Source organism: Zalophus californianus, chromosome 15, assembly GCF_009762305.2.
Source record: "Zalophus californianus isolate mZalCal1 chromosome 15, mZalCal1.pri.v2, whole genome shotgun sequence".
Taxonomy (NCBI): domain Eukaryota; kingdom Metazoa; phylum Chordata; class Mammalia; order Carnivora; family Otariidae; genus Zalophus; species Zalophus californianus.
This window is the reverse complement of record NC_045609.1, coordinates 31,006,060-31,239,360: the sequence shown is the minus strand read 5'-3', so window position 1 is coordinate 31,239,360 and position 233,301 is coordinate 31,006,060. Positions and strand designations below refer to the sequence as shown.

At 52.5% G+C, this 233,301-nt stretch overlaps 1 protein-coding gene across 29 annotated transcripts; it reads right to left on the bottom strand.

Annotated features, from left to right (window-relative positions):
* Nucleotides 1-49,386: 49,386 nt before the first annotated feature.
* Nucleotides 49,387-193,757, bottom strand: COL13A1 (collagen type XIII alpha 1 chain). Of its 29 annotated transcripts, none has more exons than XM_027596775.2 (41): nt 192,957-193,757; nt 177,059-177,131; nt 133,808-133,815; nt 129,140-129,166; nt 126,307-126,342; nt 123,518-123,544; nt 121,035-121,085; nt 114,586-114,621; nt 113,740-113,766; nt 112,643-112,669; nt 107,936-107,962; nt 107,815-107,841; nt 107,003-107,029; nt 105,079-105,135; nt 100,180-100,287; nt 98,066-98,092; nt 97,249-97,284; nt 87,821-87,865; nt 86,875-86,907; nt 86,140-86,166; nt 83,696-83,749; nt 82,803-82,889; nt 81,243-81,296; nt 80,036-80,080; nt 79,583-79,651; nt 78,510-78,533; nt 76,649-76,702; nt 75,554-75,598; nt 75,026-75,178; nt 74,300-74,398; nt 72,918-72,962; nt 70,614-70,655; nt 69,694-69,720; nt 68,692-68,772; nt 65,357-65,392; nt 62,558-62,611; nt 61,380-61,433; nt 60,400-60,435; nt 55,181-55,267; nt 51,304-51,342; nt 49,387-49,831 (listed from the first exon to the last, which is right to left on the bottom strand). In XM_027596775.2, the coding sequence occupies exons 1-41, from the start codon at nt 193,236-193,238 to the stop codon at nt 49,829-49,831; spliced, it is 2,196 nt and encodes a 731-aa protein (XP_027452576.1). In that variant the 5' UTR covers nt 193,239-193,757; the 3' UTR covers nt 49,387-49,828. The 29 variants fall into 29 exon arrangements, with proteins under 29 accessions (XP_027452576.1, XP_027452574.1, XP_027452575.1 ...); XM_027596773.2 differs by lacking the exon at nt 105,079-105,135 and adding an exon at nt 103,936-104,001; XM_027596774.2 differs by lacking the exons at nt 55,181-55,267; nt 105,079-105,135 and adding exons at nt 55,094-55,134; nt 103,936-104,001.
* Between the last annotated feature and the right edge of the window lie 39,544 nt (nt 193,758-233,301).

Below are 233,301 nucleotides of genomic sequence, written 5' to 3'. Positions count from 1 at the left end.
CTAGGTCGACAATCCATAGGGTCCGTTCCCCTGTACCCCCCAGGCAGCCAGCCAAAGTTACGTTCCTTTGGTGTCCTTCCAAGCATGTACTTTTCTTCCTGTTTGTGGACAGAGGTCTTATCTGTCTTCCCTGGACTTTGGAAGAGTCCTAGTAGTCTGTCCTTCAGGGGACAGACTCTTAGCACGTGCACTGCTCTCTGCTGAGGTCTCAGGCAGAAAAGTGGACACAAAGGCTCAGAGGCAAGACACTGGTGAAGGTATAGATCTGGGATCTCCCATCAGTGCTGCACAGGGAAAGACATTGGTCTCCAGACCTAGGAAAGTCCTCACATGGGATCAGTCAAAGCTCAGGAACACAACTGGCACCGAAATGCGTTTTGTCTCTCAGGCTGACAGTCCAGAATCCCACCTCTGAAGATAAGATAAGAGGACCGTCCCTTTACTTCCTGATGGATCCTCGGAGATGCCCAGATGCCACTCAGCTTTATTTCCCACAAATACCTCCTGGTAATGGGGCTAGAGATCAAGTGAGCTCTGCCTTGGACCCCCATTATGTAGACAGGTCTCTCAGGATAGTTAGACTGAGTCTGTTTGCCTCCAAGCTCCACACTGCAAAGGGCATCAGAAATGATGAGGTGGTTTTTGGTTGGGATCACATCCAAGGGCATTTCTACTTGGGACCTCTGCAGCCTGGGTCCACGGTCAGGGTCGCCTTCACTTAGGGCTGCTGCTCTCTGGTTGGGCTGCCATACTTCCCATCGGGAGGCTGGCCTCAGTCCAGCCCTTGGGGGAATCTGAGGGTAGTGGCCCGGGCATAGCACTGCCCCGGAGGCTGCATGGGCAGGAGGTTGATACAGCCAAAGCGTCTAGGCCTGTGGGAGAGCGGGGCTGGGGGCAGCTCATGGCTTCCTACAGCTGTTGAACTGTGGCCTCCTCAGCTCTGGTTTTCAGAACTTGCCTGCCCCTCTCCTACCCTTTATAGAGGAAATCCTGTGTCCACTCCTGGGCCTCAACATCACTTCCTGCCTCACCTAATTATTCCTTCGGTTTCATTTGTGCTGGGAAAGAGTACTCAAGGCAAGAGGGGAGGGAGTTCACGCTATAGGAGACTCGGTCACTCACACTTTTGCTATTCATAGAGGTTTCCACCTCAATTTCTTTCTTTCTTTCTCCCTCCTTCCCTCCCTTTCTTCCTTCCCTCCCCTTTGAAACTCTTAGCTTAGGTTCTTGGACACTTGGAGGTCCCCTGGGAGCAGTTAGGGCTCTTGGAAGAAACTGGGGTTCTGGAATGTTTTGTGTCAATGTGCATTTCTGTTGAGAAGATCCATCTTATGTTGTTGGCAGGTTCTCAAAGGGATTCCCGCCACAAAAGTTAGCTAATGCTGACTCAGTTTTCCCACATCGTCTCAGGCTCCTGTCCTCACCAGCTGAGCTCTGGTTCCACTGTTATGAGAAAATTGCATTCCTCCCTTTATGGTAGAGGTGGACAAACTTATTCCATAAGCCCGATAGTAAATATTTTAGGCTTCTTCATCATGAGGCAAAGCGGAGGTTAACATGTAGGTATCCATATAACGAGAGAGAAATTTCCGTAACAGTTTTATGGATAAAATGTTGACTATAATAACAGTAGAATACAATTTTTTTTTTTGTAACACAGGTCTCCAAATGAGAAGAATGGAATTCTATCTTAGGGGTGATAACATTTCCCATAATAGGGGTTCAAAGTTAGTGTTTGCAATCAGCAAAACCGGTTGCAAATGTTCATCTGCTAATGCATCCTGGCTAATCCACTGCCTGTATTCAGACTGCCATATTTAACTGGAGGAGATCCTTCATTACATGCAGAGGAGATTTCTTTTCTTTTTCACATAAGGGGAATAAATGGCTCAGGGATGGTCAGCAGGTGGAGGAAGAAACACACTTCTCTGTTGGGTAAGGAGATGAGCTGTTGGCACACCACCACACTTCCAACTTGTTTTATTTGTGTCCATATCATTCATGGAAGGAAAATGAGCTTAGAGATGAAAGGTGTGGCCCAGTCCCAGCTCCTCCACTGTGTGACCTTGGGCAAGTGATGGAATCTCTTTAAGTCTTAGTTTCCTCATCTATAAAATGATAATAGCAGTTAAGAACGGGGCTGGGGGGTGGTTACCAAATTCTGCTTTTGGAATTATGTCTTTAAAGATCTGCTGTAAAGTGAACCTAAAATGAATCTTTCAAAATGAATGTTACTTAATATATAAGCTTAATGTATTATAATATCAATAGCTTTTATTTATTGAACACTTTCCTCGTGCTTGGGACTGCAAAGGACTTCAATAATGGTAATGAGGTTAATACTAATAAACCCGATTGCATGCTTACGATGTGCCATGTACTACTCACTGATTTATAGGCACCAGCTCATATACTCATAATAACCACTTAGGACAGTTCCATTACCAAGAGAGGTTGGTGGTACCGCAACTTGCCTAAGGCAAGGGTTTACACCTGTCCCTATGCAGACTCTGACGTCTTTGCTTTTTGCTATTTTCTTCATTCCTTTCCACCTTCTCATAAAATGTTGTATCTGATTTTTAAAAAAGATTTTCTTTATTTATCTGACAGAGAGAGAGGGAGAGAGAGAGAGAGAGAGAGAGAATAAGCAGGGGGAGTGGCAGGAAGAGGGAGAGGGAGAAGCAGGCTCTCCAGTGAGCAGGGAGTCCCGAGGGGGACTCCATCCCAGGACCCTGGGATCATGACCTGAGTCAAAGGCAGACGCTTAACCAGAGCCACTCAGGCGCCCCGATTATCTGAGTTTTTAAAAAGTAAGCTCTATGCCCAACTCGGGGCTTGAACTCACAACTCACAAATGAGCCAGCCAGGCGTGCCCTCTGCGTCTGGTTTTTTAAAAGAAAAATTAAAACCAAGTAGGTGAGATTAGAAAACCTCAAATGGACCTTAAGCAAAACTTGTCTCTAACTTGAAACTTAACGGTTTTGAACCCATGGCCACAACACGGTTTAGGATCATGGAAGGGGACATGGGGTCATCCACTCTAACCCCCCGCCCAGCATGGGAATTCTCTATGTGACAGCCTGGGCAAATGGTCACTCAGCCTCTGTTCTAACACCTCAGTGGAGGAACTTTTACCGCTTTATTAGGCTATCTGTGCCACTGTTCAAGAATGTTAACAATGCGGGTTTTCAGACTCAAGCCCTGCATACGCTTGCCTTTGCCATGCTAAAGCCATCGAGTGCTGGCCCATCTTTCTCTGGCTCTCATCTCCCTCCCTTCCCCTTTCCTCCAACCCCTTTGGTAAAGAATTTAATGGAAATGGCGTTTGAGCTGAGTGAGGACGGTGGTGCGGGGTGTGTGCGTGGGGGCGGGGCTGAGGGGCAGAGCGGAGGGGCGGAGGATCTGAGGCAGGGTGGAGGTGGGCCAGGCGGGGCGTGGTCCGTGTCCTAGCCGGTCGGTGGAGGCCTTAATGTAGGGAGCTTTGGACACCAGGGTGAGGGCTTGGTCTTTCTGTGTTAAGCAGGGAGATCTTGGAGCTTCTTATGAAAAGAGGAATGGACAGTCTGAGCGCCATGCTTTGGGGATATCCCCCCGACAACTAGGGCCTGCACAATGGATAGCCTGGGCGGGAATCTCTGGAGCAGAGCTGGGCCCTTCCCAGCATGCTGTAGCATGTGTCCCCCGGCTCCTCGCACCCACAGGATCCTCTTTCTCTTCGCACAGTAGAATTTTCTTTCCCCCCACCATATCACAGGACAGCTTATTACATTTTCAAAAACCAAGGATGTACATCAAAACAAGCATTCTGAATAAAAGAAGAACAGCCTTTGCAACGACTCACTGCAATTTATCTGGGGCAAGTTCACAGCCTCAGAGAGAATTTGTCGCCTAACCTTGTCTTGTGGGTCCCAAGTCACCCAGCCAGCCAGTGGCCCAGCAGGCGTCAGAACGGGGGCTTTCTGATAGAGAGTCCAAGGTCCTTTCCATTGCATCTAATGCCCCACTGAATCGCACCAGCCGTCTCCATATGTGCGTGTGTACAAATGCGTGTGTGGATACTACGTGCAGAATATCATATTGCCACGCCAAAGGCTGGAGTAGACTCAAAATAATTCCACGTAAGAATTTTTGCAGTTGGGTTTTACGCAGAGGTGTGAAAACAGCCCAATCTCTTTATTGACTCGTGCTTATTTTCATAAAAAGATATTCTTCGAAGAGGCAGGCTGAGCAGATCCACCGAGAATCTTATGGTATGGTCACAGACGTGTGACTGATAGACGCGACCTCGCCCATTTTCCTGGAGATAGGATCTCAGCCGCACAAGGTTGCAGCACCGTGTCCTTTGAGCACCGTTTTGCCGGGAGGACCGGTTCTCTTCCCAGCACACCACGCTGGCCCTCTCTCTGGTGATTCCTTTCATCCAGCTCATTAGATGGGGCTATTCTCCACTCCATTCTGTTTGATGATCGTGAAATTGAGTGCTCCCAAATAATCTGACAAGTGAGGGAGAAGAACCTTATTTGGAGACGGAGGGGATGGTCACAATTAAGATCTTTAAGAACTTTCAAAAAGAGGTCCCCGCAGAGTGGCTTTGACAGCTGCAGCTCGTTGAGATGAGAAACCATTGGCGCAGAACCAGCCAGTTCTGAACAGCAGGGTTTCCTGCTCTGTTCCAAAATGTTTATTTCTTTCCAGGGTGGCTGCTGAAATGCAGGCTCTAGGAATCCTGCTTTAAATGTGCCACTGGGGACCCTGGGTTATTAAGGGTTATTGCTAGTGGTCCTCTGTCTAGGAAATGACTCGAGTTCTCCACCATGCATTTTTGATTTGGCTCAGAGGACTGCATGGACTATGGAGTGATGTGTATGTTTGCTCTGCTAACCCATAGTCATTTGTAATGAGAATTATGTTGAGGACATACATAACCCAAAGATGCAAACGTTCAGGCACCAGACGCTCTCAGGTTTGTTTTTTTTTTTTTTTTCCCCTCAGAATAAATTCTGTAGACTAATCCTCACACGCCAATGTTTCTACTTGCCAAGCAGAATGAGTGTTTGGATCACCTTAGCTCGTACCTACACACCCTTCAAGAGGGTTACGGGTATTAATGATTCAATTGAACGAATAGCCCCCAATGCCTCTTTTGGAACTATTTAAAATTTTCTTATATTGTCCAATGTTAAATAAGATCCCAATTTTTCTACACCAAAAAAACAAATGATGTACTATATGTTGGCTAATTAAATTTTTAAAAAAATCCCATTTTTTGAATTCCGTCATCATGAAACAAACCCCGTGTTACACATAGTGAGAACATGATATCCCATGTTTTCACATTTGTGAACATCTTTTTTTTTTAAATCAATAATAAAACTGGGCATTCTTTAAAAACAAAGTGCGCTGTAGTCCCTTTGCTGATCTTTTGAATGCGCGAGGTGTTTCCCTGGGAAATGCTATGAGGCTGATATTTTATGTGGCTAATCTTACTTGACTCAACCCTACGCATTCACAAACAACAGATGTTCATGGTATATTTTTCACTTTCCTGCTTGCTCTGTGAGCAATTAAGTTTATGGTAGGCTGTGCCTTTGTCAGGTCCTCAGATCTCTAGACAAACCTGGTATTTTCCTCTTGCTGATTTTTTTCTTCCCTCGGGATACAGGGTTTTGCTGAGGTTAGAGGTTTGTGGTAGTCTTCCTTTAGGTTTATTCTTGTTTTGGGGGTACAACTACTTCAGGCATAATGTTTCTGTCGGACGAAATTTGGAGGCACTCTGTACTTCTGCTTGAAATGCCGAAAACGCAGAATCTTTCCACAGAATTTGTAAATGCAATATGCAGTCTCCTGTTCACCAAACCACCACAAGATCTTCTGGACAATGCCAGGGTCTTCCAGAGAACCCCCCCGGGTAGCTGATGGTCAGCTCTGCTTTTGGAATAACTGGTTCTCATCCCTCGTCTCTTGGCCAAATATTATTATTAGTTAGAATAACAGATCCATAAACATGTGATTTTAACTATCTTTAATTCAGTTCTGTCCCTGAAAGTTTTTGGTGAAAGCCTACCCTTTACTAGAATCTGGTTGCTAGCACACACAGCAACGCGTCTGGATCGGAACGGAGAGGGCTGATGTAATCAAAACAAAGAAGTCAAGATAGTGAAGTGAGTCCCAAGGTATGAATCTTGGTCCTAAGGACAATATACACAATTTGCAGATTAAGTATTTCCATTCTAAGTGTTTATTGGTTTTATTTTTTTTCCTGATTACAAAAGTAAATCACATTTATTGTCAGCATTTTGGAAAAAATAGAAAAGTAGTCATCATCTTTAATCTCGACATTCATAAAATAACCATTGCTGACACTTTCTTATCCTTCCAGTCTTTTTCCTAAGCATGTCTGTATCGTTCATAAAAAATTTACTTCAGGGGCGCCTGGGTGGCTCCGTTGGTGGAGTGTCCGACTCTTGGTTTCGGCTCAGGTCATGATCTCAGGGTCATGGGATTGAGTCCTGCCTGGGGCTCCGCTCTCAGCGGGGAATCTGCTGGAGATTCACTCCTGCTGCCCCCCACCCCTGAGCTCTCTCTCTCAGATAAATAAATCAGTATTTTAAAAAAATGAAAAATTTACTCTATATTGTTTTAAAACACATCATATTATAAAATAAAACTGATATATAGAAGATGACACAAATGTATAAGTTTAATATCAGGTATCACAAGGTGAACATTCTTGGAACCAGTATCATATAAAGAAACAGAACTTTGCCCACACCACCAGGAGTCACTAAATCTACCCCATCACCAACTCCAACCTCCTCACTTGCTACAAAAGTAACTACTCTTCTAGTTTTTGCATGACATTTTATCATTTATAGCTTCTATATATGTTATAAGCCCCATAGTATATTGTTACTATTTTCTCACTAAACTGTCAGTGATCTCTTCAAGAGATTTTTAAAAAAGGAAAAAAAAAAAAAACGCAACACTTTTCTATTTACCCAGATATTTACCATTTCTGGTGCTCTTCATTCCTTTGTCTCGATCCAGGTTTCCCTCCGTTGTAATTGTCCTCTTGCCTGCAGGACTTCCTTTAACATTTCCTCAAGGGCAGGTCTGTAGCCAATGCATTTGTTAGCTTCTTTATATTTGAAAAAAATCTTGGCTTCACTTTGGTTTTTGAAAGACATGTTTTTCTGGGTGTAATATGAGAGGATGATGGGTGTTTGGTGTTGTTTAGTACTCTAAAAGTGTTTCTCCATTTTTCTCTGGCTGGTATTGTTTCCATTCAGAAGTCGGTTGTGTTCTTATCTTAGCTCTTCTGGCTGTTTGTAAGATTTTTATCGTTCTCATTGGTTTTAAGCAATTTGGTTATGATATGCTTCTGTAATTTTCTTCCTGTTGCTTGTGTTTTGGTTCATTGAACTTCTTGGATCTATGGGTTTAATAATTCTAATAAAATTCGGAAAAATTCAGCCATATTTCTTCAATCAGCTTTTGCTCCCTCCCCCGCCCCCCCCCCACCTTTAGGGGGCTTCAGTGGCATATTTCATGCTGTGAGAAGTTATCCCACTGCTCACTGATTCTCTGGCGGAGGGAGTTCAGTCTTTTCTCTATGTGTTTCATTTTGGATAATTTCTATTGCTATGTCTTGAAGCTCGTTTTTTCCTGCAATGTCTAATCTGCTGTTCCTCCTGTCCCGTGTGTTTTAAAAAAATTTCCAATCTTGCAGTTTTCATCTCTGGAAGTTCGTTTGGGTCTTTATGCTACTTTATTGAACACAAGGGCCGTAATTAGATTTGTTTTAGGTTCTCGTCTATGAATTCTCCTTCTTTCATTGTGGCATCTCCTTATTATGGGTCACATTTTCCTGTCCCTTTTCATGCCTGGTAATTTTTTTTTTTTTAATTGGCTGCAGATAGTGGCTACAAATAGTTTAACATGTAGGGTGCTGGATAGTTTGCATTCCTGCAAATATTCTTGAGTTCATTTGTGGGATGCAGTGAGGCAACTTGGAAACAGTTTGATCACTTTGAGGCTTGCTTTCCAGCTTTGTCAGGTGGGATCAGAGCAGCTTTTGGTTTTAGGGCTGATTTTCGGGCGCTACTTAATGCCTCATGAATTACAGGGTTTTTCCACCCTGGTTGGTGAGACCATGGACTTGTCCTGGTTCTATGTCAGCTCCAGAAATTGCTCACCTTGCTCCCTTTGAGTGGTTCTTTTCACCAGATTTGGGTAGTTTCTTATATCTGTGTGCTGATCAGCACTCAAGGGTTTTCTCCGCAGACTCCTGGAGCTCTCTGTGCTCCTCTCCTCCCCTGTACTTTGCCACGTGGCCTTCTTGAACTCCAAGCTCGGTCTGTTCAACTCAGGAGGACTGAGAGGGGCTCCTCCTGTCTGCATTCTGGACTTGATGTTTTCTCCAGGCAGGATGCTGGGGCAACGATAAAGCCCATCTCATTTTCGCCCCCTCTCAGGGATCATTATCGTGTAGCCAGATAGCCGATGTCTAAAACCAGGTTTCCCCCCCTACATGTTGTCTCATGGTTTAGTTATTTCAGGCAGGAGGGTAAATCTGGTCCCTGTGACTCCATCTTGATGGGAAGCAGAAGTCCCTATCTTGACTTTTAGAGTGATTGCTTCCTTATGCTACTTTGTAGTTTTATCACCCAAATGTACATCTCTAGAAACTATACTTTAGTCTTGCTCATTAAAAAATTATCAGACATCTTTTAAGTCTCTTTTAATGCACAGAATCCTTCACCATGCCTTTTTTCCCTTGTTTCATTTAATCTGTGGAAGAACCTATAGTTTCTCATGCTGTGGATATTTGCTGCTGCATATTTGTGGTGCTGTTTAACACATGGCTCTGGTCTTTTGCATTTCCTGCAAATGGGCAGCAGATCCAGAGGTTTGGTCAGATCTGAGTTCAGTGTCTTCAGCAAGATCACAGTGCTGCTCTTTTTCATCAGGAGGCACATAATGTCTCGCCGTCTCTTTCTTTGTGATGTTACATTAATGCTTAATGCGTAAATTTATTCATTCATTGAGCATTACAAAATGGTGATATTCTAATTCTTTAATTTCTTTTTCATTTTTTAGATGAAGTACCTTTATAAAGAGACACATAGCCTCATTACTATTTGATTACCCAGGGTACAGTTTATCTGGGAAGGCTGAATAAATGATTCATTTAAGATAATGAATTGGTTTCATATCATTCTCTCAAGATGAACCATTAGTTTTTTAAAAATCATTTTTAATAACATTATTAACTCATTGATTGATGGGTTTTAATCAATTGCAATTATTATCCTTTCTGAAGCTTAACTTGTCCCATCTTTTGCTGGGGGGAGCCTCTTCAAGTTGGCTCTCAGTCCTTTTTAACACCTTAGTAGCTTGGAAACCGCCTCTCTAGCCAGTGTGAGGAGATGTTCCAAGCTCATCTTATACAAATCTTGCCCCAAACCAAGAGTAGCAACTTCCCCAAGAAGCTCTTGTTTCTTTTTTGTGGAAAATGGTATTTCCAACAATCTGAGTGTAGGGATCAATCATTGCTAGTGGGTCAGTCTTGTTTTCAAGCTTCTTTAGTGAACAGAGCTAAATTTTGTATGTGTGCATGCCTTTAGGAGATTTAGATTGTTTCCGAACATCTCATGAATTCCTGCTGATCCTTCTGGGTCATACCCACAGAGTTGTGAAATCTAACCTCTTCTAAACGACATCTGCATCTCCTCTGTTTCATACCATGAATCCTGATTCTCAAGGACACAAGAGAGGATAGACTTAGGACATTCCACAATTACTCATTCACTTTATCTCTCACTCAAACGAAACACCTTCGGAAAAGTAATTGCGATGTTTCTACCACAAGTGTTATTACTAAGAACAGCGAAAGTACTTTTTTTTTTGGTGTAGTCTTGCCATTCCGCCCCCATTTAAGAATAATGAACTATTATCTACCTTGTTTGAGCTTCAGCCATGGAATACTATAAACCTCTCTCTTTTAGGCCTCATTTAGTGTTATTGTTACAAATAACTACATGTTTACTACTGATCATCCTTCCTTACGTTAAATGTTTCTTTAGTCATTTTGCCAAACTGAAGTTCATTCATTTTTTTAAGTTTATTTTATTTCTGCACATCGGTCTTCTCTGAAGTTCATTCTTTAGTACGTTTTTCAGGGAGGGCTCATGGGACTGATATCCCCACGTTTTTGCATGTGGATAACATTTTTTGCCCCTTTACACTCAAATATCACTTTTGCTGCCTCTAAGATCCTTGATTTCCTCTTTTCTTCCTCTGACTATCTTAAAATTCTTCTGCATTTGCTCCTGGAGAAATATTAGTGTAGAACGGTTTCATGATAATCAAATTTTCTTTCTCTTATAATTCATCTGCCGTTTTGGCTAGATGCCCAAAGTATTTTTTTTTCTTTTTCTTTAAAGTTTAGTAATTTCATTAGAATATTTTGTGATCTGGGTCATCTGAGTCAATAATCTTAGGTACATGGAATGTGTTCTTTTCAAATGTCGTTCCAAAACTTTTTTTTTTTTCCCCCAAGAAAGTTTACTCTGTTCCCCTGTCTTAGTTTTCTTCTTTGGAGATTTCTATTACTCATATACTGAATCTTCTTTACCTATACAGTAGTTCCCCCATATCCACAGGGGAAATGTTCCCAGACCCCCAGTGGATGCCTGAAACCCTGGAGAGTACTGAATTCTCTATATACTATGTTTTTTCTGTACATATATACTTACGATAATGCTTACTTTATAAATTAGGCACAGAAGAGATAACAATAATAACTAATAATAGAACAAATTATAACAGTATACTGTAAAAAGAGTTACGTGAATGTGGTCTCTGTCTCAAAAGATCTTATTGTACTGGACTCACCCTTCTTCTTGTGAAGATGTGAGCTGATAAAATGCCCACGTGACCAGCCGAAGTGAGGGGAATGACGTAGGCATCGTGACGTAGCGTCAGGCTACTATTGACCTTCTGACAACATGCTATAGCTTTAAAAAAGTTCCTGGTCTGATCATGCCAGTGCTTCCTGTCCTATCTGATTCTGGTTCTGATGCTTGTTCAATCTCTTTAAACCAAGTGTTTTGCTTTTTAGTATGCCTTGCAATTTTTTAAAAAATTATTTATTTATTTGAGAGAGAGAGAGAGAGAGAGAGACAGAGCACGGGCATGAGTGGGGGTGGGGGTGGAGGGAGAAGCTGACTCCCCACTGAGCAGGGATCCCGATGTGGGGCTTGATCCCAGGACCCTGAGTTAGTGACCTGAGCTCAAGGCGGATGCTTAACCGACTGAGCCACCCAGGCGCCCCATGCCTTGCAATGTTTTGCTGAAAGTGGAACATGGTGTACTGAGTAAAAGAAAGTGCATCAAGAGGGTCTTTAATAATGTGGTGGGGAGCTGGAGTGGGAAACGAAGCATTGTCTCATCTTATGACTGAGTCCCAGTCCTTGGTGAGGCCCTGTCCCTGAGCTGTGAGCTTCACCAGTCCTCAGTAACCCCCGCCTCCTTTGGGTTTGACAGGATTGCTTGAGGGGGCTGGAGTTGGGTATTTCCCTTTCTCCAGGCTGGTTTGGCGTTGATAAAACTCCGTGAGTTAGGCTTTTGCCGAATGCTTTCTCCTGAGGGTAGGCCTTGTTAAGAAGAACAGAATGTTCTGGCATATTTTAAAATGGTTCTTTTCCCCCCCCTCCCCTGCTGGAAGCACGAAGGGATTTTTCTCTGATCTTCACTTTGAGGACCTTATCAGGCTCCCAGAGGAGGTAAAACGCACAAATGTGTGGGGGTTGCCCGGTGAGCGGTTCCCCTGGGGTTCCTAACTCAGACATGTCCACATGGAGCCTCCAGTGATTTATCATAATTGGGGTTTTCTTGCCCGGGCACTGATTCCCCCAGAAGTTTCTGGGATGTTGTGACTCTCTGTATCCACCTGTCTGTGTCTTCAGTTTTTGGGGGGCTTCACTCTCCCATTTAGCACCTCAGACTCTCATTTAAAAGGTCTTACCGCCTTGGTGGGCCTGAAAACCCTGCTCCACTTCTCAGCTACTGTTTTCAAATTGAGAAATAGGGACGTGGGGAAAGGTGGGACCAGTATTCCCCTTCCTGGGCTTTCCTTTATTCTGAGTTCTTGGCTCTGTAAGTGCTGACGACTTTGATAGCGCTCCAACACCTTCAAGTAGATTAAAAAATGTTAGGCTAGGGGCGCCTGGGTGGCTCAGTTGGTTAAGCGTCTGCCTTCGGCTCAGGTCGTGATCCCAGGGTCCTGGGATCGAGCCCCGCATCGGGCTCCCCGCTCGGCGGGGGAGCCTGCTTCTCCCTCTGCCTCTGCAGGCTGCTCCCCCTGCTTGTGCACCTGCTCTCTCTCTGTCAAATAAATAAGTAAACAAAATTTAAAAAAAATTAGGGTAGCTTTTTTTTTTTAAGATTTATTTATTTATTTGAGAGAGAGAGAGAGAGAGCATGAGTCGCGGGGAGGGGCAGAGAGAGAGAGGGAACCTGAAGCAGACTCCCCGCTGAGTGCGGTGCTGGATCTCACAACTCTGAGATCATGAGCTGAGCTGAAATCAAGAATCAGACACTTAACTGACTGAGCCACGAAGGGGCCCCTAGGCTGTCTTTTACAGTTTTTTCAGTAGAACAAAAGAAGCTAGGCTATCATTTTCAGAACAGGACCCACTTCCCTGAGTTTGAATTTTGGTGAATCTTTAAGCTACTTTTCTAAGACTTCTAATTGCTTATTTTTTAAAAAATGGACCTCTTTCATGGTGTCTTGTACATTCAGCGTAGTTTCTGCACCCAAACATATCTAAGCAGTTGAAGCGTATGCTTTTGTTCTTTCAGTGTACTGGTGTCTGGTTCTTAGGATGTTCTTTCTCCTTTATGGAGCTTTGTGCCTTCACTTCTTGATTGTGAGCTAATCTCTACCAAGAGTCCTTTCTGTTGGAGTTCTGATACAGTATTTTTCTCATGGAGAAATTTGTATTTGCCTCTAGTAATACTCTGAGGGTTTCATGATCTCAGGGCAACTTTAGTGTTAATTTTAGGTTTATGGGTGGAGGGAGAATAGGATAGTAGTGGGGTGTCTTTTTGGATGGTGGGAATGTTCTGGAAGAGATAGTGATGGTCCTTACACAACTTTGTGAATAAATGAAAACCACTGAGTTGCACACTTTAAAGTGGTGTGAATTTTACTGTATGTGCAGTGTATGACAAAAACACGAAGAAAATCCAAGTTTCTGTACATGCAGGTAATGTAAATTCAGATTACACATCCCCACCGAGGGAGGCCCGGGTGGACAAGATGTGCGCTGCATGCCTGGGCCTGTGGAGAGTCTTTTTTAGTCCTTATTTAAAGACAGCGCAACAGTTCAAGGGGTTTTTATTCTGGCTCTTGCCTCATCTAATCCTTAGGCCTTGTTCCTGCCTTTGGCGGGTATTAAAATCCCAACCTCAAACTTTTATGCCTTAAGTCTAATACCTCTGTAAGTCACCAGGATTTTCTTCCTTCTTACCATTCTCATTTGAATTTTTTTTTTCCATTTTTAGCCCTGGGGATTTTTTTTCTCTTGCTTTAGGTTAGCTAATTATTATGAAAAGTTGGTTTAATATATTGTAGTGTCACTATAGTACATATGTTCAACACTTCCCCTGTTTTTGCTGCTACACAGAATACTGCAAGAAACATTCTTGTACACCTATTCTTCTGGGATCATCCTTTTAGTTTTTTTGTGAGGTCGAGTCTGAGAGGTGGAGGTGTTGAGTCTGTTGGGGAGAAAGGTTTTCTTTGCTCTTCAGGGTCCTCTGAGCCAGACTAAGAATTAAACTGACATGAGACAGATTAATAGGAGAAAATCATAATAAATCCTAATGCTTTTGAATCATACACCAAGCACCAATTGGCCCATAAAGATAATTCCCAGGCTCCCATGAAGGTGGTTCTAGCATCTGCTCACTTGTTCTGGAGTCCCTGAAACTTCAATTTTGTTCAGTCTTACTTTTTGGATTCACCTCTCAATTTTTATTGATTGATTGATTTTATTGATTGATTGATTTTGGCAGCAGTTCTTTCTGACTTAGGCTTACGACTCTCCCTTCTAGGATGCTAGCTTTCTTCTTCTCTCCCAGATTTTGACTGTCTTGACTGTCAAAGCTGTCTTGGATCTCCTCCCTCAGCCACTCCTAAGATCCACTCCTGGCCCAACTGTGATGGGCTGAAGTTGGAATAAAATAGCCATCTAGTCACTGAAACTTGTGTTTCTTTTGCTATCAGGGAGATAGCACTGGGGTTACGGAGAAGATGAGTACTATCTTAATAATCATATATGCAACTGACATTGATATTTTTATTTATTTTTCTAAAGATTTATTTATTTAGAGAGAGAGAAAGCAGGGGTAGGGAGGGGCAGGGGGAGAGGAGAGAGAGAATCTCAAGGAGACTCCCCACTGAGCTCAGAGCCTGATGCGGGGCTAGATCTCCCAACCCTGAAGATCATGACCTGAGCCAAAAATCAAGAGTTGGACGCTTACCCTACTGAGGCCCACCCAGGGGCCCCTGACTTTGATATTTTTATGTGAATGGTAAGGAAATAGAGAGAATTGGCTAATGACCAGCATGAGAGTAAAGCTGTGACTTTTAAGCACAGAGGGTTTATTAGGAAAGAAAAAGTTTTATCGGGCAACATTTTGCTGCTTATTTTGATAGTTTTTAAACTGGAGGAGATGCAGTAGATGTTATATGCATGCATGTTAGCAACACATTTCAGTGTTTGAAAATTTTGCTAGTAAAATTTAAGATGCCTTGGAATGAGAAACACAGTCACGTGTCTCGCAATCTGCTTGAAAGACTGTAAATTACAAATGGTATTGTTTAGGAGTTGGCTGTGAAGTTGAATAGAGGTTATGGAGTCTGAAAATTATTGCTGGAAACTATAATTCTTAAGAAAAATGTCAAGGAGGTTCAGGAGTTTTGGAGCAGTATATGAAGAAGAGATCATTTCAATTCTCCCTCCTTGCTGGGAGAGTTGATTTTTCAACAAGGGGACAAGGGTGGACGGCGCTTCATGGAAAAAAAGCGTTTTACGTCTGACCGCTGGTCATTATGGCCCAACCGTTGTTCTCTGAGAATTTGTTCTCTCTGTGGCGGTGGATGGTTTCCTGCTCTGAGTGATGTAGGGATTCAGAAAGATTTTTCTGTAAGTTCCAAATCCTTATGATTTATTTTATAAAAATTATTACATCCATTTTCTTGAATAACCTTTGAGATTGTTTGCCTGTTGTACTGATGTTATTTTTGATGATTAAAAAAAAATAATGAGATTTTGGGTGCCTGGCTGGTTCAGTTGGTTAAGCGTCTGCCTTTGGCTCAGGTCATGATCCCAGGGCCCTGGAATCGAGTGCCACATGGGGCTCCCTGCTCAGCAGGGAGTCTCTTTCTCCTTCTCCTTCTGCCCTCCCCGCCGCTCATACTCTCTGTCTCTCAAATAAATAAATAAATAATTTAAAAAAAAATGAGATTTCGGTATTCAGGAATGGACTGTCTTCTGTTTTTAATTTCCCTTGGAAATGGAAATATTTCTCAGGCTCCCTTTGGGAATGCAATTATCTGGTTAATCTTCGTGTGTTATAGAAGGAGTTTACAAAGCTTTTTATAGATATTTGTCTTGGGCTACTATAACAAAATGCCATAGACTGGCTGCCTTAAACAACAGGTTTTTATTTCTCATAATCTGAAGGCTGGAAATCCAAGATTAAGGTGATGGCAGATTTGGTTCCTGGTGAGAACATCTACCTGGCTTGCAGTCAGCCGCCTTCTTGGTGGGTCCTCACGTGGCAGAGGAGAGAGAGGAGAAAGAACTTGCTTCTTCTTTTTACAAGAACCCCCATTCCTGTCATGGCGGCCCCACCCTCATGACTTAATCTAAACCTGATTACCTCCTCACCTCCCATACCATCACATTCTGTGATAGGGCTTCAACCTATTTTTGAATAGATTTTAAATTTGAATTTTGAGAGGACACCAACATTCAGTCCATAACAGATCTTCTCATGCCTCTAAATTTCATTCCAAGGAAATGCCTCCTAACTCCACATTTCTAATAGAAAAAAATATACATAGCTCATATATACACACATATATAAGTTATATAGAGTATCTTGAAAAATATTTTGAAGTTGTACATATATATGATATAGGACATATTGGGTATGTGAAAAGTATTTTGAAGTTGTGCAAAGGACAATTTCTGGAACCACTGATCAGAATTTTTCTGTGTTTACTTGTAATAGACAATCCTCATCTTTCACACAAATGGTTTCCCATTGGTTTTTCTTCCCATTTCCTTTTCTTCCCTTTATTTCTTATCTATTGATAGAATAATTTTATTTTTTACTTTTTAAAGATTTATTTATTTATTTGAAAGAGAGCGTGTGAGTGGGGGGGGGAGGGGCAAGGGGAGAGGGAGAGGAGAAGCAGACTTCTGCTGAGTGTGGAGCCTGAAGCTGGGCTTGATCCTGAGACGGAGATCATGGCCTGAGCTGAAAGCAAGAGCCAGATGCTCAAGCTCAACCAGGTGCCCCTTGATAGAACAATTTTAAAAGAAATATTGAAAAAAAAAATCAAATCCCATCACTCCACAGAAAGCACTTTTTGGGGAGTAAGTTCCATTTGTTAGTTTTGTACTTATATAATTAGAGTCTACGATCTTGTTTTCTGTTTATTTTTATTCCACTTACAACTGTCAAACACATTTCCCTAGTTACATCATGATCTTTTTCATCATCATGCGATTTTACGATTGCATGATAATTGGAAAGGATGAAATAGTGCATTTACTGAACCATTTTGATGGAAACCATTCTAAAGAGCAATAGAGAGAGATCCCTCCACCCCTTTCCCCCAAAGATGCAAGGGTCTTTTGGTCTGTATTCAAAAGCGCTAGGCTATTTTGGTGGATGCCAGTCAGAGAAATACCAGGTCTTTAGGGAATCCACAGTCCAGCTCAGAGACAAATTTTTTTAAAAAAGTTTTTTCATTACGGGGTGATGATCTCAGGGTCGTGAGATTGAGCCCAGAGTTGAGTTCCCCACTTAGTGGGGAGTCTGCTTGATTCTCTCTCCTCTCCCTCTGCCCATCCCCCACCATACACACACACACTCTCTCTCTCTCTAAAAAGTAAATAAATAAATCTTAAAAAAGTTTTACATTACAAAAACAAATCAAGCTTGCTACAAAAATTTTAGAGAGGAAAAAATAAAAGAAGAAAAATTATCCTTAATTCCACCTTTGCTACTACCACTGTAGTATTTCCTTCCACTTTTGCTTTGTATTAGTACATTCTCCGCCCCCAAATTTGTTTTTTTTTTCGATTCTTTGTGTTCTGCCTTAAAAAAAACCCAGATTACACAAGTACATTCTTGCTGTAAAGATCAAAATAATGATTAAATGGAGAGGCCACAACAATGTTCCCCTTCATTCTAGCCTTCTAACCTCCCCTCTCTTTGGAGGTAAATTTCTATTCAATATTTGGTGAGCAAGATTCCAGTTTCATTCCTTTGCAGCTACATATGTACAAGTATATATATACATACACACACATATATATATATAGCTATTTCTTTTCTTTTTGCAAATAGGATTTCTATATTGTTTTGTATCTTGGTTTTTCAACTTACAAGGTATCTTAGAATTAGTTTCACATTATTATTCTATATTCTCTTTAACAGCTGTTTCATATTCTATAGAAAGGATAATGCCAGAATTTAAAAATGTTTCTTTTATTGACGGACATATAGGATTTTTCCAATTTTTTTCTATAACAAACAATGTTACAGTGGATATTCTTGTACATTTCTTTTTGGAACATGTTTGAGAATTTCTATGTGGTGGGTCCCTTTAAGTTGAATTTCAACTTCACATAGTAGACACGTTAAAAATTTTGAGAGATTTTGCCAAACTGACTTGAATTTATCTCCTTTCTAATAGTATACTGGGGTGTTTGTTTCCTTTAATTCTTACCAAAGTTCACATCATTAAATAATTTTTTTGGTAACTTGTGCATGCTTTTTATTGCTTTAATTTGTATTTCTTTGCATTACGATAGATTGGGCTTCTTTCACTTAGCATGATGTTTTCCATATTCATCGATAGTGTAACATGGACCAGTACTTCACTTCTATTTTTGTTTGTTTTTTGGCTGGATAATATTCTTTTTTTTTTTTAAAGATTTTATTTATTTATTTGACAGAGAGAGACACAGCGAGAGAGGGAACACAAGCAAGGGGAGTGGGAGAGAGGGAGAAGCAGGCTTCCCGCCCGAGCAGGGAGCCCGATGTGGGCCCGGATCCCAGGACCCCGAGATCAGGACCTGAGCCGAAGGCAGACCGCTTAACGACTGAACCACCAGGTGCCCCTGGCTGGATAATATTCTGTTGTATGGATAATATACTACATTTTGTTTATCCATACTCATCAGTTGATAGACATTTGGGTTGCTTGTCCTTTTTACTGTTATGAATAATGGCTGCTATGAATATTAACATATAAGTGTTTGTGTGACCATGTTTTCAGTTTTCTTGGGTATGGTCCTGGGAGTGGAATTGCTGGGTCATATGGAAACTCTATGGTTAGATTTTTGAGCAATTGCAAACCTGTTTTCCTAAGTGGCTGCACCATTTTACATTCCCGTTAGCCGTTTATTAGGGTTTCAGTGTTTCCACATCCTTGTCAACATTTGTAATTATCTTTTTTTTTCTAATTATAGCCACCCTGGTGGGTGTGAAGTGATATCTCACTGTGGATTTGATTTAACTTGTTGATCATCTTTTGTACTTATTGGCCATTTGTATATCATTTTTGGAGTAATGTCTGTTAAAATTCTTTAACCGTTTTTAAACTGGGTTATTCGTCTTTTTATTGTGGAGTTGAAGAGTTCTTTGTATATCACAGATTCAAGGCCTTTATCAGATATATAATTTGCAAATATTTCCTTCCATTTTGTTAGTTGTTCTTTAGCTTTCTTGACAGTGACGTTTGAAGCACAAAAGTTTTCAATTTTGATAGAGTCCAGTATATGTATTTTTTAAAATTTTGTTGCTTGTGCTTTTGGCATCCTATCTAAAAAGGTTTTGCCTAACCCAAAGCCATGAAGATTTAATCCTACATTTTCTTCTAAGAGATTTATATTTTATGATCCATTTTCAATTAATTTTTGTAGATGGTGTGAAGTAGCTGCTCAGAGTCATTTTTTTCACATGTATATATCCATTATCGCAAGACTCTTTGTTAGAAAGATTATTTTCCCCTTTGAATTATCTTGATATCTTTGTTGAAAATCAGTTTATGTGAGGTTTTATTTCTGGACTCTTACAATGATATGTCTATCTTTTTTTAAATTTTTTATTGTTATGTTAATCACCATACATTACATCATTAGTTTTTAATGTAGTGTTCCACGATTCATTGTTTGTGCATAACACCCAGTGCTCCACGCAGAACGTGCCCTCTTTAATACCCATCACCAGGCTAACCCATCCTCCCACCCCCTCCCCTCTAGAACCCTCAGTTTGTTTTTCAGAGTCCATCGTCTCTCATGGTTCGTCTCCCCCTCCGATTTCCCCCCCTTCATTCTTCCCCTCCGGCTATCTTCTTCTTTTTTTTTTTCTTAACATATATTGCATTATTTGTTTCAGAGGTACAGATCTGTGATTCAACAGTCTTGCACAATTCACAGCGCTCACCATAGCACATACCCTCCCCAATGTCTATCACCCAGCCACCCCATCCCTCCCACCCCCCCACCACTCCAGCAACCCTCAGTTTGTTTCCTAAGATTAAGATGTCCTCATATCAGTGAGGTCATATGATACATGTCTTTCTCTGATTGACTTATTTCACTCAGCATAACACCCTCCAGTTCCATCCATGTTGTTGCAAATGGCAAGATCTCATTCCTTTTGATGGCTGCATAATACTCCATTGTGTATATATACCACATCTTCTTTATCCATTCATCTGTCGATGGGCATCTTGGCTCTTTCCACAGTTTGGCTATTGTGGACATTGCTGCTATAAACATTGGGGTGCACGTACCCCTTCGGATCCCTACATTTGTATCTTAGGGGTCAATACCCAGTAGTGCAATTGCTGGATCGTATGGTAGCTCTATTTTCAACTGTTTGAGGAACCTCCATACTGTTTTCCAGAGTGGTTGCACCAGCTTGCATTCCCACCAACAGTGTGGGAGGGTTCAGCTTTCTCCACATCCCCGCCAACATCTGTCGTTTCCTGACTTGTTAATTTTAGCCATTCTGACGGGTGTGAGGTGGTGTCTCATTGAGGTTTTGATTTGGATTTCCCTGATGCCGAGCGATGTTGAGCACTTTTTCATGTGTCTGTTGGCCATTTGGATGTCTTCTTTGGAAAAATGTCTGTTCAGGTCTTCTGCCCATTTCTTGATTGGATTATTTGTTCTTTGGGTGTTGAGTTTGATAAGTTCTTTATAGATTTTGGATACTAGTCCTTTATCTGATATGTCATTTGCAAATATTTTCTCCCATTCTGTCGGCTGTCTTTTGGTTTTGTGAACTGTTTCTTTTGCTGTGCAAAAGCTTTTTATCTTGATGAAATCCCAATAGTTCATTTTTGCCCTTGCTTCCCTTGCCTTTGGCGATGTTTCTAGGAAGAAGTTGCTGCGGCTGAGGTCGAAGAGGTTGCTCCCTGTGTTCTCCTTTAGGATTTTGATGGACTCCTGTCTCACGTTTAGGTCTTTCAACCATTTGGAGTCTATTTTTGTGTGTGCTGTAAGGAAATGGTCCAGTTTTATTCTTCTGCATGTGGCTGTCCAATTTTCCCAACACCATTTGTTGAAGAGACTGTCTTTTTTCCATTGGACATTCTTTCCTGCTTTGTCAAAGATGAGTTGACCCTAGAGTTGAGGGTCCCTTTCTGGGCTCTCGATTCTGTTCCATTGATCTATGTGTCTGTTTTTGTGCCAGTTACCATACTGTCTTGATGATGACAGCTTTGTAATAGAGCTGGAAGTCCGGAATTGTGATGCCGCCAGCTTTGCTTTTCTTTTTCAACATTCCTCTGGCTATTCGGGGTCTCTTCTGGTTCCATACAAATTTTAGGATTCTTTGTTCCATTTCTTTGAAAAAAGTGGATGGTATTTTGATGGGGATTGCATTGAATGTGTAGATTGCCCTAGGTACCATTGACATCTTCACAATGTTTGTTCTTCCAGTCGATAAGCATGGAACGTTTTTCCATTTCTTTATGTCTTCCTCAATTTCTTTCATGAGTATTTTATAGTTTTCTGAGTACAGATCCTTTGCCTCTTTGGTTAGATTTATTCCTAGGTATCTTATGGTTTTGGGTGCAATTGTAAATGGGATCGACTCCTTAATTTCTCTCTCTTCTGTCTTGCTGTTGGTGTATAGGAATGCCACTGATTTCTGTGCATCGATTTTATATCCTGCCACTTGACTGAATTCCTGTATGAGTTCTAGCAGTTTTGGGGTGGAGTCTTTTGCATTTTCCACATAAAGTATCATATCATCCGCAAAGAGTGAGAGTTTGACTTCCTCCTTGCCGATTTGGATGCCTTTGATTTCTTTTTGTTGTCTGATTGCTGTGGCTAGGACTTCTAATACTATGTTGAATAGCAGTGGTGAGAGTGGACATCCCTGCCACGTTCCTGACCTTAGGGGAAAGCTCTCAGCTTTTCCCCATTGAGAATGATATTCGCTGTAGGTTTTTCATCGATGGCTTTTATGATATTGAGGTAGGTACCCTCTATCCCTATACTCTGAAGAGTTTTGATCAAGAAAGGATGCTGTACTTTGTCAAATGCTTTCTCTGCATCTATTGAGAGGGTCATATGATTCTTGTTCTTTCTTTTGTTAATGTGTTGTATCACGTTGATTGATTTGCGGATGTTGAACCAACCTTGCTGCCCAGGGATAAATCCCACTTGGTCGTGGTGAATAATCCTTTTAATGTACTGTTGGATCCTGTTAGCTAGTATTTTGGTGAGAATTTTTGCATCCATGTTCATCAAGGATATTGGTCTGTAATTCTCCTTTTTGATGGGGTCTTTGTCTGGTTTGGGGATCAAGGTAATGGTGGCCTCATAAAATGAGTTTGGAAGTTTTCCTTCCATTTCTATTTTTTGGAACAGTTTCAGGAGAATAGGTATTAATTCTTCTTTAAATGTTTGGTAGAATTCCCCTGGGAAGCCATCTGGCCCTGGACTTTTGTTTGTTGGGAGATTTTTGATGACTGCTTCAATTTCCTTAGTGGTTATAGGTCTGTTCAGGTTCTCTATTTCTTCCTGGTTCAATTTTGGTAGTTGATACATCTATCTCTAGGAATGCATCCATTTCTTCCAGGTTATCTAATTTGCTGGCATAGAGTTGCTCATAATATGTTCTTATAATTGTTTGTATTTCTTTGGTGTTGGTTGTGATCTCTCCTCTCTCATTCATGATTTTGTTGATTTGGGTCATTTCTCTTTTCTTTTTGATAAGTCTGGCCCGGGGTTTATCAATCTTGTTAATTCTTTCAAAGAACCAGCTCCTAGTTTCGTTGATCTGTTCTACTGTTCTTTTGGTTTCTATTTCATTGATTTCTGCTCTGATCTTTATTATTTCTCTTCTCCTGCTGGGTTTAGGCTTTCTTTGCTGTTTTTTCTCTAGCTCCTTTAGGTGTAGGGTTAGGTTGTGTATTTGAGACCTTTCTTGTTTCTTGAGAAAGGCTTGTATTGCTATATACTTTCCTCTCAGGACTGCCTTTGCTGCATCCCAAAGATTTTGAACAGTTGTGTTTTCATTTTCATTGGTTTCCATGAATTTTTTTAATTCTTCTTTAATTTCCTGGTTGACCCATTCATTCTTTAGTAGGTTGCTCTTTAGCCTCCATGTATTTGAGTTCTTTCTGACTTTCCTCTTGTGATTGAGTTCTAGTTTCAAAGCACTGTGGTCTGAAAATATGCAGGGAATGATCCCAATCTTTTGGTACCGGTTGAGACCTGATTTGTGACCTAGGATGTGATCTATTCTGGAGAATGTTCCATGGGCACTAGAGAAGAATGTGTATTCCGTTGCTTTGGGATGGAATGTTCTGAATATGTCTGTGAAGTCCATTTGGTCCAGTGTGTCATTTAAAGCCTTTATTTCCTTGTTGATCTTTTGCTTAGATGATCTGTCCATTTCAGTGAGGGGGGTATTAAAGTCCCCCACTATTATTGTATTGTTGTCCATGTGTTTCTTTGCTTTTGTTATTAATTGCCTTATATAATTGGCTGCTCCCATGTTAGGGGCATAGATATTTACAATTGTTAGATCTTCTTGTTGGATAGACCCTTGAAGTAGGATATAGTGTCCTTCCTCATCTCTTATTACAGTCTTTGCTTTAAAATCTAATTTGTCTGATATAAGGATTGCTACCCCAGCTTTCTTTTGGTGTCCACTAGCATGGTAAATGGTTTTCCACCCCTTCACTTTCAATGTGGGTGTGTCTTTGGGTCTAAAATGAGTCTCTTGCAGACAGCATATCGATGGGTCTTGTTTTTTAATCCAATCTGATAGCCTGTGTCTTTTGATTGGGGCATTTAGCCCATTTACATTCAGGGTTACTATTGAAAGATATGAATTTAGTGCCATTGTATTGCCTGTAAGGTGACTGTTACTGTATATTGTCTGTATTCCTTTCTGGTCCATGCTGCTTTTAGGCTCTCTCTTTGCTTAGAGGACCCCTTTCAATATTTCTTGTAGGGCTGGTTTCGCGTTTGCAAATTCCTTTAGTTTTTGTTTGTCCTGGAAGATTTTTATCTCTCCTTCTATTTTCCATGACAGCCTAGCTGCATGTAGTATTCTTGGCTGCATATTTTTCTCATTTAGTGCTCTGAAGATATCATGCCAGTCCTTTCTGGCCTGCCAGGTCTCTGTGGATAGGTCTGTTGCCAAGCTAATGTTTCTACCATTGTAGGTTACAGATCTCTTCTCCCGAGCTGCTTTCAGGATTTTCTCTTTGTCTCTGAGACTCATAAGTTTTACTATTAGATGTCGGGGTGTTGACCTATTTTTATTGATTTTGAGAGGGGTTCTCTGTGCCTCCTGGATTTCGATGCCTGTTTCCTTCCCCACATTAGGGAAGTTCTCTGCTATAATTTGCTCCAATATACCTTCTGCCCCTCTCTCTCTTTCTCCTTCTTCTGGGATCCCAATTATTCTAATGTTGTTTCGTCTTATTGTATCGCTTATCTCTCGAATTCTGCCCTCGTGATCCTGTAGTTGTTTCTCTCTCTTTTTCACAGCCTCTTTATTTTCCATCATTTGGTCTTCTATATCGCTGATTCTCTCTTCTGCCTCATTTATCCTAGCAGTTAGTGCCCCCATTTTTGATTGCACCTCATTAATAGCCTTTTTGATTTCGACTTGGTTAGATTTTAGTTCTTTTATTTCTCCAGAAAGGGTTTCTCTAATAACTTCCACACTTTTTTCAAGCCCAGCTAGTATCTTTAAAGTCATGATTCTGAACTCTAGGTCTGACATCGCACTAATGTCCATGTTGAGTAGGTCCCTGGCAGACGGTACTACCTCTTGTTCTTTTTGCTGAGGTGATTTTTTTCATCTTGTCATTTTGTACAGAGGAGAATAGATGAATGAGAGAACAGAATGCTAACAGGTTAACAACGTCCCCAGAAAATATACTCTAATCAAATCAGAAAAGACCTGAAACCGGGGGAAAAGAAAGGGAAAGAAAGAAGAAAGAGAAAAAAAGGAAAAGAAAAATATAAAAACAAACAAAAACAGAACAAAACAAAAAACAACAGAATATGATCAAATATGATCAGGCTGGTGCATAAATCAGTGCAACACACTAGATTTTGTGTGTAATTTAGTCTGTTAGAAGAAAGTGCCTCCTAAAATTTTAAAGAAAGAAAGACTTATATATGTACAAATTAAAGGTTCATACGATGAAGGGATGGAATATGACTGTAAAGATGAAAATTATAAAAAATTTTAAAAAAGGAATCGATAAGAAGATGTTTGAAAAAAGAAAGAAGAGGATTTAAGAAAAGGAAAGAAAGAAAGAAAAAAAAAGGAGGGGGAGAGAATGTGATCAGGCAGGAGACTAGAACAAAGCCATACACTAGAGATTTAAGGTATATTTTGATATATTAGAAGAAACTGTATCTCAAAATTTTAAAGAGAGAACAACTTATATATATATCTGCGAAAAATAAGGGTAACTAATATGAAGGGATAGAATATGACTCTAAAAATGAAAAATAAAAATGTTTTTTTAAGAAAAGGATTGATAAGATGTCGGTTGAAAAAGGGAAAAAGAAAAATTCAAAAAAAAAACCAGTTAAAAAAATTAACTTTGAGGGGCGCCTGGGTGCTCAGTCGTTAAGCGTCTGCCTTCGGCTCAGGTCATGATCCCAGGGTCCTGGGATCGAGCCCCACATCGGGCTCCCTGCTCAGAGGGGAGCCTGCTTCTCCCTCTCCCACTCCCCCTGCTTGTGTTCCTTCTCTCACTGTGTCTCTCTCTGTCAAATAAATAAATAAAATCTTTAAAAAAATATTATTAAAAAATTAACTTTGAAAGACTAATGAATCATAGTAAAAAAGCCATGAATTCTATGTGCAGTATTCCCCTAGCGCTGGAGTTCTGCTGTTCTCATTGATCGGTAAACTTGGTCTTGGCTTGCTGGCTGTTCGTGCCGATCTTCTGGGGGAGGGGCCTGTTGCTGTGGTTCCCAAATGTCTTTGCCGGAGGTGGAATTGCCCCACCCTTGTCGGTCCGGGCTAAGCAAGCTGCTCGGGTCTGCTCTCGGGAGCCTTTGTTCCCTGCAAGCTCTCCGTACAGCTTTGGAGGACGACAGTGAAAATGGTGGCCTCCCAATCTCCGCCCCAGAGGAGCCGAGAACTTGGGGCCCCGCTCCTCAGTGCGCCCCCAGAGAAAAGCAGTCACTCCCATGTCCCCGGTCTCCGGCCGCACTCCGTGCTCACCCGGCCTGTGACCGAGCGTTTCTCTCTCTGGCATCCGACCCCTTGTGGAGTCTCCAAACCCAGCAGATCCCTGCGGTGCGCTCCTGCGCTGCTCCTCCCCGGGGAGGAAGGGGAGTCTCCCCGGCTCTGCCGCTTGTTGGGTCCCTGCTGGAGGAGCAGTGGCCCGACTGTGTCACTGATCACAGTTTATGGCAACCCCGAGCTGAGAGCCTGCGCCTTGGCTCCGTCTCTGCAGCCGGCTTCCCCGCTCCGATCCCTGGGAGCTCTGCCGCACTCAGGCACCCCTGGTCTTTCTGTGACCCCAAGGGTCCTGAGACCACACTGTCCCGCAAGGTTTCCACCCCCCTGCTTAGCCACTGGAGCGACGTCCCTCAGTGGAGCCGACTTCTAGAAGTTCCGATTTTGTGCTCCACGGCTCTATCACTTGCCAGAAGCGGCCCACGGAGGCCCCCTCCCCTGCCGTCTATCCTCCCGAATATCGCCTCGGATTCACTTCTCCGCACGTCCTACCTTCCAGTAAGTGGTCGCTTCTCTGTTCAGAGAGTTGTTGCTACTCCCTTCTTCAATCTCCTGTTGAGTTCGTAGGTGTTCAGAATGGTTTGGTCCCTATCCAGCTGAATTCCTGGGACCAGGTGAAATCCAGGTCTCCTACTCCTCTGCCATCCTGCTCACCCCTTGATATGTCTATCTTTATGCCGGTACCACATAGTCTTGATTACTGTAGTTTTATGGTAAATTCTGAAATTGGAAGGGTGAGTTCAACTTTGTTCAACCAAAAATTTTTTTGGTTATTCTGTTTCCCTTGGATTTCCATATGAATTTTAGTATCAACTTGTGAATTTCTGCAAGATAAAAGCAGCTGGAATTTTGACAAGGATTACATTGAATGCACTGATCAATTTGGGGACTATTGTCATTTTGAGAATATTAAGGCTTCTAATCTATGAACATGGGATGCCTTTCCATTTATTTTGGTCTTTAATTTCTTTCAATGATATTTTGCAGTTTGTAATGCACAAGTGTTGGATTTCTTTTGTTATATTTATTCCTAAGTATTGTATTCTTTTTAAGGCTATTGTAAATGAGTTGTTTTCTTAATTTCATTTTTTTGGATTATTCATTGCTAATGTATAGAAATACAATTGATATTTTGTATCTGTCTTGAACAAACTCAGTGAACTCATTTTTAACTCTAATACACTTCCCCTCCATTTTTTTCTTTCCTAGTTGTCTGGCTAGAACTCCCAGTGCAACGTTGAACAGAGGTGGTGAGAACAGTAATCTTTGTCTTGTTCTTGGTCTTAGGGAGAAGGCTTTCAGTCTTTCATCATTAAGTATGATTTAACTGTGAGTTTTTCATAGGAGCTCTTTGTTAGGTTGAGGAAATTCCCTTCTTACTAGTTTTTGAGTGTTTTTTTTTACCATGAAAAGGTGTTGGGTTTTGTCAAACACTTTTTCTGTCTATTGAGATGCCCATTTTTTTGGTCTTTTATTATATTAACATAGTGTAAAGCATTAACTGATTTTCATGTGTTAAACCAACCTTGTATTTCTGGGATAAATCCTACTTGGTCATGTTATATAATCCTTTTCACATGTTGCTGGATTTGGTTTGCTAGTTTCTTTTTTTTTTTTTTTAAGATTTTATTTATTTATTGGACAGAGGGAGTGAGAGAGCACAAGCAGGGAGAGCAGCAGAGGGAGAGGGAGAAGCAGGCTCTCCGCTGAGCAAGGATCCCAATGCGGGACTCCATCCCAGGACCCCGGGATCATGACCCGAGCCAAAGGCAGGTACCCAACCATCTGAGGCACCCAGGCGCCCCTCGGTTTGCTAGTATCTTGTTGAGGATTTATATATCAATATTTATAAGGGATATTGGTTTTCTTTTCCAGTGATGTTTCTGTCTGGTTTAGGTATCAGGATAATACTGGTCTCATAAAATGAACCTGGGAAGTGTTCCTTCCTTTTCTATGTTTTGAAAGAGTTTTTGAAGGATCGGTGTTAACTTTAGTTTAAAAATCTGATAGAGGGGTGCCTGGCTGGCTCAATCGGTAGAGTGTGTGACTCTTGATCTCAAGATTGTGAGCTCAAGCCCTATGTTGGGCATAGAGCTTACTTTAAAAAACAAAGTTTAAGAAAAGTAAAATAAAAATCTGGTAGAATTCACCAGTGAAGTCATCTGGTTCTGGACTCTTCCTTATGGGAATTATAAATTACTAATTTAATCTCTTGTAAGTATATTCAGTTTTCTATTTCTTCTTTAGTCAGTTTTGATAGTTTATGCCTCTAGATTTGTCCATTTAATTTAGGTTATCTAATTTGTTGGCATATAATAGTTCATAGTATTCCTTTTATTTCTGATAATTTCTTTTATTTCTGTAAGGTTGGTAATAATATGCTTTTAATTCTGATTTTACTAATTTCAGTTCTCTTTCTTTTTCAGTCTAGCCAAATCAATTTAAAAATTTTTAAAGGAAAAAATTTTGTTTTCAATGATTTTATCTATTTTTCTATTCTCTAGTGCATTAATTTTGGATTGAGTCTTTATTATTTCATTTCTTCTGCTTTTCTTGGATTTAGTTTGTCTTCTTTTTCTATTTTCTTAAGGCAAAATTTAGGTTATTAATTTGACATTTTTTTCCCTTTTCTCCCTCCCTCTCTCCCTCCCTCTCTCTTTCTATTTTTCTTTCTCTTTCTTTCTTTCTTTCTTTCTTTCTTTCTTTCTTTCTTTCTTTCTTTCTTTCTTTCTTTCTTTCTTCCTTCCTTCCTTCCTTCCTTCCTTCCTTCCTTCCTTCCTTTCTTTCTTTCTTTCTTTCTTTCTTTCTTTCTTTCTTTCTTTCTTTCTTTCTTTCTTTCTCTCTCTCTCTCTCTCTCTCTCCCTCCCTCCCTCCCTCCCTCCCTCCCTCCCTCCCTTCCTTCCTTCCTTCCTTCCTTCCTTCCTTCCTTTCTTCCTTCCTTCCTTCCTTCCATGGTTGTATTTTCATTTTCATTCACTCAAAGTATTTTCTAATTTTCTTGTGATTTCTTCTTTGATGCATTGGTTATTTAAGAGTGTGTTCTTTAATTACCTCATATTTGTGAATTTTCCAAATTTCCTCTGTTATTGACTTCTAATTTAATTCCATTGCAGTCAGAGAACATAATTTGTATAATTTCAGTCTTTTAACATTTACCTATTCTTGTTTTGTGGTCTAACTTATGGTCTCTTCTCAAGAATGTTTCATGTGCACTAGAGAAGAATGTGCATTCTCTTGTTTTTTTGGATGGAGTTTTCCGCAGATGTCTGTTAGATCTTATTTGTTTATAGTATTGTTCAAGTTTTCTCTTTTCTTGTTGACCAGGTACCTTGTTTTATGCATTATTGAAAGGGAATTTTTTTTTAAGATTTTATTTCATTTTGAGAGAGAGAGAAAACAAGCAGGGGTGGGGGGAGGGGCAGAGGAAGAAGCAGAGAAGCAGATTCCTTGCTGAGCAGGGAGCCTGACGCGGGACTCGATCCCAAGACCCTGGGATCATGACCAGAGCCAAAGGTAGACGCTGGACTGACTGAGCCACCCAGGCGCCCTGAAAGGAATTATTGATGTCCCCAAATGTTACTTTTTAATACTCGGTTTTTCTCTTCCATTCAGTCAGTCAGGTTTTACTTTATATATTCTGGGATCTGTTTTTAGGGGATACATGTTTATAATTTTAAATATCATCTTGATGGATTGACCCTTTTGTCATTATGAAATGTCCTTCTTTGTTTCTAGTAGCAATTTTTGTCTTGAAGTTTATTTTGTTTGATATTAGTGTAGTCACTCCAGTTTTTTTTTTTAAGATTTTATTTTATTTATTTGAGAGAGAGAGAGAGTGAGAGAGAGAGAGCCCAAGAGGGGGTAGGGTCAGAGAGAGAAGCAGACTCCCCACTGAGCAGGGAGCCCGATGTGGGACTCGATCCGGGATCATGACCCGAGCCGAAGGCAGTCGCTTAACCAACTGAGCCACTCAGGCGCCCTCCAGTTCTCTTTTGATTACTGTTTGGATAGTATATCTTTTTCCATTTTTTTATTTTCAAAGCATTTATGTCTTTGAATTGAAAATGTGTCTCTGGGCGCCTGGGTGGCTCAGTTGGTTAAGCGACTGCCTTCGGCTCAGGTCATGATCCTGGAGTCCCAGGATCGAGTCCCACATTGGGCTCCCTGCTCAGTGAGGGGCCTGCTTCTCCCTCTAACCCTCCCCACTCTCATGTACTCTTTCTCTCTCTCTCATTCTCACTCTCTCAAAAATAAATAATAAATAAATCTTAAAAAAAAAAAGAAAATGTGTCTCTTATAGATAGCATATATTTAGATCATACTTTCTGTTCATTCATTCATTCTGGCAAATTTTGTGTTTTGACTGGCATGTTTAATTAACATTTAATATACTTATTGATAAGGTGCTATTTGCATCTGCCCTTTTGTCAATATTTCTTTAAATATTCTTTTTCTCCCTTTCACTCCCTCTTCTTCTGAGACTCCTATTATGCACATGTTGGTATGGTGGGTGGTATCGCACATGTCCCTGAGGCTTGTTTAGTTTATTCCTTGTTTTTCTTTTCTGTCCCTCAGACTGGATAATCTCAATTGAATTATCTTCACATTTGCTAATTCTGTCTTCTGTATGCTCAAGTCTACTATTGAATCACTCTAGTGAATTTTTCATTTTGATTGTATTTTTTAACCCCAGGATTTCTATTTGCTCTGTGTAGCCACTGAAGTCTGTGCTCAGTTAGCTTAGACATCAGCTAATGATTAGACAGATTGCTCAAATGGCTAGACCCAATAAGTCTCCTATTCTTTGCCAAAGGTCTCTGTGTATGTGCTGGGGCATGTCTTTAACACTCAGCCAGGTAATTTACAACTCTGCCGTAGCCCTCACTTACCGCCTGTACAGGGTCTTTTTTTTCTTTTAAAGATTTTATTTATCTATTTGACAGAGATAGACAGCAAGAGAAGGAACACAAGCAGGGGGAGTGGGAGAGGGAGAAGTAGACTTCCCGCGGAGCAGGGAGCCGACGTGAGGCTCGATCCCAGGACCCTGGGATCATGACCTGAGCCGAAGGCAGATGCTTAATGACTGAGCCACCCAGGCGCCCCCACCTATATAGGATCTTAAGGTGCCAGAGGTGATAGTCAAGACCTTCTCAGCTCTTTCCTGAGCATGTGCATAGCCCCATGCATGCATGTGGTTTCTTAGATTACATATGTTGGAGCTTTTAAAATCCCCCATGGCCATTTCATTTCCCAATTTTTCCTTTCAAACTTTTTGGTTAGACTGTTGTTTGTCTCAATTGTTCCACACTCAATGCAGCCACAATGTTAAATAACCGCTGCTGATGGTTTTTGAAAAATGCCCCTTGAGAAGAGGCTGTTTACATTGGGATAACTCTGAATCTTGTCAATTAAAGATAAACCTATGAATAGGTCCTTCTAGAGAATGACCAGGTAATGGTCAGGTAATGACAATTCTTTGGAAATGTGGCCTTAAATGAGTTCCAATCTGGTTCGGCCTGCCAATCTCCCACCCTGACCCCAAATTTCTGCTAGGCTTCTGGTGTTCACTATGATTTCAGGCTGTCTGTCCACTGCTGAGCTGTGGAGGGATATATGGAGATAAGGCAAATCAAATGTCAGCCAGTTTTCTTGAGTAAATGCTTTCTGGATTGCTGCAAACGTATTAATTTCTAGAGTTCTGAAAAACTTGATTCTGACAATTTTTGCCATTGTTCTAGTGCTTTTATGGGGTAGTGGGTTTTCAGAACTGACAGTACAGCACACCACATCTCTTGTATGTGCACAGTTAATCAGTATTTTTATCTTCCTCTTATTCAGGATAGGGAGTAACATGAGGATGAGTTTATTTTCTCTTTCCCTAGGTCTCTACCATTTTCTTTGTTGAGATAGAAACTCTCAAAATTGGGAATTTTCTTTGTTCTAGATTGCTATCAGTAAAACAACAACAATTACTTAGGCTTAACTATACATTTTACTAATTTCTATGCACATACCAGTTTCTTATATCCCATGGTTTCCTTTTTGCTGGAGTACACTTTCTAGTAATAATTTCAGTGAGAATTCACAGTCTAAGAAATATTCTGAGTCCTGCGTATCTGAATGTCTTTATTTTGTTCTAATAATTGAACACTAGTTTGATTAGATATAGAATTTAGTTTCATAATTATTTTGCCTCAACTTTGAAGTTATTTGTACATTCTCTTCTTTTTAATATATTTTATTTAATTTATTTTTATTTTTTATTTTTAAAAGATTTTATTTATTTATTTGACGGAGAGAGACACAGCGATAGAGGGAACACAAGCAGGGGCAGTGGGAGAGGGAGAAGCAGGCTTCCCGCGGAGCAGGGAGCCCCATGCGGGGCTCGATCCCAGGACCCTGGGATCATGACCTGAGCTGAAGGCAGACACTTAACCGACTGGGCCACACAGGCACCCCTTTATAATATATTTTTAAAAATAATTTCAAACAAAGAAAAATTATGATAATATAAAGAACTCCTACCTAATCTTCATCTAGATTTACCAATTGTTCACATTTTCCCATATTTGTTTTATTATTTTATTTTTGTCTTTATGTCTTTCTATTTTTTTTTTCTGAACTATCTGAGAGCAAGCTATAGATATCCAACCCCTTTACTTCTAAATACTTCAGTGTGTATTTTCTAAGGGCAAGAATATTCATGTATATAGCTAGAATACCATTATGAACATGGGAAATCTAACATTGAACCATAGTGCTAGCTAATCCCCAAACTGTACTCAAGTGTTTCTAGTTGCCTTATCGTAAACTTGATAGTATTGTTTTTTCTGGCCTGGGATTCATTTAGTTCTCATGTCTCCTTAATGTTTATTCTTCGTTAACCTGGATCAGTTCCTCAGTCTTTCTTTGTCTTTCATGACGCTGGTATTTTTGAAGAGTACAGGCCTGTGTTGTTGTTGAATCGTCCTCCATTACGTTGTATTCTTACACCCAGTGTTGCTAGAATTTGGAGGTAGAGAGATGAATGAGAGTGTATTTAACTCAGCATAACCCACCCTCACTCTTGAAAAGCCAGGGGGATGTACAGTCTACTTTGGGAATGCCCAGTACCTAAACTCCTCAAGGCCTGTTCAAGCTCAGAATCCCTGGAGATTACATTTGCTAGCTCATTTTGGGGAGTTTGCTGCTCTCTCAGATGGAGCATGAGTTGGGGAAGAGACCTTTGAGTGTTGGTGCTATCCAGACCAATGTCTCCTCAGTCCCCATGTTACAAATCTACTCTCCAGGAGGTTGTATGCAGACTTTGTTCAACCACCCATACGGCTGTCAAGAGCAACTATCGTCACATTATATTGAAAACACCAATGGTGACAATGTGTCTCCAGCTGTACTGTCGGCTGTGATAGTATCAGAAGAGATGTAGAGTCCAGTGACATCATCTTATGAGGAAGTGGGGCCTTAGGAGATGAAGCGCTGGGGATGGCCACATAGCTTGTTAGTGCCACAGCCACATCTTGAGTTAATATTTTGATTTATTATTTAAACTTGAAATGACTCAGCAATCCTAAGGAAATCACTGTTCAGCAGTGGCAAGAATACAGTGGTCATCTTAACTGTATGAATACTGGAAAGGGGGGGGGTTGATAGATAGTCATATCTCCAGGACTAATATGCTGTGCATTTGCCAGCCCAATGACAAAGGTCAGGTGGATAATATGCATGGAGTATCATTGGAGGGGGCTCTATGAAGTCGAAAAAGAGACACCGCGATTCATTATTCTGAGAACATCTTAACTGTCAGCGCATTGAATTAAGGGGCCAGTAGCAAAGAGGTCCGTCCCAGTTAACAGCCACACATGTGAAAGGTCAGGGGTCTTTAATTCAGAGGAAAGATTCCAGCCATATAAACGTGGAGATTTATTGCTCACCCATGGAGAGTGTTATGAGATGTAGGGTCAACATCCTTCACTACATCTGCTTTTGATAAGCTCTACGGAGTTAGTTATTTATGTCAAGAGTTCTTAGCCCCAAGCAAAGCGGGGTGGGGTGGAGAGACAGTGAATAGAGGAGAGGAAGGGCACAGACCTCGCAGGGATCAGAAGGTTAATACTCAAATACAGGGCTCCATCAGTATGTGCTCAAGGGTTTTCCTGATTACACATTTACCAGCATAAGGTATGAGTTGAAAATGATAGGTTTTAATGTCTGTGAAATAGGTGTGAGTATTAAATAGAGCAAAGCATTGCTTTACAATTGTAGAAAATATTTTTTGTTTCAACGGAAAAGTGTGCTTCATCTGTGGTATATATTCCTGGGTTAGCACAATCTAGATCTGTTCATTGTTTTTGAGCGATATATAAATTCTGTCATGTCTGATAGTGATAACTGACCATCTCTTTATAATTCACCTCAACATTTCTCTTCTCCATATACATTTGTGCTCTTTTGACTTTTCTGCTGGGCTGGTTAAAACACTGTCTTGTTTCCTCATCGCCTGAGTCAAAATCCTTAACATGAGTTCATTTTTATATCTGTATGAGAATCATGGCTTTACCTTTTTCTGAATATTATCTTTTAACACAAAATCCTTCTGTAGGCCGACGGCTTGTCAAGAAGTTCAGCCACTCTCCTCTTCCATGTCTCTCTAAGATTTGGTTATGCAGACCAGGTCTCTGGAGACTTCTTTACTGGAAGTTTTAAACATTGGTATTTTAAAAAAACACCACACAGCTGTTTTCCATACTGTTGGGTTTATTAATTTGAAATCACAGGACTATGTATCTAAAGTACTCACCTGTTTTACCAATTTTCCTTCAAGGACCTGAGAGAAGTTGATGGGGGCTTGGGGAAGACAGCAGGAAAGAAAATGTCAAGAAACAAGAAAACAGGGGGTGCCTGGGTGGCTCAGTCATTAAGCGTCTGCCTTCAGCTCAGGTCATGATCCCAGGGTCCTGGGATCGAGCCCCACATCGGGCTCCCTGCTCGGCGGGAAGCCTGCTTCTCCCTCTCCCACTCCCCCTGCTTGTGTTCCCTCTCTCGCTGTGTCTCTCTCTGTCAAATAAATAAATAAAATCCTAAAAAAAAAAAAGAAACAGAAAACAAAAGAGTTACTTTTATATGCTTCATCTCAGTGCTATCATTTTAGAGCAGGAAGGACTCCCAGTCACATCTAACAACAGACCCAGATCTGGAACCTGTTATCTCCTTGTAGGTCTGCGCTATCCTTTAGAAAAAAGGAGAAGAGAGGTAGAAGCTTGTATTTTTAGAAGCCCCCCCACTCAGACCCACAAAATGTACAATGTAATGACTGTATTTCCTTTTTTTTTTTTAAGATTTTATTTATTTATTTGTTAGAGAGACACACAGAGAGAGAGAGAGAGAGAGAGAGCACAAGCAGGGGAAGCGGCAGGCAGAGGGAGAAGTAGGCTCCCTGCTGAGCAAGGAGCCCGATGCGGGGCTCGATCCCAGGACCCTGAGGTCATGACCTGAGCCGAAGGCAGATGTTTAATGGACTGAGCCACTCAGGTGTCCCAGTGACTGCATTTCTGATGCCTTAATCTGAAGACAGAGGGCCCACAGATAACTGAAAAGTGAACACAGCAAGTTCCCCTCCGCTTGCCCTCCATGTGGGTCTCCTAGAATAACAGGCAGAGAGGGAGGGACCACAGCTCTGGAGAAGGGCCTTGAGAGTCCCCTTATCCCTAGCTGTTTTTCTCAGAATGAGCTGGAGGGACCATGGAGTCGAGTGACTTTGGGTGAGTTGCAAACATTCTGTCTCTCTTATAGAAGATGAGCTGGGTGCCGATGACCTCGAAGGCTTGTTTCTACTCTGACATGGTAGGAAGTCAAGGTCAAGCCTTTGGGTCTGCTGAAGAGGGAAACAACCTGCTATTCATCAAGGCTTTCTTTTGAATTCCATAGCCTCATTTTAGTCATCCAGGAGGGATAGGTTGGCACTTCTCAGTTCAATGGGAATACTGCAGGATTTCCTTGGCTCTACAGTGGAGGCTGCCTGAGGTAGTCCTTGGGATTCCTGTCTGCTTTGGATGAATTGTGAATTCTGGGTCATTTGATTACATTTCTGCCTCAGTACAAATTTTCTTCATGGGATGTTAGACACCGATGAAGAAATTTTGGTCAGACCAAGAACATATTCAAAGCTTGAGTAGTTCATAAAAAATTGTTGAAAATTGGGGCACCTGGGTGGTTAAGCGTCCAACTCTTGATGTGAGCTCAGGTCATGATCTCAGGGTCATGAGATTGAAACCTGCCTCGGGCTCTGCACTGGGCATGGAGCCTGCTTAAGATTCTCTCTTTCCCTCTGCTCCTAGCCCCAACCCCTGCTCCTGCTCTCTCACTCTAAAAAAAAAAAAAAAAAAAAAAAGATTGTTGAAAATGATTTCTTCCCTAAATGCTCTTAAAGCTAATAAAATAATTATGATTATTAATCATGGGTCTTTAGAAGTCTCAATGGGAAAAGTTAACTTCATGCTCAATTTCTTTTTGGTTTTGTCCTAAAATAGAATTCAAGCAAAATAAAATATTAAACAGAAATTTCCCTTATATAAAATGTCCATCCTCCAACCAGTCAACATAATGAAAATTAAAACTTAGTAATTCCATGTGCATCTTTTGAACTTTAAAACAACTGTGCTAGCTGTTTTTATTTGGAGATGAAGCTCCACTCTTAAGTGACGTAGTCTCACATCTGTTAACAAAAGAGTCAGAACTAAAACCCACTCTCCTGACCCTTAATCTTTTCCTTTTTGTACAGCACCATCTTCCTTTCATTAGTTAGGAATGAAGACTCCTTTTCATCATGAAACTCTCTTTTCCTTCTGAAAGATATTAAAGTAAAGGTATATAAGTTCTAAACAAACAAAGATAAAATACCATGATGTACATGATTTGTAATTTATTACTTAGATCAGCTTCCATTTTAGAAAAGACAGAAATAAAATATATAATTTATATTTACTTTTTTCTTTTTTACAGCGGAAAATATTTACACCGTAGACATTCAGTACAAAATAATACAGAAAACCCAGGATGACACAGACAGTAAAGACCATGGTTTCAGCAGAGAATTTTCTGGCTACTTTTTTCCTTAGCAAGTGGAAACATTAAGCTGTTGCCTAACCATTTTGCTAATTTAGCCAGTTACTACTTCACTTTTTTTTTTTTTTTTTAAGCTTAGAGGCCTCTCCTAAACAGCCTTTTAAAAAAAGAGTAGCTACACCACTCTTTTGGGTTTCATCCTTAGGATACCTGTTCTATCGTTGTGGTTCAGGCCACTGGTCCTTCTGGGTAGCTGTTGTACTCATTTGTTAAAATTCTCCCCATCTGGGAGGAGCAAAGCTACTTTTAAAGGAATAGTCAGATTTTTTTTTTTCAGCTATGTCTTCTACAGAATATTCACGTGGCCAAGAATGTCCATCCTTGCATTTTATAGGGCCAAGGACTGGAAGGGACTGTTATTTAGTGAGCCAGTGGCAGAACTGAGACTAGAACCTGGATCTTCTGACCCCCACACATGTCCTTCCCTTGGTCACACTGGCTGGGATGGAGTTGTAGACTCCATCTGAGTAGACTAAAATCTGGCATTCCAGATTTTAGTCTACTTAGATGTGTTGAAGTGGGAGGCCAGAAGTTTCAAAGAGATGTGGGTATGGGTTAGCGGGGGGTTCTGCCCTCTATTTCAGAAATACTTGAGAAGGCACTTGTGAAAAGCTATCTACTCATAGGTCCTTAGGCAAACCCCCACCACCCGGGGTTGTTTTCCCTCTGGTTCACTTCTAGCTTGGACGTTATTGAAATGGAGTAAAAACTCCAGCAGAGGGAGCAGGGGAAGTTCTTTTTGACCTGTATGTTCAGGCATTGGCAAATTGAATCATGGCCAATTAAAAATCAAAGTCAGAAACTGGAAGGACAGAATAATCCAGCAGAGAAACAAGATTTGGTGAAATAGCACCTGATAATGGGAAGAAAACCACAGAGGTGGTGCCTAAAAGGACCAAGCTTCTAACATCCATATCCACCTATCAAAAAGCTTGTTCACTGCTTAAGCAAAGTGCTTTCCTCTGCCTATTTATACAGATAACTAACATACTTCCAAGTTATCAAGGGTGGTTAGAAAAAGAAATTGAGTGCACCAGAAAAAATACTCAAAATTATGAATGATAATAGAATAAGAGTGGTACTGATCACAGTAATAACAGACAGTTCTTAAAACACCGAGATATTACATATAAGAAGTTAGCGACAGCACAACATATATAAAATGGGTCTGTAAAATTGAAACATTTCTTGAATTACCTGAAAGCTGTGGGAAGCAAGGGAAACTCTGTTCCATTATCAAGCTCATCATAGAAATAAAACACTGTGCATTTAAACGTTGTCCGCCAAATGCACCAAATAACAAGGAAAAAAAAAGAAAAGCTTAAATAAAAGTAAAAGCGGGGCTCCTGGCTGGCTCAGAAGAACATGTGACTCTTGATCTCAGGGTCGTGAGTTCGAGCCCCACGCAGGGTTGTAGAGATTACTTAAATAAGTAAAACTTAAAAAAAAAAAAAAAGGAAAGTAACAAACGCATAAAGTCCAATTTGCTTCAATGAAAAGATCAGCCTGGGTTGCTGTGGCGGGTTGCAATATCCAGTTGGGCAGAGGAGGGTGCTCGCAATAAAGAAATCGGACACCTTTTCCCTTAGTATCGCTTTCCTGGTAGGTGGCATTTTTTTTAAACAGAATCACTGTAATATGCTATGAGATCTTGTCTTTTTTCTTATAAAGGAAGCTCTTGGACTTATGGTGGAGTCATTAAAATTCTTTGGAGCCCTTCTTAAAATCATTAATGGGAGAGGCCACGGTGCTGCATGGAGTCTGGGTTAACAGACTGGTTGCTGGGGAAAAGCAGTGGTCTCAGGGGCAGGGATTTTGTCCAGAAAGGGTCCCTTTGATCAGTAGCGAGAGGTCAAGGTCGAGGTTCGGGCCTTATGAGGCCCCACAAAGGCCGTCATGTTCTTGGGTCACCACCATCCAGTGCAATGCCTTTCTGAGACTACTAGTAGGGGCCCCAGAAACCCTAGGTCTCCAAGCGCCCCAGAAAGGCTGCATCTTCTCGTGGCCAGCAGCCTGGGGGTGGGGGCGTGGAGAGCTGTGAACCATACTCATTGTGAAGAACATGACATGACCTCCTCAGGACTTGGTGAGGGACACTCGCACGAGTGGCTTTTTCAGAAAAGAAGACCTTAGCTGGAAAACCACACTTCCTTCAGGGCCCCCTTCCAAGTGGGAGACATCCTCCGTTTAGGATTAGGTTAATGTTTCGACAGGGGGACTAGAGGTTGCGCCCCAACACAGAACCAGTCCATTCCTCCGAGTTTGTGTATCAAGGGACAGTGGGTCTTGGCCAGTTGGTGTAGTGGAAATGTTGCTCTGTTCTGCCTCCACCCCTATGGGGTGAAGCTTGTATGACTTGCGGTTCTACATGGTCTATCCCCAGTCATATTCCCAGAGCCACCTCTTCCTCCTGCATGAACCTGCTGTGACACCTTCCAGTAGCACGTACAACACAGGTGCCAATTTCCTCTTACACACAGTTGTTACACACCCATGACAGCAGCAGAACCCCTTAGAGATTTATATTGCTCATTCTAGAGCATACACATTGAACTCTAATGGCCATGGTGATGGGAACCCTGCAAACCCCTGCTCCTTCATAGAACATACTGAGGGTCTTTCATGGAGGGCTTGGATGGCCATGGAACTGGCTTGCTTTTTGGGGTAAGCTATAGGACAAAAAGTTGGTTTTTGAGAAAAAGATTAGCTCTTCTATTTTCTGCCACAAATACCAGGCACTGGGTTTCTCTGAACATCTTATCACATATTGGAGACCTCATCCCAGATTCCAACAGTCCATGCACAGAAAGAAACCAAGTGAGTTCCTAAGGGAAAACGAAGGCACCCACACAGGGAATTCTAGCCCCTTCTTGTTCACTGCAGCGTGGCATCCAGGTTTGGTGAGGAGGAAGCGTTTATCAGCTCAGGCTGGAGCCAGAAAACCTCTTCATGTTAGAAAAAAAATAGACACTTATGTGGTTAAAAAGAAAACCAAACAAAACAAATCCCTGATAGGCATAAAGACAAAGGCATTTGACTCATTTGAAATCAGCCAAAAAGGTATTGAATTCTAGAATCGCAAAATATTACACCTAGCTTCACCCTTGTGAGGATGGGGAAGGTTGTTCTGCAACCTGCGCCTTCACCTGGAGATGTGGGGCATCACAGGTCTGCAGTTCAGCAGTTCAGCAGGTTACAGTTCACTGTAACATGCTGAACTTCAAACCAATAGAAAACCCCAGGGATTTGCTTATGACCCTGAAACCAAAAAAACAAAGAAAGTATTTTTTCACCAGTAGGTCCTAAGAACAATGTTTTATCATAATAAACACCAGCAATAAAGTAAAAGTGTGCATTTCCCTGCTTACGGGGAACATAATAGGAGAAATGATAGCATGTCAAAGACCATTGAAATGAAAGGCACCAAGAGTGTTTGGGAGGCAAACGGAACTGTCACATCACTTGACAAGCTAGCAGCTCTTTCTCCCAGGAGACTTTGTCTTGTGAAGGTGAGCTAGAATGGTGGGGAGCTCTGGGGGACAGAGGATGGGAATGGAGAAGGAGAGGGATGGGGGCAGGGACACAGGAGGGAACCAAGTGGTCTGAGGGTGAGAGGTGAATGGAGAGAAACCTGAAAACAAAAGAAAGCAGACCAAGGTCGGGTGGCAGATGAGGATGTGAGAGATCCGCAGTGGGAGCCAGAAGACCATCTGAGCCGAGGGGCTGGGGGCCTTTGCCCTGGGGAGAAGGGCTTTGGCAGCCTTTTGGCAAAGTGCCACAAATATCAAGAAGGTAGAAACCTCTCACCATCTGCTTTACCTGGTGAGGAGGAGCAAACCTCTGGCCGCAGTATGGAGGTAATAACGGGGCCCCCTGGAGACCAGTGACCGACCCGCAGCCCAGGAAAGGTCCTGCACGTTGAAAACATGACTTCTTTTTGGTAGAAGGCACTCATGTGTGAAAGGGATTTCTACAGGGGTCAGGATGGGACAGCTGTGCATGTTGTGGGGACACGCGGGGTAAGGAGGTTGGGGGGGGTAGGATGGCTCACTCCAGGGGGCTTAGCACCACAGTGTCTTCACGGGAGGCGCTTCTGACCCAAGCGAGAGCTCAGGGGAAGTAACTTTTTACAAGTCAGGAAAAATACAATCAGTAAAAAGAAGACATGACATCTTGCTTTAACATCAAAACAGAAATGATAGAAAAACTTAAACCGTTAGCAAACTATATACAGGTAAATGTTTTCTTCTGTAGAAAAGACCCACTGCCTGCAGTATGGACAGGTCCTTACCAAAAGTAAGTACAAGAAAAAATAGTAAAAAGTTAGTGCTTTTATCATCTAGGGATGACTCTTGAAAACTTTTTTCCCCCTACTGCCTAATCTATACAGTGGTCAGATATGTGGTTGACCTTTGTTATGCAGTTCTGAAAATTACATTCTGACTGGCTTTGAAAAAATGCATTAAAGCTCAATTATAACTGCACCGAAGCTTCCTGCATTAGAACTTCTTCTCCTGAAGTAGTGAGGTAATGATTGTTAAGACAACAGGTTGATGGCTGGCCGGGGAGTCTTGCCCACGGTGTGCCCAGGGGGGAGCACAAGGAGGGCGGTGGGGGGGGGCAGGGGGTGCTGCTGGGGAGGGGAGGGGCCTGGCACCAATAAAACATCTGTCAGCGTCAACAAAAAGGAGAATCCACATTCAACCAGGAATATGGGTAATGGGAATTTTAAAGAAGGATTAAAAAAATTTCCCTTTCAGGGAAAAGAAAAATGAAATCCTATGAGAATTTATGGGATTTTTTAAAGAGCAACTTCCCAGGGGGACAGTCCACAACCATTGTCCTGCCCCCCCCACCCCCCATCGGCCACCATGTCTACGACTCTGTGATTCAGCATCTTCCGTTTGTCCTCCAGGCCCTCTGGGTGGACACAAGAGGGCCTGCTTTGAATCTGATTTTGCCAGAAATTTTAATGCATCCTTTCTCAAGCGACTCCAGGTGATTGAGGTTTGATTACGCAAAGCAAGATTTTTTTCTGAACCGTGAACGCGAACCGGTGCATTGTCTAGCCTTTACAGAGCGCTTTGCTGCGTTCCTGGTCCTTCCACCCACTGGTGAGGCAGGCAGAACTGCCAAGGGAACGGAGGCTGGGGAGGCTGGGAGCGCGGTGGGAGCGCGGTGGCCCCGCGGTGGCAGGCGGCAGTCAGGGCCAGCATGCGCACCCGCTTCCTCCTCGCCACAGCGCTTTCCCTCTGGCTGCGGGACTTGCAGGCGTGTTTACTTTGGCGGACGCTTGCAAGAAAACACTTGGTCTTTGGAATGAGCGGAGTGCAAGAAAAATGTCTGTTAGTGGGTGGTTTCACTGTATTTCTTAAAGTGAAGAGAGCCAAGGAACAGGCAGTTTCCTCTCTTAAAAGGTGGCCATGCTGCATCTGTCTTCCTCGACCGTTATTGGCTCAGAGTGGTTTGCTGGCAGGTGATGAAGACCATTTGACCATATACAAATGTCCAGGATCCTGTGAGTCATTCAAAGTCCCCAAACCCATTCACTTGTGTGCCATGTCCTATAAGGATGCTTTTTTTTTTCTCCTCTGCCCTCAGGATGGCAGGAGTGTTGGGTGGCTGGTTAACCTGGCTGTACCCACCAAGCCCCACGTCATGTCTGGAGCACCATCCGGGCGCATTAGCTATGACTTTTGCCACATTCAGTTAGGCACAAGAGCCCCTGACCCCAAAGGGGTCCGAGATGGCCCCCTGCCGTTTGTCGGCAGCCCTGGACATGTTCCTCCCACTCAGGGAAAGAGGCTGCTGTTCCTACTAACAGCAAGCCCCCAAAGAGGGAGGACGTGGAGTTATCAGTGAGGGTCAGGACTGGATGGACAGCTTTGTGGGCCGGCCACCGCGAATGGGAAAGACCATGAACTTGTTCTCATGCATCTTCTTTAACCTGTGGGGCTGAGAAAAGATGTTACCGAATTAAGGTCAGAATGTGTGCCAGTGACCCAGTCTTTCCATCTTGGAACTGTCCTGGGGAGGAATTCCTCTGAGCTGTCGGTTTATTCAAGAAGACGTTGCTTTCCTTTGAAAACCCTTCGCCCTTGGTTTCTGCCTTTCTCTGGCCTGCCTTCCCTCCTGATGTGGATGTCATTCCCGTTCTGATCTTACGTCCCACCAGAGGGGAGTGGGAGTGAGAACGGGGGCGGGGGTCTCCTTGTGCTCCACCTGGCCTTGACCCCCTGGGCCCTAGTGTCAGGTTGCAGCTCTAAGGAAACAGGAGGGGTTGCGTCCTTGCCAGAGCTTGCCCTGAAAGGGCTGGGGGATGACCTGTATGTTGGGTCACAGTCAGTGTGGCCCCACCTCCCGCTCTGCCAGGTCAACACCTGTGGTCATGGCCTGATCTTCAGCAGCATCCTCCTTTATTTGCAGAGGGTCCTCGATTGAACGAGAGGATATAGCCACCCTATTCATGGGAGAGGCAGGTGGCGAGGTGGTCTGTGTATGGTGCCTGAGGGAGTTAGAAGGCGGTGGGTGGGCAGTTTCCAAGTATTGTCCCTTCAACAATTTGGTGAAAGGAAGAGGGCTTATTCCAGATCCTCTTGAAAATATGTAGCTTGCTGTCTCTCCATCACTGTCAGCTCCACACTGGCTGGAGCATCTCAAGACATCAGACTACATGAGTGAGGCCCTGGGCTCTGAGGGCCAGTGCAGGCGTCCCACCTCATTGCCCGGTCTTGCTCACGGGCTTCTCTCCTCTCTGACATCATCGCTCTTTCCTCTCGAAGACAGGTGCTCTCTGTTTTTCCAGCTTGGTACACTCATCAGCTTATGACATTTGAAAGAACCCAGGAAGTGAAAGGCTTCACAGGGATGCACCAAAGGAAGTTGAAGGAAATGTGTTGAGAAGGAGCTAGGAAGGTGACAGGTGTCTGGCCCCAGCCTCCAGCGGAGGCTTTCCAGGGTCAGAGCATGACCATGCTGGCAGCCCCTCTGCAGAGAGGCTGCTCAAAGAACTGCAAGTGTCCATGAGAAAGAGGCAGCCAAGAGCCCTTCAAGATGCAGGAGCCACAGAGGGTCCTAGCTGCAGGCTGCGGCAGAAATCCCAGCCGAGAGCTGGAGGAGACAGGCATGCCCAGCCTTCACTCTTCTGGTTAAGCTCTGGGCCTTAGGGAGGACAGACAGCCCCCAGTCTCTTGTGGTCACCCTCCGATCAGCCCTCAAGCCAGTCCCCTGGGAAGGGTTTGGCCCACGACCCTCTGTCCGGGGGCAGTTCCATCTTCTCCCTCCTCCAGGGCTAGGCGCTTTCCCCAAGACTCTGGGCTGGCTGGGCTTCACTTCTTGGCCACCAACCATGGACTCTGGCCCTTGAGGAGGCAGAGAGAAAGGGATGTTTGAGAAGGGGCCTCACTGGGGATTGGCTTGTGGGGACACCTCCCTGGGCCAGGGGGATCCCACAGACCTGGCCAACCCCAGTGGACTCCCAGCATGGACCCACCCTCTCTACCCCGTTTCTTCTGCAGAAATCTCATTTGCCTTCCCCTGATTTGAGAAGCAAGTGTGGCCCAGGCTGATGCTCCAGGGAAGGGGCTGGAAGACGAGGTAAGGGAGAGAGCGCTTGTCCACGGCAGCCAGCTCCTCTCTCCTTCCTCGGTGGCAAACTCCCTCTCTGTATTCTGGCCACACTGGCAGCCATGCAGTCCTCTGGCTGTGCCCTCACCGAGCACTTAGCACATACGTCTTTGCATTGCTGGGCATCCCTGTTAACTCCTGGAGGGCAGACTGGGTCTCGGAGTCCATAGTAGCCCTGGGCCTCCTCGCCCACTGCTCACACATAGTAGATGCTTTACTCAAGTAGACTGATGACTCAGCAGGTCATAGGTGTTTATGAGCCTTGACCATGGGACGGAGACATTGAGCTAGATCTCCAGGTCCCTAATGAATTAGAAAGTCCCTTCCCTCCAAGAGGTCACTGTCTGGTGTGGAAGACTGATTTTTCCTCCTCTAATAGAAGGTGGAGGAAGAAAAGAACGCAGAATTCCAGGTTTTTCTAAGGAGGGAGACTCACCCAACTTAGGAACCCAGAAAAGTCTTCCCAGGGCCCTGGTGGTCTGAGCTGGGCCTTGAAAGGAGGGTAGAATTCTGGCAGGTGAGAAAGAAGAACCATGCAGGCAAAGGGCCTGGCGTGGGTGCGGGTGTGCAGGGGAAAGCAGAGGGTGAATACAGGGACCTGTGAGCCAACCCAGGCTGGGGAAGGCCCTGCGGGGCTGAGGCTCGGCCTCAGTCCCGCTCTGCCTCTGTCTACACCGCTCTTCACAGATGCTTGGCTGTTCCCCGGAGGCAGGCCTTGGGACCTGGGGTCCTAGGGACCAGGGGGGTCACTTTGCGTGGGGAATTCTGCCTTAGCATATAAAACCCAGATCCCTTTCCCTGCGCCATCTACCCTCCCCCGCCGCAACCGCAGTGAGGAGCCTGCTGCCTCAAGGAAACGCCACCTCGAAAAATCTGCTCCTTGAAGAGAGGAGCAGCTGGTCCCTCCCTGGTCCTTCCTTCCCTGCTCTCCCTCTTCGTGTGTGCCCTCTTTCCCGGGTCACTCACCAGCGGCCCACCCTTCCCTTCTTTTCAGAGGCATGGAGCCATAGGTGCCTGACTCTCGGGGTGTCTGAAAGTGTGTCCAGGCTCAGGGCTGGGGGTGGGGGGTGGCCAGGCTGTGCTAGTGTGGGGGAGTACACCCACAGGGGCGCAGAGAACCAGGTATGGGGGAAGGCCGGGCGAACCTTACCAAGGAGGCACTGTGTCCTTGAATATTTGCGGGGTTTTAGGGATTCCCCCTGTGTGCCAGGTGGTTACACCTGTGTCACTTCACCTTTGATGAATTTAGCAGTGTAGACGCTAGTCAGAGAAAGAGTCTCTGCTGCCATCCCTGCCCCAGGAGAGCCGACCCCACGCACCGACCCCGCCAGCTCCGGCTACTCGCAGTCCCGTTCTTCAGGGTTACGGAGCACGCGCGTGCAGCCCACAGCGTAGCCATGCCAACTCCATGCAGCACACTATCCCAGCTGGAGGGCGCTACCTAGAGGCGGCGGGGGACGCTCCAGTGTCCCAGTCCTCCCAGATGCCCACCGGGCCGTGGAACCCGTGGGTTTGAGGTTGTCAGAGGTCACCCAAGTCAACCTCCTCATTTGACGTTTGGGGATACTGAGAGCTGGGGTAAGTCGTCCTGTGCCACATAGCTGACCATGGAGGAGGGACTGGAAGCTGAGCCTCCTGACCTGCTGGCCAGCGTCCTCCCCCTCCCTGGGCTACGCCGAACACCCCCCAGGTCTGTGGCATTTCATTCTGCCAGATGAAGTCAGGGCCCCCGGCAGGGAGGCCAGCTCTTGGCCTGGCAGGGCAGAAGCACAGAGTGAGGCAGAGGTGGGATGGTGTGGGTCTGGGCAGAAGGAGCCATTCCTTCCTTAGCGAGGTGGGGCTTTCTTTGGCCCACGTGACCACAGAGGCACAGGTCACTGACCTCGGTGAGAACAGTGATTTGGGCCTGGACCACCCCGTTCCACTGTCACTTGTGAAGTCAGGTGTTTGCAGGCCTGCGGGTGGGCAGTGCTGGGCAGTAAAAGGGTGCCTGAGCCAGTGCGCCGGGCTGGACACGGTAGTGAGCCCCTGAAGGCAACGGGTCTCAAGACCCGGCATTTGACAGTTCATAGAGAACGTTCGCCAACAGGACTGTAATTTGCCCCGTGGGGCGGGGTTTGGGGGCCGTGTCCACTTCCTGGGCAGGCGGTTCTCAGCAGAAGTGGCTGCGAGTCCCGGGAATGGAGTGAGCATCTCTAAGCTCCGTGAACGCTCTCTGGTACCGGCCCCGGGCACTGCCCTCCACTGATCTGCGCTCCTGCAATGCTCCCATTCCTCTCCTTCTGGCGCACCGTACTCCTTGTGCTTCTGGCCTGCCAGATCCCCAGCGACTCCGCAGACTTCCCTACTTCTAATCTCCCTGCACCACCTCTGACCCAGACGCCAGTTGAGTGGAGAGGCCCAGGGGAGCCCCAAAGTCAGGCCCTGCAGGGAGGAGGGTCCGGGCTGAGGAGACACAATGAGCCTGCACACAGAGTCCACCTCTGTGAACTGCTTCCTGCTGGGAAGGGTGGTGTGGCCACTGAAACCGGGCGGATTGTTCCTTTTTGTCTCCGACTACGGGCAGCTTGCAGAGAAATGTGTGGAGGACCTTCCCCGGCCCATCTGGACCTCTTGTCACCTCCTCTGTACTTATTTCTCCTTGACACTGACTTTTAGACTTTTCCTCACGTATTTCTTTGCTATTCTCTGTATTCTTGCGAGGGGCTCTTGGATCCCTGTGGTGTTAGCTGGGGTGTAATAAGGAAACGGATAACACCAGGACTTAAAGAAAGTGCGAGAGGTTTCTACTTGGCCAGTTACCAGGGCGTTCAGCTCCCACAGAAGCTCAGGGTCTGGAGCCTTCCCGCTAATGTTTGACTCTAGTCTGAGGCCATCAGTGGGTTCGGACTGCTCCAATGAGAGCCTGAAAGGGAGCAGGTGTATGAGAACCAGATTGCCCTGATTCTTCAGGACCTCCATTGGGGTGGAAGGAAACAAAAGGAAGGGGTGAGGGGCAGCACTGCAGGTGCCAGAAATTAGCAAATCTCCGGCTCGCCCCCCCCCCCCCCCCCCCCCCCCCCGCCCCAACCGGCAGAGGATGTGGGCGGGGCTGCATTGTGACTTTCGCCTTTGTGGCAAAAATGGTATTTTATGACTGCTCTGGTAGAAAGATGAATGTAACCCTGGCTGGATTCATTTTATAGATTCATTTCCCCCCCTGAATTTAAAAGTAATAAAAATGAAAATATTTTCTTAGCCCCTGGAAGTACCGCGGGCCCAGGCTTGTGGCACTTTGCCTAAGGCATTGGCCCTGGCTCGGGGTGAGAAGCGTCCCTGGACTCAGGATGACTTGGAAAGGGCCCCATCCTGGAGCTCTCCCACCATGTGCCAGCTGGTGGCTTGGGCGCGGGGCCCTGGGGTTTCTGCCCCGTGGGGAGGGGACAGGTGAGCTCCGTCTGTGACCAGAGAGACCAGCTTCAGTGCCACCATTTTGCGTTTCAGACAAGGAAGTTGAGACTCGGAGGAGGAAGCTCTCTGATTCCCAAAACACGGAGTGGACATCTAGAGTGGGAATGGTTGGTCCCCGTGGGTCTGGGCAACCTGTGGGACCCATTACCACCATGTGGCAAGGGTCTCCTGACCGAGAAGCCCCCTCACGTGGAGTTCATGGGACTGTGTGTGGGCAGAGTCTAAGTTTGACACTGTCCTGTCTATGAAGAAAGGATCCATTAAGAAAAATGAAAATGATGGGCGCCTGGGTGGCTCAGTTGGGTTAAACGTCCGCCTTTGGCTCAGGTCATGATCCCAGGGTCCTGGGATCGAGCCCTGCATAGGGCTCCCTGCTCGGCAGGGAGCCTGCTTCTCCCTCTCCCTCTGCCTGCCACTCCCCCTGCTTGTGCTCCCTCTCTGTCTGTAATGAGGGGGGATGGTTACACTACCCAAGCAGTTTGTTATTTTCAAGCCCCAAAGCAACACCAATTTATGTTTTCAAACACCACACAGTAAACCTTCGGGCCACACCACAGGTAGTTCATACATAGTCTTTCAGGCACGGTTCCTGAGACCTTTACTAAGCTGTGCACTGCGAACAGAACTCTATAACCCTCTATTTCTTAAAAAATAAACCCAACTTCAGATGGCCAATGTGGCCCAGATTTGTGAGTGTTTTCTGAACGTTCTTGCTTGGAGCAGAATGGCAATGAGGCACACCTCTCAGCTGCTGGAGTGAGGGGGCCTTGCAAATCTGTACCCCATGACCAGCCACCAGCAGCAATGGCTGTCACTACTCACTGCCCTCAAAGGGAAGAAACACACAAAATCACCCCAATACCAAAAACAGTAACAAATAGCTCTTTGGAACCCTGGGGATTTCAGCAGACCTGAACTTGACCTTGAAACGCTCAAATGGCACCACAAGGAACTTGGGATATGTTACATACAAGAGACTTTGCTTAAGCGACCCCTCTGTCCCTCTCACTGTTGGACCTCACTTTTCCATACGCTACCCTATACTTCCGAGGACCCCTCCTTCTGGGACTTCCTGATTTCGCAAGAGTGAATGTATTTAATTTAATGATTGATCAGGATCGTGAGTTGCCAGGTTTCATTTTTTTTTTTAATAATGAAAATCCATAAGAGTTTAAAATATTCTTAGACACACCTAGTGGGCAAACACCACTGACCTCCACGTCCCCGTGAATTCACACATAAGCTAGCGAGCACCTTGGTGCTGGCTGGCCCCCTTTGGCACCAGAACACAATAATTTATTAAGCTTCAATACTTAATAAGTGTGCACAAATATCATGCAAACATATGCCCATACTCACAAACAAAAAGTGTATTAGAGTCGTAGACTTATACAAAACATCTTGTAAACAAAGGGAAAGAGGTTGGCATTCTCTGTACAAAATATGCAGGTTTTTCTTTTTTTTTAATAATCTGTAAGATGCATCATACTTCTGGCATTTTCAAAAAGTGAAAACTGTATAAAAATAAATATTCTATGTACAAACACACACACAGGCCAATCCCAGGTTAGAGGTATCACTGCAAAACAAAAACACACAAAACAAAGTAGAGTTAGTGTCGGTGGGTTTGTGGGTGTCTCCTTCCCTTGTGGGAAAGGAGTGTGCTCTTTGGAGGGCTGGGGTGGTGGGCAGCTTTGGATAGGGGCACCACCGCCCCTTGGGTGGAAGGCCCTGGTGCTGTCTGCACCCTGAAGACAGAACATCACTTTCACTGTCCTGTCACCCCCTTGGTGGACACTAGAGGGCATCTGCTCTCCATGTGGCCTTTGGAGGCCCAGCTGTGGATGAATCACTCCATCTTCCGGACTGCATTTATGGCGTGAACCAACAGAGATGAGGCTCTTGGGCTGCTTCCCCAAGACACTGTAGCTCTTGATAGTGACTCTTCTTCCCCTGCTAAGCTCAACCACTCGCATCTCCTGGTCAGGGATGCTTTGGGTACCTGGGCGTGTAGGGACCCCGCCTTGGGCCTGGTGTCTTGGTGGTTTCACTACTTTTAACCGAATCCTGTGAACTAATGAGATTCTGGGCATTTAGCACAAAGGAGCTATCGTCTGATTGTAAGTGTGCATCTGCTGTCACTGAGATAGGGCTAGATTAGCTAAGCACCAACTCGTGGACATGCTGGGGTCTCCAGCCCCTTTATGAGGACAAACCAACACCTGGAGACCACGGGGTGAGGGCTGTGAGACATCTCAGCAGGAGCAAAGTGGAGAGGGGCTGTGGAGGGAGGGTGAGCAGCACGTTAGGGCTTCTGGATTAGCAAACTGATGGCCCTTGTCAAGGGTGAGGAGCCCTCTGCTTTGGGGGCCCTGGCTGGGTGGGGTGATTTTGTGCAGGGGCACAGCACTGTGGTGTCAGACAGTTTTAAGGATGGCAATGCCAAGGGCGAACAAATGAAAACTCACGGCTGGTAGGAATCCTGGGACCCCGGGAGGGGCTGGGCTGCAGGACTCGTGTGTGCCAACATGGAGCTCTGGCAGTTTAAGTTCAAGGGGAAGGGTAGAGCGGTGACCCGGCCAGTCTCTAGGAGGAGGTAAGGAAGTGATGGGAGTGTATAGTTTAAGCAACTCAGATTTCCTACATCTGGATAAATGTCATCATGTGGCTTAATGGCTTAAATGGCCTTGTCTGAGCACTGTGAAAATAGCTACTGATAACTAATTTTAAAACGTGGTCTAGTAGTCCTTGGAGGAAAGGTGCTGTGGAAATTAACCACACAAAGCATAAGATGTCAGCTGTGTGGCTACATGGAAATTCGAGACGCTGGGGTGTGTGGATGCCTTAAAAAGCATTTTAAAAAGTTCTCTAAGTGCATGCAGTGTGTGGGATGTTTAATGGGCACCCTGCCTTCGGGAGCATTCCTTTCTTGACCCACGTCATTTGCAGAGAGGCCCAGGATGGAAACTGCACGTGCTTAATCACACTTGAGAAGGGGGCCGCAAGTACACCTGTGCCCCCAAGGCACCGCAAACCACTGGGCAGCCTTACCTTGTTCCAGCAACCCTGGACTGGTAAGCCGTCTTCACCCTATAGTGAGGAAGGAAGGCAGACGGCTCAGACTCCGAGACAGCCCCCCAAGCAGGTGGGACGGGGGACAAGGGCCACAGACACTGCGGCAGCTGATCAGGATGCAGCCCACCTCTTGTCTATTTCTCTTCTCTGCTGCAGGGCAGAGCCTCGGAAGGGGCTGGGAAGCCAGCCAGGCGGACTTCCCATTGACTAGGGTCCCATGTAGTTGTAGTGCAAGGCCAAGAGGGGCTGCCCTAGCCTGTCGGGTCAGCCCTAGCCTGTTAAGGACAGCCCTAAGCCCTGCGGGTCTCTGCTCTGGCTGGACTGAGGGCTAGGTGCTCATGGGTAAGTCACTCAGCGCTTGGCGGCCTGTCTCTTCCTCCATAAAACCTGGGGAGGCACGGCTATGTGAGATGGTCGCTACGGTGCCCCCAGCTCTACTATCTCAGTTGCCTCTCTTCCTCAGTGGTAAGAGGAAGACGTCTAGGCAGGTCCATGGGATAATCAGTGAGAAGGAGGACGGGACACAACGGGGCAAGCCACCTCACAGGGATCACCACGTGGCCCTGAGGTGCCTTCCGCAAGGCGACGCAGGCCTCTGGCACAGGCCTGGCCATCACTGGGAATTTGGGGAGGGGGGTGAAGTGGAGGATGGGATGCTGTGCGCCGTTTGTCTTCTTTGCTGGCGGCCCCCCCGCGGAGCACCTGAGTCTTCTTGGGGCCCGATGTCCCGGCTTCTCTGGCATACCCTTTGGGGAATCTGGAACTTTTGTGAGACAAAGTGGGGAGGGTGGGGCTGAGCTGGGGCATAGATCTGGCTCTCAGTCCGTGTCTACTAGAACTGCAGCCCAGATTCTAGAATTCACAGTCCAGGGCACAGCAAGGATGGACACAGGGTTTCAGGGGGACCGGAGCAAGTGGTCAGCCCAGAGGCAGTTGAAGGGGAGCCCTCTGTGCCCCAGACCAATCCCAGCACCATGACAGGTGCCTAAACCGCTCACCTGGCGTTCAGCAGGCAGCCGGCCCGACACGGAGGGCCGAAGAAGTCTAGTTACCTTGTGCTAAGATAGCTGCCCCTGCCCCCACATCCACAACAACACAGCGCAGGAGACGGGGAGAAGAGCAACGGCAAGAAACACGGTTTGCATTAAGGACCAAATAAAGATGACCTTCGTTGTCCCCTCTGGGTCAGGGAGGGTCTGCAGGGGGAGGTGGGACATTCCAGGGCCTCATGAAGACCTTCTGCCCCCTTCCCCAGCCTGCCACGGTGCAACACTCCACATGACTCTGGAAGGGAGAGGAGCCTCCGCGGGCCACAGTGGCATTCCCATTGGCACATGAAGGTGGCGGGGGGGGTGCGGAGGAGAGCGAGGCAGGCAGAGGGAGCGTGGGAGAGAGGTGGCTGAAGCTGCAGCGGGCGGGACTCAAGGCGCTCAGACCGTGGGAGGCATGTGGCAGAGGGGAGACCTGGCTGGCGATTAGCGGAGGTCTCTGCAGGGGCCAGGGAGTCCTCCCATGGTTGCATGCTCGGGTTCATGGGGCCGGGCGGTGGGGAAGTGGGGGCGGAGAGCAGGGGTGTCAGTGGTGGGGAAACAGGAAGGAAGCTACTCTGTGCTCTTCTTTTGTTGCGTGCAATGGTCCTAAAAAGTCTCTACACGGGGCTCTGTGGTCACCTCTCAGGGTCACAGAGCATATTTTCTTATAACTTTTTCCCTTCTCTTCAAAGATAATTCCCGTGGGACCCTGGGGCGGGATTTGGGACCCGGAGCCCTCATCTGACTATTGCTTGTATAAAAATAGCTCCATGAACTCCAGAACTCCTGGGGACATTTAGGAGAGAAGGAACCTTTTAAACCAAGTGCCTTGGCATGAGGGGCCATCTTCTATTCCCCTTAAAGGGAGGCGAAAAGATAGCTGTGGGGGCGAGAGTGTCCCTGCCCTGAGGGGGCTGGGGGCTGGGGCCCAGCTCGAGCCGCACTGTGGCCACTCCGCCGGGACATGCTTGGAGAGTATTCCTAAGTGCCTCCAGTCTCCTGTCTTCCCTTCCTCAATAACATTCCCAACCATTCCATTCTCTTCCAGACTTGCTGGTGGTGAACCATCTAAAGATGGAAGGAAGGGAAGCCAAGGGAGGATCTTCTAGGGTCTTCCAGGGTTTGAGCAAAAGGGACGAGCCCTTTAGTCTCTAAAATCCTGCTCTTGGACTGTCCCCTGGTTCTGGTGGTATCACTGGGGCAGCAACCCCAGACCCAACCTGGAAGAATGGGCAGGGTGGCCCCCTCCTCTCCCTCCGTTCTAGAACTTCCCAGTCTCCCCGTGTTTATGAGCATGCCCATCGGTCCCCTGCCACCTCACGAGATGGTTCAGTGGGAAGGGCTGTGGGACCGTCTCAGGCATCTCATTCAAGTGTTTTGCCAGGTGCTCAGCAGATGCTTTTGCCGAACCAACTGCCGTGTGTGAAGGAAGAGGAGTCAGGGTTGCTACGAGCCTGCCCAGAGAATCCACTTCCCTAGCTTTCTTTCTGGGGGTAGGATGGCTAGAAGCAGCTGTGAAAGGAGAATCATATGCAGCCAAAGCTGGCTTAGGGGGCGGGCGGGACGGCTCACATGAAGGGGATGTGCTTTTGAAGCAGCTGTGGGAAGAAGCCAAGAAAACATCCTGGCAAACTTTGCATGCTTGAGGGGGCATGGCGGGGGCCCCTGAGGACCGGCCAGGGCAGGGTGACCCTTAGCGTCTACAGAGAGAAGGGGCGGGAGGCATGTAGCGGGGGGCAGTGTGTGGCCAGAGAGGCATGCAGGCGAGAACCACACACGTGGGGAAGCCCGAATCGGCCATGCAGGCAGGGGAGGGTGATGCCATACCAATGGGCATGGGGCATCCAGTCCGTCCAGCCCTGGTAACCCCGGCTCCCCTTTCTCTCCTTTAAAACCTCGGTGTCCCTGTTCACAAAACCAACCACGATGATTATTTAGGTCAAGGCTGGCCAGCTCCGACTGTGGAGTGGAGAGGCCCAAGTCCCACCCCAGCCAGGATGCAGGACCCTCGAGGCAGCTACAAGTAGGGCCCCAATCCCAGCGGATTCCCACTTCCCAGACTCAACTTTTGTGCTCTCTCTGGCTTCCACGAGAGCTGAGCTTTGGAACATGTACAGCCAGCCCCCTCTCCTTTTAAAGACTCACTTGGAATAAACATGGATGAACTTCAAATTTAGCGTATCATAATTTTCAGAACCTTCAAACGGATTGTGAGGGCACTTGAGAAGCCCAGCTAATGTGCTACAAATCCTTCCTTATAAGCTTGTTTGGGGGCTCCTGGAGGGGCTCTCTCTACTGATTTTGGTCTACGGCTTCACAAGCTTTAGTGGCATGGCTAGTGGCCATGGGGAGGCTGTATATTAAAAGCCCCCTTTCTGGCCTTGTTCTACCCCGTCTGGGGCCTGGTGTCCTGCATCCCGACGGAGGATTCCAACAGCTTGAACTGCTGGCCACAGAGGTGGCCACGAAACGAAGAAGGCAAACGTGTGGCTCGCAAATGCTACGCTGGCTTCCAGAGCTATCCTGGAGCGGAGGGCCGAGGCCTGCTCCAAGATCCCTTTCCTCGGGGACCGGGTTCTTGTTTCCACACATCAATTGTTCTGCATCTTCAGAGGAAAGGGATTCAGCCAGAATGACTTGCAGCTGTGGTTTGAGGGCACCACCACCAGCAGGCAGAATTTTCCTGGCCAAGTGACAGGATAGATTTGACAGCATCAGTGTAAGTATTCGCTCACCATCTTAGCTTATTTGCCTTCTTGGTTTCCAACTTGCAAACCTCAAGGAAAAAACCAGAACAATGCAAGTGATAAATGAAGACATACCAATGGGCAGGGGGCATCTAATCCAGGCGCTCCTTGGTCTCCCTTATCCCCTTTGGACCCTCTAGAGCCTTTCTTCCCCCTCTCCCCCTGTAAATAATGGTTTAGTCCAAGAGAAAAAAATAACATCAAAACTTTAGGATCATTCATGTGTTAAGGTTAGAAACAGAAAAAGAAAAAAAAAAATAAAGAGGGAAAATAACATGGCTTAAATAGGATATTCTTCCCAATAGGATTTGAGGTCAGCACGCATCCCCACCCCTCTATAAGCTGGGAACCTTGGCTAAAGCCAGTGGGCAGGGCGGCAGGGGAGGAAATCGAGGCCTGCGGGCTGGGAGCCAGTAGGGCTCAGAGCTGGAGGTGGAGGGAAATGTAGGAGGAAGCTACTTGGGGCCGGTATTGCTAATTCTGAGCCCAGAGTAGGCCTGGGATGAACAGGGGGACCTACTTCCTTCTCCTGGACGGTCCATTTTTGAAAGACTTTGACCTGACAACTTCGGTCCCAATTGGTTTTCATTCCTTTGAAATTCTATTAGGAGGCAGGATGATTTTATTTAGAGCCCTGGGGTGTGTGTGTGCGCGGGTATGCGTGTGTGTGTGTGTGAATGTGTGCACATACTGTGTGCACGTATGTTTGTATGAATGTGGGAGTGCGTGCTTGGGAATGTGTATACACGTGTGTGCATATATGAGTGTGTGCTTGTTCATGTGTACAAGCTCACACATGTACGTGTGTGTCCAGAGCTCCTGGGTGGCCCCTGGCTCTCTGATAGGTCCTCCCACTGTATGTGGGTCTCTGGTCTCTGGTCTGAATCAGAGGCAGCTAATTTGTACACAGACAAGTTGGTTCAAGGAACTCATTTGTTTCTGAAAAACTTCAGTAAGCTTCATCTTTCTAAATCGAACCCCCTTCTGTATGTGTCGGGGTCACTCTCCATTTCAAAAAAGGCTACGGGGACTTCTTTGCAATGAATTTGAGTTTGGATTTTCCTATGTTGGGTCTCCTTACAAAGGGTCCAAGTGTGCCCGTGGGGAGTCTTCTTGGGAACAGTTCTCCTCTGCTCCAGAAGGCGGACTCTCCCATGCTGGGGGGGCTTCCAGAATGCTCCTCGAGGTGGACAAGGCCTTGAAGGCAGGCAGCACAGGGATCAGAAGAAAGGCTTGGAGCCAGAGCGGGTCCCGCCTATGACCGGCAGTGTGTCTTTGGCAAGTTACTCAACCTCTCTGAGCCTCATTTTTCTTCACCTGTACCATGTGGATAATAGCACCTGCCTCAAAACTTTGTTGTGATGTCTTTGTGCACATTTAATGGTGCCATTTAATGGTGGCAGAGAGTCCGTGCTCGGTAATGATAGCTGCTTCGCCGTGATTACTGTGGTGACAATGACTTCCCGCGAGCCTGTCCTGGAGCCAAGCCGGCTGCCGCGGTTTGGCCCGGCACGTCTACCGTGTTCCCATAGTAGAAGGTTGCACGGTTCCTGGGGGTGGGGGTGGGGGGGCCAAGGGCAAGAATGTTTCTTATGTTTCTCTGAATCTTTGGAAATGCCTCAAATTTCTTGGTTCCAGAGGTTCCCTATAATCGCCAGTGGATTGTTCTGAGTTTTCTAAAGTGCAGACGCTGCCTTGGAAAGTGATGTGTTCAGGAGGAACACACGTGTGTAAGCGTATTAGGTGCCATCCCATTGGCTCTGAGCTACGCCCGCTGATGAGAATGCGACGGCGTGAATAGTCCCCGAGCAGTGGACCAGCAAAACTGCTAGCTGTTTGACGGGAAGCCCCAGGGTAAACTTTCTCAGCAAAGTGGTCCCTCTTTCTCCTCGGGTCAGGCCAGTGTAAAAGTGAACGCAGTTGCCTACGTCCAGGGGGTGGACAAAGCTCCCGAGGAGTTGGTGGGGGTGGGGTTCCAGGTCCCGGATGATTTGCCTTCGGGCAACAGAGGGTCGGCAGCGGTGGTCCTGACTTTCAGGGTGTGTGGCTTGCACTATGGGGAGGCAGGTCCTAAGGGCCCAAGAAATGGCTTTAAAGTGGGTGTTCTTCGAAGGTATTAGAGTACTAGCTTTACCTACAACCGCCCTGCCTCCCACCCCCAAGGAGTGACACGAAAGTGGCCCTGGTAAAGAGGGGATAGTAGGCGGGGAAAGGGCAAATAAAAGGTTTCTTTAAAAAATACAGATAAGGAACTTGATTTCAGAGGAACTGAGTTGAAGCTGGGAGAGTGGAGGGGAAAGATGAGGGGGATGGGGTCTGGCGATGGGGCGAGCGCGTCTGCGCCAAGTACTGAAGGAGAGAAGGAAGGAAGAGTCTGGCTTAGACCAAAAGAGATAACGGAGGGCGGAGAGATAAGGAGGCCAGGCGGACCTGGCAGAGCAGGCCTCTCGCACACACCCCAGCATGCGCGCACACCCCAGCATGCGCGCACACCCCAGCATGCGCGCACACCCCAGCCGGGGCATCTTGGAGAGTGACAGCAACCGCCCTGCATGCACGTAGACTTTCCAGTTGGCTGGCTTGCAGGCAGCTCCACCCCTGCACCCAATTTTCCTGATGCCAAATGCCAAATTCATGCCACCCTTTATCTCCCCACCCTTTTAAGTTAGCTCCACGTGGGACTTGAACTCACGACCCTGAGACGGAGACTGAGCTGAGATCAAGAGTCGGACACCTAACCGACTGAGCCACCCAGGCGCCCCTGGGGCACCCTTTATCTTGTGACGAACCTTTTCATCCTAAATGTGGCTCCTGGGCCAAATTCTCAGGGCTGTTAGAGGCCGGGAAGAGTGTCCCTTGTGACAAGGACAGGGCATTCTTTCCACGGCCATGTGTGCTCCCTTAGAAAACGGCCTGTTTTGGGCTCTGGGCCTTGAGTGCTACCACAAGGACCTTCTTCATTTCAGGAATGGGAGAGAGGCTCCAAGACTGTTTGCCTGGGTGGGACACAGAAGCGTAGTTTTAAGACGGGGTCCCCGTTCATGGTAAGACGGAGCAATGGGCTTGCGGCGCGCCCACTTGGGCCTCTCTAACGGGCCCAGGCATGACGTGCAGCGAAGTTCGAGAGCAGCCTGAGGCAGCCACCTTCTCATGCCTGGTGGGGCCGGGGCTCGGAACACCTGCAGCTTCGCCTTCACGAGCAACGGTGAGGTTTCTAACTAGAATGTCATCGAAGCCCCTCTGGTCTTTTCCTTTGACCAAAGCGTCACTGTTCTGAGCTTCCAGGCCTCAGGGAAAAGAACTGGCCATGGCAAAGTGCCGACTCTGCGTAGAACTTCCTTTGTTTTGAAGGCTTTCTTACGAAGCCCTCACATCTCCCCACAAGAGGTCTGCTAGGGCCAGTGGTATTAAGAGGTCTGTTTGAAGAGGTGAGGCGCAGGGGGCACTCTTCCAGGACATTCTGGCATCCTGAGAGTCAGATCTCTCGAATGGAGGACACAAGCTGTTCCTTGATCTGCAAACCTGCTCTTTGGAACTAGTCAGTTGTTCTTTAGAGGTTACCGGAAAGCGAGTTCGTGCAACCTGTTTTCTGGACTTGACCTTTACTAAGTGACCTATTGCTAACTGACAGGTGGGGCAGGGGAAGGTTTGTAGGGCCTCAGGGAGGAAAAGTGGAGGAGAAATATTCTCCCGCTGATTCCTGGGGCCTCACTGGCTCATTCAACAACCCCAGAGCCTTGCCTCAGCGCCGCCCGCCACCCGCCACCCGCTGCCCCTCCACCTGTGACACGGGCATCGGCCTGCCCCACCTCCACCTCCAGGGGAACGTGATCATCACTGGTTGTGCAGCCTTAGAATGGCTCACTGCCGCAAGCCAACTGAAAAAGTCGTAAGAAATAGTTAAAATATTAATTGAATATGCTAAAGACAACCAGAACACTTTAGAAATAAGTTAGAAAGGAGATTAGTATGCCAGCTAAGAGGTGGAATGATCAATTTTTTTTTCTTTTTCCTTTGTGGCCTCAGTTCTTTGATGACACAGGAAGGAAGGTGGGCTTTCCCGCCTGCCTGACCAGCCAGCACATTTCCGGAAGTAGGTCTGATAATTCCGGTGGTTTCTAGACTTGGTCTTCCATGGACAGTTTGGTAGGCCTCACTCTGCCTGCTTCCTCTTCTTTATAGAATATATGAAGCAAATTGAGTTACTTTCGACAAGCTGCCAGGAAGGAGAACTTAGGGCTAGAGAAGAGTTCAATAAGTATCTTAAATGGAAGAGACTGGAATTGGTGCAGGATATAAGCATACAGATTCTGGCACTTTCTATCCATGAACACGGTTATCAGTGTTCAAAGATCAGCTGGAGGACCTGGGATCTGGGAGCCACCTGTTCTGCCTCTAAAGCTCTGTGGGAGCTTGGTATATTTTGTCGTGGTCCTGGCCTGTCTCTCTCTCTGTTCTTCCACTCGTTCTCTCCTCCCTGAGACCCTTGGACAACGTGACCCACTAGAAGATGCGCTGGGGCCTCTACGTGCTGTGGGTCACACTCTGGGGACCACTGTGATGAAGCAGCAGGTGAGACCTTCTGTGAACGGACCCACAACTCATCTCTGGGTCTGAGGCGGTTAAATGGTCCCTGCTGGGCCCAGAAGTGGCCTGTGTCAGATACGTGGCATGTGTCGCATCCTACCACATGGCTGTGGGGCCCGTGGACGTTCAACAGCTCTGTGTTGGTGATGATGGTAGAAACCAAAGGGACAGCAAAGGACCTCGGAAGATGCGATTCATTGCATGGTCCTGCGGGCTCTTTCCAAGAGAAATAATGGCTGTGATCATTTTTTAAAGGGTTGGCTGCTTACAACAGAAGTGCGCTTGTGCTTGGAGCCGGAATTTTTTTGTCTCTCACCAGTGGCCTGGGATGCCTGGCGAAACGAAATCTCAGAAGGCTATGACTAGGCAATGGTGGGTCTAAAAATACCATCGAGGGGTCCATTGGCAGGGCGCTGCAGAGAGTGGGCACATGGCTCCCGTGGCTGGACGGCAATGTTAATCTGGTGACCACTGTGGGATTCAGTCTTCCATTGCCAGGTGGGAAAAAACCATGCTTCCATTTCAGGATTAGGCCCCAGGCTGCCTGCACGCTACAGTAAGCTCTTTACTACAAAGCCTTTTAATTTCAGATGATTTACCAGGAAGAACTGTATTGCCAGTGTTGGGTCAGGAATCCCCAATTGATCATTCCACCACATCATGAAGACATTAGTAACCACAGCCAAAGTGCAAGGGCTCAGACTCACCCGGTTTCCTTTGTCTCCGGGTGGTCCATGTAAACCCTGCAATAAATCAAAGAAATGAAGACACGTTCATGAGAAAGGACAGGAGGGCCGTCCAGGCCTTCCTTCCAGGCTCAGAAAGGTCTGATGCCTAATTCATCAGAGACAGGCTTAATTATCCCGGTTTTACAGAAAGGGACAAAGGGACTTGACCTCTAGACACATAATGAGGTATGGGCGAAGCCAAGAATAAGGTTCCGGTTTTCTCTCTCGGCAGCCGAGGCCCTGGCCTGCGGCCCTGTTCCTCGCCTGTCCCTCCTGCTGACGGGCGGCAGGTGCTGAGGACATGGTCTGTGCGCAGAGCACTCTCCCGGCAGAAGAGGTGTTTGCATGGCTCTCCCGCCAGGCTCTTGCCAGAAAAGTGACCCCAAAGCTGCTCTTTTCAATTATAGGCTGTCCTCCATGACTTCAGCTAGGGAAGCAGCACCAGGCAAAACTGGCTGGGGTTGGCTGGAGCAAACTTGCTTGGGCAGCCACACATGGAGCTGATGAACAGATGTACAACCTTCAAGTGGGTGGAAACAGTGGTCCTGGCTCTCTTAGGCCATCCACTTTTACAACAACACAGCAGGAAAACTGGGGGAGGCAGTCCTGTCATGGAACATCTCCTTCTTGCATTATAATGATCTGGCTTTGCTTCTGTCCTTCCTTGACGGCCATGCACATTCATCTGTGAGACCCCCCCCCCCGTATCCCATCAGATGGTCCACGTGGCCGAGGACCTGGTATCCCAACAGGGCCCACGTGTCCCCAGGTTTGCCTCAAGCAGTGCCCAGCCGGGAAGTTCCACGACCACAGGGCTGTTGGCAGCTTCCTCTGTCATGGAAATCAGCATTCTCACTCGGCTCTGGATGTTTGCTCCAGGCTCTGGGTAGTCTGCCCCGGCAGGGCTGCTGCGGGGGGTAGGGCTGGGGGAGAGAAAGCTCCAGTCGCGTGACACTTACAGGAAGGCCAGCTGCTCCTGTTGGTCCCGTCACCCCCAGGTCGCCTTTGCTGCCCTGAAACAGGAGAAAGAAACCCATGAGCCCCCCCTGATGTGGGAACCACCTTCCGCCCACCGTTTTCTGTTCCTGTAGGAAACCCCGGGAACCTCTCCGGTCCCCTTCAAAGAGCCCTCTATGAAGCAAGGGCTCAGCGGAGGGTGTGACCGGTGTGGACTCCACCACGGGGGTGGGGGGGCTTGGAGGCCTCCCCGCCCCTCTCCAGCGGAGCCCATCCCCCAAGGCCCTCCGGAAAGACTGGACAGTGCCCTGAAGCTACTAGGTGGCCTCAAGCAGAAGCCGGGGCAGGGGGGGACAAAGAGCAGGAAATGAACATGGACAGAGAAGGGGGGGGAGAGAGGAAAAGAGCTTTGCTTTCTTCTTTGAGGCCACAACTGTCACCCCGAAAGCAGCCATCCTGGTCCCCAAAGTGGCTGTGATCTCGGGGAGGGACATCTATGCCCCTCTTCAGAAGCTCCCCACCCTCTGCACCCTCAGCCATGTGGTCAGTGAGCGAAGGGGACGGAGCCTCCCCTGTGGCAGAAGGTCCACAGATGCCCCGCACAGGGTCTAGCGCCCCCGCAGCCCTCTGGTGATCTCCCGCCCCAAATGTGCGGAACCTGGGGCCTGGCCGGGAAGAGCGGACCCGGATGGGATGGGCGGCCCTCCTCCTCCCCTGAGCCAAGGCCCCCAGCAGCACGGCACACGCACCCACTCCATGGGAGACAGTGACTGTGGGAGCTGGCCTAACGCCCCCCGGCCTCCTGACTTCTTGATGTTGCCCAGGATTTTCTTACACTACCTGGCACTCCGTTCCATGCTGTCTCCCTAAATCATCACAAGGCTTAGGTGTGTCTGCTCCCTCGGGAGCAGCACCTGGGGCCCAGCCAGACGGAGCCTGTGACCGATGCCAGGTGACCGGGAGCTGGGCACAGGAAGCTGTCTGTCTGTCCACTCATAGCGAGAAAGTGAGCAACCCAGTTCGGCCGGCTCCCCCACAGGCTATTGTGAGGGTCACCGGGCGAGGTCACGGATGAGGTGCTTGCTGGGCTGGGGGGACGGGTTGGGACTGAGGACCTGCGGCTGGGCAGGGGCGCCGGACCCCTCCTGGTGTGCAGGCTCTCTGGAGTCTGAGCACTCACCCTCTCGCCCTTTGGTCCCGCTGGGCCTGGGACTCCGATTGGTCCTGGAGTACCCTGGGGGGGGGGGAGCGAAAGAAAGCAGAGGTGAGGGGCCTGATGTCGGTGGGGAGCCCCGGGAGGCCTGCCCGGCACTGGAGATGAGCAAGGTCCAAAGGCCCATTTTCAGGGTTGGCGAGGGCCAGGCTCGTTCAGGGCAGTCATTGGACTGGGGCGTCTTCCTGTTTGGGGTGGGGGCCTCGGGCAGAGAGGCCTCCCCCTGCCTCAGAGCCAGATTTGAGGAGGGAAACCCTTTTGCTTCCCCACCAAGCTTGCCAAGGCTGAAAACAGTAGGAGAACTGCTGCTTCATTTGCTCCCTGAAGCGCTTGGCGGAGAGGGGGGAGGCCATCGGGGTGGGGGCAGGGGCCGGCACCTGTTTGCTGTTGCAGCTCCACATGCAGGGGTGGGGGCTCATGCCACAGAGACCGATGCAGACGCACACACACAGAGGCAGGTGCGGGGGTGGGTCATTCAGCTACTGCTCACCCCACCCGCCCCACCGTGGGCCACCCTGGCCTTCAGCCTCTGTCCCCGTGCCCCGGCCCTGTGGGGCAGGCCAGACTGGAGAGTGATGGGTGCGCTTCCGGTGTCTGCAGGCACCGGCCTGGCAGCGAGGGGGGTCCCACCCGCTCTGGACTCAGGGCTCCGGGGGAGTCGGGGCAGCTGGAACCTTCGGCTTAGAGGCAGGGCAGGGTTGGCTATGGCACACTTAAGCACCTTCCCCAGGTCCCCGATGTCCACCCCGACTAGAAGGAGGTCTATATTTCAGGTCTATATGGCGCTGCCTCCGTGTTTAGGCTTCCTGCTCAGACGAGGCCCTGAGGATGTGGGGCTGGCAAGTGGGCAGTTCCCGGCGCTGCTCCGGGCTCGAGCAAGTGGGGAAACACCGATTTACGTTACAAGAGAAAAAAAAAAAAAAGAGCCATAAGACATCCTCCGTGCCCCCTCTGCAGCTATGAGGGAAGACTATGGGGTGTCAGAAATGAGAGCGGCCTGATCAGGGGTCTTGGCTGAGGACAGCACTGCAGGGTCACTGGCCGGCTTCAAGTCCAGCCTCGAAGGCCTATCAACGCTGAGATATTGGAGAAGCTTCTTGGCTCTCTGAGGGTCCGTTCCCCGCCCCCCCGTAAAAGGGGGGTGATGACACGAGTGTTTGCTCTTGAGGCCGCTGCCCGGTTGAAATGGATGAACGCACGTCACGCATTTGGCACCGGTAAATGTTAGTATTGGCAGGGCAGGTTATTCCTCCCATAACACTTTTCCTTTAAGGTTGTGATGTTGATTTAATGAGAAAAATACAACCTGAGGTCCAAAGGGGACAGAATCTATGACTTTGCCCGGCTCCCCTCTGTCCGGCAAGAATGGAGGACAGTTTTGGATTCTCGGATTCCAGCCACAGATCATCCCCCAGCCCTGACCGGCCACCTGGGGAAGGCACGCTAGGTGTGAGGAGGGGGCAAAGGGGCGGACTCGGGGGCTGGGGTAGGGAGCACAGCCCAGAAAAGAGGTCTAGTCTCTGAATGGGGGAGTCTACAGTGTCGCCTCCACAAACGCGTGGTGGGGAGGGGCTCTGGAAAGGATGTGGCCTCGGGCGAGGCCCGTCACCTCCTCTGCTTTCTGAGGGCACATGCCATAGGATGAGGCTCTGAGTGGGGCTGCGCTTGGTCCTCCCCCTCTCAAAGCTCTAGGCTCCCGTTGGCATCAGTTGTGGATCCTCTCCGCCTCCAGGCCTGTCCTCCCCTCCATAAATGAAACCCTCCAAATTCATCTTCCCCCCGAGTGTCATCCCAGCCAGCTCATTAGAACCTTGTCTGCCAGGCCTCAAAACTGTCCCACAAGGGCCGAGCTGGGACTCCCTGGCTGGTAGGGGCTGAGCACACACAGCTCTGGTTATGGCTCGTGGGCAGGGAAGTCCAGCCGCAGGCCCTGGACGGTCAGTGATCCCTAGACCCTGGGAAGGTGCCAGGCTTCAGTGGGAATGCCACTTCCCTAAAGACCTCACGGGGCGCTCTGGGAGGGGCCTGGAAGGTGGACAGGAGAGGAGAGACTCTTTTCCTGATGCTTCAGTTGTTTGTCACCGGAAGAAGGGCCAGGTGCTTTCTAGTCATGAGTAGGTGATGCCTGTTTTCTGGAATCAGAAAGAACGGAGAAAGAGGGGACCCAAGTGTTCCTCCTTTGCTCTGCATAAACCCCTTGCTGAGTTGCGGGGTGGCCAGGGCACCACAGGAAGCAGGGTCACGGGCCCGCAGATCCCTGAGCTGGGACTGTCCCATATGATCCTAGATGCTACACCCGGCCTCACCCCAGTACATACCAGAGGGGGCTGCACAGGACTAGGAAGCCCTTGTGGGCAGACAGGAGATGGACAGAGCTCACAGCACGAAGACAACACAGCATGACGGGCACATACAGACACTGTTGTGCTTGGTGGGCACGAGTCGTGGTCCCCGCCCCTGGGGCTGGGCTCCCAGGCCTCACTCAGCCCTCCACCCCATGTCCAGCGGTCAGGAGACCCAGATTTGAGGACCCTGGATCCATACGATGGCCAGGGGAATGCAGAGGAAGTCCACCCATCTTTGGTCAAGAGGCCTGAAGAAGCATTTCTGAACTGGGCACAGGTGGTACATTTCTGGTGTTGGTGATGGGAGAAGGCAGAACTCACTGGGAAAACGAGGCCACAGCGGGACAGGGACAGATGAGAGGGGTCACAGGCCGGGGGTGGGGTGGGGCGGGCTGAGGGGTAACGGAGAAGTGACACTCACCGGTGGCCCAGGCCTGCCGTCCAAACCTGAAGCTCCCTGGATGAAGGGAACATGTTTGACCGAAAGAAGGGGAGGGGAGGAACGGGAGGGAGAAAAAGGGACCGGGGGAGGGAAGAGGTGAGTGAAGCAGTGACTCCGGACAGACACAAATGCTGGTCATCAAACAAAACGGGAGAAATAAGCTTGGGAGGACAGGGGATGGTATTCACACGGAAACCAACAAAAACGGACACCGAGGGGCAGTGTGGCCGGCTGCCGAGCAGAGGCCGGTAGGGAGCAGTGCAGACGGCCCTTCTCATCCTGTGCCCCCTGCCCCCCTCTCTCCTGGTAGCGCCTCCCAGAAATCCCTCTGCCAAGGGGTTGCAGCGCTCTGGGGAAAGGGGTGCAGAAAGAGAATTCATGGAAAGGTGTCTGGAACCAGAGGGAGGGCATCCTTCCCAGGACGGGTCTCCCTACAGAGGGACAAGCCTATGTGAAGGGTGGGTTGTCTTCCCAGCCTTTTTTTTGCACGGCTGCGGAGACGGCCAGGCTGGGGAACCCTGAGGAAATCAGTACTGAGTTATAGCACCTGGCTTGGGAACGTGGGTAGAAGCTGGCCTGCTTCTGCTCTGGGGGTGGCAGAGGGGAAGGCCCTCGGATGTTGGTCCTCCCGATGCCTGACCTTTCTCTGGCACTGCGTGGTTTGCAAAGCTCAGCACAAACGCAATCCGTTCCTGTTCTCCCAGACAGGGGCCCTTTTAGAGAAAGAGGCTTTGGGGGCAGCTGACTGGGACAGAGGTCTAAGGCCACCTATGCCCTGGAGTAAACTGGCCGGCGGGTGGGATGCTAAGACCCACTTGCTCTGTAGCATCCGGTGATATATGAGGTGCAAGCAGGCGCTCTGCCTCCAAAGCTGGGCTGGGAAGCTGCCCCCAGGACACACCTAGGAGACCCAGAGGGAAATTTGTCTAATGATCGCAATGTGACAAACCAGAGAGAAGGCAGTGGGGACACTCTAGCCCAGTAAGGACTGAGTTCTTAAAAACGGCTACCAGCTGAGCCTCAGAAATGAGCCTAGGCTTCAGGATTTTAAAGGTGGGGGAATGCCCCCAGGCAAGGGAGGACAGGGAAAAAGGTGTTGGGTAGTAGGAGCCTCCAGGGTCTCCCTTCTCAGATTTAGGATCACACACTTAGGGGATGATCCTAACTCATGGCCTAGAGAGCTGAGGTTCTCCACCCCACGGCATCATCAGCATTTCCTGAGGGGAGAGGGGGAGCGTAAAATAATAGAGATGCTTGGGCCCTCCCCCACCTCAATTCAACCAGAGTCTCCAAGAGTGAGCCCAGGGTAATGACTTGTTTGAAAAGCTCCAGGCAACTCCAGTGTGCAGCCAGCACTGAGAATCACTTCCGTAGGGCCAACAGGAAGAATTCCATAGGATGTTCTGGAAAAACAGGCTGCTACTCTATGGCATAAACTATGGAGGTGAAGCTGAAAATCCGAACTTCAACTAAATATCCACAAACTTTGTCTACGCAGTATCAATACCGACTTATCTTGAGACACCTGGAGCAGGGGGCACGGACTGGTAGTTTTCAGGCCATGTGCAGGCCACTGACATATTTGGCATGGTCTGCGGAGTTGCAAGTAATTTTGATTTAATGTTAGAAAATGGGGAGATTTCACATAAAATGCCAGATGTCCAGCTTCCTTGGAAAAATGAGACCATCTGGAAGTACTGCGCCCTCATTCCCCCGTGACGACAGTTAGCTGAACGGAGGAGGGACTGCTCTCCTTAAGAAGGGATGCGTGGCCTCCAGCGTGCCCCAGTCCCCACCGCTCCCTCTTGCCTCTCTGAAGTCCCCGTTGGTTGCCATTTGTGGAGATGCTGTGTTGTTTTCTTAAGCTAGCAAAAGTATTTCTCTGTACCCATGTCTCTACTGAAAGTTGACAACTTAAAGATAGGACCGGGCACTTTTGTCTTTCCTCTGGCACTTTCTTTGTTTATACAACCTGTTTGGTCTCTGCACCATTTGCATTTCGACCCCGGACTAAATTCTCCAGTATTCACTAGGGCCTTGGGGCCCTGAAGGTGGACAAGGGGAGATTTGTGGTTGAGTGGGGGCAGGAAGGCTCTTTTCTTGTGAGGAGTACTTAAACATTCTGGACACAGCTCAAGACATGGGAAAATGCCTGTTAAAGTCATCAGTTCCCTATAGTCTGTCAGGCACATCAGCTCCTTACATGTCCTCCATCTGATGCACTAATGAGGGAGTGATCATACCTTTTGCTCTTGCTGTTTGGTTGCTGTGATTATATTAACCAGACCTTCAAGCTCTGCCAAGCTGGGGTAATTGGGCTTCTCTTTGTTCTCCTGCTCTTTATGGCTTCCCAGGGTGGGAACTGGCCTCGCGCCCAGGACAGAGGAAGCCCCAGTGGCTGGAAAGAGCCCCTTTGCAAGGCGATGGCCTCAGCAAAGGAGCGGCCTCTGGCATGGCCTAACCACTGACTTCATATGTGACCTCAAGTGACTCTCTCTTCTCTGGGCCCATCAGTAAAATGAGTAGATGGATCCGTGACGTCCATTCCAGCTTTCGAAAACCAAGCCACAAAGAGTGCCAGCCCCACTGGGGGGTGAGGGAGGAGGAAGCCCAGGGCTCCAGGGTGGGTGGTAGAGGGCATGCACCTGGACAGAGGGGAGGCATTGATGGGGCCAGGAGCCCACTGGGGCTTGGGGAAAAAGATTCACCCAGGCCAGGCCCCCACATCTGGAAATGTAGATGCCTCCCGAGCAGCACCTCGCCCCAACCTGGGGTCTGATCTCAGGACAGGCTGAGATGAGAGATCTGAGTGGCCTTAGCCTGCTGGGACCAGAGAATCTGCCTTTGTACAAGCTTTTCTGCTGTAGCGGGTGCTGAAGATAGGGAAATAGGAGGGAGCTGGAGAACATTTCACCGTCTTGTTGCTCCCAGGTCCTCCAAGCTTGGCTCCCATTAAGGGCAGATTTTTATTGCCTCCGAATCAGGCACATGTAGGGCCTGAGGCTGTTCTTCAGGCCACTTGAGGCTCTCCAGCTGGGGGCTCCTTGGGTGGGGGGCCCTGTCTTATTTAGTTCTGCATTCTCTCCGACACCCAGGTCGGGACCTGGCCCAGAGGAAGCCCTCGGGAAGGGAGTTAGAGTCTACAGTCTTGCCCAGGCAGGAAAGCAAAACCACACGGAGTGTTCTGGAATGCTCAGAACTTTCGAACCCCCAGTTTTGCAGCAGCCTTCTCCCGGGGTCCGGCACGCCACCCCAGCCTCCTCAGGACCACCCAGCTAGGCTCCTCACAGGCTTGCTGGCTCTGAGATACTTACGGGTAATCCCAGCGGCCCTCGATCTCCTTTCTCTCCCTGGACACCCGTCTCTCCCTTTGCTCCATCTAGTCCTGCTTCCCCCTGAAGGAAAGGGAGGGGGGGAGATCACACAAGGGTATGTCTCAGACAACTCGTTCTTGCATTCTGGGGTCCTGGAGACAGGGGTGGGTTGGGGAGATGGGGGCAGGTAGAGGATGGATGAAGGAGGGGACAGAGGTGGCTGGCCCACGGATGGAGGCTCTAGGAATCCTTGAATTCCTAGCCTGGTTCTACCTCCGTTAGACTCCTCGGTATCCCTGCGGTAATTGTGAGGTCCCCAAAGGAAAAGGGGATGGGTGGAGCAGAGACAGACCCACAGGGCAGTTCCAGATCAGGCTTGGGCAGAAGTGACCGTTTGCAGAGCAGGAAGACTGGGGCCCAGGAGAGATTGGCTGGCAGGTGCCTAGAATGCCAGCATGGGAGCTCTGAGGCTCCCCAACTAATTGGGATGAAAAATTGCCCAACAGTCTCCTGAGGAATACTGGGGGGGGGGGCACGGGACAATATGCCATCAGTCCCAAGGGCCTCTTATCCAGTTGAAATGCTTTTGAAGGGGGAGATTGGGAGACCCCCCCACCCTGGCCAGAGACCAGTGGGCTTGGACCCAGGGAGGGGGCCCACACTACACCCCTCCCTGTCTCCACCTCTACTTCAGGGTGAGTGAAAGGTCTGGGGCAGGTTACTTGGAAAAGGATTTCATCCTTTGCTAAGAATCCAACCCATTACTCATAGGGTGGATTAATGGATGGGAAAATTCTAAATCGGAAGCCCGCCCAGTGTCAATGATGGATGTTAAAAGGACTTCGTTCTCTCCCGGTTGTAGCCACTGGCCAGTGTCAACACGATTCCATTTAGGGAAGGGACCGGCTGGGCCACCCGTCTCCAAAGGACTTTCCTTCTTTTCGGCCCTCTCTGACACCGCCCCTTCCCCACCCCAGCACCCGTCACGTGACCTCTTCTTACCTTTGGTCCAGGAACACCTTGGAGCCCCTGTGTTTGGAATCAAAACGAGGCCCATCAGAAATGCATTTCTAGGTAAGTCAAAAACACCTTGTCTGCAAGTTGGACCACAAAAGAGCAAGGGCCTGGGGTCCCTGCTCAGGGGAAGTGGAGGGGGTGCTAAGGGGGTTTGTGCTTGGGGCTCCCTGGGGTGGAGTCTGAGCCAGGCCTCCCCAGCCAGGGACTGACTGTGTCTCTCTGTGACCCCCCCCCCCCCCACAGCTGACCTAGAGCCTCATGAAGGGAAGATGCAGAAGGAACACAGCAAAGGTTGATTAGATTTATGGATGCGAAGTGCTTGGAGCAGTGTCGGGCACGTAAGAAGTCTCGGTAAATGCTGGCTGCCATCGTTCTTACTACTACTTCTGCCAATGACAATGGGTGACGCAGGGCCGTGGGGCCTGGGAACACCGCAGAGGAAGGACCAGCCTCTATTGGTTTAGGATGCTTAGGGGCCCTATAAAAGCCCCATCTTTTCACCTGTCACCGGGAAAGGCCAATCCAGTGGGGCTGGTTTTACATCACTTTCCATCTTAATCCAGATGTTTTTGCTGCTGGTTAGCCGGAAGCAGGAAGGGGGAGAGCAGGCGTCTGATAGCAAAGGGCAGAGCTTAGTGGCAGAGGGACTCCTGTGGGGTGGTGGGACCAGGCCCCGCGGCTGCCATGCCAGTCAACTGTTTCCAGGACAGCCGGCACGGCACAGTCTCCTTGGGTGTCATTGACATGGTGCCGGTTTAACATGGGAGGGCAAGGGAGTAGGGAGGGGCTCGTGGATGAGAAAATCCCACCCTGGGAGGAAGAGGTGACAGCAACTGCCGGGGGGGAGGGGATGGTAGGGACCCAATCACAGTGGGCTGAAATGCTGACGAGCCCTCCCCACTTACCGGAGGTCCGGGGGGCCCCTCTGGCCCTGGAGGCCCAGGAACCTAGAATCCAAAGGGAGATGGTTAGCCCACCCCCTGTTACACTCCCAAGTGGCCTCCCCTTCTGACATGGCCCACAGTCCAGCTGGGGACGGCAAAGCCAGAGGAGGACAGAGCTGCCCAGCCTGTGGTCTCCCCAAAGAAGGCTGAGAACAGGGCAGAAACTCATGTTGAAAAAAAAACAAAAACAAAAACACATTGCCAGGAAATGCTGTCAAAACGTCTAGCCTTCCAGATTTTCTTGGGAAAAAAAAAAAAAAAGAAAGAAAGAGAAAAGAAAAACCTGGCAGCAGTAGGCCCTTGTTCATGCATGGCCATAATTGCCTGGAACTGAATAAAAGCTTTCCCCTCCAGGTGGGGCATGAAATCTTCAGGTTACCCCAGTCCCCACCACTCCCTATTGTCTGTGACCTGGAACTTTGCATTCATTTGTTGTGTGCCTGGCATTTGAACTTGAGACCTTTGGCTTACAGGAGCAGAGATTGGTTATATGGAATGGGGGGAGGCTGAGCAGCTTTTGAAAATATCCCTCAAGTCCCCTCGGGCTTGTAACAGAGACTGCTGGTCTCTGCTTCCCTTTAATTAAAGGCAGGAGGGAGGCCTGCCTGCTTCTTTCTGAGCTGGTCACCCCATCTCAACTTTGGGGCTCTTCTTGCCTTCCCAGGGTTCGAATCCCACAGAGTGTGGCCAGAGTGGTGACCCCTCTGTCAGGCCACCAAAGAGGAGACCCTGAACTTGGGCAGACCGGGTCCCTCTCGTGTGTCTCGGATCCATGGACTTCTCGGCTCAATCTCTGGAAACTCCAGATTCTTTTCTTAAAAAGTTCACTGCTTTCTTTCTCTATTATAAATAAGTGATTCATGCATCCTGATTGTGGTGGTAGCTACAAAGACCTATGAACGTATTAAATAAAATTCACAGACCTATACACACTCCCCCCCAAAAGTCAATTTTACTGTACGATAATCTTGAAAATAAAAAAAAATTTAAAGTAATAACAGACCCATTAAAATATTTTGTAAATTAAAGGGAATTGAAAGAATGGAAAGAATAAGTATGTGAGTACTCCTAATACTCTGCTTTACTTCCTTCCACTCTTTTTTTGATGCATAAAATGTACATGAATATATGTCCATGCTTAATGATGATTTTTTTATATATAATTTGATTCTCTGCTGTTTTGCATTTAACCCAAAACCTGTTTTTCTTTTTTTTTTTTTTTTTTTTTGCATGTTCCCCACAAGCCTCCTTTCCATGTCTCGACTGAGCGGCACGAAATGAGTTACTCCCCGGCTAGGGCCCGGAGCAGGGCTTGGCACAAGGAACGCTCCCAAACATGGGGACTATTATACCATTAATGTTATTACCATAAGTTATTGAATCATTTCCTTCTTGTTAGAAATGTAGCTTGTTTCCAATTTTTACTTCCTTCTGGAAGGAACATTTCTGTGTGTGTAGTGCTTTTCCTGAATCTTGGAGCATTTTATCAGGAGGCCATCCGTCTCTAACTCAGGAACATTCCATCTCATCAGGTTCGCTTCCCTGACTGTGGACGGGCCCTGGTGACACTGAAGGTGACAGGGGTCCAGGGACCTCTCTGGGGGCTGCGAAGCCTTGATGGTCCCTCCCCTGGCTCTGTGTGGCACAGGCCCTCCCGCCAAGCACCTCTCCCTCACGTGCTGCTGAACTCTGTTGCTTTCTGGGCTCTTTCCCTGATATGCCCCAAATATGCCTGATTCTCATCTTAGGGGAACCTGGCTTCCACCCCAGGACTTCTCTCTCCCCACTGTTCTCTCCTCTTCCCTTCACCACCACACCTCTCAGAGTAGAATGCATCTCTCTGGGAAGTTTACTTCTCGAGCTTCTAGGCAAACTCCTACACAGTCTTCAAGATCCTGCTCAAAGGACCCATCTTCTAGGATGCTCATCCAACTCCTCGAGCGGCTCACCATTCTAGCGTTTGCTGCTGGGGACCGTTCACTGCACAGAGGGGGTTCTGTTTCTTTTCCTACCTCCAGACTCTAGCACCGGGAAGGAAACCTGGCGGGTGCTCTGTGAACACCAGTCGGGGGATCGTGCCCTGGGGCTCCGAGGCTGGGCTACTGTGCTCAGTGACTGTTGAGCTTCTTGCTCGCTCCCCATGTCAGGCAGCTTTGCCTTTCCTTCTAGAGCATGGAAATGCTGGGCGTCCTGGAAGGACCGTGGGCTGATGAGGTCCCTGTCAAATACCCCCCATGACACAGAAGGCCAAGCCGCACAACCTACCTCCACTCCTGGCTCCCCCTTCTCCCCAGGCTCTCCTTTCTCTCCCTGTGGGCACAAAACACCATATGCTATGGGTGCCGGCACTCGGAGGGCCGGGCACAGGGACACCCTCACCTCTGTGACAAACCACACTGGGGCTAGACAAGGCCGAGGTATTGTCAAGGACCACCTCGGAGGCTGAGGGGACAGTCAGCCTGCAGTATGAAGACTGGGCAGGGGGCCCGAGATTATAGTCTTTGGGGATCTGAGGTCCCAGTACGTGGGAGGAGGGGCTGATATCGTGTGTGGACCCTGCGGTGACCTGTGACCTGTTTCTAACCAATAGAATATGGCTTATGGCCGAGGTGATGGGATGTCACTCCTGTGATTATGTTACAGGCTCATGTTACAAATTATAACATGCCTACGTTCAGGTTATCACACACACACACACACACACACACACGCACACGCACACACATGCACACACACACACACACAAACAGCCCTGTGTTGGCTGCAGGCACTCAGAGAGACTCCGGCTGGCCGTGGCTTTGAACAAGCAAGCTGCTCTAATGTGAACTGCCTGCTGTGGGCAAGAGCCTGTGGCCGGGAACCACGGGCAGCCCCTAGGAGCTAAGGCACTGACTTCGCCGACAGCGGCGAGCCTGGAAGAGGATGAGCATGTAGACCAGTGGCTTGACCACAGCCTCGTGAGCCGCCCCCCCGGGCAGAGGACCCGGTGGAGGCGAGCCTGGACTCCTGACCCACAGACACAGATCAAAGTGTGCGTTGTTTTCAGCCGCCGAATGTGTGATTCATTACGCAGCTGCAGAAATGACTCTGGCTCTAGGTACAGGGAGAGGGCCAGGGGTGGGAGGTTGATGAGGAAGCTTCCGCACCACATCCAGGAGCAGTCCCTCCAGCCCTGGAGCTGCTCCGCGGTGGAGGGGACACGTCAGGAGGCCGGGGGCTGCCTGCCTGTCCCAGCTGAGTCGGGTAGCCCCGGGGAGTGGCTCCCGAGGGACGCCTGCACCGAGTCACAGGTGGGACTGTTTGACCTCTGAGGTTTTTTATACTTCTAAGAGGAGAATGCTGAGTCTAAGACTCTAGCACTTTCGAGCCAGGCTAGTGCCTGAAGGCAGAGGCCACCACGCTGTGACCTGAGAAGTGGGAACTAGTGTTCACACTCCAGTGGTCCGCACGGAGTAGCTGTTCATCAAGAGGACCCGCCGGCCCCCTCCTCCCCCCGGAAAAGGCCAAGCAGGCAGAGGGTTAGTGCAGCCTCGTTGCAGGGCCAGGCATCCGCTAGGCTGGTGACCACTGTGAGGGGCACCCTTGCTCCCATGCCCTCATCCACAGTGGCCTGCTGACAACCTCGATACCCCACCCTCTCGCCTTACTGTAAATCCCGGGAGCCCGATAGGGCCAGGCAATCCTGTTGCTCCGGGTCTCCCTTGGCCACCTGGTTCTCCTTTCTCCCCAGTTGGGCCGTCTAGACCCTACAGATCGACAAAGATCTCTGTTAGTCAAGAGCGAGGGCATCGGTTGAGCATCTGTGACCAACTGTGGCATGCACATGTGACTCCCTTCCTTCAAGGGCAGGGGTCCAGGATGGTGCCCATTTCACAGAAGAAAACCACTGAAGCCCACGGAAGACTCCCGGGTCAAGTCAGCAGCCTCGGCGGACTAGGCAAGGTGCTTTCTCAGCACAGGCAGCCTCCCCTGGGGGTCGGCCTTCTGCATGCTTGCCAAAGAGGCAGGATTACACCCATGACCTCATCACCTTCCCAACAACCCAGTGAAGTATCCAGGGAGGGCATGATTAGCCCCATTTTAGAGATGAGAAAACAGAGGTCCTGCAAGCCTCAGGGACTTTCCCAAAGACACAGGAGATGACAGAATAGGCCCCTTCTCTTTGCGGGGGGGGGGGGGGGGGGGGGCAATTGGCCTTCCTAAAGCCAGGGACTTGAAGGAAACCCAGGGGAGTCCCCAGCCCCCAGCTCCCGACCCCAGGTTTCCAGCCCGGGCTGCAGGAGGCACCCTACAGAAGCCATGCTGGGGGTGGTGCACCTGTGCAGGCAGACATGCGTTCCCAGGAGAGGGTCCCGGCCGGCCCTGGCACTCACCGGGGGGCCTGCCTGTCCTGTCTCCCCTTTCTCCCCCTTCTCTCCTGGGCTCCCTGGGTGTCCGTGTTCTCCCTTCATTCCTGTAGGTCCAAACTTTCCTGGGGGGCCTTGGGGACCGGGAGGGCCCATGTCTCCTGGCTTGCCTCGAGGTCCCTTTAGAAGATATTAGCAACACTTATTATATACACTGATGGTCGGGGGGAGAAAGCACGAAAGAATGGGAAGTCCAAGGGACATGGCTCTTCTGTGCTTGACTGGCCCAGGCAAGAGCCTGTCCACCTCCCTTGGAATCGGAGAAACCTCAGGACCAGCCCCAGCCCATCCCAACTGGGTCTTCCCGGCTCCTCTGGGGCCAGCATGTGGGGCTCAGGCTCCTGCAGGATTGGCCCCCACGTGCCCCCACTCCCTTCCCCACAAGGCTCACATCTGGGCCTCTTCCAGAGCCTTCGGCTCCCACCCCCCACCATCCCCCATCAGCCCAGGTCAAGGTCCGTCTTCGGACACTCGTCCGGGAGTGTCTGTTCTTACCTTTTCCCCGTCGTGTCCTGGAGGGCCTGGAAGTCCAATCTCCCCCTGTGGCCAGAACAAGGGAAGGTCAGTGTCAGAGCAGAGAAGAGGCACTGTCATTTACGGCACACTGCGTCTGTGCCAGGGTCACCCCGGAGCTCTGTACTTGCACTGCCCCCATTTCAAGGTGAGGACCCCAGGGCAGAGCTGTGCGCATGAGGCCTGGGGCGTGCGCAGCGGACAGCTAGATCCTGGCTCCACAGTCCACATGTTAGCCACAGTCCCGCACGCTGCCTCTGAGCACCCCGGGTACCCCCTGGGAGGGGTGTCGCCTCCCAGTCCCCCTCCCCAGCCCAGCCCAGCCTGCCCCACAGGGAGCTCCCTGCATCTTCACATCAACCCAATCCTTTTCTTTAGGTCAGGGAGGGAGATAAAAGAGGCCTGGCCTCTGTCTTTGAGGCCAGTAAAGAACGAGCCACATCACCAAGGCAAAATGACGCTATGAGAGGAGCAGAGAGGAAGGGGCAGTGAATTCTGCCTGGTAGATCAGGGGAGGCTTCAAGGAGGAGGTGGCCTTGGAGTTGGGCTTGAAATATGAGGACTTGGAAAGGTAGGGAAGAGGGGAAAGAACTTCAGGGCAGGGGCCCTCAGGAGCAGAGGACAGAGGTGCAAACATGCAGGGCCTTCTGAGAAAATCACAGGGGTGGGGCAGAGTCTAAAGGGGAACAAAAGCAGGGAGCAAAGGAGAGGGGGAGATCGGGGAGGAGCTCAAGTGCCATGTTCCCTGGTGGGGGGGTCAGGGTCCCCTTGTGGTTCTGCCTGGAGCAGTGGCTTGTCTAGATCCAAGCTCTACCAGAGGAGAGAAGCCTGTGAATTACGGGAGCCCAAGTCAGACAGCGTGGGAAGAATGGCAGACTGAGGGGGCAGGAGTGGGGGTGGCTGTGATGGGGGCAAGACAGGGCCTGGGGGGCTCGGGAGCAGTGGGAAGAGTCAGAGGCCAGGCTGCAGTGGTGGCTCTGCAGGGAAGATGGGAGGGTCCCCCGCTGGCTCCCGCACTCGGGGACACAGGCAGTGCCTCTGTGGGGTCTGCCTCTCCCTTGTCAGGACAAGTGTTACCTTCTGGCCTGGGGCTCCGGGTGGGCCTATTTGTCCGGGAAGACCAGGGGGCCCCTAGGAAATAAAAGAAAGACCTGTGGAAGAACTTTCCACCCAAGGAGGGGTGGCCTGTTGCCAGGGGGCGGTGTATGTGGAGGCTAGTTTATGGGGATCAATCATTTTCAAACATCTCATCAGTGGCAGGAACATTTTTTTGTAAACGAAATAGCACGGGGACTCTACAATGTAAAGTGGGTAAGCACTGAGTATGTCTGGGTTAGTGTTGGGGTTGGGGTTGGGGGGGGATCCTGGAGCCACGCCTACCAGGCTCTCCCTCGTCCTCCCTCCGAGCAACCCCTGGGCTCCAAGAAGATAAATTTCACCTCCCCCAATAGGGACTTCAAAATGTCTCCAGGAAACAATGCAAATATCCATCAATAAGTGAAGGTGTGCGATACCCATCCAACGGAATATTACCCAGCAGTGAAAAATGAAGCAAGCACGGGGGCCTGCCATGTCATGGATGCAACCCAGACAGTCTTTGCTGAGCTAAAGAAGCCAGACACAGATGGCTAGGCTGCACAATTCCACTCAGATGATACTCCAGAAAAGACAGATCGAATCCACCACGACAGAAAGCAGATCAGTGGTGTCCGGGGGCTGAGGGTAGGTGTGGGATTGACTCCTGAGGCACATAAAAGAACTTTCTGGAGTGCCTGGGGTGGTGGATACACGGGTATATACATTTGTCGAAGCTCATCAAACCTCACAGCTAAAGTGGGTACCTTTTATTGTATGTGAATTATACCTCGAAGTTGACTTTAAAAGAAAAAGAGATTCCATGACAGTTTTGTTTTGGATAGCTATTTCAAATAATATATTCTAATGTCCCCAAATGAAGCTCATTGATTTTAGAATCACGTGATGTTAATACCAACCTCTGGGGTTGAGGCATGATATGATTGGTGTTTGAGTCTGGGTCTGTGCATCCCCAAGTGTTCTGTGCCGTATGGCCACTAAAAATAGTAAGTGAAGTGAGGGGCGCCTGGATGGCTCCGTGGGTTAAGCATCTGGCTTCAACTCAAGTCATGATCCTGGGGTCCTGGGATTGAGCCCCACGTCAGGCTCCCTGCTCAGCGGGGAGTCTGCTTCTCCCTCTGCCCCTCCCCCCACTCATGTTTGTGTGTGTGTGTGTGTGTGAGCTCTCTCTCAAATAAATAAATAACATCTTAAAAAAATAAAAATAAAACATTAAGTGAAATGAAATTCCAATAGTTTGAGGACTTTGTGATCTCCTTTCTTCTCTCCGCCTGCAAGTTAAACCTCATGGTAGTTGTTTTAACTATAAATATTCACTACAAAAATCCACAGGCCTGTCACTGGTAGTAGGTACGCATGCAAAATCCGGGCTTGGAATTCACTGGTTTTCCAAGTGCAGAAAATGAAATTGATTTCTAGGAAAGGTGAAAACGTGGAGGTTGAGTAGCTCCTGATTTTTTAGGGTTATGGATTTTATGAGCTGAAGGTTGAATACAAGGAGAAACATAAAAGCATCCTCCTTTGTACCTCCATCTCCTTGACACGGCTTTGCAGAGACCCAGCATCTATGCTGAGACAAGAGTGCGCAGTGGAATGGGTGAAGAGCTCCTCCAGAGGACAGTCGGGACCACCCCCTCCTCCGGGGTAGGGGAGGCTACAGAGAGCCCCTGCTGAGGCTCGGCTCACCCTCTGCCCCGGCACTTCAGGGTCAGTCCTAACCCAGCAGACCTGCACCGGCTTTCTGGAGGCCAGACCTCAAGTCCTTGCCCTCCCCTGGCCCCCAACCCCCCGCCCGGGCCCCCCAGCCCTCAGCCCGGTGCCCAAGGGAAGGAGGAAGACTTACCATCAAGGCCAGCGTTCGGATCTCCTAAAAACCAATGCCATGCAATCAGTTGAGGAACAAGTCAAGAGCCATCTGGAGGGTCCCCTAGGCCCAGGCATGGAAACATGGGAGCTGGGTCCCCCTTAGGAACACAGTAAGGTGGGCTCCGTGCCTCCCAACTGCATGCCGCTCCCACCTCTCCCCAAGGTTCACAGAGACTGGACAGAGAATGCTCTGTATCTCACCCAGGCTGCTCTGAAGCTGTCCTACACCAGACTCAAACAGGCCCTGAAACGGACTGCCCACTTCCCTTCACTTTGCCAAGGAGGGAGGACACATCGTCTCTGCTTCTCCCTGACCACTGACTGGGACCCTCCCCTGTTCTCCCCTCTTCCCCAGAACCCAGATTTCAAGGCTCCGACATACCTCCTCGTAAACAACGAATGCAGAATAGGAAGATACAGAGCCACTCAAGAAACCAGGGGGACGATTGTTGGCATGCAGACAGGATCGTACACCCCATAAATGGATCCACAGAGGTACAAAGTTTCCTTTAAAGGATTGGTTCTCCTCCCGGGGGTGGCGTTTGGCCCCTGGGGACATTTGGAGACATACTGTGGCTGTCAACCGGGGGTGGAGTGCCCCTGGCATCTAGTGGATCGGGACCAGGGATGCTGTGAAGCATCCTACGACATACAGGGCTCCCCTTCCCCGACAACTCCCCACAAAATGACCCCACGGATATTGGAGACATGGGGCTCCAGAACCCTGGATGGACCAGCACCCCCCAGGGTGCCAGGATGCTCCAATTATGGTGCTCAGTTCCCCAGAGCCAGGATAGCCCACCGGCCGGGCCAGACCAAGAACCAGGACCCCTGGCGGCCAAGTGAAGGGGGTGTATTTGCCTGGAGGCTGGAGACAGAGGCCAAGGGAGAGAGAGCAAGGGGGACACTCTCCTGGAAGCTCTGCCCAATAGCCTGCCCTCAAGCACACTAATGGGGGCATTGAAGCGCCCCCTCATAGGGCCATGGTGCAGGGCCCAGAGGCCCCTGAGTGCCTCCCGATCGCTAGTCTCTGGGCCACCTCCCACTCACCTGGAGAGCCTCGTTGATGTTTCCGTTGTAGTCCACCATCTCTCCTTTCCCTGGTTCCCCCTTGGTGCCCTGCAAGACAAATGCGGCCTCAAACCCAGGCCGGGGCCAGTAGGGACAGGGGTGCAAGGCTGCCTGCTGTCTAACAGACGGGATCGTGGCCAAGGCGGGCTGTGCCTGGCTGCACGCGGGAGGACCCAGAGCTGTAGGCCGGGGAGTCAGGGGTTTCTGAGAGAGGATGCCTAGAGGTTCTAGAACAGACACAGAAGACTCTTTGTGACAGACTCCAGTCTAGACAGACCTAGAGAAGCCCGAGTCCCGTCATGGCTGCCATGACCGTAGAAAGAGGTCTCTCTCCCTCCCTCCCTCCCGCTCAAGGCCCAGAGTCCAGCCATTCACGCTGTGACCCCAGGGGAGCGAGATGTTGTGCTCTGACTCCGGGGGACATGCACGTACCTTGGGGCCGGCTGGTCCCTGGTCTCCAGCTGCTCCAGGCTCCCCCTGTTGCATGACAAAATTGGAGTGAAAGGGGGACAAGGCTGGATCCGAGAGCACCTGCTGTCCCCAGAGGGGCCATTGTAAGGGGCCCTGGAGGGGCTGGGAGGCTTATCTTCGCTCAGGCCAAGAGGCTGCCGACCTTCCTGTGCAGGGAAGTGCAGGCTCCTTCCCTTCAGGAAGCATCTCCACCTGCCTCGCCTCCTCTGGGCCTCCCAGTGCCTCTGGGCTCCTCTGGCTTCTCGCCGAAAGACCTTCTTCCTGGTCTGGGCTAGTTGTTAGGGACTGCACCTGTGACCCGTGTCTGCCTGGCCGCCTCTCCCCCGCCCCCTACGGCAGCCACCTCTTCGGAGGACCTGGCCCTTTGCTTCTCTTTATTTCCATTTGGCTCACAGAGCAAGAGTCCGTGACCTGAGGGGTCAATAATTGCCATGGAGGGACCACGGGTTCTTTCAGGGGCCTCTCTGCATGTGAGAGCCCCAAACTGCAGGATGGAGAAAGGGAGTTCAGCGGAAGGCAGTAGGAGCGCTCAATCTCCCCACTGGGTGGGGTTGGGGTTTGTTGCTGTTGGAAACATGACAGAGCTATGGGGAATGCATGAAAACAAACCTCAGTCCCAATGGTGCTGGGACAATGTTAACATCAAAGACAAATTTTAAAAAATCAAGACAGAAAGTATATGTAAAGGGACAACATACAATTGTCCCTTTAATATAATTTAATTCCACACGACCTTGCAGCTGATCAGCTCGTAGAATGTCGAGCCACTATCACCTGCTGATGACGTGCCCCTACCCTCCCTCCCCCCAGAGCATTTTTGTCCCTGAGCACCATGAGGGACCGGGCAGCCCCGACCTGACCCTCCCACAGGAAGTAGCTGGGGAGAAGTGGGAGCCCCACCTTCACCAGGGGCGTGGAAGCTAACAGAAGCAGGGGCTCTGGGTCCTCCCCCAGCCCAAGTGTCTGTCCCTGGACCAGCCTTTGCATGACTGCTGCCTCCATGGAAGGCTCTCCCCAGCCAGCAGGAGAGATGGCCACCCGGAGTCACGGCCCCATCAGCTTTGTACCCCAGGGGTCCGGCTGCAGGGACGGCCACCCCACTTGCTCTCCCTGAGCTGGGGCGTGAACTCCCAAGCTGACCTCATCTCAGACCTGCGAGCCTCTGTACCTTGTCTCCTTGCCGTCCTGGGGGGCCGGCCTGGCCATCAACCCCTGCTTCTCCCTGGGGAAGAGGAGAGACACGGGTGTTGTCTTTGGATCTCTGTCTTTGTCTGCACTGGCTTCTACTGACTCACCTCATTCTTCCCATCTGCCTCCCACCCACCCATGGGCCCAGTCTGGGTCTCACCTCCTCCTGGCAGCCTGCCCTGTCTGCCCCTTTCCTCCTCTGAGTTCTGCACCACCTCCTGGCGTCCAGCCGGCAGTGCCAGGCACTCCTCAGCTCTGGGTAACACACAAGCCAGCTCTGTTGCAGCCCCCGGGTGGGGACCGACATGCACCCCCGGCTACCGGGAGGCAGGTCATTTTGGAACCTAAAGCACTTGGGAAGGCACAGCTCAGCAGTCCCGCCTGGGAGACGGAGGGGACCATGAAGCCTCCAGGCCCGAGAGGCCGAGGATGGGAGGCGCAGAGAGAGCCGGGAGGAGGCGCCCCCCCCCCCCCGCCCCGCGCATACTTCCCTCGGTCGGCCCTTTGCCTGGTCCTGAAGGAGGACACGGGCTTGGGAACAGTCTTCTAACTTCCCCCTCTTGTGTCCCAGAATGCAGGGACAGTAGTGACCAGGCTTCCCCAACCCCAACTCAAAACCCAAAACCTGCCAGGGATCCACGCCCCACGGGGTCAGACTCCGACTCTGGGGACGTCCCGGAGCCCTGCGGGCAGGGCCACCGTTGGCAAAGCTGGTGCTCAAGCCAGGGAGGCTCTATTCCCGCCACGGTCAGATGGGCACTTGGGGGGTTCGCCTGAGACCCTTCCCGCCACTTCATCTTGTCTGTCTGTGGGCTTCCTTCTGGCCCCCTCCACGATACCCCTGTGAATCGTGGGTCTGCTTCTCCAGCGGGGTTGTGAGCAAGCTGAGGGCAGGTTCTCTGCAGCCTCGCAGCCCAGGCAGGGCCCCGCCCACAGCAGCAGGTGGGTGGAATGAATGCGTGTATCATCTGAAATCATGTCCTTGCCTTATGAGCTCAGAAAGAGGCCATCCTCACTTCCCCGGGGCTGCTGGAGTAAACCGAGAAGTGCAGGAGGCGTCTGCTTCGGGAAACCCAAGCCTCACCACTGCAGTTTCCACCCAGTGTAAGGAAAGTGAGGGCAGTCCCATTGGCAGCTGACCCCAATTGCTGCTACCCGGCCCCCCGCCCTGCTCCCCCCCGCCGGGGTGCCAGCACTGGGTGGGGCCCAACTGATCACTGATGTCTATTCAGAGCCTGGGCAGGGGGCCCTTCTGGCTGTCCTAAGCCCTGCAGCTGTCCGTCCCTGACTCAGTTACGTCGTAGCTGTTGAATCATTGGGACCATCCATCTGCCCTCGGACTGTTTCTCTTAGATAGTCAAACAGTCACCACTTAAAATCAGGAGCTCAGTCCAAATTGTCTTTCTAGAATCCACTGGAAAAACCACATATCTGGAGCAGGAGAGAAGGCAAGGTGCCCAGGATGGAGTCCGCAAGAATGGGCTGAAGATAAAGGTCACAGGCAGCATCTCCCTCGAGTGCGGATCCCAGGGAAACTCACCTTTGGCCCTGGGGGCCCAGGTAGCCCTGGGGGGCCGGGCTCCCCTCTGCCCCCTCCGATGGAGTTACCAGCATCGCCTTTTTCTCCCTGGGAGCAGAATAGGGGAGAGTGGGGGAGTAACCATCACTGGCCTGCCTAGCTCCGGAGGGAGGTGGCCCATCCCTGTCTTTTCTCCCCTCCCAGTTCCAAGGAGCGGGGGCAGCAGACCACCCCTCGGTCCAGGCTGGGCACAGAGGCTCTCAGAAGCCTGGCCTGGTCTGACTGGCCATGGGATTTGCAGAGACAAGGGACATAGCTATTGCAGCGGAGCAGCTATGGAGCAAAAAAATGAGACCCCTCATGCCTTGGGCCTAGACTCTGTCTCTCAGAGTGTGTCCATGGAACCCTCCTTCTGGGGATGGGGAATATTTGGAAAGGTGAAGAAAAGGGTCTGGTGGCCAAAGGGTGTTAGGGAAGGCAGGGGGAAATGAAGCAGCTCAGGCTTCTGCCCCGCAGGGTGCTCTGAGCCCTGGCAGGTGAAAGTGCCCTGTGACGTTCCAAAGGGGCCTGACTCACACAGCTCTCCCCACACTTATTTGACCTCAAGTCTTCTTTTCTTTTTTTTGATGGAATGTCATGGAGCTCATGTCCTAGGGAGCACATTTTCAGAGCTGACACAGACATCTGACAAGGTCACAGCTACTGGTCTTTGAATATGGGCATTTTTTGCCAATCAGGGCCTCCCACGTGGTACCCCACGCACGAATCTAGCTGTGTTCCAGCTTCTTTCCCCCAGTCTGGGAGGGACACCTCCGATACTGGGGCCCCTGAATGGTCAGGGTCGGGAACGTGGGTGCGGATGAACCCCAAGGCCTTTACATAGAACCCACCATTTTGAGCTTGCTAATACCCACCTTCTGCCCCATGAGGCCGAATAGCCCAGGGGAGCCTACAGCCCCCTTTTCGCCCTGTGGAGGAAATACAGACAGTGCAGGGTTAGGAACGGTTTCTCTAGGATGCCTGGGAAGGCACCAGCCCCACCAGCATAAGGCCTTGGCTTTCTCTCCGCTGCCTCCCTGCCGCTTTGTGGGCCATCTCCCACCAGACCCCCACCTGCACCTGACTCCTTCCCTGGGCCACTTCACACTGGTGAGGGCCTGGATCATTGTTCTCCTTCTCCTGTATGGGCTGGGCCCTCATCATTCATGAAGCGAGAGGCGCTAAGAGCATTTAGCTCCTTTTGCTGGGTCTCCTGGGGAGAGGCGAGCAGTGTAGAAGGCCAGTAGTCGGGAAAGCTCTTCATTTTAACTGCTCTGCTCTTTTCATTTTTTAAATGTCTAGCATTTAGAGGCCCCCAGTCTCGGCCGACCTCCTCCCTGCCTCCGAGGAAGACAAACACCATCTCACTAGACTTCTCCTTTGGAGGACTATTTTGAGAAGTTTGCTTCCTGTGATGGGTTGGCTTGCGTCCTCCCAAAATTCCTATGTTGAAGTTCTAACTCCCTGTAGCTCCGAATGTGACCTTCGTGGGAAATAGGGTCATTATAGATGTAACTAGTGAAGTTATGAGTAGGGTGGGCCCCTAATCCAATACGATTGGTGTCCTCATAAAGGGGACATTTGGACAGGGGGACATGCACACTGGGAGAACACCATGTCAAGATGAAGGCAGAGATTGGGGTGATGCTTCTACAAGCCAAGGAACACCAAAGGCTGCCAGCAAACCGCTGAAATGAGGAGAGAGGCAGGGGACAGATTCTCCCTCACAGCCTGCAGAAGGAACCAGCCCTGCCGACACCTGATCTCAGACTTCTGGCTTCCAGAACCGTGGGACAATAAGCTTCTGTGGTTGAGCCACATGGCCCGTGGTCCTTTGTTCAGGCAGCCCTTGCAAGCTAATACTCTGCCCTAAGCATCTTCTTCCTCCATGAAGAATTTTCTCCCCCATGTCGTGCATCACAGAGCCCTGCTCTCACTGCACAGATAAAGAGGCTCCATGGCTGTGAACGACCCCTCCCGGCCTCAAGTTGCAGAGGCAGGCCCGCTCCCCAGCCCTCCCGAAGCTCCGTCTTCTACACCATGAAGACGGCACTTGGCCCTCCCAGAGTGGCCCGTATCGGGAGAGCACCCCAAGAGTACCCCACCAGGTCAGCACCCGAGAGCCCCCTCCACAGCTTGATGGCTGCTGGTTCTTGTAGCTAATTATAGAAATGGAGGGCCCTGGGGTCATAATTTGCCAGGTGTCTCAGTGAATTTTCCAGCTAGAGCCATGGAGGATGCCACACCAAGTCTTTAGGTGTCATCCGCTTGCCACCTGCCCTGGGGTAGAAGGTGAATGACAAAACAGCCTGGGCTGTGCTGAGCTGGGGCATGCCCTGAAACAGGCCGAGTCTAAAGGGGAAGGATGCAGGTGCTGCCCTACGGAGGCCGGCCGTGCAGGCCGTGGGGATGGGGGGAGGGGAGGCCTTCCTTCTGCTGGTCTTTCCTCCTGGGAACCAATGCTTTCGAGGGGGGCGGGTGTGCTCCCGAGTGCAGGATCTCTGAAGCTTTGCCAGGCCACCGCGGCACTCCCCTCTTCCTGGGGACACATGCACCCCGAACACACTGCAGGCAGCACACGGGCCATGGGAGTGGGGCAGGGAGTGGAGGACCAGCAGAGGCCAGTCTGAAGGGGACACACACTCAGAGACACAATATCCTACCCTCTGCCCCCTCTTTCCCGGCAAACCTGGGGGCCCTGGCTTCCCTGCTGCTCCTGGGTCTCCCTTTGGGGTAAGAAGAGAAAGTCACTGATAAGAGGATTGGGGGGGTGGTGAGGGGTACCGTGGACAGTGATCGTAAACCAGCGTTTCAAGAATACTAGTCCCATAAGATGCTCCTCTTAAGAAAAGGATGCTCTAGTCAAAAAGTTTGAAAATGCTGCACCAGAATTACAGTTTTAGAGCTTCCCAATATACATGTAGCATCTTAAAGGCCTGCAGTAAACAAACAAACAAACAAACAAACAAACCCCTGTGAAATATTTTTAACTCTGTACTTCCCAAACATATTTGGCATGGAAACTTTTTTCATGTTACATCCCTTATAGAACGAGACAAGAGAGACAGAGAGCCCTGCAGGCATAGGGAACAAGAGTTAACTGCCTGCTGGAGCTGGTGTGCAGGCAAACTGACCGAGCTCCAGGCCAGGATCCAGGGAGGGGGATTCCCTCCTGGGTGGACCCTCCTCTGCTCAGTCGGGCCCCCGGCTCCAGGCCAGCCTCAGGGGGTGCCGAGAGCATAGCAGTAGCTGCCCCCCCCCCCCCCCCGCCAATGCTTGATGCTCCGTGTAGCCCATAACATTCCCTCTGTATCAGTACCTTGGCTCCTGGGGTCCCTGGCTCACCCTGTTTGGAAAAAAAAAAAAAAAAGAAGACTCCGGTAAAGAGATGAAGGAGAGAGAGTGAGAGCTAGTGCACGAATAAATGAGCAAAGGTCCTCATGGGGTGCGTGAAGCATCTGGCCAGCCCAGGGCTTCCCTCTGCCTAGACTTCAGGTCCCAGGCCAAAGGAGGCCTCCTGAACTCTTCCCGATTGTTCCCCTAGGTGAGGGATGTGGCAAGTGTGAGCTCGGGGGGAGAGGAAGGAACGGCCATTTGCTTTGGACATGGTGCCCCCGGTCTGTGGACCTGCCGGGAGATCCACATCTGTGCTTCTGGGTGTCCCCATGCATCTGTCTGCCAACCAAATGTGGTTAGTGTGCGATTCAGGGGAAGGACTCCTGCTCTCCTCTCGGGAGCTTTGCGAGCACGCAGCTGTTGGGATTCTCAGGTATAAAGGAAAGCACTGGGTCCCCTTGGCCCCTGGCATGGTGCTGCTCTAGCTGAGGCTGGCAAATCTTAGCTACTTACTATGCAAGGCTTAGTTAAAACGTCTCTAGTTCGAGTTGTGCATAATGGCATACACGTTGCCTTAAGAGAAATGTTTCTGAATCCTGTCTGCCTCCTCCTTGGCCCAGGGGCCACCCCACAGAGTCCCTGAAGCCCCAACTCCGTCTTCCTCTCTCCTTCCCTCCCAATCTGCCCCTCATGTGCGCAGTGCTAACGTGCCACTGACCTTCATCCCAACCACAGCAATTCCAGGAGCTCCCTGGCGGAGAGAAGAAAAAGGCATGGCGACCTGGGGCGAGCATGGAGGGAGTGGCCAGTTCCCAGCCTCCCCTTGGGGGGAATGCGAAGGCAGACTGTTTGCTTCTGCCTGCTGACCGGACCCACGGCAAGGGTGGGTGGTTGCGTCTGGCACAGGGAGCGTGGGTCCCCAGGAAGGCAGAGGCTCTGAGCAGCACAGTTGAGTCCCCCCAGGCTTCCCACCACCTGCTCGGCTCCCAGGCCCTCCTGGCAGGGAGCCCAGGAGTGTCCAGATGGGGGTGTCTCTGGGGTGCAATGTGGGATAGGAAAGGGGGAGGAGGCACTGGGAAGGGAAGGGGGTAGAAGGAGCACTGCGTGGAAGGGAAGACGGGAGATGGCTGATTTCACCCCTGAGTGGGCAGGTGGGATTCTTCTCACAAAGAACTCTCTGGATCTGTGCCTTCATGGACTGGGGGCAGCTGGGAGTGAACCCCATTTCCACATCAGCCCAAGACCAGCCACTTTGCGGTAAATAGGCTGCCAGATGCAGCACTTAGTCAATTGTAAGTGGAGGGCATATTTAGGGAGTCCTTACTCCCCACATGGGATGGCAACCAGAGCTGGGCTTTCCCAAGAAGCGTTTTTATGGCCCAGAGATGCCCGGGAGGAGGCCTGGGCCATGTCAGGAGGGTGCTGGGGAGTGCTGGCTCGTGGGCCAAACAGAAGCGCCCAGCCCGGAAGAGCAGGCTGACACCGCAGGGGGAGAGGGTAGGGGGGAAATGTGTACCCCGTCTTCAGGTCTCCACAGCGGATATGGGAAGGAGAAGGAACTGGGCCTCCCAGGTGTCCCAGAACTTGGGAGAAAGGGCCGGAGCTCAGGCAGGGGCTGCAGGTGGGGGGGGGGTGCTACCGGAGACAGGGGGAAGGGCAGGTACCTTTGCTCCATGTTTGCCCGGCATCCCTGGCATGCCCCGTTCTCCCTGAAGGAAGAAATAAAAGAAACACTGAGAAGAGGCCCAGACTCGCCCGAGGCCTCGGCCCTTGGAGCACGGCCTGCAGGGATGTCCACGAGATACTCCTGCTGGCTGGTCTGGAAGCTTGGGACGCCTGTCCAGCTCACGATGACCTCCGAGGACCTGGCAGCCACCGCAGGCCGTTCCTCTTAGCTACGTGAACTCACAGAAGGCCCCCCGAGAGAGAGAGGCTCACCAGCAGAGTCCGAGTCCCGAGGGGCTGCAAGAGGGCCTGTGCAGGACCTACCGCCAGCCAGGGGCCCAGCTGGGTCAGAGCTCGGTGCACTTGGCCACTCACCCACGCATCCCTCCCTCTCATCGCCACCTAGCACTTCCGGCTCCGTTCTCACTCCAGAAGCTTCGCTCTCGTGGTACCTGCTGGCTGAGCCACACGGTCTCCTGCCTCTCCTCTTCATCTGGGACTCCCCTTCCTCCCAGCTTCCTTGGGTCTAACCCTTCCCAAGGGCACGGGGGTCTTGGTCCTGCACGGCGCAGGGCCAGCCTGTGGTTTGGGGGGTGAGGGTGGAGGCAGGGTGCTGCCTGGAACCCATCCATGGGCACCAGGAGAACTGTAGCTTCGGGACACTGTGGGGTTTGCTCTACGAGCTCAGCAGTGGCCCGTCTTTCTCCTCAACCTCTTTTGCCTCCCCGTGAAAACGCCAAACCACTGGGGCGGGGCTGTGAGCTCAGGACAGGAAGGAGATGGCGCTGGAGATGACAGCCAGTGACAAATGGAGGTCAAGAGTAGATGAGTCGAGACTGACCTACTGTGTCAGAGAAGGGGCTGGTGCTCAGGAGAGGAAGGAGGGCAGCTCCGGCCTCGGCGAGTTGAGCCCCAAATGAAGCCCCAGCCCGGGCTCGGAATGCCAGCAGCGACAGGGGACAGTCAGCGCTCGGCTGTGGCTCCCTGTGTCTGAAGACAGCTGCAGGCTGGGGATGGCACCACAGGGTCCGGACACACTGTGTCCCGGCCCAGCCTCCCCACTCGGGTCCCAAGAGCTGTGGCCTTCAGGCCAGGCCCCAGTTCCCGTAGGCTTCCGGGCAGAGGGGGACACTGGTCCCACCTGGCCTCCATCTTTTCCGTTGCCTTCATCCCTTCTCTTCTGCCGTGTTCTGGGAAGTCCTACCCACCCTTCTGCTGGCCAAAGCTAGAACTTCTTCCACCCTCTCTGCTCCCTGACTGGGCCTCGGCGCTGGCGTCCGGGGAAGCTCCCCGGGACACAGGCTGGACAGTGACACTCCCTTACTGCAAAGTAGACACTGCCCGGCATTGACCGCAGAAACGGGGCCAGGCATTCCGTCCTCGGCTTCCTTCCCAGCCTCATCACCTGACATCCTGACACCTACTGCCTGTTTCCCTGAAAACACCACCCATTTTCAGGATTCCATGTCTTTTTTTTTTTTTTTTTTTTTTTTTTTGAGAGAGAGGGAGAAGGAGAGGGAGAATCTCAACCAGGCTCCACGCCCAGCTCTGGGCGTGGAGCCTGATGTGGGACTCGATCTCATGACCCTAAGAGCGTGACCTGAGCTGAAATCAAGAGTCAGATGCTTAACCAACTGAGCCACCCAGGCGCCCCAGATTCTATGCCTCTCTGATGTTCCCTCGACACCCTGTTCATTTTTAGGGGCCTTGGTCAAATACCATCTCCTCTGTGAAGCCTTTTGCTATGCCCATACCCAATGCTGGTTCCTGGGTGCAGCGGGGACCACTCAGCATTTGTAATCAGCAGGCATGAATTAATGTCTGCCTGGGATGGTTCACCTCCATCCTCCTTGGACTCAGTCTCCGAATTCTGCAAAAGGCCCAGAATCTTTAGCTCCAAACACAGGAGCCCTTCCTCACCCTGACCCCTGACCCCTGACCCCTGAGCGACAGGCAAGGTTAGTGGATCCGTACTCAGGAGGTGAACACAGCAGATGAGTCATTGCCCCAGGCCCCAAATTCTGGGAAATCCCTCTTACAGGCCATTTACTGTGTCTTCCATGGGCCTGGCACAAGGTTAAAGGCTTTCCATCTTTCCTCTATTCAACCTCCAAGACTCCTCTCCGATGTGGCACTGGATTTTATTCCCAGTTCACAGGGGAACAAATGGGCTCTGAGAAGTCAGGTATGATCGCCAAGGTCATGCGGAGTAGGGATTTGAACACAGGTCTTTGCCGAAGTCCTGGTACCCATTTCTCTAAGCCAACCCCAAGCATCGATGGGCTGCTTCTAAAGCCCCTCTCAGCTGGAGGGCCCTCAGGTCCCTGCCTCGGAAGGGTGCAGGGGTCAGCGCAGGAGGGCAGCTCCTAGGGCTGGGGGGCTGGGTCTTTAACCCCACGCTGGGCGGGAGGACGGAGCTGGGCAGGGCCCTGCCCGCCAGCACAGGCCTGCTCTGTGGCCAGCAGAGGGCGCCACAGGACCTTGTCAGAAGTCTGGTGACTGTGGCCACGAGGGTGTCAGAGGCCCCTCCTCAGAGGAGTCCCAGCCGAGGGCCCCTGTCACTGTCTCCTTCCGTGGACCCAGGATCTCCTGCTAACATTCCAACTGGTCCAACCAGGTTGACTTAGCCCCGAAGACACCCTGAAGACAGAGTCCCCAGCAGTGGGGGGTCCAGGTAGGAAATCAGTTTGGCCCTTCCACTTCTCCTGTCTTTCCCTCGCCTTCCCTCAATGGCCCTGGCTGCCTCTTCTCATCTCCATCTGGGGCAACTGGCTGGGAGTCAGGAAAGGCTGTGTGACCCTAGGTAAGCCTCTTTCCCTCTCTGGGTCCAGGCTCCTCCTCTGCAAAGTGAGTCAGACTAGAGTCCACTGGCCTGCTACTGCTCTGGCCCTTTCTCCAGCCACCGCCAGCCCTGTCTACCTGAGGCCTTTAGCCAGGAGAGAGGTCGGAGCTGGGGAGGGGACGCTGGGTCTGTCGGCAGCTGCAAAGCAAGGCTGTGGAGGTGGGAGTTTAGCTGTGGGGAAAATGCTGGTCTAGGACGGGTCTCAGGGGGTCTCTGCTTTCCCTCCCTCCTACCTAGAGGGACAGCTGCAGAAGCTTCAGCAAGGGGGGTGGGGTGGGGGTCTGCTCGAGCCCCATCTCTGGGCTTCTGTCTCCAATCTCAGCAGGAGCAGTGCAGAGCGAACCCCGGGGAGTGAGGGTTTCCCGCTAATTGGGGTTGTCCTCAGCCCGTGCCGGCTTGTATGTAAAGACAAAACCACCGTCTCCAGGGAATTCCGGGCCCCTTGGAGCCTCCTAAGGAGGCAGCCCTCCTCGTTAGCGTGGCTGACCTTCGCCCCTTCCCTCCCCTCTGGGTCAAGTCGCTTAATTCTACAGATGACCCAGGCTCTCTTGATCCCATTTCAGGCCTCCCTCACTCCATCCCTCTGTCGGGCAGGAAGCAGGGGTGCCCCCGGCTGACCCCACCCTGCAGGCTCATTCCCCTCTCATCAGGCGGGGCTTACCCCAGCCTCACCTCTGCCCTGGGGACCGGCCCAGTCTGACACCAGGAAGCACTGATTCTTGGATCTGTGAGGTGAGACAGGGCTGAGTCATTGTCAAGGGCTTCGGGGTGGCTGTGGACAAGGGCACCTGTCTGCAGGGAGTGAGAAGGGGGTTTCTTGCAGCTATTGCTAAAAGGGGGACCATGACTTCTGTTTACATAATTTTCCCCCTCAGTGTGTCTTTATGAGGGTCCTTCTGCCCATTTCTCTTCTTAAAAGCGTTCCTGTTTAAAAGGTTTAGGTTCGGAATTGTGCTGATTCACTAACTCAAGTGTCTTCATCTTAAGTACAGAGGGAATTCTCATAGTCTGTTCAAGTCTAGGGTCCCCAATTTATCCCCTCTCTCTTTGCCTCCCCTTACCCTCCCAGTAGGACACCAGGAGCTCCCCCAGTGGGCTCCTAGCAACCCCACCTGGGCCACTCTGTAGCTGGGGAGGTGGGCCCTCTGTGCATCGCCCAGGGGCACAGAGCATGGATGGCAGAGGCTGTAGGGGAACCAGGCCAGAGACCCCCAGGCCAGGACATCCCACCACCAAGGAGCCTGGCTCTTTAACCTCTTGGTTAACCCAAGAACGCCTGATTGCTGGCCAGGAAGGGGTAGGTTCCAGTCACTGTGGCTAAGAAAGCTCTGGGTGAGCACAGGTGGGTAGAGAGGGGGCTGCCTCGAATGACCTTGAAGGCCGGTCCCAGCCCTGCCTTTTATGATGCCACTAACTCTCCAGCCGGGCCTGGCACAGAGCGCCTTGCAGCATCAGTAGGTTTTCTATTCTGGTCCCGGCTTCCAGGTGGAGGGACCCCTCGATTACCGAGACGGGATGAAAGGCAGCTCCTTGGAGCACAAAATGGCCATGCTCCTGTCCTGTGGGAGTGGCCTCTTAATTGGTGATTTACTGTTTGTTGGATTAAGCAGGGCAGAGATTTGGCAAGAAGACACAGTCTGGAGGGGGGTGGGGGGCTTCAGGGTCAGCTCCCCAACTAAGCAGAGGTCAGGCCAGAGGAGTATGGGAGATGAATGGATCTCCCTGGGATGGAGCTCCCATGCAGCCCAGCGCCGTGGGGAGGGCCCCGGGTGAAGCAGCACCACACACAGACTCTTTGTTCTCTGCAGGGAGGAGGAAGGCCTGTCTGAGAGCTGTGCAGGGCTGGGGTGGGGGGGTGGGGGCAGAGGCCAGCACGTGGCTCAGGCCTCGGGCCTGGACCAGGTCCCTTTCCTGGGCTGGGAAAGCCGGGCGAGGCAGGCTAATGTCTCTTTCTGCCCTAAGGGCAGAGGGTTCCTAGGCCTCCCTTCCAGGAAAAGGCAGCTCATTTCCTTCTTCGCTGCCCTAGCCAGCGCCAGACAGGAGAGGACTGGAACCGGGGAGATGTCAGCTCCTCTGGTAATTAGGACCGGCAGGAAGTAATCTGGGGAATTACCGGGGTCAGGCGCCCCATCGAAGGCCGGGGCTTTGGAAGGGCGGCTGGTTTGTAATCTCGATTTGAGATCGGTTGATTTTGTAGTTAGCTCCAAAAAGAAAAGTCAGCTCTAATTAATCTGTGGGCTTTGGAGTGTGGGAGAAACAGGGCCCAGAGAGCACAAGCTGGGGGCTGGAGGCTGGCGGGGTGAGACTCTCAGCCCCCACTAAGGCCTCAGATCTGAGGCTCATGTCTCAGATCCCTGCTCTGCTTTATTTTAAATGGTCTGGATGTGCCCGGTAGGATTTCACGGCTTTGAAAGGGTGCTGTCCCCACCCCAGAAGGCTCCTGCATCTACCATATCCATTCGCATGGGGCGCTCCACTGTGCATGAATGCTGCGGGAGGCCTGGGGTTCCTCAGGCCCTCCGAGAGCCAGAGGGGTACAGGGGGCCTTAGGAAGAGTGCACAAGTTGCCTTTTCCTGCCTGTAGTGGAAGTCCCGGGGCCATGCTAAGTCCTTGGGGGAATCATTTGGGGGGGATCAGTGCCCATGGACAAACACTCCACTTCCTGGGCTCTTTGACTGAAATGCATCAACCCCAAGGTTGGCTCGCAGAGAACCCTAGGAAGCTCAGAGAAAGGCCCGAATCCAGCCCCAGCCTTTTCCCTCAGGAAGGAGATCAGCCCAGTTCCCACCTTCTTTCCTTCTAGGGGAGGAGGGCCTACGGGAAATGGGAAAACACGGCATCTGCCCCCTCTCCCGGCTCATAAGGCCCAGGTAGTACAGTCATTCAGGGCAAGGATTTGGGATGAGAAAGAACTGTTTTTACTACTTCCTGGCTGTGGACCTTCCGGGACTCACCTCTGTGGGCCTCAGTTTGCTCATCTGTAAATTAGGGCTAAGAATAAAGCTTTCCTCTGAGTGTTGTTCTAAGGCTTCAGTAATATGATACGGGCACAGTGGCACGTCCACAGCTGGCCCGTTGAAAAGGCCAGTGAGGCAGCTGTGATAATGTTAGCTGTCATTCTGCAGACATGTGTCCACCCACGTGGCCCCCTGCTCTGACTGGCAGAGCAGAATGATCGTGCCCTTTTGCAGAACTGAAGAGGGGCGAGAAGGACCGGCATGGCCATACGGTGGGGGGCCAACCTGGGCTGGGTGGGTGAGCTTCTGCCCCTCCCGCCCTCACCCCAGTGCCCTAGACATCTGACCTTTAGGGCCTGTCTGATCTTTGCCCCTGGGGGCCCCACAGCCTCCAGGAGGAATAACCACCCTTAGAAGCTGCTCTGGCACATCCTGCCCCGCCGCAGGAAGGGGCTGTGTGCTTCAGGCACGGTCCTACCCCCAAGACTGCCCGCGCATCAATGCGACCCCTGCTGCCGAGTCAGCCGGACCAGCTCCGACACACTTACAGATAAACTCTCACCAGGTTTTGTGATCCACATACAGTCTGACCATACCCACCAATCCCCTTGAAAGAGAGCCAAGGTTGTAATGTTTTAAACACACCTGGCATCTTACAACATATTTAAAGGAGATCGGTGGTCATAAATGTGGATCAAATTGGTGCCACATGGGTGCGCAACCCTGCTCTCCGTGTCTAGGCAGAAGGGCTGGTCCCAAGCAGGGCTGGGGGCAGCGCAGGGCCTGCTGGCCACACTGGGCTTTGATCCGAAGGAGCTAGAGAGGAAGCCTGCCTTGCTAGCCTGGCTGGCCTTTGAGAGGATGCCAGGCTGGGTCCAGCTGCCTGGGGCGGGGGTGGGGGGAGGGCGGCAGAGGTGATGATGGACGGAACTAATCATTAGCAAACTCTGCAGGCCAAGAAACATCTTTGCTAAGAGTTAAATTCCCCCCTTGCTGAAAGAAAGACCTTCCTGTATGTGTATCAAGTCTCCGGGACAGGGCAATGGAAGCAGATGAGGAGGGTCTGTCGGTTACCCCATGGGTTCCCCTTACATCCCAAACACAGGGGCAGTTCCGCTGCCTCTGTCCCAGCTGGGTGTTCCCACCACCAGCACTCGCTCCTTCCTCCTTGGGTGGTGGGGTGGGGACAAACTCATCTTCCCAGCAGCCAGCTGTCTCCCCCCACCCCATTCCAAGCCGAGAGAGGAGGAGAGAGAAAAAGAAGAAGCTCGGGAGATAAGCCTCCACATCCCAGAGAGGGCACAGGGAGCCTAGGCTGAGACCCTCTGCGGAGGCACTCACTTCTGTTGCCTGGACAAGAACGCTGGCCTGGGGGCTCGGGCGCGTGAGACCTGGCTTCCAGTTCCAGCATGATCCTTCACCAGCTGTACAACCCTGGGCAAAGCAGTAACTTCTCTGAACTTCTCATCTGTACCAGGGGGATAATGAGCTCTAACGGGTCACGGTGAGGACCAGGAGGGATGGGGACTGAGTGAACTTTGACCGAACCAGAGATGCGAAGTATTGCGGCACTTGTCCCTGGGCGTTAGCCTCTTGATCTCAGAGCTCTGATGGAAAGCAAACTTCTGCCTGGGGATAGTGGTCACTGGCTCAAGACCCCCGCGGCCCCAGTGGGGCTGGGACCGTGGGACGAGCACCTGCAGCCTCCTGAGAGTCACCTGACACCACAGCCTTAAGCTGAGGCCTCTCCATCCTCAGGACAATAGACCCCCAACCTCCTTTCCAGATGCACCGGGTTTTCAGTTGGTCCACAAATGTAGATGCCCGCCACTGGCATCGCTGTGCCCCCGGGGGCCTGCACTGCACCAGGAAGCAGTAAGTCTTGCGAGTCTGCGTGCATGGTTGGAAGCAACCACAGAGGCTATAATTTCCACTTCCCGACACAATACAAACTTCTCAGTTTATGCCGAACTAATTAAAGGTCTCTCAGGTCTTGCCATTTCACCCCCCCCAAACACCCATAAAACAATGTGGTGAAGGCAGCCTCCCAATTATAGAGTGTGAGGAATGTGCTTCTCTGGAGCAATCTGTCCCTTTCCCAAATCCCTCCCGCTTCTTGTCCCCCCTTTCCTTCCTGCCTCCTTTCTTCTCCTGCAGCCCAGGTCCGGGTCTGGAGCGCTGCACAGGGCTCCCCGCAATGGGTGGTGCCACCGGAAGGACCCAGGCCAGACTGAGTTCCTACTCTGCCACTTGCGAGCCATGAAACTCTGGGCAAGCCTCAGGTTCCTCATTTGTTAGATGGGAGAACAGTACCAGCCTCGCAGGGCAGTCACATGGAAGGACAGCCTGGGCACACAGTGGGCATTCAGTAAGTGGTGACTACTGCTAAGATTATTTTTTATGTTATTATCGTTATTGTAATGACCACCCCTGGGCCTGTGCTCAGATTGTTTCCCTGTCTAAAATGCCATGTCCCTTCAGATTTGCTGGTTGAGGGACCACAGTGGTGGGTTAAAAATGGCCATGAATGCTTTGCTATTCCTCCCACAAGAAGCAGAGGCAGAGTTCCCTTCCCCTCGCCCCACTGACGCCACATGACTTGGCCATGTGACTTGCTTTGGCCGACAGGACCTCAGATAGTGTGATGGCCTTGGATGCTTTGGAAAAGCTCTCATGCACTCAGACTTGGCAGGTTTGAACACGGCCCTGGGCCTACCATGCTGTAAGAAAAGCTGTGTAGCCTACTGGGAGCTGAGAGGCCATGGCGGGGAGAACAGAGCTCCCACCCCCACCCCCCTCGTGGCGTGCACCAGCCACCCAACATGTGGATGAGATGGCTTGGCCTCTCTATCCATCATCTGACACAACTGCATGAGTGAGCCCAGAGGACAGCAGCAGAACTCCCAGATGGCCCATCCACAGAACCAGAAAGAGAGAGAGAGAAATCATCCTTTTAAGCCAGGAAGTTCAGGATGGTTTGTTACACAGCTACAGGTTAACTGATACGCCCACCGAGTCACCAGGATGGGGCTCCCAGGCTGTCTTCTCCCAGAAGACTTCACAGACTCCTCCCAATCTGGAATTAATCTCTCTACCCCCCACCACCCATATTCACACAATGCTTTGTAACGATTGCTTAGCACAATCTGCCTTCACCAGGGTTATTTGTACAGGAATCCTTGTGTCTCTCTAGACTGCAGGTTGTCAGAAAGAAGGTCTGGGACCCCCCCCACCCCCATAGCCCCCACCGTGCTCAGCATGGAGCTCTGCCCAGGGCAGACCCTGGTCATCTGCTCCCATTTACCAGGCCCTCGGGGGCCAGTGAAGAACCTGGCCTGCCTGGGTAGAGACACAGGGATGCAGGTTGTCCGTGGGAGACCCACCTGGGTCTGGGGTCGGGCTGGGCCACTGATAGCCTGAGGCCCTGCCCCTCTGGGCCTCCTCCTGCCTCAGATGGAGACACAAACTCCTGTCCAACCCACCTCACAGATGTGAGGCTCACATTGGGCAAGCGTGTGTGCAGACATGCGTGTGCGTGACCAAGTCCTGCCCCTGCTGGCGCTGTGGTGGAGTCCTACTTGGGTTATCACTGGGGATGTAGGGTCCTTCCCTCCCCTTCCTCCTTACCTTCCGGCCGTGGTAGCCCTGGATTCCTGGGTCTCCCTGGGGGAGCAAAGAGAAGAAAATTAGTGAGATTTTCCCAAACGCCCCATTTTGGCTTGCGCACTTGCCCTCACATCGCCATTCCTCTTCTCAATGACTGTAAATCCTCCAGCCCTCCCTGGAACAATAGCTTGCTTCCTCTGAAGCCAACAGAGACTCTTCTTTTCACAACAAGTCCCCATCCTGCAGAGGCGGAGGCGTGGTGGAAAGGGTCCACCTGGCAGGGGCCCAGGAGACCTGAATTTTGCTTTTGATTCCACTGCTGACTCTCTGCTGAACTGGGACAAGTCACTTTTCCCCAGGGCTCTCAGCCTCCACACGTGCAAAATGCTTGGGCAGGGTCAGTGCTTTGCAGCTCCTGGTCCCCCGAGTGCCAGGGCACCCTGCTTCAGAGGAGAGTCAGTTTGACACGTGGGCTTCCAGACAAGGTCTCCCAAGAGACCAGATGATCCCGAAGGTCCCTTCCAGTTCTGACTCTGTAGGAAACCCTCTTTTATTGGGATGTTGTGACAGTGCCCCGGGCATCAACCTGGAGTCTCCAACCAGACTCTAAGCTCCTTGGAAGGTGGGACCACAGCGTCCATACCAGTCAGACTACCGGCTGTGCCTGGACACACAAGTGCAATCTCTGCGGGACCCAAGCTGTTACCAGGAGGAGGGTGACATTTTGAAGTGAACAAAGTGTGACCCATCTCTCACGGAGGCCACTCTCAGCGGCTCACTCAGTAGCCCGCAGAGAGCTCTCCCACCCATTCAGCGCACAGCCCGGAAGGGCCCTCACCTTTGGTCCAGGAGGCCCGGGTAAGCCCTGTGGAAGCAAGAGCAAGGTAAGTGGAGATGGAATGTGCTGGCAAACAGAGCAGGTCGGCGTGTTTGCTGCGGAGGCTTGGGGCAGAGGAGTGCTCATGAGCTGTGGGTGTGCTAGAGAACAGAGCTAGAGGATCCTGGAACGGGATCTGAAACCTGTGGAGTGTGTGTGTGTGGACAACAGGCTCATAGCGCCCTTCGGAGCCAATGTGGGGGCCGCGGGTGTCCCTGCTGTGCTCAGCCACTGGAAAATAGGTCAGCGGCAGCCTGTTAAAATGACAAGTGTGGTTTGGTCCGCGTCCCTACCCACCCACCCACCTCCTAACTGGGACTCCTCCCTGGGACGCCAACCCTGCCCAGCAGAGCCTTGGTTTTGCCTTTGGCCCTGCCAGCCTTTGGGGGAGTCTTCTGTCTCCTTTGGCCCAGGGTGCTGTGACCACAGCCCTCGGCCATGGGGAGGTGGTGTGGGCCGCGGGCCTGCAGGAGCCCGAGGGGAGAGGCGAGGGCAGGCTGGCTCCACTGCGGTCTGGGGCAGAGGTTTGGGCAGCACACACAGGCTGGAGGAAAGCAAGATGCCCAAGTCTGGTCTGTTCCCATGGGTTTCAAAACATGCTTCCTGGTTTTTTCCTTTATATAAACACCCTAACAACGAAAGCCACCTGGCTTGGGTTCAGTGAGTGGGAACCTGACATGTTTGGGGGGGGGTCAGGGTCAGCGAAAAAGTGGATTTTGGGTATTTTGGGGGGGTTCTCTCAGCTTGGTTTGGTTTAGTTTCCTAAATTTCACTTCCTTTCAGGTTTTCCGTTTTCCCATCTACAAACCCATGGCAGTGAGGCTAGTCTTTCTCCCTGGGGTCCCAAAACATAGAAGTATTTAAAATCCATTGTGGAGGTCGAGCTGGGCAGGAGGGCAGGCAAGTGAGGTTTTCACACCGAGCTGAGCTGCCACACTGGGTGCCCTGGGTGGCCAGAGCTACCGCCGGGCCTAGAGGGTCCCTACACTGAGCCTCAGCATTGGCGGCTAGAGCAGCTGCGAGGCCCAGGTGTGAGGCTGAGCGACACGGAAGGCGGCCGTACTCGATGAGTGGCAGGGACACCGCCAACCCAGCCATTCTATCACTGGGAATCTATTGCAGCGAAAGCATCAGAAATGCACACACACATTTATGTTCAGGGATCTCTATCACAGAAGGGAGCTCTTTAACTACTCATAAATAGGCCCAGCAGCCCTAAAATTCATTTCATGGGAGACTCCAGCCCAAAGAAAGGGTGTGCTTTATGATGTTGAGTGAAAAACATAATGGGACACAAACTGTGACGTTACTCAGAATGCGACCAACCTGGAAAAATGTTTACGAGCAGACAAGTCTAAGGAGAAAAATGGCAGGACCCTCCAAACTGTTAATGTTGGTGAGCTCTGGATATGGCAAAATAGACAATTTAAAATGTTTTCTTTGTCCGTGTTCCAAAATTTTCACAATCATGCATGGTGCTTTTGTCATAAGAAACAAAAACAGCTCTTTTTCAATCATGTGAAAGAAACATTACTAGACAGACTTTGTCCTTCACCCTGTCCCTTCAGTAACATAGGACATTCGTCTTGGCTCTAAGATTGAAAGAACCCATTGAACTGCCCGGCTGCTCAGTTGCACTAAATAGGTCGAGAGAGCAAGGTCCTGGCCAGGGCTTGGAGAGGGGGCGCTTGGTGGACCCTGGGTTTGACCTACTGCCTGAGCGTTGTCTTGCCTGGAGGGGGCGCCTCTTGGCTCCTGGGCCCACAGCACGACCCAGCAATTCCACCTCCGGGAATCTAAAGCCACAAAACGGGCAGCCTCTTAGCGATTTCCTCCCTGGAAGTCAATGACTGCCGTTGAGCTGGGTTTTCAGAACCAGAGCACAACAGGTGAGTGTGGCAGGGATGGGCAGCTTCTTGCAGGAGCCACCCACGTCCAGTGGCCTTGCTAAGGTGTTTCTACCGTTGGGTGGGGACCCAGGTTCTTGTCAGTGATGTAAGGTTTGGATGCTTCCAGAGAATTCTTGGGACAGATCTTGGAAAAGGAGGTGGTAGAGAGAGAAAGAAGATACTTACGGGTGGCCCCATGGGCCCTGGCAGTCCCGGGGGCCCCAGAGGTCCACTTGGTCCAGGCGGGCCTGGTGGCCCCGGCGGGCCTTGGATGCCGGCCTGGCCCTGTTCACCCTGATGTTGGTGGAAACAAGAGTTAGGGGGAGAGCCCCGGGGCTGGGGAGCAGCTCCCGCCCCAGTACCATGCACCCAGTGAAGGCCCCGTGGAGGGCTTTGGTGGGCAGGCGGTGTGGCGTGGTGGTGATGATGCTGTGGTGGTGACCACATGCAGGGACCAGTGGCAGCAAGGAGATGGCCAAGACACTAGGCCCCCAAGAGGTGGGGGGGGGGGGGTTGTCCAGAGAGGACCTGCTGCACAAGCAGCTGGTCCCAGAGCAAGAGCCCTGCTGGGGCAGAGGCAGAGGAGTGAGCGAGATGACCCTGCCCGACCGCCGGCACGCTCCCGGCCCGCTCAGATGCCGGGGGTCCGGCCCAGGGGGTCCTCAGCCCGGCCTGCCTCGGCCCCTCCCTCTGTGTGGCAGTCACATCCTCTGTCTACGCCGGGCCTCCAAGGCATTCAACGACAGCAGCAGTCCCTTGTTTCTGCTGTCTGATTCTCTGGCCTTGAGTGTCATAGAGGGTCCTTAGGTCAGAGGCCACAGAAGTTGGCGTGGTTCACTAAACCACTGGGCACTAGATCTTGTGTAAAACATTTGGACTGGGGGCTTCTGATGTCGCGCTGGGAGCCCTGGCACTCGGCACCCACATTCCCGTGGGCAGTCACACCTTTCGGGCCTGGCCTGGGTTCCCCAGGTGCCTCAGCCCCCACTCCCCCATCCTTTCTGCGTGTGGCCTGCTTCTGTCACTTCCGTCATCTGTGCCTGGCCTCAGAGCACAGTTGAGTCTGCAACCCTGAGCTTGGTTGATTTTGACACTGTCAAGTGCCGTATGCCTACATGGGTCTCGATTAGTATTCTTCTGCCCTGCCCCCACTCCTCAGTCAGCTGCTCTGAGCCCAGCCCTCGTCACCCACTGTGCCTGTGTCCAGGATGGGCTGAGGGCCCAGGGAACTAGGGGTGGCATTGTGTTTCCTCAGGAGGAGGAGAGAGCCTGGTCCATGTGACCCACATCATGGGGCCGGCGGCCAACCAGAGTCCTCCTAGATCTAGACCGAGGCTGTCATGTTATTTTCTAAGTGAGCTCTCCAGGGACCGTCTGGGCTCAGCTCCTGTGAGAAGGGGCCCATCCCTGCAGACTGACTAAAACAGAACAGGCTGGCAGGCGTGCAAGCTCCAGGCTGGGATGCAGAGGGACACGGGTGACTGGGATGTAGGGGGACACGGCCAGCTGGAGCTTCAGGCCGGCCAGCCTTCTCCTTCTCGGGGCGCTCTCAGCAACCCTCTGTGACAGGAACAGGGGGCTGAGGGGCCGTCAGCTGTCCTCCCTGCTGCAACCCCACGGGAGGAAAAGATGAGTAGAAACAAGGGGTGAGCAGCCTCAGAGTGAGAACTGTGGGATTCCAGCAGCACCTGCCGGAACCTCGCTCGGCTGGGACATCCTAGTGCAGATGGCACCCAGCATGGTCACGCTGGGGCCCGGCCTTCATCCTGCTGTACCCTCTGAGAAGCCACTCAAGGGCACAGAGGAAGAGGCGGGGGCAGAAATGGGTCATGAGGCCCATTCCACCGAAGAGAAAACAGGCTCAGAGAAGTTGAGCTCCCTGACCGAGGTCACGTGGAGAATTCCGTGGCGAGCCAGGACCCAAACCTGGTACTCCAGACTGTTCTTATTCATTCCAAATAAGCCCCCAGGAAAAAACAAAACAAAACAAAACAAAACTGCTCCCTGTCCAACTTTCTGCACTTCGGAAATGACCTCCAACACCATCTGCCAAGTACATCATATTTCATATAGTTTCCTCTTTCAGCAAATGTCAGACTCAATGTTTAAGCGTCTTACAGAGCCTGTAAAGCAATATTGGTTTATTGATAGGAAATGGGCAAGCCTTTTTATGTCCCATGATGGCCAGCAGCAGAAAAACCCTAATCTCCAGGCAGGCTCTGCAGCAGGCAGAGTAGGGCCCCCTATGCTTCCCTCTCCGCTTTGGAAACCAGGTCAGGGCAGCACAGAAAGTTCTGGCTCGCCCACGCCTTGCTCTTGAAAAGGGAGGGAGTAACGTGCAGGGGCCTGGATAGAATCCTGGGCACCCTCTCAATTTCTGCATCTGTAAGGTGGGCATGATGACGACGGCCCCTGTACCCCCGGGTGGCCAGTGTGACCTTATACCAGATAGTCCATGTGGCATTCTTACCGCAGTGCCTGGAGCCCAGGAGGTGGCTAATGCAACTAAGGCCAGGAGGTGGCTCCTGGGGGCTGAGGCAAGCGGCCAGTCTAAGAAGCAAGGACAGCTCTTCTGGAATGGGGTCTGACACAGGTAGGGGCAGGTGATGGGGGTGGGGGCTGGTGCTTCTCTGAGCTGCCAGGGGGCCCCCTGAAGAGCTGTGCTTGGAGTTGGTGTTGGGAGCACATGGAGGCTCTCGAGGATCTGGCTGCTGTAATGGGATATGCAGGCTCGAGTAGCCCACGCATCACGTGTCCCGCTGTATTTTTAGCTGTTAATTGGAGGGATTTTTCAGCCTTGTTCAATCAGGAGCCTGAACTGCTGGCCTCTGGGCTCCTGACTGCTGAGTGTGGCCAGATGGTGGCTCTGGACCCTGCTGTCCGGCTTTCAGAGAACATCTCAGAGCCCCGCCCTTTCCAGCATCCCCGTGACCTTGGGGGTAACCCCTGCACAGTGTGAGGAGGGCTGGGGGTGTAAGTGGCAGCTGTGGGCCGCCTGGCCTAGAATCCCGCTGCAATGCCTATGCCTGGATCCCTGGCTCTGCGGTCTCTTGTTTTCTGTTCTTTGCAACCTGGTTCTGTCCCAGCCTCCTTGGGTGCGTAAGGCAGGAAGAAGGAAGCAGTTGCTCACAATGATTACACCTGTTGGTTGTGGGCTACATTCCCTCTGCAAATTCCCTCACTCCTCAAACTCAGGTGACAAGTGATCAGGTGCTAAAACAATCCTTTTCTAAATATAAACGGTGTAGGTCCAACCGAGAGAGCCACGAATGTGGGGTCTGAAGACCTGGTCGCCGGCTTCCCATTCTGCCTCTCGCTGTTTGTGGGAACTTGGGCACAAATTCACTCCTCTGGGCCTCAAATTAAGAATAGCTCTGGAACCACGCCAGGAGCTATCCGAAGAGCTTTGCACACACAATAACCCTATGCAGTAGGAATGGTTAATACCCTCATTTTACAAATGAAAAAGCGGAGGCACAGAGAGGTTAAGCAATTTGCCCCCAATCCCACAGCTCATAAGCGTCCCAGAAGCTGAGTGCCCTGCAATCTACTGGGTGTGTGACCTCAGGCAGCTGCCTTCATGTCTCTGAACCTTGACTCCTCATCTGTGAAATAAGCATGATCGTGCCTGAGTCATAAAACGGTTGAGAGAATGAAATGAAATCAGACCTGTCAAAGGCGCAGCCCTGTGGCTGGCGCCCAGTGGTGGCTGTCGCTGTTTTGAGGAGCAGGGGTGTGTGGTATTGGTGGATCTCCTGGGCTCGGGGGTTGTGTATCTCCACATCTGTGACATTCACGGGTCCCATTCTGTCTAATCGACTTGAACTGAAGTAGAGTGGGCTTCTGCCTTTGTCTACCGTCCCAGCCGGCCCGTCGGGGCCCGGAGACCTGCCAAGCCCCTGGGGACGCCACACGTGGTCTGGACAAAGGGAAGGTGTCTACCTGGAAGGTCCGTCTTTTTATGACTGGGGGTGGAGCCAGTCGCACTGAATTGAGGAGAGGCAGCAGCTGAAGAGAGAGATGAGTTGGAAGGCCAGAGGGCAAAGGCCAAAGATCGCAGATGTTCAGAATGATGCCGAATGTCGCCAGGAAGGCAGGGTGGCCAAGTGGGAGGGGAGGAGAGGAAGAGAGAAGAGTGATTAGCAGGCATGAGGCACAGGGAGGGAAGGTGTGGATGGCGCCCTCTCGCGGCTTGAGGGGGCGCAGCGCCGAGCTCGCCCTTGGGTGGCACAGCATCCCCAAAGGAGGAGTGTGGCCCTGCGGGTGTTGGCCAGCAGCAACCCCTGACTGGGAGAGTGGCCTCCTGACGCACAGCCCACCATTGCACTGCCGGCCCTGCCTGTCCCTGGCGGAGGACGGGGGCTGCTGGGCTGAGGGCAGCAGATGCAGAGGCTCTGGTCGGGAGCCACAGAACCAGCTAAATTGGTACTCAAAGCCAGGCTGGTGTGTGGCAACCACTGGGTTCTTTTTTTGGTTGAACGAGAAAGGCTAGCATCAGCGAATCTGAGGAGGATGGTCAAGGGCAGTGCCAAGTCGGGCTCCCGGGGGCTGAGCCGGCTGAGGGTGCGGCCAGTGTGAGCACAAGCTAAGTGCTGCTGAGGTCTCCCGCTGGGGCTGGTGGGTTTGGAAAATAAAGGCTGGGGGCAAGGATGTCTCCAGCATGTTCAACCACTTTTGGTGGGGAGGCAAGGTTCAATCACATTATCTAATGCGATTTTCATTTTTGGAAATTCTCCTTGCTTCCAGTCTCTCTACCAATGGAAGCTGAGTGCCCTGCGGCTTTAGGAAGTGGTTAGAGCCCATGTGACAACAAAGATGGTGTATAATTGACCTCTTGCTTTTGAAAGCATTTTAACTCACACGTGGCCCCTGGGATGAGTGTTAAGAACCAGGGGCCGCCTGGGCTGAGAACTGGGAGCCCAACTGTGGCTGGCCTTTCCAGGTCCCTGCTGCCTTTAGGGGCCTCGGCCGCCCCGAGAGCCCCGCCACCTCCCACTGTGGGGCCCGGGACGTGCAATGTTGGGCTCTGCGTCCAGGGAGTCTCTCAGCAGAGAGGGGCCCGGAGACCTTCCAGAATCCACAAACCTTGAGGGTAATGATCTGGTTGGAGCGCAGAGCCGAAAGAGTGCTGCTTAGGTGCTCCTGGCGTGGGAGGGGACCGAGGTGGCAGAGACAGGGCGACCGGGGCGTGAGTGTTGGAGCCCACAGACACCAGGTGCCCTGCACTCTGTCCCAGGGTACTCCGTCCCCCCCACTCCCCACCCCTCCTCTCCCTCCCTCCCTGGGACGCTGCAGGCTGGAGCAGAGGCAGGGACCAGCCTGGATCTCCCATCATCCTGTGAGCCTGGAGGCCTGCCACCCCCATCGTTCCTGCAGAACCCTGGGAAAACCAACAGGCCCCTCTCCCTAGATGCCCCCTTGCTTTCCTACCCACTTCCAGATCAACAGGGGGGTGCCCGCTGCCTTGCTCTGTCCAACAGCTGAGCACCCAAATCTGCTCTCACCCCTGCCTGACTCGTTCCCTACCCTGCCATGGCCGGCCATAGCTTTGCTGCACTCCATGGCCAAGGTGCTTCTGGAGCCTTCCATCCCTGCTCTCTCTCTCTCTTCCTCCCCCTCCTCCCCCACCCCACCCCCACACATTCACTAAGGACGGACAATGACACGCTGCCAATTACGTGTCTGCAGTTGTGTTATCTTTTGTGCCGGGGGATGCTGTCTTTCTTTCGGGTAACATAACAATCCTGTGAGCCCATCATTTCAAATCAACACAGCTGACCTTCTATTATTGTATCAGGACCAGGCGAGCCGGAATACCGGGGCCCCTGCGTCCCCAGGGCACACGCCACTCACGGGTTGTCTGTGTGGCTACCGGCCGGCGCCCCCTGCCCGGGGCCCAGCCCGGCTTTGGCCTCAACCCCTGCCCCAGCTACTTATGGTGAAGGCCCCCTGCAGCCTCTCCCTGGCCCAGGAACCCCGGGGTCAGAGTCTGAGTGGCGGGGCACTGCTAGAAAGGCCTCCCGGTGGCCTTCCGGAGCCACGGTGACTCTGAGCCTGACTCGCACTTGTCTCCACTTCCTCGGTCTCCTTGCCTGATGGGGTGGCAGCCAGGGAAGCCACACCGTGTGTGTGCTTCTGGGCACAGTGAGGCCCGTGGCACAGGGATGGACACACAAAGATACTAGGGTCTGAGAGGGACATGTTTCTAGTCCCAGCTCACTGGGGCTCTCAGCAGAGGGCCCACATCTTCGCCCTCCCTGTCCCAAGAATGACCTCTTACTATACTGGTGCCCACGTCGGCAACCTCCTAGTAGGACCGCAGCCGACTTTGGGCTCTATATCTGGGGACAAAGCAAAGCAAAGGAAGGAGCTGGGGCCTGGGGGTGACCGGGAGACCATCCCAGCTCAGAAATCCCCACCCTGTTTTGGAGAAGGCCTCCTCTAGTCCTAAGGAGGCAAAGCAGAGACTTTATCCTTGAATCGATACAGCCAGCCCCCAGTTATCTCCCACCACTGAGGTTTGGGTCATCTGCAGCAATGACTAACCCAAAAGTCCCTCTGATTCAGCCGGGGCAGGCAGCCAGACATGCACACCCAGTCACACACGCACGCCGGGCAGGGAGTCAGACCCACAGACTCACAGCTGCACAGCCTTACAGAGAAGGCAATGTGCAGAGGAGAGGCAGGGCCAGACACCCGGAGTTCCAGATGCACACACACGCGGGCAGGCTTGCAGGCCAGCCAGCGCAGGCGCAAACACCCGGAGACACGCTCGGGCGGGGGAACACCGGCGCTGGAGACCAGTTCTGCGCAAGCACACTATGGACCACCAGGCACACTCCTGGGGACCGGCTCCCCCCTCCCCCACAGCTGCTCTCTGGCTGCTGAGCACAGAAGGGGGTTGTATGCTTCTGTTCCCCAACCTCTGTGGGCGCTGGGGGCCCCAGGTGGATGAGGCTGAGCTGGGGGCGGTGCCCCAGGGATGGATCAGTTTTAGGGGTTCACTTACCCGATGTGGGTACTCTCCACACTGACCCTGGGGAAGGGAGGGAAGGAGAAGAGGGCGTTAGGCACTCTGGGGAAATTGCGCCTCAGAAGCATCCTCAGGACCAGACCTACTCTCCGCCCACCAGCCCTGCGCTGGTCCTGGATTTAACTGAGGCAGGAGAACTAAGTCCCTCCCTCTCCCCTGGCTGGCAGCAGAGAAGAAACCCTGAGGGCACGCCTGGACATGGCCCCATGGAACACAGGATAGGATTCTGCTGCCATATCCCACTTGCCATGACCGCAGTCAGGAGTTATGCTCCATGCCTGGCTGGAGGTAGCTTCCAGAAAGGTCGACCCTCTGCGTGGGCCCACACAACGGTCCTGAGCAGAAGCCCCTGGTGGGAAGTGCAGACATGGAGGCGGGCTGTGGGCCCTCGGAGACGCCTTTTCTGAGGTGGGGGTGCCAGGTCCCTGTACCGTTCGCCCAAGCCCAGCCCAGCAGAGTCTCCAACAGAAATTTAAGGAAATGGAGGATGTACGAGGCCAGGAAGGGAGCTAGACCAGTGGTTTACAAACGGACACCTCAAAATCCTAGAGGCACATGGCGGTGCATCAGGAAGCACCCTGGGCAGAGAAGGGGTCTGCGGAGGGCCAGGCTCCCAGCCACCCTTCCTCCAGAGCACCCTCCATCTTCTCTACTGCGGCACCACCGAGGGTGCCCTGGTTCTGTGGGTAAATACTGGCATTTGAAAATAACCACTCTGGACCACTTTCTACCATTAGGGAAGCTGTTTCCTGCCATGAAAATTCCAGAAAAACCTCTATTAGGCTTACCTTTTCTCCTTTTTGCCCTTGAGGTCCCTAGGAAGAGACAGAAATGGCAGTTAGAAAGTGAGGCTAAGGCCCCAGGGACCCGAAGCCTCCCTGCTGGGGAACTTGAGGGTGAGGTACCAACCGGCTGTCCTCGGGGACCCGTCAGGCCCTGCAGGGAGGAAACACACACAGGTCAGCAGGCGCACCGAGGCCGGGCAGGGGCAGGGGTGTGGGCCCCAGGCGGGGATCGTGCTGGGACTGGGGCTAATGCACAGAGTCCTGAAGGCTGGCCTCCACCACCCAGGGCCTGGTCCTCCTGTGCCCGAGATGTTCTAGGTGGTGTGGCCCATACAGTGAGTCTCAGCTTCCTCCTCCGTTGTGGGTGTGACTAGGTGACTGGCGCCCGAATGGGGCCATGAGGAAGAGAAGACACCATCCCTCCTCCATTCCTCCATCATCCCCTCATGGGCCAGCTGTGAAGGAGGCTGCATGGACACCTCAGGTGGGGCTCTGCTGTTGTGGACTGCCCTGCCTCACGCATGGCCTTCTTCTCATGAAGCAAAGAAGCAGAGGTCCAAAGCCTCTAGGGGACCCTGGCACATTCTGTCTTCGCTCAGCACTGCCTCAGCATGAAACCCACTGAGCCAGAAGGGCTTCGGGGTACATGTGGGGGGCTTTGAAGAAACCTTTGGTGAAGAGAGAAAGCAGGAAGTTGGCAACTTGAGCCACGTTCTGGGCCCCTCAGAGGAACAAAAGGGGTCTTGGGGCTCCTTCTGGGGTGTCTTGTCAAGTGTGCAGGGCTGAGAAAGAAGTCTGGGTTCAGGGTGGACCCCTGTCCTTTGAGGAGGACACAGGGTTCAGCTAGTTGTCTCAGCAGCTGACCTGAGGCTGGTGTGGAGGGAAGAGGGGAGGACACGCACCTCGTGCTTTGAGGACCCGCTCCGAGGCTGGCGTTCAGGATGGGCTGAACTCACACCCACACTGGCCCACGGAGAAGACGCTCATGTCAGCTCCACCTCCCAGATGAGGTGATGGAGTTGGGGCCCTGCGGCTCAGTGAGCAGGGGTGCTGGGACAAGAGCCAGGGTCCGCTGACTGCAAAGGTCCAGCTGTTTACACTGCCACGCTCTCCGAACTGAGCTGGGGCTCAGAAGGCAGGGCTTCTAGACTTGGCTGGAGCCACAGGCAGTGTCTCAGCCTCTAGGGCCCTGAGGCCCCCTCAAGCCACCATCCTGAGGATCCACCTGCTAGACCCGTCTCTTTGGGATCTCCCTGCAGGGGCTCATGTGGGTGGGAGAAGAGCCTCTCTTGCCCCCGACTTGTCAACTGGACCAATCACCAAACTGGGAAATTCCCAGCAGGTTCACGGGAGGGGACAAGTGGCCTTTGGGACAATCCATGGGGCACCGCAGCCCATCCGGCTGACCAGGTGTTCAGCATAAGACCCACAGAACATGCCACATCTGGCAGGGAAGCAGCCTGCAGGTGACCGGGCCGCCCCCTCTCATGACAAAGAGAGGCGAGGGATGAGAAGGGGAGGGCCAGCGGCTGAGGACAGCAACACAAAGGTTTGGGGCTGCAGAGCCTTGGAGGCTCCAATCCAGATGTCCCTGATGGTGGCCCATGGTACAACAGCGGTTCCCAGAGGTATTGCGTTGACACCACACAGTTTCATGTCAGTGGATTGCCAACATTTAAGAACAAGGAGAGTATGACACAAATCTGGATTTCAAGTTTCTCTTAAATATTTCAAGGTCCAACAACACACGGCACCAATTAGCTCTAGCTGAATAGCGGCTGCCCCCATAAGATGGGTCACAGGGGATGCGCTAAGGTGCTTGGCCCCCCTCCCCTGGGCCGGGTACTGTCGTGAGCCCTTGGTGTGAATGCCATCTTCCCACCCTCAGGTCAGCTCTGAGCAATGGGATAAGCGCACTCAAGAGTCCCGGCTCTCCTTCCTGGCACCTGTGGGGTCCCCAATCCTGCCTATACCTTACATTCAGTTCTGGGGGCTCCTGTGGGGTGGGTGGGGCAGGGGTGATCCCCTTTTGAGGTGAGGACACTGGCTAAGCATGTGAGAGTGGGCCCTAGCCCCCATGCTGGACGCCTAGCAGACGGGAAACCATTTCGGGATGGAGGTGAGTAGGAGACAGATGATAAGCAGGCCAAGATAATTACACGGGACAGTGTGTTGAATTAATAGCGCGGGGTCCCCGTGCCAAGCCAAACAGAAGCCTGATGGCTCTGGGGCCTGTCAGATTCTGATGGATGACTAAGAGGCAGACAGGGGATCTATTACACTGGTGTGGGCTCATGGGAGATGGGATGACCTTAGCCTTTCCCCCCCGAGTTGGTTCTGTCCCCCAAACAGACAGGGGAGACTCATGGGTGGTTCACGGGGGTGGGGCAGTGGGGTGGCAGAGGAGATGCCCCATAGAAGGGCTCCTTTCCCTCAAGACAAAGGGCTCTGGCAGCAGAAAAGAGTGTGGCAAGACCCCACCACATGGGTCTCAATCCCAGCTCTGTGATTTAGAAGCTGTGTAGCCTTGGGCAATACACCCAACCCCTCTGTGCCTCTATCTCCCCTTTTGTAGAGTGGGGATAGTAAGCTGTTACGAGGATTACAGAACAGTGCCTCGTTGACCATCTTATTACTTCTGGGTTGCCACGGACTGTGTTACGGTTAGTGTCAGGCCACTAGGAAGGGGAAGAGGGTGGCAGGGAGGGGTTGAGGGAGGAAGCACCCCAAACGCCCGGCATCTAAACCCCAATGCCTCTGGAACAATGGCAGCATGGAAGGGTTCCTGCCTTGGTCTCCATTGCTTCCCACGGGTGCCAAGCAATGCTTGGAACAGGGGAGGGGCAACAGGACATGCACCTGCAGTGGGGCTGGCCGTGATGGGTAGGAAAGCTGGCCGGGCACCTGGGCTCCAAAGCCAACTCTCCCATCCACGGCCTCCAGAGCCTCACTGCCCTTTTTCTGTGGCTATTTTAAGAACTTGCCTGCCTCGGGCCTTTGCACGTGCTGTTTTCCCATGTCCGGAATGCTCTTCCCCATTCCTTTTTCTCTTAGTTAAACCCTCATCCCTCGGGCCACCGTTCACGTCTTTCTCAGAAAGCCTCTCTGACCCTCAGCCTGGGTGAGGTGCTGTTTACTGGGGTTTCTCAGGCTAACTGGCACTGCCTTTTTATAGCACGATTGCCAAGGTAATTTGTTAATTATGCGTCTGATTGTTTAAATGCACGTTCCCCCACTAGATGGTGAGCTACAGGATGGCAAGGACAGTGTCTTTCTTACTCCTGTCTGAACCCCCGCTACCTGGCACAGTGCCCAGCGTAGTGCAGATACTCAGTAAGAATGTGTTAAGGGGAGGCAGGGGGCGGGGAGATAGGGAAGGTGAGAGGGAAAGGGAGGAGAAAGGCAATAAAATGTGGAGGGAAGGAATTAGAGAATTGGATTTGGATCGGGTTTCTGATGCTCCCTAGCTGTGTGACTTAAGGCAAGTTACTTAGACTCTCTGAGCTTCAGTTTCCACTGTGTCAAGGGGCTACTAGTAGGACCTGGAGCACAGGCTTATGCTGAGGATGAAGGAGATGACACGCATAGGACTTAGCTCCGTGCCCACCACATAGAAAACCCTCAATGAATGTTAGCTGGGCCTGAGTTAACTGGATAGGCTGAAGCCCAGAGGGTGCTGAGTTGCTAAAGGTCCCATGCAATTTAGGGGGAGCTGGGGCGAAGGCCAGGTCTCCTTTCCCATCCACAAAGTTAGCCACCTCTGCACCCCAGTTGTGAGCGGAGAGTGTCCTCATGCCTGCACTTGGAGCAAGACGTGCACCAGAGCCGGGCTGGACAGGGAGGCGGGGAGCCTGCCATGCTACACATTCCAGGCCCTTCTGTAGGAGGGGGGTCCTCCCAGTGTAGAGATGACCACCCGGGGGAGGCTGGATAGCATCCCAGCCCGGGGCTGGCCCATCTACTCCTTTTTTTTTTTTTTTTTTTAAGATTTTATTTATTTATTTGACAGAAGGAGAGAGACGCAACGAGAGAGGGAACACAAGCAGGGGGAGTGGGAGAGGGAGAAGCAGGCTTCCCGCGGAGCAGGGAGCCCGAGGCGGGGCTCGATCCCAGGACCCTGGGATCATGACCTGAGCCGAAGGCAGATGTTTAACGACTGAGCCACCCAGGCGCCCTTGGCCCATCTACTCTTAATGGCCCATCCCTTCCATGGAGAACTGGCCCCCTCCCCTGGAGGGGGTGGCCCTGGAGAAGGGGCCCTTCTGGAAGGAGTGGCCTGGGGGAGACCGTAGAGACAGGAAATCCCTTTACAAGGCTTTGCAGAAGGTGGAAGGGGCTGGGAGGAAGGTGGGGACAAACGTCCGACTCTCCAAGTCGGCTTTGTGCCCAGCTGGGACAGGAGCGCTTGGAGTCCTGGGGCAGCCCGGAGCAGGGCCGGCACTAGGAAGTCCGGTTGCAGAAAAAGAGCTAGATGGGCTCCGCCCCGCCCCGCTCCCCCCCCCCCCCCCCCCCCCCGTCCGGTTTACATTCAGCCCTGAGGCAAAGGCGTGGCAGTTTGGGAGCCCCTGCCTCTACCTCTGTGGGACACTGGCGACTTGGACCCTCTCCGGACCCCCTTTTCCTCATTTTTCAGGTGGAGGAGCCCCCTGCCCACCTCTCCTCCCTGCGTTGATGTGAGGACCTAGGGGTTGCGTTGTATACAGCTGGGGAGTGACCGTGGGGGCAGCCACTTGATGGTCCCTGTGGGTCCCCTTTGCGGGGCGGCACTTGGCTGCGACCAGGCTGACCCCCCCCCACCCCTCAAGGGAAGGCAGGAAAGCTGGGGTCTTACCATCTCCCCTTTGGGTCCGGGGTGGCCCTGGAAGGAGAAGGGTGTGAGCGCCGGGTACACCGCACCCCGAAACCCCCGCCCTGCCCCCTCCATCAGCCACTGCTCATTTTGCACACGTCTTTCCTCATCTGTCCTCTTGCTCCCTGCCCTGGGCCCGCTGGCTCAGGCGTGGTCACCCGCCTGCCCCCCCTCTGCTGGGTCTTACTTAGCAGCTGCCAAGCCCTCAAGAGCCCCTGCCCCATGCACACACCCGGGGCAGCTGGGAGGCACGCTGGGTCCTGGGGGCTGAGTGGGAAAGACCACCAGACCCCTCGCTGTGCTCAGCTCTGGGCTGCAGTGGGGGACTGACCAGGCAGGTGGCCAGGCCCTCACAGCGGGGGGCTGGGCTCCGGGGCGAGGCGAGTGCGTGGGGCTGGGCTTGGCACTCGTTGCCTTCCCTTGTCATCTCTGAGGGCATCAGAGGGCTCCAGCTCTCCCCCAGCTCGCGCCTTCCGAGGGGTGGGGCGGGGTCTCCCTTCCCCCATGAACATTTGGGTCTGGGGCCCAAGCCCAAAGGATTAAAATGGACAGAGAGAGGAGCTACGGAGGGGGACACAGACTCCATGTGGATGTGGGTATGTGGGGAGTCCACCAGGGTGGGAGACTGGAGGAGATAGGGTGGCGCAGGCGGCTGCCTGGTGGTGCTGGGGAGCAGGTGTGGACCGGTGCCCACGCTCCATTTCGAGTCAGCGGCTTGAGCTCTCCACCTGTCTTCCCTCCCTGCTGCCTCCCCGCCTCACCCCCTACAGCAGCCCCTTCCAAGGGCGCCTCAGAAACACCAGCTTCTAGGGCTGCTTCTTGCTCCAGACGCTGAGAACCCAGCTTGGCCGGCCGTGGACTCGTGCCCAGGGGAGGCTCCCTGGGGCCCCAGCGGGGGCAGCTCATTCCATCGGCCCCTCCCCACCTCACATTGGCAATGATTTCCTGCCCCGGGAACATCCATTCTCTCCGGAGTTTCTCCCGCCGAGTAAGGGTCTTGCAGAAGGACAGAGGACCCGGGGTTAGTGACCTGGATCAAGCGGGGGAGAGGAGCTCACAGCCCGAGAGGGTCCACTCACCGGTTTGCCATCGAGCCCAATGGGACCCTGAAAAGGAAAGAGGCCACGTGTCAAGACGACAGCACAGGTCTCCTGCCAAAGAGGCGGCCCGGGGCAGTGGTTAAGGGCACAGGTTCTGGACTCCAAGTTGGGGTTCAAGTGTCTGCTTGACCACTTCCTGGTTGTATGACCATGGGTAAGCTTAAGCCTCAGTTTCTTATCCTACAATGGGGATAATAGAGTCTTTCACGAGGGGTCTTTGTGAGGAGTGAACGAAATGCCACCTGTCCAGCACCCGGCATGAGGGACAACCTGAGGGAGGACAGTCACCAGGGCGATCGCAGACCTACCTCCTCCTCCTTCCCCTGAGTGGAAAGTGAACTGGGTGTTGCTAGGAAGCCTGGGACTGGCTAGCACCAAGGGCCCGGGGAAAAGGAGAGCTAGTTGCTTCCCTGCCCTCCTCTTGGAACCTGTCCTCGACCCCTCGGGCGGGGGTCACAGGGCATCCTGAGGGCCACCTGACCGCCTCCTGCAGGCGGGTCTCCTCTCCAGACCAGGTCGGAGGTTGCTTCCCTGAGGTGCATCATCTGTCCCACATTCCAGTGTCCTGCTGGGGCTTACCCAGCCTGTGACTTCCCCCGCTTGTCCCTTCATTTCCCTATGACTGTCCCTGTCCTGTCTTGCACTCTGGGCTGAGTGTCAGCTACTCTCCTCAGCGGCTCTCTGGGAGAGGCTGCGGGAAAGGGTCCTTGCTGACCAGAGTTTGGAAGGTCGAGAGCGGCTTGAGGGCTGGCCCCACATGAAGGTTAACCCAGCCAGGCCCAGGGGTCACCGGGGCCATGGCTCACCCGGGCCCTCCCTACTTACCGGAAATCCAGGGAAACCTCGAGTGCCCGGCTGACCCTGGAAAGAGCAGGAGAAGACTGAGGATGGGTGAGGAGGGGATGAAGCTGGACCGCGTCCCCTTTGCTCCCAGAGGGCCTGTGTGTTGCCTCCCACTCCTCTGGGGTCCTCCGGGGGAGATACTCCCCGTGGTGAGCTGGCTATAGGGGAGGCTGGAGAAAGATGGAAAGAACACCAGAGGAAGGCTCCTCCGGGGCCTGGGGAAAAGGAGGGGCCCAGCATCTTTCGGGTCCTCCATGCCCTGAACCCCGACATACGAGCCGGTGGCTGGAGGACATGGACAGTGGGGACCGGCCTGCCGCACTCTGAACTCCCGGCTGCGATCTTCTGAGTCCTTTTCATTTATACAGTCGTTGCCAGGGCCGATCACATGAGGATGGTTTGGACAGCAGAAGCTGACCTTCAGAAGGTGTGTTTTCAGGCCACACGGGTCAGAACTCTCGTTTTTCTCTTGCCCCGGCCCAGCAGGCCCCGCCCCCAGTTGGGCAATCTCTGGGTCCCCCAATCTTTGTGCCCACTCACGCCCATTCTCCTGCAGGTGCAGAGGGCCACTTGGGTCGGTATTTGGGCTGGAGACTAGAAGCCACCGGTCACGGCCCGGTGGCCTCCGGTCCAGACTCAGGACAACAGAGATGTGCTGAGGTCAGAAGCAGCGTGGGGCTGGGCAGACCCAGGGCTGGGGAGGGCTGAGCGGGCAGTCAAGGCCAGTGGTCCCTTCTTCTCACGTGTCATTCACAGCCGATCCAGTCTCACTAGCCCCGTTCCCGCCCCATCTCCCCTACTCCTCGCTCAGGCACACCGTTCACCTGCTTTCCCTGGACATACCCCATTTTTCCCACTGTCAGCCCTCAGCTGGGCGTCTCCCTTTGACCGAGGCGGCCACAGTGTCCTCTCAAGCTTGGGCCTCCGAGTCTGGCAGGCTGAGCTATAGTCCTGCCTCCAGCAGCCTCAGCTGGGTGACTAAGTCCTTAGGCTTCCCTTTCCTCGGTCCTATAGCATGGGGACAAGAGCGTAACCTCACAGGGTCACTGAGTCACATCCAATTGTACTTGTAAAGACTGCTAAAATGGTAGCTGCCGCTAATCCATCAACGTTTGCTGGATTGAACCGAACCAAGGAGCACCAGAATAAAGCCCTCGGAGCCAAGTGGCAGTTTCCAAATCAGATCCCATCGGGAGGGAGATTTCTCCACATCCATCTGCTGTGAAGCGGGAACATCTCCAGGCTGCTTGGGTCTTCCGTGAAGCCACGACAGGAGTGCCCAGAGGCCTCTGCTCGGGGGACACGGCTGAGTGGGACGGGGACCCTGCCATCAAGGTGGGAGCGTCAGTCAAGTGGGGACGGACCTGCAGTGTCCTACGGGGTCAGTATGGGTTTGTGGCAGGCAGCCCAAGGGCAGGAGGGAGGACATGCCACTCAAATGTCGGAGAGCCCCGGGCTTCGCTCCTCTCAAGGGTAAGTGATGCTAAGAATAGCACTAAGGAGAAAACCCGGAAACCCTGCGATGTGGCCTCTGGAACCTCACAGTGTAAACTTTCAGCTACTCCGAATGCTGAGAGGCCCGAGGACAAAGGTCAGGAGGAAAGGATTCCAAGAAACATCTTCAGGTCCCGCTCGGGATAGTGTTTACACGGTAGGGATAAGCACATGGTTTGCTAATTACAGAGCCTGCCCGGGAGCAGGATGCATCTCCCCAACTCAGAGCCAAATCCAGGGCTAACCAAGGCTTTTTCGGGATCTTGGGAAGAATGTTGTCACTGACCAAATGGAAACTGGGACTCTACTTCCTGGAGATGCTGGGCTGGGTAAGGCACTCGGGGAGGCCTGGAACTGGATTTTAATTACATCTCTTCAGTTACACGCTGAAGTCGGACCTCTCTTGCAGTGTTTATTGGCCGGTCATTTACTCGTGAACCGCCTGTTCGTGTTCCTTACCAACAATTTCCCCTTGCTTGTTTGTTTCCCATTGGCCCGAGGACAGCTCTCTGTCAAGGTCCGTAACTCTTTGAGGGTCACCTGCGTCGCCAATATTCCTTCCAATTTGGCATTTGTCTTTTTCATGCTGTATTTCCTGCCCGATGGAAGTTTTGCATTCAGGTGGACACACTTATCAATCTTCTCCTATGGCTCCTGGGTTTTATTCCATGTTTCCAGGGGACCTCCCAGGGCGGACTTCATAAATGTCTGCTCACGCTTTGTCCTCGTATTTTATGGTTTCATGTCTTACATCTGAATATTTTATCCATTTGGTATTTATTCTGATATAACAAGTGAGGTACAGATTCAGTTTTTTTTTTTTTTTTTTGGTTTTACCTTTTGGTAAATGGCTTGTCCCCTGTCCCAGCATCATCTCTGAAACAATCTATTTTCCTCTTCCTACTGTGAAATGAAACCTTTACCACGGACTAACTTCCCAGATGCGTTTGGCTTTCTTTCTGGCCTTCCCATTCCGTCCCCTTTAACTGCTCTGTTTTTATAATACCCTGGATATCGAGTAGAACAACCAGTCCTGTCTTCCCCTACTCCCCTTACCCTATTTTTCAGAAAGTTCCTGACATCCTTATGAAAGCTTACTTTTTTCCCCCCAAATGAAATGAATATTATTCTGTTAGACTCCAACCCCATAAAAAATTCACTGGGATTGGGATCATATTAAAATTATGGATTATAGATTTATTCATAGATTAATAATGCATTAATACTATGTCCTTCCATGTAAGAACAAGGGGGATAAGCTTTACATCGCTCTCCCAAATCTCTTCTCTTAATTCAAGGCCAGGGTGGAAAGGGAGCCAAGAGGATCCCTGCTTTTTGGAAGTGGACCCCGATGCCTACTCCTACCCGTAATTCGTGTGGGGTAAAGCCACAGAGACAGACAGAAGGCTCACTCTCCCTTCCTTTCACTCTGACCCCTGAATGAGGGTCAGTCCCATATCTGCCCAGAGCCCGCCTCCCACTCCAAGTCCGTGCTGACTAACTTTCAAACAAGACCCCGTGTTGGTCAGTGTGTAATCGTTGGCTGAGGTGACAGAGGGTGGGAGAGAAGAGCCCTGCTTTGTATAGGATCTGCTAATCTCTGTGGTGTAAATAAACCTCCCACCACAGCTGATTTTAAGCTACCAACGTGATGCCACTGAACACAGAGTTGGGAGGGGGTGTGCATGATCTGCTCTCATGAGCCGGGTGAGCCAACTCCAGCTCTGACCTCCAGCAGCAAATGGGGGGCCAGACATCTCCCTTTGGACATTACAAGGACATCTCAAGTTCATCATGTTCTGGTTAAACTCATCTTCCCCAGCAAAATCCGCTCGCCTATCTGGAGAAGGCTACCACCATCTACTTGGTTACTCAAGTCAGAAAGGTGGAGTCATCTTGAACTCCTCCTTCTTTCTCAATCCCCAATTTTATCATCAGTAAATAGGTCACTTCCACCTCCAAAGTTCCCACCAGTCCAGCCCTTGATTACCGCAAGCGCCTACCAGCCAGTCCCCCACCTGTAGCCGCTTCTTAAACACGCTCCATGCCAGGGCAGGGATAGGAGATCTTTTTAAACTGCAAATCTGAGCACGTCCATCCTCAGCTGAACACGCACCAAGGCTGTCCACTGCCCTCAGGATAGAGTCCCGACTCCTGAACACCCTGTCCAGGTTCTTCTCGACTGGGCCCTTGCTCACCTCACTGGCCTCGGCCTTGCTTTGCTATGTAACGCACTTGCCCTGTTTCTCCGGTAGTTTATAAGAACCTCTTACCGGGGGGCTCCTCCCCAGCCTCACAACCTGGGAACCTCTGCTCTTCCTTGATCATAGTTTAGTTACCCCTCCTTCCTGGAAGCCTTCTCTGTCTGCCCATACCCCAAGGCACGTGCCTCCTCCGCATATCGTTCCCCATAATCCTCGGCCACAGAACGCTTGCCCACTTGGCCTCTCCCCCTTAATGGCAAACATCCCCTTGGTCTTCCCCTGCTCCCTGCGCTCACCAGCTGTGTGTGGCTTCCTGGGAGGAGTTGAGGTGGTTGCCCTGGTCTCTAGCGAGGACTCAGCGGGGGAGGCCCCAGTCACTGGGGTGATGGTCACCCCCACAGGCCAAAGTAGAAGGAGGCTGGGCTTGGTTAAGCCTCCCGGTACTATAATCCCTCTCCTACCACCCAGGCTGCACCCACACGGAGAACTGTTTCTTCTCCTGAAGGTAAATATCCCTTTTAAAGGGTAGAGCTTGAAACAGGGAGGGCAGAATTGCGGCGAGAATGTTGGCTTTGGAATGAGGCAAAGCTGGACCAGCTCAAGCTCTAGCACTGACCTGCTGAGTGGCCTCAGGTGAGTTAGGAAAGTCTCAATCTCCTTCTCTGGGAGATGGGCCGGCGGGCCTGCCCCACAGCTTTGTTGGGAGGACCGACAGAGGCCTGGGCATAGGTGGGCTTCCAGCACAGGCCGTAGGACAGGATAGGGGCCCAGGGGACGGAATTTATCACTATTACCTGAAGAGAAGGTACTTCTTGCCACTGGAGTCAAATCCCGTGCAGGAGGTATGGTTCCTCATCATGCACACTGAGCCAGAAGCCAGGGGAGCTGAGGCAGACCCCTGCCCCCGAGCGTGTCCTCCAAAGGGGGACCTTTTCAACAACTTTTAGGTAGCTCGTTGGCACGGTGCTGCCAAAAGGGTGTTGGAGGGCCGGTGTGATTGACACAACGGGGTCTGTGGTCAGACTGGGAGGCAGGCCGAGGTGGGGGCCAAGGGGTAGGGCCTGTACTCTGTTACTCTTCTGTCCACCCAACAGGCCCGTCCTGGCTTGGTCCTGGCCGTTAGAGCCCGGGGACTGGCTTTCTCGGTGACCTTTCTTGGTGACCTTGCCAGGAGTGGCTGGGTTCAGGGCCTGCTCGTGGCGGTTCCTCTCATGAAGCTTACGGCCCATTGGAGCAGTGGCCACATGAGCCCAGAGGCCCGGATGCCAGTAACCCCACGGCCCGGCGGTCTGTTGCAGTGGTGGGGGGGGGGGGGTGCAGAACGTAGACTGAGCCACGCGGCCCGGGCTGAGCACCTGAATCCCCACGAGGCCGCAGTCGAGTGAATGATCTTGGGCAAGTCGCTCGGGCCCTCTGTGCCCGGCTCTTCTCACCCATGAAATGGAGGGGCTAATAGTACCTCCCGGTGGGTTTCTTATGAGGATTAGGTGAGTTACAGTGTGTAGCAGTCTTAGGACGCTGCCTGCCCCAAATTCAGTGCCACGCGTCAATCCTTAACATCGTCCCTGGGGTCAGAGCCAGAGGGAATCTTGCCCAGGAGGCCAGGTCTCTGCAGCCCGGGACCCTTTCAACCCTGCCTCCAGCCTCGGCCCCCCACCAGTCTGCCAGCCCTGCTCCCCAGCTCTGCCCTTTGGCTCCCCACCCTGACCCGCCCCCCGCCTCCAAGCAGCCCTGAACGGCAGAGCCTCAGCTCCTCGCTCTTGGCACAGCCCCTGCTGTGGATGGGATTTAGCAATCGGCTCTCTGGTCCTGCTCCCTAGACTATGGGTAGGAGATGCTCCCACTTGCACTGGCTCCTCCTGGTGAAGGCAGGGGAATGGGCGGGCTGGACTCCACACCTCCACTGGGCTAGCCTCAGACTCCCAGAGGCTGGCCCTCTGCTTCCCTCTCCCTCTCACTGTGCAGGCAGGACAGGAAAAGTGCACAGTAGAGCATGGAGATGGTGGCCTGATTTATGGGGGAAGCCCTGGGTGCCAAGGGTCCTGGGTTCTAATCCTGTCCCAGCCTCTATGTGTGGGCCCCTGGCCCCTCGCTGGGCCTTAGTTTCCCCTTCTGAGGGGGCTGTGCTAGACCATTGCTGAGGTCCTTTCTACCCTGACATTTGGTGATTGTCCTGATGCCCTGTGGTTTGGGCTCTCCTTACCATGGTCACAGTATCTTCCCACATCATCACCCAGGTCCCCTTTTGGTCCCTAAGGAAACATATCGGAGGGGAAGCCTCTGACTTCTCCAAGCCCCGGGCCACTGGGTAGAGGGACTAAGAACGAGGTCTTTGAGGACGAGTGGTGGGGCAGGCCTCTGCCGAGACCAGGAGTGGGTGCTTGGGGCAGCGGATCTGGATGCTGGGTATCTGCTCCAGGGGCTTCTGGAAACAAGGCTTGTCCCCTGGAAAGCTGGAGCAGCCCATCTGGGGAGGGGTGAGTACTTTCTCCCTGCCTGTAAACAGCAGGGCCACCTCGCAGCTGCTGGCTTCCTGGCCAAAGGGTGGCCCTCGTGAACCCTCCCGAGAAGCTGCAATTTAGGTATATTTAGGCAGGCCTGGCCTGGTTGACCATATTATAGGCGGTGGCTGCCAGGCCCAGAGGCACACCCAGGACTCGCTCCCCTCCACCCAAACCCTTCTCATTAGCTAGCCCAACACCCCCACCCTGAAGAAGAGCAAAAACCACTTACAGGAGGGCCGCGGGGGCCGATGATGGACATGCCGGCGTCTCCTGGGGCCCCCTGTGGGGGGGGGGGAGGGAGGGAGAGAGAGAGAGAGAGAGAGAGAGAGAGGGAGAGAGAGGGAGAGGAGAGGGACAGGGGCAGGGACAGGAGGGGGGAGGGGTGGGCAAAGGAGGAGGTAAGGAAGCGAGACTGGCAGGTGGGGAAGGGGAGTGGGGTGGGGGGTTGCCCAGCCAGAGGCCGGGAGAACAGAGGGGGCAGCCGGGGGGGGGGGGTGGCGGTGTGGAGGGAGGTGGGGGATCACAGAAGAGGAGACACCAGGGGCGCAGGGAGCATCCGGGAGGGAGTGAGAAGCGCAGCGGGAGGCCGGAGGAAGAGGGAACAGAGGTGAGTGGTAGCATAAGATGTGGGACCAGGGAAGGGCGGGGGGGGGGGGGGGGGGCGGGGGGGGCAGGACCCAGGCAGAAGAGGGAAGAAGAGATTCAGTGCAGGGATGAGCAAGGGCAGCTCAGGGAGGGGAGGGCACACAGCTCAGCCACGCAGCTGCTCAGGCCGCAGAGGCCCCCTCTAGGCCCTGCCCGGTGCCCTCCAATCTGCCCCTCTAGGCCCTGCCCGGTGCCCTCCAATCTGCCCCGGCCCCACCCTAGCCTCAGAGCCTCTGAGGCCTTCGCCCCCCCCCCAGCCCCCCAGATGCCCATGTGGCGCACATCCCCGCAGCAGGTGAGCCGGGCTGCTCCGTGGATGGAGTTGCTCGGAACAGGGGTGGGGACAAGACCCATGTTCGCTGTGTGGGCCCCACGGCCCTGAGCCTGCAGGCGGGGGCGGCCTCGGACCTCCTAGGCCTGATGTGAGAGTGACACGGAGGGGTGAAGTCGGGCCAGAATTCTCAGCCCCGAGAGGATGGCAGCTGCTGCTGAGCTGGGAGCTCCAAGTGCCATCCAAGGGTGGCCGGGCTGCCCAGATATCTACACCCGTGTGTGTGTGTGGGGGGCGGGGGGCTGCTGGGGGCAGGGAGGGCGACAGAAAGATGAAGGTGTCAGGGACACAGATGGGGGTCAGAGACGATACCCTGGCAGAAGGATCTAGACCATGCCCTGCTGTGCGGAGGGCTGACTGCTGCTTCCCACCAGGGGGGCTGCCAGGCCTCCCTCCCAGGTCTTGCTCTGCCAGGCAAGTCACAGAATCTCTCCCAGCCCACATCCGTCCTCTGTGAACTGGATGCTGAGGGCTGCTCGGCTACCCTCCCAAGCAAAGGCTCTAAATGTATTTGTGACTGTCATGCCTCACGCCCAGGTGAGCAGTGATGTCAGATTTGTAACTGTTTACATCACGGCAATGATACAGTAATCACTACACGAGGCACGGTAGTGCAATGGCTAGGAGCCAGCCAGAACCCTTGGGTTTGAAGCCCAGCTCTGCTCCTTCCCAGCTGTGTCACCTTGGGCGACTTAACTTCCTTCTGCCTCAGTTTCCTTACCTGTCTCATAGGATGGGTGTGAAAGTTTCATGAGATAATGTTGTAAAGTGCTGAAAAGAATGCCCGGTGCATGAAGGGGCTAGCAAGTGTTTGCAATTGTCCTTAGGCACCGATCGTGTCCTTCATCTTTCTCCCGGGCAGCGTGGAGCCGCAGGAGGGAACGCCGTGAGGGTGGGGCTCCTCTCCAGCTCTGTCACTTGCTGCTGTGTGACCTTGGGTCTGTGAAGCTGCCTCTCTGTGCTCTCATGTAAATAAGAATATTGAAGCCTCCCTGGAAGGGCTGCGTCAGTGTTAGTTGGGAGAACAGAGGCCAAACACCGTGGCACCTGGCGGTTTGTGCTTAGTACATCATAGCTGCGAGTGTTTTGCTGCCATTGTCATTATTTTGGAGATGGAGAGACTCGAGAAACATGCACTGCCATGTACAGGCAAGGAAGTACTAAGCTGGGCAACGGGAGGTCTGGCTTCTCGCCCCTGCTCATCATTATTGGTGTAGGATCTTCAGCAAGCCTCACCCCTGCTCGGGGCCTCAGTTTCCTTCTCTGTAAAGGGAACTGGTTAGATGTGTTGCTCTCTGATCCTTCAGGATCCACCAGGGCTAACGCTCAGAATGGTCTCGTGGGCTTCTGGCTTCTGAGGGGGGCTTCACTCTAGGCCCCTGGGAGTCTCTCTGGGGCAGCACGACGAGAATTTCTATGTCTGAGGGCACCAGCAGTAGGCTGGGGAGGGACTAGAACCAGCTGCCCCAAACAGCGATGGTGCTCCCCTTGGCTCGGGGAAGGGGGACGGTGAGGCCACAGGCAGACTGGGTGTGTGGGGAGACCCATGCAGCAGGGAGGCTGGGCCCTTAGCCAGGAGTCAGGGGCCCGGACACTGGGCCTAGAGAGCCTGTGAGGGCAGAGTGCTGGGGCCTGTATGCTGGGAGGAGGGCTGAGATGGGGGCCTCTGGAAGCACCCCGAGAATCCAAGGGGAAGAGGCTGGGGCAGAAAGGTGGAGGGCAAAGTGAGGACTCACCTTCTCGCCTGGGTGGCCCTTTACTCCCTGGGGCAGCCGCATGCAACGCAGGAGAGAGAGAGAGGGAGAGAAAAAGAAAAGGTAAGAGAGAGGCATACGCGCGAGAATCTGTGTTAAAGGCACGATGACCAAACAAAAGAAATCGCGGTGAAGTAAGAAACGAAACAAAACATAGATGTTGACACATGACAGGTGCCCCTCCTCCAACAAGCACAGTGCAGGGTTGGCTACCGATTTAGCCCCCAGGGCCCGGCCCCAGCCAGACATTCTGGATAACGGAGAGAAACAGAGGCAAGGGTGTGGGGGGTGTGTGTGTGTGTGTGTGTGTGTGTGTGTGTGTGTGTGTGTGTGTGTGTGTGTGTGTGTGTGTGTGTGTGTGTGTGTGTGTGTGTGTGTGTGTGTGTGTGTGTGTGTGTGTGTGTGTGTGGGTGTGTGTGTGGGTGTGTGTGTGTGGGTGTGTGTGTGGGTGGGTGGGTGTGTGTGTGTGTGTGTGTGTGTGTGGGTGTGTGTGTGTGTGTCAGAGAGAGAGAGAGAGAGAGAGAGAGAGAGGGAAACCCATCCATCCAGGTCAGAAAATCTGCCTGAGAAGCCACGAGAAGCCATGTCCCCAGCTCACTGGGTCCCCGGAGGTGGGGTGGTTGGTGGGGAGGGAGCATGAGGGAGACTTGTCCAAGGACTGTGCTGTGAAGTGGAGTTTAGTTGGTTTGAAGGTCCACGTGAGCACCAAGCACAAAGTTTTGCCAAGCTACACAGGCTGGGAGCCCTCAGGGCTGGCCAGGCAAGATGTCGGGAGAGGGACAAGAGGAATACGGGAGGACGGACAGTAGGACAGACATCTGAGAGGATGGAGGATGGGTCTGGGCTGCAGAGCAAACCGGGCAGTCACCAAGGGTCCCTGCAACCACAGCAATGCGCAGAGAGACAGCTCCAATCTACCCGAATCCACTGAAGCCAGGGGTACCAGCTCTGGTGAGAACCACAGGGGCAACTCAGGCATTTCACACCCCTGGCCACCCTCGTCCTCATCAGGTGGCTGGGGCCAGGGCCCCTACTGGGCAGCCAAATGGGTCCATTGTCACATTGAAAATAGCACAAGTAGCACAAAAACCCCAAGGGGCTGGAAAACAGAAATGGGGGGCTTCCTGTGGCCTTCCCTCCTGCCCCCACCGCTGAGGGTCAGAACTCGGCTCTTGATGGACACTTCCTGGGTGCACACGTCCACAGGGGCCCAAGAAGTAGGGCAGGAGGGGGAGGGCAGGCGGTGGCACTCAGGGTACAGAGTCCTGACGCCCAGCTGTTAGGAGTCAGGATCTCGGCGTCTGACAGTCAGCTTGGGTGCAAGCCCCAGCTCCACCCCCCGATCCCGGGCAAACTGAGCCTCAACAAGCTCATCAATAGGACGGGTTCCTGGAAGGCTCCGGTGGAGAACGTGCCTGCCTCAGGCCCACGCACGGCGAGCCCCTGAGAAAGCCTGGCTGGCTCTATTCTCCCTGCTGCACACGGGAAAGGACCAGTGACAGCCTGAGGGACTCAGGATTTGGAGTGAGAAAACTAAGGCAGAGGGACAGGGTCAGGCAGGACCTCGGGAAAGACACTTAACATCTGAGCCTCGGTTTTCTTATCTCAACAATGGGTGGAAATTGTGCCTCCCTCCGGCAGCTCTTGGGACCCAACGAGCTAGTGTGAGTGAGGCTCTCAGCACAACACCCAGTGCAGAGTGAGCGCTCTCGGGTGTTAACTGTGACTCAGAGGCCTTTTCTCTGAGCACCGGGCTCACACCAGGCAAGCAAACTCCCGCAAGGATGCCATACCCAGGCCTAAGGCCAACCAGTGAGGAGGTGAGGTCACGAGGCAAGGCATGTGAGTGGCATAGAAGGACGGCATGGGCGGAGTTGGGGGGCCCCGGGGAGCCAGAGGGAGGTGGAGGCTGATAGCTCTATCAGGGGAGTCGGGGGCCGACGGGGAGAGTAGCCTGGGCATGTCCTAGACTCACTTGGTGCTGGTGAGGCCGGCGTGTGGCCATCACCCCCTCAGGCTGCCCCCAGTGCCTGAGCTGCCCTTTCTAGCCCCTTGGAGGCTAGCAGGCACCCGAGACAAGCCTGGCTCTGGGACCCCGAGATCTAGTGCCGGCCCTCCCATTTCTGAGCTATCCCCTCCCTGCGGAACATTCCTGTTTCCCTTTCTTCATCTTGAGTTTTCAGCAGGAAACATTCAGGGTCTAACTCCTAGCCTCACGGTGAGGATTTGGAGGCACCGCCTGGGAGCCAGCCCTGTCCCCCACCCGCTTCTAGTCTCTGTCTAGGGAAGGCACCCCTGGAAGCCGGCTCCGCTGCAGCTTCCATGGGCATCTGAGGCTGCATTTGTCACCGTCTGTTGCTGTTCTTGCTAGGGGGTGGTGGCAAAGGAGCTGGAAGTCTGGAGAGCTGCTAGCCTCGGGAGGTGGGGGAGCGGTGGAGCGGGTGGGAGTCCCCCTGAGGTCAGGAGGGGCTTGGGCCTCATCCTGTCCCTTGGGGGGGGATCAATAAAGAACTTTATCAGTGCCATTTCTTGGATTTTTCCTTTGCCATGGCAGCTGGATGGAGAGTAGAGTCATACTGCAAGATCTGAAGGATTGGAATAAGACCTCCTCCCTTCTTCTTTCCAGGCCCTCTCTGAAGCCGACTTGGGTGGAGGAAGAGAGAGGTCTGACCCCCTCCTTGGGGCTGGGGAGGTTGCCATGGTTTGGAGGACAGGGCGGCACGAGGAAGCAAGCAACGGCCACCCAAGCAAGTACAAACGCGCCAACTCACCACACGTCCAGGCATCCCAATGGCACCTTTGTCCCCCTGACGAAGGAGGCAGAAACAATTAGATGTGGCTGGAGACAGGCCAGCATAGGAAGGACCCCATGGGCTAGCTATGCACCCAAGACCTGCTTTGCATGGGCGGCTGGGATGATGCCCACTCAGCCCCCAAGGACTGTTAGGCAAGCAGCCACCCCTACCACGATCTGCTCTCAGCGAGGTGCTGTGGAAAGTGCACTAACCTAGGAGTCTGGTCCCCAGCCCGAGCCTCAGCTTCCCTATGGCGTTTCACGAAGGGTCCAAGGCCCTTCCTCTCTTAGACTTCTGCTGTCACAAGTCTAGCTTCGGCTTCACCCAGGACGTGCCATATCCTTGTCCCGCTCAACTCCAAGGCACAGAGCCCGGTGAGTGGTGGCCCCGTGTGCCAGGGGAGCGGTCTATCTGTGCCAGAGCCACGTCCCCCAGGCCCCCCGTCCGAGAGGTCTACGACAGCGTCCTCTCCCTGCCCTCCTCTCGGCGACCCCCGGCACCGACAGGAAGGACGGTGAGCCATGTGGATACGGCCGCATTACGAGTTTCAGCCGCTCAGAGGGATCCACTTTGTTTTGTAGCCAGGGGTTACATCTTCTCCCTCTGGAAATCTGCTTAGTAAGTTTTGTTCCTCTCCCTTTTGGTAGAAAATATTTTTTTGCAATCATACGTGTGCAGACATCATAAAATCTGGGGTGGGGCCTGGGGTTCACCAGAAGTCTAGAAGGACAGAAAGCAATGGGGGCCAAAAATCAGATGGTGTTTGTTCTGGCTTCCTGGGCAGGAGAGAGCTGGGTTTGTGGGTTCCCCTGAAGGGTGTGGGCACTTCTGGGGCGATTCTGTGTCTGCTGACCCCACTGAGGCAACAAGCTTGAGGGACAATTAGCATCTCAAGATGTATGTGGATGCACCCAAGGACAGCAAGTGCTCTGAAATGAGGGTCTTCTTACACACAGGGGTCGGTGGTGTCTCTAGGAAATGGTTCACCCTTTGCAAAAGAGTGGTGGGGTAGCAGCAATGGTGATAAGCCTGGATCTGTTTCCATGCCTCCCTCAGCACCCGTGTCTCTCTCAAGGGGCTGCTGGAAGGATGCAGTAAATGATGCCCTGGGAAAGCCTTCTCCCAGCGCTTGGCCCCTGGGGTGTGTCACATATGCAGTGTCTACAGGTAGTGAGCCTGGCACGGCTGCGGGCAAGGGAATTATACAGCACGTTTGTGCTTCAGAGTTTTGCATTTCACAAGGGGCTGGCTGCAGCAAATCTTTTTTGCGGGTCCCTCCCAGGTACCCCCACGTGGAAGCACGAGGGGGACGAGGACCCAGGGGTCGGCGGTCTGCCCTTCCTGCTGAGGACACCAGGCCTGCCGTATGCAGGCTGTGACACCCCCATGGCCCGCTCACTCCTGGGCTTCTGAATGATATTGCAGGCTGTGTATTTTGGTTTCTCTTCGTTTCTTTTTTAAAACTAATGTTCTTTGCAGTCCTGGCCATAAAATGCTCGGGTTAGGGACAGGCATGGAAGGGCCAGAGACTAGGAACTCTGTGTAGCAGCCCCTGCTCTGTGAATTGCCCCCAAATGCTTTTTAAAGGTGGACGTTGTCAGAAAAAAACAAAGTCTGCCCACGTTCTCCCCAGTCATCTGATCTTTCCCCTCCTTGGATTTCATGGGACTGATTCGCCCATCCTCCTTTGCCCTGGGGCTCGGTACTTACTGGGAGAGTTTCCAGTTTCAAGGCTAAACACCCTCCCACATGCATTTCATTAAGAAAGTCACTGCTGGACTTGAATTCTAGAAACTGCTAGATGAGTCAAGACATTACAGTGTAATTCACGTCTAAAAGAAGAGTAACCGGGATGCACAGAAGGGTCTGGAATCCAATGGATGTGGCCCTCGGTGCAGGGAGGGCAGGCCGGGGCCAGCCCCGGCTCGCCCTCCACACCGCACCTCGGCCCTCTAGTTGGCTCCCGCCTCTCGCCCGATTCCCACCCCCCCCACCCCCCGCCCCCGGCCATCCCAGGGCCCCAGGCATCTAGCACTCAATGCATCTGTGCCCCAGGCTACATCCCACAGAGCCATGTCTCTGAAGACTTTACAGACTGTTCTCAAATGTCAAGCATGGACCATAGGAAACAGAGGTATGAAATGTGTGTGACAACATGGCCCCCACAGGTCTCCACTGAAGCTTGGACAATTGGACAAGATATTTTGCCTCTCTGAGTCTCAGTTTCCTCATCTATAAAATGGGTATGATAACAGCCATTTCACTGAGTTGTTGAACAAATCAAATATATGAAGAGTGATGAGCATAGTGCCTGGCCTGTAGTAGGGTCTCAATAAGAGATGGCTCGTGGTATGATTTCTACTTTTAATCCAAAGTCCCCATGGTTACTTGACTCAGCCTCTCTGGCATTCAGAAATGGTAACTGGGGGGAAAACAAAGTTTTCGTGTCTCCTTTTACTGGAGGTCATAGGACAACGGAGGGACAGTGGTCTTAAGCTAAGCTGGTATGCAGGAGGATAGCCAGCGAGCCCGGCCAGAGGCTGCCACCCTTCCAGACCCCCATTAGAGGGCCTTCAGTCTAGAGGTCAGGTCCAGCCTTGGAAGAGCCTGCATGCTGCCATCTGCCTGCCTGGGGCCCCAGGAGGGCTCCCCAGGAGCTTCACCCTCGGCTGTAGGTTAGAGGTGCTGGAGAGAGGCCTCTCACCCAGACACACCTGAAGGAAAGCAGCCACCCGACCTAGCCAGCCCTTGGCGCGAGGAGAGCAGGCAAGGGAGATAGAAAGGAAGGATGAAGTTGAAAGCTACTTACTGGGAGGCCGGGTCTTCCGGCAGGACCCTGAAATAAAGAGGGAAAGAGTGAGGTTTACAAAGGTCACGGTGTTAATACCCGAGCATCCCACACTCTGCCCAACCAGCTGCGTGGCCTGAAGCCAACTGTGCTCTAGAAGCCTCTGTTATTTTATGAACAAACTGAAGGCAGGACCTTGATCACTAAGCTTCCTTTCAGTTTTAGCATTCATTCATTCATTCATTCATTTAGGAAAGCAGTTAGTAGGGGTCTCCTCCATGTCAGGCCCAGGGAAGGTGCAAGGAGAAGAAAGACAAGAATGTCCCCTCCCATGTCTCGGCCCCTCATGACTCAAGGATCATCAGGCTGTGGGTCTCACTTCTCTCTTTGAGTCTTTCTGTCTCAGTAAGTGCGATATTCTACCACTCTTTTCCGGCCCTGAGTGGCTCCAGGTGCCTGTCTTCACTGACCGCAGCATGGTCTTTCAGCTCTGTTCCCCATTACCCTCCTCCTCCTGCTTAGCACAATCCGGGGCACAGACTAAAGGCTCCATGTAATGGATAGGAAATCCCACTGGAAAGAGGAAGACCTTCAACAAAATGTGTATCAGTGCTGATAATTACCATCTGAGCAACATGCAGAGCGGGTAGCTCCGAAACCAAGCAAATCCCAAGAAAATCATGTCTTTTTAGTTCTGGCGCTCAGCTTCCAGATGGATCTGCTACAAGAGGGTGGCTGAGAAACAGCTCAAATGGTGCCTTGGGGGCATCATGGAGCACCTCGTAAAGGGGAGGAAACACCTGCAAAGAGCTTCTGGAGCTGAGACGCAGCGCCGGCAGGGCCGGGGCACGGAGTCCAGGAGAGGTGGTGACAGAGACAGTAGGAAGGATTTAGTTACAAGCACGGGCTCTGGAGTCAGCCTGCCTGTGCTCAAATCCCGGCTCTGTCACTCCCGAGTTGGCACCTTAATGAGCTGTTTGGTCTCCCTGTATCTCAGTTTCCTCATCTTGTAAATGGGAGAACAATGACAGCTATCTCTTAGGATCACAGGAGATAATGTATGCCAGACACAGGGGCTGGCATACAGCAAGTGCTAAATAAATGCTACCTATTACAGTTATTGGAAAAGAGCACTGGCAGGAGGTGTGTGGAGCGGGCCTCGGTTTCTCCTTGCGGAGACTTTTGCTACAGATGTATTTTCTCTCCTTCCAGACATCCTGCTCTTCCTGTGACGCCAAGGCAGGACCAGGGTCCCGGGGTGCTCACTGGAACACCAAGACCATCTGCTGCAGGGCTGCTCAGGCAAAGCCGGGCAGCACCAGGAATAAGTCATCCCCCCTCTGGCCCTTGTTCCTGAGGACACCCCGGAGGCGGTGGTGCAATGACTCACCCACAGAGAATCGAGGTCAGGGAGTCCTTGGGGAATGCTGGGTAATGGTTCTCATGGGAACAGGATGCATCCCCATCTCTTCACTCTGCTTGATTTTGCCCCCATGGCACTAAAAAGTAAGCTCCCCGGGGCAGGGATTTTTCTGTTTTGTTCCTGAATGTGTTTCCAGTGCCTTGAGGAGTGCTGAGCTCATGGTCAGTCCTTTATTCCTATTTGTGGACCAACGAACCCGAGGGCGAATGCTCAGAACCTGGTAACTCGGCCTCCTTCTTTCCCAGGCCCCCACAAAGACAGCTCAGGCACCAAATTAGCCTCCTTAATCCAGAGTTTTCGCACTGAGCCAGTACCATCTTCCTGTCACTTCTACGTTGCCTGGTCCTGATGCCACCAGGGAGTGGGCAAGACGTGGGGCAGCCACCTCCTTCACATCCCAGGGAAGGGAACAGGCCTGCTGAGGGTTTCCAACCCCACACAGTGGGTCTACCCCAAATAGGGACAGAAGGGACAGATTCCTACCACTCCTCTGTACCCACCACCTACTCATCCTACCTCATCTGCACATGGGAGGGACTTCCTTTGGGTCTCAGTACCAGGAAGAGCTGTGTTTCACTCAAGCGCCAGGGGTGCTCCTACCTTCCTGCAGCCTGACTTGAACAACTCTGCTTTCCTCTTTGCTCTGGCCACCAGGAAGCTCGGAGCCCAGTCAGTGGCTCATCTTGCATAAGAGGTTGTCATGTCATTAGCTCTGGATCCTTCCTGCCTCGGCTCCCCACCCTCCTCCATCGTTTCCATTATCTCGTTTGTAAATCACCCCAAAATGTTTTTTTTAGAATAAGGTGGGTAGAAATAGATGAAATAAATAAATTAATAAAAACCATAGAATAATCATTTCCTCTTTAAAATGAAAGGCTTACCAGAATCTTTGTGGATCCTCTAGGGTTTAAATGAGTTAATATATTCTAACTGGAAATATATTCTAACACACACTTGTGTGTGTGTGTATATATATATATATATATAAATACATATATATACACGCAGACACATACCATTACATATATATTCCTCACAACTCCTGGAAGAGGCAGACACTATTACTAACCCCATTTTACAGATGAGGAAACCGAGGCCCAGAGAGGTAAAGCATCTTGGCCAAGGTGACGTAGCTAGAAGTGGCAGAGCTGGGCTTCGGATGCAGGCAGTCTGCCTCCACAGCCCATGCCTGCATCACTATGCAAACACAACAGTGCCTAACAGCTAGTAAGGGCTAACTAGGATTTCAGCAAGGATCACCTTCAGTCAGGGTGGCAGCTGGACATCATGTATTTCCCTGTGTTCCTCCGGAGAAAGAGGCCTCCCTACCTCCCTCTGCCTTCTGTTTCAGCTTCACAGTTCCCATTAAGAAGTTCTGTGAAATCTACAGCAGGCGTGGCCCGCAGGTGTCAGCTCCAATGTGCAGACTCCAGTGGATTGGCAGCGACTGAGTAAAGCGTTCTGTTAAGAAGCCTCCTGATTGATTAGCAATGTCTGCCATGGGCACAAAGGGTGGGGTGGTGGTATCCACAATTTCTCTACCATCTAAATGTTTCTTGCTGCTACTTAAATCCATCCTCCTTGGTTGTGTTCTCTAGGCAGTGGCCGTCCTGTGTCCTTGGGAACCTGGGTCTTCCAACTGGAGGGGCTCCTGAGAGACACTCAGGGTGGCAACAGGCACTGCCACCAGCCACCATCTCTCTATCCCTTGCCTCCCTCAACAGCATTCTTCCTTTGCAGGAAGCAGATAGAACAGGGCTAGGAGGTGACTCCCACCCTGGCCAGCTTCCCATTTCCTCCTTGTGGTTTCAACCAGGGAAGGGTGAAGGTGCAGGCCACGCACAGAGGCCGGGTCGGGAAACTACTTGGGCACCGTCTCTGGCTGGGAACCATCTGGGGGGTGAGGCCAGCAGGTGAGGCTTCATCCCGAGCTGACACTGGCAGCTTGGCCCGGCAGCCTGGGGGTGGCGGGGGGATGGGCCGGGTGTCTGGAGGGGGGAGCTCCCAGGAGTGGGGGAAGTAAGGACTCTTTTTGGCTTTGTCAAGAAAGAAGAGTTTTGAAAAGCAGCCCATTTCCAGCAGGTGGTCTGTTGAAGTTTCCTATGGTGGAGTTTATTTTGGAAGATTGATGGCAGGAATTGAGATCTGACATCTAAAACCTGCCATGATAAATCATCCCCCTACTTTTGGGGACTGACATGGTTTTCCTCCCTCTGTAAGCGGCGGTCGGAGAGCTGGGCAGGACGGGCAGCATGGACTCAGTGAGCCTTTTCAGGACCAGACGGGATAGTAAATAATGGTCTGACTGCAAATTGGGCCGGCTGCTCTCGAAGGGCAGACGGAGAGAGGACCGACCGTGCAATGGCGGCTCTGAGCAAGGCCAGGGATAGCGCTGCTTTCAGGAATCTTGACAAAGATCTGGTGTGGGGGCTCCCCCTTTCAACTCCAATCCCCAGCTTCCCCCCGCCCAACCCGCCAACAACCTCTGGGCCTTTTGTTGGGGTATCAAATGCTGTCTTCAAAGAAGATGTGCTCCTATTCTCCGGATCCATTACTTCATGGAGACAGTCTCCTTGGGCTCTTCTCAGGTTCTTTGGAAGCGATTGGGCTCCCGGCCCCGCCCTGGGCCTTAGGGCGACGCCAGGGGAAGGAGCCGGACCTGCGGTAATCTGTGTTGTCTCAGACTGTCCAGCCCACTGAAACTGATCTCTCACATCAAAATACCACCAGCACCAGCGCCACCAGCAACGACCACCTGCTGACCACCTAAGTGGGCCAGAATGGAGCCGCCCACACAGCAGGGTGGACAGCAGGTCCCGGGGAGCAGTCCACGCAGAGCCACGTGCTGGCTGACCTGTCTCCTGAAAGGCCAAGAGACCTTTCAGGACCAGAACTGAGTAGAGATTATCTTTCGTCTTTCTTATACCTGGAGCTTCTTTGAGTCCAGTTGCTTCCTCTGGGGACAAAGGGGCTGGGCCTAACAATGGAGCAAGCCAGCCTTTCAGATTGAAATTGGGACCCGCTGTGCCCCAGGGGCAGCCATTGTCTTGCCCTGGAGAGGTGCAGAGGTGGTTGGAAAGTGAAATGGAGGCCTCCTTCCCCGGGTCAGCATTCTGGAGGGACCCCGCAGAGTTGTGCGGAGAGTACAGGGGCTCCCCTGGAAGACGGCGGGCCCAGCTGTCAGTCCCCCCTCCCAGGGCCCGGTTACCAGCAGGGAGCGAGGCCTTTCAGATGTGCTAGCCCCGGCTGCGGCTGGAGTTACTTACAGGAGGTCCTGAAAGAGACAGAGAAAATGCCAGGGTCAGTGTCACTGCTGGAAGGACAGGCAGACCTGCCTCAGAAGCAGCGTCCAGAAATCCTTCGGCTAAGGGGTTTCCATCTGGTCTTCGACGTTTGTAATTTCCTGGCCCACTTTCACCAAAATAATCTCTCCCCCTTTATTTCGTCTCCATAGTTTCATTATTGGATGAGAAATCTAGAGGTCTGGGCCCCAGGCGCAGCCCAGCTGGGGCCCTAACTTCCCTCCCCGTAAAATGGGCTCCTGGGGGGCCCGCCCCAACCTGGGGACACAGTTGCTTTGCAGAACACAGGGCCGTGGGCACCGAGGCGACATTGCAGAACATCAACGGTGTGACAGAACCTCAAGAGATGATGGTTCCTAGCTTGCTCGCTGTCCTCTCCACGCTTCCACGAAGTAGCACGGCAAACAAGCCGGAAGCAGCTGGGGCGAATGACATGCCTCACTAGGTTCCCCAGCTGCTGTCTATCTGGCCCGTCCTGGTTTCTGTTTAGCCGTGAGTCAGGCGTTTCTACCCTCCTGGGTCTGCTGCCCACTCCCTCCTTCTCCCCGCCTTCCTGTGCCCAGGGGACCCCTCCCTCCACGCCTCTCTCTTTTTTCTCTTCTACTTCCTTTTTTTGTTTTAAGATTTTATTTATTTATTTAATTGACACAGAGAGAGAGAGATAGAGAGAGAGAGAGACAGCGAGCGAGACAGAGAGCACAGGCAGGGGGAGTGGGAGAGGGAGAAGCAGGCTTCCTGCGGAGCAGGGAACCCAATGCGGGGCTCGATCCCAGGATCCTGGGATCATGACCTGAGCCGAAGGCAGACGCTTAACCGACTGAGCCACCCAGGCGCCCCTCTTCTCTTCTACTTCTGTCCACCCTGCCCACCCCCCGCCCCCCAGAGGCCTCAGCATTAGCCCCGCATTGCCCATGACAGCCAAGAATCACAAACGCCGCGTTCCAGGAAGCGGGCAGGAGGGTGGGTGCAGAGCGACGGTGCAGAAGTGGGAGCCGCTGCAGGATGGTGAACTGAAGGCCTTTCTGCCCAACGTGAGTCATGAAACCCCCCTGGGCCCGTGGGATTCCCAGCTGGGCCTGGTGCGTCTGCTGGGCCCCTGGTGACCTGGCCACGTTAACACAGCTGCTACTCCGCTTCTTTTATGCTCGGCCAAGAAAGACTCCTCATGTTTCCCCTGGCCCCGCGCATTCCCCGAGCCGGCTTCCTTCTCCCTGCCTTCATCTGCCTGCTTCTCTGTCCGGCCAGGAGGAAACAGCCTCTTTCATGCTGGCCCCTGTCAAGCCATCACGTTAAGGAGGAACAAAATGTTTTAAATTAAGAAAATAATAAGTCAAGAGGAGTAGTGACTGGGTGGGGAGGGCCGGGGCAGGCCGGCTGGGTTTGCAGAACAGCCAGAGGGAGGGAGATGGCATGAGGCAGGGAGCATCTGGGACCTATTAGGCGGCATGGCAGGGCGATGTCACCCAGAATCTGAAAATATCCCTTGAGTGCAGCTTGCTGGAGGGACCTCCTGGCTGGGGGAAGCGTCCTCATGAGAAGCAGGCTGGTGACAAAGTTCAGTCCATGGCAAGTTTCAGATGGTTTAGCCACATGGAGAGCAGATGCCCTGCACCCTCCGGGCCTGACAGGGCCCCAGCTGCCAGTGCCACAGGCTCTAGAGGACTCTCTGGCGACAGGGCCTTGCTTCAGCAATGGCCCAGCCTGCTGTTAGGCACCCCTGCCGCGTGTGTATGCTGGATGCGGCTGGGCAGCCGACCCGGGGCTCTGGGACATGGCACAGGAGAGCTGTTTGTTGGGTCCACCCCAGAGTGTACAGAACAGGAATTCTACTGAAGATTTCAAGGGTTTTTATATCATCCTCACCACCATCGACACTGCACACACCTCCGTGGTCCTTACTAGGTGTCTGGCACGATTCTAAGCGTTTCCCATTTGGGGGAAGGTTCTATTATCCCCACTTTGCAGATGAAGACACTGAGGCACAGAAAATCTGAGCTACTGTCCCCAGACCCTTCACTACAGTGTCTCTCTCCACACCTACCCACAAACTGCTCACAGATCTGCCCCCTCTCCACACCTCTCCCTCTCCTGCCTGCCCAGCTTCTCAGCCTCTGGCTCTTCTCTCTAGATCCTTCCATCTCTCGGTTATAGGATCCTTCTTATGCAAGGGTATCTGGCTGTGTCAATCTCTTCCAGGGTCCCCCTCCCCCACCCAGACTTTAGGAATGGGGAGAGCCCCCGTTTGTTACTTGATTCTGTACCTTAGGAAGGGAAAGAAGGATAAGGGAATTATTAAAAAAAGAAAAAAGAAGAAGAAGAAGAAGACTATTTCTATCATAAACATGTTTCCCTGTCACTGATGATCCTCAAGTGTTCCCCTGGAAAATCTTCCGGCCCTTGGAAAACCTAACTGCTGCCCTGCCCCCTGCCAACACTGGATGCCACCATGCTGTATTCAATGCCCAGCAGCTGGAAGGTGGCTTGTGAAATCCACCAGTGCCTTGATGTTAGAGATGGGTCTCCCATGTGGCCACCTGGCCATCCTCAGTAACATGGCCACTGACCGACCTGTGCCACAGCCAGGCACCAAAGGGCAGGCTCACCCCAAGGCAATATCAAGTCCTCATTGTACAGAGGGGAAAACAGAGCCCAGGGAGGGTAGTGACCATGCAGTCATGGTGTGGGTGGGCATAGGGATGGGGCCAGAACCCAAGGCTCCTGACTCCCCAGCCCTGGGTCTTCCTAACAAATCACGCCCATACTGCCACAGCCCAAGGGAGGAGGGAGACACCTGACTCCACCCCTGGGCCTGACACAGCGGGGGGTGGGGAATTTCCAAGACCATGCCAGTGCCCTGGGGCGAGCAGAGCAGCCTGCAGCGAGGCTCCCAGGGCAGGGTCCACAGCAGAGGTTCTGCCTGAGGCCCTCCTCCCTCCGCCTGATGTCTGTTACCTACCACCTCGGTGAGGACGCTGCTGTCCTCTCCAGGGTTTGGCTGACCTCCTTCAAGTAAACAGTGATGGTCCTCCTGAACAGACATGGAGGAATGGACTTCTAGGAAGAATCCTGGGATATCATTCTGGGTCATGCCTTTCTTCAACCATTTTTTGTATGTTCGTTCATTCATTCATTCAACAAACATTTGACAATCGCCTGCCATGTGTCATTCGCTGTGCCGCACTGTGCCGGGCTGTGGCTATATAGAGATGGATAAGGCACAGTCATTGCCCTTTGAGGAAGAAAAACTTCATTATTTAAGCACCTAATACCTACCAGGCCCCAGGCTAAGCTCTAGTGATACAGAGATGAATAACTCATTTCCTCTCCTTGAGAAGGCAACAGTTCCCTATGTTAGAAAGCTGGAGAAATTCCAGAGAAGAGAACTAAAATGAACAAAAGGATTTAGGGAGAAAGGTTTGCCGCAGGAGGATGCATCCATTCAATCAACAACATTTACTGAGTGTCTACTACATGGCAAGCGTCCTGCTGAGCACGGTCATTAGAACAGCACATTTAATCCTTACAACAACTATGTGAGGTGGCCACCAGCATCCTCACATCCCGCATGAGGAACCTGAGGCTTCGAGGCTAAGCGATCAGCCTAAGGTGATCTCCTTGTCTTAAGTGGTGGTGTCTGGCTTTTATGTGTGTGCGGGTTTTTTTTTTTTGGTTTTTTTTTTTAGGCTGAATTTCCGCACAGCAGAGCCTGGATTTGAACCACGTCTCTCTTACCCAGAAGCCTGTGCTCTCGAGCTAGAGGTCATGAAAGTCATGAGGGGTGAGAGGGGATGCCTGGTCCTCAGCCTCACACCCTTCTAATGTGGGCAGGTAAGCCTCTTCCCCCTCCTCTGATGGTTTGGCCCTGTCCAGACCCTGGATCCAGTCCTGGTCCTGGAGGGAGAAGCAGAGAGCCACAGGGTGTGCCCAGGTTCCATGTCATATGAGCCGTGATCTGACCCTGCTTGACCGCGGGGCTCCAGGCAGCTGGGGTCCTAGCCTCGACCCATGCCTCCTGCTGCCTGCTGCCAGCCGCCTGCGCTGACCACCTGCCGCTTGGCTCTGCCACGTGCCAACCCACCCATTCTGCCAGGACACTTGCTTTGCATCCAGGCTCTCCTTGGAGCTGGGGTGACAGACAGAGCTGGTCATGCTGTGCCTCCTGGAGCCAGGTTTCTCAAACGAGGGCAATTCTGCACCCCAGGGGATAGTCCATTGGCAATATCTGGAGACCTTTTTGATAATTACAACCGGGACGCTGCTTCTGGTCTCCGGTAGGTACAGGCCAGGGATGCTGCTAAACATCCCAAGACGCACAGGCAGCTTCCTACAACAAAGAATGAGGTGGCCCCAAATGTCAACTCTGCTGAGGGTAAGAAACCCTGCCCCAGACTAATGGGACCGGTCCTGTCTGGGGGCTCCTCATGTGCCTACAATCCTGCCTGTGCCCCTACATTGAGGCCCCAGCCGTCACTCAACCTTGCGGTTTGCCCACTTTGGGGATCCCATTCTTCTATAGGTTGGTCTGTTCTACCTCCACTCAAGACCTTGTTAGGACAAGTAATAATTCATGTATTGAGCATTTATTCTGTGCCTGGCACTATGCAAAGAACCTTAGGTATTTTATGTCACTCAGTCCACCCAACAGCCTGGTGAAGTTGCTACTATTATTATTGTTATTATTCCCATTCTACAGATGAAAATGCTGTGGCCCAGGAAGAGTTTAAGACATATATTCACGGTCCAGAGCTCATGCATGCCTGAGATGGCACTCGAACCCAGATCTGCCTGACGCCACGGTGGCGTGAATGCAGCGGGACCCAGCCTTCCGGGACCATGGGCTCCTCGGAGCTTGAAGAAGTTACGTGCATGAGAAATAAATGGAGCCACTTCTGTCTTAAGCGGTGGTAAAGGAGAGAAGCATGAGTAGCCTCAAAAACCATCGTGAGAAATTCATCAGTGACAGGCATGATGGCCTGTTAAGGGAAACTGAATGAGCTCCCAGGCAGCCTCCGTTTTTGAGGTTCACATCAAAGAGAACAAGAAGCCCTTCTTCCTTCCAGCCCCATGGCAGGAACACTGGCTTTCAAGGGAGGGCCAAGGCCAATTTCTGGGAAGCACCCCTGGATGTGATGCTCTGGGAGCATGCCTGACAAATCCAGCTCTATGACTGACAGAATACTCATTGAGCTTCACCACAGCCCAATTCCCATTTTACAGATGAGGACACTGAGGCTCAGAAGGGACATACTTGCCTATGGTTCATGGCTGGTAAGTGGGATCCTGAATCCTAGTCCAGTGCTCTTCCCAGAGCAGCCTACCATTGGCAGAGCACTGTGGGGCGGGGGGAAGGGGCTTTACATTTCTGAGAAAAAAATACACAACTATTCAGACAAGGGTGTGCCGAAGCCGCTCGTCCTATAGTCTTGTGAGAGCCAATTGTATGCATCTCTTTCCAACTCTATGTTCAGTAACTTCACATTGGCAGCTGGAAATTGGCCATTGTGGGAGTATTCACACCACAGAAATTGGCAAAAGCTACAAAGTAGCTCCCGGCCCCAAGAGCCATCTGTTAGTCATTTCCTAGCACAGTGCAGCTTAGATCTGTCCCATGATGATGTCTCCTGGCCATAAGACATCCACAGACCTTTCCAGTGTGGCTGGTGGAGAGTAACAGGTCCTGAGAGGAGTGGGCAGCAGTTAAAATCACACACGGCATATGATCTCCTTCTGCACTCATTGCAGACATTGCTAATCAATCACAGCTAGTCTTTCCCCAACGAGCCTTGACAAGGCTTCATCATTCTTTCCAACACAGCCACTATAAATCAGCAGGAACTGGCACGTGAGATGGAACCTATTAGTCATCTTGGAACTAGAGGCACCTGCGGCTGAGACTCGGGGAAGCCAGTAGCAGGAGCATGAGGGTCCTTTTCTGACTTATCGGGTGAGCTGAGTGTAGCCTTGGGGCATAGCAGAGGTGGAGATGGAGAGGCTAGTAACCCAGGACCCCTAGATACGCCTCACACCAGGGGTAGAGACTAGCTTTCGCTGCAGCACTCTCTTCCCACCCCATCCCACTGTCCAGAATGGCAGAGGGAGCGGGAGGCGTGAGCAGGGAAGGGAGCAGCCAGTGAGATTCCCCTCCAGTTCACTTCATCCTCTGGCCCCAGGAGGTCCCCAGGAGGTCCCCAGGTGACCTACTGCTGCCCCATCAGGAGCCATCAGAGGGCAATTCAAGTGGCCACCTCCCTGCAGATACCACGGAGGTGGCCTTCATCCCTGGCGGGGCCTCAGGCTGGCTCCAGGGGTTTCTGGAGCATTCTGCCCTTGGAAACCCTTCCCTTCAATCTGGAGACTGTCCCCTTTCACGTCCTGGTTTCCCATCTTCTTTGGTGAGTGCCTGGGGACAGGCAGAGGGTGGCAGGACGAGGGCAGGCTCCAGGCCCTGCCTGGCACTTGGGGACCCAGAGGCTGTGCCTGGGTCTCACACTCTCTCTCGGTTGCCTCCCCAGCAAGGGGAGGAAGGAGGCAACCTCCTTCCTTGCCTCCCTCCTAAAGTGACCCCGAGTTTCCTCGAGTCTCCACCATTCTCCACATGGCCCCAGGTCTACAGAGGAGCCCAGCCCAGGCCCAGCTAGGAAGCGGTGAGGGTTGAGTGCCCAGGGCCAGGACCCTTGTGAAGATGGCTCTGGTGGGGTCAGTTTGAGCAGGCCAAGGGGGAAAGCCCACAGCTGAGGACACCAAGGGATGGGAGATCTGTTCACCAGGGAAGGACTGCAGTTCCCTCCACCGCAGACCCCCACAGGCCCTGTCCCCGGGGGAGGCAGCCCCCAGGCCCCGGAAAGTAGCTGGAGGGCTGCTGGGAGGGCTCCTATAGGCAGGGAGGAGAAGGAGCGTGGGGACCTGGCCGTGGGGGCCCTGCCCAGGGGACAGAGGGCCATGCCCAGCCCCAGGCGGGATGGACAACAGTTCAGACCAGAGATGGCCACCGGCCACCCCTGTGTCCCCTCAGCTGCAGCCCTGGGAGCAGGGCGCCTGGAAGGCTAAGTGGTGGGCAGAAGTGGCTGAGTTAGCCCGGCCTAGTCTGCCAGCCCTCGGCGGAGGCCGGGGCTTGAGGGCAGTGCTGGGTGCAGGATTAGGATGGTGAAGAAGTGTGTCTTGGCACACTTGAGCTGCGTCCCCACCATGCTGACTGCACACATGTTTCTTATCGCAAACATCCGCTCAACGCCGGCCGTGTGGGCAGCTGTGCTGGATGGGGTGAAATCACACACTACCGCTGCTCTTGGGGTGCTTCTTCTCCAGCTCAGGAGATGCCGCCCCACCTCCAAGCGACCCCGCCCCCCCCGCCCCCGACACCCCATCCCTGAGCCTGAGCTTCGGGCCAGCTTCTCCCTCCAGCAGAGCTCACGCGCTGGTCACCCCACCTACTGCCGCCTGCAGAACTCCCAGACCCCCGAGTCAGCCCCGGGCCACCCCCCCCCCCCCGCCGTGGCCCCCCGGGTTCAGCCCCAGACCCTGAGTGCCATCTGGGCCAGGTGTGCTGTGGGTCTTGCTGTCCCCTCTCCCTTAGGGCCTTCAGCCACCTGAAGTGCCCACTCCCCACGGAGCTCCCGCCTGGGGTTGCTCTGTGGCTAGATTTTGCCTTCTTGAGGCTCTGGTTTCACCTTTCCTCATTTGATCCACAAAAAAACCCTGAAAGGTGGGAGCACTTATGGGGGGCGAACCATGATACAGGTGGGGGACTTGCTGCCCACAGCCTCTTGGGGACAGCCCAGCCAGGGAGCCTCTCCTCTGGCTCCAGCCATCTGTGCGGCTCCCGGCCTGCAGACCCGTGCTCACCGCCAGAGACAGCGCCGTAGGGGCAGGCGGTCCTCACGAGACCCTGCGCTGCAGCTCCCAGCCCAGAGCCAGGCTTTACTTTCTTCCCTGGGCTGTCACGTCAGTCCCTGCAGGAGGACCACACCTCTGACCCTGGTCCTTCTTCCTGACACCGGATCTGGCCGCCCGTATCTGATGTTCCCATGGAAGGCCCTGCTTGGGGCAGCTCACGCGTCACCACCCTGCAGGCAGGGTCCCACTGGGCAACTGCTGGAAGGAGAGAAGGGAGGGCGGCCAGCCAAGGGTCGAGGCCCTGGTGAGACCCACACAGGACATTATCCCTCAGAGGCCCGGGCCAGGCCATAGGCTCTGTAGTCTTATCTTTAGACACAAACCTCTGCCTCCTGGGGAAGGGCTTTTTAATGTTCAGTCACATTTATTGATGACCCAGTGGGGGCTGGCCTCCTGAATCTTCTGTCTCAGCTTTGTTGTCAACACTAATAGGTCCTGAGTACTCACCAACCTCCAACAGGAGCCAAGCGTGTTACACGTCGTCTCATTGACTCCAGTCCTACAAGTAACACGCCTATTATCCACACCTAACAGATAAGGGAACTGAGGCACAAAGGCCAAGTTACAGGCCCACAGTCAGACAGGGGCACCCAAGCATATCCGTAGCCCCAGAGCTATGCAGATCCTCACCAAAGATCCCTAACAACCCTAGCAGGCAGGTTCGGTACAGATGGGGCTCTTGAGGCACAGAGAAATTACATAATTTATCCAAGGTCACACAGCTGGTAAGTGGCTGAGCTGACATCAGGAACTAGCTACACCCTAAAGCTTTTCTTTTTAACCCCCGTGTGTATTGCTTCAACCATGGAAGCAAGTAAGAGTCAACAAAACTTAGATGGTGGGGCGAGAGGGTCAGACTGTGGAGAAAGAAAATCCGCAGTATGCCCTTTCTAGTCCCCCTGAGGATGGTGCGACCTCATCCATGGGCTTACTTCAAGACCCCCATCATCTCTTTCTTCAAGCCAGCGCCCTGAGCGCCCCGACTGGGGATGGCTGCTAACCCCGCGCAGACATTGCGCATCTGAGTGGGAACCCCAGCCAGCCACCTGCACACATGGTCTCATGGTTTCATTGTTCCCTCCTTTACAGAGAAGTAACAGAATAGACCTGACGTGACTTGACAACTTGGGTCTTTTGCTTATCAAACCAGGCCCCCGCCCAGAACGGTGGGTAAGAGCATTGGTTTGGGAGACAAACAGCCACTGGTTCAAATCCCGAAATTGCTGCTTGCGAGCTGTGTGACCTTGAGCCAGTTGCTTCACTTCTCCGAGGCCCAGGGTCCTCTTCTGTAAAATGGGGTAACGATAGTGTCAACCTCATTGGATTTCAAGGAGTAAATGCGAGAATGCAGGTAAGGGGTTTTAGCACGGGTCCTGGCTTAGAGGAAGCACTCAGTAGATGGGAGCTCTGAACTTCTTCTGGTTCTGAATAATTATGCTACCTTCCTCTGTGTTCTAACTGGAAGGACGGCTAACCCTCAGCTCTCCCCGTGCACCGAGCATCATTCTCCGTGCTTTCGGGTTATTACCGCATTCGGCCCTTCCCGAGCCTTACACGGCGGCCACCTCTACCACTCTCATTTCACAGACAAGAAGACAGAGGCACGGCGAGGTGGTACGTCCCTGCTCGGGGTCACAGGCTGACTCTGGGGCCCCCGCTGTTAGTCTGTCTGCTGCACTGCCTCTCAGATGAGCCCCCGAAACCCTGGAAACCAGGGAGAACAAACAGACAGGGGTCAGAGCAAGCGGAGATCAGCAGAGCAGGATGGGGCTGGTGACCATTTGACTAAAATAGTACAGATTAAAGTCGCCAGCTTTGAACCAGTGGGACAAATTACGCATTTCTTGCTTCCTTGGGCCCCTGACACTTCCCCGTTGGGGTCAGAATCAGAAGTCCTGAGTGAGGAAGTCTGCGGGGTAGGTCTTGCTGGTGGAGGTCACAGGCCCAACTCTAGATTCGGGCCAGGGCTGCTGGCATTGTTCTCTGGCAGCCAGCTTCCCCGACAGTCTCCGGCTCGGGGCAGAGGGGCCGAGCTGCCTGAGCACAGATGAGGGCAGGGGGCCGGGGCTGGGGAGAAGTTCTCCATCAAGTCACCTGCCCGTGTAGTCGGGGTGGAGATCCATCAAGGATGGGGCACCCATCAAGCTCTGCTGGGTCTGATCCCCGATTCTATTTTGATATGGATCTGGAGTCCCACTTGAACTTGTCACCTTTGACCGAATCTCCGAGAAGCAGTGAGGTCCTCCGTGTGACCTGGAGAGAGTTCTCAAGGAGATTTCCCACCCCAGCCCTCCCCTTAGGTCCTTCCCAGGAAGTGAGCAGCTGAGGAAGTCAGCAGTTGAGCAAACAGTGCTCCCCTCCCACATCTAAAATGCACAAAATGTTCTCCAGCAAAGGTCGCATCATTAAGTACAGCCGCTGCACACCACCTCTTCCGAGCAGTTGGCCTTGATTTACCACGACCCCAGGGTACCATGCTCAATTCTCTCCCAAGCCCTCCAAATATTGAGTTGGTTGTCATTCTCATTTCTATGTACAGATGCTAATTCCCTGTTTTCCTTGTCTTGTCTTTTCTGTTAGAATGTGAGTTTTCTGATGGGTGCGCTCATTCACTTTTTAGTCACTAGTCCAAGAGGAGCGGAGGGAGACCAGATGCTGCAAACCCCAGGGGCCCTCAAGGAGCCAGATAAGTAACAAATGAATGGAGCAGGCCAGGTGCGCTGCGTTAGGGCAGGACAGAGACTGGGGCCAAGTGCTAGAGGCTAGCCTCTGTGCCTACAACGGAACTACCACTCGTGGGCTCCAACCAAATACTGCCAGGGTGGGAGGCAGTCTCACTATTGTTGGATCTTGAAAATATTCAAGAAAAATGGGATGTTTTACGCAAAATCTTCTGGTTTCTAAATGTTGATATAAATTGAAGAAAATATAAAAAACTACTCTGCAAGGCAAAAAAGAAGCTGCATTTGGGCCGCCAAGTTGCTGATTCGCAATACACAGTCTCTGGGGGCCTTCCAGGCCTGATGTATTCCAATTCCATAGCCCGGAGCTGCGGGCCCAGAATGTGTGCTCGGTTAATCCTTGCCGAATTCGTGAATGAGTATGTGGGCAGGTCCCCTGGCTAGCACCCGAACTAAGGATCTAGGAAGGAACGATGTCGTCACAGCTTTTGGAAACTGACTTGTGTTGGAGCATGAGCTTTACCCCAGTGTGGAATTGCTTGGTTATGCCACCTTCAAGAGTGCTTACATCTCTCCCCCTTTGCCTCCTTCCTTCCACGAGGCATGGAAGCCCAGAGCCGAAGCCCAGCAATGACCAAGGCCCAAACCACAGGATGTCAGGAGTAAGATAGCGGGGCTTTACTCAGGCCTGGAGGGGAAGCAGGGTTACATGGAGCCATGACTGGGAAAAATTAACAATCAGTGAGGTACTTAACTGCCCCTGGCTATCTATTTTTCTTAAATCTTACTGTAATTTGTATACAGTTAAAAATATATATCATGATTAGTAATTAATAAATGTTAATGCTCTGTCATACTACAGAGTGTTTTCATTTATAATGGCATAATCAAGTGAAAAATTTGCTTGTCTCTTGTCTTTCAGTTAGTTATGTCTCAAGCAGCTGTGTTCTTTGCCCACAAGGCCGTGGTGAAGGCGTGCATGTGTGGCTGTGGGCCAGGGAGCCAGAAAGAAATACATGGGCAATAGCCTGGAGCCCCTACATGGGCCTCCTGTCACACCACCTGCCTCAACACCACCACACACGCCTGAGCCCCAGGATGGCCACAAAAACACGTACTGTGTGCCAGACAGCAGCAGACTGCGTGCTTTCTAGTCATGACTTCTAATTTTCATAACACAACTTTCTGCAAATATGTTCACTTCCAGGTAGCTATAGGACAGTTCAATAAAGTTAAATTGATTGTCTAAGACCAAAATGGTGGGGCCGGAATTCTCACTGGGGTCTGTCAGACTACAAAGCCCACCCTCTTTCCACACCAGTGCACTCCCTGGAGCACTGGGTGCTTCCACTCTTCCTTCCACGGGACAAAGGGGTACATCATCCACCATTCTCCAGGGAACCACTGGCAGGGCTGAGACGAAACCCAGATATCAGAGCCCTATTTTTAGTACCAGACGACTCTGGGAGAGCAAATACCTGAGACACGTATCCCTACTCTCCAGCCGGGGCCCATGGCAGACACAACTAGTTGATTTCAGCACGGCTTCTTATACTTTTGGCAGCCACAACCAATCCACTGGAGCTGGCATCTGTGAGGAAACATAGTTGCCTTCCTTGGCCAGGGTCTCAGCTGCAGCTGCAAGCGAAAGAACTCTCATAACAGAGGATGTAGAGGCTCCAGCCAGAGTCTGGTGGCAAGCAGAGATAGACACCGCTATCTGAGACACGTGACAGGAGAAGGACAGGAGGGAAAGGAGAGGAATAGGTGAGGCCCCGCAGGCTATGCGCCGGCCGGACAGGCTGGCACGGGACCTCGAGAGGACGTTCGGGGCTGTGGGGTGCTGGGGGTGAAGGAGGATCCAAGAACTGGAGACATCTGAGCTGAGAAGAGTGAAAACACTTTGGATCTCACATTTGGCTTTGCTTTCTTAAAAAAAAGGTTTGTTTTTCTGACATTTATTTATTGTTAAAACAGCTCTTTAAGAACATTAAAGGACATTTTGTGAAAGAAAAGCATCGTCCCTCACCCCCCAAGCCCCTTGCTCTCCCACAACTGTTTCCAGTTTCTCTCCCTGTCTCTGACCCTCCTCCACACGGAGCCCTACATTTGCAGGGTGGGAAGGAGCACGCACGTAACGTGGCACACTGCCTCTTTCCCTTGACAAGGTAAACACATTCCCACATTGTGCAGCCTTCCAAATGCCATTTTTCAAAGGGCTGCACAATAGATCATGATTTAGCTAGATTTGTTGGCTGCTAGATCTGGAAGTTTCTATGTTTCTTCCTATTTTATGCTACAATGAATACCTCTGTGCCGTTAGCACCTTTGATAAATGATTTTCTTAGGCTAAGGAAGTGGGATTGTTGGGTCAACACAGAAACTTTGTATGAACATCGTGGTTATGACTTTTTGCTCTGGCTGTTGACCTCACATCTAAGAGGTCCCGGGAGTTTTCAGAGCACTGTACTTCGAGCTTGGAGGTTAGGAAGCTTACTCCAGGTCACCCAGCAGAAAAGAGGCTCTGTTGGAACTAGCACGTGTCCCTCAGTCTCCTTGTCCAAAACTCCTGCCCCCCCTGTAAGCCCAGTGTGCAGTGGTGGGGGTGGGGGTGGGGGCTGTTCAGGGGGAGGGGGTGCTGTGCAGACCCTACAGGAAATGGGGACAGAACCACAGCATCAAGAGGAGGGTGAAGTCTCTCTCAGTCGTGCCCACCAGCATCTCCTCCTCGTGGAATGTCCCTTCCCCACGGGAGGCCCTGTCTGACTTTTTAAACATGAGAAGAGGCTATTTGGGTGGGGGTGGGTGGGGTGGGCAGGTCCCCCAGGACACCAGGTTGTGTTACCAGGTGCTGATTCCCATGAAGGAACTCACAGCAGAGAAGCCTCTCCCCACTGCGGCTGTGCACAGAGCCCCTCCACCCCACCTTCCTGCAGCTGGACAGGAAGCCCCAGGCTCGGGCTTTGGCAGGGAGGGCAGGAGAGTGTGAGAGCTCTCTGCAGAGGGAAAAGCTGGGTGGTCTCCAAAGTTCTGGTCCTTTTCTGCCCGAGGCACCAGGAAAGTACAGTAAACACAGACTGAGCAACCTCTGCCCCAGTCCAACCCCTGCCTCAGCCCCAGCCCAGCCCCTGCCCCTGCCTCAGCCCCAGCCCAGCCCCTGCCCCTGCCTCAGCCCCAGCCCAGCCCCTGCCCCTGCCTCAGCCCCAGCCCAGCCTCTGTCTCTGCCCCAGCCCTGCCTCTGCCCCTGCCTCTGCCCTAGTCTCAGCTTTGCCCTTATTTCTGCCCCAGCCCTGTCCTCTACCCCTGCCTCTCTGCCCCAGCCCCAACCCCAGCCCAGCCTTAGCCACTGAGAGTCCACCTTGGCTGAGAGCACACTTCACTGCCCAGGAGAAAGATCTGTCCGTTTGGCCCAGCCAGGCCCACTACGCTCCCCAATCAGTCCACTGGAGTCTCCTAGGACTGAATGGGTGAGACTCTAGGTCATACTCAGTGCCACCCTGGACCTCACCCCCAGCTCACTGTTCCAGCCTGGCGGTCCATGGAGCTGCAGAGCCGGTGCCCACACCCAGGGCCAGGACCTTCCTGGGGCCATATGGGCCAGCCTCCTCACCCAGCAGAGTCCTAGCCAGCCCAGGGTCAACAGTTACTTCTGGGGGCCTCGCCCTTGGTGTCTGACACTGTCCAAAGTTGCCACTGGGGTTACAGAGCTGAAAAAGAGAGTGAGTCCTGGCATGTGATGCTAAGCAAGTCAACCTCCGAGCCTTAGTGTCCTCATCTGTAAAATGGGCATGAAGCAGCACCTACCTCAAGGGGGTGTGGTGAGAATTCCATGGGACGATGTATGTGAGGTGTTCAAACTGGTACCCAGCACACAGTACGTCCATGCAAATTATTACATTTTACATTGTTACTATTCTTTCTAGTTGCAAGCAACAAACATTAAACAGAAATAATTAAGTGAGAAAATTCAGGCATTGGTAACTGCTACGAAGAAGTACATGGTAATGCGCTGGACGGGCCTGGGACTGGGGAAAATGCTTTAGCCTCAGTGGTAGAGAAAAGCTTTTCTGAGGAAGTTATTGGCATTGAAACTTAACAAATGAGAAGGAGCCAGTGTGAGAGGATCCAAGGGCTGATCATTCCACCCAAACCGTGACAAGTGTAAAGGCCCTGAGATAGGAACGAGCCTGGGTCTCAGGGAAATAGAGAAAAAGGCCTAAGTGGCTGGAACTGTGATGTCTCATATGGTAGCCAGAAGCTACCTGTGGCCATTCATGTTAAAATTAAATAAAATTAAAATTCAGTTCCTCAGTCTCACTAACCCCACTTCAAGTATTGAATAGCCACATGTGACTAACGGCTACTATATCGGACAGCACAGGTATAAAATATTTTCATCATTGTAGAAAGTTCCATTAAGCAGCTCTGCCTTAGAGCTTTGGGAGAAAAGAAGAGATTGCCATGAGATTTGGCAGGAAGGCCACGCAGGGACCAGACTTCAAAGGATCTTGGAGGCCAGACTGACGAGCTTGGTCTCGTCCCCAGTGCACTGAGAGACCTTTGGGGTGTCCAGACTTTGGCTTAAGGGTAGAGGTGGAGCTCCCTCTGATTCTCCCACTTGTCTGAGCCTGAGGAATCCTCAAAAGTCAGAGCCGAAGGGGAACAGATGTGTTCACTGAGTCTGCTAAACCTCCCAGTTCTGAAGAGTAAACGGGAATGCCACAGAAACTTCCGGGGACCTGGCACTTCCCCAAGGGATGCGTGGCTCCCCGTCGTGAAGGCCGAGGTGGAGCGTCTGGTCCAGGCTATGTCCTGGCACCTGTACAAAGGCCCCAGGGGTGGGTGCTGTGCTGTGCCCCCTCCCGGTTCCCCTTCGGAGGGTGAAGGACAGTCCCCCAAGACGCTGAAAGCAGTGTCGTCGTCAGTTCTCTTCAGGAACTGTCTTGGCTGAAGAGCACCACCTCGTCTGAGCCGCCTCAGCCCCTCGGCTCACAGGAGAACAGCCTGTCTGTCCACTCACGGGTGGGAGACAGCCAAGGAGCCGGACAGCACGGCAGTAAGCACGAGGGCAGCACTCCGTCCAGCACGGCCCTGCCCAGAGGCAGCGTCCTCCTCCAAGCGCGGATGGCCACCCGGAGGTCCCCACGGGGCCCCGTGTTGAGAAATCCTATCTGCCAAGCTCCCCCAGCCACACAGTTTACACATGTGGGCCCACGTCCCCTCTCCAGGCCTCTCCCTAGGCCGCTAAGCGCGGTGTTGTAATCCGCATCCTGCCGGAAGCAAGGCCCAGGCTTTGGAGAGCCCATGATGAGCCCCATTTCCCCCAGCTCCCAGAGGCCAGAGCTGGGATTTGAACTCCCATCTTAAGAGATTCCAGAATCCACTCTTTTTGCCGGCACTGCACCGGACGGCCTAGACTTCCAGAGTTCCACACCCAAGGGTTCGTGCATCGAGGGACAAATCCATGTTACGGAACATGGACATTTGGGTCTCATCTCGCCTGTGCTGGAGTCAGGAACCTCTCCCTCCACCCCCTGCTCACAGAGCGGGTCTGATGGTGTGACCACAGCTACTGTCCGCCATCTATCACGGTCGCTACTCTTCCAGGCTCTACAAACACTGCTTTGATGTGCTAACAGCCCCTACTGGAGACAGTGGCTAATAAATCATTCGGTGGAGCCCAGGATGGTCAACCCAGGCTGCTCTTCTGACCTCTGACCTCACTCAGGCGCTGGCTGTGGGACCAGTGCATATCCCAGGCATGGGGGCAGGACAATTCAGGGAAGCTGCAATCTGCTAGGCAGCCCACAGTGGGCAAGGCCTGGAAGGAGGCCAGGAACATTGTGACTTCAGCAGATGGGAAAAAACACCCATAAAAGAGTCACTTGGGGATGACAGCGGTGACCCGCCCTGGGGACAAGATGAGGCAGCCTGGGAAGATGTCAGGAGATACTCTCCTTGTTGACAGCCCCCGAACACGACACAAGACAATGGAAGGCTACACAAGGCTTCTGAGAAACCAGTTCCCCTATGCTACTAGGGCCAGAAAGTCCTCGGAATGGGGGCCCGGCGTGGGGGAGGCTGAGGCCAGGTTCAAACGGAGATGTGGGAAAAAAAAAAAAAAAGAAAGAAAGAAAGAAAGAGAAAACAGCCTCTCCTCTTATTATCAAGAAATAAGAATAGAAAGCTGCTAGCATGAGGGAATAATCCCAAAGCCCTTCCCCAAGAGCAGAGCAGAGGGCTGACCTGGCCGCTGAGTCTGGTCCCCACCATGGGCCTCCATGGCCGGGCGGAGGGACAAGGCGAGGGCCCCACTAGGGCACCAGGGCATCTCTGCCAGCCTCCAGCTGTCCTCCTGGAGGAAGTGGGAAAGGGATTTCAGCAGAGAGCAACTCTTATCTTGTCTCTGGGGGGGACCAGAGACTGGGTCTGAGGCCTGGAAATGACCTTCCTTTGGTTTAGGGCCAGAAACCTATTGCTCGAGTCTACGCCATATCACCCAGAACATGCGTGATCTCGGAAGCTAAGCAGGGTGCGGCTTGGGTTAGTACCTGCAGGCGAGAAACCTATTGCTTGTCAGCATGGTGATTCAAAATGCTTTTACAATTCTAAGACATGTAAAAAAATGGTTTTGATATTTCTCTTTGTTTTTGGTAAAATTGTTCAGGCAATTGCAGTCCATCTGAGCTGGAGGGGAACATGGAGACAAACTCCCCTCATGGCTCAGGCAGAGAAGGGGGTCAGGGGATCTTGGGCAGCTGGGGACGGTGACAAGAGCAGGAAATCCCATGGGGACAGTGTTGCAGGAGCAAATGTGGGCTGGACGTGGCAGCCCTTGGCTCACAAATGTCCAGACCGCCTGTGACATGGAAGGAGAAGGTGAGCTGTCAGAGGGGGGCGGTCAGGGGTGACAGGGTCCCCTTGCCTGTCCTCCCGCTCCCCGAGAGCACCAGCTGTTTCTTCTGGGGCGGGGGGGGGGGGGGACTTCGTTCTGTTTTCATAAGGGGATGCGGGTCCCTTTTTGGTCCAGTGAAACATCCTGGTCCATACATCTCCAGAAAGACACAACAGAAGTCTGGGGAGGGGAAGGCAGGTGAAGCTGACGCCATCTAGGAAACACAGAAAGTCAGGGTGCGCCTGCGGGCTGACCTCTCTTTCACTGAGCGAAGGTTGGTTTATACTCCCGACATCCTTACAACACCAGATTGGAAGTTTCCTGGCGGCTACCTGAGCTGTGCAGCCTAACAGACCTGGGTTCAAATCCCAGTGCCTCGTAGTAGCCATAGAGCCACCAGCAAGTTTCTTTTCATTTCTCTGAGCCTCCGTCTCATTATTTATAAAATGGAACGAATAGTACCAGCTTGCAAGACTATCGTGACGGCAGGACATAGCGACGTAAAGGCCTTGCACTTAATAAGCACTTAATAAACTCCAGCTTTGCTTCTTGCTAGGAAGCCGTCACGTGGGTGGAGGAGGTCCGCCACAGGGTAAGGTTAATTTATTTCAGGCACGGTTTGCTCACACTTTGTCACTAGCCTCGGACACTCATGCAGCCACCGGATCCCATCTGCCTGGCAACGTCTCCCCCAGAGCCCCTCGTCTCAGCTGGTTCCAGTCGTTCCCCCTCCTTGATCTAGAGGGCTTGAGCCAATGACCCTAGAGCTCAACCCACTATAGGACCCAGACTCGGGCAGAGGAAGGAGGCTGACTCGCATTCCTCTGGGTGAGGATCTAGCCTTGCGCAGGGAGAGGGCCCCCCTCCCCACCCTCCGTCTCTCCCAGTGGGCCAGCCCCACCCCCACTGAGGACCTTGATGGGGAAAAGCTTTCGAACTCTTTAAGTTTCTTGGCCGATTTTGTGGGGCCTGCCACATGGCTTTTGTGGGTCACCGACAGGGAGGGTAAAGGAGAGTAAGAGCCCCTCCTCCACCTTGGCCAAAGGCCCCTGTCCTTCCCTCGGAGGGCTCCGAATCCCTCCCCTGCAAATGCCTGTCCTCCCAGGCTGAGATGCTGCAGAGCCAGTGGTTTATACACAGACCCGTTATTTATTGAGAGGCTTAGGGCCAGAATGAGATTGTGGCCACATTCTCTTCTGTCCTGGCTCTTCTCACCTGGGTTGTAAGCAGGGAGGGAAGGAGAAAGGGCAGGGAGAGAGAGAGAGAGAGAGAGATGAGGGGACAGGAGGGGCGTATGTTGAGGGCCTACTCTGCGCCTGGTCTTGGAGGAGGTGTCCACAGGTGCTTACACTGAATGGATTGCAGCAGGTCACTAATCCACGTGCATGCGTAAGCAGTGCAGAGGTGTGCTGGGAGACAGGATGGTGTCGTGGTCAACAGCATGGCTCTTGAGTCAGGCTGTGGTCCCAGCACCAGCCTTGACTCTTAAGGGATGACCTTGTATACAGACACAGTCCTTCACTTCTCTGAGCCTTCGTTTTGTCATCTGCAAAATGGGTAGGAGAATTTCTACTTCCCAGAGTTCTAGAGAAGCTGGAGTCAAGCCCCCAGTATGGTGCGTGGCAGCCTGCAGGAGATGGTGGCTGTCATGGGGAGGAGGGAGAGAGGCCAGGAAAGATGGAAAAAAATAGGAAAGGGTAAGGTGAAGTGTCTGAGCACGAGAACTCATCGCCTGTCTCCACCTGGGAGTTGGCCAGCTTCTGTTTTCTAGCAGCATCGTGGGGAGGAGCCCCTAAAGGATGGCGGATGGTGGATGGAGGAGGGCAGATGGCAACTCCCGCTGGGAAGGCCCAGCTGAGAATGATGGAGGGAGATCTAGAGGGTTCTGAGCAGCAGAGCTGCCACGACTGCCCCCATCCCAAATTCCTGCACAGCTTGCTCATTGCAGAGCGACCTCAGGGGGTGGGAATTTGGTCCCCCCCCCCCACCGGGGGCTTCTTGCTGAGAATCAAAAAAGCACCCTGTGTCTTTAAGGAGGCGCCTGTTGGGAGCATAGGAGGGAGGAAGGTTAAGATGATTAGCTGGTGCTAACAAATTTAGGATGTGGAAGAAGTCTTTTCTTGGCTGTCCATCAAAGGAAGGATTGAATGTCCCTGGGCTTGGAGCGAGCAGAGGACGGGAGGAAAGCACTGGGGGAGGGGAACAGGAGGGCAGTGTTTACCAGCTGAGCCTTCTCCCTGGACAGGCCTTCCCGGGCACTGGGGGTGTGTGGGAGCTGGGCAGGCGTGTGGGGACCTTGGCTGTGTGTCCAGATGCTGGCCTTCCCATCAGCCTGTCTGTCTGTCGTCGCCCCTCCCCCACTGCCCCAACCCCAGCTCAGGTTATGTCCAAGCAGCTGGGCTGAAAAGTGATCCTGGAGGAAGAAGTCCCTTCCTGTTGATTAGGAACGAGGACGCCTTCCCCCAATCCCCCTCCAGCCGGACCAGACCCCCTCCTCATCCAGGCTCCCTGTCCTGGGGCCACCCCCGGCCCCTTGTCACCCAGGGCTGGGCCACTCTTCATCTAGGTTCGCCCGTAACCAAGGGAAACTTGCCCGGCCTCCCAGAGAGATCGCAAAGCACTCAGGAAAGCCTTCATAAAAGGTTATTTCCGGCACAGGCTGGAAGGGGGGCCTGGATCCGTGCCACGTCCAGGAATGGTTCATTCAGAACTGCCTGGGCATGGCTCTGTGCCAGGGCTTGTGCCCGACACTGGGAAACGGGATAGCGGGGCCCTGTGTCCGTCCCTGCCTCAGGACCTGCCCCCGGGGACCTCGCCATCCAGCGGGGGTGGGGGGGGAAGGAAAGAAGAGCATGAAGAATTCGCTCAAATGAAATGTCTATAGAACAGTGGCTTCCAGAACTCAACAGGAAAAGGAGGGCTGGGAAGGCTTAACCAAATGCAGATTTCTAGGCCACCCCCTTGGAGATTCTGAGGCTGTAGGTCTGGTGTGGGCCCTGGGCATCTGCATTTTTAAGCAGAGCGGGTGATTCTGCTGCAGGTGGATGTCGGCATTGATTTGGAAGAAGGCCGACAAGTAGGGGACAGGGGTAGTGCCAGGAAGGGGTGTAGGGACGGGTGCAGGAGGCAGGAAGAGCTTTCCAGATCTGGTGGCCTGAGCTGATTCCTGCTGGGGAGGGAGGGCAGGCTGAGGGAGAGGAAAGGTGAAGCAGGCTAGCGGGGTGCAGAGGCTGAGGGTGGCGTGGCTGGAACACAGGAAGAGACCAGGCTGAGCCAAAAGTGAAATCATGGAAGTACCCCGGGGGAGGGTCATGTCTTCAGCAAGGGAGGTCTTGCTTGGGTTTGCAGTTTGGAGAGACCTTTCTAGTTGCCAAGTCGCACGGGTGGAGGGGACCAGAACGGAGACGTGGGCAGGTATTAGGAGGCCGTGGCAAGAATCTCCACGAGGGCCGACGGTAGGGCGCAGTAAGATGGTGGCAGAAGGTGGGGAGGGTGGACAGTCACAGGGAATGCCAAGGAGGCTGAGTCCACGGGACATGGTGCCTGGAGGACGGAGGGGGACGGCCAGGGAGGAAGCCACAGTGGCTCTTCAGGTTCTAGTCTCGGAGGTGGGTGGAGAGGGCTGCTTCTCCCCGAGGCTGGAGATACAAGAGGGATGAGCTGATTCAGGGGAAGACGAGGAGTCTTCAGTTTTGGACTCGGCAACTGGGAGCTCCCTGTGGGCCATCTCAGTAGAGACGGACAGTGGGCAGGTAACGGGACATACAGATCCAGAATGAGGGAAGAAAAACAGGCTAAAGATATGGATTTGGGAAGACGGCAGAGCCCACGTATTTGTGGCTTTCAAATTTTCGACTCACCGAGTATAAGAAGGTCAGTCACTCGCAGAAGCAAAAAGCCTCATGAAATAGTAGCTCCCGGACCAGGCGCGATGCGCTTAATATTTTCTACTTCACTTGTTTCTATTTGATTTCATTTAATTAGAAGCAATGCTGGTCACAACCCCCTAAATTGATTTTACGCTGATAGGCTGGGACCCGCAATTTGAGAAACACTGACGTCCATGGAAACGGGAGTCACTGGAGTGAACGAGGTCACTAGGCGGGAGGGTTTAGGGGGCCAGGGTGGGCTCAAGGGGCCCCAACACTTCAAGGAAATGAGGAGGCAGAAAAGGTGACCGACAAGGGTCCCGGAAGAGAGGAGAACATTGTGAGAAGAAAGGAGGCAACAGGACGTGAAGTTTGAAGAGCACGTGGGACCCAGTGGGACATGGCTGAGGGGAGCTCCGAACCCCGGCCCTGGCCCAGACTCAGGGAAGGGCAGCACACGATGAGGCCTCAGGGGCACGCTGGGCATGCTACAGGTAGGGAAACCGAGGCCTGAGGGGGTGCAGGGCCTCACCCCCCAAGGAGACCTGGGACTCTTTCTCCTCCCTATCTCTGTTCTTCAGCCCCTGGCCTGTTACCCCATCTCTATTGAGTACATGTGGCCCCTTGGGGTCTCAGGAGAGATGTGTGTTCTCATCCTTGCTCGTGCTCGAGGCCTGCTTGCAGCTGAGTAGGACATGTGTGCTGGGGACCAAGAACCTTCGTCCCCTCAGCTGAGGCTCTTATCATGTGCTGAGGGCCTACTATGTGCCAGACCCCGTGCCAGGCCCAGAACCTCGGGGGACCTAAACTAATCGGGGTGTGGGTTCGAGACAGCTTGCCTTGCATGGGACACGTCATCTAAGGCCTGAGGAGTGAGTAGGAGCGAGTTCGGCCATGACACAGAACAGACTGTATCAGGAGCCTAGGGAGGTCTACCATGCACTTCCCATGGATCCTCTAGGACTGAGCAGTTCTGGGGTACAGAAATCAGGGACTATGTCCTGGGATCTGAATGTTGGAAAGATATGGGGAGCTGGAGACTGGAGGTGCTCGGTGGCCCAGAGACTGCCAGAGCCCCAGAGACCTGGCCAATGGCCCCTTCTGCATCACCCACTTCCTTTGCAACTCAGGCCCAGACTGCCCCTCCCGTGACTTCTCCATCTTCCCTGCTGCCCGGCACCACTGGATACAGGGTTATGCGAAGTGGGAGAGTGCCCGTGGCTTGCCCCAGGCTGGCACTTTCACAGAGGGGACCTCGGGAGAAGCGCCAAGCCTTCCACGGAACAAATCAGAAGATGCAACTCTGAAAGGATCTTAGGCACCATCCAACCAAACATCTTATTTTGCAAATAAGGAAACTGAGGGACAGAGAATCGAACGACTAATTAGGTGAGTAATTAGTGACATGGTTCTCTTACAGTTTACTCCAGTAAACTCCTACTCATCTCTCAACACCCGTATGAAGTCACCTCCCCTGGGACTCCCCAAATGGAACCCAGGCCCTCCAGAACAAAACCAGCATACCAACCCAGGAACTGAGACTCAGTCCCACCTGCTTCCCCAGCCTGGCTGTAACTGACAGTGTGGGACCCTCTCTCCAGGGCGCATTCACCTGGCATAGATACTTTATGGTTTCAAATGCCTTTAAGCTAGGTGAGGCATGGCTGGCCATGATTTTAGGAACCTTTAAGTCCTGCTCAAAGGGTCAAACAGGCCAGCCAACACTTCCCTTCTCCAAGACAGAAATGACAATCTCTGTCATCATCATGCCCACGATGACAGCTGACCCTTCCGTAGCATTTACTCTGTGTCTGCTACTGTGCTAAGCACACCACATGCATTAACTCGCTCAACCGCACAACAACCCAGTGGGGTGGCTACTATTATTTCCCTGTTTTACAGATGAGGACTGAAGCACCAGGTTCAGACCACCTTGAATTTGCGACAGGACCAATCTCGATGGCAGGATGTTCTCACCTCCCTTCGTGAGGTATTGCCCCTGTGTATTTGTGGGCATCTCTCCTGGACGTTGAGCACCGTGTCTTGTTTAAGTTTGGGACTTATCACAGACCTACCACAGTGCCTGGCCCAGAGCAGACGATCAACACATTTTCCCTGACAGGTAAATGAAGGTCTGTGGATGCCTAGCTCTAGCACGTTCTTTTTGGCCGGCGGCACCTCTCCTGGTGGCTGCAGCAGGGCACTGAGAGTGAACATGGAAGTGAGCGCCCTGCCATCAACCCTCACCATCCTCATCATCCCAGTAAACATGAGTTGAGTGCTAATTATATGCTCGGTGCCGTGCGGCTGGCTGTGCATTCGTTGGCTCATTTAATCATGTCACGATCCACAGAGCGAGCCTTCTCGTTGTCTGTACAGATCAAAGCTGTCCAATAGAACATTTGGCAGTAATGGAATGTTCTACATCTGTGCTCGCCCCATACAATTTCCACGAGCCACACGAGTACCTGAAATATATGGCGGGTGTGACCCAGGAACTAAAATTTCAATTTTATTTAATTTTAATTAATGTAAATATAGACTCCTATGTAGCTAGTGGCAGTCCTAATGGACATGGCCGTGTGGACGAAGGAAGATCCAAGAGGTTAGGTAATTTGTCCAAGAGCCCACATCTGGTAAATGGTAAAGGTGAGGACTCATGGCCAGGGGGGGTCAGGCCCTGACCCCCAGCCTTGGGCCCCCCATCCCCAGGCTGTAACTCCATCTTCTTGCCTCGCCCCTAGATTGTGGGTGCAGTGGGGAGGAGTTAACATCATCACACTAGTTCCAGTGCAGGCAGGCGACCTCCACAGCCCCCAGGTGAATCCCGGGACGCTTTGTGTAGTGTGGCCGATCTATGTGAAACTCAGGACCTCCCTGGGTCCCCTTCCTGTTCTGACAGTGGGCACAGGAGGAGACGATCCCACATCCTCCTGCATGGACATCCCACAAACCACAGTTTTTTTGCAAGAGGACTTTGGCCACAGGCTCTGAAGCCGGGGAACATAAACAGTTTATTCTCACCGCATGGGGGTCAGCATCTGGGCGCCCACAGCCTGTGCTGGCTCTTAGAAACAAGGGTGTAGAGAAGACTATGGCATTGTCGAAAGCCAGGATTTGGGCTGGGGATAATGTTAGTGCCCCGTGAGCCTGGTCAGATGAATGCTGCGGGGGGTGGGACACAGTCCTTAGAGATGCCATGACCTGGGGGGAGTGGAGGGCTACAGAATAGGAACATCACATGGGGGCTGGGTAGGAGGACACCTGGTTCTCGTCCCTGCTCTGCACAGAAGCCAGGGAGCTTTTCGTGACACCGACCTGATCAGGTCATGGTTCTGCTCACTACACTTCAGTGGTTCCCTGTTGCTCTTAAGATAAAGACCAAAACCTTAACATGGCCTGCAAAGCCCCGTACACTCCAGCTACTTGCTGGCCTTCCGAACCTGTCTCATACCACTCTGTCTCCCAAACTCCCTGCTCTGGCCACCCTGCTCTTCCTTCCGTTCCTTGTTCTTGCCATATTCCTTCTCACCCCAGGGCCCTTGCACGAGCGGTTCCTCTTTGCCTGGTCAGTTTCTACTGTTTTTTTTTTTTTTTTTTTCTTAAAGATTGTATTTATTTATTTGAGAGAGAGAGATAACAAGAGAGAGCAGAGCAGGAGGGAGGGGCATAGAGAGAAACAGGCTCCCTGCTGAGCAGGGAGCCGGACTTGAGACTCAATCCCAGGACACTGGGATCATGACCTGAGCTGAAAGTGGACGCTTAACTGACTGAGCCACCTGGAGCCCTCAATTTCTACTCCTTAAGGATCACTGCCTCAAGGAGCCTTCCTAGACCTCCCTGACCTTAAGGACTTTTTCTAGTTTTTCATGAAACCCTGTATGTCCCTTTGGTGCAGCTGGTTACCATTGCAATTTTACATTTGCTGGTGCAATTGATGGAAGCCGCCTCCCCCGTTAAACTATAAGTTCTGTAAGGTCAGGCAGGTGTTATGGTTTGCCCACCCTTGGGTCCCCAGCACCTAACAAAGACCTGGCATGGGGTGAGTGCTCAAGAGCAACAGTTGAACGCATGAATGCATGCAAGGATGAAAGGACGCTATTGTGATTTTGTGCAAGGCAAATCTGTTCTTTGGGCCTGATACCTTAAATGATGACTTGTGGAGAATCTTCGCCATGCCAGATGCTGGGAAGGGCACAGACTGACTGTCTAGAGAGGAGACAGACATGCAAACAGCCATGATGACACAGCAGGGTAAGGTTTTGCTCAGAAGACCCACAAGCATTTAACAGAGGCATTTGGTGGGGGCGAGGCTGGGAATCGGGGAGGGTGTCCCTAGATAAGGTTCTGTGGGAGGACCCGCTGACCAAGGGCAAAGCAGGGGCAAAGGCCTGGCAGGGAGAGAGCCCCGAGGAAGGCTGAGCAGCAGCGAGCCCACAAGGTGGACGGGGGGCCGGGGAGAGAAGGGGCCAGACGGCCGAGTGAGACTTTGTTGTGAAGGCACTGGCGCCGCTGTGGGGTTTCAGGCAGAGGGTTGACAGAGGAGTGTCCTGCGTCAAAGGAGAGGACTGAGCAGGCAGTTTAGGGGTCCTCCAGCTCTGGCGCCCAGGGATATGAGGCCCATGGGGCTAGGTTGGGGGGGTTCCGGAGCCCACTGCCAGCAGAAGCCTCAGGGGACTGATTTCCTCTCTGACGTCAACGTAAAGGTCACACAGATCCCAGGTCTCTTCTCAGGAGTCACTTAGGGCTCCAATTTGTCTTTTTACCCAGATCCCTTTGGGATCCTGTGACATTCCCAGCCTGGACCACCTCGTGGAGTAACCAGTCCCCTGAGCTCCCGAGTCACTATGAGAAGCAGGACTTCCTTTAATTTGTCCTAAACTTACATGGCTCAAGTTTCAAAGGGGGGCCCACGATCCTAGTATTTCGGAAGTCAGTGGGGAAGGAAATGCAGGAAGGGGAACTCGGGACATCTTTGACTCCAGGGCCCTCTGCATCTCATCAGCCAACACGCCGTACTCCCACAGCCATCAGGATGGGCCGCCCGTCTCCTCCTGCCCCCCAAGCCCAGGCCCTCTCCGCGGGGTCTAAGCTGGGCAAGCCTGATGAAGCAGAGGTGAAACCAGGCCATTCGGCTAACTTCTCGCTCTAGCACTCGGACGCCACTGCCGGGGGGCGTGTCAGTTACAGGGCCCCCAAGCAACCAGACTCCTTCAATGCCACCGACTGTCCTCTCTGTCCAGCCCGTTCTTCCAGGCCTGTCCCATCCCTCCTGGACACTGGCCCCCACCCCCAGCACCTTGGGCTGCAGCCCCTCTTCATTGCCCTTCACACTGCAGCTGCACGCTTCCCTCTCCCACCCCCACGGGCAGCCCGTCAGCAAGGCGGCCAGCATCATCTCCAAAACATCTCCTCTGTCACTGGGAGATGGGCACCCACAAGGGGCTCTTCTCTCCCTGCTTTTCCACCTCTGTAATCCATTCTCCATGCAGGCCAAGAGGAAGGTAAAATGTAAACCTGAGTGTGTGGCTCCCCTTCTCAAAACCCTTGGCTCAGTGAGGGTGAAATTTACAAACCCAGCGCCAGAGGTGTGCAAGGTGCCACAGGGCTGGCCCCACGACCCCTCTGAGCTCCCTGTTTTCTCTCTCCTTTCCCTCATCCCATCAGGCCACTCTGACCTTTCTCTTCTTTAGACACTTCAAGCTCATTTCCACCTCAGGGCCTTTGCACATGCTGTTCCTGCTCAGAACGCTCACTCCCCAGCCTCTGATTTAACTATTTAATTCATTTATTCAATCGGCACCTTTATTGTGCTTTATTCTATACCAAGCTTACTCTCAGCACATTTTGAGTTCGGATTCACTTGTTAACTCTTCACATGGCTAGTTCCCTCTTGTCAGGCCAAATGCCCCCTTCTCCTGGGGGCCTTCCCTGATCACCATCAAACACAGCTATGCTGCTCCCCACCAATCAGACCCTATAGAAAGTATGTCTTGATTCACTTTCATCATAACAATCAATGGTATTTTCTTATTTATTTCCTTAACGTGCTTACTGGCTATCTCTTCCACCAGACTGGAAGCTCCAGGAGGGCCGACCTGTCTCTCAGACTGATCCGTATATCCCTGGAGCCTAGCACCATGTCTGCCCAAGAGAAGGAATGAATGAAGGGGTCACCTCTCCCCAAGAAGCTTCTAAGACCACCATGCTTTCTAAACCCCACAGCTGGCATGTACAAACTACAGGATCTAGGTGGGCTATGTTTCCTGTGGACACTGCTTAGAGACCCAGTGAGGGGAATGGCTTCTAGAAGGAGGGGGTTTGGTCTTATCTACCTTCATATAAATATGAAAACAACAACCGGCAGGTTCAGAGCAAATGGCAATCCACTGTAGAGCTTTCAAAGGACCTGCCCAGATACGAACCCAGCTACTCCGTGAGGCTGTCATAGCCCCATTTGACAGATGCGGGAGCTGAGGCCCAGGGAGTCAGGGCCACACGGTGTGCACAAAAGCCAAGACTCGCCCCCATCTCCCAGCGCTGATCTCAAGTCTTTACAAAGGGCTGGGTCCACCTGAGCACGGGTGCTCTGGATACAGCATGGGGCTCAGTGGAGATATTTATGTTTGCTGCAGCCGCCAGGCAGCCTAGAGAGGCTCCTGCTCACAGCCCGCAGGAAGGGCTGATCCCCAGGGCACTTGGGAAGAGAGGCAATGTGAGCAGTTAAAAGGGTGCTGGGCTGGGGTTCAGGAGAGCGGGGTCACAGCAGCTCAATGCCATTGATTAGGCACCTTCCCTGTGCCAGCCACTGTACCAAGTGCTTTACACACATTTCCTTAATGCCCACAACAGTGCAGTGCAAGCATTGTCATTGCCCCCATTTTGCAGATGAGAAGGCTGAGGCTCTGAGAGCTTAAGTCACTTTCCCGTTGTCACACAGTTGGATCCCGGAACTCAGCCAGCAGACAGTCGTGCCACTGGTTAGTCGGGGTACTTCCAGCAGTGGCTGGGTGACCCTGAAAGAGCCTCTTGTCCTCTCCGGGTTTTAGAGCCTACCTGTAAAGCCCCGGCTCATACAAGATCTTGTCTAGGCCCGTCCGACTTTAACATGAGTCAAGAAGGGATGAGACAGGATGTGTGGCCACTGGTGTTTCCTGTGGCCCCTGCAACCTGAGGAAGGGCCTGCCTGTTTGCCTTGGGGCAGCGGCAGACTGTGCTCTGCCCAGGGCACCATGGACGGAGCGTCCAGGGACAATCCATCCCCAGGGCCCCAGCCTCCTGTGCTGGCTGGATGACAGAGACCAGGGGTACACAGGAGTGGAGAAGGGCTGGGAGACCTTGGGGCTACCAAGAAAGTGACTCATCATATCCACCAGGGTGGGGCAGGGGGGAGTTAAGGTGGGCAAATGCTATGAAGAATGTACACCCCATTGCACAGCCGCTGAAATGAACATCAGAAATGGGATCCCAGCCTGGGCTGCCTTTGGATAATAAAATCTGGTACCTTCTCTGTATGTGTCTCCCTCCCTCCCTTCCTCCCTCCCTCCTTCTGTGAATTTTTGAGCCTGTTGTTCTATAGAAACATGATTGCATGGCCTCCGGTGTCCACCCCTCAAGGGGGATGGGCATGGAGGACGGAGAGCTTAGAGCCAAGGCCAATTCCTAACTTTTGTGGGATCCGTCACCCTTGCAGAAGCCAGTAGAAGGGTGAGTGAGCAAACGCTCCAGGGAGAGCAGAGGAGGTTGGACCTGACTTCATTCCTAGAAATAGTTGTGCGGTGGGTAGTGGCTTCAGGGGCCCATTGTTTTTAGGGATGTGGCAGTGTGTTTTGTTCTGTCAGGAAGAACAGGCTGTCTGCTGGCATCCGGAACCAGACACCCAGCTTGGCTGGAGCTCTTGGCCTCGGGAGGCAGCAAGGCCCCGTGGCGCTGGCTAACACTGGTCATGGGCTGTTCTATGTCCCTCTGCCTTGCCTTCATTTCCGTAAAACGCCCGCCTCCCTGTGACCCCAGCAGTTGCTCTGGGGACCATCTGGGGGACAGGATGTGGTGGGATGAGTCTAGCAGGAATGGAGAATACCTCCAGTCCCCATGGGGCTGTGCAGGTTAGGGCAAGCTCCCTTTGCCCTCTGGGGGCCTCCTTTTCTCCAACTGCAAGATGAACAAGTGGACACCAGTGGGTTTTACATCCCGGAGGGGCGCATGCGTCCCCAGTACAGCTGCCCCATCCACACCAAAGGAATGGCAGAGGTCACCTCCGGTGGAACGGGGCGTTGGCAGGACTGGGAGGGCAGACACTCCTGCTCCATACCTGGTCGGAGGGCTTGCTTGGATGCACAATTAGGCCAATCCCACCCCCAGAGTAAAGGCTCCTAACTCGTGGCTTGCTCCTCTTGTTTCTCCCTCCGCTAAGTTGGGGAGCACGTTGGCAGATGCCAATATTATAACTCTACGTGTTGGGAGCTGTATTCTTCTAGAGTTGAACAGACCTTCCAAAGTCAAGTTCTCTCTCATGGTAGGTGGAGGAGGCACAAAAGGCTGAAGTGGAGACAGGAAATGAATGATCTGTACCTACAAAAAATTAGGCACAGTGGGCATCACGGGCATGCCCAAGCTCGATTAAGCAGAAAGGAAACTCGATTATCCAGAACATGGCCCTTTTAGGAGATAAGGGCACGTAACTTCAAAATAATGACATAACAGTGATGAAAGAAAGATCTCCGCGGACTTCCAGTGCCGTGCCTCAGAGTCAGTGCACATTCAGGCCCTTGAATCATCTACCCCTTTCTCACCCCCATTCCTTAAGGTAAAAACAGAGCATCGCATGCTGGTCGTTGCCTCTGAGGGCTGATCAGCAAAGGACAACAGAACCCGGGGTGATGTTGTCAAGTGTCTGGAACTCTAAGAATGCGGGACCCATGGACCGGAACCCGCGCCAGCCATGATTAATGGCTAAGGCCACCATGTCCAGACTCACAAGCACCGTGCAGGAACAGAAATTCATTTGAGAAGGACGGGCACTAGGTTCCAGGCCTAAAGGGCAATGAGGGAGGCAATTTCGGCTGCCAAAGCCCCCCAGCTCTGGGCGCCCCAGAGCCTGGGGACGCAGACGGGCCAGCCCACCATACCCACGCGCAGGCAGGTCTGGGGACACACGGCCAGTCTGCCCCATCCACGCTGCTCCCAGGATGTCTGGGGCCCGCCCCGCCCTCCCTGCCGGCTTGTCATGGTGAGCTGGCCACGCTGTGACAGCTCACATAACTATGCGGAGAGCCAGCGTCCACTTATATACCCGTCGCCTGCTGGGCATTTTCCTAGGGCTCCACGCCAGGCTGGCTCATCGCATTTCCTCCCCACTTGGGCAGGTTGAAGTGGCGGGCGCGCTCTGCTGGAGCCCTCTGCCCAGGTTCGACCCCCATCCCTGCCTCTGGGAGCCTCCCCAGGGCCTCCACTGGGGGGAGGAGTCGGCCTAGCCACCCCGGCTCCTTCAGCAGTGCCCCCGCGCCCTGGGGACACTCCCACAGTGCCCGGCCGGCCCTGCGGCACACAGACAGATGGGCAGAGGCTGGAGGGGTGGCAAGAAGTCCAAAAGCAAGTCTGTGAAGTGCGCTGGAAAGAATGGCAGGCAGGCCCGCACCCAGCCCTGCTGCCACTCAACTTCTGTAGGGTCTGACCCTTTTGGAATCCTCTCTTCCTTTCTTTGTCTGCCCTGCCCTGCCCCCCACCCGCCTCTGCCACACCCCTGCACGCCCAGCCAGCTCCCCTCTGTGCCGGGGGCCTCTCCTGCTTCTCACCCAGGAGCTGAGTCCCGGGGCCCTGGTGCCTTAAGTAAAAAGGCCATCTGTGCAGGCCACCGTGTGGGTCTCCACAGCGTCCCTGCCTTGGTCTCTGCCTTGCCCATGCCCCACCTCCCAGGGGCTGGGATCCTGGGGCCGGGCCCAGGACTGCCGCTGGGCGGCTGGCAAAGCACGCACCCACCCCACCTGCGGGCCTGCCCTGTCTGCGCCCCGGGCCTCTGCAGCTGCTGCTGCTTGTGCATCCCTTCACCCGGACTGTGAGCTCCTCTTAGTCTCCTGAGGACGGGCCAGGGCACAGAGCCAAGGCTCCAGGCCTGTTTGTCGAGTGAGTGACGGAAAGACACGGAGCCAGAGAGGCAGAGAGAGGGAAAGCAGGTCTGCGTTTGACTTCTGGTTCCCTCGGCGCGACATCACTGTGGCTCCAGCACATGCCAGCTCTGGGGCCCTGGCCGCGTTACACACCTCTTTGGGCCTCGGTCCTTCTTCCATGTAAAACGAAGATAACCATAGTATCTGCCATATAGAGTACGTACGAGGCTTCCAGGAGGTAATGTGATACAGTGCTGAGAACGGCGCCTGGCACAGATACACTTTGTTGCCACTATTAATGAACGTCCTCCAGCCTCATCTGGCACCGCCTCCCTGGACGAGCATTCTGGCCATTGCCAAGTCCTCGCTTGTTTGCTGAGGCCCAGGACAGCGCTCAGCCGGCTGCAGGACAGACCCTAGGGGACGTGCATCAGAATCACCCATCTTCAGATGTTTCAGACTTGGTTTTCAGTCCCAGCCCTGCCACTGCCTGATGCTGTATCCCCGATGGGAGCACGCTGCGCTTCAGGGTCCTCATCTGGAAAACGTGGTCACGGGAGTCTTCCCCTCAGAGGGATGTGGGCAGGAGGACGTGAGGCGTGCAAGGCACAACGCGGCCATCACGCTGGCTGGATCGGAGACCATCCAGGCCGCCCTGATGGTGGGGCGGGACCCCACCAGGGAGTCTCTGAGGTGGGAGGCTGGCTGGGCTGTGACGAGGCATGGGGGCAGCCCGTGACGGAGTGGGCGGCCGGGAAGCTCCAGGAGGAGGAAGCGAGGGCTGCGTCTGTGTGCCCAGCATATCCCACCTTCCAGTCCCTTATAAGGGCTACAGGCCCTTGCTGTTGACCGCCCCTTTTCTGTAAAGCGGCACTAATATTCTTCCAGCGACACTATGGTAGAGCCGTATGGGGCAGAGTGGGCAGAGGCTAGACCTGGGGACCCTCCACGGAGTCTGGGCCCGGGAGCCCCTCTGCCCTTGGTAGCTTGGCACAAGGCCCTAGCTCCATGGCACACATGGGGATGGAGCTGGCATGGGAGGAATGACTCTCCAGCAAAACATGCCCCTGCCCTCTCTGCGCCCTGAGCAGGGACCTCCACAGCCAGCCCGATGAAGGCCTTTCTTCTCTAAGGCCAAAGAATCAGAACTTTCCTACCCCACTGTCCCGAGGACGAGCCCTCCCAGGGCCCTCAGCACTTCCACAGGGACATCCTGCCTCCCACCCAGCCCACCCCAGATGGTCCAGAATAGAGCTCTGCACCCTTCCTCTCTATCCGACAGCCCTCTGCTCTCTCCCTGTAGGCAAAGGCACTAGCCTTCAAAGCCTTGGGCTCAAGTCCTGGCTCCGTCTCCCAGCCACCACCCATGTGATCCGTGTGATCCGTAGACATCGGAGCCTCAGTGGCCTCAGCTTCGAACCGGGGAGAACCACAGCCCCACCTCACAGACTGCTTGTAAGCTGTGCTGCAGGCGTGAGCTGTGACGCTCTTTCTTGATGTAAGTACCAGCACGGCCATTAGCCGTTACCCGGGCTCACAGGCTTGTCACTGCCGTGCGCTGTCCCTTGCCCACATGTAACAAATGGCCAACACTTGCCCATTTTCCTTCTGTGATTTTTACCACTCCCCTTGGCCCCTTCCACATGCTGCTCCACGTCTTCTCTTAGTGGGGCCGGGCTGCCTCTTCTTGGCTCCTTCCTTGGCTCTAGCTCGTCCTCAGCTGCAGCTCCTCACAGCCGGATCATGTTCTGTCCTTTCCTAGAAACCCTCACGGCCTCTTTAGGGTGATGTCCAACCCCCTCCATGGCTACCTCTCCCACCCCAACTTTTCTTTCCAGCTTTATCTCTTACTCCATCCTTCTGTGGGAGCTTGCTACAGTCATTCTGGATCATTCCTCCACTCCCAGAGTGAGGAGGGAGTGAAAAAGCCTGGTCCTTAGGTCTCTACACTTTCACTACACAGTTCCCTTAGCTCACAATGTCTTTATATGAGTTTTTATTTACTGACGATTTACTTGTCTTTCAAGGCTTGCTTTCAATGACACTTCTTCCACAAAGCCTTTCTAGATCCCTCCCTTTAAAAGCGATCACTCCTTCTCTGGCATTCTCCAACCCTGTTTAGCATTTACCTAACCCTGGACAGGAGGGACTGTGATTTACCTGGTATTCCCAGGGCACTGAGCAGCTGCTAACCCTCTGTGGGTCAAGGTCACTTGCTGACGTAGCCCACGAGCAGCCCAGAGCTGTAAAGAATATATAGGCAGCCCAGAATTTTGTCCGCTGGGGTGTGGCCTGCCTCTGCGGGGTTGGGGCTAGGAGGTGGAAGGTGGGGGTTCACTTAATTCCTCTGGCCACAGTGTCTGCCCTCACAGGACAGGTTATAAGGGTAAGACTCTGACAGCTGAACGTCTGCTACAAACATGTGTGATCATCACAGGCTTGGATGGCTCTCTGGGACCTCAGGCAGTATGTCTCTTCTTTCTCCTGGTCTCCTCTGCTGGCTTCTCTGACACAGGGAGGTGGACAGACAGAGAGAAATGGACACACAGCGGGTGCTGCTGCCTACCTGTGAGCCCCCCTCGCCCCCCTCACCCCCGTCGCCAGACAGCCATCCCTGATTCTTTGGAGTTTCTGCAAAATTCCAGAGTCACCCACACTCCACGCAACAGCTGCTACAAATGTGGCTCGTTTCTCTCTCAGGACGCAGAGCGAAGCTGACAGCCCGCCTCCATATGGGTAAGGAGCGTGAACATGACCCTTCAGAAAAGTCCCACTGCCCGGTGGTTCCCGCTGCAGGCTGTTGCTGGACACAGTGGCATGCAGGGAGGGTGAGTCTCTTCATAAACCCCAGTTGCAAGGTCCTTGACCCACGGTATCAGCGGTGATCTCAAACACCCCGTCCAAGGAGCCAACCATCACCCTACTTGTGACTACCCCTCTCTCTGCCACAGTCCATGGCTCTCTGTGTCCCCCGGCACTCACACAGCCCACATCCCGCTAAGTAACTGCATTGGAGGCAAGCCTAGTTCCCTTTCCTCTAATATCTTCCATGGTATAGGACTCCACAGTTGACCGAGAGCTCTTGCAGTAACCCTGTGAGATCATTATTTATACGTAAAAGAGATTAGCTAATGGGAACTCAAAGGGGTCAGTGGCTTTTCCAATGCCGAAGAGCTAGGCACGGAGAGCTGGGGTTCACACGGGGGGCTCCTGCCCCATGGAAAAGGCCACCATCGCCAATTAGTTACAGAGTCCAGCCCGAAGGGCTCCTTCCACTTCCTCTGATCCAACAACACTCTCTATTCAGCCTTATGATTAAATAATGTTTTATCTTGAAATATCTCAGACATTCAATGAGCAATAAACATAATATAATGTATTATTGGGCAATAAAAAGGAATGAAGGATTGTTATATGTTACAGCATGGATGAACCTTGGAAAACATGACACTAAATCCATAGAACTAGGAAGTAGATTAGTGGGGATGTGGGGGTGACAGCTAAAGGGTCCAGGGTTTCTTTTGGGAGGTGCTGGAGTGTTCTAAGCTTGATTATGGTGATGGTTGCACGGCTCTGTGAACAGACCGGAAACCATCGAATTGTACACTTTAAATGGATAATATAATGCAAATTATCTCTCAATGAAGTTGTTACCAAGAAATAGCTTAAACCTGGCATAGCCTCCATCCAGCTTAAATGTTACCAATATAGGGGCGCCTGGGTGGCTCAGTCAGTTAAACATCCAACTCTTGATTTCAGCTTGGATGGTGATCTCTGGGTCCTGAGATCAAGCCCGGTGTTGGGCGTGCTCCGCGCTCAGCAGGGAGTCGGCTTGAGATTCTTTCTCCCCCTCCCTCTGCCTGCCCCCTCCCTCTGCCCCTCCCCCATTCATGCTTGCTCTCTAAATAAATAAATAAATAAAATCTTTAAAAAGAAATAAAAAAGAGTTACCAATATAGCCAAACCCTCAGGGACCCCAGCCCCACCTCATCGCCCCCCCCCGCCGCCGCTCCCCCCAAATGTGATGCTTATCACTCCAGTGCATTTCTTTATACACTTATTACTTATTCCCTGAATAATGTGTCTTGTTGTTTTGTGTTTTTAAACTTTATATAAATGAATTATATTGTACATATTCTCTTGTAATTTGCTTTTTTTCCCCTCGATAGGATGAGATTCACCCCGGTATTGCTTGGCCTTGAGGTCAAGTTCATCCACGCTCCCTGTGTATGATATTCCATTGGTGAAAGTACCACAGTTTCACATCCCACAATGTGTGTCTCCACTCTGCTTCTGACAAATATTTAGGTTTTCTTTTCCCTTTCCCCGCAGTGCACATGGGCCCGGGAACACCCTGTCCTCCCTTATGCACGAGTGAGTGTTTCTCAGGAGGGGCGGCTCTGTGGAGGCCATCACACACTTTGTCAAATACTGTCCCATTATTTCCTCACGCATAAGGAAACTGAGGACCAGAGAGAGGACGTGACCTGCTCAGAGTTCCTCAGGGTCTGGGACCGATGCCCAGTCCAAGGCTCTTCTAGCCACAGCACACTGCCTTTCCAGAACCCTCCATTTCCTTATTTTTATTTCGCTGCAAATCCCAACGACCACCCAGCGGGCCTTATCAGAGCCAGTCTAGGAGAAACACATTATCAGTGCTGTCCAGGAGGGCTGGGGATCTGGCAGTGCTTTCGGGAGGAAACAGGGAAGAAATGAACTTTGGAGAATGCCCCAGGCAGCTCCGAAGTGCCGAGAAGGGCAGCCTTGGGAGGAGAGGCCCTTCCCACGCTGGCTCCCCTCACTGGGGACTTCCTTACCTCCTCGAGGTAACAGCCAGCCTCCCACCCGGCTAGCTGCTTGCCTGAAACGGAGCCAAAAGGCCGCAGGAAGTGCCTGTATCTGGAACCCAGGGTCTGAACTTTACTGACTGGCTGTCTGATTTCTAAAGCACAACACCCTGGCTCTGGTTCGGCCCTGGCTCCCTTTACCTGCAGCCTCAGCTCTGGCGCATGGGTGTTACCAGGGAGCCTGCTGGGCATGCAGCAGGGACACTGGCAGGAGGGGAGGCCTGAGGGGGGCAGCAGGCCACATTAGGGATTAGGACTTTTAACCTAAGGGCGAATGAAAGGAGGGCGTGCTTTAAGTAGGGTTGTGCATTCGTTTATCAAACACCATTCAGGGATCCGAGGAGGAGCTGTGAGGGGCTCCTGCAGGGAGTAGGGTGAGAGATGGTGGCAGCTGCAACAGGTGTGCTGGTGGAGGCGCCAGGGGCAACCGGCTGGGCGGGATCAGTGGGGCTTGGTGGTGGATGGGATGTGAGGGAAATGGCGGGGTCCGGACTGAATCCCAGGTTCCAGCCTCGGTGCTGGGCCTGTGTGGTGGTGGTGGCACCATTCCCCAGGACTGGGAATGTTGGCTATGGGCCAGGTTTGGGAGAAAGATGCTGTCTTCAGCTGTGTGAGCTTTGAGGATGGGCGACCTGTGACATGTCCAGGGGGAGATGTCATGGAGGCTGCCTGGTGTGGTGTGTAGGTAGATTCAAAGGTTCTCCCTGCCCGAAAACCCACAGAGGCTCCTCTCAGTGTGTAAGAGGCTCAGGCTGAGTTTTGCTGTCAAGTGCTGGCAGAATCTAAATCCACTAAATGGTCGGTGATCACAGCCAAAGAGAAACCTTCACAGGTGTATACATCCTGGTCTGTTTTCACGTCCCACTTGAAGACACATTACTTGTCCCAGTAGGTGGTTTTGCCTGGATTATATACTGCGCGCACACCAGGCATTCTGTTAGTATGGTGACCAAATAGCAGAACGAAGGAGCAAGGCTCTGGTAGGAGAGAAGGATGGAAGGAGCTGTGGGGATGCGGCAGCAAGCCTGGAGCGGTTAAGAGTCCATCAAAAAAAAAAAAAAAAAAAGAGTCCATCAGGTAGAAACAGAACAAAGCCATCAGAACAGCATGAGCGGCTGTGAATGGGTGAGACACTGGTGTAGGGGCAGGGCAGGTGAGTAGTCCAGTTTTACTGAAAGACAAGGAGTACAGCATAATAGGAGGATGGTCGGAGCCCAGGCTTGAGAGATAAAAAAAGTCCTTATGATTGGGATGGGGTGTGTATGAGCACTAGGGAGCCATGGATGGTTTCTGAGCAGTTGAGTGGAATTGATAGGACACAGCGATGATGGAGTATGTGGGTGAAGGAGAAGGAGGCGTTGATGCTGCCTGGGGTTAGAGCCTGGGGGTCTGGGAGGTCAGATGGGCCCTGCGACAGGATTGCAAAGGCGGGAGGAGGAGGAGGTGGGCGGTGCCGGAGGGGGAAGGTTGCTGACACAGCACAAAAGCTTTGCCGAGGCAGAAAGAGGGAGAGTTGGAATACTATCAGAGGGTCTCTTATCAGGCTGGCCCTCAGGGATGTGCTTAAAGGATTAGCCAGGAATGACTCACAATTAACCCCTCAATTATTTGCATATAAAACAGAGTTTACCTGAAAACAGTATCTCTTTAGTGGCAATGTTCTGCCTAATGCAACCATCAGCTCTGCAATCTTTTTCTTTATTAATGGCACCCAGGGACACTTTGGTCTAAATGCTCCCTTTTCTGGGTTAGCTGAGTCTAAACAGAGGAGAACCACAGGGGAGGGGGCGTTGTGGGTCTGCTCTGCTGTAGTCCAAGAGAGCTGAGGGGGGCCCAGTCTAGGATGGAAGCTCTGGCCATAGTCCCTGCCCAGGAAAATGCCCTGAGACTGCTGGGGAGGGGGAGATCTGCCACCAGGGCAACCAGGGTAAGGCTAGACAAAGAAAGGGCTTCAGGACATGTGAACACCAGCTCTCACCACATATGGAAGCTAACCAAGCCCAGGGGGGCTGTTTCAGCCTGAACATCAATTGCCAACTTTCCTTGCTGAAGGGGCTTCTCTGCCCTCAAGCCAGCCTCCACGTCATTGCTAGACACTGCTCTAGACTACAAACGGGATCAGGCCTCATCCCTGCTCCCCAACCCTTCTCTGACGCCACATCACCTCCTGAGGGGTAACAAAGCCAGAGCAGGGGTTACTGCTCGCCACGCCTGCACCCACAACAGACATCCCTAAGCGATGACCACACCTTCCACTGAGCCTGGGTGGAGCCTCCGAATCCACGCTGCACACTCCGGGCAGCCATTACTAATCAGTCACCCTCAGGATGAAAACCGTTTCCCTCTCTTGGAAGGGGGAGAGCTGGAACTCCTCGGCCTGGCCCTTTGCTGTCTGTTCCCACCCTTATTTCAGATCACCGCTGCTACGCTCCAGCTTCCTCCAACTGCTTGTCGTTCCCACATATTCCGCCTTTTTCTTCTTCTCAGAGCCTCTGCCCGTGTGGGTGGAACGGCGTCTATGCAGATTGCTAGTCTTTCCTCCGTTATCCAGCAACAGCCTTGTGTCCGGGCGCCCGGCTGCCCAGCGGAAAACCCCTGCCAGGCCTCCCGGGGGCAGCTGGTAACCATGTGACTAAGTGCTGGCCAATGGGATACGAGCGGAAGTGATGCATGTCGGGATTTTTTTCCCCTTCAAGTTTTGCTCTTAAAAACTTGGGATGGTGAGACCAAAGCAATTGCCAGCATCGTGCCGCATGAAGGAGCTGGCAAGTCCACCTTCCCAGCCCGGCACCACTGTCGTCCGGCCTGCTAAGGAAGAGACCTCCGCTCCGCCTTGTTGGGGAGTCCCTGTATCGGGAGCTCTGTTGTTATGGCGGCAGCTGAGGCTCTACACTAACCAGATGCCCCACCACCAACCTCCAGTGCCACCTCCGCAGTGAAGGCCTCCCTGAGCCCCAGGCTCCTCTGGGCTCCCTGGCTCGTTAGCACACTGAACCAGTGGATGGCCACGGACTCTCCCACAAACCAGGCTGAGGGCCACCTCTCTCCGGTTCATCCACGCTCCGAACCACGGCTGGCTCAGGTGCGAATGCACAGACCCCACCATGCCACCCCCTCGTCCCTGCTTTTGCAGTCCAAACCTCTGGAACTCTGGGCTCCTCTCTCCCCTCGGAGATGAAGCCCACAACGTGGAGCCACCTTCTCCCGCAGCTGGCTGTCGGGGCTCCTTCCCACCGCCAGCCCTGCCCAGCCCCAGCGTGGCGGGCCTGAAGGAGCTGCTTCCTCGCTGCCTGGAGCCCGTATTGTCCTGCTTCTCATTTGGTACTGAGAACAGGGACCGAAATGGGAGTTTCCCTAATCTTTGTATTCTTCTTCTCAAGTGGCCTGGGAAGTCTCACGGTGCGTTTATCTGTTCCCAAGGCCCTTCTCCCGTCCCACCGGGCCGAATGCTTTGCCAATGGCCCATGCTTACTCCTCTGAACTTCTGGAGGCTGTGACGGCCCGAGCGAGGCACACCCGTCAGCACCCTGGCCCAGGCCTGCCGGCCCATCACAACCGTGGAACACAGTGCATGGGGCCCAGGAGCAGCGAGATCTCGGGGAGTGCATGGCTATTTTGGGACAGGGAGGATCCTGGGAGGATGCTGGTGAGGTCAGAGTAGGAGGGGAAGGAGGTGGGTTTTCTGCCCATGATTATGTGTCCTGAGCCCTCTGGAGGCCATCCAGGGGCCCAAGGCTGCCACGAGGAAGAACACACCCAGGACTCCGCCTTAGCCCAGCCAGCCGCAGAGGCAGACTGGGGGCAGGCATGGGCTCAAGATCCTAGGCTTGGATCCCAGTGGCCACAGAAGGCAGGAGGAATGCGTGTTTATGTGTTGTGTCCCAAAAGCGGTGAGAGATCAGCATCAGGCAAGATGAAGGGCAGTCTTGGGTTGGGGTGGGGTAGGGTGTGTGGTGTGTGAAGGAGGGGGAGGTATCAGAAACCAACCAGAGGGCAGATGGAGAACACAGGAAAGAACCTAATCGTTCAGGAAGGGTAATTAATGATCCTTTATTGGAGATGCATTGAGCATCTACTATGTACAGGCACGTTATGAGATGCTGGCAAGACAAAAATGGTAATGCTTTGACTTTGTGGGTAGCACTTTCCAGTTGTATAAGTTCTTCTGCAAATATCAGGAACCTCAAAGTGGTTCCTAAAGTGGTTTATAAACTCTGACGTTAAGGAAATAATCTGAGATGCATCATTTAGGCCCAAGAAGGAGAGAGGCGTTCTACTCTTGAGTTTGGAGGTTTGCAATTATTTTAGAACGTCAAAAACCCACTCTGCCTGTTTGGAGTGTTCTTGTAAAGGTCATCCATCAATATGAAGGGCTCGGTACTGTTCCTGGCACATAGCAGGTACTGGGTTAGGGGCTGTGGCGGAAGTGCAATGACTCATGACAGCTTGGCAGCCACCTGGTGGGCAGCCTTCAGTGTGGAGGAAGTAACTTCACCGTGTGGTGAGAACCCCCCCGGTTGGGCAGAAGGGGCAGGTGCAGGGACCCACCCAACAGGACCTAGCCCGTCCCAGCAGATGCATTTTATTCCGTGGTTCCATTGTCTGAGATGCCTCCGCACGGCCCTTCCAGTCCCTTCCTGCTGCCACTCCAAAAAGCTGGGAGAGCATCTTAGCCTTCTTCCGATTTTGACTCAATTTTAAGTCCTCTGATTAAATTCTCCTGGTGCTACCCATTGCTACCCATCTGGCTCTGATCTCTAATCTGGGCCAAATTGCCCTCTGGGTGATTCTCGAACACCCGGGGCACCGCCCCCCCCCCCCAGGAGCCCTGGCTCTCTCCTCCCATCTCCTGCCAGCTGGGTCCCTGCTGATGGCTCCTCCCCACAGGGGACCAGCATCAAGCCTTTTCTGGTCCCCACTGCGTCCCTCCTTCCCCCCACTTCTGAATCGTTCACCGTGGCTTCATCACTTCCTCCTCCCTGTCCAAGACCCCTGGGGAGCCCACAGACTCCCAGAAGTGAGGAGAGATGAAGCAGCTTTGGAATTGTCTCCTTCCCGCCACATCCTTCCCCAGCCTCCCAGCCTCCCAGGACCACCTGAGCCAGACTCTCCCAAGCACAAAATTGACGACTATCAGTTAGACACCCACTTGGAGGGTGGGCAGGACACATGAAGCCCAATCACAACGGAGAGGGAGAAGGGCAAGCCTCTGCCTTACCATAAATGTGCAGCCCACGGCACCCCCCCCCCCACACCAGGACACGGTATTTGATAGGATTTCTGTACATCTTTAAGTACAGGAGGAACTGAGGAAATAACAGTAATAGTGCTTCCTAGCAATCAGGAACGGTACTAAGTACTTTCCATGATTACCTCACTGGGTCTCCACCATACACCTGCAAGGGGGCCCTTATTCCCACTTTCCACACTAGGCAACTGAGGCTGAGAGGTTAAATCATTCTCTAAAGGTCACACCCCTGGTAAATGTCAGAGCTGGACCTCAAGCCTCTATTTTCTCCAAATGTCCTGCCCTTCAGCAGCATTATAGACTTTGAGCGAAAGATGATTGCAATTGACTGAGAGCTACAGGTCAGGCTTATCTGAGGCCTCGGCTTCCTTAGAAACCCTGATGCTACGGGAGCTCTGCCCAGGCCCCGCTACCCTTCCCTCACCTTCATCGCATCTCATTAACCTTGGCAGTCTTCTCCCAGAAGCTTTCCCGGATGCCAGGGCTCAATCTCCTGGGCCCCGAGGGAGGGAGGGAGGGAGCTTCCCAGGACTCCAACACCCTTTTAATTAACCCGGGCGACCCTCTCCCGACAGGCCAGCTGAATTCCGTCATGGCCCCACCGTTTCCTGGGGCAGCACCCTGAACTGTGACTCCCACCCCAGCTCCCTCACTCTTCTGAGAACGTGGGCCCTCCATTTCCCATATGCTCACCACCTGTTGGCCTCCATTGCCTGGCCTGGGGCCCCTGGGTGAGGACTACCAAGGCCCCTGGGCTCCTGTGCCCTGCGGGTGTCCTGCCTGTGTCATGTGCCCACAGAGAGTGTCAAGGGGCCTACCTGGAGCTGGCAGAGGCCCTCTGTGATTACTCCAAAGTGTCCCCCACCCCAAATCCTTTTTGGAAGTTTCCTCCCTCACCCCCAAAGAAGGACAGTCTATTCCAGTTACTTATGGGAACAATGAGACTTGCCCGTCTGTCATTCTCATAGCTTAATCATATGGCCAGCAACCTAGAAAAGTCCTCGTGAGCTATAACTTGTCATCGTTATTAATGGCAGACAGTGCCATTGAACCCAACATCCATCAGGGCACCCAGCACAGAGCAGGAGCTCCAGGTGAGACGCAGAGGAAGAGTACTGGAACGGGCATCCTCACCAATGATCGGAGCCGAGAGGGCCGGTCAATGGCAAAAGCAGAATCTGAGTCCAGTTGATGCCCCACATCACCTTGCAGCCTGTAGCCTGTGTGCATTAATGCATGCAACCGTGACGCCGTGCCCCGAACGCACCTGAGCCGTCTAGCTCGGGCAGGCCAGTCTTACAAGGATGGAGTAATCCATTCATCCGTGTAACACGACTGTACACCTACTATGTGTCGGGAGTTGGGGGCACAACTGTGAACTGGATGAGCCAGGTCCCTGCCCTTATGGTAAAGCTCCGTGATGTTCTGAACGTGGCCACACCCATCATCATATCTGATTTCGCCACCTGGCGCACACCCCCATAGAAGAGTTGACGAATGAATGAACACTTGAATAAATGAAACCCGCAGAGGGAAGGTAAGCCTCACAGATTTTGTCATTCCCATCTTTCACGTGAAAAGGGACGCTCTGAGCAGGTGCGGCTACAGCACACCCACTAAGAGGGCTTCTGGTGCCTGTCCCCCCATCCTTGTCTGCTATTCACAGAGCTCCTTACCTGGCGGACAGTGACACCCTGAAGACGTCTTCGGCAGGGCCTCCCGGCGCCTCCGAGAGTGGAGCTTCCATTTCTGCAAAAGGAGAGAGGAGAGGAGTGACGGAAACGGAAGGCCAAGCCCTGGGAAGGGTCTGTGGGCTGGTGGGGACGGAGGGGGAGAAAGGGCCGCCTGGGGGCTGGCAGGACTGTTCCGGGATCAAAGACTGGCCATGGGCGTCTGCGTAATAAGAAGCAGATGGAGAAGGTCCCATCTAGGGAATCTCAGTGTCTGATGTCTTAGGAGTGCTCTTAAAGAAATTAACCCCAACCCCAGGGCCCTATAAACCAGCTGTGGCCTTCCTGCACCCCACCATCATGGGCACAAAGACCTGCTTTTCTCGTCTCTCTGCTAATTGTTTCCTGTCTAGGTCTGGGCTCCTGATTGATCCCAGTGTCAGGGACAGTGACTGTTCTTCTAGGGTCCCTCACAGCCAGGCCCAGGCAGGCTGGGCAGGGGTAGGGGATAGGGGGCTGAGCAGGTCACCTGCCCCACTATCGAACCTCTTCTTTGCAAATCATTGAACCAATCAGGAAGGCCCCCAAGGAAGTGGCAATGAGTAGACCAGGACATCTCCTGCTCCCCAGGAGCTGCCATTTCCACCGTGGCAAACAGACAGGTACACGGCCGCAAGCACCAGGGCCTGGACTGTGTGCTTTTCAAAGGGCAGCATGCTGAGCCACAGAGGGTGGGCCCCACTCGCACAGGAGTTGCAAGTGACGCGTCCAGGAAGAGGCTGCCGAGGTTCATGTGCAGTTCTCAGACCCTGGGCAGATTCGAGTCCCTACCTTACCGGGTTCATGGGAGGACTGGGATGGTCGATGCATCGAAGGGAAGGTGCCTGACACCCGGGAGGCACTTGTGATACTCGAGTTACAGGGGAGGAACCCAAGGCGCAAGGCGGGGGAGGGGAGCAGGGAGATGAACACGACCAAGGTCAGAGGTGGACAGTGGCACTGTGCTCTCTGATGCTAGCTCAGCAGTGAGAACCTGGTAGCTCCCAGGCCACATTGGCCTTTAGATGTATTTTATTTGGTTCCTACAGTGGTTTCTTCCCCCCCCCCCCCCCCACTGGATCTGTTTCCAGCAGTTTGAAGTGACTGATTTCACATGTAGACCTGGCCACAGTGGGGGGCTTGTCCCGCGGCTCACAGTTATTGACTATGACCAGAATACTGAAGTCCCTGCCATAGGAAGCGGCCACCCTGCCATAAACATTTCTCCATCATTGGCCTCCTCACTGGCAGAGCCTGAATTTCTAGTGACACAGACCCCTGACATTTCCACGGCTTCATGACAGCCATGAGACTCTAGCACAAGTTAGATGCCATGGTGCACCATCCAGGCCTCGCCCACTGGCCTCGCTTTTATTCACCGCCACGATCCAGGTGAGAGCTCCGCAGGTAGACGGTGTCTCCCCGGCCGCATCAGCTCAGCTCGAGGCCCCTCCTTCTCCAGGCTTCCAGGCTCCCAACCCAGCGCCCCTCCCCCCACGCCCCCGTCAACGGACGGTCCTGAGAGAAAAGCAAGCAGAAGAGGCCTGCAGAGGCTCCCGCCACCAGGCGACCTGGCCAACTGCGCCTGTGACCGCACCGGCCCCTTCTCTCTGCTCCTCCCATGCGAGGCCAACCGTCCAGCTGCGCACGGGGACTTCCCCACCCGCCTGCATCGGCAATGGTCTCCTCTAGACTCCATCCCTGGCTCACATCAGGCTCCGTCTTCTCTGTAAAGGGCCAGCGAGTGAATATTTCGGGCTGTGTGAGGCACACGGAGACACAACCCCTCAGCTCTACAGTCGGAGGTGAGAGGCAGCCACAGAAAACTCGAAAACCAAAGAGGCACAGCTGTGTTCCCGTAAAGACATATTTACACAAACAGGCTTCGGACGGGATGCAGTGGTCGCTTACCCACTCCTGACATCATCACTGGGCCAACATGCTGGTGTCCCTCCCACCATGAAAAAGAAAGGAAAAGAAAATTCCTCTCCCGACCAAGCTCCGTCCGAGGCAAACTCCTCCTCTCTCTCTCCTGGAGCACTCCCGCCGGGCTCCTACTCACCCTCCGCCGGGTGCCATCCCCCAGGTCACTGGTGACCTCGGTGCTGCTAAGCCCAGGGGACTGTCCTCAGCCCAGCCTGTCACAGTGTTTGCTAGCCCCGCCTTCTCCCTGACACACTTTCCTCACTGGGCAGCAGGATGCCCCTCTCCCAGTTTCCCTCCTGTCACTCTGTGCTCCTTCTATCTCCTCTGCCGGCTGCTTCTCATCTCTGCGGAGGCCGAAGGGCCCAGCCTCACTGCTTTCCTCTCTGCTCTGGCTCCTGGGGACCCTCCCCCCGCCTCATGTCTTCAACGCCATCTGTGGGTGACAGTGCCACCCTCCCTGCACCTCTAACCCGGATCTTCATCCAGAACCAGACGCTTGACATCTCCATTGATAGGATCTCGAAATGCGCTCGGGAAAACCGTGGACTCCTCATATTCTGGCCCCACCCCCCGCCAGGCCTGCCCCTCTGCTGTCTTCCTTGTCATAGGGAATGGCGACTCCATCTTGCCAGACCTTGAGATCATCAGGGTTGCCTCCTTCTCTCTCACTCCACGCCCATTTGGTCAGCAACTCCTGCTCTCTATTTTCTAGACACATCCAGGATCTGACCCCTTTCCACCACCTCCACACTACACCCAGTTCAAGCCTGGTCATCTCTGGCCCGGTCACGGCGATAACCTTTTGATGGGTCCCCCTGCCTTTGCCCCACAGAGCATTCTCAACACGGCCACCAGGGGGCCACACAGGCCTCCTAGATGCTCCTGCGCATGCCTGGCTTTCTCCTACCTCAGGGCCTTTGAACTTGCTGGCCTGCCCTCTTGCTCTCAGTGAGGCCTCCTCTGCCCCTGGTGCCCTCCTGTAATATACTTGCTATCCTTCTTCCTTGTTTTATCTTTTTCCGCTGGATTTTGTTGTACTGTTGGTTCATTTATCTTGCTTACTGCCTACCGCAATCACTAGAAAGTAAGTTCCACAAGGACATGGATATTTTGGTCTGTTTTATTCACTGCCATATCCCCAGTGCCTAGAACAAGGCCTGGCATATGGTAGGTGCTCCATAAATAGCTGTTGCTTACAAATCAGGAGATTTCACATAAAGGTCTGGATTTTTGGTCTCTCTTGTACAGTGGAAGGATCTGGTGATACTGGGCCATGATGATGACTGGGTGAGGCTGAGTGATGGCTGCCCCTGTTAGGTAGGCGGGCGTGTGCTGCCCAGGTCACCGCAGTACCCTCTCCCTGGTCAGCTTCATCCTCTTAGCCCACCAGCCTGGCCCCCTTAGGCATCTGAGTTGGAGGCTCCTGGTGGGACATGCCCAGGATGAGGCTCAGGGTGGGCAGAAAATCTTCTAAGGTCCCGGTGTGGACCCCCAGCCGCCCTGGACAGAGCAGCCTTCCCGCTCCACCCCTGCTGGCGGCCAGGGCCTCCTGGAATGCCCTGCATGGCCAGAGCCGAAACAGCACCCGCCTGATCTTTGCAGCTATTAAAATGCCTGTATCGGTATCAAAGGGAAAATGCCAGGCGGCTACTCACTCCCCCCAGAGAATGCAGAGAGGCCTGGCCTTGGGTTTCTCCCTGCGCTCGGTCCCAGGGCTCTTAAAGGGCTCAGGCTCTACCTGGGCCTCTGTAATAGGTGGGCAGCTCCAAGTCTTGGTGTGGAGGATGGAGCCCAGAGCAGGTGACTCCGCACTCCACAGCTGGGACCTTGACCCTGGTACCTCCCCTCTGGGGGAATCCGCAAAATGAGGCTGTTGCCCCCTAGCCAACCGCCTAAGTGTTGCTGTGGAGAGTGCCTTGGAAACCATAAAGCACTTACCAGGAGGAATTATTAAATAAGTTACTATTAATAATAATAGCTACACATATTGAGCAGTATATATCAGGCACTGTGCTAAGTATTTGGGTGGAAAATGTCATTTAATAGTTAATTTTTGATATTATTAGCGTATGACTCCTATCAGGACCCACCTGCCCTTGGCGGCTGGGGTAGGACTCTATTTGGGGTTAGCACAGACAGCTTTAGACTCTGCTGAAGGATCCACTACACGCAGAGCTGGGCAGTGTTGATATGGGCCTGTGCTATAAGGGGTCCTTGGGAGTACCAGGACCTTGGGTTCTGCTCCCAGCTCTCCCGCTGTGTATTAAGCAAGAGATATAATCCCTCCAGACTTCGATTTCCTCATCTATAAAGTGGGGCTAATATCAGTTAACCACTAGACTACACAGGACAGATAGAGGGACAAAGCGAGATGAGAACCAAAAAACAAAGAGTGTCCAGATGTGAAGAACGGTGAGCACCTGCTATACTAGCTTGTTTTTCTTGGTGGCCAGGTGAAGGCCCCTTCTCTCTTGAGCTGGTCCCAGGCCTGTCTCCTCCCATCTGCCACAGTGAGGCTGGCCTGGCCTCCGGCCCTGCTGGGGACATGTGGTCAAGTCTCCTGCCATGCTCCTATTCCTGCGAAACACCAAACCCCTCTTCCTGGAAGAGGGAGGGAGAGTGAGGGTCCTTCCTGCCTGCCACCCTGCCCTTTGACCTTGAGGACTAGAGGCTGAAAAAAGGAGCTGCCCATTGAAATGACCACAGTGAGCGAAGCTCCAGTCCCTGCAGCAGTGTCTGATTACAATGCCTGGCAAAGAGTGGTGCTCGATGCCATCTGCTAGAGCCCTTTTCATTACCCCTCACCATACTGCTGAGCTGGCACCCGGTGGGAGACCAAGCCAGCTTTTTGAGGGCAGGGCCTGGTCTGGTGTTTTGATCCACACTTGAACTGAATGAATCACGTTGAGGTCCACCCCCTAGCACCCATCCCTGGGGTGCTAGGGGGACGTAGGCTTCAGGAGCATTTGGATTGATGGAGATGGGAGAGGGAGGGCATTCCGGTGAGGAGCAAAGGCTCAGAGGCAGGACGGAAGCTGTGCGGGGCCAGCCCCTGGGCCCAATCGCAGGGACGGCAGGAGGGGGCTGGCCCCACAGACCAGCTTTGTTAAGGGGACAGGCCCATGGGCGGCTGCATGCCCCAGAGCACAGGCAGATCAGTGTAGGGAAATCAAAACAGAGGAAATTGAGACACTCAACCCACATCCGCCCAAACTGGACTCACCCGGTCTGCCCTGGGTGCCGGGAGGGGGTGCCATGGGGTGCGCCTGGGGAACTGTCTTCTTCCTCCCTCCACAGTTCTCTTTGTGCCACAGACCTGGCACCCGATCACAGACTCCCAGGGCCATGACACAGGGGCCCGAGGGTCTGCCAGATGCCACGGGCTGTCTCTGCCCCCGTTTCACCAGACCCACACAGCCGTGTGGCTCCAGGCTCTGCAGATCAGAAGAAGTCAGGGGAAGGAGGTGAATGCCCCTGTGTGAGCTTTCCAACCTTCCTATGAGAAAGTCTTTCCTTTCAGCTAACCTCCAGCCCTGCTGCTGCCTCGGAGAGTCAGGGAGTGGGGCCCTGGAACGATGTAAATGGGCGTGGGAGCCAGGCTGGCAAGGGGTCAGAGACCACAGGTTCAAGGGGCCTGGGGTTGTCTCCGGTCCGCTGCAGGATGAAGCAGAGTCCTGGACCTGGAGCAGGGAGGGGCTGGGGTGAGAGTGCTAGAGTGGAAGCCAGGAACCTCTTCCCTCCTTCCCTCCTTCCCTCCTTGGCAGCAAATAGGTGTTGAGCATCTATGTAGATGGGAGCCATGCAAAGTGCCAGGACATGCGGGGGCAGAGCAGACACAGAGGCGGCCCTGGGGCCCTTACTCTCCAGGCAGGGGCACATGGAGTCTACAAACCACACACACCAACCAACTGCCACTGTCATTGAGCTCTGGCGAGCAGGGGTGAGGCTCTCCAGGTTGGTTCATCGTGGGGAAGTGACGGCAGGGCGGAGACCTGAGGGTGACCAGCAGCTAACCCAGGGGAGGGCCCAGGCGCAGGGAAAATGGCTGACACCTGACACCATCATGGGCTTCTCATGATACAGGCAGGGCTCCTGCCTAGATGGATCCATTCCACACTCCCAGCCACCACTCTGAAGGAGGAACCCGAGACAGGGAGGGGCGGGCTGACTTGCATAGTGACAGGCAGCCAGCGGGGGGTAAGGGGGGTGGGCAGAGGCAGGATCTGAACCAGGAAGCGGGTTCAGAGCCCAGGTCCCTCCACTGCACACCTGTGTTGTGGGGGAGTGCAGGGGGGTGGGGTGGGTTTGACTCTTTTCCAGAAGACGGCCATACCGATTACTGGAGGGCCAGGCACTGCTCAAAGCACTCATTTTACCTTTTTAAATTCTAAAATCATCACTCAATAAGAGGGAGATACTCTTCATTATCATCACCCCATTTTTTAGAGGGACAACCCAAAGCACAGAGAGGTTAACCAACTCGTCCAGCATCACACAGCCAGGAACTAGCCGAGCTGGACTTGAACCCAGCAGTCTGGCTCCACAGTCTGTGCTCCTAACTATGCCAGGGTACGGCCATGTGGCTGGACTCTGAAAGTGGGGGAAGGGGAGCTCTGAGGCAAGAGAGGGGGGGCAAGGGCCCGAGCTCTTCAGGCCTCCTGGGCCACATTAAGAAATTTATTTATTTATTTATTTATTTATTTATTTATTTATTTATTTAAGATTTTATTTGTTTGACAGAGAGACACAGCAAGAGAGGGAACGCAAGCAGGGGGAGCGGGAGAGGGAGAAGCAGGCTTTCTGCTGAGCAGGGAGCCCGAAGTGGGGCTCGATCCCAGGACCCTGGGATCATGACCTGAGCCGAAGGCAGATGCTTAACGACTAAGCCACCCAGGCTCCCCCACATTAAGAAATTTAGTGTCTGGCCTGAGAACAATAGGAAGTTACTGAAGAGCTGTAATTAGGGGAATGTGGTGACTATTTAGAGCTTTTGAAAGATCACCCATGTTGCTGTGTGGATACTGAAAGGGACAGGGCAGAGTGAACAGGAGCAGGTGAGTTAGGAGGCTCCTGCCACAGCCCAGGAGACTGTGGGTAGCCAGCTGGGGAAGGGCACACAGTGACAGAGAGAAGGGGACAGGTGTGCAGGAGGCTGAATGGTGCAGGCGGCCGGGCCTGGAGTAGGTGCAGCTGGAGACCAGTGCCTCTCCAGATGAAGGGGTCTGGGGAGGGGGGGACTTCCTGTTCAGTTTAGCATGTTGGGGGGGGAAGTAAGCCTGAGAACCAGAGATTTTGTGGGAAATTCCTGGTATAGTTCATGGTTCCCTTTCTTCCAACACTCTGATTCTACGGAGTGGGGGAGAGGCTGCAGGTAGCAGGATCATCCTCTGACCTCCCATATCTCTGAGTCTCCCCCTACCCCCAGGAAACCACAAAGGCCAGCTCACAGGGACTAAGGCTCTTCCTGGAAGAGCCCCAGCTAATGCCCCTTTAACCAGCCCCCTTTCTGCCTCCTTGTTCCCAGAGGTCCCCCTTCCCATCCTGCCCTCCAGACCACCTTGTCAGAGCATGACCCAATGCAGAACACCTCCCCATGACGGCTTAGTGGCACCTTCCCGGGGCATCTTCAGCATAATAGGCAAGTCTAGGTGTCGAGTCCCCTGGATGGCAGAACCCCGGGCCCTGCAACAGCCTTCCTGGGGAAGATGTGTCCTCTGGGGGCAGCAAGGCCTCCCCTGCTGTAACTGAACCAAGAGAGAGGCGGGAGCCTCGTGGCGGGAGGGCGGGCTGGACACGGGCCTGGGGGCAGTGAGGAGGCCAGAGGCTGGGGTGGGCAGGGGTGGAGAGGGGAGGCAAAGGGGCTGAAGAGGCAGCAGAGGCCCAGGCTGTGTGGGCTCTAGGCACACGGGGCTTCAGGAAAGCCCACAATAGGCTCTAGGAGAGGAGACAGGGGCCCCGGGTGCCCCTGGAAGGCTGCGCCCAGCCTCTCAGGCAGGCAGTTCCTCCCCTTTGTGTGTGGCTTGCCCTTGCCCTTTGAAGGGGAGCCCCGGCTGCCAGCAGCCTTATCCCCACCCTTTTGGCCACAAAAAATTTTCTGCAGGGAGGCCCCCACCCAGAGCAGGGGGCATTTGGCATGCAGATGGGAGGTGGGGGCAGGGGGGGTGGAGAGTCAGCCTGGAGCTGCTGCCAGGCTCTGCAGGCAGCGCAGACAATACCCAGGAGAACCGGGGACCCCTGTCTGCCTCAGCCTTCCCAGGCCCTCCCCAGATCCCGGCCTCAGTTTCCCTCGGAGAAGCCTGCTGACTTCCTTTACCCACTGAGGACTCTACAAACTGCTTCTGAAAGGGCCATAATCCCACTAAAAGAGGTGGGGGGTTCCTGAGGCTTCTGAAACCTTCCTTCTGGATGGCAAACCCTCCGTTGATGTGATTTTTCAAAAACAAAATAGAACAAGCCCCCAATCAACCCCCTTCTTTAAGCCCCCTCGACTTTTTTTTTAAGCCCCCTCGACTTTCAAACTGTGCATCGCATGGTAGCACTTTTATTGACACCTCTGACCCTCATGACTGCCAGCCCCAGCCTCTCGGCGCTGCTTGGGACCTGGGGAGGGGTCTGGGTTCAGATGCACAGGATGCCCGGGCATGGGGCCACAGCTAGATTCTGTATCACGCCGTCCCTGGGGCTGCCAGCCACGGGGCTTGTTAAACACCTCACTGCAAGACCCTTGCCACGGGGATTCACTTTGGGATTTGGGGCAGGGGGTCAGCCTTGGTGTGTTGTTCTGCTCCCCAGGGAGCTGGGCCAGGTCTTTGAGGGTGTGCAGATGTGAGGAAGGGAGAGTAACTTTAAACAGAGTTTAGTTGTTATAGAGCTTCTACTCCTGTCTTGCTCTAAGGAGGCACTCGGGTGCATGGACAGCCAGCCAGACATGGATTATACCGTAAGGGAGTTGGGAGGTAAGGAGAACAAAGAGAAAGCAAGGGCAGGGTGATTACCGGGAACTGGGGTTGGGGTTTAGGCAGAAACTTCTGCCAGATGGACTAGCCTGTGCCACAGGGTGAAACCCAGATTTGGTGCTAAGCTTTCAGTGTCCAAGAGACAAGACAGATCCATCCCTCCTGGGAAGCCAAGCATTCTGGAAACCAAGGCTGGACAGGGATTTTCCTAAGGCTCCTTCTCACCGAGGCCTGATGTCACAAACGGTGTCCCCCATGTCATTTTACAGCAAAGACGGTAACACAAGCCTGATGCCAAGTCACTCGGTCAACACCACCTCTGCAGGGGCTGAACCAGACTGAACGGGTCCCTAGCCCCTGGTCTCTACGACCTGCCTCGGCTGACCTAGTAGGGAAGGGACTTCACACAGATGGTGCATACTAGTGGCTTCAGAGTGTCAGCTCTGGGGCCAGACTGCTTGGGTTCAAGGCCTGGCTCTGCTACTTGTTGCTGTGTGACTTTGGGAAAGTCACTTCACTTCTCTGGGACTCCATTTTTCTCTTCTGTAAGAATATAAAATAAAATAGAAAAAATATCAATATATAACCACTTCAGAGGATCACTCGGAGAATTAAATGAATCAACAGAGGGTAGAAATCTTTGAACTGTGCTCAATAGATATTAGGTATTAATAAAAGTTATGGACCAGGTACAACCCCACCTTACCTCCTCCTCTGATGCTGAGGGAGGCAGTCAGGATTACTGCCGCTAGTAACTGAATGATTTCATTTAATTCTGCAACCACCCCGTGAGAAGGATGTTGGCATCCCCACTTTCCAGATCAGGACACTGAAGCTCAGGTCACATGACCAACGGGTGGCAGAGGTCCAAGTGACATCACACGCTGTGGGCTTGCCTACTTTACTCTTTTGCCCAAACCAAAAATGTGCCGGGCAGTCTGGGCAGGTGAAGAGGAAGCTCCCGACCGTTGGGCGTAGGCGATGGGAAGGGATAGACGCCCCCAGCTGCTCTGTCCAGGCGGGAACCCAGCCCACCGAGCCATCCCTGCTCTCCCAGCCAGCACCAGGGTGCAGCCCTGACTTAGGAGGAGCTCATCCTTTCCTCTCTGCTGGTTGCTGGGAAACACCCACCTCCAGGGAGCACCCCTGAGCAAATGTTGAGCCTATAGCTGGGTCTGGGGTCGGGGTGTGGGGAGGGCAGCCAAGGGAGATGACTTCACCAGCCTCTAGCAGAGGGACCTTAAACCATCAACGAAGTGGTGAGGGCTGCCTACTACATGCAAAGTCCTGGGTGAGGCTCAGTAAGGGACCTGGTGACTGTGGGCCCTTCTCCCCCACCGGATTGTGTGTGATCAAATGCAGAGACAAGATATTTAAAGGCAATAGAGAGGAGAACACACTGCACAATGAGCTTAAGCCTGAGCCACGGATGGCAATTAGACGCACACTGACTCTAACAGGGAGTGGCAGTCTGGAGTCTGTGTTGAGAAGGATTCTGAGGTCCATCTAGGTTCACAGGGAATGTGTTGAGGGGTTAGGAATGGCTGCTTTGATGCTGGGACGAGAGAAGTCAGCACACACCATGTCTACATTTTCCTTCTCTGAGCTAGATGTTTGGCATGGCCAGCAAGTTCTGCAGGAAGTCAGAGCAGGGAGAGAGCCCATTTAGGGTTGGAGTGGTCTGGGGAAGGTTTTCCAGAGGACGCTGGGGCAAGTTGAAAATGATTAGGAGTAAGGGAAAAAAGGCATCTTTCTGAGAGCGTCAAATGGTGAGACTATACTCAAGGCAGATGGCATCTTTTCTTTGATGCTTTGATGTTCCCACCACCTTCCTATGAGGGGTGGCTACTTAATGAGGTCCTCAGTTTGGTTCGGAGCTACCCACTAGTTTTAAGGCCTTCGGAGAAGCTGTAAAACGTTAACAACTCCCCCTGGCGTTATCTGTAATAAATATTGCTTTGTATTTTTCTTTTAACTGAGAGTCAAGAAATTGCTCTGGGTCTTGAACACCAACTGTCACTGCTTTCTGGAGCAGTGTTGAGAAGGATTCTGAGACTGTACATAAGCTCAATGGGAAAGTGTGCTGCTATTGATTAGCAATGTCTGCTGAGGCCAGGGAATGGGGAGTGAAGCACACACGGCATGCCCGGTCTTTACCACCACTTGACCAGACAACTAAGTATATGAGAGGGAGAAGGTGTGGTGTGGAACCTGGTTGCAGAGACTTCAGACCAGTTTTCTTAGAAAACAGAAGAGAGAGGGGGCTGGGATTGAGGGGCTCTGAGGATCTTCCCTCCATTAACTCCCCACAAGATCACTCATGCCCTGATACACGCAGAGTCAGACACAGTGGAGGCTGGGTTCATGGCTGGCTGCATGCACAGGTGCGTGGATCCAGGGTCTATCTGATTACCGAGGCCCAGGTCCCACCCCAGCAGCACATACATCCCCCGTAAGGCCCTGTAAGGCCCCACTGCCATCCCCGTTCCGGCATTTCCCTCCTAGGGGACTGAGATAGGACTCCCCCATCAGGAGCCCAGTCTTTCAGACACCGCTTTGATCTCTCCCCTGAATGCTCCTCTGGAAAAACAAACAAACAAACAAACAAACAAACAAAAACAATAAAAGGCCCCTGTACACACCCTATAAATGGGAGACATTTCTGTTACAGTGGTGGGCATTGTTGTTTTTAGGGATGAGAGAGTCTGCCCCAGGTTTCTCAACATTTTAGCCTGGAAGCTTCAACACCCCCCAGCCCCCAGGAAATTCCTGGAGGTGGAAAATGCCCTTAACACCCAAAGGACTGGATCATCGATAGCAGGTTGGAGGTTACAGTGACATCAGTCTTCTCATCTGTAAAATGGGATGATGAGAGTGTCCGCCCCTTAGGGAGGCTGTGAGGATTGGAAGAGGTATCACGCACAGCACTGGCTGCCGGATGTACCATATAAACGTGAGACCCTCCCATCAGGGGAGGCCGTTACTCTTACTGTCAGGGAAGGGGAGTCTGCCGGGCATCCCCCAGTGCCCACCTGGAAGGTGGCTGCTGACTCCCATTGCTTCCCCTTGGCCGACAACACGGACCTGGCTATTCTCAAATCCAGACCCTTCTCTTTCACGGCACACCCGCTGCCCAGCCCTGGGTGACATCTGATTTCCTCCATTTGGGACATTCCAGTTCCTTTCTTTACAGCAAGCAAACCAAGCAACAGGCAGCTGGAGTGCTCATTAAGGGTCCCAGCCCAGGAGAGAGGCACCGATGGGGGAAGAGTGGGGGCCTGAGGTCTGGAAGCCACACTGCCAGCTCCCCGCAAGCTGGCTCCCCGCCCCGTCCTCCTCTCCCCGCCCTGACCCTCCCCTCCCAGTGGCCAGGCCGCTCAGACCCAGGCCTTCTGCTTGCATCTGCCTCTGGCCTGCCTCCTTCCAGGCTCCGCTCCCACTGGGTCCCCTCGGCCTGGCCTTCCGCCCGCCTCCCAGATTTGGTCTCTGCCTAGCACGTTGCTTTCCCCGCTGGGATGCGTGGTGTGCATGTGCCCCTGGGATCCGGCCTCCAGGCCACCGAGTAGGCTGCGGGCTTCCTCAGGACTGCCCTGTCCAATGCCCTTCTTCCGTCCCTCAGGGAGTGGCCCGGGCTCACCTGCTCCAGCATGGCTTGCCTGCCCCAGATCCTGGGGAGCCCTCTGGGAGCACTCATACCATCCTGGGCCTAGCCTTTGGTGGTGGCACCTTCTAGTGCATCCTCCTACCTGCCATATCCTGAGAGTCTCACAGCACCCCCAAAAGAAGGAACCTGAGGTTGGGGTGGCATGGCTTGCCGAAGGCCACAGGGCTGGCAAAGCCCAGCCAGAATCCTGGTTTGGGACCCCTACACTCATGGGGTGCCTGTGCACCCTTTAGAGCAGGAACCCTCTGTAAGTCCGTGCCACAGAATCACTCTGTTAACAAAACTGCCTCCCCGGCTCTCCTCTGCCTTTTCTTCTCACTGGGGTTTCCTCCGCTCCACCTTCTCTCTTCTCTGACTCTCTGCTTCCTCACTTTTGCCCTTTGCTCTTTGCTCCGACTTGGAAGAGCACACGTGGTAAAGAGAAGGCCTAGGGTGGAGGGAGGCCTTGAGTTGCTCCAAGACACCTTTGCTGGCCCAGAAGTGGCTTGCTCCTAGTGCAATGCTGTCCCACAGAACTTTCTACGATGATGCATGTGCTCTATATCTGCACTGTCCAACTGGTAGCCGCTAGCCTTGGGTGTCTCTTGAGCACTGACCTGAAAGGTGGTCAGTGTGACTGATAAACTTAATTTTAAATTGTATTTGATTTGAATTCATGTAAGGATAATGAGTTACATGTAACTGTATGGGACCGTGCAGACCTTTGAGTGTCATTTCATGAAGCCTGGGCTGTAGGTCCCACCCAGGGGATACCTCCTAGGGCCATCTCCCCACAGGGGAGGCCACCCACCACCTCCACTCCCAGGACCGGCCCTCCCTCTGGCTCCAGGGCCCTCGGCTACTGACCTCAGTGCCCCCCGCTGCAGCCCCCGTGCCCATTCACCTCACTCTGTCCCTACCTGCAGCCCAGTCCGGCTCTCTCCAGCCGAATCTTCCACCACTCCGTTCCCCAAGGCCAACCCCTCCCTCTGGCTTCCAACCTTCAGACTGCTGTTCCCTTTGTCCTTTGGAACAAGGCCCCTCCACTCATCCCCTTTGGCCTGGAAGTCTCCGATTCACCCTTTAAGACATCACTCGAAAATCACTTTCCCAGCAAGCCACTGCCCTCCCGTATGCTGCATGTTAATACATTCCCCAGACCTCCTCGGCTCCCATCACCCTAGCATTTTTCACATGACAGGGTCACCGCCCGGGTCTCCTTTGTGCCTTATTTGCCTGTGAGTAGGAGGGCAGAAGTGTGTCCCCTACAATGCCTGATCCACAGCCGGCTCTCAGGAAACACTTGCTGCCTGAATGAAAACGGACAGAGGAAGGCAGCAGGACATAGTGAAGAGCACTGGAAGTGGGGTCAGGAACTTGGGTTCTAATGCTGGACCTCGCCATGTGACCGGAGTAACCCACGGCCCCTCTGTGGGCCTTCATTTCCCCATCTTACAGATGGGGGTCAGGTCAGATGCTCTGGCAGATGAGAGGTCTAGAAGTCAGTGGGTGCAGCGGACACTATGGTTGGCAGACAAGGAATCAGCACGTCCAGTAACACGGTCAGCCCCCAGGCCCTGCGAGCATGAGACTTGACGTGGCTAAGTCTCAAGGGGAGGAAGCAAGGATCTGCGGCATGCCCTGGCCAGCAGCGAGGGGCTGGGGAGGGGAGAGGATGGAGAGAGGCACTGAGCGGAGCTCCCAGGAGTCAAATGCTTGCCCCTCAGCTGCCAGGGCCCCTGAGATGCCTGGGGGAGCCCTCACTGCCCTGACACCATCTCCACTACCCAACCAGTCCCACGTGCACTCTCAGACAGCTAGCAGAGGGCGCTGGCTCGCGCTGCTGAGCGCAGACACTTCCCAGGGGACTTGCGGGTGGCCTGGCAGAGTCCTGGATCCCCTGGGTCCTGGCAGGGCATGGGAATGAGCTGCCGGCAGCACTGGGACCACCCTCTCTGCTCTGGTCCTGTGACCTCCCTCTCCTTGACCACACCAGAGAGCCTTTGCCTGGCAGCAGAACCCGAGAGGAGCCTGGCTGCAGGGCACCGGAGCCTCGGGCCAGAACGGCCACAGCGCCCACCACAGTTAGAGCCGGGTTCCCATGCTAATCACCATCTCAACCAGTTTGCCAGCTCAGAGGGGTAAGGGTATTTGCTGCAGGTCGCATAGCTTCTAAGTAGCAGAGTGGGGATAAAAACCTTCTCCCTGCTCTTTACTGTTCCACGGCCCCTCGGACGAAGGAAGAGGGCCCCTCCCAGTTCTTTCTCGGGGAAACCTTCCTTGGCCAGCCCGGTCTAGAACCTCTTCCCAGACCACTGCAACCCTCGCCGGTGGGTCTCTCCTTCATTTGGGCCCTGGATCCCTTGTGCTGTTCCGAGTCTCCTGAGTCCCCAGGACTCCCACTCGAACTGGCCAGTTCTTCCTCTGGTGGCACCAATAATGCTGCCTGTCCCTCCTTCTTTGGGAGGGCGGGCGGGGGGGGGGGGCGAGCTCTCTTCATGTACTCCTAAGATCGCCATGGCTAAACAACACTAAAGGCTTTTAAGCCACTTAGGTTCAAGGACATTTCAAAAGGGGGGAAAGCTCAGCATCCTCTTCCCAGAAAAACACACAAACATAAAATGATGGGGACCATTCGACGGGACCAGGGAGAGGAAACGCGGCTTATAAACAAGAGGGTATGGGCTTATTTGAGCCCCAGGACAGCAGAATCAGGGAGATCCACACCTGGGCCCTAGCGGTCTGGGGCAGTGGGCAGGGACGAGGACACCACTCCCTGCAAGGACAGCCCTGTCTGTCCCCCTCAGCCCCTTGGATGACTCACTCCCTCTCTCTCTCTTCCCCGCTGAACATGGCAATACAAATCAGGCAACGCTGATCCTCAAGGGATGGATGCGAGGGCCGCGAGGGCCCATCAAGCTTCCGCCGGGGCCACCGGGCACACATCCCGCCGCGTGGGCGCTGGGCGGCCCTCACACGGCCCTGGCGGGGTGCCGGGCGGGAGAAGTGGGGCCTGGCAGCCTCCGCGCGCGCCTCGCCTTCCTCCACCTGCCCCGCGCGCCCAGGCGCTCTCAGCGCGGGCCGTGGGGGGCGCCTGCGGGCCGCGGGAGCTGAGGGGTCCCACGCAAGCCGCCGGGGTCCTCGGGGTCCTCCGAGGCCCCGCAGGGCAGCGTCCGTCCCCGCCCCCACCCACCCGCAGACAGCCCCTGCGGGGCCCGGGCGCTCCGCGCCGCCGGGAGGAGAGCAAGCGCCCGCGGGCGCGCCCGCTGGCCGAAAGTTTGGAGGCTGCGCGAGGGGGCGCCGCGGGGAGGGATAAAAGCCAGCAACAAAGAGCACAGACCTCATCCAGCAGTTGGTTGACTCGTCCCAAAATAGCCGTCTCCATTTGCTGCTCCCCACGCTCCGCTTCCAGGCGCAGCACCCGGGCCTGCAGCTCGGCGGTCCGAAAGTGGGCGAGCAGGCTGAGCGCCAGCGAGCACAGGGCCAGCGCCAGCAGCCCGCACGACCCCGGGCTCGGCAGCCGCGCGCAGCGCTCGGCCGGCGCCACCGCCGCGGGCGCGCCCGGCTCCCCGGGGCCGCGGGCACCGGCTGCTGCCGCTTTGCGGGCGCGCTCCGCTACCATCCCCTCGCGTCTTGAGAACCAATAAATAAATAAATAGAATAAATAAAGGCGAGAGCCGCTGCTCCGAGGCGCGATGCGAGCTGCTGGCAGGGGGAAAATGCCCCTTTCCTTTGCTCCCGGCAGAGGATGGAAAAATTAGCGGCAGGAGGGGAAAAGCCGAAAAAAACACAACCAGCCGTAATCGGGGTGCACCCAGGTGAGAAGAAAGTTACTTCGAAGAATGTTCCAAGTCCAGGAAAGTTAGGGGAATCTGGACGGCTCTCCTTCTCTCCGCCCCGTTTTTCCCTTCAAGTGTTGGCAGAGTCCTGGAGTTGGTTCTGCGCTGTCCGTCCTTCTTGGTGTCTCGCGTCTCGCGGGCGAGCCGGTTTCAGTCCCGCGGCGAAGGGGCGCGCATGGAGGGCCCCATGGGCAGAGGTGGGTCGTGGCCGCTGCCGAGGAGCGTTGGGGCCGATTCCGGCGCCTCTGTAACTTGACACACTAGCTGTGGCTGAACGGATCGGATGAGCAATCCGTGCTACTTCCCAAACTAATCTCTCCCACCCCCCTCCCTCCTCCTCCTCCTCCTCCTCCTCCTCCTCCTCCTCCTCCTCCTCCTCCTCCTCCTCCTCCTCCTCCCCTCTTCTCCTCCACCTCCTACGGGGGCCGACAGTTTGGATTTATTTATTTATGCAAACTCGCCCGGGGTGGGGGGCGTGGTGTGCTGGGCCCGCCGCCCCAACCCGCCGGCCCGGGAGCCCCTCTCCCGCGCTCCTTGTCCCCTTTGAAGTGACACTTGGGGTTATTTATAGGCAGGAAGGGGGTGTGGGGTGGAGCGGGGGCTTTACTTCTCTCCCTTTCTCCGGATTCACACCGAGGGCCCTCTTTGCCTTCCACCAAAGTCACAGGGCCAGGATCACTCTGCTTTCCGAAAAGTTGGCAAAGGCAGCCTTAGGGATCCTCCAAGGAGCGTGGCTGTGTTCTTGTCGGGCACCTGGATGGATTTCTAGATCTTCAGCAGGACGATCTAAATCCCTTCGGCCACCATTGCTCCCACCCCCAGGTGTCTTGGGTCTCATCCCCTCCCTCTCACCCCAAATCAGTTTCACATTGGGCTCTGTACCTCCTGCGCCCTGCAGCCCCAAGGCTTTGGCGGGGGCTCATTCCACCTACTACATCTTTAACATCTTTACTCTGGGGTGAAAAGTCAGCCCTCCAGGTGGCAGCGGAACTGACCTTCTTTTCTCTCTTTCAGGACTAAGACATAACAAGGTACAGGAGAATAAAACTGAGCAGAAAGTTTCATTCCACGGTATCTAAGAGTCAGTTCCTGATTCCTCTCCTTCCTGCCTGGCACTGATCTGAGACCCACTCCATCCCTCTGCCATCAGAGCAGCCGGCCCAAACAGCCCAGCCATCGAAGGAAGGTGAGCACTTCTTACACTCACTCAGACTCCCTCCCCGTGCAAGAGTCCTTTGCTAACCCCGCTCCTTCCTGCAGTCATTTCTTAGGCTCCGGTCAAGAAAAACTGGTGGCTGGAGGGCATTTTGTAGTTTCCTCTCTTGTCACCTCCCCCACTTTAAGTAACATTGTATCCCAACACCTTATCTCCCTGCGCCTCTAGACATTCCTGCAAATGAGGTGGTGGGACGGAGTTCCTGGAGAAAGCCCACCTCCCAGGAACAGTGGGCAGGGGATGAAAGCCTGGCCTTTGGGATGTGAAATGCCGGTGGGGGTGACAAGAGTGTTGTGATTCCATTTTAGAATAACAGCTGTGCCAACTTCACATTGTATATATTGACTTGGTGGGGCCCGATATATAACAGAGTATCAGGGCACACCTAACAGTGTGGCACATTTAATAGAGTAACGTGGTAAGGTAGTACTCATATGTAATCGATGCTATAGCCTCGCCTGCTGGGTCAGTCAGCCACATGGAGGACTACAGGGTTAGAAAGTGATGCTGTGGAAAGCGCTGGTGGCCAGGAGTTCCAGGTCAGTGGCAGCTCTAGCATTTCCTTGATGTGGGAAACCCATGTTTCCCCACTCGTGATGGATGTCTCCACTGGGCTGTGCACACAATCCCTGAGAGAACACGCTGGCGTTGGAGACCACCAGGGGGCGCCAGAGAATTTCTGCACTAAAATAACGTGCCAGAGATTGGGGGACTTGGATCCTCTACCCCCACCCCCACCCCACCCCCAGACAAGTGGGAATGGAGGGACTGAACCTGGGCGGGGGGGTCTAGTTTCTTTCCTTCCACCTTCCACAGGCTGATCTTTCCCCTTTCAGGACTTAAGGAGCTCTCAGGAATGCTAAGGCAGTGAAACCTCTGATTTGGGGCTGGAGCATCCTCCCTGGCTGGAAACAAGGAAGGACGTGCAGGGCTAGCCTGACCCCAGCATCCCAACTCATATGTCTGAGCCTTGGGGTCTTCCAGGGGACTCTAGAATCAGAGAAACCTGAGTCTAAATCACAGTGGTGTCAAGCTTGGGGAACTTAATGAGGTGATACCAGTAAAGCACTCAATGGTGCCTGAAACAGAGCAGGCTCTCAGAAATGGTATCTGCTTCTTCTTTAGGATTCAGGCTTGCTCGTCCCAGCCAAGATGCAGCCACTTCTGGGCTCCCAGTTGTGAAACAGAAAGAAATGTCAGTCCCAAGAGAAAGCAAATGAGTCACAGTCTCCATTTTTCCATGACTGGGGGTAGCAGCTGAGTGGGGGGCCCTATCCCCAGATGTCCCTTCCCTTCTCCCTGCATGTTCTGGGGAATTCCACCTTCCAGTGAAGCATTGCGGTACCACAGGCACAGAGGAACTGGGTTCATCTTGAATGCTCTTTCTGCAGAAGTCGGGGCTGGGACCCAGGGACACGGGGCTGAAAAGACCCTACTTTCCAGGAGCTCAAAATCCAGCGGGGAAGATTGGATATATGCAAAAACAACAGCCACATGAAGCAGAACAGTGAAAATCCACAAAAGAGTGCACAGGCTACAAGAAAGTCCTTTGGGGATTCCCAGGAAGAAGGGAAGGGGTCTTGTAGCTCAGGAAGTATTTCTTGTTTGTACCAAGAAGAAGGCTTTCAACGTTAACCCAAAGACTTTGAACTTGCTCTGTGGCCATGCTTCTACTCCTAGAGAAAAAGAGATATTCTGGGTACCAGGACAGAGAGTTAAGAAAAAAAATGCTCCTATGCACATAGGCTGTGCTATTCATCAAGTATTTTCTGTGTTTTTCTGCTTCCCCGTATTTGCTCCTGCTGGACTCTCTGTCAGAACATCCACCCTTTGCTCATCAGCTCTCTGCACCTGAAAATCCTATCATTCCCACTTCTTTTCTCCTTGTTTGGGGCTTTGACAGCATCGACCTCCCACTTCCTGAAGCTGTTACCATCCCAGATTCTGAGAGCCCACTGCTTCGTCTACTCCTGTCCCTCCGGCCTGATTTTTAGTCCTTCCTGAAGACTCCTCTCCCTCTCCCTGGGTCAAAATGGGGGTTACATCTCCTCAGGATAGTCACAGAGACTCTGCTGGGCTGTGCTCCCCACAGCTCTTAATCTGACTGCACATCAGAATCACCTGTAGAGGCCACAGGAGCGCAGATCCCTGTTGTTTTATCTCCAGAACCTATTCTCACTTCTCCCCATAACTGTGGCTCAGTTTCCCCTGGGGGACCCCTTACTCTCAGTCCATGTGGCTCTGATGGGACTGACCCCATGCCCGGCTCTTACCTTCTAAGATTGGGAAGGGCTTTTTAAGAGAGTACCAACCAGAGCTGCAGGAGGCATCTTGCCATGATTCATAAAGATCTTACCTGAACATGAAGCGAGCACGGAGGCAAGCAGAGGTGCAGAGAGACTGAGTCCTGAAGATGTTATTTAAACTCCTGGATCAAACTGTGCCTGACGCTCATCCATGCCTGCACTTTTCAATTACAGGAGTCATTTTTGCTCAAGCTAGTTTGAGTTGGGTGCCTTCTCTCACAAGTAAAAGAACCCAGAGTCACAGATAGGGGCTCCCCACCTTAGAGAGTGAGTCAGAAACTCCTTGTGGTCAGAGTAGGGGCATAGGGAATCCCAGTCTCCCATTCTATTTATAGAAGTTCCCTGACACTTCGGGGTGTGCATGCAAGGTAGAAAGTCACTGTGCTGAGCACTTCTCCTGGGGTGAACGTGTCCCTCTCGAGCTCCAGTTTCTGTCTCGTCAATGATGACTATCCAGTGCGAACCCACAGCCCACGTCCAGCACTCCTCACCCACCTCCAGCTGCTTCCTGGCAGCTCCGTTAAGGGCTCCCCACCCCACCAGCTCACCTCATACTCAGTGTCCCCTGTTCTTCCTCCCTGTCATTCCCCTGGCGTGTGGCATTGGCATCATCCTGCTGCTCAGGCTGGATGGGTGCCTTCTCCCTCGCCCTTACATCCTTCATCCATTTGGGACCAAGTCCTGTCGATTCCATCTCCTTGGTTTCTTTCAGATCTGTTCCTCCGCTTGGATTCCTCTGCTCCCACTGCCTGTCCTGTGTCTAGCATCTAAGCAGACCCAACTTTCCCGCATAATAGTGAAACTGAGCCCAAGGTGGCCTGGCCCGGGACCTGCCAGAGCATTCCCCATGCACTGCACACTCCCTGTTGCTTACTTCTTTCCCAGGCTTTACGATGGTTGGCACAGATATCGCTCATCCCAGCTCCGTTTCTCACTTTTGAATGTAGCGAGCAATGAGATAGAAGGGGCCTGGGCCCCCGGTGGCTTTGTGGGATTGAGTTGCCAGACAAGCCTGGACTTCCATGTGAAGGAGAGTAACCTGTCTCATTTGAGCCACTGTTATTCTGGTCTGTCTTGTGCCACCTAAACCATGTCCTATGACCTGTGGCTGCCTTCTCCCCTAGGCTGTGAGTTTCCAGAGAGCAGGGCTCAACTGTGTTTATCTCTGTATGCTCAGCACTCCGCACAGTGTAGATGCCCAGGAGATGGCGTTTGAGTGACTGCGCAAAGGAGTGGACAACAGATGAGCTCTGGTTCCTGCTCTCTCCCAGCCATATTGCTTACCTTGTGCTGCTGCTTCCTCTTATGTAAGATTTAGGGGTTGATGGGCAAGGGAGGGAAAGGAGAACTGGGATGGATAAGGCCTTCCCAGCTCAAAAATTCATCCACTCAGTGAATATTTATGGAGTGCTTTCTGTTGCCAGGCCCCCAGCTGGTGCTGGGGACATGCCTGTGCCACATGGCAGGCTCATGGTGGAGGTGCACAGGGACAGTGCTACAATGCAGGTCATGGGGGCTGCTTGGGGAGTGCAGAAGAGGAGCGCCTCCTAAGTTTGGGGTGTGAGGCCTGAAGGATGAGCCGAGTTAGTCAGATACTGCGGTGTGGGGAGGGCTTGCTCTGCAGAAGGATCTGCCTGTGCAAAAGCCCAGAGGTAAGAAGGAACATGGCACTGTGGGGAAACTGAGTGGCTCACCGTGCTTGAAAGACGCAGTGTGGAGGAGTGAGGGCTTGGGGTGAAGAGGTGAGCAAGACCTGGGTAAGATGAGAGGTTTGGACTCTGTCCTGAGGGTGAAGGGTGCCCCTGTGCTGGGTATTGGGAGCTACTGACCCATCTCCCAAAGAGCACGAGCTGAGGTCTGGGTAGAGAGATGGGGAGCAAGGCAGTTCTCTTGGGCTCCAGCTGTCAATCCTGCCTTTGCACAAGCTTTGAATGAAATGTCTGCCCCGGCTAGTGTACAGTAGCATGCAGTGTCTCCAGGGAGAGTGCTTTGGGTTTTGGGGGCCAGATGAGGGCCCCTGCTTGGAGCTGCAGATCAGAAATTTGGAAATGCCTTTTCCTGAGTCCTCACTTCCTTCCCACGCAGCCACGCCAATCAGTTCACCGGCTGTGGCTGCAGAGCAGGGGATGGGGGTCAAGGGGCAGGGGCTACAGATGTGCGGGGGAGGGCCAGCCTACCCAGGGGGCCCTGGGAGCCTTGTTAACTGGGGCCAAAACAAACTCTCTCATTAAGTAGAGAGTGGAGCCAGGTGCGGAGGCTGTGCTGATGACATCGCCAGGGGCCCCTTCAAGCCAGCCACAGGGCTTGGAGGCGTTTGGGTGCACATGATCGACTGTGTGCACGTCTGGGGGTGGGTGTGACCCCAGCTGCCGTCTAGCTAGACTCTCACTGTGTGTACTCACCTTTATCTGCTCTTGTGTTTTGGTGCACGTGACATCATGCTCATTTCTGCATCCGCGCACGAGAAGGCATGTGCAAGGGAGTGCAAATGCCGTGGCTGACCAGGGCTGCCCAACAGTGCCAATGGGCTGTCTCCAAGCCACTCTCAGTGTGTGTGTGTGTGTGTTTGTGTGTGTGTGTGTGTGTGTGTATGCGCACGTGCGTGCAAGTGCCCAGAAAGAGGTGTGTACTGGCCTCGTGTGTATAATCGGCTTTGGTCCAGATGTGCATACAGGAACATGTGCCTGCTTCTGATTGGTTGGGATCCCGAACTGTCTCGGAGTGAGCATGGCTGTGACCAAGGACAGTACTGCAGTCATCTGTAGCTGCATAGCAAACCACGCCGAGACTTCACAATTCTGGGAGTTGATAGGGTTCAGCGGAGTGGTTCTTCTGTTCCATGGAGTCATGGCTGCGTTGCGGAAGCTTGGCACAGGCTTGTCTGGGGCTGCAACATTCTAGACTGCCTCTCCTTCTCCAGGGGCCACTCTAGGTGGCTTCTCATCATTCCAGAGTCTTTACAGCCTGGTGGCTGTCTTTCAAAGGGAGAACCAGTGAGCAAGTGCTTATGATGCCTCTGCTTGGATGACACTTGCTCATGTCCAACATGTGGCCCAAACAAGTCACATGGCCAAGGCCAGATTCATGTGGGAGGGGACTACCCAAGAGCCTGATCCAGGAGGTGTGGTCCCTTGGAAGCCACAGATGTAACTGTCTCCCCCAGTCTGAGATAGATGTTTGGTAGGACCTGTCTATAGGTTCACTTGACTCGTAAAAGTAGGATTTGGGGCATATTGTGTTTGCAAAGGCCATGCCCAACTGTCCACCCTAGTGCCCAGACCTTTTCTAGACCAGTAACTGGAGGCTCCAAGCAGCCCACATCCCTCTGGTGTCCAGTGGTTCAAAAATAACTCAGCAGACTTCTCCTACCTGGCCTCATTCCATCACCAGGCAGATGCAGCTCTGGGGCCCATTTTCTGCTCACTTGGAGGCTGTTCTGAGTGGTTTCAGGAACTGGCTCCACTGTTTACAGACAGTGTGACCTTGGGCGAATAATGTCGCCTCTCTGCACCTGGTTTTAAAATCTGAAATCTGGGGAGGACCCATCCTATCTTGTAGGGCCATCATGAGGATTGGATGCAGTGGTCATGCTAAGTGCCATGTCAGCACTCAACACGAGACCATCATTGCCACTATAATACTGCAGAAATTTGGGGATGCATGACAAAGACCAAACAAGAGTTCATACCTCCCCTGAAACCCTGTGTTCCTACCGCTGAGAGGAGGGATGGTGGAGGTCACTGACCCATCATTCAGTCCACACCTATTACTGAGCTCCTGGGTGGATGCAAAACCCAGAGTCAGTGCTCTGTGAGCACTGCAATCCCATGGGGCCTCTGTAGGGACCTATGTGCCATGCCAGGCAGCGTGAACAGAAGGCCAAAAATACAGGCAGATGAGTGACTTGGGATTTGGAGAAGAGGAGATGGATGGAGACTTGGATTTGGGGAGAAGATGCAGGAAGGGTTCCCGGAGGAGGTGAGTCCTGAGCAGGGTTCTGGAGCATAGAAGGATCCAGATTTTTTTTTAAAAGGGCTGAGAGAATAGAACAGAACTTCCAAACTTTTGTGGTGGATTTTTGCCAGGGATGTATCATGTGATCCCCTGAACCCCAATAGCCCCAACCATCTGTGTCTTCCATCTCTTTCTTCTCGGGTGGCAGGGGCAGGTCATGTTTGGCACACATACAAACACTCCCATTCCCACACCATGGGCAGACATCACTAATCAATTACAGAACACCACTACACACACCCCCCTTAGGCTTCTCAAAGCAGGAAGCTATTATCAACCAGTCGAGGTTAGCGCTTGGGGTGAAAACATTCTGCTGACTCAGGTCAAGTTGAAATAAAGCACCATCTTTGAAACCTCGAAACTCTGAGTCCTGGCCTCTCCATGTGTAAACTGTGTGCCTTTCAGTGTCTTTACCCCTCTGGATCTCAGCCTCCCACCGGGGGCAGGGGAATGTTAATTCCTATTCAGAGGAACCTGGGAGCCTCAAATGAGATCATGTGTGCGAGGCTCTAATATAGTACAAAATTCATAAGACATGATGATGATGATCGTGCTGCCAGCAGACGTCAGAACCCATGAGCAAAGGCATCCATTGGGTCCCATTTGCAGCTTTTTGGAGTAAGAACAATCAGTTGAGGGGGGGAGTGAGGGGCAAACCCTCTGAGCTGTCAGCTGTGAACACAGGGCTCAGAATATGGGCCTCGGCACAGGGAGGGTGGAAGGGCATCCCGAGCATGTGCTCAGAGGAGCAGCCCAGGATTTGGGCTCTCCCTGATGGGGGGAAGAGCTGTCAGAAAGGCAAGCAACTGCGGGTGAAGAGACAGATGTTTCTGGTTGATGACAGATGGGTAAGGAAGAGCACAATTAGTTTACTGAAGCTGATCCCTGTTTACCAGCATCTGGAAACTGCAAGTTATGGTGTTGTGTCTCTGGGTGCTCTCCTGTTCCCCGCCCTCCACCCACCCCCACCAGCCGCCCCTGCCACCACCATGATAGTCTTCATCTTGACCGTGGAGCTCAGTCGTCGAGTCTCCCCTTAGGAGCAGCTCTCCTGGTGTGAAGTGGAGAGTATCCCTACGCCTTGCCCAGAAGAAACTTGGTAAATCCCCCAAGCCTCCATGAGCATATGGCACCTGCAGAAACTGCACAGAGAGGTCAGAGTGTGGTCGGTCACACAGCACACTAGTGCAGAGCCAGAGCTGGGCCAGGTGTCTTCTCTACCAGGCATCGCACAGCCCCCAAGTTTAAGCCTATCCCAGTATCTGGACTGCAGCCAATGGCCAGTAAATCCAGAGGACGCTTTGCCCTCTAGTTCCTTCTTCAGCAGTAGCTGTGAACACAGAACTGCCTGGAACATTTATTCCTGCAAACCTCATTACGAAGGCCTTTTTTCCTTTCTCTTTTTCCTAAAGGCTGTAGCTTTGTTAAGGTTATTTCTGAAGCTGGAGAGAGAAATGCCCTGTTTGTCTTTCCTACACACCCCACCCTCCATCAGGAAATGAGGGGTCTTGCTTTCTTTGAGCAATTCATTCCTGACATGAGCTTGCTGCTGACAGTCAGGTCGGCTGTGGTTGTGTTAACTTTTGTCTTCCCTCAGCTTTGTAAGGCTCTGGGACAACATCTGGAAACAGATGTTTGCTTGGAGATGGAGCAGGAGTAGGAGGCACTAGGCCAAAAGCAAGGCCCCACCCCCAGGGAAGGGGGGCAGATGTGCAGAAGGTTGTGGCAGGCTGTGGGTGCTGGGAGAGGGTGGGAGCCTGGCACATTGGAAAGAGCAGCTCCCCCTTTGGGCTAGACACAGGCGCCTGTCATGCTGGGCCTGCCTAGGGATTAGGGACAGTGCTGCAGAGGTGCTGGACTCAGTTTGCACAACTTCCCTTTTGGTTCCCGTCCTATGGCCAAGGACTAGGAGTACAGTTCCTTGAACATGTCACCTTTCTTGTTTCCCAGAGATGGAAAGTTCCTGAAAGGCTGGAGACCTCATCAGATTCAAATTTGTTGAGGTTCCAAATGTGAAGTTCAGGGCTCAGCACCTTATAATTCTCAGGAAAAGAGTAATAATGGTGGTGATGGTGGTGATGGTGGTGGTAGAGATGGTGGTGGTGGTGGTGATGGTGGTGGAGATGGTGGTAGTGGTGATAGTGGTGGTGGTGATGATGGTGGTAGAGATGGTGGTGATGGTGGTAGAGGTGGTGGTAGAGATGGTGGTGGTGGTGGTGGTGATGGTGGTGGAGATGGTGGTGGTGGTGGAGGTGATGGTGGTGGTGATGGTAGTAGTGAAGGTGATGGTGGTAATGGAGGAGATGATGGTGGCGGTGGTGGTGGTAGTTATGGTGGTCATGGTGGAGGTGACGGTAGTAAATGGGATAGGTGAATGTGCATACAAACTAGGATACCCACCTGCTCACCAGATTTCTCCCAGTTGCCACATCTGTACTCAGCACATGACCAAGCTGGACCAATTGCAAGAACACATGTATCTTGCCATTGTGATTGGTCCAAAGGATGAACAAGTCACACCAATCAGGGACTTTGCTTGGAATTTTCCAATCTGAAGTTGGAAGACAGAAATTCTTTTACTTTTGGGTCACTATGCAGTAAGGATGTAAATCCCTGGCTCACTTGGACAGGGGTCTGTCTGCAGAAGGAGAGAATTAAAAGAACAGCAGAGAGAAGCAGGGATAAGAGATGGAGAGAAGGAAAGCATCCTTTTGGCATTCGGATGTTGAGTCCCCTGGGCATCATTATCCCTGGGATGGTCTTGCCCTTTTGATTTTGGGTGTGTAAACCCTCATCTCTCTGTCTTTTTCTTTCTCTCTCTCTTTAAGCTCGTTGACTTGGGTTTCTGTCACTTCCTACCAAGGGCTCCGACGGATCATGAGCAGAAGGTGATCGTGGAGGTGTTAAGATGATCACATGAGAGGAAGCCTAACAGTGATGACAGTAGAGATGACAATGAGAATAGCAAAGACAACATCAGTGTTGGAGGTGGCTATGGTGATGAACTGCTGCTCATATCAGAGGTTATGGTGAATGTGGTTTACATCAGATGGTGACATCAATGGGAATGATATTGGTGATGATAGCGGTGGTCATGTGATTGATCATGAGAATCAAGGTGAAGAGACTAAGGCTTTACCAGCCTAATCTGGGTATATGTCTGAGAAACACAGGTTCAAAAGATCCAAGAAATGACCACAAAGAAATGATGGGTGAAGGAGAACAAATTCTTCCAGAATGTCAAGTGCTGTCCTTTTTCTTAACTCAATAAATCCTAGTTGAACCTGGACCTGGAGAGGAGGATCGCAGATGGTACCCAGAGAACTTCATAGCTATGTTGGAACCTTCTGGAACAGAAAGACCCAGGGTCCCCAACCAGGTCCTTTTGACAATCCCAGGTGCCTCCAGGGGTTCAGACATCAGGCAAGATGAACTTGGGTGGGCCAGCAAACATAAAAGATCACTGCATCTTGTGTCTGACCATTTACAGTTTAACTGTGGAGATCTGGGACTATTTGTTCATCACGGTCTACTTGGGGGAAATGAGTTACTTCTGGAGAATAATAGCAACTAATTTTGTTAAGCATTTACTGTGTGCCAAGGACTATTCTAAGTGCTTTATATAGATCATCTTGCAGGATGAAATCCTCCCAACTGTACGTATTTCTATTTGCCATGTAACAAATGAGGACACCGAGACGCAGAGAGGTTATGTAGCTTACCCAAAGCCACATTGTTAAGGAAGGGAGGGTGGGAAGCCAGGCGGTCTGGGCTCTGGGTCCCATCCCTTGACTCCTACCCCTCTGGGAAATGTGCTCAGGGTGATCGGAGCACCAGGAATGCTTCTGGTCCAGGACCTTCTCCAGTGCCTCCCCTTCTATTCTATTCTACCCAAGAAAGCATTTTCCAAAAGGAGGGTCTAAGGCCAACAAGGACAAAGTGAAGTCCTGTGGGTCCCACAGAAAAAGCCACCTGCTTTAGGGGGCTGCCTGGTCATGTCATTTCCCATGTGGGGAGGAGCTCTGATGGAGGAGAGCTGGTGTATTGGGAAGACACCACCTCTCCCTTGGGGTTTAGCTTCTCCTCTCAAATAGAGGGCTCTTGTGAGCAGTAGTGAGCTCTATGTTTCTGCCTCAGGCATAAGACTGTGGCTTTGGGGTCAGACTTTGGGGTATATAATTTTCGCTTCACCAAGTTGGGCTGGTAACTATTCTCTGAGAATCAATTTTCCCCCCTGTAAGGTGTAGACAATAATTCCCATTTCCCATGGTTGTTGAGAGCATTCAGTGTATAAAGGGTCCAAGCCCAGTGCCTGGCATACAGGAAGTGCTCAATAAATGTCAGCCAGTCCTTATATTGATATTTCAATTCCCTGGACTTCAGTTTTCTCCTTTCGCAATTTCCTTCTCACTCATGAGCAAGCTTTCTGTTCTGCTCTAAGGAGAGGCCTAGGAGGGAAGAATCCTGTGGCTCAAGAAACCCAGACCTGACTTTAATACAGGAGGGTCAGTAATGGCCCCAGAGCCAGCTCCCTCTCCCAGAAATTACAGATTCCTGTAGTTGTACTTTTACAAATAAACACATGCCATTTCCACAATGGAAAATTTTCTTTAAAAAAATAAAAAAGAAAGTAAAACACTCTCCTGTCTTTTCCCTGGGCCAAGTGGAACTAAGAAAGATAAATGAAGCCTTTTACATAGACGTGGGAGGTTCCAGCTCTGGCCCCCATCCTGACGTGGTTGGAGCTTTGCTGGAGACTACAACAGCCTCAGGAGCAAGCACCATCCCCAGTGCCCCTGGGAGGCCTTTGGGGGGCTCTGCAAAGGGTATGTCTCTTTTGGGGGAGGAGGAGAAGGCCACTCCCTTCCTTTTAGTTCTCTTTTTTCCTTCTCAGCAATGCCCCCTGCAGGCAGCCAGAGCCACTGCACTTACTAACCCTATTTAATTCCGCAAGGTTGACCACGTGTCCGGCACCCCACACCCAGGCCCTGATCAAATGAAGATACTTGGTTGAGCATCTGCCTTTGGCTCAGGTCATGATCTCAGGGATCGAGCCCCACGTCAGGCTCCCTGCTCAGAGGGGAGCCTGCTTCTCCCTCTCCCTCTGCTGTTCTCCCTGTTTGTGCTCTCTCTCTCTCTGTCAAATAAATAAATAAATAAATAAATAAATAAATAAATAAATAAATAAATAAAATATAAAAAAAAAAATTAAAGAAAAAAGAAAATATTTGTCCCAGATCATCCAGCCAGTAAATGGCAAAGCCAGAACTAGAAGGAAGGCTCTGATATCCTGGCCTAATTTCCTCCCATACCTGCCACTCTCTGCCCCCTCAAAGCACAAACTCCAGACACTCTGACATCAATTCGTTGGTCTGGGCCTGATAAGGAGACCTGAATCCAGAGTTAGAAGCCACGGGCTCTGTCCAACTACACTTTCACCCCCCACCCCCCGCGTCCCCCTATAGGTCACTACCGGTCCTGAGTCTCCCTTGTCTTTTCTGCAGAAAGGGGTTGTTGCATGAAAGTCCCAGGACGTAGCAAGGACTCAATATATACTTTCAAATGCACACACAAGAAACCATCGTTGTTTCGCAAGGAAGGATTTGGGGGACATTGATGAATGGATCTGCCTATTCTGAATTTTCCACTTTTTTGGCAATGAACGTACATTGCTTCTCTAAGAAAACAAATGTTTTAAATAAAATGCAAACAAGATGTCTGTGCTTTCCCACTACATTTCTTTTCCTAACACTATTATATGGACACTTCCATGGGCTGCCCAGACTTGAAGGCAGCTCAAAAATGTTTGGAGTGAATCAGTTAGAAGGCTTTGGGTTGCAAATGATGTGACCTAGGATTAGCAGAGTAATGCAGCACCACCTTCTTGGCTTCAGTGATTGGTTCAAGGATAGACACATGACCCAAACTGGGCCAATGACCGCTAGGCCCAGGAGCTTGTTTCCCATACTTAGGGAAGCAGAAGCTCCTCTTTTCTGTTGACTTTGAATCCGGGAGCATGTCTCCTGGAGCCGCTGACAACCATCTTACCACAACTTGGAGCCTGAAAACAAAGACAATCAGAAAACGGTAAGTCTGAGAAATGGAAGTGGACCACGAGTGCTTCTTAGTGATAATTTGAAACCCTGGAACAAGCTGCACCTGAGGCTGGAGCTGTCTTGGATTTTCAGGAATATGTTCCAAAAATTCTTTTTGCCCAAGGCTGATGCATTGGGTTTTCTTTCCCTGGCACCCCAAAGTGTCCTAACTGGTAGAGCATGTGTCTGACTTACCCCACCCCACACACCTTGGGCTAAAAGCCACTGATTTATTTTGTGCAGGACCCAGACTTTCAATGAGGACATGGTTTCCCTGCCAAATGCTTCCTCCTGGGGGTGTCGAAACATGAGGTCTGTTAAGAAGAAAAAAGATTTGTCTACAATGGGTTAAAGTCATGTGGTCAGGCCATCATCACTGTGGTCATTACTATGAAGTGTTGAAGAAAGAGGTGCTCCAAAGGGAGCAGAAGAGAAAGGCAGGCACGGGTCACCCTGACAAAGACATCGCTGGGGCAACTATGGGCCACTCCCTGGGGAAATTAAGCCTGGCTGTTAGGAATGTTTCCCAAGAGAATGTGCCTGGCTTTGCTGCAAATTCCTACACAAGCCCTTCCTCAAATGGCTAAATAATCTGAAGAGCTTTGCTATGTATTTTTCATTCCACACACTATTTGCTTTGCCCGCCTGGCCCAGCCGGCCAAGTTTAACCCGATAGAGACATTCTTCTTGCAGAATTCAAGTTCATGGATTCCCATAACTGGAGGGACTGTGTGTCCATGGTCCCTCTGTGTAGCTTTGATTGTGTCCACCTGAGCCAACGTCACCGAGCATCTTCCCCTGCCAGGTCCTCGGTGAGCACTGATGTGAATTAGATGCAACCCCTTTTGTCTCAGAGAGCTCGGAGCTGGGGGACGGAGGATGTGAGGGCAACAAGCTATTATGCCAGGCTGAAAGAAATAAGGGCACGTGACGGCTGGGGTTGCAGCATGGGAATGTTGGGAGCAGGGGGAGGGGGCTGCAGGCATGGCAGGACTCAGAGGTTCTGCCTTGGCACTTACCCTGCAATGGTGGGAGAAACTCATGCCAGGGAGAGCGGGGAGGCTCTCCAGGCCAAGGGAACAGTGGAGCAGGGACACAAATAATACGAAGCCATGTGATCATCTTTCCTCCCATCTTCCTTAGGCTGTGTATCTGCATCTAAAGCTCAAAGGAGGTTATGAAAATATCATGCTCCAGGGGTTAACTGTCAAAACTGAGACTTCACGGGCATATTATGGCTCCTATCCCTAATTAAGTTCTTGCTTTCGTGGCCAAGACTTTCCTTTCTTTGAGCCAATGTGACAAGCTCAAAGCAAAGCCAAGAATTGTATGTCTTGTAGCATCATGGTGGTTTCTAACCCAGCCTGCTGCAGGAGAAACCGCTGGCAAATATCGCGGCTCCAAACTCTTATCTGTCACAAATTGGCCACATGAGATCATGAGCTGGTGGTGGTGGTGGTTACCATTGCCACACTGTAGGGGGTTGGCTTTTGAGCACAAAGGATTTGAGAAGGGGGGCGCTGAATCTGTTTCCAAAAGGTGATGATGGGGTGGGATGGGAGCATGGACTGAGTGAAGACGTGGCCCAGAGAGGAGAGGGGAAGCTAAGAGGGGTGGGCCAGACACAGAAGCCGGATCTGGGGGCATAGACACTGACTATTTCCTGGAGTTTACTAGCTCTGCTATGGGGCTTGGGACAACCATTCAGCATCCCCGTGCCTCCTTTAGGAGAGATAAAAATAACTGGGGGGGCGCCAGGGTGGCTCAGTCGGTTGAGTGTCTGACTCTTGGTTTTGGCTCAGGTCGTGATCTCGAGGTCGTGAGATTGAGCCCCACATCCAGCTCCGCGCTCAGCAGGGAGTCTGCTTGGGATTCTCTCTCTCCCGCTCCTTCTGCCCCTCCCCCCACTTGTGTGCATGTGCTCTTTCTCTCTCAAATAAATAAATAAAATCTTTTAAAAAAATAATTAGAACCTCTGATAGTGGGTGATGATGTATTAGTGATCAAATACTGCATAACAAGTCATACAAAACATAGTGGTTTAAAACAGCAAAAAATTGATGATCTCTGATGGTGTCTGTGGTTCAGGAATTCAGGAGCAGCTTGGCTAGGCAGGTCTAGCTTGGGGTCTCTCATGAGGTTGCAGTCAGATGTCAGTCGGGGTTGTACTCATCTGAAAGCTTGAGGATCCACTTGCAAGCTGTCAATGGCTTTTGGTGGCAGGACTCAGCTCCCTTCCAGGTGACATCTCCACGAGGCTGCTCGAGTATCTGCATGACATGACTGCTGCCTTCCCCCAGTGTAAGGGATCCAAGTGACCAAGATGGAGACCGCAGTGCCTTTTATGATCTACCCTTGGAAGTCACATACTGTCACTTCTGCTGTGTTCCATTTGTCACGCAAGTCCGTCCTAATTCCATGTGTGGGGGGTGCCTACCGAAGGAGTCGAGAGGCTAGCTAGCCCAGTGTTCCCGCCAGCCCCCACGATGCATGATCCTCCCACGTGCTTCCCAGGCCCCCCGAAATCATCAGCTGAAAGTCCCGAATCTCATCATTTAAAGCAAATGCAGGTGTGGATAAGGCTTGTCGGGTATAGTTCTGCATTCAGTTTAGTTGGGGATGAAGGGACTTGAGGAGCCAGGAGGGACCTGGAGCATGATGGGGCAGGGAGCAAAGGATGCGGGAATTATAGTCAAGGCAAGGAGCAAGGTATGGGAGGGGGAAATACCAGAGGGGGGGGGAAACATTGGTTAATATTTCAAAACACTAACCTGAAGTGTTGTCAGGGCTCCCCTGAAATTCAGAGCGGTTTAAGTGACGCTGTAAAGGTAATGTCACTAGTCACAGACAGATCCAAAATGAGAATCTGGAACCTCCTTCTGGATGCCAAAATACAGTATTTGGTCATGCTTAGGGATGGTGAGAAACCCTGTGTGTCCACCAGTTAGACTGGAACCGACCTGGGAGAGAAAGAACTGAAGTAGTTTCCATCCATTGCCCACGAGCTGCCTGGCATGCTTCTAAGCACTTTGAGCAAGCAGAAAAAAGCTGCTGAGCCAGGTCCCAGCTGACTCTTGAGGAGCATTGTTTTCTTGGAGGAAATCTTGAGAAGCGGGCTCTGGTGAGGGGTCAGAGAACGCTGTCATATGAGGGAGGGTGAAGAGACAAGGAAGATTTTTTCTAGAGGTGAAGCATCTCTTAAAGCTGTCAAGGAGCAGGGTAGGGGGCGGAAAGCACTTATTCTGGGACTCTCTGCGAGACCCAAGGGACACAGGGAGTCAGACTTCAGTCCTGCTCAAGGGAAGACCTAAGGATTTGTCTAAAGATGGAAACAAAATGTGGTGAGTTCCCCGTCAGTGCGATGATGAAGCAGAGGATGGATGAAACTTTGATGGTAAGACAGACCCTTGGATGGAACATCTCAAAGGTGTCTGCCCCCTGAGATGTGATTCTTCACTCCCACTGAGTTCTGGTATCTTCCACCTTCATTCAATCAATCCCAATAATCCATATCTCATGGTAAATTAGACAGGTGCTGCCTGAAGACATCAGCAACTCTGAAAAACGAGAACTAGAACGTGAAATTAGATCACAAGGGAAGGGCTTGCCTTGCCTATGAAAGCAGGCTGTTTCCAAGGCTTCCTTCATATGTAAGCAATCACCCTGGTAATTGACATCATTGTTCACTCCCAGCACATTGTTCACCAAGACCTTGCCTCCCACTCTTCCTGAGAAAATGGAGGCCATCAGGTATGAGTTCTCAAGTCCCAGGCGTCCTCACCCCCGGCCCTTGCACCAGCCAGACTCATCTTGCTTCCCTCACTGCAGTCTCGGAGGATGAGCTATCTTTCTGTTCAAAGCCAACCACCCCACCTGTGTCTTTGACCTCCAATTCTCCTGCCTCCTGTGAGAGGCTACCCCATCAGTCATCCTTCCCTTTCTTGGACCTTCACTTCTCCCAGTCGCTGGCTGCTTCTCTTCTGCCTAAAAATATACTCAGGCCTCTCATATGCAAAAAAACCCTAAACCCCACCATATGCTCTGCTAGCCTCTGTCTAAACCTCCCATCCTCATCCAATCTTCTCGAAAAAGTAGTCCACACCTGCGTTCTCCCATTGCTCAGTACCCATTCATACTTCAGTCCATTGTCAACTGAAGTTGCTCTTAATTACTCTTAATGTTTTAATGACCCTGACTGACCAATCAGGTGGAATTTTTATAATCCTTAACTATCAAACACTGCTCTTCTGGAACTTGCTCCCTTGGCCTCTGTGATATCACCTCATACTTCTTGTTGTCTTCTTTGTATCTTTCAAGAGCTCTGTGGTAGCCAGTCTCCAAGATGGCCCCCAAAGATTCCCACTGCCTGGAGTTTACCTAGTTTACCTAGTTACATAGTCACCTCCCACATTGTAACAGAGTCGGACAGCATGACCAGTAGAATATGGCTGAAGTAATGATATGTCACTTCCAAGATTAGGTCATAAAAGACCATGTGTTTTCCATTTTGGTCTTTCTCTCATTCTCTGTCTTGGCTCACGTACTCTGGGAGAATCCAGCGGCAATATATTGAGGACCCTCAGGTAGCCTGTGGAGAGGCCCACTTGTCAAGGAACTGAGGCTTCCAGCCAATAGCCATGAGGAACTGAGGACTCCAACCAATAGCCACATGATCGAGCCTTCTTGGAAGTGAATCCTCTGTCCAAATCATGGCTTTAGATAATGCAGATCCAGCTAACAGCTTGACTACAGCCTTATGAGAAACCCTAAGTCAGAGCCACCCAGCTAAGCTGTTCCCAGGTTCCTGACCCTCAGAAACTATGAGAAAATAAATGTTTGTTTCTTTAAGCTACTAAGTTTTAGGGCAACTTGTTACTCAGAAATTAATAAGAGGCCTTTTCCTTGACCCCATAATGGAGCTCCATGAAATGTTGTTGTTCTGTGGGATTCCACTCTGGGTGACCTCACTTCTTCCTGTCCGCCCTGCTGGGGTAGGGCGAACACTATGGGTTGCCTGTCTAGTAGTCATCCCACACCTCCTACTTCTCTCCTGCTGGCAGAATCCACTTCCCATAGTTGGGGCTGAAAATACCAGAGACTTGTTTACTAGCCTCCCTTGCAGCTATAGTATGGGTACAAGATCCAACCCTGGCCTAGGTACCTGAGGAATAGTCTGCTGTGTGCTCTGAGAAAAGTTTCTCTTCCTAATAAAAGGAGGGAAATTAACGAGAGGCTCTCCTTTTGCCTTGCAGCTTTTAAATGTCATGTGAAGCAGGATGCTTGGAGCTATAACATCTGCTATTCTGGGAAGTGCGTTTTTTTCCCATTATTCTCCTTGGCCACATTGACAGCAAGCCCTGGAGAAGGTGCCCTCCTTGGGGGCTGAGCAGTTTTCTCAGCCTGTTTCCTGCCTGCAGAATTTTGCAAGCCCAAGGGTTCAACCTTGAATAGTCATAGACCTTTTAAGTCCAGGACTGTGATTTTTTTTTTTTTTTTCCTCCCGGTACCACTCATTTAAAGATGTAGCAATCTTCTTATTTGATTCTGGACAACTTCATGTACCATTAACTACATCGTAAGTTTTTATTCTAGATATTCATTTTAAATTGACTGAATTTCTTTCCTCTCTTGTCCCCATTGGCCCCACTTCCTTGAAGTCACTAAATTTTTGGGCAATTTATCACAGGTAAGTTGAGTCTGGCAGACTTAGATAGGAGAGCCCTCCTTCCAGTCTCTTTCCCCTGAGTCAGTTTGTCCAATTGAAAAGTTGGCTTCTTAGTCTCTTCAGAGTTTCAACAATGGATATGCAGCCATGCCATCCATTTGATAGTTGCCAAGGCTAAGATTTTTCTCTGGCTGCATTTAAGGGGATTTTTGCTTTGTGACTGGTTTCAGCAATTTGATTGTAATGTGTCTTGGTGTGGTTTTCTTTGTGTTTATCCTGATTGAAATTCATCGAGTTTCTTGAATCTATGGGTTTAAATTTTTCATCAAATTTGGAAACTAGCTGGTCATTATTTTTTTCAAATACCCACACTCTTTTCCTGGGACTCTCATTACATGTGTGTATGACCATTTGTCCATCAGGTCAGTGAATCTCTGTTAATGTTTTTCTCTGATTTTTTTTTTTCCTCTCTGTGTGCTTCAGTTTTTCCTGTCTTCAGGTTTCATTGATCTTTTTTCTGTCATGTTTAATTTGCTATGTAGGCCATCCAGTGAATTTTTCATTTTGTATATTGTATGTATTAGTTAGGATTCTCCAGAGACACAGCACCAACAGAATCTATCTCTATCTCTATATCCATCTATCAAGAATGAGATTTATTAAAAGGAATTGGCTCACACAATTATGGATGCTGACAAGTTCCATGATTTGCCATCTGCAAGTTGGGAAAAACCAGTGGCCTGAGAACCAGGAGTGTTGATAATAGAAGCCTCGGTCCAAGGGCAGGAGAAGACCAATGTCTTAGCTTAAGTAGTCAGGTGGAGAGAGAAAATTCAATGATTTTTCATCTCTTTGCTCTACTGGGGGACTCTCAATGGATTGGATGATGCCCACCCACATTGGAGAGGGCAATCTGCTTTACTCAGTTTGTGAATTCAAACACTAATTTCTTCTGGAAACACCCACACTAACATACACATAAATAATGTTTAGTGAGACATCTGCCTCAGTGAAGGCCATTCTGGCCTCAGTGAAGTTGACACATAAAATTTATCCTTACCCTGTATTTTTCAGTTCTAAAGTTGCATTTGGTGCATCTTAAAAATATGTTCATTTATTTTCTCATTATTTTCACATTTTCCTTTACATAATTGAATCTACTTATAATGGCTGTTTGAAATTCTTGTCTGCGAATTCTATCACATCTGTCATGGCTGAGTTGATTTCTTTGGACTGATTTTTTTTTTTTTTTTTTGGTTTTAAGTATCATTTCTTTGCCTCTCATATCTAGTGATTTTTGATTGGAAGATGGACATTTTGTATATTACATCTTCTTGAGGGCTGAATTTTGCTATCATTATTTAAAAGGTGTTGAGTTTTATTCTGGCAATTTACTCAGAGGCAATTTACTCCTTTCAAAGCCCATCTGTATGCTTTGTTAGGATGGATCTATAATAGTTTTCACTCTAGGACTTGCTAGGTTAGCTTTATTCCTTAGGTGTGGCCTATAGGAAGTTTCCACTAAATACTCTGGGTGCTTAATGAGGTTTCTCCACCTTGGCTGGCCTGAACCTGAACATCTCCCAACTCTGTTTGAGCCCAGAGAGTGGTTTGGTTTACAACACCCAGTGGTTACTCTGTCTCTGATATTTGTTCTTGTCCAACTTCATGGAGACTCACAGTACATGTGCACAGTGTGGTTATTAACCGAAGGCTCCAAATGAGTCCTATGCAACCTTCTGAAGCTCTTTCTCTGCATAGCTCCCTCGTCTCCAGTACTCTGCTCTGCAAATTCCAGCTGCATCTATTCTCTGAATTCTGATCTCTTGTCTTCCCAAAACAGTGAGACTTCTGTGCTCCACTCGGGCTTCACCTCCCAGGCCCTGGTCTGGTAAATGCCTCTAGGCAGAAAGATTGATCAGTGAGTTCATCTTATTTCCTTCCCTCAGGGAACACAGTGTTGTTCTGCTGTTTATCCAGTGTCTGAAAACAGATGTTTTGTGTATTTTATCTAGTTCTCTACTTGTTTATGGTGGGCAGGGGCTAGCCCAGTATCTGTGACTCCATCATAGCCCAAAACAGAAGTCCACACAGGATAAGTTTTCCTCAGCCTTGCTGACTGAAAGCATTTCTCAATTTTACATTTTACCATTTGGGGTTGAGCAGCCGTTGTCTCTTCCAACCCCACAAGCACTAATTAGGGGACATTGAATTCTCTCTCATTCCTGCTAGTCAACAAGCCGGTTCTTTCCTGACCCTATCCCTTTCTGTCTATTGCCAAGCTCAGCCAAAGGCAGGCATCATAGCTACTAACTAGAGTTTTCTAGTGTTTTCTGTTCCTGGGGTTACAAGTCCTTTGGATCCTTCACCCAAATTCATGTTATTGCAGGGCATACAGTTAGACATGTTGGAGGTGGCAGAGCTAAAGATCTGGGTCCTTGATAACATATCGAGACGACGAAGGAGCCCAGGACCTATCTCCAAACTTATTAAGTGAAATAAATAAATGCCTTTATTTGTTTTAGGCACCTTTAGATGTGCATTCTATTCCCCACAGCCTAGAGCTTCCTGATGGACACAGGGTGGTCCCACCTCCTTCTATGGTTTCTAAGCTCATGCCCCTCAGGTCACTGTCACCAGCTCAGATCTTCCCCCTCAGGGGCAAGCTCAGACATCCACCTGCCTGCAGTCCTCTCCACAGGACATCCTGCCCTGTGCTTCAAACGCAACATCCAAAACGATCTTATTTTCCCCTTCTAAACTGCCTTCCCTCAGGATTCTCAATCTCAGTTGAAAGTACCACCATCTGCTTTGCAACCCAAACTGTAAGCCTGGCTGTCATTCTGGAATTCCCCTTTCGCTCTCCTATTGATATCCATAAATCACCACGTCCTACTAATTTTGTCCCCTAAGCATTTCTCAGATACATCCCCTCCTTCCCATTTTTCCTCCTGCTAATGAGGACAGGCCCCTGGCACCTCTCTCTTGGGCTACTCACAGCCACTGCCTTCCTTCCAATGTGTCCTCTGCCCTGCATCTATCTTTCCAAAGCTCAAATTTATCTGTGTCACTCCCCTGCTTAGGACATTTTAATGCCCCTGCCCTTGTTTATATGATGAAATCCAAACCCTTACCAAGGCTCCAGGTTCTGGCCTCTGCTGACTTCTCCTGCCCCAACTCTTGCCAATCCCTGTCTTCATGTTACATCCCAGTAACACTAATTTGTGGCGGCTCTCCCTAGTCACCCTGCTTCTTCTCCTCTCTGAGCCTTTGTGAATGCTGTGCCCTCCCTGAGATGCCACCTGCCAACTCTACCCCATCCCCCACTTTTTCCCTGCAAGCATCTGTACATCCTACCAAGTAGAGGGTCGCCTTTTCCTTCATCTAGAATCTTCCATGGTGACACCAACCTCCAATCTTGTACAGTTATCCTTTTCTGTGCCCCAGTAATCTTCATACACATCACTCCTACCATGCCTACCACTTCGCTTTGCAAGCATGGTTGTGTGTCTTTCTCCTCCTCCAGACTGAGTGCCTTGAGGGCAGACACTGGAACTTCCTTAGTCTTGAGTCCCAGGCCGTGGCCTATAGTAGCTGTGCAATGAATGTTTAACAACTAAATGAATCACCCAATAAATCCCTTAGAGCAGGTCTCCTACAGACCATCTCTGGAATGCTTAGTGGTTAGCTCACTCAAGTAAGTAGATTAACTTAAAAATAATAAAACTGTGTTTCCTTAAAATCATTTTCCCACCAGCACTTTCCTTTAATTAGTACAATCAGGGACAAGAGTGTATTTGTGGTGAGGTTTCCATAGCACTTCTCTTAGAAGGGGTATTATGTTTCCAGAAGCAAAGAATCATGGCTTAGGAAGAAAAAATGTGAACAGAGCATGGCATGGATCTGAGAAGTTCCTGGAAAAATTTTCTAGGCCATGGAAATCAGGATGTGCCTTGAGCATCCATAAGGGGTGTGACTGTGGATGTGGGCAACTTGGTGGCTGTTGGACTGTCCCTTTCTGCCAGTTGCCACTCTTACCAAAATTCCACAATTAGATAGTCACCCCTTTTGACTATCCATCATCCTCTCCTGTGGAACTCTTACAAGCCAAATTTCCTGTGGAAGGAAGTCCCTCTCTCCTTCCAGAAATTGCTTTCTTCTGCCTGGAAAGTGTTCACCTCCTCCTCTGTCTACCCCAGTTTTTCCTATTCTTCAAAATGTATATTCAATCCCTTCCCTCCCACAAAGCCTCTCCAGATCTTTCTTTTAGGGTTGTGAATGCCTCAAGGGCAGAAACCATTCAACGTTGTCTCCTGGGTACCTGTTACAGATCCTAGCACATGGTAGATGTTGAATAGATGAAGGGTGAACTGTCCTGGACTCATTCATACAGTCATTTTCCCATCCTTGTGCTTCCACCCTGAGGACTTCTGTCGATGCTGGTTCTCTGGTACTCTGGTGATCACTTATGCCTTGTCGAAGGTCTTCCGTCCTCTAATGAGATGTTCTTTTTGAAGTGGCTTTTAAAAAATAACACCGGGGTGGCTCAGTCGGTTAAGTGTCTGCCTTCGGCTCAGGTCATGATCCAGGGTCCTGGGATTGAGCCCTGCATCGGGCGCCCTGCTCAGAGGGGAGCCTGCTTCTCCCTCTGCCTGCAGCTCCCCCTGCTTGTGCTCTCTCTCTCTGTCAGCTAAATAAATAAAATCTTTAAAAAAAAAAAATAACACTTCCTGAATATAGGCTAGTTTTCTCACCAGGGCTCTCCCTGCGGGTGGGGACTGGGGGGCACCTTGTGGACAGATGCTTCCCAGCTTGGAGAAGATGGTGAGGAGAACACTTCTGGCATATAGCATGTGGGACACCATTTGTATTTTTATTCTGGACCCCCAAAATGATGGGGCACCTGCTTGTGGGCACCCTGGGGAAGGTGGTGAGAATTTTCATACAGGGTCATCAGGCAGGGGCTCAGAAAAGTTTAGTGGCCTGGGTGGCTATTTCTTTCTGGCCTGATGATTAAACTGAAGTCATGGGTCAAGTAGTATTGGCCTATGCATATGCGGTGGGAATTTCTTGCTCTTGGGTTGGCAGGTGAAGACTCAGAGCCCCTGTGGCCCCTGGGCCCTCAAACGTGACTCTTCCATGAGGGTCTCTCGCCAGGGCGGCTCACTTGACTCTTCTTGGGAGCCATTCCCACACTCTGGTCCTCATGCCTCCCCTCATCTCTACTTTTCCCTTTACACTACCCTAGACTCTGGAGACCCTCTCCCAACATCACCCTGGTCTTAGACCTTATTTCCTTCAGGTTCTTTCACCTAAGGACCCATTCAGCCTCCCAGCAACTGAGAAACCAGCTTCCTTTGCCTGATGATAGACAGATCTCCAATCCTCAAAATCTCCAATCCTCAAATGAGGAAGTGAGAGGAAATATTTGTACCCAACCTTTTCCAGTGTGATGGAGAATGGGGGAAAAAAAGAACAGTTCAACTTCCAAATTAAAGAAGTTGAGTCTTGGTGCAACTACTGTGGAAAACAGTATAGAGGCTCCTCAAAGAATTAAAAATAGAACTATTATGTGATCCAGCAACTTTACTTCTGGGAATATATCTGAAGGAAACAAAAACACAATGTGGAAGAGATATCTTCACCCCCACTTCACTGCACAGCCCCAGTGCACTGCAGCATTATCTACAATAGCCAACATGTGGAAGCAGCCCACGTGTCCACCAATAGATGAAGGATAAAGAGGTGGTATGTATGTGCAATGGAATATCATTCAGCCACGAAAAAGAAGGAAACCCTGCTATTTGCAACAACATGGATGGACCCTGAGGGCATTATGCTAAGTGAAACAAGTCAGACAGAGAAAGACAGATATTGTATGATCTGACTTATTTGTGGAATCTAAAAAAACCCCAAACATACAAAAACAAAACTCATAGAAAAAGAGATCAGATTTGTGGGACCAGAGGCAGGGGGTTGGGGGAGGGGAATTGGAGGAAGGTGGTCAAAAGGTACAAACTTCCAGCTATAAGATAAATAAATACTAGGGATACAATGTACAATGTGATGACTATAGTTTAAAAAAAAGGCAAATCATTCTTGTGTTGGATTGGATGACAAGCTTCCTTTCTTCACCCCTCTTGGCAGCCATGCCTTGTCATGGCCCCATTACAGTGGAGCATTTTTCTTTGCCTCTTTCCTCTGGGCAAGGCCATATGACAATGGCCTAGGGCAGAAGTGAAAATGCACCTGCTCCTTGGGAGGCTGCATGTGTTTCTGCTTCCCTCTTACACTTCTGTCACTGCCATGAGGGGAACATGCCCTGGCCACCCCCTTGCCCTGGGAGGAGAAGAGAGACAAGGAGTAAAGCCCCTCCAACTGACCCACAGACCTGTGATGGGAAGTGGCGCAAAGTAGAGCCCTTGCTCAAGTCAAGTCTGGATCAGTTGAGTCTCAGCCAATCTCCCTGAAAGTAAGGGATTATTGTGCTAAGTCACTGAGTCTTGGGGTCATTTGTTATGCAGCATTATGGTGGCAGTAGCCAACGGATATAGCTCTTCTGCTAGACGGCCAGGGTAGTGCAGTGAGCACTTAGTCGGTGCACAGCACACATTGAGTGCTTCGTATTTGGTTATCAGTCGAGCCTTGCAGGCAGGCATCAGAAAAGAATATGAGACTATCAGACCTGGAAGAGCCATTAAAGGAGTTCTGGATGGAGAAACAAGATCGAGTAGACCTGTGACTTGCCCAAGATCACACAGGGAATTGTGGCTCATCTTGGACCAGCACCCAGGGCCAGAGCTCCCCAACACAGTAAGCTGACTTCCCCGCTTCCTGTGGGCCAGCCCGATGGGAGCTATGGCTTCATCTTGCTCCTCCCTTGGCCTCACGGGGGAGCTTCATGTCATTGGGCTGGGATTCTGATGAATGGGAAGTGGTGGTGAGGGAGGAGAGGCAGGAAGAAGGTCCAGCCAGACAAGACTCCGGATGAAAGCAAGGATATTACATCTGCACCCCTGTCTCCCTCTGGTGCCAAATGCCCTGTGATGGACCCCAGCCCAGGCCCCAGGCTGTGGGCCAGCTTTCATGGCCTCGTCTTGGGAGGGGCACTTGCACTCAGGTGCTAGAGGCCAGATGGCTGGCTCACCTGTCATCATTAACCTCTGGCCCCCCAAAACCCCCTGGGAACCCAGTACAGACAGCCATGGAGATGGGCCAGACAGAGTCTGGGAAGGAGTGGGAACCACTCAAGGAGGAGTCTGCTGCTCCTTGCTGTTTGTGTCCCTCTGCACACCACAGGCCCTGTGGCGCAGAGTGGAACCAGCTTCTGAGACTCTTGCTGGGGGAAGCCCATCAATCTCCCCGTGAGCAGAGCTGGAGAAAAAGGGAGCCCTGGGTCAGGCATTTCAGGGACTTCCTTGAGTTCACTCCACTAGAAAAGCAGAGCAAAAGAGAGTGGAAAGGACACCAAGCAGGGAATCAGAGACTGGGGTTTGGGCCCCAGCCTTGCATCTTATTGGAAACCTATGTGACCTTAGGCAAGTCACTTCCCGTATCTGGGGCTCAGTTGTCTGTTCTGTCAAACGGCCCTTTTGGAAGAACTGGCTTAGATAGTTAGAGGGTGCCCTCAGCCCTAATATCCTGTGATAGTATTGGGGTTAAAGGCATTCCTCCGTTCCTATGGAATAACAATAATAAGAACTCATATTCATCCGATCCTCGGTAAGTGCAAGACACTGAACTGAGCACTTGCATGGGGTAGCTCAGTTCAGGCTCACAGTGATCCTAGGAGGCAGGTACTCTTATTGTCTCCATTTTACAGATGAGGAAACTGAGGCTCATCAAGGCTCAGTCACTCACTTATGTCCACCCCGCTTATCCACACGGAGCTTCAAGCCTGGGCTACCCCACCCCAGAGCCTTGCTTTCAGCCTCTGTGCTGCGTCTCTGCTGATGGACTTAACTCTTCCCCTGGTCTTTCCCTCCAGGATCCCCTCCTTCTTCCAAGACCTTCTCCTTGTACACTTCCACAGTCAGAGAACTCCGGGCCCCAGGCTGGAAGAGCCCAGGATGCCTGAAAAAAAAATCCCTTCAATCACAGGGATGGATGCAATTTAACCATCACCGTCTCCGTGCTGCCTCTGTCACGAGGCCAGCCTTGCCCTGGGGCGGGTGCCCAGGTTCCCCTGGAAGGACATGGCCCCGTGCCTGGGGCCGTGGGGGGGTGTGCAGAGCTCACTGTCCTCGCCCTCCCCTGATTTTAGGGGACGCACTCCATCATGCGGGGATGCAGTGAGTGCTTGCTGGTTGCATGTTGGGGTGACGGAGTCAGCAGTGTGGGCTACAGCAGGCAGAGAATCAGCTGCTCTGTTCCTGTCTCTGAGCTCCCATAACTCGGGAGGCAGGGAGGCACCAAGACCCTAGAGATGAAATGCCTCTGGGCAACCAACTCACTGGTGGTTAGCCACAAATGTGTTGGGGGGTGGAGAGGACGATTCTACCCACCAGCACACGCCCTCTCTGGAAAGTCCTCCGCTTGCCTCTCCCTTGAGGCCACAGGCCCCTTGCACCGACAGCCCCTTAATGAACCAACCACAGAGTCTGAAAGTCTAGTGCAACACTAAAATGACTGCTCGGGAAGGGAGGCACAACGTGGAGATGCTCACAAGTCTCTGAGTCTTGCGTCCTGAAACCCCCTGTGATTCCACGGGCCACTCTTGGTGGGGTTGGTGCGGGGACCAGCCACTGCTCGGTGTGATGGCCTGAATGGGGGGCTGAGTCACAGCATCAGCTCCACTGCTGGTGAGATGAATAGGCTCTCAGAGCTGCAGTGAGAGATGGGGACAGTAAGCCAGGCCCCCTCATCACTCCCAGGGAGGCTCCCAACGGGCATGTGACAAAATGTGGGAAGGTGCTTGGGGAAGTCACGGGCTGCAGAAAGGCTGGAGAGCATGGCGAGGGTTCTGAGGAGGGTTTCCCTGAGAATCCTAATTCCTTGGGCAACCATGGAGCCTCCCTAGACCTCAGTTCCCATTCATTCACTTTCATTCACCGATTCAGGGTCATCGGTGACACTGGTACCCATGCAGGCTGCAGGGCTGCCCAAGGCTGATACTCGGCCATGTGATCTTGGTTAGATCATTTCCCACTTCTAAGCCTCAGGGCCTCCGGCCTTGCAGGTGAGTAACACCTGGAGCCCGGGAATGGGCCCAGCCGGGCTGCACATGGCCTGCTGCAGGGGGCTGCAAGATGCACAGGAAAAGCAAGCCTTCTAGAAACTGGTAGATGTCATTCCACCCCCAGCTGCCCCTGCTACAGTTGCTTCTCTGAGTCTCTGCTTCTTGGCTGCGTGGGATGGGTCGTCCTGGCCTCACAAGGGTGTCATGAGATACCATAGCTGCAGCTCTCGGCCTGTGCCCAGGAACAGGTGCTTGATCAGGGTGAGCTCTGCCTTTCTCAACATTCACCATCCAGGAGAAAATAGACTTTCTGAACTCTGGTTTCTCATGATCTTGCAAAGCCTTCATTATTCAGGGAGGTGTTGGCCCCACCTGGAGGTATGAAGTCTGAGAATACTTTGTCCAGCAATTCCCCTGCCTTTTCTGGGTCTTTCCCTGTCCCATGACCCCTGGCCCCCATAAAAGTCATGTCCTGTCTCTTTGAAACCCAGCATTCTCATGTTCTTTCCCCTCTTCCTATCCAGACCCTGCCCTTGGAAATGGGCCAGACTACTTATTTATATTAAAGTGTAAATGACTGGCATGGCTGGGGTTTTGCCTCTTGTTGGGGGTGGGTGCATTCGGAGGGAAACAAAGCCATCTGTGGGCTGAGTGATTAGAAGGTCCTTGGGGCATCAATGTACACATGAAAGAGTTATTTGTGGGTTGGAGGGACCTCCCTGGAGGGGGCCCAGGATTCTCCTAACACCAAGACTCTTCCTGTTCTTTGAGCAAATCGGCTCCACAGGGCACCCAGGACCTCAGCCCGCCCCTGGTGATTTCAACCCTCCTTTTGGGAGCCCATCTGGACCCCAAAAGGCAGCTGTGTCAGGGACTCCCAAGGAGCCCCACAGACCCCACCCTGACTCCAAGCCCTGCCCTCGCCCCAGCTGGCCTTGCAGCTCCTTTGTCTCTCTGCTCAGATCCCAGCTTCTGGGGAAACACACTCGTCCTGGGGTTTGGGAACAAGACGGCCTGATTCATGCCAGGCCTCTTGTGTTTACATTCCTCTGGTCTTTCTCCTCTTTGAAAAAGAAAAGAAAAAAAAGAAAAGAAAAGAAAAGAAAAGAAAAGAAAAGAAAGGAAAGGAAAGGAAAGGAAAGGAAAGGAAAGGAAAGGAAAGGAAAGGAAAGGAAAGGAAAGGAAAGGAAAGGAAAGGAAAGGAAAGGAAAGGAAAGGAAAGGAAAAGAAAAGAAAGGAAAGGAAAAAGAAAAGCAAAGAAAAAGAAGGAAGGAAGGAAAGGAAGTGAGGGAGGGAAGTAAAGGAGGGAGAGAGGAAGGAAAAGACTTGAGCTTTGGCCACAGGAGTTTAAAATGGAATTTTGCCTCTTTCTTTCTTCTTCCTTTTTTCCCCCAACAGCAAATTACCAGGCTCTGAAAGGAAAAGGTAGGGATGCCCCTGGGTGTTAGAAGAGAGGGCCTGAGCCTCCTGCGCTGTCCCAGGGAGTGGGGAGCGACTGGTTTGGAGGCGCCCCCCCCACCCCCAGCATTTTCAGAACCTTGCTGCCACCCCTCACTTGTCATTCCCTGCTGCCCTAAAATCAGGGGAGGGCGAGGACAGTGAGCTCTGCACACCCCCCCACGGCCCCAGGCACGGGGCCATGTTCTTCCTGTCGTGCACTGTTCTCCAGCTCGTCTTGTTGGCAGATCCGTTTTTCGCCACGGGCACCGGGAGTTGCATGAAAGAAGAAATGGGTCTTTTTCATTCACACTGCCCCTACAGCATGCAGACAGCCCCTGCGAGACGGGAGGAGAGCTCAGCCCACGCCCCTCAGCTTGTTACTGCCAACACCTACCCTCGGAAGTCCAGGCCTCCAGACCCTTCCCCACACGTGTTCACACACACCTGCTCACGCACACACTCAGGTGAACACACACACAAGCACCCACCCATGCACACACCTATGCGCCGGCATGGAGAGGGTCTCCCTTCTTCAGAACCTCTGAGCTGCGGAGGGGGCGGCGGGTTTCTCAGCACCTTGGGAATGACCCTGAGGTCAGAGCCCCCCGTTCCGGGCCTTTGCCTGAGGAAGACGAAGGCAACTCCACTGTGCCTCCCTCGGGGTCCCTTAGCTCAAGGACAAAGGTGCAGAGCCACCTGAGCTGCTGAGAGTCTGACCAGCCCAAGGCTGAGAATGTGCAGGGGATGCATAAACCTATCCCTGCCTCACAGATGGCAAAGCTTTGGCGGGGAGACTGAGGGATGTACCCAGGCAAGGGCAGGCAGGAGCCAGGACGTCTCCGTGGCGCTGTCAGCTCCCTGGCCCACCTCCTGCTGCCCTTGGCTGGGAGAATGACATTGTTCAGGGAAGAAAGCAGGGTCTCTGCCAGAGCCCATCTGGCCGGGGCCCCCTGGGAGCACCCAGCCAAGAGGGGTCTGAGAAGCTGCCAGCTTTCACCACCAGGGCGCTGGGGAGACCGGACATGTCCTGCCCCCTGCTCCCTGTCCCTCTTCCCAGCCGGCCTCTGGACAGACCAAGCTTCCGTCCCCAGGCTGAGCCGACCACCCTCCACCGTCCGTGGTCCAGGGGCTCCCTGAGGGTCTACTGCATCAGGGAGATTTTTGAATCCCCCCAGTAGGAATGTAGAACATGGGTTGCTTTACAGATAGGGCAACTGAGGCTTAGGGATGTTATGTCGAGTCCAGGGAGGCACAGTTTGTGAATGATGGGATCAGGAGTCAAGCCTGAGTTGGTGATGCCCCTCAGTCTGTTCTCCCGTATAAATGCCTCCTCCCCTGGTGGATTTCACACCCGACCCTAAACTAAGACTTCACCAGCTTTCCTCGGCACAAGCTCATGGCCCTCATGCCCCATCCCAGCGCCACCGGGCCCAGCAAACATCTGCAACCTGTCTCTCATCCAACCAGACACCAAGGTCCAGAGAGATAATCCTTTCCTCCTATGTCTACAAAACATACGTTGCCTCTTAAGTTTTTACACCCAGAAAAAAACCATTGTTTAGGCAAACAGACTGTGGCACACCCAGCCCCCCATCCCAGTCTCGTTCCAGCTGGAGGCCACGAACACCCTCCTCATAGGGCTTACGGCACATGCCCCATGGAAGGCTGTAAGGCTTGGCTCTGGATAAGTCAGTGAATCCCCACGTCATCATTGGACGGCAAGGTGGCACAGTGGAAAGAAGGCCAAGCTTCCAACCCCAGCTTTCTCTGTCACTGGCTGGGTCTCAGTTTCCCCACTTTTGAAGTGACGCAGGTTCGTCAGATGCTCCTGAACGCCCATTCAGTTCTGCGCTTCCGCGTGCTCTGAGCTGCCCAAGGCCTGACCCTCCCAGATGACATGTATTCCAGGCCCTGCGAGCGAGCATCTGGTTTCCCACGTCAGTGTTTTCCAGACACGCTTTCCTCATCTCCACAAAGCCCAGGGGAGGCGGTGACCAGGAGTTCCTGCGGACAAACAACACAGACAGATGCCCAGAGAGGTTATGTGACCTGCCCAAAGTCACACAGCAGACTCAACACCAGGACCCAGCTTCCTTTCATTGCCTTCCAAGGGACACAGTGGCTCCTTTCAAACTGAGCCACAGGAGAGGGCACCCTGGGGAGAGGAGCGCAGGCGAGCTGGAGAATGGGAACAATGTTGGAGGGCCGAGCACATTCCTGTCCCCTCTGTCGGCAAGGCTTACCAGCTCTTTGAAGTAATGAGGGATAGGCGGGCAGCAGGAGAAGCCCCCCCGAGTCTGCAACCCAGCTTTCCCCCGCAAACAGTGAGCAGAGAGCGCCTAATGACTCCCAGCTGTGCTGGAACCTTCTCTCGGCCCCAGGGAGCTGCCTTGGAGTCTGGCTGCTGTGTGCGGCCGCTGTGCGAACTGCATGCCGGCAGCGAGCCTGGCCACCAGCGGCCACCAGCGGCCACAACCACAGGGCCACTGGCGGGGGGTGGGGGGGCGGGGGATGGGCAGCTGCCTCTGTCCTCAGCACGGATCTCCAGAGTCAGCCGGCTTAGCAAGGAGCAGGGCTCCGTGGCCAAGGGGGCTTTGGCTCCTGCTGTCCCTCCTTTCCTGTGGCTGATAGAATGCACCCAGCCTGGGGGGTCAGAAGGGCACTCAGGGCACGTCTCCCATCCCTGCCAGGCAGTGCCCAGGGGCCAGGCAAGAGCAGCTCAGGCTACGATGAGCCAAAGGCTCTAGTGTGTGAATGCCCGTCCCACCCCGCCCTCCCACCAGCAGCTGAGCGCTTAGGCCTCGATGCTAGCCCAAGCTCTGTCATTTATGGGCTGTGGGACCTTGGGCAAGTGACTTAACCACTCTGGGTGGGTTACTTAACCTCTGAGGCAAATACCTATCTCATAGGGTTATTGTGAGGGTAACTAAGTAACACAGTCCTGGGCACTGGATAAATGGCTCTTGTTGGTATTATTCCCACCGTCACCTACCCCCCTGCTCTCCTCTGCTTCAGCCCACCTTCCCTGGTCTTGTCCCTCCCCAGCCCACCTCACTCTCTCCTGCTGTCACAGAACGGGCAAGACCGGGGCCTGAGTAGTGATTCAGTCAGGAGAGACAGCAAACCACTTTTTGAATCAGGTGGTTTATTACTCCCATAGACAGCAAATGGAAGGGTGTCAGAGGTGCCAGCTCACCGGGGTCCTTGTCCCACACACTAGAGGATGACACCAAAACAAAGGGGGCCCGATGAGTGCAGTGCGAGCTGTGAGATACCCCGCTGCCAAGGAGCCCGCCCTACACTGCCCCTGAGCCGTTTTATACTGTGCAGCTCTCCCCGGAGGGTGTGCAACGGAAGCCTCGGATCTCACGGGAACCCAGGCGGTGGTGAGAAACGGGCTGGCGGCGGTGAGAAATGGTCTCACGGCAGCCGCCCAGGGGAGACAGGGAGGTGAGCGGGAAATGGCCTGGCAGTGGCTCCTACCAGGGAAGGGTTCCGGGAGGACCGCAAGGTGTTCCTCCGACACTTGGGTGACAGGTTCGACCTTGGCTGAGTGGCCTGCTGTCTCCCTTTCCTCTCTGCGGCGGTGGGGCCCCAGGTGTTCATGGCGACGATGATGACAGCCAGCATTCATTGGCGGCACTCTGTCAAGCCTTGGGCTGAGTGTTTTGCATGTCTTGATTGAAATGGACGCAAACCACCCCCGAGGTGCTACTACTTTCATCATCTCCTCATTCCCATTTTATAGAGGAGGAAACCGAGCCCCAGAAACACGAAATAACTTGCTCAAAACTAATGGTAGACCTGGGATTCCAACTGGCCGTCCCACCCCAGAGCCTTAAACTTTTCCTTTGGCTCATTTATACTGGTATCCGTTCTGTAGTATTTCATGAATATCTGTCTCCCCCGTGAGGGGACAAGGGCCTTGCCCGGGGAGACCTGCTCTCCCTCCTTAACTGCTGGGTCTCCAGGAGCTTGGTGCATGCAGGGGCTTCTGGCGGATGCCACCAGTGCCCCCACCCCTGAGCTCCCCCCGCCTTCCAGCACCTGTGTCTCTTTGCCCAGGGCTTCTCTCTGGCTCCTGGAGTCCGCTCTGCCTGGAAGGAGCCCTCAACCACTGACCGACAGGAGCTGGTAGATGAACACCCCAGGTCCCTAGCCCTTTGGGGGAGATGACTCTGTGTCACAGGCTGTACACCGGCTCCCAGAGTCCCCCAGCAAGACGGAGCCCCCATTGCCCATTGTGGTGCCCTGCTGGAAACATACATTTTCCTGGCTTCTTCCATTACCCATCTTACTTCCCCATTCAACTACCAACTCATCCCAAAATAAACCTCACACATCATAAGTTACTTATATTACATCCTTATGTCAGAGTCAGCTTCTAGGGGAGCCCAGACCGAGACAGTGCTTTGTGTTTGTAGAAGAGACATGTGGGGTTATAGAGAGGTAAACGGCTAGCCTCACAGTCCTCTACAATTTTCATTGTTATGATAAACATTTATTTCTTTGGCCATTACATTCAAAATATATTTACTTAGGGGCACCCGGCTGGCTCAGTCACTAGAGCATGCGACTCTTGATCTCAGAGTTGTAAGTTCGAGCCCCACATCGGGTGTAGAGATTACTTAAAAATAAAAAATAAAATAAAATAAGTATGTTTATTTAGAACACCGTAAACCCCACATTGGAAAGACAAACTCCAGCCAAAGGGGAGGCGAAGCATGCCCTGGATCCCCCGGACAGGAAGGCCATGAGTGCGTGCAGGGGAAACAGGATAGCACAAAGGCCTGGGAGTGGCAGGAGTGGTCAGGGAGGGCTTCCTGGAGGAGGGAGCAGGGGGAGCTGGGCCTTGAGGAAGGTTTGGAATGAAATAGATGGTGAGTGGAGCTGTCAGGTGTTATTGAGAGTGTGAGCTCCCTCTCCAGGCGGGGGCAAAGGAGGGATGAGGGTTGCTTGTGGGGTGGCTGGGAAGCCCAGCTCTGCTGTTCACTAGCTGGTGACCCTGGGCAATAACTCAGCCTCTCTGAGCCTCCCCTCCTCATCTGTACAGTGGGCATCACAAGCGTGCCTACCTCAGGGGGTGGCTGCGATGATCAGACAAGGTGATGTGGGCAAAGAGCCTGACATGGAGCGTGGGACCAGGCCCCAAACATTACCGGTGCGGGGACACTGAAGGTTGCTGCCTGACTCACGGTCTGCAACCAGACAGCCCGGGAGGTGCGGGGACGCCATCCGGAGAGGCGCGGTGCCGGCTCCTCTCACGTCCGGCCTCTGCAGTCAGGCCCTCAGGTAATCTCATGCAAAATGAGATTTGCATCTCAGCTCCACTTGCCTCCAACGAGCTAGGGCAGAACTGGGTGAAGGGACAGAGGGGAACACAGTTTATAAACTGTTAAGTACCTGTACTTTGGAGAGATTAGAGTGATGGCACCAGGGACTCAAATTCAAGATGGGACTCCTCATAGCAGAGATTTTATTACAGGGCAGGAACTCCTGGAAGTTTCAAGCTGGGAATGTTTCTAGATAGAGTAATCTAGTTCAACACCCCCCCCACACACACACATGTTGCATTTTAAGAGGCTCCAACCAGCCCAGGAAAGGAGGACGATTTACCCAAGGCCAGACACGGCAGTGTCAAGACAAGGAAGAGGGTAAGGACTTGAAGCAAGGACTCTGGTGGCCGGCCGGTCCAGGACACCTTGCTCCCCACCGAGTTTGCCAGGAGCAAGGCCACCTTCGAAGCAACCCCCCTCCGCCCCACTTCCGTCCTCCGCTTCCCCTTTCCAGGCTAGGCCATCTGTCTGGCTTTGCCCTCCCCCGCCACCTCCTGCCCCCACCTTCCACCCACCCGAGCTCCGTATCCGCACCACTCTGTCCGCTCCCACCTGGCGACTTGGCTCTGGGTGTTGATCTTAGAGAAGCAGCATTGGCATGGGTCTGTGTTTGTAAGATTCCCCACCTCTGTTTATTGGTGTTTATCCAGTCGTGTCCTGTCTGCCCTTCTAGCCTGGAAGCCAGAGCTGCTCATCCTGCCTCCTGGTACCATCACTCACTCCCTGTGGGCTCTGACCTCTGTCCACAGTGGGCACCAAGAGACGGCCACCCAGCCGGCCGACATGGTGCCCGGCCCTGGGCAGGGTGCAGTGGCTGGCACAGGTGGGGATGTGAGGATCCCCCAGAGAAAAGGGGGCTGTGTTTCTGGAAGCATAGGAACAATCATAAGTTTTTAAATGCCAGTTTCCATTTATCGCCACGTGCTCTATGCAGGGACTATGCTAAGTTCTTTTCCACGTGCCATCTTGCCGAAGCCTTACACCACCTCTCTGTCGGCTATAGTTATCTATTGCTCTTATTTTTCAGATGGAAAGGTTTACAGAAGTTATATTTAGCTGCAGATCACACAATGCATGGGTGGTGGAGCCAGGATTCAAACCCAAGTCCTCTTGGCTCCCAGTCCACAGCTGGTCATCACTACATTATACTGCTTACTCCTCCCACGACCCACCTACAACTGGAGTCGGCCCCCGCACACTGCTGCAGAGGAGGGAGTTTCCACAACCCCTGGAGGCTCCTCCAGAGGCGGAACAGGTCCCAGCCATCTCAGAGCCACCTGCCAGGAAACCTGGGACCCAGACAGCCGGGGCGGGGCGGGGGTGGGGGGGGACCGCTACCTCAGAGTCAGATATACGACCAGTGAGAGTCTAAATGGATTCAGCCTTTTAGAGGACAATTTGGCAGAAGCTAGCAAAATTAAAACATGCCCTACTCTCTGACACAGCAATTCCTCTTCTAGAAACGAATCACCTGTAGGCACAACCGTACCCACACACGGCTGTTCATCACAGAAGACCTATGGGCGTAGTGGCGCCTATCCACAGATGTTCACTGCGGATGACCTATGAGTTCCTCAGTGGGGGGTGGGTGTGCAAGCTGCCGGGTGGCTGTGAGACAGCCGTTAAAATGAATGGGGCAGACATATAAGAACTGATGTGGGAAGATCTCCAAGACATCTGGGAAGCAGGAGAAAACAAACTGCAGAACACTGTGAGGTGGGTATTTAAAATGCCCCAAACAGATCCAGTGATATGTAAGTGCAAATAAACGCTAAGAAAATGGGCTGCGATGATACATAATAAACTGTAAACACGAGGGACTCCAGGGAGAGAACAGGTTTGAGAGGATGGACGTAAAGTAGGAAAAGTAGAATTGTTACCATTTGCTCCGAGCACTTGTGCATTTTTTTCCTAATGAGAAGGCGTTCATGAGCCACTTGTGTGACTAAAATCCAAAGCCAAACCCCAGATGCAGGCAGCTCTCCGTGGGGCCGCTCAGGGCTGGGAGCACCAGACACTGGCCTCACTGGCCCCCTCTCTCTCCATCTCCCAGTTCCCGGGGATGATAGTAATGCAACTGTAACGGAGAAGGGTTTTCACCCTGTGTGCGTGCTTCCACTTCAGCCAAACGACCGAGATATTTCCTGGCATCTGGGTCCCCCGTTGCAGGCAGAGGGCGGTGCTGGTGGCGGTGGAGGAGGAAGAGGGAGAAAGCAAAGGCTGAGGCTTCTCAGCTCCACTGTGGATGAGCCCGGAGCGGCGCGGTGCCCTCTCCGTGTGGGGTCACCACAGCCAAGACCGGCCCGATGATGCGGATAACCAGGGCGGCAGGGGCACTGCGTACATGGAGGCAGGGTGCCATCGGAGGCGGGGCTGGTCTACACGGGATGGTCGGTTCAAGTGGAGGGCTGATTTTTCGGCAGAGGCAGCTGGATACTTAGAGTCTCCTGGGAGGTAGAGGGAGCCACCCGTGCGATGAATCCTCCCTGTGAGCCTTTCGGCCTCGGGAGAGTGTGCTCAGGTCCCCCTCTGGGGCCTGGGCAGCTTGACACGCCAGACCTGCACTCCCCATGGGAAGGTCTGGGAGGCTCGGACACCAAGACTGGTTTAAAAGCACTGGTTTTGTCCCCAGGGCAGCTGAGCCTGTACCCCAAGCCTGCCGCACCACCACCCCCTCCTCCCCGCCCCCAGCACAGAGAGCAGCAGTGGCTCGGCTCATTCTGGGAGATTGTCTCCCTTGCTTTACTCTAAACTATGAGCTGGTGACCCCTGACCAAGGTCTTTACTAACCCAAGTCCAACCTGCCTTCCCAGGCCTACCCACATGCGCTCTGGCACACAGTGGCCGCTGGCGTGGCATGGTCTCTACATTCACGGGCTCCAAAGTTCCGGGCCTGATTGTGTTATGCACTGCTGTGCAGACTTGAAGTTACCTAACATCTCTGCGCCTGAGTTACCTTGTCTACAAAGCGGGCGTGGTAATAGCACCCACTCACAGGCTCGTGGGAGCTAATGGAGCTCATTTACAGTAAAGTCTCCGTAATCAGAGAAGCCAAAGATGAACTTTTGAGCATCAATGGGACATTCCCCCTCACTGTGCAGACAAGACTCCCTGAGATCCAGACAGGTGAGGCAAATCTGTTAGTGACAGAGCAGGGACAAGGTCCAGGCCCCCTTCTCAGGCCTGCCCTGCTCCCTCTCGCTCACCTCTGGCTTGCGTCTGTTCCATGCCTCCCAGAAGGCCGGTGCTTTGCCATCCCACGGAGCAGCGCTTACCTGCCGTTAAGTGAAAGCAAACAAACAAACAAGCAAGTCTCTCTGAAAAAGTGGTACTATCTTTGAAAAAAATCTATGGATGTTACTTACGCCTGCACATGCTTAGTAAAAAAAGGTCTGGAAGGAAATAAACCCAATTTAGCAGGGAATGAGTACTCATGTTTTATTTTATATTCTTTTGTCATGATAAATCTTTCCTTCTGCTTGGGCCAGCTTTGTAAGATAGATGGGTAGATGGATGATAGCTGATAGATGGGCAGATGATAGCTGATAGAATGCAATCCTTTAGAAAAGCTTCAGGTGGCTGGTCACAGAGCGCCCAGCTTGTCAGCATGGCCCAGGGGCCCCATGCCTACATTCAGGATCACGAGGATCAGAGAGGTGGTGAAGGCAGACATGACTTGCAGGGGTAAGCCCAGGAGAGGAAAGGCGACGTCTAGGTGAGGAACTCCTGAGCTGGTGGCCCGACCTCTGGCTGCCAGCCGATCGGGGGTATCTGCAGGGCTGACCTAACTAGGGACATTCCAGAGCCTGTTCACCTCGGGGTACAGATGTCACGTGTTCCCATGGCAGGGTTTGGAAGGCAGAGCTAGACCGGGAGGAGCTGATGAGGGGGTCCCTGTCCCTTGCCATTCTACTTTGTGGTTTGTCTTCAATTACCTTTAGTTGTCTTCTTTTCTGTTTTTTAATTACCGCTTTATTGAGTTATAATGCATACACTGTATAATTCACTCACTTAAAGTGTGCAATTCGATGATGTTTAGTATCTTCACAGAGTTGTGGAACCATCACCACAACCAGCTTCAGAATATGTTCATCACACCAACAGAAACCTCATATGCAGTCACTCCCAATCTCCACTCACCTGCCCCCCTACCTACTTTTCGTCTCTGTAGATTTGCCTCTTTTGGACCTTTATATGAAAGGAATCACCCAATATGTGCTTTTTGTGACAGGCTTCTTTCACATAGCAGAATGTCCTCAAAGTTCATCCATGTTGTAGCAGATGAATTCTTTATTACCAAATCATATACCCTTGTGTGGATAGACCACATTGTGTTCGTCCATTCGTTGCTTGACAGAAATTTAAGTCCATTTCTACTCTTTGGCTCTTACAAATGATGCTACTATGCACATTCATGTACAAGTATTTGTGTGGATGTCCATGTCTGTTTCTCTTGGGTATATCCCTAGCAGTGGAATTGCTGGGTCATGTGGTAACTCTGTGTTTAACCTTTTGAGGAATTGACAGACTGTTTTTAAAAGTGGCTGCACCATTTTCCATACCAACCAACAGTGTATGAGGGGTTCCAAGTTCTCC

Coding starts and splice junctions, on each gene's coding strand:
- COL13A1 (XM_027596773.2), bottom strand. CDS start 193,238: ATGGTAGCGGAGCGCGCCCGCAAAGCGGCAGCAGCCGGTGCCCGCGGC. Junction 76,703..78,509: donor TCCGAACGCTGGCCTTGATG/GTAAGTCTTCCT, acceptor TTTATTTCCTAG/GGGCCCCCTGGTCTTCCCGG. Junction 69,721..70,613: donor AGGGGCCCCCCGGACCTCCG/GTAAGTGGGGAG, acceptor TTCCAAACACAG/GGGCTCCAAGGTGTTCCTGG.